Source organism: Triturus cristatus, chromosome 12 (genome assembly GCF_964204655.1).
Source record: "Triturus cristatus chromosome 12, aTriCri1.1, whole genome shotgun sequence".
Lineage (NCBI taxonomy): Eukaryota > Metazoa > Chordata > Amphibia > Caudata > Salamandridae > Triturus > Triturus cristatus.
The window spans coordinates 48,036,984-48,316,602 of NC_140595.1; the positions used below are offsets into that span (position 1 = coordinate 48,036,984).

General features: G+C 46.7%; 1 protein-coding gene across 3 annotated transcripts; it reads left to right on the forward strand.

Annotated features, from left to right (window-relative positions):
* The first annotated feature begins 4,835 nt into the window (after window positions 1-4,835).
* Window positions 4,836-241,388, forward strand: STAP2 (signal transducing adaptor family member 2). Of its 3 annotated transcripts, none has more exons than XM_085638762.1 (15): window positions 4,836-5,649; window positions 107,018-107,089; window positions 109,523-109,642; window positions 110,914-110,970; window positions 114,820-114,953; window positions 135,651-135,782; window positions 137,265-137,334; window positions 170,336-170,438; window positions 178,302-178,394; window positions 186,455-186,592; window positions 190,367-190,456; window positions 201,719-201,826; window positions 205,640-205,732; window positions 231,130-231,225; window positions 239,266-241,388. In XM_085638762.1, the coding sequence occupies exons 1-15, from the start codon at window positions 5,557-5,559 to the stop codon at window positions 239,319-239,321; spliced, it is 1,455 nt and encodes a 484-aa protein (XP_085494888.1). In that variant the 5' UTR covers window positions 4,836-5,556; the 3' UTR covers window positions 239,322-241,388. The 3 variants fall into 3 exon arrangements, with proteins under 3 accessions (XP_085494888.1, XP_085494886.1, XP_085494887.1); XM_085638760.1 differs by having other exon boundaries at window positions 4,871-5,649; window positions 201,716-201,826; XM_085638761.1 differs by having other exon boundaries at window positions 4,871-5,649; window positions 201,716-201,826; window positions 239,269-241,388.
* The last annotated feature ends 38,231 nt before the right edge of the window (window positions 241,389-279,619 follow it).

Below are 279,619 nucleotides of genomic sequence, written 5' to 3' on the forward strand. Positions count from 1 at the left end.
CCCTGCTTCCATCCAGCCCTGTGCTGCTCATGCACTTGCAGTGTATGCACCTGGTGGGCAGTGCCCTGCTTCCATCCAGCCGTGAGCTGGGCGTGCACCTGCATTATATTCACATGGTGGACGGTGCCCTGCTTCCATCCAGCCCTGTGTTGCGCATGCACCTGCATTGTATGCACATGGTGGGCGGTGCCCTGCTTCCATCCAGCCCTGTGTTGCGCGGTCACCTGCATTGTATGCACATGGTGGGTGGTACCCTGCTTCCTTCAAGCCCTCTGCAGTGCGTGTATGTGCATTGTATGCACATGGTGGGCGGTGCCCTGCTTCCATCCAGCCCTGTGCTGAGCATGCACTTGCATTGTATGCACATGGAGGGTGATGCCCTGCTTCCATTCAGCCCTGTGCTGCGGGTGCACCTGCATCGTATGCACATGGTGGGCAGTGCCCTGCTTCCTTCCAGCCCTCTGCTGTGTGTGCATTTGCATTGTATGCACATGGTGAGCAGTGCCCTGCTTCCATCCAGCCCTGTTCTGCGTGTGCACCTGCATTATATGCATGTGGTGGCAGGTGGCCGGCTTCTATCCAGCCCTGTGCTGCACGTGCACCTGCATTGTATACACATTGTGGGCGGTACCCTGCTTCCTTCCAGCCCTGTGCTGCGGGTGCTCCTGCATTGTATGCACATGGTTAGCGGTGCCGTGATTCCAGCCCTGTGCTGCTCGTGCACTTGCAGTGAATGCACATGGTGGGCGGTGCCCTGCTTCCATCCAGCCCTGAGCTGAGCGTGCACCTGCATTATATGCACATGGTGGAAGGTGCCCTGCTTCCATCCAGCCATGTGTTGCGCGTGCACCTGCATTGTATGCACATGGTAGGCGATGCCCTGCTTCCATCCAGCCCTGTGTTGCGCGAGTGCCTGCATTGTATGCACATGGTGGGCGGTGCCCTGCTTCCTTCCAGCCCTCTGCTGTGCGTGCATTTGCATTGTTAGCACATGGTGGGCGGTACCTTGCTTCCATCCCGCCCTGTGCTGCGGGTGCACCTGCATTGTATGCACATGGTGGAAGGTGCCCTGCTTCCATCCAGCCCTGTGTTGCGCGTGCACCTGCATTGTATGCACATGGTAGGCGATGCCCTGCTTCCATCCAGCCCTGTGTTGCGCGAGTGCCTGCATTGTATGCACATGGTGGGCGGTGCCCTGCTTCCTTCCAGCCCTCTGCTGTGCGTGCATTTGCATTGTTAGCACATGGTGGGCGGTACCTTGCTTCCATCCCGCCCTGTGCTGCGGGTGCACCTGCATTGTATGCACATGGTGAGCGGTGCCCTGCTTCCTTCCAGCCCTGTGCTGCACATGCACCTGCATTGTATGCACATGGTGGGTGGTGCCCTGCTTCCACCGAGCCCTGTGCTGCGCGTGCACCTGCATTGTATGCACATGGTGGGCGATTCCCTGCTTCCATCCATCCCTGTGCTGCGGGTGCACCTGCATTGTATGCACATGGTGGGCGGTGCCCTGCTTCCTTCCAGCCCTCTGCTGTGCGTGCATTTGCATTGTAAGCACATGGTGGGCAGTACCTTGCTTCCATCCCGCCCTGTGCTGCGGGTGCACCTGCATTGTATGCACATGGTGAGCGGTGCCCTGCTTCCTTCCAGCCCTGTGCTGCACATGCACCTGCATTGTATGCACATGGTGGGTGGTGCCCTGCTTCCACCGAGCCCTGTGCTGCGCGTGCACCTGCATTGTATGCACATGGTGGACGGTGCCCTGCTTCCATAAAGCCCTGTGCGTGCACCTGCATTTTATGCACATGGTGGCTGGTGCCCTGCTTCCTTCCAGCCCTGTGCTGTTTGTAGACCTCCATTGTATGCACATGGTGGGCGGTGACTTGCTTCCATCCAGCCCACTGCTGCAAGTGCACCTGCTTTGTTTGCACATGGTGGGCGGTGCCCTACTTCCTACCAGCCCTGTGCTGCGCATGCACCTGCATTGTATGCACATGCTTGATGGGTCCCTGCTTTCAGCCTGTGCTGTGCTTGCACCTGCATTGTATGCAAATGGTGGGTGGTGCGCTGTTTCCATCCAGCCCTGTGCTGCACGTGCACCTTCATTGTATACACATGGTGGCAGTGCCCGGCTTTCATCCACCCCTGTGCTACGCATGCACCTGCATTGTATGCACATGGTGGGCGATGGTGTGCTTCCATCCAGCCCTGTGCTGTGGGTGTACCTGCATTGTATGCACATGGTGAGCGGTGCCCTGCGTCCATCCAGGCCTGTGCTGTGGATGCAGCTGCATTGTATGCACATGGTGGACAGTGCCCTGCTTCGATCAAGCCCTGTGCGCGCACCTGCCTTGTATGCACATGGTGGGTGGTGCCCTGCTTCCACCCAGCCCTGTGCTGCGTGTGCACCTGCATTGTATGCACATGGTGGGCGGTGCACTGCTTCCATAGAGCTCTGGGCTGGGCGTGCACCTGCATTATATGCACATGGTGGACGGTGCCCTGCTTCCATCCAGCCCTGTGTTGCGCGTGCACCTGCATTGTATGCACATGGTGGGCGGTGCCCTGCTTCCTTCCAGCCCTCTGCTGTGCGTGCATTTGCATTGTAAGCACATGGTGGGCAGTACCTTGCTTCCATCCCGCCCTGTGCTGCGGGTGCACCTGCATTGTATGCACATGGTGAGCGGTGCCCTGCTTCCTTCCAGCCCTGTGCTGCACATGCACCTGCATTGTATGCACATGGTGGGCGATTCCCTGCTTCCACCCAGCCCTGTGCTGCGTGTGCACCTGCATTGTATGCACATGGTGGGCGGTGCACTGCTTCCATAGAGCTCTGGGCTGGGCGTGCACCTGCATTATATGCACATGGTGGACGGTGCCCTGCTTCCATCCAGCCCTGTGTTGCGCGTGCACCTGCATTGTATGCACATGGTGGGCAGGGCCCTGCTTCCTTCCAGCCCTCTGCTGTGCGTGCATTTGCATTGTATGCACATGGTGGGCGGTGCCCTTCTTCCTTCCAGCCCTGTGCTGCACGTGCACCTGCATTGTATGCACATGGTGTGCGGTGCACTGCGTCCTTCGAGCCTTGAGCTGGGCGTGCACCTGCATTATATGCACATTGTGGAGAGTGCCCTGCTTTCTTCCAGTCCTCTGCTGCACGTGCTTCTGCATGCATATGGTGGGCGATGCCCTGCTTCCATCCAGCCCTGTGCTGCACGTGCACCTGCATTGTATGCACATGGTAGGCGGTGCCCTGCTTCCATCCAGCCCTGTGTTGCACGTGTGCCTGCATTGTATGCACATGGTGGGCGGTGCCCTGCTTCCTTCCAGCCCTCTGCTGTGCGTGCATTTGCATTGTAAGCACATGGTGGGCAGTACCTTGCTTCCATCCCGCCCTGTGCTGCGGGTGCACCTGCATTGTATGCACATGGTGAGCGGTGCCCTGCTTCCTTCCAGCCCTGTGCTGCACATGCACCTGCATTGTATGCACATGGTGGGCGATTCCCTGCTTCCATCCATCCCTGTGCTGCGGGTGCACCTGCATTGTATGCACATGGTGGACGGTGCCCTGCTTCCATAAAGCCCTGTTCGTGCACCTGCATTTTATGCACATGGTGGCAGGTGCCCTGCTTCCTTCCAGCCCTGTGCTGTTTGTAGACCTCCATTGTATGCACATGGTGGGCGGTGACTTGCTTCCATCCAGCCCACTGCTGCAAGTGCACCTGCATTGTATGCACATGGTGGGCGGTGCCCTACTTCCTACCAGCCCTGTGCTGCGCATGCACCTGCATTGTATGCACATGCTTGATGGTGCCCTGCTTTCAGCCTGTGCTGTGCTTGCACCAGCATTTTATGCACATGGTGAGCGGAGCCCTGCCTCTATCCAGCCCTGTGCTGCGCGTGCATCTGCATTGTATGCACATAGTTGGTGGTGCCCTGCTACTATTCATCCAGCTTGTGCTGCGCTTGCACCTGCATTTTATGCAAATGGTGGGTGGTGCCCTGTTTCCATCCAGCCGTGTGCTGCAGGTGCACCTTCATTGTATACACATGGTGGCAGTGCCCGGCTTTCATCCAGCCCTGTGCTACGCATGCACCTGCATTGTATGCACATGGTGGGCGATGGTGTGCTTCCATCCAGCCCTGTGCTGTGGGTGTACCTGCATTGTATGCACATGGTGAGCGGTGCCCTGCGTCCATCCAGGCCTGTGCTGTGGATGCAGCTGCATTGTATGCACATGGTGGACAGTGCCCTGCTTCGATCAAGCCCTGTGCGCGCACCTGCCTTGTATGCACATGGTGGGTGGTGCCCTGCTTCCACCGAGCCCTGTGCTGCGCGTGCACCTGCATTGTATGCACATGGTGGGCGGTGCACTGCTTCCATAGAGCTCTGGGCTGGGCGTGCACCTGCATTATATGCACATGGTGGACGGTGCCCTGCTTCCATCCAGCCCTGTGCTGAGCGGCGTACATGTGCACTGCATAAACATTCGTGGTATGATCCCTGCTTCCATCGAGCCCTATGTTAAGTGTGCATCTGCATTGTATGGCTTCCATCAAGCCCTGTGCTGAGCGTGCACCTGCAGTGCACACACGTGTTGGCCCCTGCTTCCATCCTGCTGCCTGTACACGGCGTCAGGTGCCATAGTTCCGTGTATCCCCCTGCTGCCTATGAATCTACTCTGCATGCGTGGCGTGTGCGTTGCCTCCCCCCCCCCCCTCCTGCTCCGTGCTGCCCGTGCCCCTGCAGTGCCTGCCCACGGTGCCAGGTGCACCGGACCTTCCACTTCCTCGTGAGTCTTGGCGTCCAATCAGATTCTGCGCTGGGCGGGTTCAGTGGAGTCACTCTTAGGACGAAAGCACCTGGATTATTGTGTGTCCGCTTCCTGCTCCGCGCGCAGCTCACAGGAGGCACCTGTGCCCGGCCGTGTCCCAGCCATATCGTTGTACTTCAACCCTGCCCGGTGCTGTGCACCTGGAGGGCCCCGTGCCCTGTGTGCCTGGCTTCGGCCTGAGCTCGGCTCACTGTGACCCTCGAACCTTTACTTCAGGCAGCTGCCTCCTGTGTACCTGCTCAAGAGCTGTGAGCAGAGGATGGGCCTGTTCCATGGACAGCTGGAGGACACTGGACTTTAGCTCCGCGCACAGGACGGGTACGCATCCTGTGTGAATGGTGCCTGGTTCGCTCCTCTGCACGCTTGGCGCCTGCCTCGTGAGCAGCTGCTCCCGGACCTGCGTTCCGGGTCTCTGCCCCTGACACCACCCCACCCCCCACACCCCTCATAAGAGGGACCTGTACTCTAAGCACCCGAGCTCTTTACAGAGAAAGGACCGCTCTCCCGTGTACCTGGCTTCTGATTTTCAGCTTTGCCCATCACAGGCTCGTTCTCCTGTGTACCAGGCTTCTCCACACCAGAGGCCCTGCCACCCGACTCCTGGTCTTCACTCCTGCGCCCTACAGGGCCTGCCGCCCTGGTCACCAGCCCCTGCTTCTAGGCTCCTCCACACCACAGCCTTTTTCTCCTGCACTGCCCCCTGGCCGACGTGACTGCCGAGATGGCATCTGTGCTGCCCAATCCCAAGGCTGCCCGGATGAGGCCAGCACACTACTACGAGGGCATGATGAAGAAGAAGGGTCCAGGGGATTCGGTAAGTGGCGCCCCTGGCGCTTTCATCTCACAGATTTTCAGACCCTGTCTGGCCTGCACAAATCTCCCTGTAGCACACCAATCTGGTGCCCTCTAAAGGCCTGCAGGGCTGAGGCAGGCACACTCCCTCATAGACAGGTGGTTGAGTGGAGGCCATCAAGGCTGGGGCAGAGTCACTCCAATTCCAGGCACTGCGTGACATACCTACTAGCCCTTGAGGTAGCGAATTTTTAGGCTACTGCAAAAATCCCTTGTGAGTTATAGAGATTTTGTGTCTTAAATGCTTCACGTAGAACATTTTCATTTCCATTATTATTAGCCAATCACAATTAATACGTATTTTGTAGTCATTGCAAGGATTAAAGACTGAGTTCACCCGAGCAGAATTCCACCCTGCAGCTGAGGAGGGCTTTATTTTTTGCATCTTAGTTAAAGGAAACTCGAATTTCTTTTGAGGGAAGCCTTTTGTTTGGAACGTTTTTCACTGAAAATGTACCCATTACTTTATTTATGACTTTTGCTTGAAATGCTTTATTCGAAAACATTTAAGCTGGCATTTAGCTAATCTTTCTCTCGGAAGGTTTTGGAAGTCATTACTGTTTTACCTCCGGTCGTAGCGAATTCAGAACAGGTACCGAGCACACATCATTGATTTACCATTGCTGCGAGACTTACAATCCATAGAGCTTTTACTCCGGCACAACATTGGACCTGGGCAGCAGAGCTCCCACACAGCTTACATACATGACACCTTCTGACATATAGGCAACGGCGCTATGGTTCAGGTCACACGGATTCTACTGGGTTTTGCTTTGGACAGCCTAGCTAATGTATGTTGAAATGCTTCGGTGATTCAAAAATTAGACGCTCCTCTCAGGCCACACGCTTTCGGGCCTCGGACAGCAGTGCTGTCTCTCGCTCTAACCTGTTACAGGTTCCAGCTTTAGGCAGCAGAGCTGTCACTCAGGGTATGCAGGTTTTAATAGGATCCGCCTTTAGGTGTCTGAGCTAGCACTCTGATGACCCATATGGCATTGAGTGAGCTTCATGCAGCAGAGTTATGTACATGTTAAAGGTTCTGGGTTTTGACAGCAGAGCTGTCATTCAGGTGACGCAGTTCTTATAGGCTCAGCCCCTAGCCGCAGCTGAGCTAGCCCTCCAGTGGCCCACGTGGCATAGACTGTGACAGCAGAGTTATCCCTCAGGTTATACAGATGTTACAGGTTCAGGCTTTGGACAGTAGATGTCACTCAGGCTATGCTCTTACTACAAGATTAGCCTGTAGTCAGCTGAGCTTGCCCTCCAGCGGCCCACGTGGCATAGACTGTGACAGCAGAGTTATCCCTCAGGTTATACAGATGTTACAGGTTCAGGCTTTGGACAGCAGATGTCACTCAGGCTATGCTCTTACTACAAGATTAGCCTGTAGTCAGCTGAGCTTGCCCTCCAGCGGCCCACGTGGCATAGACTGTGACAGCAGAGTTATCCCTCAGGTTATACAGATGTTACAGGTTCAGGCTTTGGACAGCAGATGTCACTCAGGCTATGCTCTTACTACAAGATTAGCCTGTAGTCAGCTGAGCTTGCCCTCCAGCGGCCCACGTGGAATAGACTGTGACAGCAGAGTTATCCCTCAGGTTATACAGATGTTACAGGTTCAGGCTTTGGACAGCAGATGTCACTCAGGCTATGCTCTTACTACAAGATTAGCCTGTAGTCAGCTGAGCTTGCCCTCCAGCGGCCCACGTGGCATAGACTGTGACAGCAGAGTTATCCCTCAGGTTATACAGATGTTACAGGTTCAGGCTTTGGACAGCAGATGTCACTCAGGCTATGCTCTTACTACAAGATTAGCCTGTAGTCAGCTGAGCTTGCCCTCCAGCGGCCCACGTGGAATAGACTGTGACAGCAGAGTTATCCCTCAGGTTATACAGATGTTACAGGTTCAGGCTTTGGACAGCAGATGTCACTCAGGCTATGCTCTTACTACAAGATTAGCCTGTAGTCAGCTGAGCTTGCCCTCCAGCGGCCCACGTGGAATAGACTGTGACAGCAGAGTTATCCCTCAGGTTATACAGATGTTACAGGTTCAGGCTTTGGACAGCAGATGTCACTCAGGCTATGCTCTTACTACAAGATTAGCCTGTAGTCAGCTGAGCTTGCCCTCCAGCGGCCCACGTGGAATAGACTGTGACAGCAGAGTTATCCCTCAGGTTATACAGATGTTACAGGTTCAGGCTTTGGACAGCAGATGTCACTCAGGCTATGCTCTTACTACAAGATTAGCCTGTAGTCAGCTGAGCTTGCCCTCCAGCGGCCCACGTGGAATAGACTGTGACAGCAGAGTTATCCCTCAGGTTATACAGATGTTACAGGTTCAGGCTTTGGACAGCAGATGTCACTCAGGCTATGCTCTTACTACAAGATTAGCCTGTAGTCAGCTGAGCTTGCCCTCCAGCGGCCCACGTGGAATAGACTGTGACAGCAGAGTTATCCCTCAGGTTATACAGATGTTACAGGTTCAGGCTTTGGACAGCAGATGTCACTCAGGCTATGCTCTTACTACAAGATTAGCCTGTAGTCAGCTGAGCTTGCCCTCCAGCGGCCCACGTGGAATAGGCTGTGCTTCAGACAGCAGAGTTATGCCTTCGGTTATACTGAAGTTACACGTTCAGGGTTTGAACAGCAGAGCTATCACTCAGGTTACGCAGTTCTTACAGGCTCCGCCCTTAGTAAGCTGATCTCCGGTGGCCAACCGTGCCATAGACTGTGCTTCAGACAGCAGAGTTATCCGCCAGGTTATACTGATGTTACAGGTTCAGGCTTTGGACAGCAGAGATATCCCTCAGGTTACATAGTTCTTACAAGGCTAGCCCTTCGGTGGCTCCCGTGGCAAAGACGGTTCTTCAGACAGCAGAGTTAGCCGCCAGGTTATACAGAGGCTTGCTACAGGGTGAGACATTTGGTCTCGGTCCTGACCCACAGCATGTAGACATGGTCAGGTGTTGCAAAGTTGATAGTTCCCTGTTGAGGAGCCAGTGGGCCTCTCTATGTGGCCATTCCATGGAATCTCAGACGGTTTTGCCTGGCACAGGGCCCAGGACCCATGTCTATTGATCCTCCACAGTAGCAACTCTAATAAGTGCCTGTATGAAACCTCTCTCGGAACTGCTTTCAGGCCCACTGAGTCCATCGAGCCCTAAACGCATCTCCAGTCTGGGGAGGGTGTTCTCTCCGAGCTGGGGTGCACGGCTAGTATTGCACTGGACAGCCCCCCGAGCTTTAGCTCCACTAGAAACACCCACTGCATTATCGGGCTCACCTGCAGCTGGGGCAGAGCTCTCTGGGATCACTGGGTGCGAAAACCTAACCCCGCCCCCCATCGCACTAACCCCTTGAGATACCTCCAGGCACTAGAGATGACAGGTGCAGGGCAGTGCTTAAGTTATATACAAAATTACAATAAAATCAGTGCATCCCCTCAAAGTTATTCTTAGGAGCCTAATGCCGGGGTTGCTGAATACCAAGACTGCCGGCGTCTTGAACATTTTAGAAGAGGAAAGTTTGAGATTTAAAAAAAATAATCGAAAATATGTATTTCCATCATTGACTTCTACTGGAGCGGAGGCAATTTCAGGCGAGAGGCATTCAAATTCAAGCGTTTTTTCCCTTCAAAAATCGAGTCTCCCGCCTGAATGGGGTCTACTATGCCCAGGGCGGGGGCTCCCCAGTCTTCTCTACGTGAAAGGGCCCGAGCATGCTCTGAGCTGATACCGCGCTGACCCAAATCTGAAAAAACAAAATAACTTGTTTGACTTCAGTCGAAGCCTACCAGGCACTATATAAGAGCAGGCGGGGCCCCCCGAGAGAGAGAGAGAGCTTCCCCGACAGAGCACTACTCGTCCTAGAGGGAAGAGGCAGTACAGATATGTCTGGAGCAGAGGTTGGGTTTCCACCTTTTCCAGATACAAAGGCCAGTCCACTCCTCACTTTTTATAACTCTGCAAACGTCCGCACTTGAGTCTTAAGTAGACCTTTAAGTGAACTCATCTGTGTTCATTGTAACGTGGCCTTTCTCTGTTTAATTAAGTTACCAGTCAAGGGTCATTTACTGATCAATGGAATGCATACACCATACAGGACATTAAATGCCCGTCATTGCAAGTGATTTCACAATGTTTGCATGAAAGGATCTGGATGGAACCCCAGAGCTCTCGTTTCCCTCGGCATGTTTTGGATAGCATGTCAGGCAAAAGTTAAAAGCAATCAGCAATTTATATAGTTTAAAAATAATTGGCAAATATACCAATAAAAGCGCAGCAATGAAAAACGAAAGTGACCAGCTTTACTCAAATATTTACAAGCGGTTTATATATTTTCTTTTAAAACCAAAGTTAAGAAAGCAGATTGCTTCCGTGTTACTTAAAATCATTCAGTGAATTCAATATTTAAATAACCACATTAAGCTGCAGGCTTGTAAAGCAGCGATCTCAACTTCTCTCTTGTCAGATGCAACTTTTTTTTACAACCTAGATCTTACTTTGCTTTTCCCATTATAGACAGGACTACAAGTACCAGAATGCAATGTATCAACTACTTATACCTGAAATGGAAAAAGACGAGGTCACTGTGTGAGGTCTAATGGAGGACTTTTTGTACACATATGGATCATGGGAGTCTTTTCCTTCATTTTTTTCACAAAGTACGTTTGTGTTTTTCATAATGGTAGATCCACTAACAGGAATGTACAGCAGCATTGGCAATTTTAGTTTTTTTAAGTTTCCAAAATAAAATTCTTCCCTTGTGTATAACAAGGCAGTCAGTGATACCAAAGCATTGTCTATAGGTCGGCGAGGAAGGGGACCCAGCACATGATTTCCCTGGGCAGCTGATAATAAAGGGAATTATTTCTGAAAGAGAAGTCATAATACCTGCATAGGGTCCTCTAATGTCCCTCAGGGAAAACTCCTGCTACGTGTCCCTCAGGGAAAACTCCTGCTACGTGTGCATAAAATGATCTGCTTGGATCAAAGACACAGTTTTTTTTTCAAGATTTCATTCAGTGTGCCATATGTGAGGCCTGAAAATGTGACACATTAGCTTCTGCAAACAATGTCTCACATAAGCAGTCTTACAACTTGTTAGCCCTGTTTAACCTAGTTAAATGTAGGCATGGTGTCTGCTGCATATGCAATTAACTAAGGTGTGGAGTTGTGTAGGGAGATGTGATTTATTTTAACCCTAATAGATGCACTGAAAAGGTAACAGCATATCTTACACTGAATTTGAACCCCTCAACAAGTAATTCAAATTTGTTACCAGGGCCATTGGAATTATGCCACATGAAAGGACCAAATTATGCAGCAGGGTTGACTAAATTATGTGGCAAGAAAGGGCAAATTATGTGACGTGATGTGGCACATTTTATGATTGTATTACTTCATATTTTTGTAATTTATAAACACGTTAACACTGCTAGGAAAAAGTTGACCTACTTTGTAAAAGTTTAACATACAAATAAAGTAAAAAGTAACAGAAAGGTGATGTGGGGTAGGTTGAGATGAGGTAGATTGGAATGGGGTAAATTGGAGTAGAGGGGATTGGTATAGATAGGATTGGAGAGGAGTGGAGCATATTGGAGTGGAGCATATTGGAGTGGAGCATACTGGGGTGGAGCATACTGGGGTGGGGTGGAGCATCCTGGGGTGGGGTAGATAGGGGTGGGGTAGATAGGGGTGGGGTAGATAGGGATGGGGTAGATAGGGGTGGGGTAGATAGGGGTGGGGTAGATAGGGGTGGGGTAGATAGGGGTGGGGTAGGATAGATCGAGGTAGGGTTGGTTAGGGTGGGTAGATTTGAGTGGAATGTGGTAGATTGGAGTTGAGTGGTGTACATAGGGGTGGTGTACATAGGGGTGGTGTACATAGGGGTGGTGTAGATAGGGGTGGGGTAGATTGGGGTGGGGTAGGATAGATCAAGGTAGGGTAGATTAAGGTGGGGGTAGATTTGAGTGGAATGTGGTAAATTGGAGTTGAGTGGCATAGATAGGGGTGGGGTAGATTGGGGTAGGGTAGATTGGGGTAGGATAGATCGAAGTAGGGTAGATAGGGGTGGGATAGATAGGGGTAGGATAGATTGAGGTAGGGTAGATTAGGGTGGGGTAGATTTGAGTGGAATGTGGTAGATTGGAGTTGAGTGGTGTAGATAGAGGTGGTGTAGATAGAGGTGGTGTAGATAGAGGTGGGGTAGATAGAGGTGGGGTAGATAGAGGTGGGGTAGATAGAGGTGGGGTAGATAGAGGTGGGGTAGATAGAGGTAGGATAGATCGTGGTAGGGTAGATTGGGGTGGGGTAGATTTGAGTGGAATGTGGTAGATTGGAGTTGAGTGGGGTAGATTGGGTGGATTAGAATGGGGTTGATTGGAGTGGGGTAGATAGGAGTGGGGTAGAGTGGAGTGTGGTAGATTAGAGTGGAGTAGGGTATATTAGGATGGAGTGGGTTGGATTGGGGTAGGCGAGTGAGGTAGATTGGATTGAAGTGGGGTGGATTAGAGCGGAGTGGGGTAGATTGGGGTAGACTGGAGTGGGGTATATTAGAGAAGAGTGGAATAAGTGGTGCGGAGTGGAGGGGCGTAGACTTGTGTGTTGTGACTTGGAGTCGAGTGGCATGTTGTAGAGTGCCTTAGAGGGGAGAAGAGTTGAGTGGCATGTAGTAGAGTGGAATGGTATAGAGTGGAGTTGGTGTTGTCGAGTGGAGGACTGTAAAGTGGAGTGGCGTAGTGTGGAGTATTCATGGCATGGTAGTGTACTGCCATTACAGACAACACATTTTCAATTGAAGTGACCATTCCGTTTGTAAACCTGGGCAGGGAGTGCCTGGCAGTGGATTAAGGAAGCATGAGCTTGATACAAGACAACGCAGCCTTGGTATTCAGCCCGCTGACATGATTGCGCCAGATGCGGGCTTCTGGGCAGAGTCCTGGGCACTCATTCTTTTACAAGTTAAGCACTGACTGTTGCTCACCACCCTCTTTCACCGTCACACATAGAGCACATTTGCTGGGTGTCTGTGTAGCCCAGATCTCTGTCATTGGCCAACAACACTGGAATTTCCTCCCCACAGCGGAATTCTTGTCTCATACTCTCTCCCCTTTCCCTTATACCATCTCTTCTTTCTGTGTTATATTTTGGTACCGGCTTTGTATGTCTCATGTCTACCGTTTGTACAGCCCCTGCTAGTGCTTTTGGAGTCAGGGCGCTTTAGGGAAGTGGAATTCTGCTTCCTCTAGTCGATATTTATTTATCCTGTTGTTTTTATCCACTGTGTCATGTGTTAATATGTACATCGGTTAAGTGCTGTACAAATAAACAAAGTCCCTGCTCTTTGCCAGTAAATGGGCGGAACTCCGTTCTCAAAGCTTCCAAACTGGCACCTGCAAGTTTACTCTGCGATTCACGCATGCGCAGGAGGCAGTGTGCACAAGTGTTAATGCCTGGAAACAGCAACACAGGACATTGCGACACTGAAATATCTTACGTTTTGGTGATCAATTGTATAGGACTCCATTGCACCCGACGCAGTGGCGTAGCGAGACCTAGGGCCGCTGCATTTGCCGCCCCGCGCCCGTGTGTGAGAACCGGGGTGGGGCGCTGGCTAGGGTGACCAGAATTTTAAAGCCAAAAACGGGGACATTTCACAAAAATAGAAGAAGGACTACAACTTTACTTCAAGCAAACACACATAATGACAGTGCTACTCAGCAGAGAATTACAGAACAGGCAGTAAGAACATACATAAAATGCATTTTTAAACCCAGTAGCTTGCCTTTAATTAAACTGCTTTCTTGAAACAAATGCTGACTATCCCTGCTTTGTAAAACATAAAAAAGCACCTCCCGCCTTTTCAGTTGACCCTCTTTAAAAACCAGGACATGAGCTAAATTTCTTGAAATCTGCCAGGACAGCTGGTGAGAAACAGGGACCGTCCTGGCAAATCCGGGACGCCTGGTCACCCTGGCGCTGGCTAGTTCCTCGTTGGCCGCACCCCTCCGTCCCCTTGCTACACCACTGACCCACAGCTCCCTCAGATTGCTGCTTAGTGGAAATTTTCTATAATTGCCAGCCTAGAACTTTGTGTGCTTGTTTGTCAGACCTCCGCAACGCTGCACCCCAAAGACCGGATAAGAGCACCTCTATGCTATTATTATTATTTTTATAATACGTATTTTGTAAAGCGTATGGCTCAGTGCTTTAAGTGGGGAAAAATAAGTGCAGGTACTCATTAAATTGAGCTAGGGGCGTGGCTAGTGGGCGGGGTTAGAGGCGGAGTGAGACATGGTGATACAAATCACTTCTATTGAGTATTCATTTTGCCCTTGCGTTGGCATGGATAGTGGTCTCAAACTTCCCATCTGTGCAGATCAACAGCTAAAACCCTGAGTGAGCCCAGCCATCAACCGTTCTATTATCACTTTCAGGCTAATAATCAATGTCTAGGACAGGAGAGACTCTGGCACTTACACAGGTTGCAGGGTCGAAAATAACATGTTGGAAATGTATGAATATAAACAAAATGTATTAACTCATTACACAAAATTAAGGCCAAACACCAAATGTTCATATTTTCTTGTTTTGTAAGTTTTGCAGCTTCTTAATATTATAACAATTCTAATGTTCCTACTTGCATTTGGAGCAATCCTTATATATTCATGAGTGCACAAACTCAAACAATAACATTCCACGCATTTCTTTTCAAATACCTGCTGATTCTCTTCCTCTACAAGTTTGTTTCTCTCTCAGAGAAAAACATACACTATCTGTTTTCACATCTCTAATCTTGCGATCCCTCCCGCACCCATTTCTCCCCTGTTTGTAGCTAATTCTGTCCCACTCTCTTTACCCCAATTGTATCCTATCACTCTCTCTACCATCACTCTCTATTTCTAATCTGCCATCTCCGCGCCTCTCTTCTACTTTCGAGGAGGTCATTCTGACCTTCTCCTACCTCACCTGGGCACCAGAGAGGCCGCAGGCCAATTTCGCCACCTCAACCCTGCCCATCATGGACTCAATGTCCCAGCAGGCGGACTGGCGGGGTGGGGGTGGATTTGACGGGCCAAGTGAGTCAGAAGAAAGTCAGACCCCAGTGGGAGGCCAAGTGGTGAAAATGGCTCTTTTTACCTGGGTTCCTCCTTGGCCGGTCAGGCACAGGCCCTCGCCAATGTCCCAAACACTTACAGGAGGACCCAGCATCAACACCTGGCAGGGGGGTGGTGCGCAAAAAGGAGAGCATCCATTTGGGTAGGAACAGAGCAGAGGCCCTTTTGCCCTTACGGCATGCCTCCAATAGGCCGCCAGAGCTGAATAATACTGACAGACGGCAAACATGCTGCCAAAAAAACAGCTCACAGTTGGCCCTCGGGCTCCAGTCCAGTGCCCAACTCATCAATCTGATCCTGAGTACCGGTACTCTCCTTGACAGTGGAGAAGTACCAGTACTCGGCTTGGTAAAAATAAGAAGTGCCGGTACTCAGTACGGTTTAGTACCGGCCCATTTAAAGCACTGGTGTGGCTACCTAAAAGATGGTCTCCCATCCCTGAGCTCAATACAGAAAATGGGGCGAGCCTGAAAAATCCCAGAAAAATGAAGACCTTTAGGACGGTTCAGAGGATAAGAACAACAACGTATTTAGCAATTTACGAAACCGGGAGAGTGAACTACATTCTCTATGTCAGAAACAGGTAGTTCCAAAGTTTTGGCCCCAAAAACAATAATGCTCGACCGCCCTGTCTCGATTTCCTAATTTGGGCAATTCTTCCATACTAAGATGGCTGGAGCACAGCGAACCACCCGGTTTGTACCAGGACACCAAAGGTCTAAGGTAACTAGAACCCGTGTTTGCCAGGCATTTGTGCATGTAGCACACCGCCTTAAATTGTACCCGCTGTCCAATGGGCAACCATTGTAGGTTTCTTAACAAGTTGGCATTGGAGGTGAACCTAGGAGGGTGTAGCAGGAGGCCGGTAGCTGCGTTGTGTACAATTTGGAGGCGTTTAAGCACCGTTTTTGCCACCCCCAGGCACAGAATATTCCCATAGTCCAGCCTCGAGATAACCAGGGCTTTAACTGAATGGTCAATCACAGACGACATAATACCACTTCTTCTACAACACAACACAGTAGGGATATTTTAGGAGTAAGAAACTCATCCAAATGTAAAATATCTGGTATAAACCGTGAGCTTAAATCTTAATTAGCATTTGTGTGTTTGGGGCACTTGCGCCAGGTTTGGAGGGAAGAGGTGGAACGGAGTCTTTAAGAATTTCCCCCCATTTCATCTTTACGCCTTCTCCCAAGACTATTTACAATAGTTTATTATTTTATTTTTTTACACAAAATATATTTTTTACAACTGATCTCAGAATGTCTACTGGGTTACATTGTACGTCACGGAGCAAGTGAGTTTCCAGCGTGTTGAGTCATAATATGTAGAAAAAACTTTAATGACAAGCAAACATTGTGCATATAAATGTGTGGTTTTTAACTAGCCTGAATACTGTTGTTTATCTTATTTCTAAGCGCACCCATACCAGGCAGGCAATAAAAAGGCGAACAGAAATACAGACGTTTGCCAAAGAGTACAGTAGTTTGTCATGCAATTAAGTGGGAATTTGAGTTCAGCGTTCCTGGTTCAAACAAGGTTTAATCCCTTGTGTACGGATCACATTCAGTAAATGATTCTCCGTAGAAGCAAGGGTGGACTGGTCATGTGCTGCACTGAATGATTCTCCGTAGAAGCAAGGGTGGACTGGCCATGTGCTGCACTGAATGATTCTCCGTAGAAGCAAGGGTGGACTGGCCATGTGCTGCACTGAATGATTCTCAGTAGAAGCAAGGGTGGACTGGTCATGTGCTGCACTGAATGATTCTCAGTAGAAGCAAGGGTGGACTGGCCATGTGCTGCACTGAATGATTCTCCGTAGAAGCAAGGGTGGACTGGTCATGTGCTGCACTGAATGATTCTCAGTAGAAGCAAGGGTGGACTGGCCATGTGCTGCACTGAATGATTCTCCGTAGAAGCAAGGGTGGACTGGCCATGTGTTGCACTGAATGTTTCTCCGTAGAAGCAAGGGTGGACTGGCCATGTGCTGCACTGAATGATTCTCCGTAGAAGCAAGGGTGGACTGGCCATGTGCTGCACTGAATGTTTCTCCGTAGAAGCAAGGGTGGACTGGCCATGTGCTGCACTGAATGATTCTCCGTAGAAGCAAGGGTGGACTGGCCATGTGCTGCACTGAATGATTCTCCATAGAAGCAAGGGTGGACTGGCCATGTGCTGCACTGAATGATTCTCGGTAGAAGCGGGGGCGGACTGGCCATGTGCTGCACTGAATAATTCTCCGTAGAAGCGGGGGCGGACTGGCCATGTGCTGCACTGAATGATTCTCAGTAGAAGCAAGGGTGGACTGGCCATGTGCTGCACTGAATGATTCTCCGTAGAAGCAAGGGTGGACTGGCCATGTGTTGCACTGAATGTTTCTCCGTAGAAGCAAGGGTGGACTGGCCATGTGCTGCACTGAATGATTCTCCGTAGAAGCAAGGGTGGACTGGCCATGTGCTGCACTGAATGTTTCTCCGTAGAAGCAAGGGTGGACTGGCCATGTGCTGCACTGAATGATTCTCCGTAGAAGCAAGGGTGGACTGGCCATGTGCTGCACTGAATGATTCTCCATAGAAGCAAGGGTGGACTGGCCATGTGCTGCACTGAATGATTCTCGGTAGAAGCGGGGGCGGACTGGCCATGTGCTGCACTGAATAATTCTCCGTAGAAGCGGGGGCGGACTGGCCATGTGCTGCACTGAATGATTCTCAGTAGAAGCAAGGGTGGACTGGCCATGTGCTGCACTGAATGATTCTCCGTAGAAGCAAGGGTGGACTGGCCATGTACTGCACCGAATGATTCTCCGTAGAAGTGGGGGTGGACTGACCATGTGCGCTGAATGATTATCCGTCAAAGCGGGGGTGGCCTGGCCATGTGCACTGAAAGATTGTCAGTAGAAGTGGGGGTGGACTTGCCACATGTTGCACTGGGACACCCCCAGCATGCTGTACACCAGGAGCGTGCTTCTAGGTTTGGCTGGCCATAGAGATCATCAGCTGTCCGCTGTGGGACCACTTATACTTTTCTTGTAGATACATACATAATTCACCCCCCTAAAATCGTCCTGCAGCTTGTGAGACCCACATCAGTCACTGGACAGGGTTCAGAATGAGGCTGGTATGAGCACCTTCCACAGGGGTGCTTCTAAATCCCAGTCCACCTCTGTGCAGACCTGAGCTTGGGTTTTGTTTAGTAAAAACGTGTCTGTGATGACGCTGCCATTAGCCTCTGCTTTTTGGGGACAGTGCCTGATTTCCCCATGTCTGCCCTGTTCCCCGATTCTAGTGCCAAGCCTTGCGTAAGCCGTCATCTCACAGGGGTGGTGAGCCCTGCACTTCCCAGAACTCATGCCACTGAAACCGGCCGCAGAGTGGCAGAGATCACTGAAACCTGCAAACATGTCTGTGCAGTCTCTCTGGCGTGTCTCACATCGACTAATTATTGTAATTATGATTCTAATGTTATTTTGATAACAGCCCAATGGATAAAAATGTGAACCACTTTGAAGCAATAGGGTAAAACAAAGGTGAACATGTCACAAGTGTGCAAACCACATCAGCAACACATTTTACACTTTTCTTGTGATTATAACCAATCAAATGGTCACAATAACCATAGAACCGTGCCAACACTTTTTTGGCAAAGTTCTTGATCCAGCGTGGGCCCACTTGCTTCCCCTTGATCCTCGGGTGGACCTTTTTTTTGTCCGTCTTAGAGGTGATGGGAGTTAGCATTAGCAGGCAATCAAATTTCAGTTAACAGGGCAACCCATTTGGCTACACAATGATGACCAGGAACCAGCAGCCACGTTCAAAAGGTTTATTACAAGTTAATAATCAAATTCAAATAAGCAACTTTCAGTACCATGCTATAAAGATACAGAATAACGACAAGGATCCCCAGGCATCTGAAGAAATTAAGGCAAATTAGTACCAATCAAACAAGCAGTTCTGTAACTGCGATGCATAACAATAATATTAAGATCTGATGCTCAAGAAAATGGTCTAAGACACTCTCTCCTACACATTAGAAGGCTAAAATTCAGAGTCCAGGGGATGGTTTGGAAAAAATGGTGATTCTGGCAATCAGAGGAACTCCATAAAGGAAGTCAGGTCAGGATAAAAGTAATCAAATAGTAAAACGTTAGCATCTCGGAAGCACGGTCAAGAATAAGTGTCAGCCTAAGCCACAATTAAGCAAAAAAAAAAGGAACAGCATTGGAGCATCGAACCTCTCAAAGTCCATTAAGCTAGCAATAAATCAAAGAAAGAGGGAATCGAAGTAAGGTGTCTGCAGGAATCTGCAAAGGGTCGGTGAGAAATCAGGTAACATCTACAAGGGAATCTGAAAGGGATTAGAAAAAAGATCTGAGTAACAGCCCAAAGGGAACTCTATATTATAACGTGTAAAGTCCATTGGGCGATGCCCCCCTCGATCACACCATCAGGGGTCCATCGAAATCCACGTATCATCACGTTTCAGAGCAGCAATTCCAGTTTATTCCTCACTGGACATGGGAACGGCATCTTACCCTCAAGCACGCGTAGGTTGTAGCGTTTGGACAATAGTTAATTCAGTTAGCGCTCTATTTCTTCGTGTATCTTCCATCAACGTCTTATTCTGAGGCTCCTGTTCCCCCATCTCTGAAGTACAGTAATGCATCTGTTTTAAACTAACAATTCATGTGAATACCTGCTAGAAATGTCGAGTTATCAGAAAAATGAAACCTGCGTTATGCAGCACGGTGAAACACAGGCCTACTCATGTTAAGTTCAGCATCAAGTTCAATTGTGCACATTTAATATGCATGTGCACATCTAAATACAAATGAATATATATTTCTAATGTATTCGGTTTCATACTCAGGGCTCGAAAAATCATACATATGTTACTAGACCTGCAGGTTTAGTAACCTGAATAATCTACTTGACCTAACTGTAATGTACCTGAGCCATGAACTGGTCTCAAATTGTCTGATCCTAGGCAAATGTTTTATCTTATTGAGCCACCTTTTTCTTCATTATCACATAATAGAGCACCTTTAAATATGCAAGTTCACTATTTCTGCTGTACATAAAAACTCTTTATTTACTAGACTGAACGTGTGCTCCATGTATAATAAGAATCAAGCCCACATATAGGGTACACACAATCCCTGGCTTGCCTCTTAGTTCACTAATAGCATTGTCATCTGGGTAGGAGCAGGAATATTTCCCAGTTCATGTTTGAAAATTCACTTTTCATAAATATATTACTAAAGCATGATGTGGGAGTGCACTGTCATTTACAGATCACAAATTTTCCATGGAAATGGGCACAAAACTTTTCCACAAACATGTAGATTATTGATGAAACTATATAGCGCATTAACAATGTTTGCAAATTGGGTTTCAGCAAAAATATTTAAAATTTGAACATTACCAAATAAAGTTTTCTGATTAGTTTTGATCCTATAAAAAAAAAATCACAACAGAATTACAAAAATGTGTCTTCATATCTAGTGAAATATATTTGAAATGTTTGAACAGTTCACTTATTAGCTATTTCAGTGTTGTGTTAGAAAACAAGCCTGAAATCTTACAGCCTTCAATTTCACATGCTTTGCACAGTGCGATTGTCACCTAGTTCACTTTACAAAGTCCTCTAACTTCACAGTCACAGAAAGAAAAGTAAATGTAGGAAGACAAACTGACTATCTGAAAGCCAAACAAATGTGCCAAGATAACAACAAGATTTAAAGGCATCTTTATTGCTCATTCACTTTGTGAGCAAGCAGAACACCAGTTGTCAATTCCGCAGAACGGGCGAGTATGCCCTTAAAATAGCTTGTCCTGATGAAATCTGGCTTGCCATAGTGAGTGGATTTTACTAGCCCTGATACTACATGTAATATTCAATAAATCATCATAATACTCAATGATAACTATGACTGAGAACTAGATTTAAATCAAATAGGTGGAATATTAATATACACATTACATCAACTAACGTTTCAAGTACGATTACATTCTACATATATGAGTGTTTAATCATGGTATCAGTTTGTTCACATGAAGTAGCACACATATTTAGAAAGTCACATTTCATATCCGTGTTGAGTACATTTTCTACTTAATGAAGATGATTCTTAATTAATCACACTAAATTAAAGCAAAACATATATGTAAGTTCTCTAATCCTACAGTGAAGGCACTCTTTAATAAATGTCAAGTGCAACACTTACACTAATTATTAAAACCATACATGAATCATGTGCTAAGTGCACTTTAATACCATGTGTTTCTCAAGTGTCTGTGACGTTTTTGACGTGTAACGGGTGGGAAATCCTTGTGGTGCACCACACTCTTTGCCAATGCACTCGGCTACTGCCTGTCCATTCATGTGATAGTGGTGCTGTTGTGGTGGTAAGACCTAAGTTAACTTGAAGCTGACACTGAAGGTGGGAGTAGTCTTTTTTATATTTTTTAGAGTTTTATATAGCGCGAACTAGACCTGAAGATATCCGGTATCAGAGTGCTTTACATGAGCACCAGTTTCGTTACAGATGGACACATTCGTTTTTTGTTAGGCACAGTAAGATTAAGTGATTTGCCCAGAATCACAGGATGTTGAGCATCGTTGCCGAGACTCGAACTCGGTTCCCCAGCTTCGAGGTCTACCCCTCTAGCCGTAAGGCTACATCCTCTCCCCATACATAGTCTTATATTATTTCCAATCACTCGCTCTCCTCAGACACGTTAGTGTGTAGAACATCAACATTCTAAACTACCATCGGAACAGCCAGCATGGAGTGAGGGCAAGAATAGGGGAGGAAAGAACATTCCATTTGAAGGGAAAGGTTAGGAGATTATTTTACAATAAATCCTTATGACATATTTAAACATAACATTATAACACTTTTCTTAAAAGTAAGAAAAAACTCACAGTTCAAATTGAGGACTGTTATAGACCCATGATTTTAGAGTTTGATGAAGGTGTAAGTATAAGGAAACAAAAATTTGCACTCATGTTGTGGCCTGAAAATCCGTCAATTGTTTCATCTCAGCGGTAATACAGGTTTTCTCCCATGACCTGACATTACCTTTTATCAAGTGTTTAATTACGGGTGAAGACCCCCAGCTTTCCCCTCTCTTAGACCAACCTTTGATCTACAGTTTAATTATCACAGTCTCCTCTGCCCTGAACTAACCTTTAACACGCTCTTTCATCTGCATTGTAATCCCACAGGTTTCCCCTGTCCTGACCTGTGATACACTCTCAAATCTGCGGAATAATCCCACAGGTTTCCCCTGTCCTGACCTGTGATACACTCTCAAATCTGCGGAATAATCCCACAGGTATTCCCTGTCCTGGAGAGACCTTTGACCCAGTCTTTAATCTGTGATGTCATTTCACAGATTTCCTGTCTCTTGGTGGTATCCTTAATCTGCAGTGTAATCACACACGTTTCCAATGTCCTGGAATAACCATTTTTTCAGTTTGTTTATATCTAATGTAATCCTGTGATTTGGCCTAACCTTTTATAAATTATTTGATCTCGGTGTAATTAGCATATCTTTCTCTAAACCTGTACAAGGAAGAGTGGGCCTAGTAATGCATTACAAAGGGTCATGCTAGCATGTCATTGGAAGGTTGCCCTGAACCGCCCCTCCACATATGCCACACCCTCCCCATTTACCACAGAGTGATGTAGTTCAGAGCATCTGAGAATGTACGTCTGGTCAAGGAGATCTTAGATGAAACATCTACTCCCAACAGAGATTCTTCTGTTTCCCTTGGGGAGCAGAAACTCTCTCTTGTTGGGTATCTCCATACTTTCCACATTAAAGACATCCTAAACCTCCCTGAAGGACAACAAGTAGGAACCCTCAACAGCTAGCAGCATCAGACTTCCGGCAAGGTTAAGAGAGACTGTGGCGAAAGGGAGAGGTGCGAGTGCATATTTCACTCCTACTTGCATTGCACTGGCACTATCTCAATCCTTAACCGCTCTCCTGTGGTTGAACTGGTGTTGAAGGAAGGCCAACAGGTGGCTCCTACAGGACCTGATATTCCTGCGCTGGGTTCCCATTTTAGCCATGTTTGTAAACTAGCCTTAATTACTCAGTGAATGGACACAAATTCAAAATTCTCTAACTTTATTTCCAAGTAGAACTCTTTTTTAAAATAAATTTGGGAGTTATGTCGCTAAGTTTAGACAAGTTCTGAAGTATACCAGCATTAAGCATGATGATGGTCTAGGTGCGGTAACCTATTACTTGAATCAAAGGGAAGACCAGGAGAAAGAGCATAACATCATGTTACTACAAATGTTACATTATTGCTTGACAAATAATGTTTTTATGTTTAATAATCTTTTGTATCGTCAACTTCAGGGAGTTGCCATGGGGGCCTGTTTTTCACCGAGCTTTGCCTGCCTGCATATGGGCGCTTGGGAAGAACTGGTCCTCAGGGTTAAATTCAAAGATGAGGTAGAGAAACATGTGGTAGCATGGTATCGATATATTGATGATTTATTTGTTGTTTGGCGGGGTAATGTGAATCAAGCACAAAGATTTATTGATGATATCAACACTAATGAGTATAATCTTACATTTACTGCATCCATGAGCCAGACATCAGTAACATTTTTAGATACTGAGGTATATATTCTCAATGAATCATTAGAAACTAGATTATTTCGCAAGAAGACAGCTGGCAACACACTCTTACATGCCAAAAGCTCACATCCGGCTCATTTAATAGCAAGCATCCCCTATGGGGAAATGCTACGCATTAGAAGGGTATGTAGCAATACCACTGATTTGGCTTCTGCGCAACTCTCTAGTAGTAAAAGATTCATTGAAAGAGGATATTCCAAAAAAAGAATTGAAAGTGCTATCAGTAAATCAATGCAACACACTAGAGAGAAACTTCTGAGTACCTATACCCATAGTCATATTAACATCGATGTTACTCAAACCACTACCCCATCTGTGTCTACCAACACTTTCAGAATCATTACAGGCTATAGTAAGCAACACAAGGATATTTACAGAATCATCAATCGCAATTGGCCTATAGTGCTGAACGATCCTGTTATAGGCTCCTCATTACCAACACGTGCTTCCCTTACCTATAGCAGAGCCTCTTCAATGAGAGACCTCCTTGTAGACACGAACCCTGAGATTATTGAGAAAACTACTTGGCTACAAACTAATACGGGTTTTTTTAAGTGTAAAACATGTAAATTGTGCATCCATGGGGTGAGTACTAAATCATACCAGGATGGCTTCAGTAACTTTGAAAATAAAATCAATAAGTTACTGACATGTAAAACTGAATTTGCAGTATACATTTTAGTTTGTCCATGCTCTCTGAGGTATGTGGGCAGCACCAAACTTGTTGTGCACAAACAGATTCTACAGCATCTTAGAGCCATATCGAATCAGGACAACACATTCCCAGTGGCCAGACATTTCAGGGATTTCCATCAAAGTGACAATCGTCTTCTTAAATACTATGTTATTGATGCTGTCAATGCTAGTAGACGAGGAGGCAATAGAGAGGCCAAGCTCCGCAAGTTGGAAACCCGTTATATTTTGCAATTGGATACCAAACACCCGAAGGGGCTCAATGTCACTGAGGATTTATATACCTGTTTACCCTAATTTAAGTATATTTCAGTGTACATTAGCATTTGGTTAAATAGGTAATGAAATGAATAGTATTAGTAATATCCCTACTATTTGAATTGATGTAACTATAAGCCGGATGGCTAACATCACTATGAGATATATATTTACATATTGTTTCTAATTTGTGGGATGTTATCTATTTTTCCTCCTGGATTCATGTACAATGTATCGGATTTTACCTGTTTAAATTTTCAATGTTTCAGCCTTTCTATATGTCTTCCTTATCTGCATGATTATGAATAGCTGAAATATCTTTTTCCTATTTGTAACTCTACACCTGTACCTTTGGTGTCCAAACATTACCTATTGCTCGTTTCATTTGGATATGTATTTCTTCCCCTTCTCTTTCTTTTGTATCTATATATGCACAAACTTTGCACATATATTGATCCATTTTAGCTCAGGCACATATCATGAGATTTGCATTTGACCACATGTCATTGTTACCAATTATTGTTTGGCAATAGATGTGCATTTCAGATTTTTTTGCTGTTTACCCTGTTTGTAAATTATATCTATCCTATTGGACGTTAGGTGCTATAGGCATTTAAGCCATTATTTTGCACTGTCCTTATATGATATTTACAGCATCTAGCATTTTTTTCTAGAGCTGCAGTATCTATATATAACCTTGGCATTTATGCCACAGATTTTGTTTAAACCATATGGATTTTTTATCACATTGTAAATAGATGGTCTTTTAAATTGACTTATATATTTATTTATTTATTGTCTTACATAGATAACAGCGAAATTTGCACAATTTTGTTACAATCTACACAAATTATAAATTGGTTTATTACGCATTTTGCACTTTATTGATTGCGAGAGTGTTGAAGTGTTTTTTCCATGTCTATGACACTAATGGTCACATGTTTACAATTTTTAAATTTGAACCCTGTGCGCTTGCTATTTATTGGATCATTTTTAATTCTCACGTTGTCATGTGAACAAGGCTCTGCTGAGCCGAAACGTCAAGACGACATCTTTAACGAAATAAATTAAGCACTTTATTGAAGGTCCGTGTCCGCCTGTGATTTGGAGCTGTGACGGTCATCGTCGTCTTCCTTGTGCCTAGCGGTAACTGGATATATATATATATAGATATAGATATAGATATATATATAGAGATAGGCTGTGTAAAGCCCACAGCTGCCTACAGGACCTGATATTCCTGTGCTGGGCTCCAATTTTAGCCATGTTTGTAAACTAGCCTTAATTGCTCAGTGAATGGACACAAATTCAAAATTTTCTAACTTTATTTCCAAGTAGAACTCTTTTTTTAAATAAATTTGGGAGTTATGTCGCTAAGTTTAGACAAGTTCTGAAATATATATATATATATATATATATATATATATATATATATATATATATATATATATATATATATATATATATATATATATATATATATATATATATATATATATATATATATATATATATATATATATATATATATATATATATATATATATATATATATATATATATATATATATATATTCTCGAGATAGGCCGTGTAAAGCCCACAGCTGCCGGGGTGACAAACACCTAAAGCAAGTTGTAGTTAGAAAAACCCCAGGATACGCTGCCTTGATTGTGGGGAGAATATTTCATCACTTTTGACACTAATACACATGCGACCAGATAATTTACAGCGCACTGGTTAATCATATTTCATATTCTTCATCGACAGTGGCCTACCCAATTGTCATTCTAGTCTTTTATTAACAAGTTTTAAAAGAGGAAATGGGAAACCCTTTTTAAAATGAGCATATAGTGGCTGATATCTACTTTAAATCCTGAAGGGGTAAAACATTCCAAGGGCCCAATATGCAAAGGTCTGGTGGTACAACAGGGGTAGAAATGCTTTCTAACTGGTAACCTTGTTCTCTCTTGGAATGTTGTATAGATTAGTCTGCCCTTCCTGGGTTTAAACTTTTATCACTGTGATGTTCAAAAGAGTGAACTATATCTATTTTTTTCCTACCTTGAGGGCCACTGGGAGAGCCTCTTTTAGAAATCTGATGGGAAATATTTATTAATAGTTGGGAGTTGGTGGGGGTCTATGAATTATTATTATTTTTTTAAAGTACTTTTGCAAGATATTTGGAGCTATTTTTTAAAACTTTTACTATGTCCATTGCATTTTCATGTTTTAAGTTTTATGAGCTTTGTCCCAAAATAAACGTAATTTGCTCAAATCGCTGAGTTATCTGATCACCTTTATCCATTCTGGGATTATTTGTGCACTGAATTTAGTTTTTCGGGAATTCATTTTTCTCCTAATTGTAACATTGTTCTTCAAAGGGCACCAGGTGGTACTGAGTCTGACTGATTATCAGTATTCTGTCTGCGCACTCCCTGTTTCACAATGCTCAATTTGATATTAATCGTGTTTATCACCCTGAGCTGTCCAGGTAAGTGCAATGTCTCATACCGCGCCTCAATGTACAAATGTTTGTATGCGTGCTGGTAGTGATACCACTAGTCAGCTCCCAGACGCACTTTACTGCAACCGCAGGTTTTACTTGTTTCATTTGCTTCTCAAAGTACAAATGAAATCAACATCATTCAAAGGAATCCATTCCTTATTTTATTAATTTGTCTTAAAGTTCTTCGTGTTCATTTTCTTCATTCATAATCATATTGATTCTGGACTATTGACAGTTTTGCCATCATATCCAAACAAACAATTGTTCTTCAGCACACGTTTCGGATCATCGGACCCTTCCTCAGTGGTCTGTTATCTGTGCTGGTGAGTGTGGATATCCTGTAACGCGATAGAAGAGAGACCACGTCCCCGCTGTATGCGGTCCCGTGACCTCAGATAACAGACCCCTGAAGAAGGGTTAGTGATCCGAAATGCGTTGGGTATCATGAATTATTGCACGATGAAGGACTGGTTGTTTGGATATGATGACCAAAACTGTCAATAGTCAAGAATCAATATGATTATGAATGAAGAAAATGAAAACAAAGAACTTTAAGAAAAAAATAATAAAAGAAACTGAATAGATTCCTTTGAATGATGATGATTTCATTTGTACTTTGAGAAGCAATTAAAAAAAGTACAACCCGCGGTCGCAGTAAAGTGCGCCTGGGAGCTGGCTAGTGGCATCACTACCAGCACGCATACTAACGGAGTCACACTCTGTCACATTCACGAGGTATCTGATACCCCCTCAGTTCTATGCGGTCTTTGGAAGGCTGCAGGGGGTGGGGTAGAGTCAGTCACCTTTCCCCAGCTGTAAGGCTCTTAGATGCTCTGGCATTTTAGGCTATCTTCCAGTTGGCCTCAGTTCCTTCTGGCTCCAGCGCTTCCCTACCACTACTTCCCCACACGGTGCTTGGCCTGCTTCCAGAGTACGGATATATAATCTCAGGTGATCCCTTCCCATACAATGCCTTTATTGTATCTCAGCTGATTATTGAGGCCAACCATTCTTTTTCATAGCTGTTGCCGCCACGTATTGGTGCTAGTGTTTACAATATGCGAAATTAGACGGAAGCGGCGCAGGCCTCCTGTGCGCGCTTGATGTAGGTTTCTACATATATGGTGGAGGGCTCCTACATGGCCTCCCCAGTACTTAGCAGGTTCAAAGATGTTACAATGAAATTTGTCCTGTTTTGTGGACTGAAAGAGAGTGGTCATACGCTCCCATGTCACCAACAACACCATAGTTGCGATCCTGGGCTTTCCTTTTGTAAGATAGTGCTTTAGTTCAAATGGTCCAAGGCTATAACTCTAAAAAAAGCCTATGGTTGCTAAAAAGAGGATTCCTGGAGAAATAGAGACAACAGGTAACCCCATCAGGGTGGGGCAGCTCTGGGAGTGTGTTTTCTATTATCTGGTGACCGCGGTGGAAGTTACAGCCAATATTGTCAAAGTGAGTTTAGCCTCTTGCTAAGTGCTATTAACCATCCCAAAGCTGGCAGAAAGGATTGCTGTATCACATGGAGATAAAGTGATTGGCTGAGGATAGAACACAGGTTTCTTGATTTCGTGTCAGTCGAAGCCACAAATTGTATCACCATAAATGTGGATGGGTGCACGTTTTAAGCATGTGCCAGCTCAAGAGTCGCACGTATGACGGACTGGGGATTGTTTTCATAGTGTAGTGCACAGTGTGTGAATCCTGAGTTTACGCTAGCTTGCTTTTCATGGTAGTGTTTTTTAAAGGTGCCCACACCACTGAGTGCAGAACACAATGGTTTCCGGGTCTGATTTGTTGGCAATTGCCACCATTTTGTACTTACTGAAGGTTGCACACTGCTGACCAGTGAGAATGGATATCAATTCAAGGCAGTAGACAACATTCTCATCTCTAAAAAATTTGGTGAGGATCTGTTCTCATGACTATCTGCACATCTGACCCAAATGTTTATCCCCATTATTGATGTGTGGTTTTTGTAATTTGGTCCATAAGGTAACCTGGCCAGCAGTAAGATCCATACCTTGCCTGCCTGCATGACAAAATTGACCTCAGGTTATGAGTTGCAGGCTTGGAGGTTATGATAGGAAATGGTAAGGTATGGAACCTTCTAATGATGGCTCCTATATCAGTGTTACTAACCAAAAGACTACCCCAGAAATTGAGGTTCCCTATTGGCTTAAACATATGCTCTGTCCTAATCACTAACCATATAAAACTATCCCCTCACTCGGGCTTGTTTTGGTTCTGCAGCATTAGTCTTCATTCAACTTGGCCTACCATTGAAGACTCTTGGATTTTTCTTCCACTTGAGGCTCTTGGTCTCTTTCTTCTTATTGGCTTACCTTTAAGGCCCCATGGCTTCTTCCTTGTGCGGGTCTACTGTTGCTTTCTCTTCCTCCTTCTTGGCCAGCTCTTGAAGGCTTTGGCCCATCCCTTTTGCTTGATATACTGCGTAGGGCTGTTTGTTTCTGCTTGGCCTAACCTTCAAAGAGCTTCATCTCTCACTTCTGTTTGACCTGCCAATGAAGGTGGGTAGGGCTTTCCATCTGCTTGGCCTACCCTTGAATGCCCATGGCCTCTTCCAGCTGCGTTACATACAATTTTTGTATCTTCCTTCCTTCTATCCTATCCCTAACTTCACTTGACCGCTTCCTTCTGCGTGGCCTACATTTGAAGGCTCTCAGCCTCTTCCTTCTGCTTGACTTACCGCTAAGGGCTCTAGGCCTCTTCCTTTTGCTTGGCCTACACCTACAGCTTTGGTGTCTCTTTCCTCTGCTCTGTTTATGACTGAGGGGGTCTTGATTTCCTCTTTCTGGTTTGCCTACCCTCGAAGGCTGTTTTATATCTTCTTTCAACCTGGCCTACCTCTAGGGCCTTTATATCTCTCTTCATTCTGCTTTGTATACCCCAGAAGGCTCTTGCCCTATTCCCTGCGCCCATACCACTCACCAGGACACTTGGGTTTCTTCCTTCTTGGCTTACCTTTGGCAGCTCTTGGTCTTTTATTTATCTTCTTGGAGTAAAGACACTTTCTGTCTGGAATCAACAAAACGTTCTTTAGAACTGGGATGCTAACCAGTCTTTTTTTGGGTGCTGCTTCCACCCTATAGAACCAATCACCCGAAAACGTAAGTTTCACCATGAACCTTGCTTTCCAATACTGAAATTTAAAACTCCTAAAGTTTTTCTATTTATCACTATTCCTGACATATTGATCTCATACCTAATGATGTCTACTCTCCATGCTTCCTCCTCCTCTTTTATAATGTTTCCCCTCTACTGGCTTCCAACTCTCGCTTCACTTATGTTTCATCCTCACTGTTCTTTGATTCTCCAAGTGATCAGTTTGCTCTGTTAAAATATAGACTGTTTGTAGATAATTGTTTGTCCAAACCTCCATTACGGTGTTGGTAAACATTTAGCATCACATCTTTTGTAAGAGAAATTCTCTTGGATTTGCATGGTAGATGTAAAGTGCGCTGATACCTCTTGGTCTTACTGCTCTATATAGCATGGCCCTGTCCTTGTTTGAGAACCACACAATGTGCTCTAAAAGATGGACTGGAGTTCTGGTAATAATGACTGGATGGACACCATATATTTAGTCGCAATTTCTTCTATAAAGCCTGTCCTTCCTCCCATTTTCAGTATCCTGTGCTAATCTCTCCTGTGCTTTTGAGCCCTGCACACTGTTATCAGTATTTGGGTCACCACTGTACTGTGATGACAGCTTTTTTTTAAACAAAATGCACCGCCAGCCACATCCTCATCCCGAAAAAGCTGACTAATCCCAGGAGATGGAGAGCGAATTTAAGGAAGCGAGAGGATGACATCAGCCAATGGAGGGGAGCCCAAGAAGTACGGAATGGGTGTGATTGCCACCCAGCATGGGAGCGTAATGCGTTTCCATGGTGAAGCAGTCGCATGTTGCCATAACATAGGCTGTCATCCTACAGGTTCGGCTTGTATCTACAGTGCACCTTGTCTCATTTGGGCATGTTGCACATGGCGATGAGTGCACATAACCCACCCGCCACCCTCTGACAGGTTTTAGGCTCAGTGATAGCCTCTGTTCTGGTGCATGGCAGAAGACTTGGGCTGTAGTAGCCCACCATCTAGAGGATCCAATGATCATTTAGAAGGCGGCCATATGAGTCAATCAAAATTAGAGGCTTAGGTCTGTTATTGATGTGGCAGCAGAAAAGCCTATAAAGCATAGTAGGACAGGCATTGTAGCATGCTTCGGAGGCATGGTGCTAGTAATAAAAACACATATCCAGCAGTCCCAGCACAACACTCTCATGGCTAACGGTTTGAGAACGCCGAGGGATAAGTAAATTAATTAAATAAGCTGAATCATACATTTAAATTTAGTTATCGGGTGCAATAACATCAAGCAATCATGTAAATTCCGATATTGAAAATAAGTCATCCACCACAGGTTTCAAAGTATGGTTTGTGTGGCCTTAATGTTTTGGTTCCAGGTCCTGCTGGCGTGAGTGGACGAAAACCCTAGCTACACCAGTTGTCCACATCCCAGCACACTGCCATACAACAAATACAATTCTCTAACACCCCCCACCCCCTAGAACGCCCTTGCCCCGACTCCCATTAGGGTGCCTTTAGTTTCTAGAGTATAGCTCGAGACACTTACCTACAGTACGAATGCTTCTTTAAAAAATTGTATGTCTCCTGACCTACAAGAAAATTTGCCGTGGTGTATATTCTAAACCGAAGAAAAGCACGATAAAGAAAGAGTTAACGATGCTTGTTTGTACTAAGAGGATGAAATCTTCTTGCATCCAGGGAGAGCAGAATTATATATATTTGGATATATATATCCATACCCTGTGGCTTCACCGCCTTTTTGTGACCAAGACCCCGCAAGAGGTCAAAACGCGTCTTGTTTGTGCACAATAAATCAGATTTATTTACATCCTCAACTGGAGTGGCGCGTCTTTTTTTACCAAAGGTTTCGATATATATATATTGCGCCAAAATTGAACTTTTGAATTACACGATGGCTATGTCTAGAAATGAGAAAAGAAACGAAGCAGCAAGCAAAATGTTTGATGCACAGTCGGGTGTTCGCGGCGATGAACAAATTACAATCAATAGCAGCGACAATGTTACAATGAATAAAAAAGGACTTTGGAACAAACTTTGGAAACTACTAAAGCTTGAACAAAACAAGTGGTGGGAGGCCACAACCCTTCGGAAATATGTGGAAGCGGGGCGAATCCCGAGAGGCTTGAGGATATTTATCACGCCTACCTTCAACGACCCGGACCCTGACCTAGTTGATGAATGGGCTACTAATAGTCACCAATGCTCTACGGTCATGCTGCAATTACTAATTAAGTACGCAGAAAAAGACTGTATCAGGATCACAACCGAAATTGAGGAAATAACAACAAAACTTAAATCTATGTGCGAAAATGAGGAATTTCATAATGATATGAGCAAAATGGAACAGAAGCTCGAAAAAATTGAAAATGAAATTAAAGAGAAAAAACAAAGGAAATATTTGCGTGATCAGGTGGACTATGAAGGAGGGCAAGTGCTAACCTTTGCCAAACGATATGACCACCTTCGCAATAATTCCAATGTTAGAGAAGAAATACCTGAAATACCCTCGGCAGCCTGTGAACCAACAAGTAGTGATGCGGAAACAGTCACTATGAATACGACCAGTGCCAGTCATGACACGCAAATAGCTACAACAAGCACTACTGTTACAACTGAGGTGATCCAAAGTCCTATTAGGCTGGGGCCAAAAGAATTAATTTTAAAGGAATTTTCCATGATGGCCCAAGGAAGAATGGCAACACAGAACAAAGGGAATGCCAGCGGGTTAAAAGGTCGTGGAAGAGGAGGCAGAGGAGACGCAAGACGAAGCGTCTCATTCAGAGAAGAGATCTCAAGTCCAGTGGGAACCAGAACAAGGGGACAAAAGAAGCAACAAAAATGAGTGACAAGAGAACCGTGGTGAATTTATCTACACGAGAACTCAATGACACAGAAATTGAGGTACTAGCTTTGGGCCTTTCTTTTTGCCCCTCAGCTGATTTTGACTATACGCAGAGTAGAATTGATTTGTTTCAGTTTACTCGAAAACTTAAGTTAAAGAAATGGTTTGCTACCAAAGTGAAAGAACCTGTTGTTAACAATGTCGAAATGCCAAGTAACATACAGATTGATGACACTAACATGCTCCATATGTTACATGATTTAGCTGGGGATCCAGAAACCTACCTTGACCCTAATCTCAATTTGATTAATGACAATATTAGATTGGATTTGAACCATGATAGTGGGCTAAGACCGAAATCAATGTTTTTACCCCAAATTATTAATGATTCAATTGATCTATTTGAAAAAGGTGTAACCAGGGAGTTTGTTAAACTATCCAAGGTGAAATCACACAGAATGAACAACCTAACTAGACCCCAAAGGGATGCTATATTATCACTAAAGAATGATACAAGTATAGTGATAAAGAAATCCGACAAAGGGGGCAATGTGGTCATACTGTCCAAAGAAGCGTATATTAAGGAGGGACTTAACCAGTTGCAAGATGTAACTAGATATGAAACAAGCAACAGGATGAAATCTGATATAGCTAATAAAAATCATCAAGACAACCTGAATGAATGGCATGAAAGAGGTTTGCTAGAACAAGATGAATTTAATTTCCTCAAATGCAAGCACCCTAAAATACCTGCACTTTACCTTTTGCCTAAGTTGCACAAGGACCAGACAAATCCCCCTGGAAGACCCATCGTGTCCTCCAGAGGTAGTTGCTTGGAGAACACTTCAAGATATGTTGACCATTACCTGCAACCATTGGTACAATCCCTCCCTTCCTATCTAAAAGATTCAGGACACTTCCTACGAAAGCTCGAGACGATCAATTGGCAACCAGGCTGGCTACTTATGAGCCTGGATGTCAATAGTCTGTACACCAGTAACCCCCATGATCTTGGCATTCAAGCATGCAGACACTTTTTAAGACACAGATCTATATCACTATTATTTCACACTGAGATGATATTGGACATGATCTATACATGTCTGACACAAAATTTCTTTCTCTTCAATGGTAAGATCTACCGACAAACCTTGGGGACTGCGATGGGTACTTGCTTCGCCCCCAGCTTTGCTGGTCTTTACCTTGGCTGGTGGGAGGAGCAAGTAGTCAGCAACCTGGACCAATTTAACACCAATGTGAAAAGTTGGATGAGATACATAGATGACATTTTTTGCATCTGGGAAGGAAGTATTGAAGAAGCCAATGCTTTTGTTAAGTTACTCAATGTAAATACGTTCAACCTTACTTTCACAAGCCACATTCACGCTGAAAGCATTGACTTCTTGGATTTGAAAGTTAAGATTGATAACAACAAAGTTTCTACTGTACTTTTCAGAAAAGCCACTGCAGGAAATAGCCTATTACACGCTGATAGCTGTCATCCTAGAACATTAATCAGCAGCATCCCACTTGGAGAGCTCCTAAGGGCTAAACGAAATTGTACCACCAATACAGATTATGAGAAAGAAAAATCAATAATGTGTGAACGTTTCAAGACAAGAGGTTATAGTAAGACTTGTATAAATGAAGCATGCATAGAGGTTGACAAAAGACAAAGAGATGAGTTACTGAATAAGAATACCGAACCAATAGTACACGCTAATGAAACAACACCCACTGTACGGTTCATTACAACCTATCAAACTAGATCTTTTGAGGTCAAAACTGCACTGAACAAATATTGGGAAATTTTAAAACTTGATAAAGATCTGGTCAAGTGTATAGAGGAGTTTTCCCAGATTACCTACCGTAAATCAAAGTCATTAAAAGATACTGTTTGCAGAACTTTATTAACCACTAACACCAAAACAAGCACAATACAAGGGTTTTATACCTGTGGAAAATGTAAAGCCTGCAAATATAGCAAGAACTGCAAAGAAGTACTATTGTCCCAGGAGATGAAACCCTTTAAAATTCTGAGACACTATACGTGTAACACGGAATATGCTGTCTATGCCCTCAGATGTCCCTGTGATAAATATTACATAGGGAGTACTATCCACAAGGCTAAAAAACGTATATTGGAACATCTGAGGGCCATCAAAAATAATGACAAGCAATACCCCATTGCTAGACATTTCACAGCCTGCCATAATCAAAACAGCTCTAAATTGTCCTTCTGTGTCCTAGACAGCATCCCTATAAGAGAGAGAGGGGGTGATAGAATCCAAGAACTAAGGAGACTTGAGTCGAGAATGATTATTAAATACCATACTATGCAACCGGCAGGACACAATGGGGATGAAGGGTTAGCTGTTCACCTGGGCTAATTACTGTAATGATTTTCTGAAACCGTTGAAACCCGACTAAAAAACAGATGTACTGCTTTATCCCTTTTTAAACTAGTTTTATGCTGATTCCTTTTAAAATATTAATTGGCTATGTAAACAATATGTTAATTTTTCCACTGTTTAATTACACCTTATTTTGATTATGTCTGCAGGTCTCTAATGTGGTTTAAGAGAGAGTTGGATACGACTGATGTGATTCTTTTTCAAGTGCAGATAGTGCTGACATTTCTAAGGAAGACTACAATATTTTTTAACAAGAATACATAGTCTCAGTATTTAGTGCAAATCTTTTACTTCTATGTTTTGATAATCCTGATGGGTATTACCTAATGCCAACTTGGGCTTGACTAACTGCAATTTGTAATTGCTGATGTGGTAATTACCGATTTAAGATAAACTGTGTGCCCACTGGGGCATTATGGAATTGTTGATATTCGATTTAGATTTTGCATATAAAATTGTATCTTTTGATCGCTATTGCGAGAAAAATGTATTTCTTGATCGCTGCTGTGACAAGTCTCCTTAGCAGCAAGATATTAATTATTTACAAACACTGCACAGTTTTACTTTTTTTTCGACTTATTAGTCTGTTTTCCTAGCTCCGAAAACCATGCATTTAAGAATCTGTCTTCACTGTTTACTATGTTGGTGTCACATGATTAATTTAAATGAAGCTGTTGTATGTACGCCCTTACTCGTGAACAAGGAGGTGATCTCCGAAACGCGTAGAGTGACATAGATCGTGAAAATAAAAACACGCTGAGATGAATTGTGTGGCCATGGCATCGTTCTTGTGAAAGCGCCGTAACGATATCGTTGGAATTTTGGGAGTCGCTGCCCCGCCGTGGCCCGCCATTGCAAGTGGCTCGGGTCTTTGCAGCGAAACAAGAGAAGTGGATATATATATATATATATATATATATATATATATATATACATATATATATATATATATATATATATATATATATATATATATATATATTCGTCCAAAGGTTGCCCTACATTTGAAGACGCACACAAAGGCAAGATGCACAGCTTCCAGGCAGTGTTCTTTATTGAGCAAACAGCAGCGTTCTCAGATATTTCACCGGCCTTTCCCTACGCGTTTCAGAGCCTTCGCTCCTTGTTCACGGGACGGCTGCCAGTGAGCAGATGCACGGAGGGGCGGTCCCTTACTCAGCTGTTATATCGTCCTCCCATGGCGTCATGATCCTTTGCTTTCTGGGACTCGTAGTCTTCGTGCTAAAATAATACCCCAATGGGTTCTGCTTTTCTGGCAATACTTTCAAACCCTCCATAGGGCCTCTGGTCGCGTTGCCATTTGTAGATAAAAGTCCCAAATTGCCTTTCTGTTATCGCGGTGACCGTGTATCTGACACCAACAGTCCTTTATGATATAGGCGGTGCTGTCTTCTCGACCAGAGCCGGCCGTAATAAATTCGTCCAAAGGTTGCCCTACATTTGAAGACGCACACAAAGGCAAGATGCACAGCTTCCAGGCAGTGTTCTTTATTGAGCAAACAGCAGCGTTCTCAGATATTTCACCGGCCTTTCCCTACGCGTTTCAGAGCCTTCGCTCCTTGTTCACGGGACGGCTGCCAGTGAGCAGATGCACGGAGGGGCGGTCCCTTACTCAGCTGTTATATCGTCCTCCCATGGCGTCATGATCCTTTGCTTTCTGGGACTCGTAGTCTTCGTGCTAAAATAATACCCCAATGGGTTCTGCTTTTCTGGCAATACTTTCAAACCCTCCATAGGGCCTCTGGTCGCGTTGCCATTTGTAGATAAAAGTCCCAAATTGCCTTTCTGTTATCGCGGTGACCGTGTATCTGACACCAACAGTCCTTTATGATATAGGCGGTGCTGTCTTCTCGACCAGAGCCGGCCGTAATAAATTCGTCCAAAGGTTGCCCTACATTTGAAGACGCACACAAAGGCAAGATGCACAGCTTCCAGGCAGTGTTCTTTATTGAGCAAACAGCAGCGTTCTCAGATATTTCACCGGCCTTTCCCTACGCGTTTCAGAGCCTTCGCTCCTTGTTCACGGGACGGCTGCCAGTGAGCAGATGCACGGAGGGGCGGTCCCTTACTCAGCTGTTATATCGTCCTCCCATGGCGTCATGATCCTTTGCTTTCTGGGACTCGTAGTCTTCGTGCTAAAATAATACCCCAATGGGTTCTGCTTTTCTGGCAATACTTTCAAACCCTCCATAGGGCCTCTGGTCGCGTTGCCATTTGTAGATAAAAGTCCCAAATTGCCTTTCTGTTATCGCGGTGACCGTGTATCTGACACCAACAGTCCTTTATGATATAGGCGGTGCTGTCTTCTCGACCAGAGCCGGCCGTAATAAATTCGTCCAAAGGTTGCCCTACATTTGAAGACGCACACAAAGGCAAGATGCACAGCTTCCAGGCAGTGTTCTTTATTGAGCAAACAGCAGCGTTCTCAGATATTTCACCGGCCTTTCCCTACGCGTTTCAGAGCCTTCGCTCCTTGTTCACGGGACGGCTGCCAGTGAGCAGATGCACGGAGGGGCGGTCCCTTACTCAGCTGTTATATCGTCCTCCCATGGCGTCATGATCCTTTGCTTTCTGGGACTCGTAGTCTTCGTGCTAAAATAATACCCCAATGGGTTCTGCTTTTCTGGCAATACTTTCAAACCCTCCATAGGGCCTCTGGTCGCGTTGCCATTTGTAGATAAAAGTCCCAAATTGCCTTTCTGTTATCGCGGTGACCGTGTATCTGACACCAACAGTCCTTTATGATATAGGCGGTGCTGTCTTCTCGACCAGAGCCGGCCGTAATAAATTCGTCCAAAGGTTGCCCTACATTTGAAGACGCACACAAAGGCAAGATGCACAGCTTCCAGGCAGTGTTCTTTATTGAGCAAACAGCAGCGTTCTCAGATATTTCACCGGCCTTTCCCTACGCGTTTCAGAGCCTTCGCTCCTTGTTCACGGGACGGCTGCCAGTGAGCAGATGCACGGAGGGGCGGTCCCTTACTCAGCTGTTATATCGTCCTCCCATGGCGTCATGATCCTTTGCTTTCTGGGACTCGTAGTCTTCGTGCTAAAATAATACCCCAATGGGTTCTGCTTTTCTGGCAATACTTTCAAACCCTCCATAGGGCCTCTGGTCGCGTTGCCATTTGTAGATAAAAGTCCCAAATTGCCTTTCTGTTATCGCGGTGACCGTGTATCTGACACCAACAGTCCTTTATGATATAGGCGGTGCTGTCTTCTCGACCAGAGCCGGCCGTAATAAATTCGTCCAAAGGTTGCCCTACATTTGAAGACGCACACAAAGGCAAGATGCACAGCTTCCAGGCAGTGTTCTTTATTGAGCAAACAGCAGCGTTCTCAGATATTTCACCGGCCTTTCCCTACGCGTTTCAGAGCCTTCGCTCCTTGTTCACGGGACGGCTGCCAGTGAGCAGATGCACGGAGGGGCGGTCCCTTACTCAGCTGTTATATCGTCCTCCCATGGCGTCATGATCCTTTGCTTTCTGGGACTCGTAGTCTTCGTGCTAAAATAATACCCCAATGGGTTCTGCTTTTCTGGCAATACTTTCAAACCCTCCATAGGGCCTCTGGTCGCGTTGCAATTTGTAGATAAAAGTCCCAAATCTAATGTAGGGCAACCTTTGGACGAATTTATTACGGCCGGCTCTGGTCGAGAAGACAGCACCGCCTATATCATAAAGGACTGTTGGTGTGCCATGGGAGGACGATATAACAGCTGAGTAAGGGACCGCCCCTCCGTGCATCTGCTCACTGGCAGCCGTCCCGTGAACAAGGAGCGAAGGCTCTGAAACGCGTAGGGAAAGGCCGGTGAAATATCTGAGAACGCTGCTGTTTGCTCAATAAAGAACACTGCCTGGAAGCTGTGCATCTTGCCTTTGTGTGCGTCTTCAAATGTAGGGCAACCTTTGGACGAATTTATTACGGCCGGCTCTGGTCGAGAAGACAGCACCGCCTATATCATAAAGGACTGTTGGTGTCAGATACACGGTCACCGCGATAACAGAAAGGCAATTTGGGACTTTTATCTACAAATGGCAACGCGACCAGAGGCCCTATGGAGGGTTTGAAAGTATTGCCAGAAAAGCAGAACCCATTGGGGTATTATTTTAGCACGAAGACTACGAGTCCCAGAAAGCAAAGGATCATGACGCCATGGGAGGACGATATAACAGCTGAGTAAGGGACCGCCCCTCCGTGCATCTGCTCACTGGCAGCCGTCCCGTGAACAAGGAGCGAAGGCTCTGAAACGCGGTGGGAAAGGCCGGTGAAATATCTGAGAACGCTGCTGTTTGCTCAATAAAGAACACTGCCTGGAAGCTGTGCATCTTGCCTTTGTGTGCGTCTTCAAATGTAGGGCAACCTTTGGACGAATTTATTACGGCCGGCTCTGGTCGAGAAGACAGCACCGCCTATATCATAAAGGACTGTTGGTGTCAGATACACGGTCACCGCGATAACAGAAAGGCAATTTGGGACTTTTATCTACAAATGGCAACGCGACCAGAGGCCCTATGGAGGGTTTGAAAGTATTGCCAGAAAAGCAGAACCCATTGGGGTATTATTTTAGCACGAAGACTACGAGTCCCAGAAAGCAAAGGATCATGACGCCATGGGAGGACGATATAACAGCTGAGTAAGGGACCGCCCCTCCGTGCATCTGCTCACTGGCAGCCGTCCCGTGAACAAGGAGCGAAGGCTCTGAAACGCGTAGGGAAAGGCCGGTGAAATATCTGAGAACGCTGCTGTTTGCTCAATAAAGAACACTGCCTGGAAGCTGTGCATCTTGCCTTTGTGTGCGTCTTCAAATGTAGGGCAACCTTTGGACGAATTTATTACGGCCGGCTCTGGTCGAGAAGACAGCACCGCCTATATCATAAAGGACTGTTGGTGTCAGATACACGGTCACCGCGATAACAGAAAGGCAATTTGGGACTTTTATCTACAAATGGCAACGCGACCAGAGGCCCTATGGAGGGTTTGAAAGTATTGCCAGAAAAGCAGAACCCATTGGGGTATTATTTTAGCACGAAGACTACGAGTCCCAGAAAGCAAAGGATCATGACGCCATGGGAGGACGATATAACAGCTGAGTAAGGGACCGCCCCTCCGTGCATCTGCTCACTGGCAGCCGTCCCGTGAACAAGGAGCGAAGGCTCTGAAACGCGTAGGGAAAGGCCGGTGAAATATCTGAGAACGCTGCTGTTTGCTCAATAAAGAACACTGCCTGGAAGCTGTGCATCTTGCCTTTGTGTGCGTCTTCAAATGTAGGGCAACCTTTGGACGAATTTATTACGGCCGGCTCTGGTCGAGAAGACAGCACCGCCTATATCATAAAGGACTGTTGGTGTCAGATACACGGTCACCGCGATAACAGAAAGGCAATTTGGGACTTTTATCTACAAATGGCAACGCGACCAGAGGCCCTATGGAGGGTTTGAAAGTATTGCCAGAAAAGCAGAACCCATTGGGGTATTATTTTAGCACGAAGACTACGAGTCCCAGAAAGCAAAGGATCATGACGCCATGGGAGGACGATATAACAGCTGAGTAAGGGACCGCCCCTCCGTGCATCTGCTCACTGGCAGCCGTCCCGTGAACAAGGAGCGAAGGCTCTGAAACGCGTAGGGAAAGGCCGGTGAAATATCTGAGAACGCTGCTGTTTGCTCAATAAAGAACACTGCCTGGAAGCTGTGCATCTTGCCTTTGTGTGCGTCTTCAAATGTAGGGCAACCTTTGGACGAATATATATATATATATATACTCAAAATGCCCAAGCATACCTGGAGACAATTCATGGCGGCCAGCAGTTTCATTCCGGCATTATAGTCTCTGTGCCGATGCGTTTTGAGAATTACATCTCTTCTTCATGGGCAGATGCATTGAAGCCATCACGGAAAGTCCAGCATGCCTTAAATTGCTGGACTGAAACTGCTGGCCGCCATGAATTGAAAATAAAACCTCCGGTTTTTGCAACACCAGCTGAGTGCCTCCAGGTATGCTTGGGCATTTTGAGGAATAATTTACTTCGCGGCAGCCCTGCCGCGCTGGAGTGCACCGTCTTTAACCACATGAGAAGCCGAGGTGGGAACGATTCCTCACCATTGCGGCACTACTGTTGCGGCATAAAATGGCCAGTGACACATCCGGAGCCCTACTCAGGGTATAAAACTTAATATTGCCAAGAAGTTATCGGAGCCCACTCAGGGTCTGAACCACGAGTTCCAGCATGCTCCTGGGCACCAGCCACACCCACTAAGGGCGGGATATCAATTTAAGGCATCCTGGACTTTCCGTGATAGCTTCAATGCATCTGCCCATGAAGAAGAGATGTAATTCTCGAAACGCGTCGGCACAGAGACTATAATGCTGGAATGAAACTCCTGGTTGCATTGGCAGTCTGTCCTGAATAAAGGTTTTCCTCGAACCGACGCTGGTCTGAGTGCGATTCTGTGCATGGGCACACCTGTTTTCTGATGTTTATACGCGGCCGCCCAGCCGCGAGAAGCCGCACCACCACATGATTGAAGGGGGCCAGGGGCTCAGGATTGTCGGAGTCCTTGGAGGCAGCGTGATGGATGGATCACGGACTGCGGTGCACTGGTGAGGCCCATCCAGGGCTAAATGGGATCATTTTAGCAGCGATATTACGGAGGCATTAAATCAATGCGCACTGCAATTCCCAGAATTCATCTGGGTGAGTCGACTTACCTGATTGGCCCATTGGAGGGCGTATTTGACTCAAGTATGCAGAGGCACATAGCTGCAATATGGCGCTCCACCAAGAAGAAGGGAAGAGCCCGAAACGCGTCGTGGAGCCAAGCGCCACACCCTAACATTGACTCCTGGTTGCATTGGCAGTCTGTCCTGAATAAAGGTTTTCCTCGAACCGACGCTGGTCTGAGTGCGATTCTGTGCATGGGCACACCTGTTTTCTGATATATATATATATATATATATATATATATATATATATATATATATATATATATATATATACATAAATACATACTCGATATGGCTCCTTCCGACTGCAGCGACCCAAAAGGGGGAGGTGGCGCACACTCCGGCGGAGCGTGCCGGTAAATTCAATCCCAAAGTTTGCAAAGCAATCCACGTGCGCTCCCAGGAGAAATATCACAAAACGAGAAATGCAAGAAAGGGTTGTTTAATCCACCCTTTCTTGCATTTCTCGTTTTGTGATATTTCTCCTGAGAGCGCACGTGGATTGCTTTGCAAACTTTGGGATATATATATATATATACTGTTTGCGTCGTTGCCCAAGCCGCTGACAATGGCGGGTCGTGAATCCCTATCAATCCACACTGTATCGTATTCAAAATCCAGGAAACAATACGTCACGGCCTCAAAAAGTTCCTTATAGCGTGATTTTATTAATCATAGCCAAATCACATGATAATTTATTTAAAAAAAACACTTGATTTGCATTTCACTTTTACTCATAAACAAGGAGCCAAAACGCGTAGAGTGACTTAGCTGTAATGGATAAAATCACGCTATAAGGAACTTTTTGAGGCCGTGATGTATTGTTTCTTGGATTTTGAATACGATATGGTGTGGAGATAAGATATATATATATATCACAAAGAAAGGTTGCCCTCAATGAAGTTGCCTCCTAGATGGATAGACGTGTCACAGGTAAGAATGTGTAGCGAAGCCAGCATCAGACATCAAATCCCTTCGATCGGCCTTACGCTTTTCAGGCTCTGCCGCCCTTGAACACAGGCCAGGAAAGCACCAAACCACACCGTTGCAGTACACCTGTTTTTAAACTTTTCAAATAATATATATATATATATCCATCCATCCATCCAGTGGTTTCAACGCCTTTTTAGGTTGAAGCCTATCGGAAAACTGGGGGTAGAATTCTTTTTTTTTTTCTACCACACAACAACATTTAAATGAACTGGGAAAGTATTTCAGAATTTTTCAGAATTAGGAACACAGATGAAGCACATTTTGTTATTAATTCAGTAGTGTACACATACTTTAATATGATCAAAACAAATCATTACACTTGATGATGCCATTTCCACACATTCTCGTTTGTGCACTGTATAGTTTTAAAAGTAAAACCGTATGTCTGTGCAAATATAATGGACATTTCAATTGAAAATGTGATGTCTGTAATGGCAGTACGCTACCATGCCATGTACACTCCACTCTACTCTACTCCACTCTACTCTACGCCACTGCACTCTACTGTGCACCACTCCACTTTACACCACTTCATGCCACTGCACGCTACTCCACTCTGCATCGATCTACTCAATGCCGCTGCACACTATGCCACTTCACTCTACGCCTCTCTACTCTACACCTCTCTACTCTATGCCAATGCACTCTATGCCACTCTACACTGCTACACTCTCCGCCACTGCACTCTACACCCCTCCTGTTTATCTGCACAACTTCACGCTACTCCACTCTGCAACACTGCACTCTATCCCACTGCTCTATACCAATTCACTCTATGCCAGTGCACTTTAATCTGTAACACTCAACTCTATGTCCCTGCACTCTATGCCAATCCACTACACGCCACTGTAATCTACTCTGCACCACTGCACTCTATGCCATTGCATTTTACACCACTTAACTCTTCACCATTACACTCTATGTCACTGCACTCTACCATGCACCACTTCACTCTGCACCACTTCGCTGTACTCTGAAACAATCTACTCTGCATTACTGCACTTTACACCACTGTACTCTGCGACATTCCACTCCGCCACTGCACTCTACGCCACTCTACTCTGAACCAGTGCACTCTATGCCACTCTGCCCTGCACTACTACATTCTATGCTAATGCACTCTACGTCATTGCACTTTATGCCCCTCTACTCTGCATCACTTCACTCTATACCACTGCACTATGTACCACTCTACTCTTCACTACTCCACTCTGCACCTCTCCACTCTGCCACTTCACTCTATGCCACTGTACTCTAAACCAGTGCACTCTGTGCCACTGAACTTAAGCCACTCTACTCTACTGCATTCTATGCCAATGCACTTTATGCGACTTTACTCTGCACCACTCTATGCCACTGCACTCTTTGCCACACTACTCTACTCTGCACCACTGCACTCTACTATGCAACATTTTAATCTACGCCAGCGCGTTCTATGACGTTGCACTGTACAGCGCTGCATTTTATGCCGCTGCACTCTACGACACTAGACTCTATGCTGCTATACTCTGCAACACTCTATGCCAACGCACTCAACACCAGTCCACTCTACTCTCTGCCACTCTACTGTTCGCGACTAAACTCTATGCCACTCCAATACATGACACTCTCTGGCACTCCACTCTACAACACTCTCCTCCACTCCGCTCTATGCCATTCCACTCTGACAGTCCACACCTCTCTCCTCTACACCACTAACTTGTAGCCATGCTGAACAGCAGTCACGTTGGTGTACAAGATAGCTAAAACACATAGGTAATGCCAATAACTCTTGCTTAGGTGAGACCTATTGCCTTTGCCCATGCTTGTTTACTCATGAGGTCCTTCTCTGCTTCAGTCCTATCCTAGATAGAGCTACCCATGTTCTGCATTTCCCTAGGGGCCCCTGGCTTTCCTCTCTGCAACTCTCCAACCTCTCTTCCAAGAACATATTCTATCTGACCATTCTGCCTTAAGCAAGCTTCAAACACACCCTCCAGTCACTGGCCATAACTTACTCGAACCAACACAATGTCAGCTAGGCCTTTCCAGTCCAGACCATCAGTCCATCCTACTAGTGGTAGAGGATAGCTGTCAGTTTTCAAACATTTGAGGCTGTGCACAGCAGTGACACCTATGGGGGTCAATGGCGTTGTGCATCTAGTTCACATCCACCCGCTTAGTGACATTTCCCACCCAGTTTCTGACAGCCATTGGCCATTTCCCAAACTCAGCCCACACACACCACCTGTTTGTCACAACCCACACCATGCTCCACACAGCTTCAGTCTGCAGTTGATCACATGCTAAACTCCCGTTGCATATACATCTTTAAACCCTGTTTAGAATGGGAAATATAGAAGTGAATATTTACTTTTCGTTTTTGCTATTCAAATTTTTGGAGTGCAGAATTACAGCTAAGTGTAGACGTGCATGTTTCCACCCCCTTAAGTTAGGAGGTTGAGGCATCAAAGATTGAATGTACGAATGTAAAGTTACTACTGGTAACTTTACATATGAAGGTTAAAATCTCTGCCACTGTGGCATTGAGCTCCTTATGCAAAAGTGTGGGAAAAATTAATAAATATATATATTTTTTTAAAGAATTAAAAATATTTTAATGTGAAATATAATTAGAAATAATTTAAGGTAACAGTTGAAAACCTACAATTCATAAAAAACAAAGTTACAGACATTACCTTTTCAAAAGAAATGTTTATTATTAAATGTTATCTTCTCCTAACCTGTGTAACTAAGAGCTTAACTTTCAACTTGACCCGAACATGAGTTCTGCTCACATGAAAACCCAGACATCCTTTGACTCGGGTCTCATAGGGACCCCACCCCTTGAACTTATGCGCTCCTCTAACATAGATGTCGAAGGAGTATCTGTAGCGCACCATATGATTCCAAAAACTGACTAATCCAAAGAAGCGGTTATAAAAGCTTGCCTATTAAATGTCAGGTCACTCCCCAAGCATAAAAATGAAATTTGTTATATCCTACAGGATAGCACTAGGGACCTTATTTTTCTCACTGAAACATGGCTAAACATCAGTTCAGGACCTGATCTTGAATCTGCAATTGCATTTGGACATTCTATCTCACATTTTGATCAAGTCAACACCACGGAGGAGGTGGGGCAATCATTTACCGCTCTTACTTCTTTTACTCCAGCCATCCTTTAGAGCTATTGAACAAGTCTGAGGCTCTGGCCTTTACCGTGAAGATTGAGGAAATTAGTTTCCCTCTCCAGTGTTCTTGTTTACAGTTCCCCAAGGCTAACTTCCACTTTATTGAGACATTATCTAATGCTATTGCGTTTCTCTTCCTCAAATATGCCTACTTGGTGACTGCCATATTCACATTGATGATCCTTCCTGTAAAGCTGCTGAAAGGCTGACTAAAGCCATGTCCGATTATAAACTAGTTCAAAAGGTGAGAGGTTCCACCCACATTGGGGGCCACATCCTTGACATTATATTTTCTAACTTGATTATGCTTGAATTTGAGCATTCTGTAGCACTAGCCTAGATAGACCACCACTCAGTTTCTATTCTATTTAAAATTCCCATTGCACTAGGTCTTTAAAGCAAGAGAAAGATAAACTACTGCCGCCCTTGGCATTCGATTTCTGACAATGTTTTAAATTTGGCTTGATATCGAGTCACGGTGGATCAGCTGGTAGATATCGATTCAGCTGTCTTATCCTTCGAGTCAAACCTCAGGGACAACCTTGATGATGTTTTGCCCTTGAAAAGGAAATGCAGTAAAAGGACTACTCCTTTTGCCCCTTGGTTTTCGGCAAGCCAAAAAAGCAGAAATGCAAGAAATTAGATAGGAAGTGGCAATGCAACTTTTACAGCCGAAGAAAGATCCAACTATAAGGCGGCCCTCAAACAATTCAAAAAGAACGTTAGATCTGCAGAAACCTGTATGTTTGCAAAACAGATTGAGCAAGCTAATAACGTACACAGGACCATATTCAAAGTTGTTGATCCTTTCCTGGAAAACAGTCACCTCTTTTATCGCAGGAGTTTTCAGATAATTTGTCAAGCTTCTTATATGACAAGGTCTGTAATATCTACTCCAGATTTATAAACGACATGTAAGCTACCCTCAGATCATCTTCTAAGGTTGTCCACCATCTTACCTCCTTCAATAAGATATCATTGAGAGAAGCTGAAACAATTGTTCAAAAAGCCAGATCAGGGTCTCCTCTTGATATATGTCCTCCGCAAGTGGTGAAACGTGCAATCGATTCCTTAAATCCACAGATTAACAGCCTTTTTATCTCTCTTTAGACTCTGGAGTAGTACCCTCAAACTGCATTAGGGAAGATGCTGGAATCTTGGGTCAACTGCCAAATCTCCAGATCTATTGCACCTCTCACAGCCTGGTTTTCAGTGGACTTCAATACTGAAGCAGCCCTTCTAGATGAAACTGACTTCATTAAAACCCGGCTGGGCAAGGGAAAAAATCCATATTTTTGTGCTTATCGTCTGCCTTCAATACGGTGTCACGTGACATCCTTGTGCATCAGCTAGATGAAGCGGGCATGGTAGGCATTGCCTGGAATTGAATAAATTCAATCCTCTCCGATAGAAAACAAGCAGTATTTCTATCTCCTTTCACCCTGGAATCCAAAGAGGTTAACTGTGGGGTCACTCGAAGATCCGCCCTTAGTCCTACCTTGTTTAATATATATACATGGCCCCCCTTGCCCACTGGACAAGCCTGGGGATTCAATGTGATATCAGATGCCGATGACACACAGCTGATGTGTGCTTTCGATCACCTGGACGATTCTGTTGATGACAACTTTCAGGGTTGTCCCTTGGCAATGGAGGAATGGATGCACAAGAGTTGCCTCTGCTTAAATTCAGACAAATCTGAGATATTGTTTATCAGCACTTCTTCTTCACTGGACTTAATCAGAATTTGGCCTTCTGAACTGGGCAAACCTCCAGCCCCTACAGATATTGCCAAAAAGTTAGAGGTGAAAATGAATTCCTCTCTTTCATTTAAGACCCACGTTACGAACACTGTTGAAATTCAATTTGTACGGGTAAATAAACCTTTCATTGGCTACCGGTGAACCAAAGAACAAAATATAAAACCCAACTATTTACGTATAGGGCCTTGCATCAAACTGCTCCTTCCTACATTTAAAACAAGTAAAAAAAAATACCAACCTCTCAGAAATCTTCGCTTGTTTGAGCAAAAATTGCTTTTTATTCTGAGGATATATAAATTAAGAGTGGGAGGCCGGGCCTTCTCCTAACTGGCCCCAAAGCTCTGGAACTCCCTGCCCAACCGTCTGCGAAGCATTACCCCAGACGACAGTTTTAAGCGCACCTGAAGACCTCTATCTTTTCAAAGAAGTCTGAACCTCTTAGATGCTGATTCTTTCTCTTTTCTGCACTTAGTAGGCCCCCTCTCTCTAGTATCTGGCTTTTCTTCTTGCAACTAACGCCAGGACGCTCCAGTTGGAGCAGCTGTTGCACCCTGCAAATAACCTCATTCATTCAAGGGGCTTTATTTTAAGTCCTTGTCTCTTATTTTCAATGGGAGTGTACTTCAGTACCCGAGGGCCTCGCATGTTGCTAGACGTACTCTACACTTGATGATCTACATTCTTTTATGATCTTAGTACCAGCAACAACTTAGAAAATTTTTTGGTTTGTTCTCTACTGAGATGCTGCCCCAACCGGTCTGTACAATGGTCTTCTTGACAAATTATCCCTCAGCCCAAACTGGCACATATTTTCCCATAAGCACCATACCTTTCTCAGTTTACTTCTCACCAAGCCACCATTACATTGTTTACTCACCTTGGCTGTGATCTGCTCTTCTATATTGACGAATTAGGATTGTCTGAGATCATAACCTTGCCTTTCCATTATGTCACAAAACAGTGTTTTTGGAACACCATCACAGGCTATCTACATCTGTAATAAAGCTATAGACAATCTTGAGATTTACTCAAAAACAACGTACACATTATAACCCGTAGGGGCTGATTTACCGGCATTTTGCAAAAGTGACCCAAACCAGTACAAAATGGTTTTTTTTGTATCTTACTTTACAGCGCAAAGTTTTGCACTGGAATTGCCTAAAAGTAACACAAAGTAGCGTGAAGCGCTGCTTTGCATTACTGAGCGTCAAGTGGGGGTTACATGGGCGTTCCCATGCTTTTTGACGCAAAACCCTGCCTGCCAAATATCTGAGACAGGGTTTTGCATCCAAAATTACCGCCATTTGAAAGCAGTTTTCGTTTCTCCTTTGTTTTTTAACTTTGCATGTGTGCTGCATTGTACAGCACACATAAAAAGTAGGAAAAGTTTTAAAAGTTGTCTAGGCATAGTATTTTGTACTGGAACTGTACCCTTCCAGTATAAAAGTAAAACCTATTCTAGATTCTCGCACACACCCTTGCACTATGGTGCAAAGGTGTGTTTGTGTGTGTGGCGCACAGCAACAAAATTCTGCGCTAGGGAGAGGGGAGGAGAGTAGCATATCTCTGGAGATATGGCGCTTTCCTGCCCTTCCCCGTCAGGCAACAAAGAGCAGCAATTTTGCCTGTTGCGCCTTGCTAGGTGACCATTTGATACATCTGGCCATAGAATTGGTGTATTAACTTCTGCCAGATTTAATAATAATAACCTCTTTTCACCGATCATGTTTCTACAGTCTGCAAGTGTTTTTCTTCCTGTTGCAAGCCTACATCTTGTTAATTGCATTCAGTCTTTCAAACAGGAAGTGACATCAGAGAGGGACAGCTAGTGCAGTAGAAGCTTTATAACTACAGTAGGGCAAAGTGGAAAGTTTTCAAATTGTTTACTCTCAAACAACAAGAATATTTAGCCTTTTGTGTTGTGCCCAAGTGAGGGTAATGCTTGATTAAATAAAATAGATGGAAAGAGTATTTGATTGGAAAACTTGGCAGAAGCAAAATGTGAAAATCAAGGGAGAAAATGCTTTACGTTTTTTGCAAACAAAGTTGTGACCCCCCCGCAGTGTTAGTTGTATATGTAATTTAAAATAATTCTCAGAATATTTTCTCTGTCCTCTTTATCATCAGGTTTTATTTTGCGTAGATTACTGATTACACCAAAGGTTCCCCAAAGTGAGTGTACATTATTAATGGCACAGAATTAAGTAAAATGTATGATTGAATACATTACTAATTCTTTGAAACCCCTAATTTCTCATGGTGCAAGTAATTGCAGGTGACTTTTGTTAAGTAATCGAAACTATCTAGTATAGAAAAAAATGTTAATGGTGGCAATGGCATGGTGCCTTTCAGAACATAGTTAACCTCCGCAATCTACATCAATGCGTATAGACTGTCTCCCTACACGATGGAATGGTTTATGTGCAGTCATGGTCAGCTTAGATGTGAAATCACTGTCCCGACAGTAGTGTATTGAGTGGCTTATAGGGACCTAGAATAACTTGCTTAAATCTTGATCATTCACGCAAGGCGTGGATTCCTAAAAATAAGGGCTCGCAGTTCATGCTGGAGAAGATAAGCTACTATGGCCTATAATTGCCCAAAGAACCATTTTGGCCACATTTCATTTTATATTGTATTTTGAATTTGAGAGAAATGGATGGTGTGTCTTTTCTAGTACCAACCCAAGCTTTTTATAACTCAATGTGTTCTCTGCCTTTAGAAAGCCATGAAGGTTCATAAGTGGCTGGTCTTGTTATGACGAAGAGTCCTCTCTTTGGGCAAGGATGTGTAGAGTAGGTGAAAACATTACACCAGGAGAAGAACCTGGTCAGCATTTCATTCACCACTCTCCCACCTCCCAGTCTGGTACATAGTAGCAGGATACTTTAGGGATGAGCTGGAGAGACAAGGCACACACACAAGAGAATAAGATTTAACATTGCTTTACTCTAGAAAAGTAAGGTCATTCAACAGAACCACTCTACCCATTTGCATGCCCATTGCTACTGTTGGGGACAATTTCACGTCATTCTGCTTTTGAGATCTAAATCAGTGTCCGTTTGTTTATTTTTTATGGTGGTAGCCCCAGGATTGTGAAACTCATTAGAGGTTTTGAGATTTAATTAAACGTGGCTGTGAGTAAAGAAACATAGAGTTGACCAAAGCCAAATAATTTTGGTGACAAGAAGGCCGACATACTCATACTATTCAAATAGACATATACTATACCAGAACACATGGCAGAAGAAAGGAGGCATTTGCCTGAAGAAGGCTGCTTAACACCCATTTAGGTTTGAACTTTAAACAGGCTTCTTTCCATCGTAGAGTCACGTGGCGCAGAGCTGTGGCAATTGATGGCTGCTGCTAGTAGTTTCATCACCTGGTCATTAATGTACTGTTATTGTGGACTATTATGAAGTGGACTGTAGCCCTAAGCATGAACTGTACAATAGTCAATGAACACATAGAATGTGTGAGTCTCACTATGGAGGGCAGGAGTGATGGTTTGATGCTGTCTTGTTTTGTGGTTGCTGTAGCTGTGTCAGGCTAAGACCTGTTCATGACATTTAAAAGCTTAGAGACACTTCCCAGCATTGTTTGAAAAAAATGCGTTATGTCAACCCATCAAGAGCAAGAAAGCCTGGGGGGTTTGCATTCTTAATGCTTCGCAAATTTCCATTCAGTCTAGGTTAAACACCTTACATGGGGTGTGTAAAAGTATGTGATAACCTGCAAAAGAGGCACCACATAACTGCAAACTCTCACTACTTCCTCCTCGGCATTTGTGCCTGGAGTAAAGAGCTGGGAGCTTTCAAAAGTCTGTATGATACTGAGTGCTCATAGGTAGAGTTAAAAGTAGGGTTTGTTCGAAAGTAGGGTTTCCCAACCCATGGATCAGGATGCCCGTGAACAGGAATAAACGTGTGAAGGTGTCACCAGGTGGAACTAGACAAATCTATTGTAAGTCGGAACCAAATCAAGTCTGCATTTCATGATTTACTTTAGATTTGATTCACCCGTCAACAGCAGTTTATGATCAAATTAGTATTACAAGCTATGCGGGAACACGCGCTGTTGAGTTGTTTTTACACAACATTGTGCTGGAAAAACCTAGTTTAACGTGTGTGGCAACATGTGCCTGGAATGAGGAAACGCGTGTAAGAATCAGGCGTAAACACAGATTCCATTAATTCTTCTGCATTCTTCAGGGCAAAACTCAGAATGCAGTAATACCACACCCCTAATTACCAATACCCACAGTATTTGTAATTTGTGGCATGGTATTAACTATTTATCAATGCAATAACTTTCACTATGTATAAAATACTGGACCCTTCTATTGCGTAATTTGACACCAAGAGAACAAAACAGGTCAGATCCTACATTGTGGGTGTTCTCTAAAAAGGACCAAGGCCTTCGGTCACCGAAGTGCCACCTTCATCATTGGGACCCTCCTCGCCATGGTGACATCCAGTTACACGATGGGCTAGGCCTGAAGGCCGTTTGGAGAAAAGAGTTCAATGTGCCTAAATTCAAAATGGAGGACCAGGTTCAAAATATCAGGGGTGGTTAACAGCACCTAAGTGAATGTTATTACTTCCTCCCTATCACATGATTAAAAACCCCATGGTGAAACATATCACTTTGGTTGCTAAGGACCATCGTCCTTTTCAGGGAGGACTTTCAATGGCGGGTCTTGACTGTTTTGCTCTTTTAGTGTCAAATCCCTGGATAAGAAGGATCCCAGTGCTTTTAACATCGCATTGTGCCAGGCATTGCAGTGATGCATGGAATGTAGAGAGGGTGTACCCTGACATATTACTGTGAAGTATCCTTTCCCACCCCCCAGTTTGTGTAATAGTGGGATTATCTAGCCATAATGTCACGCAACATATAGGGAAAACTTTAATTTTAAAAAGAGGAGCAGGCTCACACATCTTACTTTGGCTTATAGATTCACAAAGGTGCCGATGTTGCTGTGAGTTTCAGAGCCACTGCTCACAGGAGAGATACATTTTATCTTTTAGAATCTTCAAGGAATCCAAATTGGTTGCAAGCCACAGCAAAGTGTATATCTTTTATCTCGTATTTCTTTCTTTCTAGTGTTGACAAGGTGACTTTCAACTCCCATCTCACTTTTAATTGTTCTTTCTGCAGCATTATTTTCCCTCTTTATAGAGACCATTACTGTATCATTAACCTAATAATTATGACTCATGAAGTCCTGTCTCTATGGGACTACTGACCTGAAAGGCCTTTTTAATCAACAGGTTGGTAATGCAAAGACTTCACAATACTGCTAAGAGCTCAAAACATGTCCTTCTGAATATTGCTCAGAAGAGTCCTAAAAGCATAGTTCTATCTTTTTAATTTATTAGTTTTAGTTTATTCTTGAATTTAGTTTGCTGTCTATTCCTCGCTAAATTCTAACTGAGGAAACGGCAAACCATGGCTTGTTGTGCTGTACAGCACCCCTTTCACGCTCTTATTCACTACACTATTGTTATTGTAGTGATCTAAGAGGAGCGGTGTCTGCCAGGGGACCCTAAACATGGTTTTGAGTGGTGAGAGAACCCCTGCAGCTAAAGGGAGCTATAGAAAAGGAGAACAATGTGCATATCCATCTGTTTGCTTGGGCATTCACAAGTTGAGCGATACCGTGCCCTCTTATTGACTGGCAAAACTCCTGTTCTTGTCATGTACAGCTACCAAATGTATGTAAACTACAGAAGTATCAACCTACACATATACTGACTCAAAATATTGACTAACCGAGATATCATCATGGTGAGCATGCATAGGGAAGTGTAGATTTACTATTCCAACTCCGTGTTTACTAAGCTTCACAAGTGCAAGTGGATGTTGTGGGGTATTTTCAAAAGCCAATATATTTGTAGTGGGTGCTATTGGCATTATTTGCTAATGGGTGTAAGATTGGGTTATGTATGGTTCCTTGAGCCACCATGCACCAAATGAACCTTATGTACTGAGGTCCTTCACGTTTACCTAGTAGTCAACAGCGGCCTTCTGACCCAATGTCATCATGGATGACTTTTGCCAGCTGTGACTTTTAAACTAAGATTAATCTATACTCCCGAACTTGTAGACCAATACTTGCAAAGAGAAAAGCGAAACATGTTCATAACTGGCAAAGTACAGTGGCTAAAATTGAAGACTGGGTGAGGTGCTTCACGTGACATAGAGTCAGCTGCTAGCCTACTCACATATTAAACCTGTCCATTTAGATAGCAGTCCCAGATGTTCTGCTCCTTTTAAAAGCTTGGTAAAGGCTGATTTGCTGATGTTTTGACCCTGTTTATAATGGCTGTATAAGCAAACATTGTAGAAATTATAGAATGGGAAGCAACTAAAGTGGCAAGCAGTGGTTCAGACAGGATTCAAGTATTCGAACGGTCCCTTTTTGTTAGGTCTCGCGCTGAGCGTTGCAGTACGTAGTACTGCTTGCGCAGCGAGAGACCTCTTGTAGGGGGTTTCAAAACTGACCTAGGAATCGCACACACTCGTGCGTGTGCTTTTCTTTTTTGGGACACGCTATTGGCCTTGGCGTGCGTCTTTTTAACAGAGACAGCACGCAATTGGCCAAAGGCAGGCGTATTGCTCCTCCCATGGCCTATTGGTGTCGGTTACCCGCAGGCCCGACATCTGCTTTCAATTTTCGTGCACAGAGGCGTGCGCGATAATAGGAAACAGATGTCTTGGGGTGGCGTGCGCGCGCACCACTCGTTTTTATATTTCCACGTGTACGTGCGCACAAACCACAACTAATCAAGACTCGCTTTAAGAAATATTTAGGCACGCTTTTGCGCACGTCGTCTCGCCGCGTCTCTTCCTCCTTGTTATTTATACTGGATAGGACGCATCCACAAGGCAGCGCTGCTTCAAAGGGGAGCCGCCCAGTGGGATGTCATCGCCGGAGGAAGAAGGAGCTGTGCCGCGATCAGCGGTTGCAGGATGTCACCTAGCAACCATCTACGAAGCACTGCTGCTACACAGGTTTCCCCTTCACCCCCGCACCTGAGACTCCAAACTTCTTATTGTCATCATTCCACTCACGTGCCAGGTTTCAGCCTCCTCATCCCCTCACGCCTCAGCCTCCTCACTCCCCTTCACACCCTCACACATCAGGGTTCTGTTTCGTACTCCCCCTCACACATCAGGTTTCATTCTCCTCAGCCCGTCACGCCCCAGACTTTAGCCCTCTTCTCCCACTCACACGACTGCTTGTGTCCTCTCACTCCTCAGGTTTCAGCTGGTTTCTTTCACTCTTGATTCTTCAGCCACGTCTGCCATCTGCTCGCTCCATATCACGCCTTGGGGTACCGTTCCTCACACCTCAGAGCCCAGCCTCCTCATGCGCCCTCACTCCTTCTGGCCGGCCCCCTCCCTCCTTTCACTGTTCGCATGTCGGGCAGCCGTCCCTACATTTCACTGCTGACAGCTTGTCTCTCTCGCACACAGACTGCTGTCAGCTGAGTGAGCTCTCGTATTCATCTCCATCATGGCATCTCACGCCAGGGCCTGTCCTACAGATGAGCGCGCCCCTGAGTCATGGGCTGTGTGCCGCATCATGGCAGCCTGGCGTGAGAGTGCCCACTGGCACCGGGGCGACGAGTGAGACATCCATCTACCCATCATCTGGTAATGTGTCTACAGTGACACCGTCCTTACAACCCCAAGCCATGGCGCAGGGAAGAGCGGAACCACAGACCCCGGAGTGAGGGCTGCTGAGGTTTCATATTTTGTACCTCCAGAGGGCGAGTTCAGCCCCAGAGTGCCGCACCCCTCTCCCTTCTCACCACAGACTGACATGGAATACCCTGTCCCCTGCCCTCGGTATCCCAAGGCAGGCGAAACCTCTCACAGCTGAGGATCATGGCAGTCATTCTTGTAAAGTGAAAGATGAGCTAATACGTCTAGTCGCTTGGATGATGTCACGATCTACCCATCCGGTGAAAGGGGTGACCGTAGGTCTCATCCATATCGCTTATCAAGTGAATGTTGTCACAATAGGGCACGATAGGTCTCGTGTTATGAATGGTGTCAGTAGGTCTCAAGGAGTGAATGACGTCACAATAGATCTCGTCCAGTGAATCATGCTACCCTAATTTTCCTCTGCTGAGTAATGATGCACCAGATCGTAACGTGAAATGACGCTGCAATATGTTTCATCCAAAGAACGATCCTTAATTAGGTCTCGACTGTTGAATGACGTCATAGCAGGTCTCATTCAGTGAATTATGCTAGAATTGGTTTCATCTGGTGGATGACGTCACAGGAGGGCTCACCAGTAAACTGTATTAAAATATATTTCGCCCAGTGAATGATGTCATAGCAGTACTCATGAAGGGAATGATTTCACAATAGAGATCACCCAGGGAATGACGTCTCATGAAGTGGATTATCTCACAACACATCTCATGCCACGCTAGCTCTCACCAAGTGAGTGATGTCACTGGAGTTTTCAAGAGGTCAGTAATGTTCACAGTATGTCTCACCGACAATCGACGCCATGATAGGTTCCTTCAGTGAATGGGTCTCAGCTAATGACTGATGTTAAAATCACTTTTTAAGAAGAGGTGTGGCGCCTGACTCCGGACTACGGCTTTCAATCACGGTTCGATCCCTGGCACCGGTGGCAGGTTAGGTTACGTAGTTTCTCCTACTGCAGGCACGACATGCTTTCCTGCAACATTCATACTTTCTAAGCAGCCCGGGATATTGGCGACTGCTTCTTTGCATAGGTCTCGCATTTACGATAGTTTGAGCTATTTGCATTGTACATGATAATGCCAATAGCTTAAACACTCACAAATGCGAGACCTATTGAATTGCAAATGCTTGTCTTTGTTAGCTTTGTGCAGTAAGCTTGCTTTTGATTTTTGTTGCAATACACCAGTGTACAGAAAGGGGCCTAGAAGTGAGCTCAGAATTTGTGTGTGCTTGGTGTACCATGTGAAACATTACTGCAGGAATGGTGAGGGCTTCAGAAAGGTGAAAGCACATATGGACCGTCCACTAAATTTTCACACCTGCTTTGAAGAGTATTTTGCCTTCTTCCATTGTAAGATATTCTCACATTTGGTGGAGAGCATGTGTATTTCACTAGATTTACTGTTTATTTTGTTGTAATAAGTTGTGCTTGTGGTGTATGCGTGAAGACCCGCATCCTGTTTTCCAAAGCTCTGTGTGTGTACTTGAGTTTGATAGATGTTGACACTAATTCACCCAGCCATGCGCTTGGACTCGTTAGTAGAAACAACTTTATTTCCATTCGGTATAAGTGGAAGTTTTGCATTCCTGATGGGAACATTCATAAATCTGTGTTCCTTTACGACTTTCCTTTTAAAGGAACAAAGCTACTTACTCGCACCAGATTTTGGCTCTCACAGTCTTGTTTTTCCCAAATATGAGCTGGCAACAAAGAATAAATAATGATGTAACCCCGACCGCCTTTGTTAACTATTACATCATCACATCTAAAGCCAGAAAGGTAGCATTGTGGGTTTATGGAGCTGTTGCAAACATTTAGGTGACACGTGCAAGCTGCGGCATTCCATTTCAGTACCGTCTTTTATCCCCTTGAGGTTTAGTCAGAAAATGCCTTGGTCATCTGGTAGAAGAATATCGCACATTAAAAACTATCCAACACAAATTTTGGTGCCGATTCTGATCCTGGAAAAACCGGGTACGAACCGTCGGTCGGAGCGTTTTCTCTGTCCGACTCGTACCCGGGAAAAAAACATTACAAACATGGAAGTACGATTCGCACGGAAACACCATTGCCGTACGAGTCGTACAAAACACCGACCGACGAAAATATACATACAAATGTGATCCGGGAATGCTCCGACGTGACGTCGGGATGCTTTCAGGCAGCGTTTCACGACCCAGGAAGTACGAATCGAACCGACAGCAGTCCGGACGGCAATATTTTTACGGCACCCAAAAAGTGCCGGAAAAGCGAAGTACGCCGCGAAACGACCAGATTAGGGGGACCCCCAGCCCCCGTGAGTACGCGCCGACCCCCACCAGCCCCGTGTATGTACGAGTCGAACCCCCCCGTGTATGTACACCCGTGTACGTACGAGTCGAACCCCCCCGTGTATGTACACCCGTGTACGTACGAGTCGAACCCCCTGTGTATGTACACCCGTGTACGTACGAGTCGAACCCCCCCGTGTATGTACACCCGTGTACGTACGAGTCGTACCCCCCATGTATGTACACCCGTGTACGTACGAGTCGAACCCCCCCACCCGTGTATGTACATACACGGGGGGTACGACTCGTACGTACACGGGTGTACATACACGGGTGGGGGGGTTCGACTCGTACGTACACGGCTGTACATACACGGGGGGGTCGGCGCGTACTCACGGGGGCTGGGGGGGTACGGCGCGTACTCACGGGGGCTGGGGGGTGTTCGGCGCGTATGCGGGCACATGTCTCCATGGTTGCTATGGGAGTTCGGTCCGTACGGTGCATTTTCCATACAGTTGTAACATCGGACGCACGGGATGGATCGTACTTGCGCGCTCGGACTTCACTTTTCACATTTGTACGTAAAATCGTCCGGGGATGTGTCGGACACTTTTTCCGACCCGAGGACGTGTGGGGAAATTTTCCGAATGCGATTCGTATGGACTTTTTCCCATACGAATCGTACTTGGCAGTTTGTACGCTACTTGTACGATTCGTACGGTAAAAAGACCGGATACGAGTCGTACGGGGAAAATTTTTCCAGGATCGGAATCGGCACCTTGTGTCCTGAGTGACAATTACAAAAATGTCGCCCCGTCGGAGTTTGTAAGGAAAAATCTACCCCAAGTGGGCCCATACTTTTCTAAACGATATTTAGGAGACCGTATTTTTATCTTGGGTAGATCGGATATTCCAGCTCAGTTACACCACCGAAGTAAAATCTACCACAATTGCCGGCGGTTGCTCTGGCCACAGGGCCCCCCTTCCACCTGAAGGCAGTTTCTGGCTGAATGATGGGAGAAACTTCTGGAGAATACTCTGTGGCCAAAATCCCTCCATGCTTGTGCTGCATGATTGAACTTGTACCACCATATGTGGGTTTTGGGAATGTAGCCCCTAAAGTGGAGGTGCAGTGCCTGTCTCCACCTAACAAAGGTTATCTTCCGGTGTATCAGGGTCACAGGAAGGCTTACCAAGAGAGGGCACCATGTTACTGTAGCACCTTTTGCCATCACCGGTGGTGGTAGGTAGGGAATTGCCACCCGGAGCAGAATCAGCAATGTTTAGGCTTTTTTACTAGATGGGTTCAGGTGCTTGACGCTTGGGTCCACCATGGTTTGTTAGTGTACGAGTTATACTAGGGACATGGCAAGGCATCAGAATATCCGACTAGAACAATAACATGTCATCCTAACTCACCAGCGGAGCTGGTCTTGAACATCAGTTTGTGTCTTTTCTTTCTCCGTGCTACGGCGATGAAACATCAAATCCACCCATTCTGATATCATTTTTAGCAAGAATGTTGTTTTCCATTCTGAAACTTCTATCTATTCGAAATACGTTATTTAATTATGAAAATTGGTCCCAAAATCCTTAATTTATGATGATAAATCTGGAACTAACGTTTATCACACCATTGAAGAAACCCCGTGAGAAATGGATTTTAATACATTTACGGATTACTGTAATCTGGGTGGGTGATGTCCAGGATATCACCAGAGTGAAGGTTTCACAGTTCTGCAGTTTGCCCCAACAAGCACTCGACTAAGCCACCTTCCAGTCACTTAGTAAAATGTAGTATCCAGTTCTCATCTTTGTCTTCAGTGCACTCGTTCCCAGACTCCTTTCAATGACAATAAGCAACCCCATCTCCCCTCTGATAACGGGGACCTCTCCACCAGTGCTTAATTTCTTTAAAAACTATAAGTACAGGCCACTTCTGCTTTCTGTTGAATAATGGGGTCGCTGAATCCCAAGGCTGCCTAGTCTTGATTCCACCCCATACTTCTCTTTTCCACCCCTACTCTTCCTGTCTCTTTAACCCATGAATACAAGGCTGCCTGGTCTTGGTTCCACCTCAAGCCTCTTTCTTCCACCACCCTACATTCCCCGTCTCTTTGTATCATGAATACAGAGGCTGCCTGCTCTTGATTCCACCTCTTGCCTCTTTCTTCCACCCTACACTTCCTGTCTCTTTATCTCATGAATACCGAGGCTTCCTGGTCTTGATTCCACCTCATGCCTCTTCCTTCCTCCACCCTACACTTCCTGTCTCTTTATCTCACTCTCCCAGGTGGTTTTTAGCCCTTAACTCTCCCCATGTCACCACTTCTTATATTTTTCTTCCTTTTTCCCTCCCTTTTGTTTATTTCTCTTTTTTGCTCATGGGTAAAGTCTGATGATGAAAATGGAGGCAGTGTCCCTAACTAGGAGTGCTGGTACCGAACACTGGCACATATTAAGCACTGGTAATCTTCTGTGGAAATCTCTACCAGGTTAATTTACGTCTTCCCCATTCCCACCCAGTTGTCCCTTGCACATGATCTCTACTGTTTTCTGGATATGTTGTATATTGACTTTATTTTCGAGTCGAAGATTTTATTTGATTTTCAAAACAAAACCAAGAAGTGCATTATGTCAATTTAGTTCGATAACAGAATTAAATTAATGACAACTACAATATTCAAAAACAATAAAGTCATGAACTAAAAATATAGAACTCTAATATATTTTTGATCTGAGCACTGCGTGTAAAAGTATTAGATCTGAGGTTATGCCTACAATATAAATAATTTTAGATTCTGTACACGTTTGTTTTTTCAATAGACGATTATAGGCTGTCATAACCAAGTGGATCTATAACACAATATATCAAGAAAGGCAAACAGCGGCAGTAATATTGTAAATATAATCTAGTGCTGCTTGAGAACATGCAAGTTAAATATCAAACGTTTGCTGAAAGCAGAATAGCATGCACATCGAGGTGGAACTGAAAAAGGGGAAGCAAAAGAGCCTAATAGTGATGACCAGAACCTCTGCAACCCCCACTCCATGAGATCTGGCTGCCATGGATATTTTACCTGTATGTGTCATTTGTTTTCTTCAGAACCTCATTTCTTTATGTTTGGAAAAAACTAAAAAGCAGGACATTTAATAACTGGTGATATAGCACAGGCATGCATTTATTTATTGAAACTCTTGAAGAGTTTAGTGGAATCTAGAACACCATAAGAATGATGTCGTATAAGGCAGAGAAGCCTCGATAGGAAGCCTGTCCTCTCGGCAGGACTGTGTCCTAGTGTGTTCCCAGTTGGAAGGAGCTGCTCTACTGATAGTTCCATGGACTGAGGACCACCAGGGAGTCTTGCACGCCCAGTCACGTGCATGTATTGTTTGTTTTTACCAGTCAGAGGGGTTCAGTGTGTATTTAGTTCTGGAAGAGCTGGACTGGGATCCAACTCAAATTGGCTCCAGTGTTTGTTTCAAAATGCGGGTGGTCAGCCTATGCGTGGGAAAAAGAAATGTTTCCTGGCTTATGCGTAAGCTTTGGTGAGGAACCAGGCATCCTGTACATAGTGTAAGGACATACTCAAGGGGGGCTCTGCAGTATGGGAATACGGTCACAGGCAATCAGTGCTACTATTTTGTTTATGCATGTGACGGCAACCTCCCGCTTCCATGTGGGCGCTCACATACAGTAAAGAGGATAAACCATACTGTAGAGTTGTCACACTGAGTGGTATGCAGGGGGTGGTCAGTGGACCTTATTACCTTAGGAACATAGTTAAGATGGACTTTTTTCTTTATACTGCTAGCAATCTGGCAACCATCCGTCATCTGCCTGGGAGATTTTCCTACTGGAAGGCAATGAGAGGACTTTTCAATGACCCTCAATCAGAAAGAGTGCGTCAAGGCACATTCAGGCTAACCTTGGGGCGAAAAATTGATGAAAAAGCGTCTTTACAGGTGAAAATACAAAAATGTCATATGATAGACAGGGAACTGTACACTTCTGTTCCCAGGGCTGCTTATAGCAGGAAGTTCCTCCTTGGATCTCTGTTGTAAAGATAACATCCATAGCTGTAGGTTGCAATAGTCCCATTTTACAACTTTCCACTTTTTAGGTCACTGCGCTGTATGGTTTGCGAAATACCTCTTGGGGACATTCAGAAACTTGACCTAGGAATCCATTCCACCCATTGCTTACCATTGTGGTTTGTAAGTCACATTTTCTGGGTTTGTATCTGCTGGCTTTATTTGCTTTATCCTGTCCAGCTCAAGTACGTCCCTCCCGTTGCCCAAACCTTGTTTACTGTATTCTTCGACAAACTCACTTTCTGTTAACAAGCCTTTAAATCTGGTGCTTCTCTTGTCACATTTGCTGTGCATTCAAAGACAGAGGTCAAATGTCAGGCTGTGTCTTCCAGGGAGCTTGGTGTTTATTTTTATTTTTCTGACTTCAAAGTGAGAGTATTAATGTGACAATCATGCTGGCTACAGGGGGCTGCTTGAGGAAGGCTGTACAGATTTATGTTTTTCTTCTAGCACACAACAATACTTAAATGTCTGTAAATGAACTGTGCTGACGATCAAATGAATATGTTGGGTGATGACATTTCCACACATTATCATGCACTGTATACTTTTATCATTAAAACTGTATATGAGTGCAAATGTAATGGTCATTTCAATTGAAGATGTGTAGTCTGTAATGGCAGTACGCTACCATACCATGCTACTCCACGTTACCACACTCCACTGTACTCTGCACCACTCCACGCCACTGCTCTCTATTCTGCACCCAGTGCTTAATTTGAGCCGGTTGTTTCTGGTGCTCAGCACCCGCACTTAATCATCAACACCGGCGCTTTTCATGAGCACCAGTTAAGGACACATTCATTTATGGGGAGATTAAGTGATTTGCCCAGAATCACAGGATGTTGAGCTGCCGAGATTTGAACCTGATTCCCCAGCTCCGAAGTTGGCAGCTCTGGCCATTTCGCCACATCCTTTCCCTACTTTCACAGTTAGAGGTTGGTTCTGTTTTAGGCGCTAATAACAGGAGAAATGGGCTGATGCAATCTGTCTCCTGATGTGAGCCGTACCACTTATTTGTTTTCCACAAATTAACCACTGTCTGCACCACTCCACTCCATGCAACTCCATTCCACACTGACACTGCACTCTTCTCTGCACCACTCCACTCTTTACCTCTCTACTTTACACCACTTCACTCTCCTCTTTGACAATGCACTCTATTGCACACTACTCTACTATGTACCATTTCACTCTTCGCCACTTCACTCGACACCACGCCACTCCACTCCACTCTATGCCACACTAGTCTGCAACACTGAACTCTGACACTGCACTCTATGCCAATGCACTCTTCACCACTTTACTCAAAACCAATGCACTCTATGGAAATCTACTCTGCATCAAATAACTCTACTCCACTACGCTCTATGCCACTGCACTATATGCCACTATATTCTACCCTGCACCACTGTACTCTACCCCACTCTGCTCTGCGCGACTGCACTCTACATCACTCTACTCTGCACCACAGCACTCTACGCCACTCTACTGTGTGCCACTGCACTGTACAACAGTATACTCTGCAACACTGCACTCTTTGCCACTCTATGCCACTTAACTCTACGCCACTGCACTCTAAACCATTCTAATCGACTCTGCACCACTGCACTGTACTCTATACCACTGCATTCCACACCACTTCCCTCTACTTTGAAACAATCTCCTCTGCCTCTGTAGTCTTCGCCAGTCTATTGCACTCTGCACCTCTCCATTCCATCCCACTCCACTGCACGCTACGCCACTGCACTCTACACCACTGTACTCAAAACCTGTACACCATGCTACTGCACTGTGTCAGTCTACTCTGCACCACTGCACTGTACACCACTATACTGTACGCCACTCTACACCATTGCACTCTACATCTCTTTACTCTTTACCACTGTAGGCCACTGCACTCTTCAACACTCCACTCTGCAGCACTGCACTCTGCCACTGACATCTCTGCCACTCTACTCTGTGCCACTCTACACCACTGCACTCTACTCTGCACTATTCTACGCCACTCTTCTCCCTTCTACATCAATGCACTTTATGCCGCTCTAATCAACTGTGCATCACTGCACTCTGACACTGCACTCTATGCCACTTCACTCGACGACTCTCTATTTTATGCTGCACTAATCTAATCTATGCCAGTGCACTTTACCCACTCTACTATGCACTACTGCACTCTTTGCCACTGCACTCTACACCACTCCACAATACTCCACTTTATGCTAATTCATTCACTCTATGCCACTATTCTATACCACTCTGGCCTCGATCTACTCACCCACTTGCTATGAAGAGTCACATTTATTCAGGTCGAGCTACATTTAGCACCTACTCGTCTGTTATGGAGAGTGAACTTAAGCTGGAAGGAACAGGTGTTCTGTTCATTCAGAAAGTGAATGAACAATAAAGACACCTTTAAATCTTTTCTTTAGCTTGACAAATTTGCTGTCTGTTCAAGGACAGAGGTCAAATGTCAGTTTGTCTTTTTACTAATTGTTTCTCATCTTATCCAGGGAAAATGGTGTTTATTTTTCTTTCTCTTATTACAGCTAGAGGTTTTGTCAACTGAGTTATCTGACAATCATAAAACGAAAGGCTGTAAAATGTCAGGTCTTTTATCTTAACACACAACATTCAAACAAACGTGTAAATGAATAGCACAGGTATATCAAAATATATTAGAAGTTTCAAAATATATTTTTTATGTAATTCAGAAGTCCAATGCAAACAAAGATTTAAATAGGAGCAAAACAAATCAGAACACTTTAATTTGGTGATGTGCAAATGACAAATATTTGCAGAAACTCGATTTCTAAACTTTTCTTGTACGCTATATAGTTTTATCAGTCAAACCACGTTAGTGGGAAATTTCGCCATTTCAATGGAAAATCTGCTGATTGCAAATGACAGTGTGCTACCACTTCATGCTTTAATTATGCATTTATTAAAAGTGATAGTTTTTAAACATAATTTGAGAAACAGTCCTGCCCCGGTCCTGTTGACAATGTGGTTGAACTTAGAGGCAAGTCAGCGGTCATGCGTATCCTATATGTGGTTAGATTTGTATTAAATATGGAGCTAAAGTTTAGTCTATTTAATCAAACAAAACTGTTTTTTGTACAGCAGACATGACAAACTCACATATTTGTAGGTGCTCTCATGTGTGATAAAGAAGAAAATGGTGGGTCAGTGAATTAATATATTTGTGCAGGATCACATAATTCGAAACCAGTTTATAAGTCAGAAGTATTATATTTAGGTTGAGTAGATTATTTAAGTCACTAGACCTGTAAGTCTAGTAACATTTTTATGATTTTTCAAGGCGTGCCACTCCACTTTATCCTGCACCACTCCACTCTACGCCACTTCGCTGTACTCTGAAACAATCTACTTTATGTCAAAGTACTCTATGCCACTGCACTTTACGCCACTGTGCTCCACTGCAATCCAAGCTGCGCTACTCTACTCTAGGTCACTCTGCTCCACTGCGTGAGACAACACTACTCTATGCCACTGCACTGTACCCTGCACCACTATTCTCTACCTTGTACCACTCCACTCCAGTATACTCTGAAACAATGTACTCCTCACCACTGCACTCTACGCCAATCCACACTGTGCTACTCTATGCCACTGCACTCTACGCTATGCCTCTCTACTCTAAATCACTGCACTATCCTTCAATTCACTCTTCACCACTTTACCTGAAACCAGTGCACCCTATGCCACTGTGCCTATGCCAACTACTATGCACCTCTGCACTTTACGCCACTATACCATACAACATTCTACTGTATGCCCCTGCACACTATGCCACTCTACACCATTGCACTCTACATCACTGCATTCTACACCACTCTATTCTACTGTGCACCCCTGTACTCTGTCACTACTCTCTGGACCACTCTACTCTGCACTACTCCAGGCCACTGCACTCTACTCTGCATGACTGCACTCTATGTCACTGCTCTCTGCTCTACTGCAGTTTATGACACTGCACCTCTTTACTCTATGCCAATGCACTCTACACTACTCTACAATGCATCACCCCACTCTTATGCCACTGCACTCTACCCTGAACCACTCCACTCTACTCTGCACCACTCCACTCCATGCCACTTCACTCTACTCTGCAACACTGCTCTCTCAGCCAATGAACTCTCCGCCACTCTACTCTGCACTGTTACACTCTAGGCCACTGTACTCTATGCCAATCCACTTTAAGCCACTCTGCACCACTGCACTCTATGACACTCTACTCTATACCACTGCCCTCTATGCCACTTCACTCTACTCTGAAACAATCTACACTATGCCACTGCAGTCTATGCCACTCTATCCCACTCTGTGCCAATCCACTCTACGCCACTTAATTTTATACTGTTGCACTCTATGCCACTGTACACCAATGCTCTCTACACCACTTTACTCAAAACCAATACACGCTATGCCACTGCACTCTATACTTATCCTCTCTGCACCACTGCACTGTACGACACTATACTCTACAAAACTTCACTGTATGCTACTCTACACCATTGTACTCTGTCACTTTACTCTGCACTACTCTACACCACTGCATTCTGCGCCACTCTACACCACTTGGATCTACAACACTCTACTCTGCAGCACTCTAATCTACTGTGCATCACTACACTGTACGACACTGCACACTACACCACCCCACACCACTTAGCAACACTGCACTCTACACCAATACTCCACACCACTCCACTCTACCCTACTCCACTCTACATCACTTCACTCTAATCTGAAACAATCTACTCTATGCCACTGCACTCAGCACCACGATACTCCACTCCGTACCACTGCAATCAATGCTGTGCCACTCTAAAACAATCTACTCTACGCCATTGCACTCTATCATACTGCACTCTATTTCACTCTACTCCACAGCAATAAATACTGTGCCACTCGACTCTACACTACTCTACTCTTTACCACTGCAATCTATCCCTGCACCACTATACTCTACCCTGCACCTCTCCACCCTACTTCAAAACAATATACTCTACGCCATTGCACTTTACGTCACTCTACGCCAGTGCAGTCTCTATTATGCCACTACAATCTACGCCACTCAACTCAAAACCAATGCACCCTATGCCACTGTCACGTTCCGTCCACGGTCCAGTACTCCTCAGGATCCGAGCGATGCTATATGGTATCCACCTCTTGATATCCCCAACTCCTGCACTAATGGCACGGAGGATTTAGGGCGATCAAGCGAGGGAAGGGAAGGAAGGGAACAGCGGGGAGTAGAACCTGTAAAGAAAAAATACACAAAACAAACAAACCCTATAGGCACATAATGCTACTCTCATGAATTCTCGCTAACCTCAGACCCGTCTGTGGGCTATACATCTTGAAGGGTACTCTGTCCTCCACAATATTCCATCATAAGCGTACTGACAAAGAACTCATGAATACACCCAGATACATCATTCCTTCATGGCATTAGAACATAGCATTGGCAAGAGGGTGACATCATTCATTCATGGCATGAGAAATAGCATTGGCAAGAGGGTGACATCATTCATTCATGGCATGAGAACATAGCAGTGGCAAGAGGGTGCTCCCTCTCTCATATCATTCGAAATTCCCAACTATAGTAAGGACTAATTCTGATGGGCTGATCAGTGTTCTAGCAGAGTCTCTATTTAATATCCCTTACGGAAGTCTCTCAAAACGCGGTATGTACCGCTCGTAATTAACAGTTTGTCAAAGTAATCAAACACACTGGTCAAATTCCCCCCCTTGATAGTGGGAATTTGGCGTGAGGGTTTCAGGCGGGTTCTCTGCCCGCTTGGACAGCTCAACAGCGCTCAAGTAACGACGCTCTCTGTTGCGCTACATAACGCCGTAGAACTAAACTAACATGCTCCCATGATTCGGAGCCGGGGCTATGGGTCTGAGACAGTCCTCCCCCGTCAGGGAGGGTGGTGCACTTATCTTTCTCTTCAATATGAAGTCCTCCGATACTTTCTCAGTCGTTAGGGGATAGCCAGCCTGCCTGCCTCCTAGAAGCCCACTGACTCGTTGCCTCGAGCTGCTACGGAACCAACGGATCCCGTTCTCCTCTCGGCGGTAGAACGCCAGTGCTGGGACGCTTCCTCTTCAGGCTCGACGACGGACGTGCTTCCGGGAATTACGCACAGCGTCACGGATGTGTCTCGTCGTCTTTGTACTCGTGACTCCTCCCCTTCTGGACCTCGGGCATGCTGGGGGTTGTAGGCAATGCAGGCGCGCGATCCTTGCTTCCTGACAGTAGGTCCCCCTGCCCAGCACCTCCTAGAACCCGGTTTGTCAGGGTGCCGACGATAGAAGGCCCTAACCCTGGCCGGGGCATGTACGTTCCGACAGGGCTCCCATGAATCCTCTTCCGCCGTGTATCCTTTCCACGAGACCAGGAACCAGAGGTTACCACCCCTGTATTTGGAGTCCACAATTTGCCGTACCTCGTACTCCTGTCCTTCTTCCGCTGAGATAGCCGGAGGAGCTTTCTTCAGTCCCCCCTTTGCCGGCTTCAGGAGACTGCAGTGGAAGACGGGGTGTATGCGAAGAGAGCCTGGAAGGCGTAGTTTGTAGGCCACGGGGTTGAACCTTTTCACCACTTGATACGGGCCGATATATCTGGGGTGGAACACGCTCCGTAGTTTGAAGCGTATATTCTTCGTAGACAACCACACCTTGTCCCCTTCCTGATACTGAGGCCCTTCCACACGATGTCTGTCTGCCCATTTTTTGTACGTCAGTTTCGCTTTAATCAAGTGCTTCCTCACTTGCGCGTGTCCGTCGCACAACAATCGCATTCGAGCTTGAACCGAAGGTTGATTGCAAGCCCCTCTGGGCATAACGATTGGCAGGATATTGGCGTTGAAGCCGTAATTGGCTGAAAGGGAGATGCGCCTATGGAGCTGTGCGTCGCGTTGTTGTAGGACAGTTCGGCCATCCACAGCAAAGAAACCCAGGAGTCCTGCGCCTCTTCCGCGTAGCATCTCAGATACTTTTTTAATGTTTGATTAAGTCTTTCCGTTTGCCCGTCTGTCTGGGGGTGGAAGCTTGTGGATACCGCCGACTCTATGTGCATGTAACGACACCACCCCTTCCAGAAACTGGCGATGAACTGGGGGCCCCTGTCCGAAACGATGACTCGCGGGACGCCATGGATCCGCACCACGTGTTGCTACAACTGGGCTGTTTGGCTAACCATAGGCAGGTTTTTGCAGGGAATGAAGTGCCCCATCTTTGTCAGGCTATCTACCACCACTAGGATGGCGGAACACCCTTGATCCACCGGGAGCCCTGTTATAAAATCCACGCTAATGTTCTGCCAGGGTGACCGGGGCGTGGGCATGGTACAGAGCAGTCCCCTGGCTGTGGCGGTGTTTGATTTCCCTCTAGCGCAGTCCTCACAGCGGGCTACCCATTCCGTTACGTCCGAGACCATAGTGTCCCACCAGAAAGATCTCTTCATCAGGAGGAGAGTTTTGTGTATGCCCTGATGCCCTGCTAACGGAGAGTTGTGACACCAATCAAAGGCCTTTTTCCGAAGGGACTGTGTGGGTACAAACAGATTATTCTGTTGAAAGGGCAGACCCTGCCGGAGCTGTCGATCCGGTCTCTGTTCAGCCCATCGGGCCCATGCCTCGGGGCTCCTGTTGCCTCGTATGTCATCGAGATAATTCTCTGCCTTGAGTGCGCAGAGAACCTTGGCGGGAGGTATGATAGCCCCTGCGGGGGCATCCTCTTCCCCTTCTGTGGTCAACACCCTGGACAGGGAATCTGCCTTCCGGTTATCCACTCCCGGTCTGAAGGTGATGACAAAGTTGTACTCCTCGAAAAAGAGCATCCACCTCATCTGTCTGGGAGACAGATGTCTAGCTGCCTTTAAGTACTGGAGATTTCGATGATCGGAGTATACCGTGACCGGAAACCTGGCTCCCCACAAATAGGGACGCCACTCCTGGAACGCTTTCTTAATGGACAGCAGCTCTTTTTCAGCAATATTATAGTTCTTTTCTGCTGGGAGCAGCTTCCTGGAGAGGTAAGCCACTGGATGCAGCTGCCCGGTGTCTTTGTCTCTTTGTGAGAGGATGGCCCCAATGGCCTCATTAGAGGCATCTGCCTCAACTATGAACGGGGTGTCGAGCTGAGGGTGGCGCAACACGGGCGGCGTAGTAAAAGCTTTCTTTAGATACACAAAAGCCTGTTCCGCTTCGGGGGTCCAAGCAAACGGCACGCCCTTTCTGAGAAGCCTGGTAATCGGGAGGGCTATTAGCGAGAACTCATGAATGAAGCGCCGATAATAATTAGCGAAGCCCAGGAAACACTGTACTTCCCTCACATTACCCGGAACCGGCCACTCCTGTACCGCTTGGATCTTCCGCTCTGCCATACACATACCCACAGGACGGAGTATCACTCCCAAAAACTCGACTTCAGACACACCGAACTCGCACTTACTCGTGAAGGACGAATAAACCCTATTTCTAGGAAGTGGTCCAGATATTCTCTGAGGTGTTTCGTCTCTGGTTCCGAGAGAGCGTATACCCTACACGTGGGCATGCTGGCTCCATCCACCAGGTCTATCTGGCAGTCATAAGACCTATGGGGCGGAAGTGATTCTGCCTGGGATTTGCTGAAGACATCCGCAAAAGCGGAGTATTCTCTACGTAGACACACGTCTCTTTCCACAGCCATAGCTGCGACGAACGGGCAGGCTAAAGCAGCAGCACAAGAGCCCCACCCGGGAACGCAATGCTCTTTACAGACTTCGGACCGGAAGAACACTGTCTTCTCTTTCCAGTCTATGGTTGGGTTGAGAAGACTGAACCATGGCATACCCAGGATCACCTCATACTGAGGCGCCTCAATAATGTTTAAGGCCAGTGTTTCCACATGTCGCCCTTCTCCTGTTCTGGTTGTTAGGATGAGGTCCTCGGTTTATTCAATGAGTAGTCCCGAGGTAAGTGGCTTTCCGTCAACCGCCAATACTTCTTCGGGAATCTCCCTAGCTACCTTTTGGATGACCAACTGTTCCACCAAACCGTTATGTATGAAGTTTCCCGTTGCTCCTGAGTCCAACATAGCCTTAACCTGATAATGGCTATGGCCGTTGTCTAACCACATAACCAGCTCTATGTGTTTTTCTGTATTTCCCTGTCGCGTGGTAGCCAGAGAAGGGATTCTCCAGTGTTTGTCCTCCTGATTCTCGGGAGCTTCCGGTGATACTGGGTACCCCTCAGGACTTGTGACTACGGCTATGGTTTTCCGATTTCGGTTGTTTACCCCTGGTCTCTTGGGCCTAGCCGGGCATTCTCGAACATAATGTCCTTTCTGCCCGCAATACATACAAACCCCTGAGTTCTCCTGGTCTCTCGTTCCGTACGAAACAACGAGGCTCGAATGGCACCCACCTCCATGGGCTCGGGGGCCAGGTCGGTACCGGCCGTCTCTTTTTTGCCTCTTTCTCCCCGAAACCTGTCCCCACCCCGATCCGTAAAGCGCCCATCTAACCGTAGGGCCAAGCTAATCAGATCGGCGCATGTACGCGGTTGAGGGTCTATTCGGGCTATGACATCTTTCAATTCGTTACAAAGTCCCTGGTAGAAGAGTGACATCCGTTTCTCTTCAGGCCAAGCGGCTTCCGCCACGAGCCGATTAAATGAGATCAAGTAAGTCACTAATTCGTTTCGCCCCTGTCTTAGGTCTAGCAACTCCCTGTCTGCACTAAATGTAGTCGTGCGTCTGTCGAACTGTGGAAATATGGATTTTTATGATCAGTTATGTCCCCTATCTTGGACCCCAACGGTTTCATGTATAAATCACAAGTACATGTATGTTTCCTCCAGTTCCAGTTATGAAGACGCAAACACATGTGCGTCCACCGTCAACATGTCCTCTTTCAGATCCGCCATGAATGGGCCGGATATTCTATTCCTAAGTATGAAAGGCCACCGGCTTTATATGGTTCATTTATCCCATTTTACAGTCCAGGCGAGTAGGCCCTGATTCTGCCATTAAGCCTTTTCCTGCCTTCTGCCTCTGAAAGCTCCAGTCTGAGCTCGCATCTGTATCCATGAACTTTGTCCTACTCCCTGCGCGGCTAACGGTGCCTGACTCGACCTGTCTGCCTGCCAAAAACTGTATTTCACCTTCAAGATTATCTGCTCTGCTCCGCTCCCCACCCAATGCATTCCTGTCTAGTAGTTTAAGTAAACATTCTTCCAGCTACCGAGCAAAAGGCCCGGCTTCTCTGTCTTTATGCAAGTAATTCATAGCCCTGTTACTATGGAAGATTTCTGCCCTTGCATCTCATGTAGACACTTAGACGCTTGTACACGCACGCACAGTCAGTATAGAATAGATTTTGTTCGAGAGACCTTTCCTTTTGGATAACATAGTTCTTTAAACATAGGATGTTAGATATGATTTGGGATTAGGTTGACTTGACCCCCCAGACTTCTGTCTCCACATGTAGAACTAAATGTCAAGTCCCCTTCACCCCCTAGTTGCACGTCAATCACACGTCATGCTGCTGCGCGCGCATTTCTGCCAAGTATTTCTGCTGACATTGCGAAATTCTTTCATGGTGCCACCCATTTGTGACATCATACCTAATTGACGTTCTTTAGTTACGCCTAGTTACACCCACTTTAGTTACGCATGTATGTTTTATCTCTGTTATCAACTGTTACGCCTCCTGCATCTGTTTTCACTATAATGCCTCTGTATAAAAATGATTACTTGTCAATAAAGTGGGTCCTTCACTTCCTGAACCTTCGTGGTGATGGAATATGGAGTCCATCAATTCGAATTGATTTTGGAATAAAGCCCGTTCCGAACCTCTAATACCACGGATTCTGCCTCTTATTTTACTGAGCTATTATTATAGATTTTCCGCATCAAATTAAGTACCGGTAATTAAATTATTTACCACATATATGGCGCCCGAACAGGGACACTTTCTCATCTCACGCGCCGGAGGTGCGTTGCAGGCCCGGTCCCCTGTCACAGCTGGACGGACAACAACGCGTACCCACAGGATTTCCTGTATCTCCCTCCTGCCGAGCGGGGGTAACTGAGGCTGCGATCAACACCCAGACGAGGCGGTGAGAAGTGCGAAGTATCCCGACCAGAGCCTAGCTGAGAGAGCAAGATCCGAGGTATACAGAGGCCCACCAGTTTCCGAAGTTTCCGAAGTTTCGAGTCGAGTCCAGTCCGGTTCAAATCCAGTTCAGTTCAGTTCCGAGGCCTTCCGTTTCGAGCTACCCGGTGAGTACCATTGTCGGGGAGGCGTTCTGACGTGCACATAGGTTGTGCCGGTCAAGACGGGTTTGGGTACACAAATCCGGTCTGCACTGTTTCAGCAGTGTATCTGTACTGTTTAGCAGTATATCAAGTATTTGAAAAGGAAGCAGGGTTAACGGCGGACTCCAATGACTGCACCTCCTTACTTTGTTCCCAATATTTATGCAATAGTATTAGTTAATGAAGGTGTGCATACTCACACCCCTGCATCCGCCGTTAGTGGATGCCAACTGCCAGGCAGATCAATGGGTTTTCAAAAGGGGTTCGGGGTGGTGCACCACCAGTTTGTTTGTGAGTATATTACACCACGTGGTCAGTAGTTGGTGTACAAAAAGTCTTTATTTCAAATTAATCATCCAAACAGAGCCTCAGCCAACGCGTTTCGTTCAGAGTGAACTTCGTCAGGGCTGGAAAAGTATGGAAAAACATAACATAAGCGGACATACCATACAAGACATTTAAAAAGTACATTAAGAGACACCATTTAAAAATAACACATACTAAGAGAATATGCACAGGACAGGTCATGGATATACCATGAGTTATGAGTATACAAACATTGCCACACAAACCAACATTGTATAAAGCAACACATCACATTACGAATAAAAGCATTTCATTAGTAACAAGGGGAGCAAGAGTGTGCTGCTGTGATATCCACAGCAAGTATATTTCTGAAAAAATCCTTAATGCTAGAAAGTAATATTTAATCGGAAATGTCCCCAACTAGAGCATGTGTCCTATATCAGTGGTTAATATCTTGCTGCCCCATCCAACCATGTATGGTATGGAATACTTTATCAGAGTTTGGAGAGAGAAGGATGGGGGGGGGGACAAGGGCGTATCTGCGTCACTTCAATCTTGGATTGACTCAAGTAGGCCATAAGCTATTATGTATAGAGATAGCAAAAAAGCAAGTTGAGTAGGGAGACAAAAACAGGAAGAAAACTGATAAGAAGCCGTCTCCTACAGGGAGACACGTACCATAAGTAGAAGTGCGAGTGCAATCCAATATTATAACCGAAGTATAAGTAGACCAGTGACCGTCTCTCGACGAACTGTGAATCACGTTGTGTTTTAGTTGGGTAAACAATCCTGGTTGAACTTCCAGTGCCACCTTGATAAGGGCACTGTGCACGTATCTGTAGAAACAGAATAGAAACGGAAGCCGAATATAAATAATTAATATTAAAACTTGGTTTGAATTTTAATGTCAGCCTAAAAGGCGTGAATTTCCATTCTGGTGTTTCTGTCTAAAAAAAGTAGAGAAGCTATCTATAAGCATCATGTTGGTAAACACCACATGAAGGCTATAAATTCAAAGTTCCAAATATACACCCCTTATCCGAAAGAGAGAAACATACAATACGAATAGCCATTAGGACTAAGAAAGATTCGTTGAGGCTAAAACAGCATAAATGTAAATTCAGCCCGCATTAGATGTAAAGGGACCACTGTCCCTGCGAACACAAAATCCGCCCTACGGCCACAGGCGCGAGCACAAACGTGCCTCCATACGGGGAAAGAAAAGGGGAATGTAACATCCCAATGCGCTGTTAACAACAAGTATTTGTTTACTACTTGGGGTATAATATCTTGAGGGTCTTTACTGTGTAAAAAATAAATAAAAACCAATCAGGCAACCTGCATAATCCCTGCGACTCGTGGGAAAAAATTTAAATAAAAATTAAGGTAAAAAAGAGTCTACACGGAACATAGAAATGCTTATAGTTGCGCCCTGGGACCCAGTCAAAGCCAGAACTATGGAAAAAGCAGCCCCCTGCCAAGAAACGGCGGGATCAAATAATAGCCAAGCCTATGCTACGTCCGCCAAGCAATTGCTACGGCAGCCCCATGCCGCAAGACAACCACAACATAACGTGGCAGGGGGCTGCTTTTTCCATAGTTCTGGCTTTGACTGGGTCCCAGGGCGCAACTATAAGCATTTCTATGTTCCGTGTAGACTCTTTTTTACCTTAATTTTTATTTAAATTTTTTTCCCACGAGTCGCAGGGATTATGCAGGTTGCCTGATTGGTTTTTATTTATTTTTTACACAGTAAAGACCCTCAAGATATTATACCCCAAGTAGTAAACAAATACTTGTTGTTAACAGCGCATTGGGATGTTACATTCCCCTTTTCTTTCCCCGTATGGAGGCACGTTTGTGCTCGCGCCTGTGGCCGTAGGGCGGATTTTGTGTTCGCAGGGACAGTGGTCCCTTTACATCTAATGCGGGCTGAATTTACATTTATGCTGTTTTAGCCTCAACGAATCTTTCTTAGTCCTAATGGCTATTCGTATTGTATGTTTCTCTCTTTCGGATAAGGGGTGTATATTTGGAACTTTGAATTTATAGCCTTCATGTGGTGTTTACCAACATGATGCTTATAGATGGCTTCTCTACTTTTTTTAGACAGAAACACCAGAATGGAAATTCACGCCTTTTAGGCTGACATTAAAATTCAAACCAAGTTTTAATATTAATTATTTATATTCGGCTTCCGTTTCTATTCTGTTTCTACAGATACGTGCACAGTGCCCTTATCAAGGTGGCACTGGAAGTTCAACCAGGATTGTTTACCCAACTAAAACACAACGTGATTCACAGTTCGTCGAGAGACGGTCACTGGTCTACTTATACTTCGGTTATAATATTGGATTGCACTCGCACTTCTACTTATGGTACGTGTCTCCCTGTAGGAGACGGCTTCTTATCAGTTTTCTTCCTGTTTTTGTCTCCCTACTCAACTTGCTTTTTTGCTATCTCTATACATAATAGCTTATGGCCTACTTGAGTCAATCCAAGATTGAAGTGACGCAGATACGCCCTTGTCCCCCCCCCCATCCTTCTCTCTCCAAACTCTGATAAAGTATTCTATACCATACATGGTTGGATGGGGCAGCAAGATATTAACCACTGATATAGGACACATGCTCTAGTTGGGGACATTTCCGATTAAATATTACTTTCTAGCATTAAGGATTTTTTCAGAAATATACTTGCTGTGGATATCACAGCAGCACACTCTTGCTCCCCTTGTTACTAATGAAATGCTTTTATTCGTAATGTGATGTGTTGCTTTATACAATGTTGGTTTGTGTGGCAATGTTTGTATACTCATAACTCATGGTATATCCATGACCTGTCCTGTGCATATTCTCTTAGTATGTGTTATTTTTAAATGGTGTCTCTTAATGTACTTTTTAAATGTCTTGTATGGTATGTCCGCTTATGTTATGTTTTTCCATACTTTTCCAGCCCTGACGAAGTTCACTCTGAACGAAACGCGTTGGCTGAGGCTCTGTTTGGATGATTAATTTGAAATAAAGACTTTTTGTACACCAACTACTGACCACGTGGTGTAATATACTCACAAACAAACTGGTGGTGCACCACCCCGAACCCCTTTTGAAAACCCAGTATATCAAGTATGTCTAGTATATAATTCAGAATTACCTAGTTAGTGCCGAGTATTATGCTTAGTGACTAGTTCCCTAAATGGCCATCATTGTTGTTCATTAAATGTTAAATGTTAAAATGTTTTTAAATACGTTCTGCATATTGTGGTGTGAATGACTGTTCATTATTGTGTTTTGTTGTATTAAACGTGTATCAGATCAGTTCTCAATATGCCGCTTTTTTCGAAATTAAGACAGATCAAAACTAGAAAAGGGGTACTCGAAGAAGCTGTTCCCATTCCTCCTAGGGACACTCCAGGGTACTTCATGTATCATAAACATGGCCTAGACGCCATATTATTTCTTGATTTATGGGTAGACTACACCAAGGAATTACCAGAAAGTCAGAGGTGGCCCGCAGCTGGGACCTGGGATGCGGATTGCATCATGAAAGTAGAGGAAGAATTATGGAAAAAGAAAGCTAGACAGTCACAGAAAGATGCCATTGAATTATGGCGTAAAGAATCATATAGACGTACAGAAAAAGCGCTCAGACAGGAAGAGAAAAGTAAGGAGAATTCAAATAAAGTCCGAGAAAATATATTAATTGAAGAAGGTACTCGAGTAAAATTAGAACAAGTAGACAGACAAAGAAATGCCCTTATGAATGGTATGTATCCTCTTCTGGCCGAAGGGTTACCTAAGGCTACTCCGGAGATACCAAGAGACTTGCCACCCCCATTGTTTCCGATAAAAGCACATCCCAAAGGGCATCCCAGAACCGCAGAAGATGTTTTCCTTTCCTCTTATTTAGACGACGCAGCTCCCGAGTATGCTAATACTGCACCACATAGACCGCCTGCCGAGGGGGTTCAACGCCAAGACCCTCCTCCGTCTGTACCTCCGCAACAACAAACTCCGACACAAGTTCCGGCAAGCACATCTGTTTCTACAACTGTATCCACACCTATGGTTGCTATATCACGTTCAACGAATCCTTTCACATCCAGCACCCCAGGTGGTGCTACAGGAGGTACATCAAACATTTTTTCCACGCCACCCAGAGTAAATAAACTTTCCTTTCAAGAATTAGCCCACCAACGTACGCCCAAACTAGTAACTCCCGACATGCTTAAGGAACTTCTAATAGATTGTAGATACGACCCTGTGCCCGGCAAAGAGGACGAAATGCTGCTGGCATCATTACGTATCCGACGAGCTGCGATATATTTAGGGAGACTACCAGGAATGACTACACATTTAGAAAATATATATCACTTTGTCCAGTCAGGACGAGATTCTGAAAGTATTAATAGAGCCATGGAGTACCAGAAAGTGGAGATACAGGGGGAACTGTTACGTTTCCTCATAAATTGTGTGATCAGAAATCAAGACCGACCAGGGGTAAATCCGGAAGAAATGCAAATTCTTACCACATGGAGTCGGAATATATCAGAGGGGAGACATGATAAACGATTAAGTATAGTAGCTATGTGCCGAAAGATCCGCAAAGAAATAGAACGAATACACGAAGAAAGATTAGCAGTAGACCAGCCTGAACAAACCGAGGAGGAGGAAGAATTAGAACTGCCCACAGGACAGTTAGAAACCATGGCCTATGTAGGTAGAGGAAGATCTTGCAATAATACTAGATGCTTTACTGATCCGATACGTCCGATACGTCCAGATAATAGCAGAAAATTCCAAACCCCTATAATAAAATATAAGGTCCCCCGAACATTCGTTCCAAGCCGCTGACAAATTACTCCGAGAACGAAGGGGTTATCATATACTCGATTCTATGGACGAACAAGAATTAGCCAGGTCAGCCGTTCATTGGGTTGATAGTCCCGGAAAATATAGTGATGATACATTAGCGCACACGTTTTTGAACCTCACCCCAGATGAACAGCGTTTAGCTGGTATCTATATGATTCAACAACTCCTTATATTATATAAAAGCCAACACTCCGATCCTGGTCCATTACCTGATATATTGACTGAATTACTCACAAATAAATGGAGAGGTTCAGGTACTGAGTTAATTAGAGAAATACTAGAATCCAGAAAGCAGTACATTCTTTTTGTATGCCCCGAACATGTCTCACTGCCCATCAAGGAAAGAACGATGTATTATATGGATAGACAGAATCCCTTACGCGAAGTCCACCCGATAAAAGGTGAGGACAATCAGTTTAAACGTGTGTTTGTATACACACCCATATCTAAAATAGAACTATTAGAAATGAAGAAAGTGGTACCCAGTCATGACAAAGACCCAGCGGGTTTCCACCGTGAAATTAAAGACATGTTGCTCATGGGAGAGTATACCTATCCCGAAATTATGACAATATTGAAGGTATTAATGCCTGCGGGCATTTACGAAACACTCAAGGAAAAGGATTGGGAGGTGGGAGACCAAAAGATAGATTGGACAGCATTAGAAAACGAAGAAAAAGCTCGAGGTCCAGGTTCAGGGCTTGGGGAAAAGACCAAAACACTACCAGGTTTACTAGTACAGGTACTGCCACGTTTATTAACTACGAAAAAGGAAGACTGGGGTGCAATCTCAGCCTGTAAACAAAAGCACGATGAGGACACTAGTGATTTCTATGCCCGATTCGAAAAATGTTTTGGTATAAATAGTGGAATAAAAGCAAGTAGCGAATCGTATCCACATCTGTTTGTGACAAAATTAGTTGAAAATTCCTTGCCCCAAGTTAAGAATAGAGTATTGAAATTCGAGAGTACATGGCAAGGTAACACTCCGTCACAAATGTTACAAATGCTACAGTACCATCACAATAGAATTAGAGAGGAACAAGAACATGAACAAAGACGCATGAAAGACACGAAAATGAAAATGCTAGTTTCCCAGACAGTTCCAGCTGACGGTCATAAAAAGGGTATGACACAGTCCAGTGTTTCAGCAGGTCCTGTAAAAGGGACATGCAACTATTGTAAACAGCCAGGTCATTATGTACACGATTGTCCAGTTTTAAAACATAATATCGCCATAGGTAATACAAAAGAAAGACCACGGCCACTTAGACAGGATCAGAACCAACAAGGAGCTCCGCAGCATGCACAGTCCATGCCAGCTCCGCAACAGTCTATGCCAGCTCCACCACCGCAGCCTATTGCTGCCACACAAACAACGACACAACAGATGTACCAGACCGCACAGTATGACTATCCTGATTATCAACGATATTCATGAAACAGCCTAGAGAGGGAAGTTGGCTTACCCCTTATCGAGGTCCCTGTAGATCAAGAAGGACCTTATGTACACAGTGAACTATTAGGCCAAGATAGAAAATTTTTACTTGATACAGGGGCAAGCCGAACAACGATAAAACGTAGTGAAGTTCCAGGGGCACCCCTCTCAGGCTCACAGAATATTTCCCTTGGCTTTTCAGGAAAACCTATCATTAACGAAGTATCACAGCCTCTTCCCCTTACGATTGGTCCTTTGACACGAACTACAGATTTATTGCTTACTAAATCATGTCCAGAAAACCTGTTAGGCATAAAAACATTGAAAGCTCTAGGAGCTATAATATGTTGTTCTCCGGAAGGAGTAAGATTGTTTTTACGTGATTTCAAAGGGCACTACGTGTCCCGAGACATGGATCACCGACTGCAGACTTTACCCACACGTTTATGGGCACAAGGCCCTACAGATGTTGGTTGCATGAACATTACACCATATCGAGTCACACTTAAGACAGGAGTGGTACTACCACGAATGCGACAATACAAGTTACCCCCAGATGCTGTAGTGGCTTTACTGCAAATCATTGACGAGCTTATTACCCAAGGAGTGGTTGTGGAAACCGACTCCAATGTATGTAATTCCCCGATAATTCCGATTCTTAAACGAACTGATCCGAAAGCCCCGCCAGTATATCGATTGGTTATTGATCTGCGCGAATTAAATAAATGTATTGTACCACAATACCCCGTAGTCCCAGACATTTCTTCATTATTGACAGCCATTGATTCCGAAGCAACATTCTTTACTGTAATTGATCTCAAGAATGCCTTTTTCAGCGTCCCAATAGATCCGGAAAGCCAATACTTGTTCGGATTTAGTTTAAATGGACGAAGCTTTAAATTCACACGCGCACCTCAAGGATTCACAGAAAGCCCCAGCATCTATAGCCAAGCACTGAAACGAGAACTTGACAGTATCCACATGCCAGTCAACACTGCCCTGCTTCAATATGTCGATGATCTGCTGATCACCGCTAGAAGCGAACCTGAATGTGAAAAAGCCTCACTGACGGTTCTACAATTTTTGGCCGAAAAGGGGCATAAGGTGTCCCCTTCTAAGCTGCAATTCTGTGTCCAGCGAGTTGTTTACCTTGGGCACTCGCTGTCCAAGGAGGGAAGGCAGCTTACACCCGATCGCATCCAGTTAATTGCTAACATGCCAATACCCAAGACACAAAAGGAGGTGCGGGCTTTTATAGGCCTCACTTCATATTGTAGGCAGTGGATCCCTCAGTATGCATTTCTAGCAAAACCACTCATTCAGTTGACAACACAGGAGGCAGCCACATCGACTGTTCTCCCTTGGACTCAGGAACATACACAAGCTTTTGAAAGCCTAAAGAAAGCTTTATGTCAAGCACCTGTTTTAGCAACACCATGTTACAATAAACAGTTTACACTCTTTGTTACAGAACGCGAAGGTACTGCCTTGTCAGTACTCACACAGGAACAAGCAGGATCACACAAACCATGTGCTTATTTTTCTAGTACATTAGATCCCGTAGCTCAGGCTCTGCCTGCGTGCCTGAAATCAGTGGCAGCGACAGCTTTAGCAATCAGACAAAGCGATGCCATAGTGTTAGGACATCCATTGACAGTACAAGTACCACATGCAGTAGAGGTTCTCTTGAACCGCACACAAACACAACACTTGACTATAGCAAGACTCACCGGTTATGAATTAACATTGTTTCAGCCACACATAGAAATCAGACGTTGTAGTACATTGAATCCTGCCACACTGTTACCAGTAAACGGAACAGACCCACTAGCACATGATTGTATTGAAGTTATTACTATCACGAAGAAACCTAGACAAGACTTGACAGACGTCCCATTGTCAGACCCAGACCTGACGTTGTATGTAGATGGTTCATGTATGAGAACAAATACAGGAGAGCTAGTGGCCGCTTACGCAGTCACAACAGACACTGAAGTCATTGAAACAAATTGCATAAATACCTTGTCAGCTCAAGCAGCAGAGCTCATCGCTCTGACACAAGCCTGTATTCAAGCCACAAATAAAAAAGTCAACATATACACTGATTCACGTTATGCATTCGGAGTTGTACATGACTTCGGCGTGCTGTGGCGAGAGAGAGGTTATTTAACTTCTCACGGTGCCCACATTCAGCACGGACCCCTCATTCATGCCTTATTAGATGCAATACATCTACCCACTGCAATATCAATTATGAAATGTAAAGCTCATACGAAAGTTACTGATATCATTTCCCAAGGCAATGATCTAGCTGACAGAACAGCTAAACAGACAGCTCAAACTCACACATCTGACATGACAAAGACAATAGTCCCGACACCAACACATTGCATGATGGTTAAGGATCCCGCTCTTGACGTAATTGACATACAGACACATGCTACACCAGAGGAAATAAAGAAATGGACTGAATTAGGAGGGATCCAAACGGATCAAGGATGGATGACGAAGGAAAAATCTGTATGGTTCCTTCCTGATTCAATGGTCCAAGTTATCATTAATACTGTACATAGTCCAGCGCACCTAGGAGAAAAAGCTATGCTAGACAGCATTCAACACATTTGGTTCAACAAACATTTACGAGCAGCAGCTAAACAAAAAGTTCGTACCTGTATGATCTGTTGTCAGTTTAACCCAGGTAAAAGCATTCCCGTAGAACAAGGTGGATTTCAGCCTCCTGATCACCCTTTTGAAGCCCTCCAGATGGATTATATCCAGATGGAACGATGTCGAGGATTCAAATATGTTCTCGTAGTTGTCTGTGCTCTTTCCCGTTGGACAGAGGCATACCCGGTTTCAGATTACACTGCCCCGACTACTGCCAAACAGTTGGTTCGAGAATTCTTCCCACGGTACGGTTTACCACGTGTTGTCTACTCAGATAACGGCCAGCCGTTCTCATCCGAACTAATGAAACACGTTTCACTTTTGTTAGGCTATCAGTGGAGATTTCACTGTGTCCGACACCCCGAGGCAGCAGGTCTCGTGGAACGACATAATCAAACTCTGAAAATTAGATTGTCCAAAATATGTAGAGAGAAAGGTGTCGACTGGGTAGTAGCCTTACCAGTTGCACTCTTTTACATGAGAATGGTAGCGCACTCTCGAACAGGGCTATCCCCTTATGAGGTGATCTTCGGTAGACCACCAAATATGTGGGGGACGCCTATACCACGCAAAATAACTGATGTTGACTGTAATATGCTGACAGATTACTTGGCTTCCTTGATGTCTGCACTACAATCTTGTCGTTCACAGGTAGCTGCAGCCTTTCCCGACAACACCGAGGTGAAACCCCATGACGTAATTCCCGGGGACCTGGTGTTAGTGAGGAACTTTGACCGGAAGTCTCAGCTGGATCCTAGGTGGAAATCGCCTCAACTCGTACTGTTAACCACGAGGACAGCCGTGAAGATCGAAGGTCGCAAAGGCTGGATACATTCAAGTCATATCAAGAAATTTCATGGACTTCCGTCTGATGTAAACGATACACCTCGCGTGTCTTCACCGATTGACTCAAAGCTTCCTTTGGTTGAACAGAGTAAAAAGGAACTATACAAACTAAAACTACGGTCTAACAAGTCAGACAATTTGATTGTTTAAGTCCTCTCCAAGGTGAATCGGTCGAATTTGTCTCTGACATGTATCCCTTAGACCTGAATAGAGAAAGAAACCGAAGGATGCAGTTGAAACAACATGCGTACTGTAAATCACTGCGTAGTCATTGCACAGTGACGTTATTAATTTTGTTTTTCTTAAGTCTTTTAATAATCGCTGCAAGTATATTGTTGCACATATATTATCCTATTTCTAAACATGTTTACAATGTTACTGCTGAACATTCTTTTAGTGAATTACCCCCGCATGAGTTGTCCTATAGATTTGCGCTGCGCAATAACACTTTTATTAGTATGTTACATCATTCCCATCAGGCTAGCAATGCTACAAATTGTTGGATATGTGGCCGACTCCCTCCCTATCAGAACTATAAGGGAATTCTGCCTCTCTTTCCATATCCGTTCACACACAATGGCTCCTGTGGAGCATGGTTTAGTTTAATTAATTCCCTCGATTCAAACTCAGTAACTTATCAAGACAACTGGGTATGGGGAAACCTGAACTTAGCTTTGCTTAAAGTCTGCTACCCTAACAAGGAGGGACTTCCCAAAAGAACAGGAACTGATCTAGAAAATGAAGTATATGGATTAGGGAATTTCACGCTTAATCTCATGATCCTGAATGTTGAATCTGAAGCTGCACCAATTTTGCCCGCTATGTCAGTATTTCCAGTTAAAGGTGAATTATGTGTAAGAAAGAATGGTTCCATACATATGGGCCATAGTAGATGCACCACTGTAATAGAATTCAGTGATCAAGGCAAGTCTACATTTAGAGCTTCTCGCCATTCCTACTTCATATGTGGTCAGACTGCATATATACGTTTGCCTCTAGATTGGGATGGTACCTGCTACATCGGATTCCTTTTGCCACCTGTTTTCCTAGCTCCTCCTGATTATCACAGAAATACTCATTTAGTACACAATAGAGAACGGAGAGATCTCCCAATCGTCGATTACACTGAAACAGCATGGGAAAAATACACAGATTTCAATAAAGGTCTCTTTCCCTATATAGGTACAGTTACCAATAGTAAGCTGATACGTAGATTAACCAGAACCCTTGAAGCAGTAGTAAATGAAACTATTTCCGCCTTAGGCAATTTAACAGAAGAGCAGTCTGCTATGCGGATTGTTGTGCTTCAAAATCGTCTTGTCCTTGACGTCATCCTGGCCGATAGGGGCGGAGCTTGTAGGGTCATCGGATCAAGTTGTTGCATTTTCATACCAGAAAATTCGCCATCTGTATATAAAGCCATAACTCGCCTTCATAAGATTGTAAGCCAGATACACCAGAATCCAGGCACCTGGACTTGGTCCGGTTGGTTTTGGAGTGTATTGTCAACCTTTGGATGGAGGGTCCTATCCTTCCTAGGTATTGGCTTTCTCATACTATTCAGTTGCTGCTTATGCCTACAATGTGGACCAGCGATTTGTGGTCTGTGTGCCACATCGTGTATTCCACCACCAAGATTTCATTCATCCCGGAAGAAGAAAGAAGAACAAATGATGCTATATGAACAGATCGACGGATTGATGAAGATTGATATCTCTTAAGGGCAAGTAGGGGACAAGGAGGGAATGTGGAAATATGGATTTTTATGATCAGTTATGTCCCCTATCTTGGACCCCAACGGTTTCATGTATAAATCACAAGTACATGTATGTTTCCTCCAGTTCCAGTTATGAAGACGCAAACACATGTGCGTCCACCGTCAACATGTCCTCTTTCAGATCCGCCATGAATGGGCCGGATATTCTATTCCTAAGTATGAAAGGCCACCGGCTTTATATGGTTCATTTATCCCATTTTACAGTCCAGGCGAGTAGGCCCTGATTCTGCCATTAAGCCTTTTCCTGCCTTCTGCCTCTGAAAGCTCCAGTCTGAGCTCGCATCTGTATCCATGAACTTTGTCCTACTCCCTGCGCGGCTAACGGTGCCTGACTCGACCTGTCTGCCTGCCAAAAACTGTATTTCACCTTCAAGATTATCTGCTCTGCTCCGCTCCCCACCCAATGCATTCCTGTCTAGTAGTTTAAGTAAACATTCTTCCAGCTACCGAGCAAAAGGCCCGGCTTCTCTGTCTTTATGCAAGTAATTCATAGCCCTGTTACTATGGAAGATTTCTGCCCTTGCATCTCATGTAGACACTTAGACGCTTGTACACGCACGCACAGTCAGTATAGAATAGATTTTGTTCGAGAGACCTTTCCTTTTGGATAACATAGTTCTTTAAACATAGGATGTTAGATATGATTTGGGATTAGGTTGACTTGACCCCCCAGACTTCTGTCTCCACATGTAGAACTAAATGTCAAGTCCCCTTCACCCCCTAGTTGCACGTCAATCACACGTCATGCTGCTGCGCGCGCATTTCTGCCAAGTATTTCTGCTGACATTGCGAAATTCTTTCATGGTGCCACCCATTTGTGACATCATACCTAAATGACGTTCTTTAGTTACGCCTAGTTACACCCACTTTAGTTACGCAAGTATGTTTTATCTCTGTTATCAACTGTTACGCCTCCTGCATCTGTTTTCACTATAATGCCTCTGTATAAAAATGATTACTTGTCAATAAAGTGGGTCCTTCACTTCCTGAACCTTCGTGGTGATGGAATATGGAGTCCATCAATTCGAATTGATTTTGGAATAAAGCCCGTTCCGAACCTCTAATACCACGGATTCTGCCTCTTATTTTACTGAGCTATTATTATAGATTTTCCGCATCAAATTAAGTACCGGTAATTAAATTATTTACCACAGAACACCCCTTCCAGAGCGACCCTAAACTCGTCCCAATCGGACAATACAGGATCGTTGTTCCGGACCAAGGGCACTGCCCAATTGGCGGCGTCGCCAGCCAAATAAGAGATGGCAAACGCCACCCTGGAGTGATTGTTTGGGAAGGAGGACGGCCTGCAGGAAAAATGCATCAAAATCTATGTTAAAAACACCTGAATCTTCTGTGGGTCTCCTGTATATCTTTCAGGGTTGGCTAATGGAATTGATGGGGGTACCGTCACCTGGATGGGATGAGACCCTGTGCTCACATTAAAGGGGTTCCTAGACAACCTGTCTACTTGATCTCGTAAAGCTGCGGTTTCAACTCGGGATGCGGCCAGTTCCTGCTGAACGGCGGCTAGTGCCTGCAATACCTCCTCCATACTGCTGCCCTATAGCCACCCCCCGAACCGGGAGGAGTATTAATACGTGGGTGCGTAATTCTGTCACGTTCCGTCCACGGTCCAGTACTCCTCAGGATCCGAGCGATGCTATATGGTATCCACCTCTTGATATCCCCAACTCCTGCACTAATGGCACGGAGGATTTAGGGCGATCAAGCGAGGGAAGGGAAGGAAGGGAACAGCGGGGAGTAGAACCTGTAAAGAAAAAATACACAAAACAAACAAACCCTATAGGCACATAATGCTACTCTCATGAATTCTCGCTAACCTCAGACCCGTCTGTGGGCTATACATCTTGAAGGGTACTCTGTCCTCCACAATATTCCATCATAAGCGTACAGACAAAGAACTCATGAATACACCCAGATACATCATTCCTTCATGGCATTAGAACATAGCATTGGCAAGAGGGTGACATCATTCATTCATGGCATGAGAAATAGCATTGGCAAGAGGGTGACATCATTCATTCATGGCATGAGAAATAGCATTGGCAAGAGGGTGACATCATTCATTCATGGCATGAGAACATAGCAGTGGCAAGAGGGTGCTCCCTCTCTCATATCATTCGAAATTCCCAACTATAGTAAGGACTAATTCTGATGGGCTGATCAGTGTTCTAGCAGAGTCTCTATTTAATATCCCTTACGGAAGTCTCTCAAAACGCGGTATGTACCGCTCGTAATTAACAGTTTGTCAAAGTAATCAAACACGCTGGTCAAATTCCCCCCCTTGATAGTGGGAATTTGGCGTGAGGGTTTCAGGCGGGTTCTCTGCCCGCTTGGACAGCTCAACAGCGCTCAAGTAACGACGCTCTCTGTTGCGCTACATAACGCCGTAGAACTAAACTAACATGCTCCCATGATTCGGAGCCGGGGCTATGGGTCTGAGACAGTCCTCCCCCGTCAGGGAGGGTGGTGCACTTATCTTTCTCTTCAATATGAAGTCCTCTGATACTTTCTCGGTCGTTAGGGGAAAGCCAGCCTGCCTGCCTCCTAGAAGCCCACTGACTCGTTGCCTCGAGCTGCTACGGAACCAACGGATCTCGTTCTCCTCTCGGCGGTAGAACGCCAGTGCTGGGACGCTTCCTCTTCAGGCTCGACGACGGACGTGCTTCCGGGAATTACGCACAGCGTCACGGATGCGTCTCGTCGTCTTTGTACTCATGACTCCTCCCCTTCTGGACCTCGGGCATGCTGGGGGTTGTAGGCAATGCAGGCGCGCAATCCTTGCTTCCTGACAGCCACTGCATCTACTCCAACTACTTTGCACCACTGCACCTAATGCTACTACTCTATACCACTCCACTTTAGCCTGCACCACTCCACTCTATACCACTTCACTCTACTCTATGCCCCTGAACTCTATGCCACTCCACTCTGCGCCACTCCACTCTACCCCACTGCAATCAATGCGTGCCACTCTACACCGCTCTACTCTGTGCCACTGCTCTCTACCCCTGCACAATTATACTCTGCCCTGCACCACTCCACTCTTCTCTGAAACAATCTATTCCACACCACTGAACTCTTTGCCGCTGCACTCTACGCTACTGCAGTCTATGCTATGCCACTATACTCTAAACCACTGCACTCTACACCACTTTACTCAAAACCAATACACTCTGCGCATGTGCACCTACACCAACTACTTTGCACCACTATACTCTACAACATTCTACTGTATGCCACTGCATGCTATGTCACTCACATCACTGTACACTATGTCACTGCTCTCTTCACCACTCTACGACCCTGCACTCTGAGACTCTACTCTGCATGACTGCACTCTATGGCACTGCACTCTATGCCACTGCACTGCACTGTACTCTGCACCACTCAATTCTACACCACTACACTCTATGCCTCTGCCCTGCACCATTCCACTCTATACCACTTCACTCTATGCCTCTCTACTCCACACCTCTCCACTCTTTGCCACTGCAATCTACTCTGCTCTGCTCTACGCCACTGCTCTGTACGCTAATCTACTCAGCACCAATGTGCATCACTCTAGGTCACTCTATGCCACTTGTTTCTAAGACACGCCACTTCCAGATACTCCACTCTATGATGCTCTACTTCATTAAAGTCTGCTCCACTGACACTGTACTCCAAACTATGGCACTCCTCTCTATGCCATTCTCAGACACTGCTCCACCCAACTCCCTTTATGCAATACCATGCCACTTTACGCCACTACGATACTCCACTCTATGCTACTCCACTTTATGACAGTCTACTCCGATGTACGCCACTTTGCTCTACAACACTCTATGCAACACCCTCTATGCCAATCCACTTTGCTCTATACCACTCCACGACACTTTTTGCTACACAACTCTACGACACTCTACTCAACTCTGACACTGTGCTCCACTCAACCCCTTTACACTCAAATACACTCTACTCCCTCCATGACTCTCCATAACACTATATGCTACTCCATGACACATTTGATTGGCTTCTCATAGATATCTGTATGGTTATGTTCACTTGTTTTTAAAGTTTTTAAGTTTTCTATCAAGGATATTGTTTTTTTTAGTTTTTATCAAGGGTCTGCACTGTAATCTACAGACTGATGCAACACTAATAAATAGTACGGTCCTTTCCTTCTCATTTTTTTGGGATCTTTTTATTTTTCTCATTTTTTACTTTTGCTACCGTTTATGAAATAAGGTTTCCTGATGTTTAGAAAATTCAAACAGTGAAAAGGGAATCGTTCTTTGTTACACTTTGTACACACCCTGTCCCTTTTCTCTAAAAAAGGGTGACTCCTTTGTGTTTTTGGTGCTACTCTGACACCCCACTTCACTCCTCTCCACACCATTCAACTCTACTATACGCCACTCCACGCAACTCCATAGCACTTCACTCTACTCCACTTTACGACACTCCACGCCACTCTCATTTACCCACTAACTTTTAGCCTTGCTGAACAGCAGCCACTCTGGTGTACAACGGTAAACAGCCATTATCCGTCACCTCGCATGCTGTTACAACGCGGTCGTTACAACGACCGCGTTGTAACAACGCATACTATTACCCCGCAAGGCGTTACAACGTCCGCAGAGACTGGAGACTGGAGTTAAAATAGTAAATTATACTATTCCAACATCCAGCGCTCCCCTCTGCAAGTCGTTGTTACGACTTGTGTGGTAATGGTATGCATTGTTACAACGTGGTCGTTGTAACGACCGCTTTGTAACAACATGCGGGGTGACGGCAAGCGGAATAAAGAGGCATATTCGTGTACAACATATTGTCCTTACACTGATACGCGGATAGTTGGATTCAAGTGCCAGACACGACATATCGTTTTAAATACCCAAAATACTAGAGACAAGGAACTTTTTGAAGACATCAAGACTTTTGGACACACAGTTTTTGTTGATATCTTGTGACCTCAAGGGTTTACAATTAGCTTGGAACACATTTCCCAAACTTCGGTGCAACTGTAGCTAGTAGAATCACATTGCCTTGAAGAAGCTAATGTGCCTGGCGAAATGCAGTGGCTGTATGTGTTTGTCTGCTGTTGAGAAGAAAGAAAAACAATCAAAGAAACTGCAAGAACGAACTGACGTATTGCTTATTTCAGCAGCAAAATGTTTTGTGGACACGACTCTGTGGTTTACAATTGCCTCATCTTTTGTGTTTTAAAATGTCTAGTTTATGACCATCTGGTCATTTGAGGTGGGCAATTTACATTCAGTTCTGAATGGGTGATTACTTTAGGTGGTGCAGGGAGTGAGTTCCCTAGCTGCCAATATTTTTCAGTCAAGGTGCACAACATTGTTAAAACATATCGGCAAAGCTAATAGCTCTTGCATAGGTGAGACCTGTTGGCTATGCCAATGCTTATTTCTTTCATGTTATCTGGTTTGATATTTTTACCCTGTGATTTCTGAAGCTTGGACAAGGGTATGTCTTCAGGTAGGTGATTCCATGTTCTTAGTATTCTGCAGAAGATCGCTCCATTCAGAATGTTTTTATTTCCTTTTTTGGGGAATTCCCAGCCGTGGACGAGACTGTGTCCTCGAGTCACGTGATCTTCCTGCACTGCTGAGAGATTGTCCCCCAGTATTGTGAACTCTTTTCTCTCAGTGTATTTGGATGTGCAGCTCCGGTGGCTTATGATGAAGGCCAAGTATTCAATGAGTGGTCGTCAATCCTTGTCTCCATATGCAATAGCAAACAATTAATGACAGGCAACTAAATAGGTATAAACATGATCTGTTAATTAATTAACTGTACCTAGCATCTGCTAAAACACTATAAAAACTTTGTTAGAAAGTGAAATATAAATACGTTGTGTATCCAACACGCTTGTCAATTCCCCATGTTTCATCATCTCCTGTGACCTGGTGTGAACCTTGTTGGATCCCTTCTTTTGACCTTTGTGTTTCAATCCTTTGCAGTACCCAACAAGAGTCCGCATTCCTTCTGATCTTGGTTGGTCTCACGCTACCTGCATGCTTTAGAAATTCCTTTCTGATATCGCTGATGGTTACTCTTGAGGGCAAAGCTCTCCTTCTACTGTCCCGGTAAAGCCAGCAATTATATATTTTGTAGAATGTGTCACATTGGTGTTTTGTTTCCTGGTTCCCTTCAGGTAGAGCAAACAAAGGTCACTTTAGTAGTTTTTAAGAGCAGATTAAATATTTTATTTTGCTTCTCATCGGTACTGATCAATTTCTCCAAAACTGGGTTTTGATCATCTTCTAGGTGTAGCCCCTTCTAAACCCTAGGCAGTCTGGCCAAAGTTTTGAGAAGTTCTGGTTAGAATCAGGGTGACTCAGGCAATCGCTGTAAGAAGCTTAAATGTAGTTAAGCTAAGGAAACCCTTGTCACTGCCAATAGTTCTTCTCCTCTTCCCCTTTTACCAGCTAGGTACTCTTGGTCTGGGGCGGAAACAGATGCCCCCAGCAGATCAGTTTATCTATGTGTGCTGAGACCTGGGAATTTCCACTGGCCCTTTGCCAGAGGGTAGCTGGACGGACACTTGTGAAATGTGCTGTTGCTATGGTGATCACAGGTAGGCCAACTGAGAGGTCCGTCTCTCAGTGTATACATAGGGAGGCTGCCAGCAGATGAGTGATCCGGAGGTTGGAAAGCGCGGACTGGAAAACTGCCATTTGAAACCCGGCCCAGGTCAAAACAGGTGCTCAAATGGAGACCTGGGCAGAAGTTGAAAGTACTAAAGCTACTGCCACATGTGGGTAAACATTCCTTATCCGCGTCCTTTTGTAATAGCTTTTGTGTGGGTTTTCTCTTTGGATCACTGACATAATATCGACGACAACAATATCGGCTTACCAGAATATCGTGTACAGAATATTGATGTCAAGAATATCGACATCCTATCTCTACAAAGGTAGGTACAAAAATATCAATACCAACATATCGTTGTTTAAAATATCGTTGTTCAAAATATCGTTTTTTTAAATGTCTTAAAAATAATATAAAATAAATTAAATAATAAATATAATTAATAAAAACATAGTTAGAATTATTTAAAAATGTTACCAATTATAAATAATAAATGTAATATAAAAATAAATTAAACATACATGTATAAAAAAAATTATATATATATTTACTTAATACTAATATTTATAAATATTATTTTATACAATTGTAAAAGTTACTAACATAACAAAAATTATATATATATATATATATATATATATATATATATATATATATATATATATATATATATATATATATATATATATATATATATATATATATATAGCATTTTACACTACATTAACTAAAACAGTTGGGAAAATATTGGATAGCGTAGGGCATAAAATTACTATTCCCACTCCAATGAGTGCAACAGTAGGGAAAGTGTTGGATAGCGGAGGGGAATAATTTACTATTCCCACTCCATGGAGTGCAACAGTAGGGAAAGTGTTGGATAGCAGAGAGGAATATTTTACTATTCCCACTCCAGCAAGGGCAACTGTAGGGAAAGTGTTGGATAGTGGAGGGGGATAATTTACTATTCCCACTCCACGGAGTGCAACAGTAGGGAAAGTGTTGGATAGTGGAGGAGATAAAATTACTATTCCCACTCCAGCGAGTGCAACAGTAGGGAAAGTGTTGGATAGCGGAGGGGAATAATTTACTTTTCCCACTCCAGGGAGTGCAACAGTAGGGAATGTATTTGATACCGAGGGGAATAATTTACTATTCCCACTCCAGCAACTGCAACAGAAGGGAAAGTGTTGGATAGCAGAGGGGAATAATTTACTATTCCCACTCCAGCAAGTGCAACAGTAGGGAAAGTGTTGGATAGCGGATGGGAATAATTTACTATTCCCATTCCAGAGAATGCAACAGTAGGGAAAGTGTTGGATAGCGGAGGGGAATAATTTACTATTTCCACTCCGGCAACTGCAACAGAAGGGAAAGTGTTGGATAGCAGAGGGGAATAATTTACTATTCCCACTCCAGCAAGTGCAACAGTAGGGAAAGTCTTGGATAGCGGATGGGAATAATTTACTATTCCCATTCCAGGGAATGCAACAGTAGGGAAAGTGTTGAATAGCGGAGGGGAATAATTTACTATTTCCACTCCAGCAAGTGCAACAGTAGGGAAAGTGTTGGATAGCGGATGGGAATAATTTACTATTCCCACACCACGGAGTGCAAGAGTAGGGAAAGTGTTGGATAGTGGAGGAGAATCATTTATTATTCCCACTCCAAGGAGTGCAACAGTAGGGAAAGTGTTGAATAGTGGAGGAGATAAAATTACTATTCCCACTCCCACGTGTGCAACAGTAGGGAAAGTGTTGGATACTGGAGGGGATAAAATTACTATTCCCACTCCAACAATTGCAAAAATAGGGACAGTGTTAGATAGCAGAGGTGAATAATTTAATATTCCCACTCTAGCAAAATAATAAACATTAATTGACAAATACGTAAAAAATAATTGACCTCTCACCATATACCCCTATAAATAATACCAGCACTATTGTAAAACATGACACAATTAACATAATTGCTTAACAATTAATTAACTAATAATTAACTAATAACAATAAACAAAATTAAAACACTGAGTTATAAATTAATTCATACTATTAAGACTATAAAATAGCAATAAAAAAATATTATCTGAAAAAATTAAAACTTATATTAATTTTTAATTACTTGCCACACTACTCCTCTTTAAATACACAACTCGCTCATAAATAATTGACACAATTTTCATATTTACCAATTAATTATTAATAATTAACCAATTAATAATTAATAAATGACACATTATTTAACACAATTAGCAATATGAAATATTAAATACACAAATAGTAATTAATAAAAATTATTAATTAATGAATTATAATTAAATTACTTCCCACCCTACTCCCCTATAAACCCACAACTCTCTCTTAGAAAAATAACACAATTAAGATATTTACCAATTAATTATTAATTATTAATAACTAATTAATCACAACATATTTAACACAAATAACATAAAATATCAAATACATTAATATTAATTAATAAAAATATTAATTAATGAATTATAATTAAGTTACTTCCCACCCTACTCCCCTATGAACCCACAACCCGCTCCTAAAAAAAGACTCAATTAACATATTTACCTATTAATTATTAATAATTTATAACCAATTAATTACTAATTAATAACAAATTAATTAACACAGTTAACAATATAAATTATTAAATACAAAAATATTAATTAACATAATTGATTAATCCACCCTATTCCCCTATAAACTATAGTATAAACCCACAACCCGCTAACTAAAACACACGAAAATGACTTAACAAAAATGAATTACTTCTAAAAATGTACATACATTAGAAAAATAACTATACTTTTAACACCTATACTAAAATACAGAACACTAAAATAAATTTCGATATTATTAACAACGATATTTTGACTAACGATATTACTAACTTCGATATTAACAAAAACAATATTTCTTACCTGCATGTCGATATTCTGGTTGACGATATTCTTGCAGGTCGATATTGTGTCACATTGATATTATGGCATATCGATATTTAAACATCAATATTATGACTCTATACCTTTCTCTTTGGGACTGTATGCAAGAGTGAGTTGACCTTACACCCTTCCAATGTAACCCATGCAAGTCTCAAAATGTTGTACTAAATCTGAGCGTCCCCAGTTACTCCTTAATTATGGTGCAGGTCGCAGGCCTTTCATCCATTTAAATACTTGGCTTATGTCTGCCAATCGTTCAGAGCCTTCAGGTACATTTCCTATTTTATTTGAGAAGTTTTATATAGCGCGGACCTGACCTGATGGTATCGGAGCGCTTTACATCGGTTACATAGCAGAACAAAACATAATACAATAATGTGGGAAATCCCGTAATAAAAATACTATGTTATGTTATAGTGTTTTTTTTTAGCTGACTTTTTAATTTAGCAAAGGAGGGAATAGTTCTGATGTGAGGGGGAATAGAGTTCCAGATTTTGGGCGCATTTCCGGCGAAGGACCTGGCCGCGTTTTTTTGTTTTTGTGATTTCAGCGGGATGAGTAGTAGGGTGTTAGAGCTTCTGAGGTTCCTGGTCTGACCTGCTTTTTTGAGTTTGGCAGCCAGATATTCGGATTTGCCGGTGTGTAGGGCTTTGTGTGTGAGGCAGGCTGTTCTGAATTTCGCCCGCATTTCTACTGGGAGCCACTTGAGTCCTATGAGTGCAGGTGAGATGTGATCAAATTTCTTGATTCCGGTGACCATTCTGGCAGACACGTTGAAAGTTATTTTCAGAGGAGCAAGATGTGATTTAGCTATTCCCGAGAGAACTGCATTTCCATAGTCTAATCTTGACAGCACCATTGGGTGGCTTGTTTGAGATCTTTGGGCGGGATGAAAGGTTTTATTTTGTTCAGTAGCTTCAGGTTGAGGAAGGCGCTCTTAGCCGAGTTCCTAATGTGTTTGGTCATGTCCAGTTTCGGGTCTAGCGTGATGCCAAGTCGGCCAGGGTGAGGTTCCCATTAAGCACATCGATAGCTTTTAACCAATCGACTATTTGGGGGATCTCTTCTTTGTTCGATATGAGGAGTAATTCGGTTTTGTCAGGATTTAGTTTCAAGTGGTTACTTGACAGCCATAATTGTACTTAGTATGCTGTTGAGTCTTTGAATGTCTTTAACAGAGGAGATTTCCAAGTAAATCTGAGTATCGTCAGCATATAGATGGAAGGGAATATTAGCTTTTTTGAAAGGGTGGTGAGGGGTTCCATGTAAATGTAGAAGAGTTGGGGGGAGAGCACTGACCCTTGAGGGACTCTCCTACTGACTAGGTGGAGGTCGGACTCAAAGTTTTTGATTTTGATTCTCTGGGAGCGATTGTGTAGGAAGGAGGAGAACCATTTGAGGACCACCTCATCAAGTCCAGCCCTTTCATGGAGAGCCTTGATGAGACGTTTGTGATCTACCATGTCGAATGCTGCCGCTAGGTCTAGGAGAATGAGGAGACAGCATTGGTCTGAGTCAAGTGATTTGTGGATATCATCGATGATGGTAAGGATCGCGATTTCTGTGCTGCAGCCTTTCCTAAATCCAGACTGGTGGGAGTCAAGGGGGATAATGCTGTCCATGTGTTGAGTTAATTGTTGGAGTACACAACTTTCTAGGATTTTGGATGGAAGAGGAAGGTTAGAGGCGAGTCTGAAGTTATTCAAATCGTTTATATCCAAGCCAGGTTTTTTCAGCAGTGGGGTGACTTGTACCACTTTGAGGCAGTCTGGAACGATTCCGCTTTTTAGGGAGCTGGTTATAATCTTGCAACAGAGTGGGGCTAAGGAGAGTTTCAGCTTTTTGGTCAGTTGTGTGGGTAGAGGGTCTAGGACGTGAGATGAAGGCATGGAGGTGGAGATTGACTATCTCAGCTTCTAGAATGGGATGGAAGAGTAACCAGGGTTTAGTGTGGGGTAAGGGAGCGCTACCATACGCCCCAGATGGGCTTCTATTGGAAAGGGGGGCGCTAATGATTTCCAGTGAGCGCTCGATCTTGGAGATCTTGTTATTGAAGAAATTGGCGAAGTTGTCGCGAAGTTCTTTGGATGCCTGCACTAAGGACGTAGCGGGTTTGGAGGAATGTTGTCTGATGATGTTAAAGAGCTCCTTGGATCTGTTTTTTGCGCTATCCAGTGCGGAATGGAAAAACGTGGATTTTTTGTTCTTGATGTGACTGTTGTACTTTTTCCGGACTGTTCTGAGTTGATCGCGGTGGATAGTAGTAGGATTGTTCCTCCTGCATCTTTCTGCGGCTTTTAATAGTCTCCTTTCCACGTTGATGTCTGAGTCGAACCATGATCTGGACGAAATAGCTCTGCTTTTTTTTTATTTCAGGGGTGCTAGTTGATCAAGCAAGACCACCATATTCGAGTTATAGAGCGAGGTGAGATTGGTTGTGGAGAGGTGGTCATTGCCGCTGGGGAGGAGTGAACTTAGTATTTCTTCCATGACGCCAAGGGGAATCTGGGTGAGATTTCTAGACCATTTGGGTGAGTGTTGTACGGGTGGCAGGGATAGCACTCTTTGGTTGATGTGGAATAAGATCATGTGGTGATCCGACCAGTCCATGGGAAGAATGTAGTCAATCGTAATTGCGTCTCGATGAGCGATGATGGCATTCAAGGTTGCTCCTTTATTGTGAGTTTCCTCTGAACAGTGTTGAGATAGATTATTGTCACAGAGAAGATTGTTTAGAGTTTGAATTAGCGTGTTGTTTGATTCGTTCCAGCATAGGTTAAGGTCACCAAGGATTAGATTGTTAGCGTCTCCGAGTGCACAATGGGCAATCAAGTCAGAGAAGTGTTCCCCGAATGTGGGGGTGTTGCCTGGTGGGTGATAGAGAAGGTGACATAGTATTGTATTATTATCCTTAGTCTTGATGTTGACGGTAAGACATTCAAAGGAGCTATACTTGCAAGTGTCCATCTCAATGATGTCGATGTAGTCCTTGTGAATGATAGCTACACCTCCACCTCGTTGATCTTTTCTATCTTTTTTGATAATAGTGAAACCTGGGGGCACAAGCATATCCAAGCATGGTGGGGAGATTTCATTTAGCCACATCTCCGTGATGAACGCAATGTCTGTCCTGAGAGAGGATGGCTTCTGCTAATTCCGTTGCATGCTTAGAGGCTGATCTGCAGTTAATGAGCATGCAGTTAGTGGAGAGCCCTTTTTGCTGAGATTCCTTTCAGATGGGGCCCTAGGTATGGAGGTGAGGAAGGGAGGGGGTCTTGTGGTTTTAGTCGGGGGGGAAGTCTCTTCTGAAGCCCGTGATTACTTGAATTTTGGATTTAGGGGAGGCACTGGGAGGAGAGTCGTATGTGGATGCTAGACCCGCTGCTTCTTCTGCGGACATTGCGGCTTTGGTTCTTGTAGGTCTTTGAGTCTGGATCTCAGCATCCTTTCTTAGGAGACTCTGTACCCAGGGCGCAGAGGCTTTGGTTCTTGTGTGACTCTGTGACAGGATCTCTGCGTCAATTTTAGTAGGACTCTGTAAACTGGTTCGCATGGAGGGTTGAGGACCCGATAGGATGTTTTAGAAGTTTGAAGTTGGTCGGTGTGGGAGCCCTGGGTCTGGATTGTCTGGGCTTTCGGGCCATGTCAAGGTTAGTTCCTATACTCTAACGATATACAAAGTAACCTTGCTGCATCTTGATAAATGGTTATTTGAAGACGTGAGCCCTGATGAAGCCTTTTTTGCCAAAACACATCAGCTATTTCTTATGAATATGTACCATTCTACAACAACAGCTTAGAAGAGTTGCATCTCAATATTAGCTCTAAAATCTGTGTGTTTGTGTTATTAGCTATCTCTGTATGTAGTTTTGCAAGTAGGGGTTGAGACTGGTTGGCGTCCACCTAACCTGTCTGACCTATGCCGATACGTGTAAATGGCGTCTCTCAAGAGTCCTGTGCAGATTCAGGGCTTGTCTTCTTCTTAAAGCCTATATGATGTATGCCAGTCCTTGCCGTGTAGTGTTCGTGACTCTTCTAATCCTTTCTAGGGGGGTTTGTATGTCACTGTGTCTGCATGCTAGAATGTGCTTCACTGTATGTGCCAGTGTGTGAGTATTTGTGTCTGTACATATTACTGTCACAATTTCTGCAAATATAGGTACATCTCTGCCAGTGCTGGTGTGTGTTTGAGGCTTGTACCTGTCACTGTGTCTACAAAATAGTATGCACCTCACAGTGTGCCAGTTTGTGTGTGCCAGTGTATGTGTCTGTACATGTTAGTGGGACTGAATCAGCATGCATGTTTGTCTGTGGTGTATATGTACTTCACAGTATGTTCTTATCTGTTTGCGTCTGCACATGTAAGTGCCATTGTGTCTGAGATGTATGTGTGTGTGCGCTTGTGCGTGACTCTTAGGTTTGTACATGTCACTGTGTGTACATGCTAGTGTGTACGTTACAGAGGGTGCGAGTGAATGTTTGTTTGTACATGATAGTGGGACTGTGTGAGCAAGCAGGTTTTTGTTTCTGCATGTGCTGATATGGTGCATGTATGCTAGTAGGTACTTTATGGTAAGTGCCAGTGTTTCTGTCTCTGTCTGCACACCTAACCGTCACTGTGTCTGCATGTGCTGGTTTAATGTCTGTGAGATTTGTACACATCACTGTATCATTCTAGGATGTATTTCGTCATCTGTGTCTTTGTGTGCGTAAGTGTTTGTGGGTGTACAGGTCCATGTCACGGGGGTTATGACCTTTTCTCCATGTGCTGGTGGGTATCAGTGAGTGTCTGTGCACGTCAGCATGTCCTTCACTGCATTTGCCGGTGTCTGTCTGAGGTTTGCGCATTCCAGTGTCTGAATACTGCTAGTAGGTACTTTGTAGTAGGTGCCTATGAGTGACTGTGTATGTGAGAATGTACACATCTGGTTCGCTTTGTCTCTGTGTATCCTTACCTCCATGTGAATGTCCGTGTTAGCCAGTGTGCATGTGTAGTATGTGTAGTATGATGTTGCTAACAGTAGAGCTGTCTGAAAATCCACACTCGGCTATTCTTTCAGGCTATTTTCAAGTTCTTGGCTCTTCATAAGTTCTTGGCTCTTCATAAGTTCTAGGCTATTTTTCAAGATCTAGGCTCTAAATAAGTTCTAGGCTATTCTTAAGTTCTAGGCTATTCTTAAGTTATAGGCTCTTCATAAGTTATAGGCTCTTCATAAGTTCTTGACTCTTCATAAGTTCTTGGCTCTTCATAAGTTCAAGGCTATTCTTAAGTTCTAGGCTATTAAGCTCTAGGCTCTTCATAAGTTCTAGGCTGTTAAGCGCTAGGCTCTTCATAAGTTCTAGGCTATTCTTAAGTTCTAGGCTCTTCATAAGCTCTAGGCTCTTCATGAGTTCTAGTCTCTTCTTAAGTTCTAGGGTATTCTTAAAGTTCTAGGCTCTTCATAAGTTCTAGGCTCTTCATAAGTTCTAGGCTAGGTTGGTCGTTTTCCAGGACGCACAGACCCTCACCCACCTCGTTTTCATACTTGATTTGAGAGTATTGACAGAGAGAGGACATGACGGACCGCGGCACCTCTCTTCTTTGTGTTCATATAGTGATGCGTAGGCACATAACCTTCACTGCGTGTGCTGGCGTGTGTGTGTCTTGTGAAAGGGTGCATTCGGTGTGCGTGAGCTCGGCGGCCCTTCTGAGTGTGGCGAGATGTGGTGTTACAGAAGAGGGCTTGCAGAGTTTGCTGGGAGTGCGCGTGCCCTGCCAGAGTGACACAAGTTCAGGGTAGCTTACCAGGAAATGGCCTACATAACAACTGAAGGTATTCGCGGATTTTCTTCCTGCCCCGAGCCTACTCTTGCACTTTCCCCTGCGTGTCTCCAGGCGGAGGGTGGCGCACGGTTTAAGCGGTAGCACGGAGGGCTATTTCAAGACCTATTTTCTGAGTGCAGTTCCTGGCGGCAGATATTACTGCTGTGGAACTGTCTGCATAACTCAGTGCGTGCGTGTCAGGAACCCTTTCGCCTCACTCCTCGCCTCGAGGGCCTCAGCGTGGCGTGAGTGTAAGAAAAATGAGCAACGTAGAACAACATACCTCTCTCTGACACACAACTCCGTGGCACCTGACAACCTAGATTCAGGCACTCGATGTGGGAACCACAACCGACCAGTGCTTCATTTGTAAAACAAAAAGTGCAGAGGGCCCGCGGCAAATGCTACGAGCATCGGGGTGCCGAATCCCCGGGATGACTCCACACCATGCCCCTTCCATCTCCCACCGGGCCTCACTCTTGCTTTTCCTCCCTGCTTCCTCTCTTTGGTACTGTTTCTTCGTGCATCTCTTCCTCCTTCTCCCCCCTTTCGTGTTTTCCTCTTGCTCTGGGTGAAAGTCTGATGAGGAAAAACGAGTGCAGGTCCCCAATAATAAGGGCCGGTGCGCCCCACTTGCAACCAGTGACACAGAGGGAGTACTGTTCCTAACTCTTCCAGCACAGGAGACCCTCTACCCGTCCTACCACAAATGGAGGCCCAGCGCCACACCATTGGCGTCTAGGCGCTATTGAAACACCAGGTGATAACCAGTGGCTGAGATTAGTTCAAGCATTTCACCAATCCCCTTATTGTTTTCATCGGTGTCTGAAGGCCAACACTGGCGTGTTGTGTCCAAGTCTGTAGGGCGCGTCTGGAGGGTTGTGTCGAAATCTGGAGGCCCCACTGGCGAGATGTGAGTCCACTTTAAGTGTATTGTGTCCATGTCTAGAATGCACCTCTGTGATTTGGAGAGACCACCTCAGGAGTGCGGTGTCCATGTCCAGATACCACATCTGGGGTGTTGTGGCCTAGTCTGTAGGGAACATCTGGAGGGTTGTGTCGAAATCTGGAGGCCCCACTGGAGAGATGTGAGTCCACTTTAAGTGTATTGTGTCCACGTCTGGAAGCCACCTCTGTGATATGGAGAGGCCACCTCAGGAGTGCGGTGTCCATGTCCAGATACCACATCTGGGGTGTTGTGGCCTAGTCTGTAGGGAACATCTGGAGGGTTGTGTCGAAATCTGGAGGCCCCACTGGCGAGATGTGAGTCCACTTTAAGTGTATTGTGTCCACGTCTGGAAGCCACCTCTGTGATATGGAGAGGCCACCTCAGGAGTGCGGTGTCCATGTCCAGATACCACATCTGGGGTGTTGTGGCCTAGTCTGTAGGGAACATCTGGAGGGTTGTGTCGAAATCTGGAGGCCCCACTTGAGAGATGTGAGTCCACTTTAAGTGTATTGTGTCCACGTCTGGAAGCCACCTCTGTGATATGGAGAGGCCACCTCAGGAGTGCGGTGTCCATGTCCAGAGACCACATCTGGGGTGTTGTGGCCTAGTCTGTAGGGAACATCTGGAGGGTTGTGTCGAATTCTGGAGGCCCCACTGGCGAGATGTGAGTCCACTTTAAGTGTATTGTGTCCACGTCTGGAAGCCACCTCTGTGATATGGAGAGCCCACCTCAGGAGTGCGGTGTCCATGTCCAGAGACCACATCTGGGGTGTTGTGGCCTAGACTGGAGAGCACGTTTGATGTGTTGAGAGTTCACAGTTAGCTAGAGGCCACATCACTATAAGGTTGAAAGCAGATTGAAGACAGTTTTTAGCTGAAGTAATCAAGGGTTTTTATGACAAAATGCATTGATTTTTATGGTAACCTAACACCATCACACACAGAACATCAATTACATGACAAGCTGAGCCCCACCCCAATTAACATAGCACAGCAGTGAAAATATGCATAAAGCATACATGCCAACATTAAAAAAAAAAAATTGTCATGAGAATATATTCTCCTATTGACTTTTATTGAGGCTGGAATCGGGTCTATTCTCATGTATGCGACTTAAAGTGTGCTGCTGCAGGATCCGGTATCAGAAATGCAAATATATGTTTTTTTCATTAACTGTCAGGAAAACAGAGAAAGCGTTATGGTAGGCAGCGAGAGCGTGACGAAAATGTTGTGCACGCGCCTGCGGGAGCTGGTTACTGGCAGTGCACAAATCGAGTCACACAAGACCAGTCCCTGTCGGCTGAAGCCATGCAGGAACTGGAAGGCATGGGACTGGCCTTGAAATCTGTTGTCTCCCGACCGAATCGGTAGGGTTGGCATGTATGATAAAGGCACGCCCCTGTTCTTCCTCTCCCTATACCCTCCCAGCAGCAGATAAATAACCAGGGGTTAATGGTGCAGGGCAACAGACTAAACACATATTTCTCGAAGCCAAAGATCATTACTTTGCAACAACCATAAATTGCAAACTAAAGGTAAGTGAAAATAGTATTTAAAAAGTCTCCATAACCACTCTCTTTCAGATGCATTTAATTTGTTATATAGCGCCACTCATATCAGTGTAGGGTGTTAGAGCATTTTACATCCCACACACTACACAGAGACAAACAATCATCCGTGTGTAAATCAGTGTATAGGAAATATTACATAAGACAAAGGACTACAAGGCGCAGGAGTGACGTGTGATCCATACTGGTCGGCAGGTTAGTTTTCAAATTTTATTGTTGACCTCAGTAGAGGTCTAAATCAATAAATCATAAAATAATCTAATGGTAGGCGGGGTAGTTTAAGAGTGCTTGGTCTGGAAAAGCACAAACTCAGAATTGAAAACTGAACACCATAGTTTGGGTTTCTCTTTAGTGATAAGAATTGATTTCTGCCCAATTGAACCCTTTTTGCAGCATTAATCTTTGCTCTAACCTATACTTTGCAGTGTGCTTGCAATTCTTCGATGGCAGTTAATAATTCACTGTTCGATATTAGGATGTTAACTAATAAACTGCAAGTAACAAAAGGATGTCTCTTAGAAAAGCAGTAACCCACTGACCTATTTACATTATTTGCACTTTATGATCTGCATGGTACATGTTCTTTGCGCAGGCCTATTAATCCTTCCTGTTAATTTATGAGCAGTCCAAATCTCAACTTGTGAACACTCCGATCTCTTTCCAGGAAAAACAATTATCAACAGTTATCTTGACATTTTTATTGTTGCCTGAAAATTTCTGGAGGCCAGGAACGGGGCAGTAGGTGCTTTTAAAATGAAAATAAGCTTGCAAACATGGCGCCCCCTGAAGTCAGCAACGGGTGGGGGGGGGGGGATAACAGGTCGCTCGCCCTAGAGCCAGCCCTCATGTTACACCGCAGTCGCAGATATAGTAAATTACTTCCGTGTTGTTACCAAACCCCCTGGTTCGGAAGAGGTGCATTCCAGACACACCCAGGGCCCCGCGCTGCCCCGGGAACCCTGCTCGCCAGGGTCGGGGATCCTTTCAGGCAGGTCAGTCAGGGCGGAGCGACAGAGCAGATGATGAAAGCATGGACAGAGCAAAAGTAAAAGGTGAGTTGATGCCACCAACAGGTGTTAGACATAGAAATAAGCCCTCGCCAGTACAGCAGAGGAGGAAAAATGACATCAACAAAGGCAGTACAAGAGATGTAATAGCAACCCCAGTGTGGGCGGGATAGACCTCATCAGTGTGGCCCAGGCAAACAGGGACTTCATCAAATCGTACACAGGCGGAAAGAGTGCCATGTGAGCCCAGGAGAAGAGTTACGCCATCAGTGTGTGCTTAGAAGAAGAAAGTGATTCAACTAAAACAGCACACGAATAACCCCTTTTGCGCTTGGGTACCTAACTAAGTATTGTAAACTGCTGGCAAGGGAATCATTCAAACAAAACATGCAAAATATAAAAGTAATGTGGCTGCTCTTTAAGTGGCATCTAGAAGCAAAATCTGTCATTCATATGGTGATTTTATGAATGGAAAGGATCAAATATATGACAAGCACATCCATTGATGGAATCATTAAGATAATATATTCACAAACTGTAGGGCAGGGGCTCAATATAGAAAGTATCTTAACATACATTGACAATGCCAATTCTGAATTATACTGCAAGTTACACGACTCCATCTGTCAATGTATATAAAAAAAACTCTCCAAAGGGTCAGTTTAAGTGTCCATCTTTCATGGAGAACAAACTCAACATTGATAGTGAAATCAGAAATGGAAGAATGAGATGGGCTTGCTGTCGACGCTTTGGTCTCAAGTATCAATCCGCAAGACCCTCCCAAGCACCAATATGATTTATGCGGAGATACAGGAAAGACCCCCCCAACTAGTCAAAGATATAGAAACAACAATGTTAAATTATATAAGAATTATGCCTGCCTTGAAGCATGATTCACCTGTTGTGATGATAACTAACGCCACTCTACATTAAGTGCACAATCCAGTGGAAAAAAGCAAAAGCAAGGAAAGACTGAATCACCAAAAGTGCAAATGAAATAAAGGATAATAAAAACCAATGCACACAAACCTGGACATTACACACCTCTTAAGACAATAAGGTTTAAACATGGGAGCCATCTATTGATGTAAGTTCTCACTCAAAGTAAGTTCTCTGTATTAGCGGGTAGGCCAGTTGTGGCCTCTTTGTTGTACACGGCGGCTCAGTGGCACTGATCACTGTATATTATATTTTTTACAGTGCTGCTTACTAGTGAAGTGTCTTTAGTGATTAATTCAAGAGAGGTGAGTTTATCCCTTACGTCACTAGGATACTCATTCGTCCATGTGCGGGACCTAACAATATCTTTTTATTTTATATATTGTTTTTTAGAACTACCAACTCTCACACATTCGAATCCACAGCTAATTCAATTGTGAGTCACTAGTCTGTTTTAACTTTAAGGCACTAGGGATTTCTTGTTTTAACTTTATTGTGTTGGTTGGTGATTAGTGTCCTGGTTTGTGGATGGTCTCGCTGATTGATACCACTTAAGATCGAAATGTCGACGACAAGCCCATCTCTCTGTTCCATTTTTGATTCCACTGTCGACGTTGAGTTTGTTCTCTGTGAAAGATGGATAGTTATATTGACCCTTCAGAGTATATTTGAACCTTTTGTTTGGTTTAACTCTATTTATAAAATCATCATATGGAAGACAGACTTTGATTTTAGATGCCACTTGTTGGGCATACAAACTACTTTTGTATTTTTGGTTGGAATGATTCCCTCGTCAGCAGTTTACCTTACTATGGTTAGAAGAAGAAAGTGACATCATCTATGTAGGCTCAGAAGAAGAGAGTGAGGTCATCAGTGTGAGCCTGGACAAGAGGGAGCCCAGGCAAAGAGGATGACATCATCAAATCATACACAGGAGGAGAAAGTGACATCATTAAACTATGGACAGGAGAAGAGTGTGAGGTCATGAATGTGAGCCCAGGAGAAAAGTTACGCCATCAGTATGTGCCCGGACAAAAAAAGTGACACTAGTCATGTAGGTTCAGAAGAAGACAGTTGAGTCATTAGTGTGAGCCAAGACAATAGTGATGTCATTAGTGGGATCTGCGGAAAAGAGGCTGACATCATCAAATCTTGCACAGTAGTAGAACGTCCACCAAAAAAAGACCATGATGAAGCATTGATGGGAGATGTTACTGGATGAAGTATCACAATAGGCCCATATGTTATTGACTTTGATGACGTGTCCTATAACCACTGGGCTCAGGCACGGCATCCTTGTGACACCCACGTGGGATGGAACCATCGGTTGCTTGGATGACCTCTGGTGGGACATGGATGGCGGCCTTAGAGGACCTTAACTTTGCTAGCCCAGTTGGTGGCCTTCAATACTGGGGACCACCAAATCCATATTGAGAGGCTTCTTCCAGCTGAGTAGCCTGAAAGGTAGCACTTGGCCAGATCAAACCTGTCCTTTCTGGGACTTCACAGGGGTAGCTATGCTACATCACAGTTCTTCTTTTGCCGAGATTCCCTGTAATGTACTTTCACCCATAGCCTTCAATGTTTAAAACCCTCTAGTCCTTCAGTCTTCTTGAAGGTTTACCGGAGGTTAAGATGTCCTAAAGTCAAGATGTCATTGCGCTGTCATTTTATGCCCGTTATTTGTAAGCAAGATGCTTACTAATGTGAAAACTGTTTGGTCTTTGAAGTGATATGGTCAGCGCTAAATACACCTTTGAAAATAAAATGATAAAAGTACTTATACACCCTGCCTCCTCCATTCTTATTAAAACACTGATCATTCTTTCTCATTTCTGTTTTCAGGTCTACAAGAAGTTCTGGTCTGGACTCTTGGGAAATGCGCTTTACTTCTACAACCACCATAAAGACTCGCAGGTACCGTATGTGACAGTCCTTATAGGTTCATGAGTTAAAAGCGATTGAATGCACAGGTGCAGAGGTGAGATGACCGGTCTCCCATCTATATTTTCTGTTGTAATGTATGGTACCCATGTCTGATGTACAAAGGACTCGTTCACAGAGCAGCCACTGCCCACAGGTGGGGATAAGGACAGTGTTCTTGCCTGAGGACCTCCACTTTCCATCACTGTGCATGGTGACACCATAGCTTAGACAGCAGGGTGACATCTTCCACACTTGCCTTAATTGGATCCTTCCTAAAACCAAAGTGGTGGCACCAGGGTGGGCCAGAGTACCTCAATTGTAATGCCTAAAAACAGTGGCATGGAAAACAAAATATCAAAACTCGCAGCGACCGACGACATCAAGATCATCCTCGACCTAGGAGAAATAGCGGCCCTTATCCTGCTCGACCTCTCCGCAACCCTCAACACAGTCTCCCACTATCCCCTCATCAGTTAATTTCATGAAGTAGGCATCCAGAGACCCGCCCTCAAGTGGATCTGCTCCTTTCTTACACGAAGAACTAAAAGAGTCAGCCTGCCACCATACAAGTTGGAAGCCAAGAACCTTGTATGTAGAGTCCCTCAAGGGTCACCTTTCACTCCCCAACCCTATTGAACATCTACATGACCCCACTGGCAGACCTCATCAGATCACATGAACATTCAACATTCTTTCACATGCGGACAACTCTCAACTGGTACTCTCCTTTTCTGACAAGATCCCCGCAGCCAAAAACAGCTTCACCAGATCCTTGTCCACTGCATAAAGCTCAACATGGACAAGATCAAAGTAGTGATATTTGAAAAGAAGACCACTTCATGGGACTCCACCTGCTAGCCAGCAAACCTCGGCCCCACACTAGCCCCCATCACTCACTCCAGGAACCTAGGACTAAATGACAAATTTGATGCCTGCCCAGATAATCGTGGTGACCTCCACCTGCTTCCACATGCTGAGGATGCCAAAAAAATCTTAAAGTGGCTCCCGGAAAACACCAGGAAACAGTAACACCGGCCCTGATTACCAGCAGTCTCGACTGTGGCAACAATCTCTATGCAGGGAGCACCAAATAACTCCTGAACAGGCTGCAAACCATCCGGAACATGGCACCAAGACTCATCCTCAACCTACCTCGCCGCACCCACATCTCTCCACACCTCAAAGCACTGCAATGCTTGCCATATGCAAGTGCACTCAATTCAAACTACTCCACACACATACAAAGCACTATGCAACCTAGGCCCCACCTACCTCAATAGCTGCATACACTTCCACCACCCCACCAGACACCTCTGATCCGCAGGACTGTCACTATCACAGGTACCCCGGATACGCAAGAAAAGAACTGGAAGGCGTGCATTCTCTCACATCGCCCCGTCAGCCTGCAACGACCTGCCACAGCACATCAGACCCTACTCATCACTTCAAAAGTCCTACAAAAATCTGAAGACCTATCTCTTCAAGTACCCACCCACTGGGGGGGGGGGGCATAGCCCACCTATCTGCAAGCGCTAATAGGTGCACTATGCAAATAGGAATAACATAATAAAACAATTGTAAAATGTATTACTGTAATCTGGAAAAAGCTCAATATTTGATGGACCAGTGCCATGGCTAGCTTGAACCTCAGTCCAATGCCAACCGTAGGCCCTCGGTCTAATACTGACCTTATGCCTGACCCAAATCCTGATCCCAAGGATACCACTAGCCCCCAAATTTACTCTACCTCTATTGCTGGATTTTAAGAACAAAACTAACCCTGAGCCCAAACTTTGCAATCCTACTAACCTTTGTCGTAACTTTGAATTTTTGGTATTTGCGACTTAAGGGTTTTACTTGTACCCGATACGGGAGCTCACCGTGGCTACAGTGGGATGGATGATTAAAACCTCACCGTGTGGGCGGAGCATTATGTTTTTCCAAGCTGTAGGAGTTGCATGATCTGCACCAATGGGTCAGTTTCGGTAGTGGTACTTAGGGGTATGGGACCACTTCTGTCCGAGTCCTGCATCACAAGGAATCGGAAATGAACCAGTGCTGCCAGGCAACAACTTGAGGCGGATGTCTAATATCCAGGTGTGCTTGCAGAGGCAGAGCCAATCACAGTCTTTGTTTGAAAGTCGGCACAACTTGTCAGTATGAAATGTGCTTTCCAATTAACAATAAGGTGGAAGCATGACCGCGCCACTTCAGACTCTCAACCATAGGAGGACGATTGACTGGGTATCATTTCATTTTGTCACAGTACCAATTCTTATTACAGCGTTTAGAATCCATAAATCTGCAATATGAAGCACTATATAAATCCCAATTATTACGCTCCTGCCTTTATCATTATTAATAATCAATTGCGATATATTCAGGATCAATATAAATGGTTCCCTGTTTGTTGGTGTTTTCCAGTATGTGGATGCCATTAACTTGGAAGAATTTGTGGCTCTATCGGACGACGAAAGCAGCTGTAAAATCCCAACAGAAGCCAAGCTGACCCTGAAACTGAAGGACCGAACCATACACTTAAAGGTATCCCCAAAAAATTAACATCGGAGAGACATTGGTAATGAGTGCGAGGGTACAGTCAAGTGCTGGAGAGAAAACATTTGTTATTACTGCCAAGTGCTGGTGTTAATAACTGAGTGTATGACTTACTGCCTAGTGCTAGTGATCTTAACACAGTGTTTGAGGTTAATGCCCAGTGCTGGCGTTAATAACTGAGTGTATGACTTACTGCCTAGTGCTAGTGATCTTAACACAGTGTTTGAGGTTAATGCCCAGTGCTGGCGTTAATAACTGAGTGTATGACTTACTGCCTAGTGCAAGTGATCTTAACACAGTGTTTGAGTTTAATGCCCAGTGCTGGCGTTAATAACTGAGTGTATGACTTACTGCCTAGTGTTAGTGATGTTAACACAGTGTTTGAGGTTAACAGTGCTGGCGTTAATAATTGAGTGTATGACTTACTGCCTAGTGCTAGTGATCTTAACACAGTGTTTGAGGTTAATGCTCAGTGCTGGCGTTAATAACTGAGTGTATGACTTACTGCCTAGTGCTAGTGATCTTAACACAGTGTTTGAGGTTAATGCCCAGTGCTGGCGTTAATAACTGAGTGTATGAGGTTACTGCCTAGTGTTAGTGATTTTAACACAGTGTTTGAGGTTAATGATCAGTGCTGGCGTAATAACTGCGTGTATAAGGTTACTGTCTAGTGTTAGTGATTTTAACAGTGTTGAGGTTAATGCCTAGTGTCTGAGGTTAATGCCCAGTGCTGCCGTTAATAACTGAGTGTGTGAGGTTACTGCCTAGTGTTAGTGATTTCAACACAGTGTGTGTAGTTACTACAGACTGCTAGGAATCATAGCTGGTTGGGTGGGTTTATTGGTCGTGATTGTGATTATAACTCAGTGGTGAGGTTACGGCCCAATGCTGGCGTTTATAACTGAGTGTATATGGTCATCGGGACTTATAGCCGGGTGTGTAATGGTACCACTCAGTGCTGGAGTAAGGAGCTGAGTGTTTACGGTAACTGTCCTGTGTGGGAGTCTATGACTGAGAGTGTGAGGTTTCTGCTCAGTACTGGTGTTTACACCTGAATGTGAGACAGTACTGCTGAGCCTGGGTTCCATGTAACTTTGTTCTATGACATTGCTAAATTCCGGGGATAGTGTAGGGGTGCAAGTAAATATAGGGATTAATATATCAGAATGCGAGCGGGTTCAGCTGAGTTAATATGTGAATGCTACTCCTCTACGCTATAACGCAAGTTCTAATTTTCCTTCTAATCCTTTTTTCGGCAGGTTGACAGCAGAGAATATCGCGAGATGTGGAAGGGTTTCATTTTGACGGTGATCGAGGTACAGTACTGTTTAAAAATCCTAACTAACCTTCAGGGTGGGAACTCTTTGGCATGCAAAGCAATTGGTGTCCATGAAGTTTCAGAATCATATAGGGACAACAAACACTCAAGTAATGGAGGTGTCTGGTGCTGCGTGTGCCAGAGCATGTGGCATTCTGAGGAGTTCTGTTAGAGGACAGTACACGAGTGAGGGTATTTCTTTGAACCGGTGGGGTTGGTGGTGCTGTGGATTTCATTTGGTTGGGCAGTTTGGGAAGTGTAACTGCCATGCAGGAGGTTGTGCACTGCACTGGTTGTGGCCCTGCAGCAGAGGAATGGGTAGTGCGATTGGTGATGCCCTGTGGCAGTGGGTGTTGTTTCCCTGAAACACTGGGTTGAGTAGAATAGTGGTCGCAACTCTCTTGGTTTAGTTTGTGCAGTGAGCCTTGACCTGGAGCTGCTGCATAATTTTTGCCAGTGTTTGCTGGTACTCCACACCAGCACTTATTTCTAAACAGTGGCACATATATATTCCACCACTTCGGGGCGCTGTCTGTCTAGTTTTAAAGTGAGCACATCAAACAACATTTAAAAGTTCAATATATATTAAAAAGAAAAATAACAGCCTGTCCAGGCCACTCTTGCAGCTTTGTGTGACCTAGAATTGTCACACAGATAGTTTGTGTTGGCATTTGGCAGCTGTGGCAGAGACAGTGGGGGATGCATGCACGCTGCAGTGGCCTCTTGAGGATTATCTTGGGCCCTGACACTTATTTTTGTGCAATTCAAGTACTGTGTGGAGCACTGATCCGGGCAATGAAATCAGTGGATTTTGTCTTGGAACAGTGATATGGGCACTGCAGTGGATGATTGCCTGGATCAGTGGGTGGGGCAAGGAGAGACAGTGCAATGTGTGTCTTTACCCTTAATCAGCAGGTTGCGAAGTGTGATGGATGAAGATCTGGGGCAATGGGTTATGCAGAGCAAAAGGCATTTTTTGCACTCGTGCAATGAGTTGTTCAGTATGATGGGCGTGTCTTTAGAGAAGTGCACTGGACAGTGTGATGGGTGTTACCATGGAGCAGGAGTTTAGGTATTGCTGTTGAGCAGGGAGTTGGGCATTGTGATGGGTGTTGCTGTGGAGAAGTGGGGGTGGTCAGAGTAATGGATTTTGCCATGAAGCAGTGGTTTGGGTGTTATGTTTGGTGATACTATGGGGCATTAGGATGGGTGCTGCCATGGACAGTGGTTTGTCTCTTATAACTAGTGTTGCCATGGTGGATTAGGATGGATGCTGCCATGGACAGTGGTTTGGGTCTTATGGTTGGTGTTGCTATGGGGAATTGTGGTGAGTGTTGCTATGGGTCATTGTGATGGGCATTGTGATGGGTGTTGCCATGGAGCAGTGGTTTGGGTCTTATGGTTGGTTTTGCTATGGTGCATTGGGATGGGCATTGGGATGGGTGCTGCCATGGACAGTGGTTTTGGTCTTATGGTTGGTGTTGCTATGGGGCATTAGGATGGGCATTCTGATGGGTGTTGCCTTGAGCAGTGATTTTGGTCTGATGGCTTGTGTTGCTACGGGGCATCGGAGTGGGCTTTGTGATGGGTGTTGCTATGGGGCATTCGGATGGGCATTGCTATGGGTGCTGCCGTGGACAGTGGTTTGGGTCTTATGGTTGGTGTTGCTATGGGGCACTGAGATGGGCATTGTCATGGATGTTGCCAAGGACAGTGGTTTGGGTCTTATTTATTTATTTATTTACTTGGTGAGTTTTATATAGCGCTGGCTAGACCCGGAGGTATCAGAGCGCTATACATGAGTTGCATAATGTTACAAAGTTACATCAGATACATCAGAAACAAATTACATCTGTTGCAAGGACGTTACATAGAGTGGAAAAGGAGAATAAGGGCGGGTAGAGGGTGAAGAGGGGAGGCAAATGTAGATTAGAACAGGACCATAGGTGGAACAAGGCGCTGATCAGGAGAAAGAGTCAGTTCAAGGGAATGACGAGACCTTAAGATGGCGGTTTCAGTCACCCGGATCCCAGGTACCTCGCAATCAAAAATGGCGGCATTGCGGGCAAATACAAATCGGGTGAAAAGTTCCCAAAAAGGAAAAACCTACCCCACGAGCAGGGTTGAGAGGGGGCACATACCAGATGCATAATGAAGGAAGTCAAGAGGTGGGAGATAGCCCACGACACATTGGAAGACCGGAGAAGAACAGAAGCAAGCCAGCAGTCTCATAGGGGGAAAGCATCCATGGGTCCGGCGGGCGCATCAGCCATCTCGGTGATCAGGAAAAGCTGCGTCACGGCACTCGAGGCAGCTCTGACGAGGGGAAGACAGGACCCATGCGTCTCCCCATCGAAAACCCCCGGACAAGGTGCCAGCGGGACTCCAGGCTGCCATGTAGCGGACCAGCAAAGAGGCGAAGGCAAGCCCTCCTCGCGCATTTTCGCTGTTTTTATTACTGATGAGCAGCGGGATGGCAGGCAACTGATCTCGGGACCAGAGAGGAAGGCGGGCAGCCACGCATCCCAGCTGCAGTTACCAGAGAGACTCCGCAGGCAATAGATCCCAGCAAGGTCCGGAAAGGACGTGTCAATCGGCGGGGCCACCATGGCGACAAAGCCAGGCCTCCGCAGAGATGCAGCAAACTACCGACCGGCAGACACGCAGGCGCTTGCTAGGAGGCGAAGGAAGAAATAAGAGCCAGCGGAGTGAAAACGAGCACTGTGCCCAATGTCCGGCTGGGTAGGTGACGGCTGAGGTAGTGAACCGGAGCCGATCTCCTCAATAGCTGTAGGGGCAGCTCCACCGGACATCGGGCATGTTGTTCAGGATCCGCCGCCAGTAGCATTGATCACGATTTCATGGGAGGTCTCAAGTGCAAGAGTGGAAGACCAGGGAGGCGAGAACCGCCGCACAAGACCCCAGGTAAGCAGGGAGGGTCGATGGAGGGAGGATTTCAGAGGATATATGCCAAAAAGGCGATCCCTGGCCGGGAGCTCCCGGCCGAAGCTCCTCACCCGATGGCCATCTTGAAAGCCATCATTGCTGCCATGGACAGTAGTTTGGGTCTTATGGTTAGTGTTGCTATGGGGCATTGGGATGGGCATTGTGATGGGTGTTGCCATGGAGGAGTAGTTTGGGTGTTGTTATGGGGCATTGTGATGGGTGTTGCTATGGTGCATTGGGATGGGCATTTGGGATGGGTGCTGACATGGACAGTGGTTTGAGTCTTATGGTTGGTGTTGCTATGTGGCATTGGGATAGGCATTGTGATGGGTGTTGCCATGGAGCAGTGGTTTGTGTGTTGCTATGGGGCATTGGGATGGGTGCTGCCCTGGAGCAGTGGGGTGGGCACTGTACTGGGCCTTGCTCTGAACACTCGCGCAGTCAACTGGGTTTTGCCCTCCAGGTGTGGTGGTATGATGAGTGTTGTAGGTGGGGGGCAGTGTGTAGGTTATACCCTGTTTGTTTCTGTAGATCAGTGGTTTGGATTGCCCAAGGGTGGTGCTTCTTGTTACCCTGGAGCAGTTGGTTGAGTAGTGGGATGAGTGTTGCTCCTGAGCAATGGATTGAATAGTGTGATGGACGTTGTTCTGTATCAGTGGGCTGAATATTCCCAGGGTGATGAATTTTGCACTAGATAAGAGGTTTGGGTAGCGCCAGTGTGATTGGTGGTGTCCTGAAGCAATGGTTTTGGCAGTGTGATTGGTGGTAGTCTAGATCAGTGGACTTGGGTATTGCTGGTTTGATGGGTGTTGCTCTGGATTAGTCGGACGGGTTGCACCAGCGTGATTGGTGGTGTTACTCCAGCGCAGTGCCATGAGCATCTTTCTTCCTGTTTCCACAGCTGAAGGTTCCTGAAGGACTGTCGTTGCTGCCTGGCCCCCGACACATGATGCTTGAAGTGCTTCAGAAGGAGCAGAGGCGCCGAGCAGAGCTTACGGTAGAATATGATGAGGCCAAAGATGAGGAGCTGCTCCCGTGAGTACCAATTGTGATGTGCAGGGAGGACCTCTGGGCCTGCCGAGTCACCCGCTTGATTCCCTTTCTATCAGAATGTTTCCACCTTGGACAAAAGCGCTCCGCAGGTCTTCCTACAAGTACATAGTGTTTGCAGTCACGGTGGTTGTGCAAGGATTTCTGGCATTCTCAGCAAAGTAGCAATTCTCTTCCAAGGGATACTCATCAATAGTCATAAGCATTGAATTATCCCCGCCCACGTGCGGGATCCCAGAGCGTGTGTGTATGTATGTATATATATATATATATCTATATCTAATATATCTTTCAACCTCATACACCTACATATATGTAAACATGCAGCCCCAACTAAAACAAACAGGGCAAACAGCCAAGATTACATAGGTTTTACTTTTATGACAATAAGTCTCTCAAGATTGTCTGTATTAGTGCCCATACACTGTAATAGTTTCATACATGAATCCTTTATTTCCCAAAACAAGGAAAAAACAGGTAATTGAAGGCAGTTTTGCCCATAGGCTGCATAAGAATAACTGTCTGAGTACATAAAAGAAAACTGCCACCTTGCCTTTAAGGCTTACAAGATTCTACGCACTTTGCCTTTAAGACCTCCAGGGAACACTCTGCTCCCATCATGCCCCACAGGTGACAGTTAGGTCAGTTCTTTTTTGCGGCTCCTTCTGTGAGGATCCTGGAGCTTGACAGTTTTCTGACTTTTCTGTCAGGAATTGTTATTTTTCTTGTTTTTTTTGCGGTTCTTCCTGTGCTGGCAAAGTTTCTCATCATTTTCTGACAGAACTTCTTCGTGTTTTTCTATCAGAATGCCGGCTCTCTTCCGCAAATGTCCAGCCTGTGGAAAGAAGATGGCCATCTCTGATCCACACTCTTGTGCATCGCCTGTCTTCCTTCGAGTCACAAGATAGACTCTTGTTATCATTGTAAAAAGTTTTCTGCGAGGACCCTTTGCGACAGAGACAGGATTCGCCTCCAAGCTGTAGTGGAGAGAGTAACAGCTCGGTTGGAAAGTGGCCCTGATGGTCAGGAGCCCTCCTCTCATCAGGAACATCATCGCCAGCATTATTCTGCCTCTTCAACATCAAGGAAACTGCAGGTTCCAGACTGCTCGCCATTGGCGTCGTTACCGCCGTCGAAGAAGTGGCCTACATAGTCTCCGACATCGAGACGGCGTGAGTCTCCGTCGTCGTGAAAGGCCTTGACGTCGAAGTGTGCTACCTCGGGCTCGAGGTATGGTCAAGTTATGGGTCGTTCGACGTCTAAGCATCCATCGACGTCTAAGCACCCATCGACTTCGAGACACTCTCCGTCGCCTCACCGTAGGTCGACATCGAGAAGCTTGCCGACGGCGAAGGGGTCTTGAGACCAGTCGACGTCGAGAGCATTGGAGTCGATGTCGAGGAGGCGAGAGTGCTCGCCGCCGAAGTCACCACGACGGCAAGGGCGGTCGACATCGAGGAGGCCAGAGCGTTCGCCGTCGTAGTCACCACGACGACAAGAGCGGTCGACGTCGAGGAGGCGAGAGCGCTCATCATCGAAGTCGCCACAACGCCATAGACGATCGACGTCGAAGTCCCCGTTAAAGACGAGGTCGCCTTTTAAGGAGGTCGACATCGAGGGGGGAGCACAGGTCGATAATTTCGTAGGCGTTTTCGCTCCTATGATTAACGTCCATTCCAGCAAAGGGGGCAAGCCTCTCAGTGGTGATCTCAGGGTCACCAACAGCAGCAGAGGTCTCATTTTCCACAGCGGAGACCAGGTAGAGGAAGAGGGAACAATAAGCAACCGGCCCCTACTTCAAAGCAGCCACCAAAACAACAAGAGACTGCTTCCACTAAACACATTGGCCACTCCGGTAGGAGGAAGTATAACATGTCATCTGGAGGAGAGGAGACATATAACCAACGACAAATGGGTGTTGAATATTGTCGAGAATGGATATCTGCTACGATTCAAGACTCCTCCACCATCAATTCCTCTGAGCGGAGGACTCCATTTGGGTCATCGCATCTTGCTCGAGGAAGTAAACACTCTTCTGCAAAAGAAAGCCATAGAAAACGTTCCTGTTCATCAGAGGCGCCAGGGGATATATTCTCGATATTTCCTGGTCCTAAAAAGAGGCCCATCAGTGGAGTACAAACCAATTCTGGACCTACGTGTCTTGAACAAATATATCCGAAAAGAAAAGTTTCGGATGCTTGCCCTGCACCAGATCTTCCCTCATTTGCATCAAGGAGACTGGATGTGCTCCATAGATCTACAGGACACCTATTTCCATATTCCAATGTCCAGGAAGCATAGAAAATTCCTCAGGTTTCAAGTTGCTCTACGCCATTTTCAGTTCCGAGTCCTACCATTCAGTCTCAAGTCAGCCCCACGGACCTTTTCAAAGTGCATGGCGGTGGTGGCAGCTTTTCTCCGCAAACAAAAAATATTCATTTATCCATACCTGGACAACTGGCTCCTGAAGAGTTCCACATCATCCCTGCTTCAGGCGCATCTCTCCTACAGTCTCCAATTACTGAGCAAGTTGGGTCTAAGAGTCAATTTCAAAAAATCGATTCTCAACCCGACTCGGAACATTCATTACTTAGGGTCGTTGCTGGACACCGTGGTGGCAAGCGTGTGTCCTTCAGCGGAGAGGTTTTCATCGATCAGGATGAAATGTCAAGAACTCCTGCAGTCACACCACCCCGACTGTCAGACAAGTGTCCTCTCTTCTGGGGTCCATGGCTTCCTGCATCTTTATAGTCCCCAATGCCAGATTGCACATGCGTTCCCTGCAACAGACTCTGGAAGACCAGTGGGTGCAAGCGTCAGGCAGTTGGGAGGATCGGATTACTCTGCCACAACCTGCCAGAGACTCCATCAGGTGGTGGACAAAGCGGTCATATCTAATGAAAGGTGTTCCCTTCCATCATGAGACTCCGACTCAGACCATAGTTACAGATGGCTCCCTGCAAGGTTGGGGTGCTCATATGGATCACCTCCAAGTACAAGGGCTATGGTCATACATAGAGAGGGGTTATCATATCAACTTGCTGGAGTTGAGGGCCGTCCAGCTAGCCCTCAAGTCTTTCTTCCCGTCTCTTCAGTCCAGCTCCCTCTTCATTCAGACAGACAACACCACGACGAGGTTTTAACTGAACAAGCAGGGAGGCACCAGATCCAGAATTCTGTCCCAGGAGGCACAAGCCATTTGGAAATGGTTACTGGCAAGACACTTTACCATCACGGCTGTCCATGTGCTGGGTGTCCTAAATGTCAAGGCAGATTTCCTAAGCAGAGAGTTCGTAGAAGCGCACGACTGGTGCTAAACAACAAATTCGCTCAGGATATCTTTCAAAGATGGGGTGTGCCGGCCATAGACTTGTTTGCAGACGCAAAAAATGCCAAATGCCCCGTCTATGCGTCCAGGTTTCACCAACCAGGATCAAGCGGGAATGCTCTGTTGATAAGATGGTCTCAGAGCTTACTCTACGCTTTTTCTCCTCTGCTTCTCATTCCGGCAGTGATGACCAAATTCTACAAGACCACATCCAGGATGATTCTGATCGCTCCAGAGTGGCCTCGCCAGTGGTGGTACCCGGACCTTCTACAACTCTCCGAAGTCCCACACAGGAGGTTGCCTTGCCGTCCGGACCTGCTGTCCAAGAACCAGGGGAGAGTTTTTCACCCCAACATTCCTTCACTCAGGCTGACAGCATGGCTCCTGAAGTCTTGCAGTATCAACACTTAGACTTGCCAGTTGACTGTATGAACATTCTTAAAGAAGCAAAGAGACCTTCTACTAGGGCTTCCTACGCCTTTAAGTGGAAGCGTTTTTACATATGGTGCTTGAATAATGGTCATGACCCGGTTAAAGGTCAAGAACAGGTCATTTTGCCGTATCTATTACACCTGGCTAAGTCGGGCCTGCAGTTTACATCTATTAAGGTACACTTGGCAGCAATTACGGCTTATAGAAAGTCTCCTACGCAGGGGTCTTTTTTCAAGATGCCAGTGCTGAAAGATTTTCTTGAAGGTTCAGAAAAAGGTGTATCCACCAGTACGAGGCCCTTCTCCTCCACGGGAGTTCAATGTGGTTCTTACCAAGTTGATGGGCACTCCTTTTGAACCTATACATAAGTCCTACCTGCAGCACTTATCCTGGAAAGTGGCTTTTTTGGTGGCCATCACGTCTGCTCGTAGAGTCAGCGAGTTACAGGCTTTGTGCTGTAAGGAACCTTACACTATTTTTCATTCAAATAGGGTAGTTCTCAGAACTCATCCTAGTTTCCTGCCAAAAGTTGTCGAAGATTTTCACATTAATCAAGGGATCACCTTACCTACTTTCTTCCCGAATCCCTCTACCCCTCCTGAAACGGCTTTACACTCGTTAGACCTTAAGAGGATGTTGACATTTTATCTGGACAAGACCAAAGGTATAAGAAAGAAGGACCGTTTGTCAACTATGGTCTTAGTAATACAGGTATGGCAGCTTCTAAAAGATCTATCAAGGTGGATAGTCTCCTGCATTTCTTTGCCTTATCAGTTAGCTAATAAGTCTCTCCAGGGACGGCCTAAAGCACATTCAACCAGAGGAAAGGCCTCTACTACGGCCCTCCTCAGGAACATTCCCAAAGCCGAAATCTGCAAAGCTGCTACATGGCAGTCTGTTCATACGTTTTCTCGCCATTAGTGTTTGGATTCAGATGCTCAGGCAGATGCTCAAGTTGGACGGGCATCTCTGAGAAATCTGTTTGGTTGATTTTTCTATTGTGACTGTATCGGTGTCTTTTATTCCTAGTGCTGATTTTGCTCGTCTGTGAAGTGTGGGGTATGGGCTTGCTATTCTATTCACTGCTTATGACTATTGATGAGGATCCCCTGGAAGAGAAGGATAAGTTACTTACCTGTAATCCTAGTTCTCTTCCAGGGGTATACTCATCAAAGTCATAAGCACCCCTCCCGCCTCCCCGGACGAGCAATGTTAGTACAAGGTTTAAAATAGTTTAATACACCTTTATAAAAGAACTGAGCTAACTGTCACCTGTGGGGCATGATGGGAGCAGAGTGTTCCCTGGAGGTCTTAAAGGCAAAGTGCATAGATTCTTGTAAGCCTTAAAGGCCAGTTTTCTTTTCTGTACTCAGTTATTCTTATGCAGCCTATGGGCAAACCTGCCTTCAATTACCTGTTTTTTTCCTTGTTTTGGGAAATAAAGGATTCTTGTATGAAACCATTACAGTGTATGGTCTCTATTACAGACAATCTTGAGAGACTTATTGTCATACAAGTAAAACCTATGTAATCTTGGCTGTTTGCCCTGTTTGTTTTAGTTGGGGCTGCATGTTTACATATATGTATGCAACATACATATGTAGGTGTATGAGGTTGAAAGTAGTTTATACTTTGTTATCTGGCCATACACCTTTATATATATATGTATGTGTGTATATATATATATATATATAAGTTGCACATTGAAGGCCAATGAATTCAAAAGCACGCAGAGTGAAAAGCAGGCATGTAACAAGAAGCTGCTCATGGAGGACTCTGAGGAAGGGGAAAGGATTCCCTGAAACGCGTAAGGCCGGGGACTTTAATCAGGATGTGAAGCTGAATGTTTTTTCAATAAAGGGTTTACCTACCTGCTACGGAGTGCGTCCTCAAATCTGGCGAAATCTTGTGAAGGCATACAATCACGGCGTCTCCAGGCCGTGGAGTGATCGCACCGCCCGGATGATTCGAAGGGGTCCGTGTAGGGGGAAAATTATGTTCTTTCATCTTCGGCGCAGCAGAGCATTCATTTGAACATTCAGACTCTCATCTGGAGCTCAACAAGGGGCTGCTTAATTCGTCCTACAATTGACATGAGTAACTTAACCCACTGGAGGGTAATACACTTTAAATCAGGACTGCAATAACCAGCGTGCAACAGAATGAACTATTTAAGTGGCACACCGGAGGCCAATGAATTCAAAAGCACGCAGAGTGAAAAGCAGGCATGTAACAAGAAGCTGCTCATGGAGGCCTCTGAGGAAGGGGAAAGGATTCCCAGAAACGCGTAAGGCCGGGGACTTTAATCAGGATGTGAAGCTGAATGTTTTTTCAATAAAGGGTTTACCTACCTGCTACGGAGTGCGTATATATATATATATATTACACCAAAGTTTGCCCTGCAAATGAAGACGCCATCCAGTAAGTGCCAAACTTTTTAATGCTCAGAAGCAGGATTCCAGCTCCGCTTTTCCATCCATGAGCCTAACGCGTTTCAGAGCATTCATGCTCTTTCATCAGAGGCAGTTTAAAAAAACACAACTATTTTGCACGTACCCACAGTTCTCTGCGTGTTTAATTAATTTCCATTCGCCTCCGGTGTGCCATTCCAAAATCTAATTCCCATTGCATATTGGACCAGTGTCAGCCCTCCAGTGGGCCCCAGGCTGACACTGGTCCAATATTTGTTTAAAAGGACACACAACCACTGGAGGTAACATTGTGCACTAAAGGGTACTACAAGTTCCGGCGTGCAATGGGAATTAGATTTTGGAATAGCACACCGGAGGCGAATGGAAATTAATTAAACACGCAGAGAACTGTGGGTACGTGCAAAATAGTTGTGTTTTTTTAAACTGCCTCTGATGAAAGAGCATGAATGCTCTGAAACGCGTTAGGCTCATGGATGGAAAAGCGGAGCTGGAATCCTGCTTCTGAGCATTAAAAAGTTTGGCACTTACTGGCTGGTGGATGGCGTCTTCATTTTCAGGGCAAACTTTGGTGTAATATATATATATATGTATATATATAATTACTATATGCTCCGGGATCCCGCACGTGGGCGGGGATAATTCAATACTTATGACTTTGATGAGTATACCCCTGGAAGAGAACTAGGATTACAGGTAAGTAACTTATCCATCAGACACCATGGCCTGATATTTAGTGCTTCTAGAGTCAATCTGACCCTCTCTGGGGGTGGTCCTTGGCCAGTCACCCCTTACCCCTTACCCCTCACCACCTTGCCCTGGCCAAGAGCAGAACTCTTCAAACTGTGGTGGTGTCAAGGGCTGTCCTTCGGCTGTGGCAAGGCACAGGGCTGAAGGTGCCTCAGCCAGTATGGCTGAAAATCAATAGCAGCTGCTAAATGTACTTTGAAAAATACAAGGCAGTATTTAACATGAATCCATTAAAGGTAGGAATTCACATTACATTGTACAAAACCATTCTAGCTCTCTATACGCACAGATATGTTTTTGAGGGCATTTCTAGCACAGAATGCACGAGTATAAAACTCATATTTCACGGGATCTGTGAAATATAGAAATAATTTCCACGGTTCACTGTGAGTCCTTATAATGACAGCCCCAAACAGCTCTGAAGAGCTTTGCCATTCTTAGGGCAAATGTGATTAGATGGCACTGGGAACCCTATTATTCAGCAAAAATGGCAAACTAGGTGCCATATTTAGTTGCAGTATCTCCATTCTGTGAAGCAATTACATTTTTTGTGTGAAATCTGTACAAGTTGTGGCAAATGGGATAAAACCACAAACATGCGGTAAATGCATCTGCCGCAGAATGACTCAAACCACTGGCCTCAACTCTTGTCAATAGTTTTTATCAACTGTTTGTTTCTGAAAAGTGAACAAACTCTAAATTTCTAATTGCAGTCAGTACTTATAGTTATCAGTACTTTGAAGAAAGTGGTTTTTCAACCGCTCTACCCAAAAATAAACATGTAATATAAAATAATAAACAGATAACTTGTGCAACAGCTTCCTAAATTTCCATGGCGGGGTTCTGGTGACATTGAAAAACGCTCTGCCTTCAGCCTCATGTCTATGATGTCACCAGAACCTCTCGATAACAGTATAGGACCATAGTACACCATTATGTGTTATATACCCCCTATAGATTGGATGTTGGGTGCTTATATAGCACAAAAGGCAGTGGTATAAAACGCATATTTCAGAGGGAATCATGAAGTAAAGAAAAGTTTTCTCCCTTTGAAATACAGCTTTTGTCGTCATAATGGTAGCCTCAACCACTCCATAGAGCTCCCACATTGCCGGCCCAAAGGCGTATGCAGAATGTGCAGCAAAGTTATCTAAACTGTGAAGTAAAAAAGGCAAAGTATGTAGCAAATGTGCTAAATGCGTAATTATTTGGTAAATACATAAATCCGCTGACACACACGATTGTCCATTGTTCGATCAACAATGTATTCACGAAAGGTAAACATAAATACATTTTCATTCTAATCAACACCTATGGTTAGTTGCACTTTGAAGACAGCTTTTTCTAGCAAAGTACCTAAAAGTAAACATGTAATATAAAAAAAAACATAATATGGGTAGCATAGGTGCAATATGGTCATCTCAGGATTCTGGTGACACTGTTTTTCTGGTCTTGTCGTTTATGATATCACCAGAACCCCTTGATAGTAACACTTTACCCTATTCACCAGTTATGTATCTCCCCCCCCCTCCCCCGCTCAGACATGGACCCCGAGATGGCAGTATTGGGCCATGTTACAATTGTTACTCGTTATGACTCTTTTATATTACATAATTCATTTTTTTACTCCTTAGAAAGATTTGAGATTTTGATAGATTCGTTGTTTGCTTGAGACCGCAGATATGTTTGTCAGTGTTTTGATAAACGTGTGTTGTTTTGGGAGATTAATGTGCTAATATCTAGGAATAATGTGCTAGCATTTTAACTGCAAATGTCTGCCTAATTGTAAGCTACATTTTAAAAGCAAAGTGCAATCTAAGGAAATTAAACATCTGTTTTGTAAAATGTGCTGTGATTTTGTAGTGCGTTAACTGCAACAAGACATGCATAAAAAACAGAAGTGCAAGGTGGAAAGAGTGTACCTTGTTGTTAACAAGTTTCGACTTTCATCATGCTGATTCTCACACTCTGAGGGGAGGATGGGGCTGCAAGGGTGAGCTTCTCAGGGGTGCTAATTAATGACCTCAGAGGAACACTGCATTGAGAAAGACGAAATGCTGTGTTACCACCCAAGTCATGTTTTTATTTGTTCAGGGAGGCTACATACCCTGCAGATTAATTCAGTACTGCTAGGTACAGGAAACAATTCACAGTTAAGAGACTTTTTGTGTGAAGTGCGAGCTTAGAAACCATTGGCTCCATTCAATAAGAAGGTTTACCCATGTAATAAATGATAAGGAATTGTCTTTTGAGTCCCACTACTATGTTTTGCATACTGGCAATTGTTATAATTTTAAAAAGTCATTGTAAGAAAATATAGGGTTATTTTGGAGGGCCCAGTTGAAGTAGTTTATAGAAGGGGAGATTCCCATGAAAAGGTTTGAGGACCTCTGCCATAGAATAAACCCCATTTGTAGTCTACAGACGCAGCGGGCGTCGCCCCCCCCCCCCTGCTTGAGAGCCAGGCAGCAGACGGAAGCGGGAAAACTTAAATGATAATAAAACCATTTTCTTTTTCTTTCTGCTTCAGGCAGCCAAGTCTGGGTGGGGCGGGGCCATGAGGAGCTCATGGGGAGTAGTGCACACTATGCAAAATAAGGGGACCCCCTCTAAGGAAAAACTTTGAGGTCAGGGAGAAGAGGGGGAAAAAAAACCACAATCCAATGAACAAAAGCTCCCTCACGACCTATATTTCTTTTTTCTCATATGACATCAATTCGATATGGGCTGAACATACAATTTAAGCACCAATCAAATATAGAAATATACACATAATTTTGACTCTTAATATCATTTATTTTTCTTTTTTGTATCAAAAATTATTTTTATCATTTCTTTTATCAATTTTACACATACAATTTATATAATAGACATATACATATGTTTTTGCATCACACCAACATTATCATATACCAACATCTTAAAGTAGAATTCTAGAATTTAAATACTCAGCCAGAGCATTACACCTATCAGTGGATGGTTCAGTTACATAGGCAATCCTAGTAGGCCCAAACAGGGACTTAGCAATTCTGAACATATCTCTTGGGGAATTTGCTGCATTGTTGATTTTAGCTTCAAAGAAGGAAGCCTAGGCTTGCCGAATTTCAGTGTGGTAGTTCCTTACTTTCTCCCGGTACACTAACTTTTTATTTTCATCAGAATCCTTCCTCCATGCCCTATCTGCAATTTTACACTCGTTCTTTAGTGTTCTGAGGTGCAGAGAATACTATGGAGCTGATGCATTTTTAGATTTTTTGATTATGATCGTATTGAGGATAGTTTGATCTAAAGAGTCAATCAACCATTCTATAATCACATTCTTTACATTTTGAGGAACGGAATTTAAACAAGGTGAGGATGACCGTAACATTTTTCGCCAGCTATCCCGATTTAACTTAGACCATAGCCGATCTTTAACTCCTTTCCGTCTCTGAGGAGGGATAGGTCCGGGTACCTCAAGAATTATAGGGATCAGATTATGGTCTGTCCAAGAGAGTGGCACCAGGTCTAAAACCCTGTAATAGGGGATTGTTGTTAATGCAGGGTCAAAAAGATGGCCTCCTATATATGTCGGGCCCTGGACTCTTTTTTCCAGTTGGATCGCTGCTAGGTCATGCCTAAAGCTTACTGCTTGGTAATCACTCACTTCTTCTAAATGCAGGTTTATATCCCCCAATATTGTAAAATAGCTATAATTAGTGGCCAGATTTGAGAGAGTTTCTGGGAAAGACTGAATGAATTGACCATGAGGACCTGTGGGGCTATACATTAATATCCTTGCAAACGTGGATGTACAAGACTTAAAACAGCAAACTCAAGACTTTTATACTTCGGGATTGCAGTAGAGACAGTTTTGTTAGATAAAACTAGTCTTCGAAATGATGGCCAGACCTCCACCTTTTTCTTTTCTCTATCCTTAAGTATTATATAATAGTTTGGGAGAAGGGCTTGGACAATGTCGGGCCCGATTCCCCATGAAGCCAGGTCTCTGTGAGGAAAAGTACCTTTGGTTTAGTATCTTCCAAAACAGAAAAGATATCCAGCTTATGACATGGGAAAGACCTGCAGTTCAACAAATACATATTTCCTCCCAATTTATGTAGAGATTTACTGGCTGGCACTTTGTTAGACCTGTCAGCCCTTTGGGTGGTCCCTCCTCATCATTATTTATTTTGTCCCACTTTTGCCTCAAACCCTGTTTGAATTTTTCCTTTTTGGGAACCACCAGACTTTTTCGTGTTGCTGCAGATTCAGGGAGCCATTTTATCTACCCCTGAAACTTCTGTCTGAGGGCCTGGAGCACAAAATGGTGGCCACCTGTGACATCACCAGCATCCACTGGAACCTGCCAGCACCTTCCAGAACATTCCAGAACCCTGTGACAGTTGGAGGCGGTTTAGAATGTTGGGAAGCTAAGAGAGAGAGTTGGCAGTTGGAGCTGGCAGTTGGCACCTGACTGGTGAGGAGTGAGCAGCAAAAACGTGAAGGAGGAAGGAGTGAAGCAGCAGGGGTGGAAACTTGTGCCAGGAGTGGGGGCCATAAACCCACCCTTGATACTAGTCCCTACTGACGGAGCCCAGCCTAGAGCCCTGTGTGGGAAGAAGTCAGAAAAACCACCCTGAGGACCTGGACAGCAGGAACAGGCCTTAGAAACAAGAAAACAGCAAGATCCTGACCTGGAAGCTGGTTTCCCTGAAGTCCGACGTCGAGTAGCCTAAGACCTGGAGCCCGAGGTGGAGAAGCGGCGCTGACTGGAAAAGCAGACGTCGTACCCGGAGCCGCCAGAGGTCGAGAGAGGGCGCCGTCAGAGGTCGTGAGGAATACCAGAGGTCGAGGAGGAAGTCACCCGAGGTCGAGTGAGCGGCGTCATCGGAGGAGTGAAGTCCGCCCTCCGGAGTCGTCGGAGACCGAGGTGAAGGGTAACGGAGGTCGGGAGTGAGGATCGCACTCCGGAGTCGCCGGAACCTGTGAGAATCGTGCCGGAGGTCGGGAGTGGAGGTCACACTCCGGAGTCGCCGGAAACCTGTGAGGAGCACCGGAGGTCGGGAGTGAGGATCGCACTCCGGAGCCGCCGGAAGTCGACATCGAGGCAAGGCCGGCCGACGTCATCGAAGGCGAGGTCGCCATCGGACCGGAGCCGCCCGAAGTCGACATCGAGTAAGACTGCCCGACGCCATCGAATCGGAGGTCGAGATCGAACCGAGGCCGCTGACATCGAGACCGGAACCGCCTGCCGGCGTCGTCAAAGAACTGACATTGTGCCGAGGCCGCCGACATCGAACCGGAACCGCCTCACGGCATCGATACGACTCCAGCGGCGTCGGAGCATCAGAAAAAGGGCAGTAAGTGGAGTAGAGGGCGCCTAAGGCCCTGTGGAGACCTGAGAGACTGCTCTAAGGGGCTAGGGAGGTGCTGGAACCAACCTGACTGTGCCAGGGGTGAACTGGGACTAAACTAGAGAAGTTGTGTGGAGAGAGAGAGCCAGGTCTCTGGTATTTTCCCCCTTGATCTACCTCAGTTTAGGCCTCAGCCTTGACCAAGCCAGGGAGTAGACACCCCCAAGCCTTCCACATCCCCACAAGCTGTGCCTGGGCCAAATCAGCCCTTAGGAATTCAAAAGTGATCTGAATCCATGAGTGTCACTGTCAGCTTTTAAGTATTTATTAGGGGCACTGTATTTATTGTAGTTAACCTATTTATTGTTCCACTGTATTTATTGGTCCACAGTATTTATTGATGCACAATATTTATTGGTTACAGTATTTATTGCCTCAGAATATTTAATTGCCTGTCTGTATTGCACTTTTATTTATGCCTTCAGTATTTATGATCACCCCTATTTATTGAATCATTAAGCCAGTATTTATTTGTCCTGCACTTTCTAAAAAGTTTGTATATTGTGATTGTTATTTATTTTCTCCAATCAGCAACTAAGAGAAAAAGCAGATAAAGTTATTTTCATAATTTTTACGGTGTAGAGTCGTTTTTGGAACGGATGCACGCATGGTTATTGTTTGGGTATGTTGTATGCTTAGCACGGAGCCTGATTCCTGACCACTCGAGCCAAGCTACCACAGTGTGTCCGGGAGACCACCACCACCCCTTCTAGTGTGGGAGTGGTTTTCCAACATAAATTGGTGTTCAGTGGTGGGATAGAGCTGTGCCTACGCATACTCAACAATAACTGTGGGTAGTCCATAGGCCTACACCGGGAGTTTTCTCAAGAGCGGCCTTCCTAATTGTGGGTTTTTGTTTTTTCCAAATTTACTCTGGTGGTGGGAGGAGGTATTATTAAAGGTACCCCCCTGCATAGTTACTGCACAAAAACCTGTCCTCTAACCTGAGTGGGCAAGATGGAGGTTGTCCTAGAAAATCTAGAAACGTACACGGTGGCCCAACTCAGGGAGTTTTGCCAGCGGGAGGGGGTGTACTGTCCCCCAGGAGCAAAGAAGGGTGCACTCCAAACCAGCTTAAGGGCTTGGGGGGAGGCACGCCGAGAAAGCAAGGCTGAGGAGGAAGACAGGGATGGAGAGCCTGACCCCGAGGGGGCTGAGATGTACCAACCTGAGGTGGGGAACCTGTCAGCAGGGCCCAGAACCATCTCTAGGAAGGGCAGCAGTGCCTCTAGTGGTGGCTTGTCTGAAGTGGAGCTAACAGACCGGAGGGAGAAAAGACAGCTCACATGGGACTTAGCAAGGCTGGAAAAGGAGAAGGAGGAGCAGAGGATGGCCCATGAATTGCGACTGAAAGAAATAGATCTTCAGATCTTGAGAATCGGGGCACAACCTGTTCCTAATGGTGGCAGCCAAACCCAAGAGATCACCAGGGAACCTAAACCATACCTGCCAAAGGACATAGTAGCTAGCTATGGAGTGGGCGACGATATCGCCAAGTGGCTAGCAGCCTATGAGGTCTCGTTGAGGGCCCATGGGGTTCCAGAGAAGTACTGGGGAGGGGGATTGTACAAGTACATGCCTCCAGCTGGTAGGGATGCTTTATTGGCCCTCGAAGAGGATGAGCAGACCCACTACCCCACCATGAAACTGGCGCTCATCAGAAAGTTTGGACTAACTCCTGAAAAGTACAGACAGAAGTTCAGGGGTAGTCACAAACTGGGCACACAGAATTGGGTGGACTTCCTGGACTATGCAAAGAAGGCACTGGAAGGTTGGATTCAGGGCAGTGAAGTGAGGAACTACGAGGGGTTGTTTTACCTAGTACTAAAGGAACACCTGCTCGAGAAATGTTTCCCTGAACTGCGGCAACACCTGGTGGATAGCAAGCTGACCAGTCCCCGGAAGCTTGCTGAGGAGGCGGACATTTGGGCTAGTACCCGGGTGTCCACAAGGGGGACTGGAGGGGATACTCAAAAGGCCGGACAGGGCGCCCCCCAGAAGAAAGAGGGAGGGGAAAAGAAAAAGGAGTTCTCCAAAGGCCCCCAAAATAACTTCCAAGGGAAGGGAACAGGATTCACCCCTAAGGCTAACCCACCCAGAAACCCTAATCCTGGCCAGAGTCAGCAGCCAAGGGTTGTCCATTGCTATGAGTGCGGTGGCGTTGGACACTATAAAGGAGATCCGAAGTGCTTGAAACGACCACCCCCTCCCACTGGAGGAAAGACCCCCGGAGTAGCTAGTGTAGTGCTCGGGGAGGAGATGCCCTTAACTAAGGGAAGGGAGTGGGCGGGTGTCACTTTAGTGTCCCTGGGAGAACGGGAGATGGTTCCCAAGATCCAGGTGCCCGCAAATACCGCAAAGTATGGGCAGTGGGTCACCATCAACGGCCAAAGAGGGGAGGCTCTGAGAGACACAGGAGCCAGTATGACTATGGTGCGTAGCCAACTGGTGTCTCCAGAGCAGGTAATTCCCGATGTACTCCACCCAGCCGCGATGGCTGACGGCAGAACAGGCCACTATCCCGTGGCCGAGGTTCCCTTTGAATGGGGGGGGGTTGCAGGTTCACTTCGAGTTGCCGTAAGCCCTGCCGTGCCAGTCGATTGTCTGCTGGGGAATGACATGGAGCACAACGCTTGGAAGGAGGTGGAATACCGGACTCACACCGAGATGCTGGGTACACCTGATTGGGCCTGTGTTAGCACAAGGTCCGCGACTACCCGAAGAGGGAGTTCATTTCGGCTGGAGCCTGGAACAAAGGCCCAGCCAGCTGCCAGTCAAGGGAAGAACCGAGGACAGAAGGAGCCTGCCTCGGCGTCCCCACCCCGTAGGACGGATAGGCCACCGGAGGTGGTGGACCAGGAGTCTGCGGTGGGGGACGTTACCAACCTGGAGGACCTACCCATCCCGGCCGAGTGGCACGTGGAGGGAGGCCCGTCCAGGGAGGAATTCTGCCAGGGCCAGAGGGAGTGCTCTACCCTTGAGGGGCTGAGGCGACAGGCCGAAGCCCAGGCAGCAGGGAACGCTGAAGGGAACTACAGTGTTTACTGGGAGGATGGCCTCCTCTACAGTGAACCCAAGGCACCCCTACATGGATCGTCACGAGCCTTGGTAGTTCCTCAACGTTATCGAGCCTTCCTTCTGGAGTTGGCTCACGAGATACCATTGGCAGGACACCTGGGGCAAGACAAGACCTTCGCCCGTCTTGTCCCACACTTTTATTGGCCTCAGATGAAAGTGTCGTCCGATACCTACTGCCGGACATGTGTGTCTTGCCAAGCCAGTGGGAAAACAGGGGTGAAGCTGAAAGCTCCCCTGGAACCACTTCCTGTCGTTAGCACCCCCTTTGAAAGGGTGGGCATCGACATTGTGGGTCCGTTAGATCCACCGACTACAGCTGGTCACAGGTTTATCCTGGTTCTGGTGGATCATGCCACACGGTACCCAGAGGCAATACCTCTGAGGACCATAACAGCACCTGTTGTGGCAAGGGCCCTGATGGGAATCTTTACCCGAGTGGGTTTTCCCAAGGAAGTTGTGTCCGACAGGGGGACCAACTTCATGTCAGCGTACATGCGGGCCATGTGGAAGGAGTGTGGAGTGACATACCGGTTCACCACTCCTTACCACCCCCAGACAAATGGTCTGGTGGAGAGGTTTAACAAAACCTTGAAGGGCATGATCAGAAGTCTGCCTGAAAGCCTGCGGAGGAAATGGGACGTCCTCCTACCCTGTTTACTTTTTTCCTACAGGGAAGTGCCACAGAAGGGAGTGGGCTTCAGCCCCTTCGAGCTTCTGTATGGGCACCCTGTACGTGGACCTCTCAACCTGGTGAGAGACGGATGGGAAAGAACTCCCAGAAAGCTTCCCCAGGATGTGGTGAGCTACATGCTGGCCTTCCGGAGCCAAATGGCTAAGTTGTAGAAGCAAGCTTCTGACAACTTGGAAGCCAGCCAAGCAGTGATGAAGGCGTGGTATGACCACAATGCTCACCCGGTGGAGTTGGAGCCTGGCCAGAAGGTGTGGGTGATCGAACCAGGAGAGCTTAGTGCCCTCCAGGATCGCTGGTCAGGACCCTTTGAGGTGTTGGAGAAGAAGGGTAAGGCTACCTACTTGGTGGACCTGAAGACCCCTCGTCAGCCCCTGCGGGTGCTGCATGCCAACCGCCTCAAACCCCACCACGAGAGGCCCGAAGTCATCTTGATGATGGTGACTGACGGAGGAGAGGACGTGGAAAGCGAGCCTCTCCCTGATCTGTTTGCGTCTCAAGAGAAGGATGGGTCGGTGGAGGGAGTGATTCTCTCCCCATCTCTAACTCCTGAACAGCAGGAGGACTGTCGCCAGGTCCTGGGGCAGTACTCCTCGTTGTTCTCCCTTGTCCCGGGTAGGACTCACCTGTGCGTCCATGACGTGGACACAGGAGACAGCCCACCTGTGAAGTCCAAGATCTACCGGATGTCAGACAAGGTGAAGGCCAGCATTCATAGTGAAGTCACTAAGATGCTGGAGCTAGGAGTGATCGAACCTTCTAGCAGCCCCTGGTCCAGTCCGGTGGTGTTAGTACCAAAAGCTGCACCACCGGGTGCCCAACCAGAACTGAGGTTCTGTGTGGACTATCGGGGACTGAATTCAGTGACCAAAACTGATGCTCATCCGATCCCTAGGGCGGATGAATTGATTGACCGGCTGGGAGCTGCCCAATATCTAAGTACCTTTGACCTTACTTCAGGGTACTGGCAGATCTCTTTGACTGATGGAGCAAGGGAAAGGTCAGCCTTCTCCACGCCCAATGGCCACTACCAGTTCTGTGTGATGCCCTTTGGGCTCAAGAACGCACCTGCCACGTTTCAGCGCCTGGTAAACCAGATCCTCACCGGAATGGAGAGTTTCTCTGCTGCTTATCTGGATGACATAGCCGTCTTCAGTAACAGCTGGGAGGATCACTTGCGTCACCTGCAAGCTGTTCTCCAGGCCCTGAGACAAGCTGGATTGACGATCAAGGCCAGCAAGTGCCAGATCGGGCAGGGGTCGGTAGTGTACCTTGGACACTTGGTGGGTAGGGGAGCGGTGCAACCCCTCCAGGCGAAGATCGAGGCCATCATGGCCTGGGAACCCCCCAAGACACAGACTGAGGTCCGAGCATTTTTGGGCCTCACGGGATACTACCGCCGCTTCGTGAAGGGGTATGGTACCATCGTAGCCCCCCTCACGGAGCTCACGTCCAAGAAACAACCTCGACGGGTAGTCTGGACGGAGGCTTGTCAGCAAGCCTTTGAGAGATTGAAGAAAGCCATGTGCGAGGCCCCGGTCTTAAGGGCCCCAGACTTTTCCAAGGAGTTCATTGTCCAGACAGATGCATCAGAACATGGCATTGGGGCAGTGTTATCGCAACTCAACGAAGAGGGTCTGGATCAACCCGTGGTCTTCCTATCCCGGAGACTACTTCCCAGGGAACAGAAGTGGAGTGCAATAGAGCGTGAAGCCTTTGCAGTGGTATGGGCTCTGAAGAAGTTGCGGCCATACCTGTTTGGCTCGCACTTCCTAGTTCAGACCGACCACAGACCCCTTCGTTGGCTGATGCAAATGAAGGGGGAGAATCCCAAGTTGTTGAGGTGGTCTATTTCCCTACAGGGGATGGACTTTCAGGTGGAACATCGGCCTGGAGTGGACCACGCCAATGCAGACGGTCTCTCAAGGTATTTCCGCCTTAGTGATGAGAACTCCCAAGGGGTTGGGTAGCTCTCCCCACTTTCAGCTGGGGGGGACGCGTGTTAGACCTGTCAGCCCTTTGGGTGGTCCCTCCTCATCATTATTTATTTTGTCCCACTTTTGCCTCAAACCCTGTTTGAATTTTTCCTTTTTGGGAACCACCAGACTTTTTCGTGTTGCTGCAGATTCAGGGAGCCATTTTATCTACCCCTGAAACTTCTGTCTGAGGGCCTGGAGCACAAAATGGTGGCCACCTGTGACATCACCAGCATCCACTGGAACCTGCCAGCACCTTCCAGAACATTCCAGAACCCTGTGACAGTTGGAGGCGGTTTAGAATGTTGGGAAGCTAAGAGAGAGAGTTGGCAGCAAAAACGTGAAGGAGGAAGGAGTGAAGCAGCAGGGGTGGAAACTTGTGCCTGGAGTGGGGGCCATAAACCCACCCTTGATACTAGTCCCTACTGACGGAGCCCAGCCTAGAGCCCTGTGTGGGAAGAAGTCAGAAAAACCATCCTGAGGACCTGGACAGCAGGAACAGGCCTTAGAAACAAGAAAACAGCAAGATCCTGACCTGGAAGCTGGTTTCCCTGAAGTCCGACGTCGAGTAGCCTAAGACCTGGAGCCCGAGGTGGAGAAGCGGCGCTGACTGGAAAAGCAGACGTCGTACCCGGAGCCGCCAGAGGTCGAGAGAGGGCGCCGTCAGAGGTCGTGAGGAATACCAGAGGTCGAGGAGGAAGTCACCCGAGGTCGAGTGAGCGGCGTCATCGGAGGAGTGAAGTCCGCCCTCCGGAGTCGTCGGAGACCGAGGTGAAGGGTAACGGAGGTCGGGAGTGAGGATCGCACTCCGGAGTCGCCGGAACCTGTGAGAATCGTGCCGGAGGTCGGGAGTGGAGGTCGCACTCCGGAGTCGCCGGAAACCTGTGAGGAGCACCGGAGGTCGGGAGTGAGGATCGCACTCCGGAGCCGCCGGAAGTCGACATCGAGGCAAGGCCGGCCGACGTCATCGAAGGCGAGGTCGCCATCGGACCGGAGCCGCCCGAAGTCGACATCGAGTAAGACTGCCCGACGCCATCGAATCGGAGGTCGAGATCGAACCGAGGCCGCTGACATCGAGACCGGAACCGCCTGCCGGCGTCGTCAAAGAACTGACATTGTGCCGAGGCCGCCGACATCGAACCGGAACCGCCTCACGGCATCGATACGACTCCAGCGGCGTCGGAGCATCAGAAAAAGGGCAGTAAGTGGAGTAGAGGGCGCCTAAGGCCCTGTGGAGACCTGAGAGACTGCTCTAAGGGGCTAGGGAGGTGCTGGAACCAACCTGACTGTGCCAGGGGTGAACTGGGACTAAACTAGAGAAGTTGTGTGGAGAGAGAGAGCCAGGTCTCTGGTATTTTCCCCCTTGATCTACCTCAGTTTAGGCCTCAGCCTTGACCAAGCCAGGGAGTAGACACCCCCAAGCCTTCCACATCCCCACAAGCTGTGCCTGGGCCAAATCAGCCCTTAGGAATTCAAAAGTGATCTGAATCCATGAGTGTCACTGTCAGCTTTTAAGTATTTATTAGGGGCACTGTATTTATTGTAGTTAACCTATTTATTGTTCCACTGTATTTATTGGTCCACAATATTTATTGATGCACAATATTTATTGGTTACAGTATTTATTGCCTCAGAATATTTAATTGCCTGTCTGTATTGCACTTTTATTTATGCCTTCAGTATTTATGATCACCCCTATTTATTGAATCATTAAGCCAGTATTTATTTGTCCTGCACTTTCTAAAAAGTTTGTATATTGTGATTGTTATTTATTTTCTCCAATCAGCAACTAAGAGAAAAAGCAGATAAAGTTATTTTCATAATTTTTACGGTGTAGAGTCGTTTTTGGAACGGATGCACGCATGGTTATTGTTTGGGTATGTTGTATGCTTAGCACGGAGCCTGATTCCTGACCACTCGAGCCAAGCTACCACAGAGTGTCCGGGAGACCACCACCACCCCTTCTAGTGTGGGAGTGGTTTTCCAACACACTTCAACTGACCTAAGGTAATCACAGTACTTACATATGTTGTCTGCCTCAGACGAATCCGTTACATGACTACAGCCCTCTCTTGGGTTTCCTCCTAACTGCATCAGAGTTTCTGGTATACACTCTTATATTGCGGGCTGATGAGCCAGGGCCCCTGGTCCCGTTCGGGCGCGGACGAGCGCAGATGGGCTTGCATTTGACGTGGCAGTGGCGCGTCCGCTGTGCACCCGCTGCCCTACCATCTTTAATCCCTAAAGAGTCAACCACTAGAGCGCTGACCCCTATTAGTGACTTTATAGTTGAACTCTATGATCACTAAAGTGCATTACAGTCCCCTTTCAGAGTTTCCTTTCCCAACTACCCCAACAAGATTCTCCAACAAGTTAAGAAGATTCAGGTGTAAATTCATTACATGTTCCATCCACTCTGTTCAGCTGCTTCAGGTATAAGCTCATCACATGTTCTGCTCATTCTGTTCAGCTGCTTCTGGTGTACCCCCATCACATGTTCTACACACTCTGTGCAGCTGCATCTGGTGTAAATTCTTCATATGTTCCACCCACTCAGTTCAGCAGCTTGTGGTGTAAACTCACATTTCCTACCCTCTCATTCCAGCTGCTTCTACAAGGTGTCGCGCATGGAAGCCGAGGAGATGTTGAAAAAACAGCCTGAGTGCGGCAACCTCCTCTTACGCCCAAGGCAGGATGGTAACGGCATTTCTGTCTCCACCTGCCAGAAATTGAATGGGTAAGCGGTTAAATTGAACTTACATTAGTGGGGGATGAATGTGGGACTTGCCATGCTGTTCACCATGGGACATGATGGTGTGGGTTGAAGTAGCCGTGCCCAAGGTGAGGTTGCCTGCCTCCCTAGTAGAGCCCATAGGGTGGGGCCCGGTGTGCCCAGCTCATTGTCACTCTCCTTGATGGGATATAGTTGCTGCCTGCCTGTGTTTATGTTGTGAAAGGAATCCTGTCGTGATCCCTGTTGATGCTGACAATGTCCACACAGAGGGTGAAACCTGCACATGTCCAGGCTTGTGCCCGGGTGTGGTGTAAGATCGGTCAGCACCTTGGGAGTGAAGTGAGGGGATCTGCAGTCTCCTAGCAACAGCTCACTCCCTCTGTGGGGGTTACACAAACCAATATCTGAGAAGTGCTCTAAGAAGTGCTCAAAGTATGGCACGGAACAAGCGTAAAGTCCTGCCAGTTCCTACTGTGTTTGTCTGCCATGACCACACACAGCGACCATATTGTGTGGTGAAGGCTATAATATATTTTCGCATATGGCAAAGTGGGTCAGAGTGAGGCTTTCCAATATGCTGGTGGTTTGAGTGGGGTTGCGTGGTGCTGCCTTTGTCACAGTGATCTGTTTTTGGCCCCAAGGGGAATTCTGCAAAGGTTCTTCTTTTGAGTGGGCTTCTGGCAGGAACAGGTACTAGTGTCTGCCAACAGAATATCACTACCAGCCTGCAAATTCTCCTAGGGGGTTTTATGGGTCATGATGCTTGCCCACGGGTGTCTCTGTGAGTCTTAATATCCTCACTGGGGCAAGAGAGAGGAGGACTCTAAGTATCTCTGTAGGTTCCAAAATCTGTTCGTTCTGGGAGCTCTCTGTGAGCCCGTCTCTCTGCTAGCGATCCCCATGGGCTCTGATGTTCACTTGGAGGTTCTAGGGATATCTGCTGCAGAGGCTTCCCTTTGGACTACATCTGCCTCCAGGAAGTTCTAGCTATGGTCCTCAGATATTGCCCTAGGGGGCTCTGTGGACCTCACTGTCTATCATGAATGCCTCTATGATTCCCGTTGTGGTCTTACGCACTGAGGAAGTAGGGGGATCGGTGGTCTCTAGGCCTGCCTCTTGGGTGTTCCTGTGAACCTGCTGTCCCTCCCTGTAGTCTTCAGTTGTTTCCGATACCTGCCCCTGAAGGAGTGGGAGTTTCAAGATGACCTACCATCTGCTCAGAGGTTTCCTCCAGTGGTCCCGATATGTCCCCTTGTGGTCTTTATTTATAAAAAATAGATAACTTTGGGACCAGCACCATCTCCTGATGAACAGTATTTTGAGTGAATTAATTCACTTCCCTTTGTAATCCTGCAGGCAGGCATAGCATGTTCTTGCTGACTGTGACTAGTGCTTTTGTAACTTGTGGTTCGGTTTCTATAGTTTGAATGTCTTCAATTCTAAAATAGCACTACCCAGATGCAATCCTCTTGCTTTGCGTTTCAGTATGAGTGTGATACGACATTACAGCGTGAGGCAAATCCATGGGATGTACACCATTGAGGTGGACCAGGCGGTAAGATTGTCTCCACATATCCTTCTCTGCCTTTCCCCCTTTGGTTCAAGCCTGTCTTCTCTTTTCTTTCACACTCTTTCACTTGTCTCTTTACTTCTCCACATAAGTTTAACTGTTCTTTCCTTCATAACCCTCTCCCTCCATCTTGACCCCTCTTCCAGTTCTACCCTTTCCACTTTTTTTGTCTTCCTCTATGAGGGCCTTCTCTGCAACCCCCTTCTTACTCTTATGTTTTCCCCCTCTTTCTTTACTCTAACTTCAGGTATTTTGAGTTTTTTGCCCTCAGTTGCCACGTCAGGACAGCACTTTCTGCCATTCAAAATTACTACTTTTCACCTATTCCTAAAAATACTTGAGGATTTTATAACGTTTCTCTACATATTCCAGGACTGGAGTTGGAATACTAAATAAGACCCCTGGAATATTTGGGGGAAAGTTGCTCTTTCCCCAAATATTCTAGGACTGGAGTTAGAAAGGTGATTTTGACCTTCCAGTGCCTGCCACGCCCATTGCTACCTTGAGGACGCAGTTCACACTTTCTCCTTAACTAGGGGAGAGCAATTCTGAAAGCGCTGTGTTACCACACCAGAAATTACAGAGTGCAAGCCCCTTGAGCCCTATTTTAGTGAGTACTTTTCCACACCTGGTAAAGCCAACGGCAGGTTGGATGTCAAGTTAAGGACTGGTGCTCAAAGCAGGTGAAAAATGTCTCCGTAAAGTCTCCAGTATGGGACTCGGTGATCCCAGGTACACGTTATTCCCAGATCTACATGTTATTTCTTATTCCTGAATATTTAATTCATGATGCCTGGAATTAGGGATGGAGATATTGTCCTGGATCAGTATCTCCCGACACAGTATTTCCACTCTTGAAATTCTGGGCGTTTCCTTAAAAAGGGCATGCGTAAATAATTATTTATCTTTGTCTGATCAAAATGTTTTTCCGTGTAGCAAGATAATTTTCATGCTACTAGAATCTCTCACTCGTTGAATATTTGTCGCATAATTTCACGCTGGAAAACGTCGCGCGGTTTTTGTGCGCAGCTTTATATTCTGTTGTGCATTCACGTAGCAAAGGAGAAAAACACTAGATTTTTTTTTTTTTTACTAAGTATACCAAACGGAGAACCATTTTTTAGTATTAACAAAAGATAAATGTGACATAAGCAAAAATCATGCTTTTCACACAGGTGTCCTGCAGCGGAAATATTGCAAACTAAATGATGGTGCAAAGTTTTCCATAGACCGCCTCAAAGGTTGTCAAAAAAATGTAGAGTCGAACTTAGAAAATAATATCATCGTTTTTTTTACAATGCAATAGTTTCCTAGTGCGAGGATAAAATTATAGTTAATACTTATTCATGCAGTTCATAAGTTTGCAAACAATTGGGAGTGGGGAATGAGTGTGGGGGCGAAGGGTTGTCTTAGCAGTTTTGCTGGATACCAGTACATGCCAGACAGGTACTGATAGGGTAATTCACCCATTGTAGAGTGTGTGACTGGAAGTCCTGGGTTCATGTATCAGCAGACCCACCTTGTCTTTCATCGTTGCAATGTCATTAAAAGGAGACTTTAGATCATAGCAATATATGTTTTTACAGTGCTTTGAGGTCCAGGTGTGGGTACTCTTAGGAATTCTTAAATCCCAGAAATATGAGCCCAAAATGAAATCACAAAGCGTAACATAAAATATGGCAATTCAAACTCCTCACACACGCATACAAGGCACTGCACAACACAGGACCAACATCAGGGCCGGACTGGCCATAGCGGTCACCAGGCGTTTTTCAGGTGGGGCCGGTTGTGGACTGGTAGGGGCCGTTTTTGGTACAGAGGCCTGGTTTTGCAGCAATGCTGCAATATCGGCCCTCTGTACCAAAAGCAACAGTGTTTCCCACCATAACAACTCCTCCCCCCACCCCGCGGCTGGTCAGACTTAATTGCCAGGGCTGGTTTGCATTTCCAGTCCCACCCTGACCAACATACATTAACGACCCCCTTCACTTCCACAACCCACCAAACAGCTATGCTCAGCCTCACTCTCACTTGAGCACACCCATCGTATCCGCAGAAGAGGAGGTCTGTTAATCTCCTACATTGCACCCAAGACCTGGAATGACTACACATCAGGGCCTCCTCCTTGCTTCTTGAATTCCGCAAGAAGCATACGACATGGCTCTACAACTAACTCTCGAGGCTGAGGCTGACTCACTGCACCCTCAGGCCCACGCCTGTACACCTGCTTCAACACCTGGATATCCTTCCGGGTGATAAGCTGCACTGTACAAATTTCCACAACATGACAAAGCTTCCCGAACTGTCCACCTGGGAGAACCTCAACTAGCAGGCCTTTATCCATGAAACAAGAAGAATTTGCTGACTACATTTAAAGATGGTTACTAGGTCTCAAGCTTTTTCTGTATGTGATGGAATCCCACCCTTCCGCGTCCCCATTTGGGCTCAATTCAGGATTTTTCCTTTTGTTGGACAAACCACACATTGAATAATTGTGCATGTTTACAGGAAAAATCGATGAAATGTAAATGTAGCAAACTGATAGAGACATTTTGCCGCAGATTCCTTACCTTTGAACTTCCAGGCGTCGGGCTGAATCTGGAAGATTTTTCTGGGCAGTACCCCTGCACACCGGTGGGCAGCGTCAGTCGACTCCGCGTGACGTCGTTGGCATCGTGACGTCTGCGTCTTCAATATTACCGCCATTCCGGGGCGCTGACGTCCGTTCTTTTCTTTCCACGCCATCAGCGCAGATCCGTCGAAGAGAGCTAGTTCCTGTCATTTTTTGACATACTTTTTTCGACTTTTTGTCGATTTGGTCGGTGTGTTAGGAAGTCATGTCGAGTAAGAAGACTTCGGGCTTCAAGCCGTGCGGCTACTGTCACCGCGCTATGTCGGTCACGGACCCCCATTTAGTTTTTCTTTGGTGCCTGGAACGCGACCACGACTCTAAGTCGTGCCCAGACTGCCGGGCCAGGGCGCCGAAGGGTTTAAGAAAGTGGTTCCTAAAGCTTCTCGTGCCCCAGCGTCACCGTGGAGGTCGCCTGATCGGCCTCCATCACGGTCCAGGACTCGGTCGAGAGGTAGGTCCGAGCACCACTCCGGGGAATCAAAATCCTCTTCGTCAAAGTCAGGTAAGAGGCACCACAAGAAACACAAGAACTCGAAGCACTCTTCGACTTCGCCCCACCCATCTTGCAATGCGGCGGAGGAACCTCGGCATTCGAGTCCCCGTTACGTGGAGCTGGTGCCTAGGTCGGTTCCGAGTTTCCGTCCCTTTCCGGGGCCGGGAGCGACCCCCGCCCAGATGAAGGAATTTTTTGACGCCATGTGCGCCATATTTGGGCAGCCTGATCCTGCTGGCGTGCCTTCGGGTCCCGCTGCCTCACAGAACAGAGGGGCCCCATGGTTCCCATGCCGGTGCCACGGACTCCAAGTGGACCCGTTCCCAGGTCTGGACTGAATCCGGTCCACAGCGATCTTCCTCGGCGTTGAGTCTGGCGCTGAGGTTTTAGGCAATGCCGGTGCCGCTTCCCCGATCCTCATTCCTGACGACACGGAGCGGGTCGGTGTCCTCGGACACTGAGACCGGCGCCGACGGAGAGGTACGGCTCCATGCCGTTCACCCTGCCCTATACTGAAGGGTTAGGGATAGAGAAAGAGGCTTGGGAGAGGGAGCAGGATCCCTTAGAAATCCTGCAGCAACATGATCTGGACAGGTACGAGGAACTGGGTGATGCCAGTGGCCTGGACACGTCCCCAGACTCTGGCATGCTTTCTCCTCCTAACCTGGCTATGGAGGAGGGGGCATATTCTGCCATGGTGGTGCGGAGGGCTGCGGAGGTCCTTGACCTGCAGCTTCCGACAGTAGCGGTCAAGAGTAATGTCTTGGCAGAGGTCCTGCAGGCCGGGGTCTCCAGTTCAGAACCCCTACTGTCCTTAATGAGGCCTGAACAGATGTCTTCCTGGGGACTTGGTCCAAACCCAGCACCGGAGCTCCTGTGAACAGGATGATCGCCCGCCTGCGCCGGGCGACCCACTTTTCCTCAACACCCACCCCACCCACCCCCCAAAGCTTGATGGTCCAAGCTTCCACTTCTCGTGGTGCATTCCAGCAAGAAACATTTTTCTTCTACCAGTCTGGCATTGCGGTCGATGAACACCACATGCCTATTGGGACGTTATTCCCATTCCATATGGGATACGGTAGTGCAGGTGCTGTCCAGAGTCTCGGAGGAGGACCAGGCTCTACTCTCCCAAGCTATCTCAGACAAAAGGGACGCAGGTAAGTTCACCATCAGATCTGGCTTGGATATGACGGACTCGCTAGGCAGAGCAATTTCCATCACTGTGGCCGTTCGTCGCCACACCTGGTTGAGACATCTGGTTTTTCAGGGTATATCCAGGCTAACCTCATGGACATGCCCTTTGATGGCTCCTGTTTCTTCAGAGACAAGGCAGATACTGCCCTTGAGCACTTTAAAGACTCGTGGGCCACGGCCAAGTCTTTGGGCCTCCACCTTTTGCTCATTTCGTGGCTCTGGAAGGGGCTACCAGCTGCGCCAACCCTATTTCGGCCAGTAGGACACCCAAGTTCAACCTCTGCAGGGCCGTGGATGCGGCTCACCCCGGCCTCATGGGTCGGGAAACCAGAAGTTGGGCCAAACCACCATCCCCTCCTTCACCGCAAAACCTTCCTAGTCCAGTCCCCTAGGATCATTCTGGGCCAGTCAGTGGCAGAATACACCACTGGCAAAGGTTCCTGGAATGAGTTACGGTGCGAGCTCCTAAATCTTACGATGAAGGTTTAAGCAACACAAAAACACCGGATGTGCTTTGTACTAGGACTAATAGAGCAACTGACAGTGCTCTTCTAAAATAGTAACAACGTGAGAGCTGGTACATGGGCCCTTGGCTTTCACGAGTGATTTCTGTCTCAAAACAGATTAAATCCAGGGAAGTGATTGCAGTTCCATGACGCCCTGGTGAATTTGCCGCAAAGATAAGTAGGCAATGAAACATGTTGGCCATTCATAGATGTGGTTACAGAACATGACCGTGTTTTTAACCTTGGGATGACTCACAGAGCGGAATAAAACAGTTTGAATTATATACGTGGGTCATACCTAATCTTATCTGCAAGACCACACGGGTCTTTCTTCCTATTTTCTCCTTTTGTTGGTTTTGGGCTGCCTAAATAAATCCTCCCTGGTTTACTTTACACAGAATTTTTTCACATCATTTTTTCACACCATTATTTTCATGAGAAAGACATCGATGATGAGAAACTCGTGAGCACACTGGCGAGAACCAGCCAGCAGCTCCTCTGGTGTTGCGCACGTGAGATGCTTTCTCTTTCTCCACACTTTTTCTGGTTTATGTTCTAGGTGGAATCAGTTGCACATGGTTGGTTGCCTTGTTTTAAATATTGAATTTTGTGGCACTAGGGATGTTACTGATAGTTCATGATACGAACTACTGTTGAGGGTACAACAAATGTTTATAGTACCCTGTTAACAATCCCGTTTAATCGGAAATAGTGCTTTGATATCACCAGGTCCTGTATTGTGTATCATTGATTGAGTGGAGGGTGGCCTGGTTGATTTTTCCCTCTTAAACTCCTTTTTCTGAGTATAAAAAAAAGCATTACATCAGACAGGTGAGTGTTGCAAATAGCCCAAAGGGGCTACTCCCTCCACTTCGAGACTCCTCCATCTATGCATCCAATGCACGATCGGCTGGTGGAGGATCACCTTGCTTTTCTCCGCGAGGAAGCAAAACTCTCTTGGCCAAGGGAGCTATAGAAAGGGTTTTCAGGCCCGAAGTAGGCAGTGGTTGCTACTCCCTCTACTTTCTGGTCCCCATGAAGGACGGAGGTCTTTGTCCTATCCTAGACCTCAGAGCCCTCAACTACTTCCTCAAAAAGGAGAAATTCAAGCTGCTCGCCCTTGCTCAGGTCCTGTCTGCCTTGGACCCAGGAGACTGGATAGTAGCGCTAGACTTTCAGGATGCCTACTTTCATATTCCCATCCTGCCTGCCCATCATCTCTACCTGCGGTTTACGGTGGGTCACGAGCACTTTCAATTTGTGGTGCTCCCCTTTGGCCTCACCAGCGCCCCTCAGGTGTTCACAAAGGTGATTGCGGTGGTCGCAGCCCATCTGCGGAGATCAGGGTTTCGAGTCTCCCTATCTCAACGACTGGTTTTTGAAGGCGGGCTCGCCCCAAGCAGGTGTCTCCCACTTCCAGGCTACGGCGAACCTCCTACATTCGCTGGGGTTCACTATCAACGTGCCGAAGTCACACCTACTTCTCTCTCAGACGCTCCTTTTCATTTGAGTGGTTCTGGACACGGTGCAGCTTTGGTCTATACTCCCAACGGTGAGTCCAGGATTTTCAGGCTATGATACAGATGTTTCAGCCTCTATGATGGATTTCGGTGTGAATGACTCTGAGGCTGTTGGGCCTCATGGCCTCCTGTATCCTGCTAGTGACTCATGCACGGTGGCACATGCAGGCCCTGCAGTGGGACATGAAGTTCCAATGGGCGCATCATCGAGGAAATCTCACAGACCTGGTTCAGATTTCAGAGGGCACTGCGAGAGACCTACAGTGGTGGCTAACAGACCACGATTGGTTCAAGGACAGACCCCTCTGCCTTCTCCACCCCGATCTCACAGTAGTGATGGATGCGTCCCTTCTGGGATGGGGTGGCCATCTGGGGGAGGTGGAGATCAGATGAGTCTGGTCTCCAGCGGAAGCCAAGCTCCATATCAATCTTTTGGAGCTTCAAGTGATCCGACTGGCACTGAAAGCCTTTTTGCCGTCAATAAAGGGAAGACTACTACAGGTATTCACAAACAACACTACCGCCATGTGGTACTGCAACAAACAGGGCAGAGTGGGGTCGTGGACTCTTTGCCAAGAGGCCCTGCGTCTCTGGACTTGGCTGGAACACCAGGGCATTTCCCTGCTGGTTCAATGCCTGGCCGGTTCCCTGAACGCCAGTGCGGACGAGCTCAGCTGAAGGTGCGTTGCAGATCACGAATGGCGTCTACATCCGGAGGTAACACAAGGTCTGTTTCAGCAGTGGGGAGATCCTTGGTTAGATATGTTTGCCTCCGAAGAGAATGCTCAATGTCAGTAGTTTTGCGTATTGGCGTTTCCAAGGTGGGTCTCGCTCTGTAACTCTTTTCGTTGTGAGTGGAGCTCAGGCCTCCTATACGCCTTTCCGCTCATACCACTCCTCCCCAGAGTGCTTAAGAAGATCAGGAGCGACCGGGCACCAGTTATTATTGTGGCTCCGGACTGGGCATGGAGAGTTTAGTATCCCGAGCTTCTAGACATGAGCATTGATCCTCCGGTCAGGCTGCCCTTTCGGCAGAATCTTCTGTCGCAGCAGCAGTGGAGGGTTCTCCACCCGAACCTGTCCACTCTCCGCCTCCTCGCGTGGTGATTGAGCGGCGACAGTTGACAGCCTTCGACCTCCCTCCCGAAGTCTGTGAGGTTATTTTGGCAGCCAGCCAGGCGTCCCTCCACAAAATCGGTATATGCCTGCAGATGGAACAGATTTTGTAAATATTGTACAGACCGGTCTATTGACCCATTATCTGCTCCCTTATCTGAAGTCCTTCTGTTTATACTTTCTTTGGCCCAGCAGGGCTCTGCTCTGGGCACATTGAAGGGCTACCTTTTGGCCCTTTCTTCTTTTCTTTGGCTACCCGTTTAGCCCTCTCTTTTCAAATCTCCTCTGGAGCAGGGATTCTTGAAGGGGCTAACCCACTTGTTTCCTCCTTCACCTTTTATTATGCCACAGTGGGACTTTAACTTTATTCTCACCTTTCTGATCCGTGCACCGTTTGAGCCGCTGCATAATTGCCCTCTGCAGTTTCTCACCATCAAGACAGCTTTTTAGGTGGCAATAACCTCTGCCAGGAGAGTAAGTGAACTGCAGGCACTGTCTTCAAAGCCTCCTTACCTGAATGTCTTTCCGGACAAAGTGGTACTCCGGACTAGGGCATCTTTTCTGCCTAAGGTGGTAACACCTGTCCATCTGGGACAGTCGGTTACCCTGCCACCTTCTATGCACCCCCGCACCCTTCCAAGGAAGAGGAGCGTCTCCATCGTCTGTATACAAAAAGAGCGTTATCGTTCTACCTCGATCGAACCAGAGAGTTCCGGGTGGACGACCAACTCTTTATAGGATACGTGGCTGCAAAAAAAGGCTGTGCTGGCCAGAAGAGAACTATATCCAGATGGGCTATCCTCTGTATAAAAATGTGTTATGCCTTAGCGAAGAAGGATCCCCCTGAAGGGCTTAGGGCCCATTCCACCAGGGCAAAAGTGGCCACCACAGCTCTTCAGCGTGGTGCTCCTGTTTCCGATATCAGCCAAGCTGCCACGTGGGCATCTCTGCACATGTTCACCAGACACTCCTGCCTGGATTCCCGGATTCACAGAGAAGGCCTGTTTGGTTGCTCTGTTTTGCAGGATTTTCTGGTCTAAGCCGTTCCGCAGTCCTTCCTCCGGGGTCGATATTGCTTGGGTATCTTTTCAAAGGTAAGGAATCTGCAGCTAGATATCTCTATCAGATGGATAAGTTACTTACCTTCGGTAACGCCTTATCTGGTAGAGATATGATCTAGCCACAGATTCCTTACCAACCCACCCATCCTCCCCGCACTGCGGAGTTGGTTTTAAGTGTCAGGGATATTCCCCTTCAGGGCCCTAGCTGTTAATTTTTTTTAACACACCATGGGCAGTAACTTCATGGCTTCGCGCTTCTGGCGTGGAAAGTCGTGAAAAGTACTGACGTCAGCGCGCCAGAGTGGCGGTTATATTGACGACACAGCGCGCATGCCGACGACGAACACGCCGCCGCCGACGTCATATGGAGTCGACCGACGTCACCTAACGGCGCGCAGGGGTACTGCTAAGAGAAATCTTCCGGATCCAGCCTGACGCCTGGAAGTTCAAAGGTAAGGAATCTCTGTCTAGATCATGTCTCTACCAGATAAGGCGTTACCGAAGATAACTGACTTGTCCATTAGGATGGAGGCATGACATGTGGAAATTTCTACACAAATTTAAAAGTCTGCATGTTATTCCTCATTCTGAGCTGAAAAATTCAGAGAGATAAGGTAATACCGTACCCGATAAATAATGCACTGTGCGTTTTCAAACTTTACCCGGCGTGGAATTTCCACACAGAATAAAGGGCTGATGTTCGAATGGGACCACAAAAGAGCATGGATGAACCCGCTGCCACTCTCAGCATTCAAGCCCTGTAACTGCTAGTGCCAAAGTACAAGGAATGAAACATGCTGAGCAGATGCAACACCCTTCAAGGATGTGAATCAACAGAACCTGATAAATGATACTAATGTGAACATTTCTCACGCACAACCCAGGGCTTGTGTCACATAACCATACAAAAAACTGATGGATGGAATACTTAATTTAATCTCAGCCTCTGGTAATTCTCCAGACGGCTTCCCAATTCATTTTCTGCAATATTTAGTCTACCTGTTCTCCAATGTCCTCACTCTCTTCCCCATTTACAGACATTGTGTGTAGTGAAGAGATACAGTTACTAAGAAATTACTACAATACGGCCTCCTGGCAATGGGTGTTGATGCGCAACCACAAATGGCTCCTACTGGTATCAGCCCTCAGACGCTGAATGCAGGTATGGGAAAGCTTCCCACCAGTCGGGAGCAAATTCCGTTCTGGATAGCACAAAAGCAAGTCAGTTTGAAGTGTTTTTTCCCCATACGACGCCCGCAGGACAAACACAGAATATTAACAATATGCTTGCCAATGGGCATGGCTCCCTCGGTGTAAGATTGTGCCACTTGGGGTACAGTCTTTGCTGCAGTTTACACCAGAACTCATGGTACCCCCTCAATAGCAGTTTTACCTGAGATACTGAAACAAGTACAGAATGAGTGCGGGCAGTACCTGCCCTGGACTTGGGAATGAAGCTGATGGGCAATTTTGCCACGGTATCAACCATTATGTAAAGTAACATAAAGGAGGCAGCAGCATTGGCTATAAACCAACTCCTGAGGGAGTTCACTCCTGCACAGCAGGAATTGCCTAAAATTATCGAAGAAACGTATGCTACGTAGGTAGAGATAATTTAGGAGCCAGACCTGGGGAACCACAGGTTGAGTAATTAGAGTAATTCTGAGAAAGATAACTCTAAACAAGCACCCTATTCTTTTAAGAGGAAATGGGACAATAAACAAAATAAAACACAATCACAGGTGGGTCTCCTGAACAGGAAACCACTGAGAAAAAAATAAAATTTGTGAAACAGTGATAATATTAGAAAGCCTCACAGGTATCAGGGTACTGATACACGTTCCTCTCATTCCTTTCTGGATTCATCCGATACACGCTCGGAGAGAGGTTGACAGTCAGAGCGCAGATCGGTAGAGCGCATGAGGCCAAAAAGGGAAACACATCGCACTTCAGACTACATCCTTAAAGAGGACAAACAAAAGATTCCTAAACCTCAATTCGAAAAGAAGAAGGTAGCCGGGATTTAAATAAGACATGCCCATGCTACTCAGAACTCTGCTTCTGAACGGGGAGTGGGCAGTGACGATGCTGGACAGTGTGGCAGATGTCACAATAGCTCGCCGGAACCTGATGGATTATCTGGTGGTAGTAGCGCTGAATGAGCATATCACAGTGGAAACTGTGTACCACATCGTTTATACAAAATAACGCTCTAAATGGAGGGGGACATACACAAGAACATCAAGGCTTTCTTTTGGGAGAACCTGACATATGGTTACGACATTCTTTTGGCTGAAAAGGATTCGCCACCTGAGTTCGTAATGGAATGCCCTCTGGGAGAAACGGTAATTTTACCTGCTTTCTCTGACCTCGTTCCAGAATCAGTTAAACATTCATATGTGCAGGAGTGGGTGTTAGCTCCTGCACTATGCCACAATCATGTTGGGTGGGTTGATGAGTCACCTCATCACAAGAGCCCATTAAAATTAACTCCTCAACCCCAGAGACAGTACCCAATAAAACATGAAGCTTAAAAATAAGTTAGGGGGGCTTATGGTGGCATTGTGAGCTAGCTAGGCTCTAGGCCAACATATCCTGCGGGTGTTGCCTGGAATCAGTTTAAGCACCTCGCCCAAAGTTTATGTTGTCCAACAAACGCGCAGGTCCTATGGATTAGTGGGAGCTACACGACATGGAGATTTATGTTTGCAGAAGTGTCTCTTAATTTTCACAAATGTGAATTCAAAATGTTTTCCAGAAGTACACCTGGTAACCTGCAATGACACAGTTTTCAATACTTAGTTCTGAAACTCTTTGTGAATTCTTGAAGGTTGTAAATCTGCATCCATGTAAACATGGAGGCATTCAGGCACAGAGTAACAGAGTCAAGTTGCAGACTTCGTTCTCTGTGTCTGTGATTACCTAAGCCATGGCCCTGGCTAGGCTGCCCCATGCCAACAAGAATTCATACTCTTCAAGTCCAAGCACCGCCAGGTAATATTCTGGCCTTAAATCTCACTGTCTTCTGTATAACAAGAGGACACTCATCACGGTGCAATCATTGCCACTTGAATTATGCAATCCTGCACCTGCACTGTCTTCTGCATTATAACAGAAGTACCACACTTGCCATATGTCCACACCCTGCGGCATAATTTGCCCATTTCAAAAGAAAAAATTATTTTTACCTCAAATGGATCAAAAATTACAACAACAATAAAAAAAAGTTCCATGCATGGTGCCAAGCAATGACTCACCCTTTTCAGGCATTTAGTGGGCACCTTTTAAGCACTGATGTCTGTATTTATTTAGTTAAATTGGTAATAAAGCAGTGACTCCTTTGCTCAGACAGTATTAATTTGCATTAAAATGACAAAATAGTGAAATAATAAACTACAGAATACCTCTCTAAGCATTTCGGCTATCTGGGGTGTATATCGCTCCTGGACAAGGCCTCAGATCAGCAAGTTACGGTCCAACTCGAACCTCAAAATTTCACAAATGGAACCCTGTCTTCAAGCCCATGGAAGATCCGGGTAGCAGTGATCGAACGCCAAATCTCGAAAAGCCGGCGAGAAGGAGCACCAGGCCCAAATGGTATTTCATCAGCCATCTACAAAGAGGATAAATTATTCTGGGCAAGACATCTGGAGTCAGTATACAATAGCACAGTGCAACACAAAAATCGGCCTCTGGAGGCTTTTAAATGCCACAGCCTCATACTGCAACATAAACGCAATGAAAATGAACTTGAAGAATTCCAAAATAATGATCCAGGGGAAGCCATCACTGTGCATCAACCAGTGGCACATGGAAAAGGATAAAGTAGAGGTGATATGAGAATACAAGTACTCGGGCATGCTACTTGACAGACAAGTCTCCTTCAAGCAACATCTTGATTTCATGCATCTGAAATCTAAATCTCTCGCTGCAGCCTTCAAGCACATAAAAACTGCCATAGCATCCTCTACATACTGGCCTCTTCTGAAAATAATACTAACAAAACTAGTTCCAACCATTGCTTACGGAAGGGAAGCCCTAAAGGGCAAAGACTCATTCCTCCTGGATAAAACCATCATCAGGCTCTTCAAGTCGGTCTTTTCCTTGCCACCTCATTCGCCTCCAGTGCAGCTGGGTTTGGAATTTGGCCAAGTGAAGCAATTTATAGCAAGGCAAGGAGCTTTCATCAAGCTCTGCCTCAAGTTAAAGAAGGGCAAAAGTGGAACCCTAAATAGTAATCTCTGGGAAGAAATTTATAGTAGAAACTACTCCCCGTCAGAGATGATCTCACTCACTGGCTCTCTAAAGACCTTTGGACTAACAGGGGATTGGGAGACATTTTCTTTTTTAAAGCATCTTTTTAATAGGCACATGGTAATACAAAAGCAAACATGTGCACCAACAGAATTACACATAAGGATAACAAATATATTCAATGCAATCCAACACCAAACAGTCTCCCAGATTATATTATAACCTATTCCCAGTCTGGTGTAGATCAGATGCAGCATAGTCAATATTGCCAGTCCTCAAGGACAGCACGATGGGGGTGGCATACAGACTCCCTCTGTAGACATTCCACCTGCCTCAGATCTTTTCCCACTTTTTAGTACATCTCCTGCTTTCATGCACTACTCTCTCTGCTGTCATGCACCAGTCCATGTCTCTTTTCCAGTCTCTAATGCGTGGTGCAGATTCTGCCCCCATAGACTTTTCCGCTTTTTCGGGCCTCCTCGCCTCCCCGAGGCCCTTCGCCGCTTTTCCCGCTCTTTTTCCCCCCTACCCGCCCTCCTCCCGCCTCCCAGCTGTCCCCGCCTCCCCGGCTACCCCTTATATGGCTGCCGCTGCGAGGCAGTGGTAGCGACCTTTGACCCCAGGGTAGGTCGCTCCCCTGCCCTTGCGGCGCCACCAGATCCTCTGTGCCTGCCTTCTGCTCTGTTGTTGTGCCGACTGTCCCCCAGAGTGTCTGCCTTTTTCCCCTGTGTATGATCGCGTCCCCTTTTGCTTTTTTGTATCCCAGAGTGCCTGCTTTCCCCGTGTGATCGCGCTCCCCTTGCCTTCTGTATCCCCGAGTGCCTGGTTTCCCCGTTGTGATCGCGCTCCCCTTGCTTTTTGTATCCCTGAGTGCCTGCTGCCCCTCGTGCCCCCGCCGTCCCCCTCCGTCCTTCCGCCGCTTTTTGTCATTTTTTTCTCGCTTTTCCGGCTTTTGTACCCCTTCTAGGTACTTTTCCACTTTTTCGGGCCTCCTCGCCTCCCCGAGGCCCTTCGCCGCTTTTCCCGCTCTTTTTCCCCCCTACCCGCCCTCCTCCCGCCTCCCAGCTGTCCCCGCCTCCCTGGCTACCCCTTATATGGCGGCCGCTGCAAGGTCGCGCAGCAGACGCGCGCAGCGGGCGCGCCGCTGGCGCGCCGAAGGTGCGCCTAAGGCAAGCCCGTCTGCGTCCGTCCGCGCCTGGACCGGGCCCAGCACCCGAACCTCTGGCCCCCGCGCCCCCCGCCTGACCTACGACTCCGCATTCCTCGCCAACCTCAACCCCGGCCGCACGCCGGGCTGCTACTGCACCACCCCGAAACGTACTCACGGACCCTTCACCTGCAGCAACTGCCGCTTCACCTGCCTCCGAACCCACTCCGCTCCCGCCAAGAACTACTCCCCCGGAAACAACCTCCACTGCATCCTGGTCAACACCCGATCCATCCACAGGCACGCCATCGAACTGTGGAACCTCATCAACTCTACGAACCCGGACATCGCCTTCCTCACCGAGACCTGGATGAACCCCTCCTCGGCACCCGATATCGCCATAGCCATCCCCGACGGCTACAAAATCATCCGGAAAGACCGCACCAACCGCAACGGAGGAGGCATCGCCATCGCACACAAAAACTCCATCCGCATCTCGACCGACACCGACAACTCACTCCCCGACGCCGAACACCTCCACTTCATGATCCACAGCGACCCCAAAACCACCCTCAGAGGCACCCTCATGTACAGACCACCAGGACCTCGCACCAAGTTCAGCGAAGACATCGCAGACTTCGTCAACCCTCACGCACTCTCATCCACCGACTACATCCTCCTAGGAGACCTCAACTTTCACCTGGAGAACCTCACCGACAACAACACCACCGCCTTACTGGACAACCTCGCCAACCTGGGACTGACTCAGCTAGTCAACACCCCCACCCACGACGCCGGACACACGCTCGACCCCATCTTCTCCTCCAGCAAACACATCACCTTCAGCCACACCACCGAACTCACCTGGTCGGACCACAGCTGCGTCCACTTCATCTTCAAGAAGACCACCGTGCCCCACCACACCCAGCAACCACCAAGAAGACACTGGAATCGTATCACCACGGAACAGCTCGCATCAACCCTCTCCCAGAACCAACCCACCAGCACCACCGACCCCAACGTAGCCGCCAACAACCTCACAAACTGGATCTCCGACTGCGCCAACCTCCTGGCCCCCCTGAAGACTCAAGCCAGCACCAACAACCACAAGAAAAACTCCTGGTTCACCCCCGACCTCAAGAACTCCAAGAAAGAATGCCGCGCCCGCGAGAAGACGTGGCGCCTTAACCCGACCGAAGAGAACATATCAGCTCTCAAGGACGCCACCCGCCAACACCACCAACACCTCCGCGCCGCACGAAAAACAGCCTACCGGAACAGACTTGACAACAACGCCCACAACAGCAAGGAACTAGTTGGCATCGTCAAAGAGCTCTCCAACCCGGAAGCAGAAAACAACTCCATCCCTCCCTCACAGGACCTCTGTGACTCCCTCGCAACCTTCTTCCACCACAAGATCACCAACATATACAACAGCTTCCCGACCGCCGACACGAGCCCCCCTCCGGAACCCGCCACCGACACCACCACCATCCTCACCTGGAACCCTACCACCACCGAGGAGACCACCCGCATAATGAACTCGATCCACTCCGGATCCCCATCGGACCCCTGCCCGCACCACATCTACAACAAGGCCGACGACATCATCGCACCGCACCGCACCTCCGAGACGTCATCAACGCCTCCCTCACCGCCGCCACCTTCCCGGAGAGCTGGAAACGCGCAGAGCTCAACGCCCTCTTAAAGAAACCTACAGCAGACCCCACCGAACTCAAAAACTTCCGGCCCATCTCTCTCCTGCTGTTCCCCGCCAAAGTGATTGAGAAAATCGTCAACGCTCAACTCACCAACGCCCTGGAAACCAACGACTCCCTCGACCCCACACAGTTCGGTTTCAGGGCCAACCACAGCACCGAAACCGCCCTGATCGCAGCAACGGACGACATCAGAGCCCTGACCGACAAGGGAGAGACCGTGGCCCTCATACTCCTGGACCTCTCTGCAGCCTTCGACACGGTCTGCCACCGCACCCTGATACGCCGCCTCAGCAACGCCGGCATCAGAAGCAAGGCCCTGGAATGGATCGTCTCCTTCCTCTCCGGAAGAACTCAGAGAGTCTGCCTTCCCCCCTTCAGATCCACAGCCACGGAGATCATCTGCGGCGTACCTCAAGGATCCTCCCTCAGCCCCACTCTCTTCAACGTCTACATGACCCCCCTGGCGAACATCGCACGCAAACACGGACTTGACCTTATATCATACGCCGACGACACCCAGCTCATCTTATCCCTCACTAACAACCCCACATCAGCTAGGACCAGACTACATGATGGAATGAAGGAAGTGGCAAACTGGATGACAGACAGCCGTCTGAAACTGAACACAGACAAAACGGAGGTCCTCATCCCCGGCCCCACTCCCACCGCATGGGATGACTCCTGGTGACCACCCGCCCTAGGCAGCACTCCCCAACCCACCGACCACGCGCGCAACCTCGGCTTCATCCTCACCATGACCAGACAGGTGAACTCGGTGACCTCTGCATGTTTCAACACCCTCCGCATGCTCCGCAAGATCTTCCGCTGGATCCCCACCGACACCAGGAAGACCGTCACCCACGCCCTCGTCACCAGCCGCTTGGACTACGGGAACACCCTGTACGCCGGCATCACCACCAAGCTGCAGAGGAAACTCCAACGGATCCAGAACGCTGCCGCAAGACTCATCCTGGACATCCCTCGCCACCACCACATCTCCGGACACCTGAAAAAACTCCATTGGCTACCCGTCAACTAGCGGATCACCTTCCGACTACTCACCCACGCACACAAAGCCCTTCACAACCTCGGACCCAAACTCATCAACAACCGCGTCTCCTTCTACACTCCCCCGCGCACTCTGCGCTCCACCGGACAGGCCCTGGCAGCCGTACCCCACATCCGCAAAGCCACCGCCGGAGGAAGATCCTTCTCTTTTCTAGCAGCGAAGACCTGGAACTCTCTGCCCAGCCACCTTCGCGCCATACCTGACTACCTCTCCTTCAGAAGGCAGCTCAAGACCTGGCTCTTCGAGCACTGACCCCCCCCTCCCAGCGCCTTGAGACCCTTGATGGGTGAGTAGCGCGCTTTATAAATGCGATTGATTGATTGATAGACGAGCTATGTTTCATTTAGCAATCACCATACCCAGGGTCACCCAGATCTGCTCCATATGATTCAAGTCAGTGGCATCCCAAACGTTAAGAAGACTTCGCTTGGCCAAAGGTGTAAAATCACCCCCACACACGCTATTGATACAAGTTATGACAGCTCCTCAGAAGTCCTGTATTCTTGGGCACTCCCAAATTATATGGAATTAGGACCCCTCCCGTCCACATTGCCTTCGACAAGTTGAATTTGTTACTCTACCCATCTTGACCAAGGCATTACAAGACAAATAGGACCTGTGTAGTATTTTAAGGTGCACTAATCGAAACCGTGCTCTGATCGCCACCTCTTTGGGAGCAGCTAAGGCCTCCAGCCAGTCTTCGTCAGCCAGGCCACCTAGATCTGCATCCCAGCAGTGGCGCAAAGGAAGGAGCATGCCAGGGGAGATATCGATGAACTTTTTTATAGGTGAGGGAGATCATCCCTCGGCTCATGTGACCATCTAATAATCTATCCTCTAATAGCGATGATTCCTGAAGAACCTCTCCCGGGGTATTGCCGCCATTAGGGCATGGCGAACTTGCAGATAATGGAAGGTCTCCGCTCTGCCATCGCCAGTTTATATTCTGTCTGTTGCTCAGAAAATGAAAACACCCTCTCCATAGACCAGAGATCCCCTACTTTGGAGATACCAATAAGGTCCCACTTATCAAAGCCTGGTCTTTCCTTCAGCGTGCCTAACTGCTCAGAGTCCCATAGTGGTGTGTCCTGGGTAATCTTGCCTCCCCCAACCCAGTGTCCTGAGTGTCGAGGGCCAAATTTGAACTGTGAGCGCGGTTGGTCCCACAAGTGTCTGACGTTTTGGACGATTGTAAAGTGCATGTAGATACCCTCCCTGGTGCAAGATGTGACGATCCATACGGTACGTTGGGTTTTCTGTGAGTTAATAAACCCATTGATTAATTACCGCTAAGTGCATCACCCAATAGTATTTTTTAATGTCGGTGGGGCTGTTCCTCCATCGTAACAACCTCCTGTCAAGTTAGTTAGGGCGATACGTGGAGGACCCCCGTCCCATCACAAAGTTATGACTTCACCCTCTTTGGTTTTAAAATAGGGTGTGGGAACGGGGAATGGTGTATTCTGTAACACATAGAGGAAGCACATCAGTGCCATCATTTTTAAAAAGGTCGCTCTGCCAAGCAGGGAGAGTGGTAGTAACCTCCAATGTTGAATATCCTTTTTAAGTCACAGCATGGGGCCTTCGAGTTTATTAGTGTTGAATAGTACAGGATCCGTAAGGACAGATTCTGAGATATCGGAACCCATCTTTCACTATACGTGCCACACAGTTGGGCTGTGCGCTTGGCGTCTTGCCATGGAGAATAAATACAGTTGATTTGGACCAGTTAATGGTGTAGCCAGAATATTTACCAAAATTGGTGAAAATGTCTAATGAAGGATTGCGGAGCAGTAATGTATAGAAGGATGTCATCTGCATATTAAGATATCCTATCCTCCCACTCTTCGGTTCAGCACAGGCCACTGAACGGGTCCATTCGCACAAGGCAGCCAAAGTTTCAAAGATTAGAGAAAAAATAGTCGGCGAGAGAGGGCATCCCTGCCTAGTCCTGCATTGGAGGGGGAACATCCAGGAAGTCCGACCATTTACAACTACCTGAACCAAAGATTTAGAATAAAGTCGTATAAGCCAGGACAGAAACTTGGGACCGAAGCCCATGCGGTCCAACACGGCAAATAGGTACTGCCATTCAACCGTTTCAAAGTCCATACATGCATCAAGCGACAAGTCCACTGCATCGTCTCGAATATTTCAACGCAACCCAACACTCCATTGAGTTGCCGCAAATGAAGGGCTGTATTCCTGCCAGGGATAAAACCAGATTGATCAGGATGCACCAATTTAGTTATGATTTGAATAAACCTGGATGCCAGAAGCTTGGGTAGGATTTTTGCTTCTGTGTTGAGGAGCCAGATAGGTCAATAGGAGGTACATTCGTCTGACGGTTTACCCTGCTTGCGTATTACTACTATGGAGGGAAGTCTTTGATCTTCGGGGAAAGTACCTTTTATTCGGCTCTCCATATACATTCCTAACAAGTGAGGAGCTATATTAGATGCAGTGAGTTTATAAAGCTCTATTAGGAGCCTTTTGGGTCCCATCGCCTTGCCCGTTTAGATATTTCTAATCGCCTTCACGACTTCCGCCTCTGTGGGATCACTCTCCATGAGAGATCTATCCTCCACAGAGAGAGTCGAAAGGGGTAGATCAGCTAGTAGTTTGTGATACTTTGCCATGGTTGTCGTGCCTGCAGGAGAATAGAGATGTGTATAATAGGTCGCGAAAACATCAGCGATATCTTGTGGATCTCTCAGGTGTTCCCTATCTGCCAAGCAAATATCAGCTACCCAGTGGTTTGCCCTCTCACGTCTGTCTAACCATGCAGGCAGTTTCCCCGCTTTTTCTCCTATTTCGTGCATGCGATGTCGCATCGCACAATGTCTGACCTTAGCTGCCTCTGTCACTCGATTCCTGTTGCTTGAGGTCCAAAATGCATCCCCGGTCTCATCCACTTCCACTACCAGATTAGCTTAATCGTCACACATTTTCTGTGAAATATTGCTCCGTGGCTTTTACCAATACCTCTCGCGCTCTCTGGATTTTAGATACCAGGTACTCCGTGTAATGGTCCTCCGAGGCTGCAGCTTGTCTAGACTATAGATCACCCATACTGGGGAGTGATTGGAAATCCATCTTGCCAAGTGACGTACATTCGGAAAGTGAGGTATGCTGCTGGCCAAGGTGAACATAAAGTCAATGCAGTAAAGTCTACCATGGGCCCCTAAGAGGAAGGTATACATTTGTGCAATAGGTTTATGTGCCCTCCAAACGTCAACTAACCCTAGGGCTGAGAGGAAGTCCGCTAAGTGTGGGGGGGGGTGACGGGTGACGATCTTTATTGAAATCTCCCCCCATGAGGAGTTCTTCCATTGGCAGTTCAAGTAGAAGTTTACCCAAGTCTGGGAAACTGACGTAGCGCATTTGTGGTGGGACGTATACTGACAAATGATTGATCGTTTCGCCCTCCTACATCCCACAAAGGGCTGCGCATCTAACTAACTGATCGGACCAAGTTCGATTAACAGTAAGGGGAAATTGCTTTCTAGGGAGTATTCCCGTACCCCTGGAACCAGAAGTGAAACTAGCATGAACCATCATCTTGTATCCCCAATGGTCCAGAGCCTTACAAACATTACCCATGAGATGTATCTCTTGCAGAAAGACTGCATCCGGGGAATGCTGTTTAATATACTGAAGTACTAACCTACACTTGATTCTATCCCCTAAACCATTTACATTCCAGGACAAGAGGCTAATCTCCGAAGTGGTCTTTGTATGCACCATCTTCACTCAACACCCAATCCTGTCTATCGATTTCTACTTTGGCAGTCCCACTAGGTGGTTTGAAAAAGAGTGGATTACACACATACACTACAGCAAGGTCAATCCATGTGGTAAAAAAGAAAAACTGGTGCCATATAGTAAAAGAATGAGGAAAATAGAACAACTTGAACTGAACCCCCCCCGCCACCTCCTCCCACCCTCCTGAAATGAGTCCAAACCACCCGAACCTGCCTCCCTGGAAGACGGTTCCAAAACTGCCCTTCCCCCAACTCTACAGAGCTCCTGTCATCCCAACCCAACATAAAAAACATTAGGGAGAGCGTGGTCCATCCAAAATGCCTCCTGCTGCTCCCCCATCTAAGGAACACATTTTTGCCAGCGGCCCACAGTATATGACAGGATTAACTTAGGGGACAGTGACTCACACCTGCCCCGCACCACAGCAGCAACTCTCTGTGCAAGAGTACCCACTTGCTGAATAAACAGTATACTTTAAAGTGATGCATAGTTATATAACAATGAGCACAGTCTGGGGGACCTCAACTGAGTCTCCAACATTCAAGATCAATGTCTGTCATCAAAAGGAGAGGAACAATTGGTCAGGGAGCTTGCTGTCTTGGTGATTCCTTTCCATCCCGGTCTGATTCCTTCGCTGTCTGCCTGGATGAACTCTCTGGACGCTGCCTACGTCACCTCCGCCGGTCTTTGGAGCTGCCTCCCTCCACTGTTCACCATCCCTTGAGCCTCTCCCAAGCTTCCTCAGGAGTTGAGAAGAACCAAGTCCATCCCTCTGACGCTACTCGCAGCTTTGCAGGAAAAATAATTAAGTACTTGACCGCTTTGTTCCTCAAGGCCCTCTTGACTTCAAGGAAACTGCGACGTTGCCTCTGGACTTTAAGCGTGAAATCAGGGAAGAAAGTTATTGTTGCATTCTCATAAGTCACTGGAGGAGCGCTGTGAGCTGTCTGGAGTATTTCATCTTGTTTTGGAAGTTGAAGATACGGGCGATAATGGGGAGAAGGGGGGACCCCAGTTTGGGACGTCCACCCAGAACACGGTGGGCTCACTCCACTAAAAAATATTTAGAGAGGCCACGAGGTTACAGTTTCTTAAGAATAAGATCTTCAACAAATAGGTCTACTGCCGGTCCTTCTGCCCATTCTGGGACCCCTCATATGCGCACATTATTGCGTCAAGATCTACCTTCATAATCCTCCAGATGGGCCTCCATTATTTTACTTGCAGACTGCAACTCACTAACCTGGGCCTTGAGTGCCTCAGTGTCATTGTTTAGAGCGACTGTCGAGACTTCCACCTCCTTGACTGTAGTGTACATGTTACAGAGGTCTGCTCTGAGCAATGAAACCTCAGTTGTGGTTGAATAGGTTCGAATTTCTAGAGCAGTGCACACTCCTTGAATCGCCGCCATAAGATCGTGTAGTGTAATGGGTGCCTCTTCAGTTGTTGATTGCGCGGTGAGTAGGGGCTGCTATTAAGACCCATCTAATGTTTTTTGGGGCCCTTCGAAAGCACATACTTGTCCAATTTTGTCTAGTGGGAGACCTGTATGCCTTTTCAGCCGCTCTAACAAGCAGCCATCTTTGTCGGTGGTTGGCCACGCCCCCGACATTTTCCAACTATTCTACAGTCAAGGCCATTGTAAATAAGAGTCAAGAGTCATTCGCTGCTGCTTTACTAGACTGCATTTGCACTGAGTTGGCATGCCTGGCTTTTATTGGCATCTGATGAAAAGCTAGGCCCTCAACCATACCTAGGCACAGCCATCAAAGCCCAGGTTAAATCATTGTTTCTGAAATATCGCTTGGGTTGTTTTACATTACTGTTACATCTACCACCCTGGAAACGAACTGGTGGAATAGAGTTTGCCAAATCTGTGTAAAAGCTCCAAAGACCATTATCCATCAAATCTGCATATGTGAAGCAAGCAACAAAAGATCGAAAATTCATTTTGAGACCAGTATAGAACCAGAGGGCAAGACGCTGCTGTAGGCCAGCAATCCCAGCTTGTTTCAACCCCTTAGACGTACAGCTCAGTAGTAGGCTGACAAGATATCAGAATAGATTAGATCATAAAATTCAAAAAGCCTAACTTATGGTGCAACATCTGCGGAGAATCTTGGTCCTTAAATAAGCTTCTATACAAGTATGCGACAGATCTGCCTCAGTACTGCGACTGCACGCAGCACCTAAAACTGGCACAACAGATTACACTAGTATAAGGTTCCCGCAATGATAAAACCTGGATGCATGCCAATTTTGGAAAAGTTGAAATACCTTAGACTAACATTGCTCTCTATTAGGCACTAACACGACAGAGCACATAAGTAAACTGCCCCCACCTGTACAAAATCAGGATTGTCTTACTGCCTTCTCGACAACTGAAAAGCTTCAGACTGATGGCAACTTCCTACAGAACAGAAATAACCTAGAAAGCCTTACCTTTTTAACCCAGATTAGGCTCCTAAGAAAAACGATGGTAGCTAAGCGATGTACAAAACGCCAGTTGCAAATGCGTGGGAGTATATGATCATAATAACTATGTTGGGACAAATTCTGGACAGTACCGCCTTTTACAAAAAACAGGATTAGTTTCAGACCGACGCTGTTATTCTTTTTTATATGGATAAACTTGGTATAATATGCACTTTAAGCCGATTCCATTTTCCACAAATCGCTCGTTTGCACCTGTACACTGACATTTTTGCACAACGATTTATTTACTTAATAAAAAAAAAACGTTTATTTTAATATATTTTTCATGAATGTACTTTTGTGCAAAGGTTTTAATTAACTGTGCACTCTAATAGAATAAAATAATTTTTTTTAAAAAACTACTGCCACAGAATGTGGTGCATTATGTTGCACAGCTTGCATTTTCTTGATGCTCAACGCTGTGCATAATTTTGTCCTCCATTGCCACATACTTGCACCATTCCAGTCCCTTTGGGTATAATGTACAAATAACAAAGCCAGCGTGGAATGTCCCTTCGTCAGGTCTGTATTGAAGCCTACAAAACCACCATTGATAGCCCTGCAGTACAAGAATGGTCCCATTGTTGTACCCAGGAGCTCTGGCATGCAGAAATATGCCCCTTTTCAGCACAAAGCCATGGCTGGCAGTGGCACAGAAGTGGCAGAGATATTTGCCAGTCCGCGCAAAGAAAAGTGCCCATATTTGACACAGAGCAGAGCCCATTGGTGGCACAGATCCTTGTCAATCAGTGACTCAGAGACTATCCCATCTGTGACAGAAATCATTGCCCTTCAGTGGTACACGTTATGCTCCGCAGTGCCAGAAGCTAGCTCCATCAGTGCTGCAATATATTGCTGTCAGTTCCCTGTGTTATATATACCAAGTGACAGTGTTGCAATGGGAGTCAAGGATATTGCAATGCAACACACACATTGCCAGCACTCCTACGAGATATCGTTCTGTCACAAAATGTCAAGAAATGCCGCTATATGTTACTTGCAGTTGTAAATTGTATTTTATAATTAACAAACATGATTACACCATACATAAAATACTATAGAACATTATCAGATGTTATAAAAAAAATTGCTGAAATTAAAACAAAAGTTAACAGCAGCATTACGTGCAACTTAAAGTGCATTAACATTTGGCCAAACGTACTAAGGCTAAAGCCGCAACTTTGACCACAGCACATGTGAGCAGCATGTCATCCACTGCCATGCATTCAGCGACAGTCTTCTGCCAGGTTCGAATGTTTTTCTAAACCTGTGTGGTTGTAAATGGAATCCTTCGTGACCCTCTGAGATTGACTAATGCAAGTTGTTGGAAGCAGATTTTAACAAATTACATTTATTTTATTTTATTTTATTTATGAATGTTTCAAAAATCTCATATAAACATCTGAATTCGTTACAACCCTCACTTCACAATGCAGTATTGTACAATGCAAAAATCAATCCAGAGAATTTAGTGGTAAATATCACCAGTCACTGTTACATTTCAGTCACTTACATTGGCTTAATATAATGATCCTCCCCTGATCCTACCATAATTGGCCTATTCATCGGTAAGTTCTTTGGTGATATGCATCTACCTGTCGTAGCAAGGGGTCTGCTATTCTGCTCACTGTGCTCAAATAACTCTGTTGTATAGTCTTCTGCGTTCTGTTCTGTGCCCCCTCATGGCACACTGTGGCGGGTACCATCTCTTCTCTTGCCCTTCACCGTATCATCCGTACCTTTACTCGCCAAGTATGTCTGGTATAGGGACCAATAGTCCTTAGGGCAACTCTGTGGCGTTTGGAGTTCATTGAAAATGTCTGATTGCGCATTGCAGTATGACATATCCAAATGCAGTTCTGCTAATGTTGGAGTGGGGCCCCTAGCCCAACGCATCGCTACTCTGCACATGGCCAGCTGTAGCCCAATTGCTATTGGTTTCCTCACAGACTTTTCTATGTTTTTGTCAAAACCCAGCAGAACCAACATCGGATCCATCTTTATATTGAAGCCTGTTATAGCGCCTAACTCCAGGAAGATTCCCTCCCAGTATTCAAATATCCCTGGGCAATACGCATAAGCCTGTTGCATCGCAAGCAGTTCGCAGAGTCCCTTCGACTATATATCCAAACAATCTTTCTGGTGTATTTTAAACGTGGTATATGTATTAGTCGGCGTCTCCCGTTTAAGGATATCTCTTTTGTCTTATCGCAACAATATCGCCATACATTATCTTCTATGGGTCTACCCGAATCTCTTTGCCAGTCCAATCGTGCCTTAGTCATACCTAGCCTGCGCGCTTACTCCAATATTGGAACTTTCATAGATTCCCATGCTTGGTTCAGTCCCCGTTGTCGGAATGGGAGTCCCCGGTATACATAAAATAGCAATAGAAACCATTACCAAAACAGAACCTAGGCCTAGGCCCATTCTTCTTTTGCAACCTATCCACCTCTTTTTGTAAAAGAGACCCAAAAAAAAGAACAACCAATCAGATTAGCCTCATCCCCCAGAACCCTCCTGAGAGAAGCTCAGAACCTCAGATTTTCGTAGCCGTTGTGTAACCAAACCACTGAAGATGGAAGAGGCTGATCTTTCCCAGGGGAGGCGGGTGGGTCGCATGGGAATCTATCAAAGTTTCCAATACTGGAGAACCAAAGTTACAGGTAAGTAACTTGTTTTCTTACTCCAGTATTGGAACTTTCATGCTTGTATCAGAGTAGCTAGCAGTCAGAAGCACATCTTTTAGTACCATTACCAATATCAAACTAGGAGCAAAGCTATAGTAAACAAATCATGAAGACATTCTCAATCGTCAACAACATACTTAGAAACTTCAGAAACATAAATACATAAGGTTAAAAAATGTGCTAGAGCTGATAAAACAGTAACATAGAAGGATGGATGAAAGAGAAAGCTCACCACTACTGAAAGAGGTTGCTCAGGACTGCTTGGCCAACTGCTGTGTCACTCTGCGTCACAGAATCCAGGCAGTAATGGTTTGTAAACGTATGTGTACTGCTCCAGGTCGCTGCACGTTAGATCTCCCGGATAGGAACACCAGCAAAGAGGGCTGTAGAAGAAGACATCGCACTCGTGGAATGAGCACGGACTCGACCATCCAGGGGCTTGCCCGCTGCTTTGTGACAATATTGGATAGCATTTGTGATCCAACGAGCGATCCCCTGCTTGGAAAGGGGAAATACCTTACGAGGGTCACTAAAAAGACACAAACATTTGAGAAGACTTTCTGAAGTCTTTAGTTTGTTGAAGATAGAACTTTAAGCACCTCTGAATGTCCAAAGAGTGATGTGCTTTGTCTGCTGGAGTAGCCGGTTGAGGGAAAAAAGTCTTAAGAATTACCGGCTCATTCAAATGAAAGTCCGAAGGAACTTTAGGAATGAATTTTGGGTTAATACGTAGAACCACTGTTCCTTTTTTGAACTGTAGAAAGGGTTCCTGAATGGTGAGAGCCTGCATTTCTCCCACACGCCTTGCAGAAGTCAAAGCTAGAAGAAGCGCTACCTTCCAGGAGAGGAATTTCAACTCTGCTTTGTGAATAGGCTCCAAAGGAGGCTTCATAAGCTGGGTGAGAACCAAGTTCAGATGCCAAAGAGGAGGAGGAGGAGGAGGCTTGACTGGAGGGAAAACTCTGAAAAGTCCCTTGAGAAACTGTTTAACTATCCTTGCCGACCAGAGGGAAGGGCCTGAAAACGTGCATCTGAAGCGAGAAATTGCCGCTAGATGCACTTTGATAGAAGAGTGAGCCAGTCCCGCTTTTGCTAATGATAGAATGTATGGAAGAACTTCATGCGGCTCTGATTCAAAAGGATGGAGGCCATTGTGTTGACACCAGATACAGAAACGCTTCCATTTCAATCTGTAATTCTTATTCGTACTTGGGGCTCTTGCCTGAGATAGTACCTCTTTACATTCTGCTGAGAGATTCAGACCAAGAAATTCTCGCTGCTCAGGAGCCATGCCGAGAGCTGAGGATCCGGACGCCAGACTTGCCAGAAGGCGTATTTTCTTGCTCCTGGGTGGTCCCCCACTTCCCCATCCTGGAAGAAGTCTCCCATCTTCGTTACCTCCAGTGTATATAGGGCAGTTCTCACACTATTCTCCAGTCCCAATGGGAACCAGGAGCACCATTCTAACCGGATATGGGAAGAGTACAGTAATGCGCCAGATTGTTTATCTAGCAGACTCCGCCAGGAATGCGCTGTTGTGTTCAGTATGTCAAAGACTCCATATTGGCGGGTGTGTTTTAAATAGAACCTGAGGGAGTGTATAAGGGACTGCAGCATCCCTCTCTAGGTACAGATTTGGCAAATTCTGTGGGCCATGGATCCAGTAATAGGCAAATGAGCTTTGCGTTGCCTTATAATATAATTCTAGGTTTGGGGCGTTAACAAATTTCCAAATTCATATTCTAAGCATCATTGAACCCTTGATGTCTTTTTAAAAATAAGATCAACGTAGTTCTGTGCAAAACTCTATAATTTGACTAAATTCTTCAGAACCCTTCCAAAAAATGTTATATGATATTTTCCTTGCATATCTGGTTACCCCTCTAGGGCTTTCTGCCTGTGGTTGATGATGTGAGTCAAATTCCAGCCTTAAGGGACTTTCAGGTGTGAATGCAGGCAAGTCAAACATAGAGTGAAAAAGATTTTTGCCAACTTAATAAATTTGTGCAATGAACTTCTCCACAGCACCCGCAAAAGCTTCTCCTTCATAAGTTAAAAATTGAAGAAATTTGCTTTGAATAACATCCGCAACCGGATCAATGGTGGAGATGATGTTATAAAGATCCCAACGCAATATTTATTTTGTTTGCTATCAACTTTCAATAAGTAACATGCTGTTTGGAAACCCCGCTTTCACTAAACCACACAGTAAGAAAACAATAATTTGGCACCCTTGAGATCGGCTATTGGTTGAGATGCCCGCGGTGGTATCCCTCTTCCCACTTCACTTTCCGAAGACAATTGTATTTTTCTGGTCAAATTCCCCACTAAAGCATTGGGCTCAGTGTACATTTCGAGAGCATCCATCACGCCATTGCTCATGTCCTGTTAACAGCACGCGCTGTACTGTTTTGCTCCAATATTCAGGGCTAGACCCTGCTAGCATGATTTAAATTGTGTATGTAATGTAGTAGACAGGAACTTCATATCAATCTCGAACATTTTTAAGGGAACCCCCTTTGGGCTGAGTGCTGCTCCTCTCCTGGCTGCTCTGTTTATAGATTCTAGACTAACCTGTAACATCAGTTCTCTAGCAAGCCTGGGCGGGACTTTTCAGTGTTTATGAATATTAATGAAGTTTCCTTGACATTCCATATAGTAGCTCTATGAGTACCGCAGGATTCTGGCTCGCCACATGCTCTTAGAGACACACTATATCGTTCCAGAAAATGTGGAGCATCCCTCTATTTTCTTCTGCCTTGGATACTCAACATTTTCACTTGTAACTATACAAGTCTTTTCACATACATAGGTTGATATAGGTTGTTATGGGCAGTCTCTGTGGGGGATTCTCAGAAGAGACTTGGGTCTGTACACCTGACTGTTGCAAACCCTGCCATCAGTAGAAGTGCTAATGATCTTTTTTAGGTTCTTGGCAGATATCAGATAAAAGACTTGACTATAGCCCCTCTCCTGTGCTTGTGTAAGTGTTAGAAATTAAGAATCGTGTTCTGTTTAGCGGATACCTTATGCTTCATCTTTTGAATCTTCCAATGTGCCAACAAAAATGAAAAAGAGATAATCAGAAGTGCAAACAAAAGACAATTGTGGCTACATTTTAGATCTCCATTACAAAACTGTTTACTTCAAATGTTTAAAACAAGCTAATTTCTTGTACAGAAACAAAAAGAATGACGCTAGGGTGGGCAGAACTTTTCTCGGAGTTGCATAAAATATCAGTGAGATTCCACGGAGTTCCATGAGTGGTGGAATTTCATCTAGTACCACTGCTCGCACTGATTTTCTGCGCCGGAAGCTTGTTCTGCGCTGTAAAATCAGTACGAACGGCACCACGCGCTGCGCCAGAGGGCGCAGCTTCTTTCTGCCGCTCGAGTAGAGTCTGTTCTCAATCTACAGCTTTCTCAATGTGAACGGCAGTGACTTGTCACAACCACCCGTGTTGAGAAATCACACGGGGACTCGTCCTAGTGCTTGATTTTCTTGCTGGCACTCACCAACTTAATGTTGGCGAGTCACATGCTAGAAAAACCCCGCCACACGGCAGTTCATTGAGTTTATCTGGAACTCTGCGCTCCAGGCAGAGTGCGGAGTGGGCAAAACTCCACGAATTCCGCCGGCAGAGCGGAGTTTACCGCCCATCCCATAATGATGCCAACATCTGCTCAGGAAAATCAGGTACTTAGTGCCAACACAGTGTGAGGTTAACTAGGAAATCAGGATAAGTTCAGCAAGCCGTATAGATGCCACTCACCACACAGAAGTGGGTGTTTGGAAAAGATAACCAGGTTAATTGTGGGATTACCCAAGTACAATCCAAAAGCTGTATTGTTTCTGGAGCCCACATTGCTTAAATGGGCGAAAGATTCAAAACTATTCATTGACTGAAATATTTCTACTTCAATAAACAATGCCAAGGCTTTTATTTGTACGAAGCCAGTACAAATAAGACTTTGATTTATGGGTAAATTGATGTGTATCAATATGCCATTTAAAGGATATTTTTGGCGACTCTGTGCAGAAGCTATGAATTCTAAAGGCTGGTTCAGAATGTTATTTGTGTGTGTGTAAAATCTGACTTACTCCCTCAGATAGCTTCTTTTACGTGTGCAAACTGACTTTTGCTATTCACGAGTGTCGGTTTTCCATTGGTACGGTATTCTAATCACATGTAGGTTTTCGAATAAGTATACCTCCTACTACCTTGCCGAGGTAGTGGTAAGGCGGTAGATGTATGTAAATCTACGGGTGTAGATTTACGACTTTGTTTGTGAATCGGACCCTATGCCTGGAACCAAAAGGGTGCACAGTGCCAACCATAACTTTCTTTGCTAGAAAAAGTCACTATATTTTTGTGATCATAAGAGCTGTTTTCATTACAGCGTCTGAAAGCCCTGCATTAGAAAATAAAACATGTCAAATATGAAGTCCTGCGTTGCTGCGAAAACAAGTGCTTTTCTGAAAAGCCTACATTACCCTTCAGCTCTGACTCAATGCTATGTACTGTGGCTTGCAAGACCAGTCTGATTAGAGAAAAGCGGGTCATCCAGCCACACCAAAGGGGAACAAAACAGAATTCAAGATTGAGGGCTCAATTCGTTAAGAAATTAATAAAACTGTACTCCTCAACTTTACTATCCTGACAGGCAGCGTAATGATGACTTTCTAGAATTCACAAAACTTTCCAGCAGTAAATCTGCAAGACTGAGCGGTCATCATAGGTTGCCAGTCATAATCCTGGAAAACATTTGCAAACTTCTTTGCAAGCAAGAACTTACACGTTTTCACCTGAAAAGAATCATAGCAAGTGCAGTTTACTCGCCACCTGTCCTGCAAACAGGCAGGTGTAGTACTGGGAATACCATGCGACAAGTTCCATGGGGTCCCACGTCACGGTGCCGAATTTTACAAAGTGTAGTGTATAATAAGGGGGTACCCAATATTCCAACCGCATCTGGGTAAAACAATCATAGCAAAAAACAAGATGATGCGAAGGAACCGATCAAATAATATTTTTCACAAAATATGAAGGAAACCACAAATTACTCCTTCACAGAAAGTTATTTATATATTGAAATTAATCATCTGCTAATCATATCATTGTCTGGACACAGTTTCATTTGATAAATCGCTTTTATCAACATATAAATAAAGTTCCAAATATTCATTTCATACGTAACTCAGTGAACATCGGTCCATTACTCAAACAAAGAGCATAAACACAAACAACAAAAGGCATTTACTCCTTTCCTTATTCCCCTACAAATAATAATGGATGTTGACACTATTATCGTGAGCATTCCATTGTTTGAAGTCGCCCCATTGGATAGTACTAGGAGGTAGTAACCGTTATACCTCTTCCACAATTTATTGGTACTATATATTTCAATTCAAACAATGATTTAAATTCTTCCGGGGCACTTAATATTCAACAGTAGTCGACGCGTTTCAGCCCAACTTGCTTGCGGGCCTCATCAGGACAAGGGTATATAAGGATTTATCTCCTGGCACAACATCTTTCACATTCCACCATGGCAATATCATTTTCTTCTAATGCTCTGCTCATTTTTACCAAAGTTGACTGAAGAAACAGGATAGCATCACCTCCAGCCCCCAAAAAAGTTTCAAATATATCGCTCTTCTAATTGCTAATAAAGCTTCAGGCTCGAGGTTTCCAGTGGGGATTTGTCTCCATTATTGCTATCCATTATTTTGTGAAAAATATTATTTGATCGGTTACTTCGCATCATCTTGTTTTTTGCTATGAATTTTACAAAGTGTGCAGATCCATCCTGGGACATAGGGGGGCAGCCTGATGTGTGATTGCACTGTTTCTTTTCTTTTTTCTCCATGGAGAGGCAACCTCTTCCGCTACACCCTCTCCAAGTCTGCAGATGATCCGTTCCACTTCCCACGCTGCGAGGGGAGATACTCCAGCCGTGTGCTGGAGTAAAACTCTGCCCTCTTTCTGGAGTAACTCTGTTAATGGCGGGAAAGGGTTGGGTCTAAGTTTTGGAAGGCCAGCACCTAAGTTACATACATAGAGGTTCCAGCTATGTGTGTGCCAGTTACAGAGAATTCACTCAAGTTCCATGTTCATGGGTGTAAATTACAGAAGTTCATATAAGTGCCATATATATGTGTGGGTACCTTCCAGCAACTTCCCACAAGTTCCATGTATATGTGTGGGTACCTTAAAGCAAGTTCCCACAAGTTCCATGTAGATGTGTGGGTACCTTCCAGCAAGTTCCCAAAAGTTCCATGTACATGTGTGGGTACCTTAAAGCAAGTTCCCACAAGTTCCATGTATATGCGTCGGTACCTTCCAGCAAGTTCACTCAAGTTCCATGTATAGCTGCCGGTATCTTACAGCAAGTTCCCACAAGTTCCATGTATATGTGTGGGTACCTTCCAGCAAGTTCCACGTATAAGTGTGGTTACCTTACATCAAGTTCACACAAGTTCCCTTCAGATATCTGGGTTCCCAGGAGAGGGTCAAGGAAACAATCAGTGGAATTACAAAGGAAAGGAGCAGAAGAAACACAAAGCACAATACTCGCTGCACACATCTGGTCTACACTGGCATGAACCGGAAGTGAAAGGTGCAGGAAGCGTGTGAAAGAGCACCAGTGCTTCCCTTTTTCAGAGGGTGAGATTAAGCGAGAATGGAAAATAAGTCTTATCACTTATTAGAAGGAAGTAATAAGATATTTTTACATTTCGCAAATTTGTTCATCTCATGAAAGTAAATCTCCGTCTCTGGTTGGGGACTGTGTGTTTTATGTTAGACCCTTTCCAGTTATGGAGAGCTTTGGACATTAATTGCTCTCAAAGCCAGGAGTAAATTTCAAGAGTGAATTTCAACTAGGTGTATGCGTATGCGACCCGTTTCAGAATTTACAACTCCCTATATGGTTCAGATCCCTGTAATTTTAATGCCACATTATGGGCATCTTCATGTACTGCGTTGGCTGGGCAATGTAAAATAGCTATCACAGTGTATCTGCAAATTTGACACCTTCCCTTATACCACATTCGCCCCCCACAGTTTTATGCCCATCTTTTCTTGCTCCTCGTTTTTTCCCTCTGCCTTTCTCTTGTTGTCTTTAGTTTCCAGTACTCTTGGTCAGTGTCTCTCCTGCTCTTCTTCATGCTGATATCACTTGTCTTTCAGTCTCTTCTTCTGTTTTCGACCCTTTTCTCAAATGCCTTCTTGTTTCTTGTCATCTCTCACAATTGCCTCTCTGTTAGACTCCACTACTCTGTCTCTGTCTGCCCTTTGTACTCACTGGAAGTAAGTACATGTGTTTCCGATCCTCCAGGTTCACTGCAAGACTCTCTTCGATGTCATGAATTACTTTGTAGAGAAAACCAACAAGGCCCTGGTGCCATTTTGCATGGAGACCGACTATGAGGATAGCCTGAGTAAGTCTGTGCTGTGCATTGGTGTGAGTAGGAGCGAAACATGACCTAACTGAATAATTCTGTGTTAAGTATGCGCTTGTGAAATAGTAAAATAAGAAGAGAAAATATCTCCTTCATAGTTCTGCATAGTGTGCAGCTATACGGAGGTGTGGAATGAGCACAAGGAATTGGTAAGTTTGCACTTTGCGCTGCAGTTTGTGTAATGGAAGTAGGATTAGGTTGTTAGTAAAGCTACACATCTCATTGGTTTGTGCAGTTGTTTATTGAAGGCCAGTAAAGTTCAATAGTAACTCTATAGTATGTATTGATGTCCCCAGCTACCAAATAAGACATTAGACTAGCTTAATCTACTCTGATCACAGGTGAGGTAATGTGCTTTACATTAGCTTCCACAACACACCAAATGCAGCTTTTCACAGACAGAGGTGAACCAAAGGCTTCTAGAAATTCAGTGTGGTTCTCTTTTCTTTTGGATACTATCGGCCGCCGCTCAAGAGTTTATCAAACTAGATGTGGGCCGGGCATGCAAAAATCAACAACCACATGCAATACAGATAAGAAATAAGGAACCAAGCTAATGCTACAGGCTTGCAGTCATCAATAACCACATGCAACGCAGATCGGAAAGAAAGAAAGAACCAAGCTAATGCTAAAGGCATGCAGGCATCAACAACCACATGTAATACAGATAAGCATTAAAGAACCAAGCTAATGCTACAGGCATCAATTACCACATGCATCTGAAAGAAACAAGTTAGTTATAGATTCCTTACCTTAGAATTACCCTCAGGCGTCAGACTTGATCCAGAAAGTTTTTTTGTCAGCAGTACCTCTGCGCGTCGGTCGGCTCCGCATCCTTCGTTTGCGTCGTGTCCCGGGATGACATCGCGGTTGCTACTTAGACGCTGCCCTCGCGCGCTGACGTCAGTTCTTTCTTTTTCCACACCAGCCAGCGCAGATCTGGAGAGAGCGGTACCTCCAGTCACTTTTGACAGACTTTTTTCTCGACCATTGTCGACTTCTTTTCCATCGACTCCTGGTGCACTAGGGATGCCCGGTTTCGAGGCCTGTGGTTCCTGTACCCGACTGATGTCGGTTACGGATCTGCACCGCGTGCGTCTCTTTTGCCTGGAGCGTGACCATGACCCCAAATTGTGCTCCGACTGCCGGTCGATGGTGCCGAAAGCTTTGCAGGAGTGGTCCCGAAAGTTGCTTGTGCGCAGGCAATCGGCTCCTTGCCATTCGAGGTCCCGGTCACAAGGGAGGTCGAGAGACTGGTCGCGGAACCATCACCACTCGTCCAAGTCATCGAAGTCTTCGCACTCTTCGCACTCGGGGTCGGGTAAGTCAAAGCACAAAAAGAAGTCGTGTTGCGTAGGGCGGCCGAGGCTCTCAACCTCGAGCTTCCTACGGTGGAGGTCAGGACTAACCTCCTGACACGGGTGCTTCAACCGGTGGCGAGCTCTTCGGAGCCCCTGCTGCCGTTTAATGAGGCTGTCACAGATGTCCTTTTGGGCACGTAGTCCAGGCCCAACACGGGGGCACTCGTGGATAGGATGATTGCCCGACGCCACCACCCAGCTTCAGGCAACCCCACTTTCCTCTCCCAACACCCCACCCCGGAGAGCTTGGTGGTCCAAGCCTCCACTTTCAAGAGCGCATTCCCTGCCGCTTCCCCAGAAAGGGAATCCAAGAAGCTGGACCATCTTGGGAAGTACATTTTCTCTTCCGCCAGCTTGGGACTGCGGTCGGTAAACACTGCATGTCTATTGGGCTGTTATTCCCACTCTGTGTGGTATACGGTTGCACAGGTGCTGCCCCTGTGTCCGGAGGAGGCCCGAACAGTGTTCTCTCAGGCTGTCGCCACCGGGAGGGATGCGGCCAAGTTTACTATCAGTTGTGGGCTGGATACCGCCGACTCTCTGGGCCGGACAATTTCAATGTCAGTGGCACTTCGTCGCTATGCCTGGATGAGATCGACTGACTTTTCAGGGGGTGTCCAGAACACCTTGATGGACATGCCCTTTGATGGTTGTCGCCTTTTTGGTGACAAAGCGGAACACACTCTAGAGCGTTTCAAGGACTCACAGGCTACGGCCAAGTCCTTGGGCCTCTCCAGCTGCCTAGCGCAGTCTGCTTTTTGCCCATTTCGTGGCTACGGAAGGGGTGCCCCCCTACATTCCACCCAGAGCCACAGGCCGCAGCAGATTACCCATCCTTCGCGCAGCCGGGGACATGGGAACCAACGCCGTGGTTCAGGGGGCCTGCGGGTGGGCCAGTCCACCAACCCCCCCTCTGCAGCAGCCTCCAGACCCACCTAGTCCGGACTTTCAGGCCCATCAAACGCCAGTGGGAAGCAGGATTCGCCATCACCTCCCCCACTGGCGCACCATCACGTTGAACAGCTGGGTTTTGCAAATACTCCGAAGGGGCTACGCCCTCCCCTTCGAGACTACTCATCCAACCATGCCACCGAGATACCACCGCATGTCGGAGGATCATCTGGCCCTTCTCTAGCAGGAAGTTACTGCTCTCTTGGCCAAGGGAGCCATTGAGCGCATTCCTGTCCCAGAAGTAGGTCGTGGTTGTTACTCCCAGTACTTTCTGGTCCCCAAGAAGAACAAGGGCCTGCATCCTATCTTGGATCTCAGGGACATCAACCATTTCCTCTGGAAGGAGAAGGTCAAGATGTTGACGCTTGCTCAGGTCTTGTCTGCCCTCGACCCGGGAGATGGATGGTAGAGTTGGACTTGCAGGACGCTTATTTTCACATCCCCGTCCTGCCGGCCCACCGGTGTTACCTGCAGTTCACGATAGGCTACAAGCATTTTCAATTTACCATGCTTTCCTTTGGCCTTACCAGTGCCCCTTGGGTGTTCACAAAAGTGATGGCGGTGGTCGCAGCTCATCTGCGCAGATCAGGGGTTTCAGTCTTCCCCTATCTCAACAACTAGCTGTTTAAGGCGGGCTCGCCCCAGGCAGTCGTCTCCCACCTCCAGACTACGGCCGACCTCCTGCACTCGCTGGGGTTCTCCATCAATGTGCCGGTCACACCCGATCCCCTCTCAGAAGCTCCTCTTCATTGGAGCGGTTCTGTAGACAACGCGGTTTCGGGTCTATCCTGAACAGTGAGTCCAGAATATTCAGGTTATGATTCCGATCTTTCAGCCTCTATCCCAGGTTTCAGTCAGAATGACCCTGAGGCTGCTGGGCCTCATGGCCTCCTACATCCTGCTTGTCGATCATGCCAGGTGGTATATGCGGGCTCTGCAGTGGGACCTGAAGTCCCAGTGGGCGCAGCATCAAGGGAATCTGTCTGATTGAGTCCAGATCTCGGAGGGCACTGCACAACTACTGCAGTGGTGGCTCACCAACCAGGATTAGGTCAATGGCAGATCCCTTTCCCTTCTCCAACTAGACCACACCGTGGTGACGGACGCATCCCTTCTGGGATGGGGCGGCCACATGGGAGAGGCGGAGATCAGAGGCCTCTGGTCTCCGGCGGAATCTGGGCTCCACATCAACCTTCTGGAGGTCTGGGCGATTTGTCTTGCACTGAAGGCATTCCTTCCCTCTGTCTGGGGAAGAGTAGTGCAGGTGTTCACGGACAGCACCACCGCCATGTGGTACTGCAAGAAACTGGGTGGGGTGGGGTCGTGAACCCTATGTCAAGAGGCCCTCCTCCTCTGGACATGGCTGGAACATCAGGGCAGATCCCTGGTGGTTCAACACCTGGGAGGTTCTCTGAACGCCAGGGCAGACGAACTCAGCCGCAGGTGCATGATGGATCACAAATGGTGTCTTCAAATGGAGGTGGTGCAAGGTCTCTTTCAACAGTGGGGAGAGCCTTGGTTAGATCTATTCGCCACCGAAGAGAACGCGCAATGTCAGCAATTCTGTATGTTGGAATTTCAAGGCGGCACTCGCTAGGCGACGCTTTTCGTCGCGAGTGGAGTTGCGGTCTGTTGTACGCCTTTTCGCCTATACCACTGCTGCCCAGAGTGCTGAAGAAGATCAGGCGCGACCGGGCCCAAGTCATTATGGTGGCTCCGGATTGGGCACGAAGGGTCTGGTATCCCGAGCTGCTCAACATGGCCATCGATCCTCCGATCAGACTACCTCTTCGGGAGGATCTTCTGTCGCGGCAGCAGGGGACGGTCCTCCACCTGAACCTGTCCAGCCTCCACCTCCTTGAGTGGAGATTGAGTGACGGCAGTTGACGTCTTTCGACCTGCCTCCTGAAGTCTGTGATGTAATCTTGGCAGCCAGGTTTCCTTCCACTAAGACGGTAGACACCTGAGGTTCTCTTGTTTCTTATTTCTCTAGCCCAGCAGGGCTCTGCTCTTGGCACTATCAAGGGCTATCTTTCGGCCATCTCTGCCTCGCTTCGGCTTCCAGATCAGCCTTCCCTTTTCAAGTCCCCAGTTGTTAGTCGCTTCTTTAAAGGCATAACTCATCTCTTTTCTCCTATTCCCTTCGTTATGCCTCTGTGGGACTTGAACCTGGTTTTAACTTATTTAATGTGCGCTCCCTTTGAGCTGCTTCACAGCTGTCCTTTCAGGCTCTTGACTCTCAAGATTGCGTTCCTGGTGGCCATCACCTCTTCTTAGACGAGTGAGTGAGCTCCAGGCGCTTTCTTTGGGGTTAAGGATATCCTTTCAGGGCCATAGTTTTGTGCACCAGTGGTCAGTGTCTTGCATGGCTCTGCGTTTCTGGCGCGGAAAGTCATGTACAGAACGGATGTCAGCGCGTGAGGGCGGCGTCTAAGTAGCTACCACGACATCATCCCGGCGACACGACGCCAGCGACGGATGCGGACCCGACCAACGCCACCTTCCAACGCGCAGAGATACTGCTGATGAAAAAACGTTCCGGATCCAATCTGACGTCTGGGGGTAATTCTAAGGTAAGGAATCTATAACTAACTAATGTTTCTTACAAATATATCGTTACCGAAGGTAAGTAACTTGTTCAATACAGATAAGAAAGAAAGAACCAAGCTGATGCTACAGTTCTCAGTTACCACATGCAATACAGATAAGAAAGAAAGAACCAAGCTAATGCTACAGGCATCAATTACCACATGCAATACAGATAAGAAAGAAAGAACCAGGCTAATGCTACAGGCAGCAATAACCACTTGCAATACAGATGAGAAATAAGGAACCAAGCTAATGCTACAGGCATGCAGGCATCAATAACCACATGCAATACAGACCAGAAAGAAAAAAAGAACCAAGCTAATGCTAAAGGCATGCAGGCATCAACAACCACATGCACTATAGATCAGAAATAAGGAACCAAGCTAATGCTACAGGCATCAATAACTACATGCGATACAGACAGGAAAGAATGAACCAGGCTAATGCTACAGGCATGCAGGCATCAATAACCACATGCACTATAGATCAGAAATAAGGAACCAAGCTAATGCTACAGGCATCAATTACCACATGCAATACAGATAAGAAATAAGGAACCAAGCTAATGCTACAGGCATCAGTAACGACATGCAATACAGACCGGAAAGGAAGAAAGAACCAAGCTAATGCTAAATGCATGCAGGCATCAACAACCACATGCAATACAGATAAGAAAGAAAGAACCAAGGTAATGCTACAGGCATCAATAACCACATGCGATACAGACAGGAAAGAATGAACCAGGCTAGTACTACAGCCATGCAGGCATCAATAACCACATGCAATACAGATGAGAAATAAGTAACCAAGCTAATGCTACAGGGATGCAGGCATCAATAACCACATGCAATACAGATATGAAAGAAATAAAGATTCAAGCTACTGCTACTGGCATCAATAGCCAAATGCAATATAGATAAGAAAGAATGAACCAAGCTAATGCTACAGGCATGCAGGCATCAATAACCACATGCAATACAGAGAGGAAAGAAAGAAAGAACCAAGCTAATGCTACAGGCATCAATGACTACATGCAATACAGATATGAAATAAGAAACCAAGTTAATGCTACAGGCATGCAGGCTTCAATAACCACATGCAATACAGAGAGGAAAGAAAGAAAGAACCAAGCTAATGCTAAAGGCATGCAGGCATCAAAAATCATATGCCATGCAGATAGGAAAGAAAGACAGAACCAAGCTAATGCTACAGGCATCAATAACCACGTGCAATACAGATAAAGATTGAACCAAGCTAATGCTACAGGCAGCAATGACCACATGCAATACAGATAAGAAAGAATGAACCAAGCTAATGCTACAGGCATGCATGCATCAATAACAACATGCAATACAGATAGGAAAGAAAGAAAGAACCAAGCTAATGCTACAGGCATCAATAACCACATGACATACAGATAAGAAAGAATGAACCAAGCTAATGCTACAGGATGCAGGCATCAATAACCACATGCAATACAGATAGGAAAGAAAGAACCAAGCTAATGCGACAGGCATCAATAACCACATGAAATACAGATAGGAAAGAAAGAAACAACCAAGCTAATGCTACAGGCATGCAGGCATAAATAACCATATGTAATACAGATAGGAAAGAAAGAAACAACCAAGCTAATGCTACAAGCATCAATAACCACATGCAATACAGATAGGAAAGAAAGAAACAACCAAGCTAATGCTACAGGCATGCAGGCATAAATAACCACATGTACTACAGATAGGAAAGAAAAAAGAACCAAGCGAATACTGCATGCATCAATAACCACATGCAATACAGATAAGAAAGAAAGCACCAAGCTAATGCTACAGGCATCAATAACCACATGCAGTACAGATAAGAAAGAATGAAAAAACCTAATGCTACAGGCATGCAGGCTTCAATAAAAACATGCAATACAGATAAGAAAGTAGGAACCAAGCTAATGTTACTGCCATGCAGGCATCAGCAACCACAATGCAATACAGATAAGGGATAGGGAACCACGCCAAAGATGCTAGGGGCATGCAAGCATCAACAACCACAATGCAATATAGATAAGGGATAAGGAATCCCACAAAGGGCATGCAGGAATGAACAACCACAATGCAATAGAGTTAGACGGGAAGACATCTCACTAAAGGTACCATGGCATCAAGAAATCAACAATCATACAATAATGAATCATGCTGATGAAAAAATTACTTACCTCTGGTAATGCTCCACTTCACAGACGCACCACCCTCAGAGGTACTGCTTTGGTATCTGTTCACAGCCTCAGGAAACTGCGGTTAGAAGAACAAGTTCAAGGTACTTACCTCCAGTAACACTTCTTCCTGTGGATAATCGAACTGCAGATTCCTCACCCCCCTTTCACCTCCCCGTTCTCTGGAATGATCTCTTCCCATCTAAAGAGGTCCCAGTTTTAGGAATCTGCTCACTGGTTCTTCCAATTTGTGGATGTGCTCTGCGTCTGTGGCCGCAAGCTGGCTTATGGAAAGAAACAGACATCTGCATGCATGCATTGGTGGTCTTTAAATGAGGCTCTGCTGTTCACTTCCAAAGCAGAAACGGAGTCAATGCAGAGTCTCAAAACACCGTTTACCAGCATGCAGGAGCACTGCTTTTTGAGTTTTCCAGATCCAGTCTGGCATCTGGGGATATTCACAAGTTGAGGAATCTCGGTCAGAAGTAATCATCAGAAGCTACATACTCGCAGAAACCAGCAACCCCATTGCAATACATGTAAGAGATAAAGAATTGGAAGGTGGTACAGGCATGTAGGACTCAACAACCACAATGCATGGATGGGAACAGCTTTCTCCACAAGGAAAATAATTTCACAGAGGGGAAAAAAATGTATAAAAGAAATGTTTTTTCATAGGGGATCCTGTTCCCTCTACGTGAACCACGGAGAACTTATGTTCTGCTAATTTTTTTGTAGATTTCATACCTACTAATGAGGAAACTGGAGCAGGCATCGTAAGGAACACTGCAGGAGGAAGCCCCAGAGATCTAAGTCAACAGGATACAAGAGGTAACTTACATTTATCCACTTAAATTATAACGAAGGCCTTCTTGACCTGTCACCCGCACAGAAACAGACACTTGGGTAAAGAATGATCTATTACTTCACACTATATATATAACAAGCATTGGCATAGCCAACAGGTCTCGCCTTTGGGACCTTATAAGTGTTTAGCCACGCAACAGTTAATGTTGTTGCAGTAAGGATATTGTGCTGCATAACTAAATACTTATATGGTCTCAAAGACGAGACCTATTGGCTATGCCAATGCTTGTTAGCTGGTAGCGGCTGGGCAGAGCACGCGCATGTGGTATAAATGGCCGATCGTTGCCATAGTAACCAACGCCGTCACACACATGGCTGCCGGAGACATGGCGCACCTAAACGGACTACAGAGTCAGACACCGAAGTAACCCCTACGATGATAGTGGTATTCAAGCGGGTACCCACTGGGTCTATCCCATAGGATGCAGACTCCGCATTTGATGTGCACTCGCGATGCCTTGTTAGCAACCTGACGCGCAGCTCATCAACAGGCCAGACTTACAAACAAACAAGCACATTCTAACCAAGCTCAAACACATTCTGTAATTAAACCTTTCCATCAAAAAAAAATAATCTATTCATAATGACAAAATAAGGAAACACGTCTCTCTGCACTCACCAAGAGATGTGACCTCTGAGGTCAACCAGCGACATCCGATTAACCAGCAGCGGCAGCATGAACGTACAGTTGGCAGCAGGGGGCGGGAGGGAGAGAGAAAGAGAAAGGGAAAGAGTGAGAAAGAGAGAGAGGGGGAGAGAGAGAGCGAGGGGGAGAGAGAGAGTGAGAGAGAGAGAAAGAGAGAGCGGGAGAGACAGAGAGGCTAAAGGTCCTCCATGCAGCGCATGCGCGCTACGTAGGCGAGACCTAAAAAATGGAATAGCATAATTATTTTTTACTTCACTCTTGCTTGCTGAATTACTCCTAAAAATGTAAGAGAGATTTCTCTCTGGACCTTGATTAATGTTGCCATTAGTTAAGAAACTCCAGCACTTTCATCAGATTTGTTGTTTTATGTTTGTGATGTGCTTGCTCGTTCAGCTGTGTAATCATGGTCATTAGTCATACCTGATGTGCTTTAGGGGTGTGGTGGGTAGGATTTGGGCGATTCCCGAGTCATGTTTCTGCAGATGTGCTCCAGGGCGAGTAGGACTTGGGTGATGCTTGAGTCATGTTCATGCATTTGTGGTTGAGGGTGGAAAGGATTTGGCGATACTCGGGTCAAGTTTGTGGTCCAGTGTAAGAGGGAATTGGGCTACGCTTGAGCTGCATTTATACATATCTGGGGGGGTGCGATGTTTGAGTTTTGTTCGCGCCTGTATAGTCCTGGGCGAGTGGGATTTGCGATCCTTGAGTCATGTTTGTGCATATGTGGTTAAGGGTAGGATTTGTACAATTGTGGTCCAGGGTAGGTGGGATTTGGGCTGTGCTTAAGTTGTGTTGATGCAGATGTAGTTGCGGATTGGCAAGATTTGAGCAATGCAAAAGTCATGTTTGTGCAGATGTGGTTCCTATAGCTCTCTCTGGATGGTGCACCTTAAATGTTTTGTTTAATTGGGTACTACTGTAGTTGCTTCAAAACTGATAAGATAAACTTTTGTCATGGAATCCAAGCCAGACCTCTGACCACTTCATTCCGGTGTTTGGAGTATTTGCAATAAAGGCCAACTGGTGGGTGATGCCACATTACATCGCAAAACCTATGGAAACATCATCAAGCAAAGCAACGTTCTAGAATGCCTATTGTTGGTGATTGTTAGTGGTGCAGTAATAGGTAAAAAAGCACACAAATGCAAATTCCCACGAATATTCGTCATTCCAAGTGTGAGGACTTACAATGGTGTGTTAATACCACGTGTGGTAATTATCATACATTGTAGTAGTTGTAATTCTGGACGCTGTATTTACTCTATCTATCAATCAATCAATCAATCAATCAATCATAGCATTTATAAAGCGCACTACTTACCCGTGGGGGTCTCAAGGCGATGGGGGGTGGGGAATGCTGCTACTGCTTGAAAAGCCAGGTCTTGAGGAGTCTTCTGAAGGTCAGCAGGTCTTGGGTCTGCCGTAGGTGGGTGGAGAGGGTGCTCCAGGTCTTGGTGGCGAGGTGGGGGAACGATCTGCCGCAGGAGGTCGGTCTTCGGATGCGGGGGACTGTGGCGAGGGCGGCGAAGCCGAGATGGTGGTGGGGGTGTAGAAGCTGAGTCGTCTGTTTAGGTACGCTGGTTCGGTGATGTGGAGTGCCTTGTGTGCGTGGGTGAGGAGCTTGAAGGTTATCCTCTTGTTGACGGGGAGCCAGTGCAGGTCTCTCAGGTGGGGTGTGATGTGGCTGCGGCAAGGGATATCGAGGATCAGGCGTGCAGAGGCGTTCTGGATGCGTTTAAGCCGTTTCAGGAGTTTGGCCGAGGCTCCTGCGTAAAGGGCGTTTCCGTAGTCCAACCTGCTGCTGACGAGGGCCTGGGTAACCGTTCTTCTCGTTTCGGTGGGGATCCACCTGTAGATCTTGCGGAGCATGCGGAGGGTGTTGAAGTAGGAGGAAGAGACGGCGTTGACCTGCTTAGTCATGGTGGAGTCGAGGAGGACCCCTAGGTTGCGTGCGTGGTCGGTGGGTGTTGGAGCTGTTTCCAGTGCGGTCGGCCACCAGGAGTCGTCCCAGGCCGAGGGGGTGGATCCGAGGATGAGGAACTCCGTCTTGTCTGAGTTCAGCTTCCGCCGGCTGTTCCTCATCCATTCGGCGACGGCCTTCATTCCTTCGTGGAGGTTGGTTTTAGTGGTGTGGGGGTCCTTGGTGAGGGAGATGATGTTGAGGTCGAGCACTCGGGCGACGTGGGCGAGCGGTGCCATGTAGATGTTAAACAGCGTTGGGCTGAGGGATGAGCCCTGGGGTACGCCGCAGATGATCTTGGTAGCTTCGGAGCGGAAGGGGGGGGAGGCGGACGCTCTGTGTTCTGCCGGAGAGGAAGGAGGTGGTCCAGTCCAGGGCCTTCTCTTGGATCCCGGCGTCGTGGAGGCGTGTGTGTAGTGTGCGGTGGCAGACTGTGTCGAAGGTGGCTGACAGGTCCAGGAGGATGAGGGCCGCGGTTTCTCCGTTGTCTAGCAGGGTCCTGATGTCATCGGTGGCGGCGATGAGGGCGGTCTCGGTGCTGTGGTTGCTGCGGAACCCGGACTGGGATGGGTCCAGGATGCTGTTTTCCTCGAGGTAGCGGGTCAGTTGTTTGTTGATGGTCTTCTCGATGACCTTCACCGGGAACGGGAGCAGGGAGATGGGTCCGCCTTGGGTTTCTTGATTAAGGCGTTGATCTCGGCGTGCTTCCAGCTCTCCGGGAAGGTTGCCGTCTCGAAGGAAATGTTGATGGCCTTCCGGAGATGGGGTGCGATGGCGGTGCTGGCTTTATAAATGTCATTAACATAACATAACAACACAGCTGTTGTTCAGGCTGGGGTTTTCGATAAATGTACCCAAATCTCACCTGTTGCCCTCTCAGCGCAACCTGTTTATAGGAGCAGTACTGGACACTAATGTGAGTAGTGCCTTCCCGCCTCCACAGAAGATTCAAGACATCCAGGCTATGATTCCACTTTTTCAGAATGGAGTGGCTGTTCCAGTCCTGAAGGTTTTGCACCTGCTCGGTCTGCATACTGTTGGTCCATCTTGCGCGCTGGCATATGAGGGCCCTCCAGTGGTACCTCCGTAAGCAGTGGTTTCAACACAACAGAGATCTCGAGGAGGTGGTCAGAATCTCCAGAGACACTGCAGAGGATCTGCTATGGTGGAGTGTTCCAGGCAACCTGTCTCAAGGGAAGCCGTTTCACCCTCTTTCTCCGGTAGCCACAGTGATAACGGATGCCTCCACTCTAGGGTGGGGAGCTCATCTGGGGATCTGGAGGTCAAAGCTCTTTGGTCTCAAGAGGAAAGATTGTTTCACACCAATCTGCTAGAATTGTGGGCGATACGTTTAGCTCTCAAGGCCTTCCTTCCCTTCGCGGTCAGTCGGTTCAGGTCTTAACGGACAACACTACCACGATGAGGTACATCAAAGAACAGGGAGAAGTAGGGTTATGTCATCTCTGCAGAGATGCTCTGCAACTCTTGTCCTGGGCTCAGGACCATCAGATTTGCGTAATTGCAAATCATCTGGCTGGAGTGCTGAATGTGCGTGCGGACAGTTTCAGTCGACTGTATTCGGCCGATCAAGGGTGGCGTCTCCATTCAGAGGTGGTTCTTCACATTTTCAGAATGTGGGGGGTTTCCTCAGTTGGGCCTAATTGCCACTCACGAGAACGCGCACTGTCTGTCATTCTGCAGTATCCGATGCAGGGAGCGTTGGGGGAACGCTTTTTAGTTAGATTGGGGCTCTCAGCTTCTTTAAGTGTTTCCCCCCATACCCATGATTCCTCGAGTTCTGAGGAAGATTCTCCAAGACCGGGCCCAAGTCATACTGATCACCCTGGATTGGCCGCGAAGGGCGTGGTACACAGACCTCCTTTACCTCCCGTTGCACCCTCCGCTTCGTCTCCCTCCAAGGGGAGACCTGCAATCGCAGGGGCAGGTTCTACATCCCCACCTCTAGGGCCTGCACCTACATGCCTGGAGATTGAACTGGGTAACCAGGGTTCTTTCTCTCTCCCACCAGATGTGGTGGACATTATTTTATCAGCTAGAAGACACTCCACCAAATCTGTTTTTTCTGGTAGGTGGGCAAGATTTGTGAAATAGTGTGGAGAGAAGTCTATTGACCCCTTGAAGGCCCATTTATCTGATGTTCTGAGTTTTTCTCTTTCCTTGGCACAACAGGGTTGTGCAGTGGCAACTGTTAAGGGCTACTTATCTGCCTTGTCGGCTTTTCTCTGTTTACCAAATAAACCCTTGTTGTTCAAGTCTCCCATAGTTAAGAGATTCACTAAGGGTCTCACTAATAGGTTTCCTCCCACTCCATTTATCATGCCTCAGTGGGATTTGAATCTAGTTCTTACGTTTTTCATGGGTTCACCCTGTGAACCTTTGCATAGTTGTCCTTTAAGGTTTCTAGCTTTTAAAACTATATTTTTCGTGGCAATCACATCGGCTAAGAGGGTGAGTGAATTGCAGGCTCTTAGTTACAAGCCTCCTTTTACTTCTCTCCATGCGGATAAGATGGTTCTTAGGACCAGAGCTGCTTTCCTGCTTACTTCAGGCTGGATGATCAACTCTTTGTAGGGTACGTGGGCAAGATGAAGGGCAAGACTGTCCACAAAAGAATGCTGTCCAGGTGGATCATCCTCTGTATCAAGATCTGCTATGCCTTGGCCAAGAAGGAGCCTCCTAAAGGTATTCAAGCTCATTCCAGCTGAGCTAAGTCTTCTTCTTCGCGATTCCTTGGTCCCCGATTTCATGCTTACTGGGGTGGTTCCTGCACCCGGCCAAATGTAAGGCGACCAATAGATTCACTGATCTGGATATGATTCTTGCAAAACTGGAAATTACGATCCATTGGAAGGCCACCTGAGGTCCTAGAGTGGCTAAATGGTGGGATGAACTTGTTAAATGGGCAGGGATCAGAATTAGTGTGCTGCTTAGAGAGGCAAAGAGAGGGCACAGCTTGATTGACCTAGCGCGAGCATGGGAAAATCTGGTTGACTGTTTGAAAGAACTGGACCCATACACCCCGGAGGGTTCCCCACTGCCTGAAAACATGTCGAAAGGTGGCAGTGCTTGAGGGGCACTGGACTGAGGAAGGGTATTGGATTAGTGAGAGCCCCACCTGACTCAGGCACGAAAATAGCTAGGAGTGTGATCGCTTGACGTTCTACAGAGCTGGACTTCATGAATGTAAATATAAATGTAATTGAAAAGCACAGCATTGGTCATGGGGGGGTGGATATGTGGGAGGGTTGTTAAATGTGGTGGGGAGAGCCTGATATGTGCAATAAAATGCGTAGAGATCAGTTATTGCTTAACCTTCCCATATTTGTTCAATTGATTTTACCTCACTTGAACTGGGGAGAGCTCTAATATCATAATGGGCCTACCGGCCGTTTATAGTTGAAAATAACAAAAACCTGTTGCAAAAAACATAAAAATGATGCAACCCTGCACCAAGCAATTTTCTTTTTTATATTTTCAAAAAGTAAATTCCCGAAACCTGATTTTCTTCTTGAAAATGAAAAAAGTAATGCTCCTCTCGCCATGTGATTCTTTTCACAAATGGGGAGGTGGAGGGAGAGGCGGGAAGGGGGTAGCATAATTTGCTTTATACGGTCCCTCACTACCAAGGTTTGTCTGGCGGTGACAGACAGTAAAAGAATGGTTACATGTCCGCCCATTCTGATTGGGTGGGTGGACATGTCGCCATTTCTCCAACAGCTCTTACTCTGCTGGGCCGTTGGAAAGGTTTGGCTTGGGCGGTAACAGATTAGTCACAGCCATCGCCAAACATAAGGTCTGCCCGCAATTAAATTGGGCGGGTGTACTATTATGTTGGCAGTGTGTATACTTCGACGCCGTTGCAATGGAGTATACATACCGCCAACATATAACTCAGGCCCTAAGATTTCTCTTTTGGAAGAATTCAAAGTCAAATCAAATTTAGTTTGTTTCGGAACATAATCCATAAAACTCAATCTCAGTAACATTCAGTATGAGCAGTCAGGAACTGTCTGATTGTTTAAACCTCTGATCAAGATAAGATTTATCAGTCAAAATATTAGCATGCTTACTTTCGGAGTTGAAATTTAAAGTGGCCATCTGATGACTGATGTCACAATATGTCTCAAACTCGAGCTGAAGACATCCAACAGCATTCTAGAACACCTATTGGTGATTGTGAGCGATGCAGAACTAGGTAAAGACCAAAGCATGCTCTTTTATCACTGGGTGGCCCCTTTAAAGCATTGCATGAGCTGCACAGGTACAAGGTATGGGGAGGGGTCTGGAGGAGGTGCTACTCTTTTGACAGCTTGACTCTGGGTTGGGGCGGCGACAGCAGGGCAGCACTGGTGTGGGTGCTGCTGGAGGATGTCTTGAGGTGGTCTGCTGTGGTTAGAGTGGCCGAGGGCACCAGGGATGCCTGAAACAAGGGATGATCGAGTGCCACACGCTGCCCTTCTCTTAATCAGGCACAGTTCCCAGATGAAGGTTTTATTTATACTTTGGTCAAACTCTGTGAACTTCTCAGTTTGTGACATCCTAGGGTACCACCCAGTATAGATGGGGGAGAAACAGTGAACTATGCAGATATCTTTTGTGCTAGCAGCTAACTAGAACCTGGTATTTCAAAATGTGAAATTAATCAATTATTCTCAGCTGAATACTACATAAACAGTACAGATAGTAAGTATTATGTCTTAGGATGCCAGGATATATGATTTTCAAAAACACATTTATTAAAGGTATATAAAATGCTACTAACAATTGAAATCATGGTGCATAAAGTTAACACACAGATCAAATCATTGATATTGTGACCCCATGTTAAAATGCTTCCATTTATATCTGATTTTAGGTTGAGTCCATACAAATGTCTTTTAAGAAACCATATTTGGACAATGACTTTATCCAGCTTTTTAACACTATAAGAAGTGTCCTCATTTGATTTGTCCTTCTTGTATAGTTAGTTGGTTGGCCTCGAGGATGTCAACACATTTAGGCCTTTTGTGTGCTTTGGTACGCAATATGATGATATCCTGCGAGGTGTTCCCAGCACTACTGAGTTCCGTTTTGTGAAACACAAAAAAAGTATAAATTTACAAATCTGAGGACTTTGAAACTTCCCACTCTGCGTTCTGAAGTGAATGATTAGTTTCCACTGGATTGAAAGCTACATAACTACAGCTTCATTTAATCTGGTGATCAATGTCTTCAGGTTGATGGTGCCAAATGATAAAGAAACCAGGGCAGTGTCACTATCCCCATTAGACGCGAGACTTCATGTTTTAATGCGAAAATTGTATGAATGAAGTTACCTGGTGTGGTGGCCTGGCTGACACCCTTTACTTTTGTTTCATTTATTGGCACAGTTTAATCTGTTTTGTTGTGTCTGATAAGGAACCACCAGGCCTCAATTCAGTAGCCGGAACCCACCACCGCTCCCTTCAGTCCCGCCACCGGATGACGAGGAGGAGGAGGATGAGGATGAAGAGGATGACGAAGAGGAAGATCAACAGCTGTACATGAACGATGATGGTAAGCCAGTTAATGAATTTGTCACGGTAGTGGCTGGCATAATGTTGGCATAGCTTTGTGTAACATTTGGAAATGGAGGATGTAATAAACTGGAGAGTAGGCAATTCTTTGTATGCACTTGTAAGCATCAAGAGGTACCAACTTCTTATAGAAGATATAAGCAGAAGGTAACCTAAAACCCCACTAGGAAAAGGCACACAATACCCAGTCCTGATCTAGTCCAGCTTTGCCAGCTGTCCCAGATGTATTCAGCAAGTCAACCGAATACTTCTGAGCTCACAATTGCCACACACAGCACAACTGCATGGTCTGTTCTCAACATTCAACCAGCATCAGACAACAGTCCATATTAGGCTAGTTCGTCAGTATTGTATCTTTTATAGATTCACATGCTTGAATCTTCCCCATTGTCATGGTGGAAGTCCCACGGCGGGGAAGATTCAAGCATGTGAATCTATAAAAGATTTCAATACTGGAGAACCACAGTGTACAGGTAAGTAACTTTGTTTTTCTCTAGTATTGTATCTTTTATAGATTCACATGCTTGAATCTTCCCCGCCGTGGGACTCCCACCATGACAACGGGGAACATACAAGCATGTGAATCTATAAAAGATATCAATACTAGAGAACCACAGCGTACAAGTAATTAACTTGTTTTTTTCTCAAAACTCAACCTGTAGTTATCAAACAAATAGAAGTTCTAGAATCTTCATTGGTTATGATGAAATGGGTATAGAAAATCAGGTGCCATCAAAGGGCAGTCCAGAATCCTCATTCCTCGTTATGACGCACAGAGGATGGATATCCAAGAGTCATCAAACACAGTGATGTTCCAGAATCCTCATTGCTGGCGCTGATGCACTGGATATGGTGAGCCAAGCGCCATTAAATAAAGGGACACTCCAGAATTCTTGTAGTTGGTGATGGCACATTAAAGATGGTGATCCAAATTCCATTAAACAAAGGAACATTCCAGAATCTTCATTGTTGATGATGGTGCATTGAGGATGGAGATCCAAGTTCCATTAAACAAAGGGACATTCCAGAATCTTCATTGTTGATGATGGTGCATTGAGGATGGAGATCCAAGTTCCATTAAACAAAGGGACATTCCAGAATCTTCATTGTTGATGATGGTGCATTGAGGATGGAGATCCAAGTTCCATTAAACAAAGGGACATTCCAGAATCTTCATTGTTGATGATGGTGCATTGAGGATGGAGATCCAAGTTCCATTAAACAAAGGGACATTCCAGAACCTTCATTGTTGATGATGGTGCATTGAGGATGGAGATCCAAGTTCCATTAAACAAAGGGACATTCCAGAATCTTCATTGTTGATGATGGTGCATTGAGGATGGAGATCCAAGTTCCATTAAACAAAGGGACATTCCAGAATCTTCATTGTTGATGATGGTGCATTGAGGATGGAGATCCAAGTTCCATTAAACAAAGGGACATTCCAGAACCTTCATTGTTGATGATGGTGCATTGAGGATGGAGATCCAAGTTCCATTAAACAAAGGGACATTCCAGAATCTTCATTGTTGATGATGGTGCATTGAGGATGGAGATCCAAGTTCCATTAAACAAAGGGACATTTCCAAATCCTCGTTGTTGATGATGGTGCATTGAGGATGGAGATCCAAGTTCCATTAAACAAAGGGACATTCCAGAATCTTCATTGTTGATAATGGTGCATTGAGGATGGAGATCCAAGTTCCATTAAACAAAGGGACATTCCAGAATCTTCATTGTTGATGATGGTGCATTGAGGATGGAGATCCAAGTTCCATTAAACAAAGGGACATTTCCAAATCCTCGTTGGTGATGATGCACTGGGTACTAAGGACCAGAATCCTCATTGTTGATGATAATACATCGGTTCTGCAGCGTCAAGAGCCATTAGACAAAGGGACATTCCAGAATCCTTCTTGTTGCTGATGGCACACTGGGTATGGAGAGCCAGGTGCCATCAAGCAAAGAATATTCCAGAATACTTATTGTCATTGATGACATATTGGGGGGTGGAGTCAGGTTCCATCCAACAAAGGACATGGTATGATAAAGACATCTAGACATCATCAAACAATTGGTCATTCAGGACTCCTGATTGTTAGCGTTGTAGATGAAGCAGGATTCGGTAAAGACAGCCAGGCACAGTCAAAATAAGGGGCATTTGGAAATCGTATTTGTTGGTGATGCAGGTTTGGAAAAGAACTTTACCGCTTTAAAAGGGGTATTTTAGATTCTTGAGGTGTACAGTCACCAGAAAACAAGAGTGTATTCTAGAAAAGATTGTTCATAGTACATGCACTGGCAAAGTACCGCAGTAGCAACAAGCTACTAAATTAGAATCTTTATTAAGGAAGAACCTGCAGACGCAACTTGCTGATTACTTGGGGAGACAGCCGCACTCACAGAGAGAACCTTGCCAGAAGGGATGGCATGGCACCCTTACTATTCTTTCTTTGTGACCTGACTGCCAGGCCTCCTTACACGAGGGATACTCTAGACTACCAAGAGTACACGCCAGTGTATTAGACAGCAGACTAAATCAAAAGACGTATTTTGCACTCACAGAGCTGCAGTGGAAATATGTGCTTTTGTAAGTCATAGTTGAGACAAGACAGGAACTTAATCTTGCCAGAGCCTTCACGTGATACTCAGACCGGAAGTAAGATCACCTGGGGGTCAACAATCACTTCCGTTTGTAAGAGCTAACCACATGAGTGATTTTCTAGACATTCTGATTTAAAGAGCTGTGTTTCCTCATCCAGGCAGTGTTTAGCAGAGGGAAGGCTTGTCTTGGTGGATCCTGCGCATAAGTGTCAATGTGGGCATGATTTGGAATCTGAGGATTAAAGTCAGTCTGAGTATGGTTTGAAGACGAGAGTAGGGTGTACTTTAGACTTTGAAATAGGGTGTCAGGTGCCCGCATGGTGTAGTAGAGGTGTGAAGTTGTCTTGCACTTAAGTGTGCATATGGCCTGCAGTCCTACCTGCAGATGTGGGACCAGGTTGCAGTTGTACTGGTAGTTACAGGTGTCGAGCAGTTGAACATAGAGGCATGAGCCAAGTTTGCAGTTGTGCATACACCTGTGGAGGCAGCTTGCATTTTTACACACAGGTGGTGAGAAGACACACAGCTTTACATACAGACGCAGAGCTGGGGGTGCAATTTTTCATGCAGGTCTAGGTTTTGAGTTCAGTTGCATATCCAAGAGTGGATCTGGCTTGTTGATCATCAGACAGGGGAGGCGGGTCCATGCAGTTTTAGAGACGGTTTTACATACAGTGTGGGGCTAGCATACCATTGTACATACATGTCACTTCACCTGTACATGCAGACATGAATCCAGCATGCAATGTTACATGCAGGTGTAAAGCAGGCATGGAGATTGACATACAGGCGTGGAGTTGACATGCAGTTGTGCAGAGCAGTGTTTGGTCGGCTTGTTTTATAAGTGGAGCTGGCTTGCAATTGTACATGTACATTTGAGGCTGGCATTGTGTTGCTAATGCATATATGGACCCAGCTTGCCCTCGTACATACACTTGCAGAGCGGTAATGCAGATTTTCACACATGGGCGGTGCAGCCATGCAGTTTTATAAACAGGTGTAGAGTAGCGAGGCAGTTTTACAACAAGGTGTGGAACCAGCTTGCATATTATATTTGTCAAACCCCACTCAAAGATCATACATGCAGACTTAAAAGCGATAGCAGAGCACAAGTGGCATTAACATATTTACTCTCTTTGTTTGACTACAGCGGTAAAGAAATCATCAGTCGGTCCTTGGACTTTGCCCAGAACGCAGACTAAGTTACCACCCACACCTGTACCACCACCCATGCCAGCAGGTAAGCTCATGGAATTCTACTTCTACTCTATGATTGTGCATGGTACATCACCGCCATCACCATGCCCAACAGTCATAATGCCATCTAGCTAACATTCCTCTGTTGCTAAGAACCCCTCATGATATCTCAACAATAGGGTACCCCTGCAAAGGTAAGTGTGCACATTGGGCTAGGGGTTCACCATTCGAAGTGCAGTTTTACAAGGTTCCACTGAACTTTGAGTGTAATCAGGTGGTATTGTTAATTCTTCTTGGGGCTGTTATTTCTGTCCCATGATCTGTATCTTCACTACACGTCACTCTTTGTCTGTGTATGAGTCAGTATCTCTCTATGACCAAATTTGTGATTGTCCCTCTCAATCCCAGAGTTAGTCTGTGCATTCACTATTCCACTGTCCTGGTGTGTGCCAGTGAATCTATTTCCCAGTATGTGAACACTGTCTTATTATTCCACTAAAGTTGTGTGTCCTGCTCCTAGTCTTGGTGTATTTTCTGTCTTGGTATTAGTGTTCGCATGTCCTACTGTTTGCATTAGTGACTGTTTGTTCTAGTATGTGGGTCAGTGTCTATTGTACAACTGCTGTTTGTGTTTCCCTTTCTCAGTGTTTGTGCGTTTTCCATCTCACAATATATTCCCGGTCCACGATTTAGTCCTATTCTCTGTACGAGTGTTCATGAATGCCCACACTTAGGGTCGGTACACTTGATGTCTCATTGGCATTGTATTCATATCCTAGTGTAAGTGTATCCACCATCTCTGTATTCTCTGTTTCAGTGTACAAGACTCACTACATGTGTCTCCTACTGTTTCAGATTTATATCTCTTGCATTTGTTCACTTGTGTCTGCGATGCTGTCCTAATGTGTGTGTCTCTCTGTCACCATTAACATGATATTAATGTCAGATTCATTAAAGTGTTGTGTTGTGTGGGTGGTGTTCCATTCATTCAGTCTGAGTGTACGCGCCTCTTTATGTTGGCCCGTTTTCCATTCATGAAACCATAACTCCCTGTCTGAGTACTTATATCCCCATTCCTTTCTGATTGGTTCCCTGTCCCAAAAAGTATAATCACGTACACTGTCAATGTATTTCCTATCCTAACCTCACTCCACCAGTGTATTTCTGTCCCAGGGTCAACCAGTCCCAATGTAACTGACTCTGTCAATGTGATGTGACACAAAAGAATGGTTAGCTCCTATTTAAAATGTGCAGACGGACTGCTCAAATCACATACACACGCATTGGACTAGTGGGCCCCTAAAAGAGCATGTAAAAAGATGTGGACGGAGCATGATTCTAATCTGGGAAGAGAAGAATTCTACATTAGTTTTGTTTCTATACGTAGGGAAAATCAAAGTGTTTTGGAAGGGCCAGAAAACAAAGATTTATAACTGAAAAGGGCATTCATTTTTTACCAATCTTTTGTGATTATTTGGGAGGCTACAGAAATTGTCATGTTGGAAATAATTATCTAGTATTATGTTTGAAACAACTTATTGATGTTAACAGGGATATTATTGCTTGGCACAAACCCATAAAATTACATTTGAATTAGATGAAATCCTTTTGTTTAGGTCTGGTGACTTTTCCCTTCAGTTACTAAATATTGATTGCACTAAATGATTCCCATTTTTAGGCTTAATATTCCCTCCGGTTATCGGTAGTCGAAAGAAGATCTGGAAGTGACATTACAGAAGAGAAGTAGTAAACTATCCTGATGAAGGCCATAGTACAATAACAATGAGTGAAACGTCATCTTTTTATTTTCAGATTTGATTTTGGTACAGCGAAGCAGCCTGGAAGGGTCATGCAATAGCTTGGACTTTTCAATGAACGTTGACATTCAAATATATATTAGGTTAGCACTAGCCTGTGGGAATTTTGTCAGCCACTGAGGCTCTGAATAGTTTCTGTTATAAATGAGGAAATTCTTTCCTTTGTCTCATTTATAGTAAAGTATGCCTTGTCTGAAATCTGTATTTTGTTTTATCATTTGAATGCAAATATAAACATATATATAAATATGCAATAAGAAAAATTGCTGTATTACAAAACAAATCCCATTCCTAATATCTCCATAAAATTTGCATTGGTTAAAACTTGAGTGCTAGTAAGTTCAGAGGGTTTAGGCGAGAGAACATAGGAAGCCAGTGGGACATGTTTCTAGCATAGGCTTCACAAATAAGTCAGTTCCACCTCTGACTTACCACATTTTAGACATATTGCTCCCCGCCCCAAGATCCCCTGCCAGTCTTGCCTCATAACATCAAAGAGACCAACAGTAAACCATAATCCAACACAGCCTACAAAATCTCTGGAGACTAGTGGGTGGCTGTAAGGAATTGATATATTCTTTTTAAGTATGTGCATTGTGATGTGTGATTAGGTTTGTAACACAAATTGGAAACAATGTTGCAAGATGGGGTTGCATAAAAATACAATTAATATAATACATTCTGGGGCAGAGATTATATATATTTTACACTATGTACTGGAACAAAACAGATGGGGCCAGGTCCTGAGAACTATGTGTGCATGTAGGTTTGATTTAGAGGCACAGGCAGATTTCTTTTTTAATTAGTGTAAATTAATTCGTATTTGCTATTTTCAAAAGTTGATTTTGCACTCATGAAATGGATTTACATGGACAGAGTTTATTGAGGAAGTAAATTTACGAGCAATGGTGGGGTGTGGCCCTTACCTGGTGGTAATTCACTGTAATTGTGTGAATAATCAAAAGCCTGCATATTTTTGTGGCTTTTCAAACTTGTCTCTTATCCTTCCACTTGCTGGAAAAGGTAAGAGGTTTACTCCTGTCAAAGGCAGAAGCACATATTGCCCAGAAAAGACAAGAAATACAGGGTGCCTGAGGATTCTCCTGCGTGCCTTACAGGTCATCCCAAACTGGATTCAGTAATTTCCCAAGCAGCACAGAGGAGATCGAAGAATCCTTCAACCCCCATCACGTCCCCACCAGACAAAGAAGGACGCCGCTTGGATACAATTGGAAAGTGATTCTCATCCATGTTGAATGCCCTGGCCATTCTTGGCTGTTATGATCGGCAGATGTGGTCCGACATCGGGACCATGTTTGATCACATCCCTGAGGAAAATAAACAGTAATTTCGAAAGATTCTAGCTGAGGGGGAACACACAGCTGCTCAAATAACAGACTGCGCCATGCACATAGCCACCACAGGCTTTAGATAACTAGCCGGTGCAGCTGTACTAAGGCACCAAGGATGGCTTGGGGCAACACCATTTTGTCAAGAAGTCCTGGACATGGCGAATGATGGTGACAGTGTATTTGGAGAGCATATTGACGAAGCTCAACTAGCCATCAAAACCGATACTGACACAGCCAAGTTGCTGAAGATTCTGCAGTATCATAAGGTGCCCTTTCGGGGAGCTCGTGGACTTAGTTTCTCTGGATATAAAGGTGCTTTTCAACGCACCCAACAGTACCAGTCCTTTCAACCACAATATCGGTAAGGCAATCAACAACCAGCATATCAGCAACCAACTACAGCTGTTTTTTTCAGACCGGGCTCTCGCGAAAACCACCATCACAGGGACACGACTTAGGTTGCAAGCAGTGGCCGCATCCGTGTACCAGCTACTGCGTTCCCTCCCCCAGCCGATGCAAACATTTTCAATCACATCCATCAGTGGCGCAGCATTACAGCGGACAGATGGGTCCTGGACTTGATATCCTATGACCACACTCTAGAGTTTGTCCAGCGTCCACCAAACACTCCACCCAGCGGATCACACCCCTCTCGTCTTCACTTACTAAAACAGGAGGCGAAAGTTATGCTAATAGAGGGAGAAATAGAGAAAGTTCCTGTAGCACAAAGAAGTAAAGGTTTTTACTCCTGTTTTTCCTGATGCACAAGAAATCGGGGGAGTGGAGACCTATTTTAGACCTCAGGCAGCTTAACAAATTCCTCAGGAATTAAACCTTCAGGATGGTTCGGCTATCTGAGATCCTTCATCGCCTCAATAGTGGAGTTTACATGATATCGCTGGACCTGGAGTATGCCTACTTTCATGTTGCTATTCGTCCTGAACACAGAAAGTTCCTTCGATTCACAGTGGCTGGTACCCATTATCAGTTCTGAGTCTTTCCCTTTGGCCTGAAATCTGCTCTGCAAATATTCCCCAAATTCCTGGCCCCAGTTGCTGCCGCCTTACGGAACCAGGGTCACCAAGTGTTTCCATATTTGAATGACTGGCTCCTCAAAGTGCCAACGGCTCATTTAGCTGCCAGGACTACAAGAGACTGCACAATACTATTCCACAAGCTGGACCTTACCAAAAACCAAGTCAGACAGTGACTTTCCTGGGGGCCCACTTATATACCACCCAGAGCAAGGCTTTCCTCTAACGAGACAGACAGCAGGGATTGCAAAACTTGTCTCTTAATCTATCAAAAAAAGGTGCACTTCAGTGAGGACATACATGTCGCTTCTAGGCATGCTGTCTTCAGCGATCAACCTAGTACCTCAAGCTCGTCTCGACATGAGGCCATTGCAAGAAGAGCTTCTATTACAATGGATTCAAACAACGGGATCCTTTGACGACGTGATCTCGATCACTCCACGCATGAGGGAGGCTTTCAGATGGTGGAGCATAAGGTCGCACTTTCTCAGGGACGCTCCTTTCTACCTTGGTTCCAGAATTCATCGTCACCAAAGGTACCTCCATGGAGGGCTGGGGAGGCCATCTCCAAGACCTCCAGATTCCGGGTAAATGGTGCTCATCCCAACGACGAATGCATATCAACAGGCTGGAGCTCAAAGCCATTTTTCTTTCCCTGCAGTCTTTCCTTCCTCAGGTAGAAGGGTCACCGGTGTTGGTCCGTACGAACACCACCACAAGCATGTTCTAGATCAACAAACAGGAAGGAATCAAGATTCTTACTCATTCTCAAGAGGAGTTGGAGTTGGAGTTGGAGCTGGTTAACAGATCAGGGAATATCTCTAAAAGCTGAGCAAATCCCAGGACTTCGGAATACTGGGGCAGACGCCCTCAGCAGGACAAAAGACAGCTGCAACGAGTGGGAGCTGGACTAGGACCAACTGGACAGGATCTACTCACAATGGGAGAAGCCGGCGCTGTACCCTTTAGCGACCAACACCAATATGAAATGCCAGTTCTTTGCAAGTAGACTCCCTCTCCTCTCCCACACTCTTGGGAGAATGCCCTTTCAATGCGTTGGTCTGGTATATAGGCTACCGCCTTTTCCCCATCCCATTGATTCCCAAGGTCCATTTGTTTCAGTAAAGTTAGCTTCTTTAATTAGAGGAGTTCCTTTATATTTTGTTAATTTTGGCCTGTGTTTCAAATGTGGTATTTCCTAACTGCTTAATGAAAATGTTGTACTTGTTCACGAGTATGATAGAAATGTTTATTCTACATGTTATGCGTTTACATACATATGGTTATGCACCAGTACTTTCATAGGAATATTTCTTTGTATACGCACTTTCATATAGCTTTAGTACTACCCACCATTCACTAAGAGTACTCGTACTGCTTGGAATAAGTTGCTTACCTGTAACTGCAGTTATCCAGTATTGATATCTTTCATGGATTCACATGCAACCCACCCTGAGAGGCTCCCCTTATCTCCTCCCTTCTCCTTATCTCCTCCTGCTCCCCTGAGAGGCTTTCCTTATACTTCAGTATTTCTAGCCACACTTGTGCTGGAAAATATGAGGGATTCAGCCTCTCTTGGGAAGGTTCTAGAGGGTGCTAGCTACTGATTGCTTGCATCTAAAGTTTGGTCCTTTTTCAAAAAGGAGATAGATAGGCTATTAAATACATCGTTTTCACCATAATAGCCTATGGAATTTTTTTACTACTGCTTTGTTTATATTACCGTAAGACTTTCACTTCAACAACGGGGAATGATTCAGGTATGTGAATCTATGAAAGATATCAATACTGAATAACTGCAGTTACAGGTAGGTAACTTTTTTCTTCTTCCTGTAAGAGAGGGCATGGTCTGATTCACTTCTTTGTATTAGAGATAGCAAAATTCATGCACTTCTTTCTCCGAGGTATCATTTTCACTTTCTCCATCCACTGAGATTATATAAACAAATGTAATCCTTTCTTTGGATGCTGTATACTTTCACCCATTGCTTCTTCTCAGTGACATATAACACTGATGCACTTCCCATTATAGCAGATGGTATGATTTTCCATATCCGTTTGTGAAGCCTTTCTAAAGGTCCGAGTCTATGGTTACGAGGCAGTATTTATGGTGGACTGAGTAATGGCCGGTTTTCACGGCCACAAATACAATTATACAGCAACTGGATAACCAGGTTACTCACTTAGTAAACCTGACTTGCCAGTGGTAGCAAGACCAAGCAGTCAACCCTTATTTGGAAGGTCACAAAAACAGAATGTCCCCTCAACCTGTTTTATAGAACTCATACAGTAAGGCATTCTAAGGAAAATTGCGTTTGTTGTAATGTACAGTGTTTCTTATGGACCACAGACCTCGAGTAATCAGCAGTATCTGGAAACTATAGATATGATTCTTCTCCTGTGGGCAAAGTTACAAATACATCAAATGGACTATACTATTTCTGCCCTTGTCATAGTTTCTTAGTGGGTTTGGGTGCACAGGAGGGCAGATCATTGAATTAAGTACAAGCTGCTGAGAACATTCCCAAAATCTCATATAATCCAAAAGATCTGATGGAGACTTCTAGCTACAGATCCTTATCCAGGCGTCAGGCTGGATCCAGAAAATTTCCCTGAGCAATACCCCTTGCGTGAGGCGTCAGGTGGCTCCATTCGGGTATGTGGCATCGGTAGCATTGGTTATGACATCGCGGTGTCTATTTAGGCGCCAACCATGCCGGCGGACGTCAGTTTTTTTCTTTCCGTGCCAGTTAAGCGCTGATCCAGGAAGAGCTACCCCTCTGCCACCTTTTGGCAGGTTTTTTCTCGACTTTTGTCGAATTCAAATTTTTTCTCACTTCGTATGTGAGGGATGTCTTCGAGGAAGACCGGTTTCAAGCCATGTGGTGCCTGTAATCGCATGATGTCAGTCACCGGTCCCCACCTCGTCTGTCTCTGGTGTCTCGAACACGACTATGACAAAGTCGTGCTTGGACTTCCGGGTCATGGCTCCGAAGGCCTTGAGGGAACGAGCGATGAAGCTCCACGCGGCCTGGCAGTCGACACCGTCCAGCCAGACTCCGCAGAGGTCCCAGTCCCGATCCAAGAACAGGAAGTCGTGGGACCACTCCCGGAATCCTAAGTCCTCTTCTTCCCACTCAAGGTCCTCTGGACACTCGGGGAAGAGGCATAAGAAGAAGAGGAAGTCCATGCAGATTTCATCTTCACCACGGCTGGCGTCCATCGTCCAGAAAGGTAAGGAGCACCGACGCTCTACGCATGGTTCTGCGGAGCCAGAGCCGACTTCGCGCTTCCCTCCCTTTCCAGGAGACGTAGCTACTCCCACTCACACAAAGATTTTTACGAGGCCATGCGTCGTGTATTTGAGCGGAATGACCCCGCTGGTGAGCCCTCAGGCCCTGTGGAGTCGGAAGGGGCCCCATTGGGTTCTACGCCATCGGCTCCGGCCACGACATCGGTAGGGCTTCAAGGTTCAGAACCCGGGTCGACGCCGGTCGTGCCACTGCGACCTCCTCTGGCGTTGGACCCATAGTCAGTGACGCTGGGGCTCATCGGGCGCACTAGCCCCATCCTCATCCCTGAAGACTGAGCCGGAATGACGTCGCTCAACGCCGATTCCGATTGAACCCAGGTGTTCTATATTGTCACCTGTGCACTTTGAGGATGTGCTAGGCTCGGGAGAGGAACGGGAGGGGTCTATGGACCCTCCAGAACACCAGGAAGTCTCTGAGGAGAACTTGGACTGGTATAGGAAACTTGGGGAGGCCAGTGGACTCGACACTTCTCCAGATACTGGCATGCTTTCTCCACCAACAGTGGCTACGGAGTAGAGGGCATCCTATGTCATGGTGGTAAAAAGGGAAGCTGAGGTCCTTGGACTAGAGCTACCCACAGGACAGGTCAGGACTAATCTCCTGGCCATGGTGCTTCAACCAGGGGCTTCCACTTCTGAACCCCATTTGCCCTTTAATGAGGCACTTATGGACGTCCTTCTAGGCACATGGTCCAAGCCTAGCACAGGGGCTCCTGTGAATAGGACGATTGCATGCCCCCAGCTCCGGGCGACCCAAAGTTCCTCAGCCAACACTCCACCGAAGAGAGTTTGGTGGTGCAGGCCTCTATGTCCCAGGGCGCGTTCCCTACTGCCCCTTCGGATGGTGAATCCAAGAGGCTGGATACATTTGGGAAGAAGTTGTTTTCTCACTCTAGCCTGGCATTGCTGTCGGTGAATACCGCATGCTTATTGGGCCATTTCTCCCATTCCCTTTGGGAGATGGTTTGCGCAAGTGCTGCCACAGGTCCCGCAGGAGGCCCGGGCTGTGTTCTCCCAAGGTTTCGAGGATGGAAGAGGTGCAGCAAAATTCACCAAACGGTGTGGCCTGGATAGAACGGATTCGCTGGGCAGAGCAATTTTAACGACAGTGGCCTTAAGACGCCACACCTGGCTTAGAACAACTGGTTTCTTGAGCGATGTCTAAGCCACTCTGATGGACGTGCTATTTGATGGAAAACGTCTTTTTGGGGAAAAGGCAGACTCGACCCTGGTCAGGTTCAAGGACTCTTGAATTATGGCCAGATCCTTGGGCCTCTCCTCCACTCCTCGTGGCCAGTCTTCCTTTTGCCCCTTTTGTGGCAGTGAAAGGGGTTTCAAGCTGCGTCAGCCCTATCCCAGGCAACGTCCTGCACAGACCGCCGTGCAAGGACGTTGACGCTGTGCATTCCTATCAAGGAATGGAGGCCAGAAGTCGTCGGCCACACTGCCACATAGCAGCCGCAGCCTCCAAGCATTCGTCATCATCTTCCCCACTGGAGATCCATAACATTGGACAGGTGGGTCTTGCAGATCGTTTAGGGGGGCTGTTCTATGCCTTTCCTCTCACATCTGTCAGGCGGTATCATGGGTTTCATTGCACATGTTTGCTAAACACTACTGCCTGGAAGGCCAGGTCTGCAGGAACGGGCACTTTGCCCGCTTAGTCCTACAGGACTTTCTAGTTTAAGGTATTGGTCCGCACCCACCGCCGGGATCGTATGGCTTGGGTATCTAGTTCAAAGGTAAGGAATCTGCAGCTAGAAGTCTCTATGAGATGAACAAGTTACTTACCTTCGGTTACACATTATCTGGTAGAGACTATCTAGCTGCAGATTCCTTACAGCCCCACCAATGCCTCCCCACTTTGCGGACTAATATTGTAGGGCTAGGGTTACTCCTCTTTCAGGGCCCTAGTTCTGCACACAACTACATCAGTTACTTCGTGGCTCTGTGCTTCTGTCATGGAAAAAACGAAGAGTACTGACGTCCACGCCTGGGTGGTGCCTATATAGGCAATGCAACATCATAACCGACGCTACCATCGCCAATGACATCACATGTAGCCACCCGACGCTGCGCGCAAGTAGTTTTGCTCAGCAAAAGTTTCCGGATCCAGCCTGACGCCTAGGAAATTCAACGGTATGGAATCTGCAGCTAGATAGAGTCTCTACCAGATAATGCGTTACCGAAGGTAAGTAACTTGTTCTACAACACCTAAATATGAACTGGGATTCCTCACTCCTAAAAAGGAAAGTTTTAATGGGCAAAATATCAGTTTCACCCGCTACTGCCTCTAAAATGTGTTACTACTTCATTCCCGCCTTTCCCTGATACATTTTATAACTTCACCTCCCACTTTCACCTGCAAGATGATGTGGGGACTCTCACCATTTCTAATGGAAGTCTAACGTTTTGACACACCTTTGTATGAGTTCATCTAGACTCCTTCCGAGACTTGGCATCACTTTGTGTACACCTTTCTGGGAGCGATGGTATAATTCCTTCCAGTTTAATTCTGACTGATGTGAAAATGATTTGAACTCCTTCCTCTCGGAGATGGCATAATGTCATGCACTTGTGCCTTTCTTGCACCTAAAAGAAGCTGTGATTCCATGCATCCTTTCATATGAGCTATGGTTTCATTTTATTAATTTCCACTGAGAGGTAGTATATTGTCATGTTGTCTTTTGTTGAAGAGATTGTATGAGTTTATACATTCCGTTTGCATCATTTCAAGCACTCATTTCTATGAGAGATGTTGTCTTTTAATGCAGTCCATCTGGGAAATGGTAAAAGTCCCCACCCTCCATCTGGCGTGGCACAAATCATTCACTCTGAGAGTTGGTAACATTTCACACATCTTAAACGCTGGAATGAATCCATAAATACTGATACAATGTAATTTACTTGTTCTTCTGAAAGTTAGCATAATTAAGTGCAAACCTTCGTCTGAAAAGTAAACAGTTTGTTTGATGCTTTCACCTTAGAAATGATAAGAATTCATTAACTTAGAAGTTGTAACTTTTTGCATACTCTTCGATGACGGATTCTTTCATTTCAGGAATTTTTTTCTCTGATAGATGCTTTCTTTCATTTGTTCTCTATCTTAGAGATGGTATGGTTTCTTTCACTTCTTCATTTAAAACTTTGTGTAATCTATGCACACCCTTTTCTGAGAAATCCAGTTTCATGCACTCTTTCCTATGAGAGTTGGCCCTTTCATCTGAGCAAAACAACCCTGCCACACTCTTCTACCTCTGAGAGATGATGTAGTTTCTTGCACTCTTTCTGTGCAAGGGGAGGTAGTTTCATTTACCGCTTCCTTCAAGGAGCACTTCTTCCATTAAAAGTTGGTATATTTTCACTCTGCAAAAAAGGTGATGTAAATGCCAGAGCTAACATTTCTTAACTATTGATAGTTCTTCTATGCAATGTTCCAAATTATTGTTTTTAGTCCATCTATTACATTACAGAAGGGAACCAATCAAATGTCAATCAGTCTTGACTAACCCCGAATAAAAGCAGTAAATGCTGATTGGCTAGGTCACAACTCCTTGTGAGGGGGCCTCAAGCAAACACAGTGTGTTCCTGAATTATTGGGCCTCATTAATGAGGTGCAGCTTAAATTGTTAGGCACAGCCTGCTTGGAGCTAAACCTTGGCTACCGGTCTAGGAAATCTGGCGGAAAGAGCAACAACAAAGCAAGGGATGAAGATGCTTGATCCAGCAAATCTCCGCTCCCGTCTCCAAGAATAGTAAATTGAGGTATTTTGTGTTTCCTCATAGCAGAAGCCTCTTTCTCTGATAGACGATCTTCAGTTGAGACCCAGGAGGGCAGAGATGTGACCAGAATCCCACCCACGCTGCCTAGACAAGCACTTACGCCGAAGGGAAGAGGTATGGCCAAGTTCATACAGCTGTTTTGCACCTACATTTAAAAGTAATATATTGTTGTATGAAATCGCCATGTCAAGCGCTATCCTTGTAAAGAAGAATAGATTTCTGAAGGAGGAAGCGATGGGGATAAATTAGTGAATAAGAGAACTGATTTATTTTCTGTGGGAGTATATAAAACCAAAAATATAAACTGTGCCTAGAAGGATGCCTTACAGCTGTATATGTAATGTGAGTTGCGTCTTTGATGCTACTGCAAGGATTTGGATTGGTTTGTTGAACAATACACTTGAAAAGATGATAATAATTTACAGCCAATTTTTGTAAATTGTACAGCGCAATATTATTTATTTACAGTCTTATAATGTGAATGTGTGACTGAATATTCTCACAAGGGTAGCCTACCAGGTTGGAGTCTTGCAATAACCAGTGGATGGACAGACAGACAGACACATTTGTGGGGCATTTTTCAAGTTTTTAACTTAAAGTGTCTAGAGGGATGCAACAGATTTTTAGTATGTGGAGGATGAACACACAACTCATACCAATGTGCAGTTATGTAACATACAACATGTTCAGATATAAAGATACAATGACGAACAATATTTGACAATCGAGTTTGGAAATGGACAAACTTGTGGTATTTCACAGCTATGTAAGGCGCAGTCCAGTGGGCTGCTTGACAGAGATGTAATATTCAGTTAGTAGACGGATACACACCATAGAGGTGGGTATCTAAACACTAATGTAATATACAGTGTCATGATGGAAACACACAGCGGAGGTTGATACTTTACAGCGATGTAATATTCAGTGTATGTATGTAGAGGCTGGAATTCACTGTGTGAAGCACTAATTATAATAGGGAACAGTGTTTGAGTGAGCTCATAATCAGAAAGACTAAGATCGCACCATGTGGACCAGCAGGAGCAGAACTTGTACACCCATGTATCATTGCAGCATGTGGGCCAGCAGGAGCAGAACTTGTACACCCATGTAGCATAGCAACATGTGGACCTGCAGGAGCAGAACTTGTACACCCATAGAACTTAGCAACATGTGGACCAGCAGGAGCAGAACTTGTACACCTACGTAACATCGCAACATGTGGACCAGCAGGAGCAGAACTTGTACACCTACGTAACATCGCATCATGTGGACCAGCACTTGTACACTCATGTATCATTGCAACATGTGGGCCAGCAGGAGCAGAACTTGTACACCCATGTAACATCACAACATGTAGGCCAGCAGGAGCAGAACTTGTACACCCATGTAACATAGCAACATGTGGACCAGCAGGAGCAGAACTTGTACACTCATGTATCATTGCAACATGTGGACCAGCAGGAGCAGAACTTGTACACCCACGTAACATCGCAACATGTGGACCAGCAGGAGCAGAACTTGAGCTCCCACGTAACATCGCAACATGTGGACCAGCAGGAGCAGAACTTGTACACCCACGTAACATCACAACATGTGGACCAGCAGTAGCAGAACTAGTACACCCATGTAACATCACAACATGTAGGCCAGCAGGAGCAGAACTTGTACACCCATGTAACATAGCAACATGTGGGCCAGCAGTAGCAGAACTTGTACACCCATGGAACTTAGCAACATGTGGACCAGCAGGAGCAGAACTTTTACACCCATGTAACATAGCAACATGTGGACCAGCAGGAGCAGAACTTGTACACCTACGTAACATCGCAACATGTGGACCAGCAGGAGCAGAACGCGTACACTCAAGTATCATTGCAACATGTGGACCAGCAGGAGCAGAGTTTGTACACCCATGTAACATCGCAACATGTGGACCTGCAGGAGCAGAACTTGTACACCCACGTAACATCGCAACATGTGAGACAGCAGGAGCAGAACTTGTACACTCAAGTATCATTGCAACATGTGGACCAGCAGGAGCAGAACTTGTACACCCACGTAACACCGCAACATGTGGGCCAGCAGGAGCAGAACTTGTACACCCATGTAACATCGCAACATATGGACCAGTAGGAGCAGAACTTGTACACCCATGTAACATCGCAACATGTGGACCAGCAGGAGCAGAAGTTGTACACCCATGTAACATCGCAACATGTGGACCAGCAGGAGCAGAACTTGTACACCCACGTAACATCGCAACATGTGGACCAGCAGGAGCAGAACTTGAGCTCCAACGTAACATCGAAACATGTGGACCAGCAGGGGCTGAACTTTTACACCCATGTAACATCACAACATTTAGGCCAGCAGGAGCAGAACTTGTACACCCACGTAACATCGCAACAAGTGGGCCAGCAGGAGCAGAACTTGCACACCCACGTAACATCGCTACATGTGGACCAGCAGGAGCAGAACTTGAGCTCCCACGAAACATCCCAACATGTGGACCAGCAGGAGCAGAACTTGTACACCCACGCAACATGTGGACCAGCAGGAGCAGAACTTGTACACCCACGCAACATGTGGACCAGCATGAGCAGAACTTGTACACCCATGTAACATCGCAACATGTGGACCAGCAGGAGCAGAACTTGAGCTCCCACGTAACATCGCAACATGTTGACCAGCAGCAGCAGAACTTGTACACCCACGTAACATCGCAACATGTGGGCCAGCAGGAGCAGAACTTGAGCTCCCACGTAACATTGCAACATGTGGACCAGCAGGAGCAGAACTTGAGCTCCCACGTAAAATCGCAACATGTTGACCAGCAGCAGCAGAACTTGTACACCCACGTAACATCGCAACATGTGGGCCAGCAGGAGCAGAACTTGAGCTCCCACGTAACATCGCAACATGTGGACCAGCAGGAGCAGAACTTGAGCTCCCACGTAACATCGCAACATGTGGACCAGCAGGAGCAGAATATGAGCTCCCACGTAACATCGCAACATGTGTACCAGCAGGAGCAGAACTTGTACACCCATGTAACATCACAACATGTGGACCAGCAGGAACAGAACTTGAGCTCCCACGTAACATCGCAACATGTGGACCAGCAGGAGCAGAACTTGAGCTCCCACGTAACTTCGCAACATGTGGGCCAGCAGGAGCAGAACTTGTACACCCACGTAACATCGCAACATGTGGACCAGCAGGAGTAGAACTTGAGCTCCCACGTAACATTGCAACATGTGGACCAGCAGGAGCAGAACTTGAGCGCCCACGTAACATCGCAACATGTGGACCAGCAGGAGCAGAACTTGAGCTCCCACGTAACATCGCAACATGTGGACCAGCAGGAGCAGAACTTGAGCTCCTATGTAACATCACAACATGTGGACGAGCAGGAGCAGAACTTGAGCTCCTATGTAACATCACAACATGTGGACCACCAGCAGGCGCAGACCTTGTGCACCCACGTAACATCACAACATGTGGACCAGCAGGAGCAGAACTTGTAACACCTATGTAACAGACAGTGGGTAGACCAATAAGAGAGTATTTTACAAACATCTAATAAACATATGATGCAGACAAATAAACACATCAGAGGTGAGTATTTTGCAGACATGTAACACATTACAAGTCCAAAAATAGTGTGGTATTTACAGCCCTGTAGAATGTGTATCGATAGACAAGTAAGTACAGAGCATCGTACAGAAATGTCATTAAGCACCCAGAAGGATAGGTCAAAAAGAGTAGGGTATTTTTAGAGACACGGGATACCTTCTTTATACATGGAGGTAGCAATAAAAGGAGGGTATTTTACAGTTGTCTAATATAGAGTATGTGGATATATGCCTATATATAAGGAGTTTATTTCCCAGTCTTTTACTTTGCTATGTGTGTCATTCCTTCCAGGTTCTGAAATGCGAAGGAGCAATAACGCAAAGGAAAGTGACTTGCCACCGCGCCATACTCCCAGGCACCAGTCTCTCCCTAACACTGATAGAAGTAAGTCTCCAGATACTCATGCCATGTATGGAAGTTTAATTGTTCATTATATACTATGCGACTCCCACATTACAGCAGTGCAGTGGAAGATACACCCATCCAGGTCTTAGACATTAGTAGATTAATGTCTAAGATGTTTTAGTCAATTACGTGTTTATCGCTGACCTCTGTGTGATCTGCATAGTATGCCCATGGCCGCACCAACACCATCCATTATTCTGAGCACAATAGACTGGAAAGCATTCAACTGGGTTATAATGACACTTGTTAGTTACAGCTCTATCTAAAGGCAAAACTGAGGCAGTAAGGGGGTAAATAAAAAACAAGTTACCACTTGCTTTTTTTCAATGGGATAGTGTGCGCTATCATGATGAAGTGATTCATCATGAATGAATCAGGAAAGCAAGACAACTAGGCAAAAAAAATCGGTTGTTGGCTATTTTATTTTTAGCACAAATATTATGTTGTATAATGTAATCAGTGGCTGATGTAACATGACACCATGCGCGATGACCTGTAGCTTATAATGAGGAGATTAATTAGTATATAAAATATATGGGGCTATTCCAGGTCAGTTAACAGCCTAAGTTAAATACCGCTCTGGACAAAACTGATAAAGATGCTGTTGGTGAGGGTCTAGGGAACATAAGTACTGATGAAGCCCCTGTCATCTAGCCTTGCTCAGCGAGCATATTGCATCTCTTCAGCTGTTCTGAGGACAAGGAGTGTAAGTGTCAAGAATTCCTGTCATGCGAGGGGAGGAAAACGGTAACCAGCGAAAACGGACTACATCTCCCAGGATGCTTAGCGGTTGAGAGGTTATGTAAACAGGAGAGCTGTTACATAACTCAAGGAAAACACGCCCTTATGTAAACAGGAGAGCTGTTACATAACTCAAGGAAAACACGCCCTTATGTAAACAGGAGAGCTGTTACATAACTCAAGGAAAACACGCCCTTATGTAAACAGGAGAGCTGTTACATAACTCAAGGAAAACACGCCCTATAAAGGGAGGAACCGGGAGGTACAACGCTGTCGGATATTGTTTTTACACCGACGTACCTGCTTAGTGAAGAGCAGTGTTCCGGAGTGGTGCTCCAGTAAGGCAAGAACGGAGGTAGGTCGAGTCGTTACTCCCTGGGCCGTGTCTTGCCCCATCGTCACCTGTGAAGGACCCGGAAGCTCTACCGGATAACCATTGAGCTTCGCTTTTTGACTCGGCTGAGTCAAAGCGCAGTGGCGCTTTTGCTGGTTGGAGTCGTAACTCCCAGCCCGACCAGAGATACAGGGACTGCCAGCTGTAACGCACACCAGGAGGTGTTTGCCGCCTTACAGACTCGGAAGTCCACAGGATCGATCGAGCGGCTGCTCTCGGTTCAGTCTGCTTGTGATTGGGGTATCGGTGACGCATCACCAGGAGGTGACTCCGCGTCCCGGTGCAGTCTGAGGAAGAGGTTGAGCGGCTGCTCCCTTCAGGTAGAGACCCCGGCTGGGTGTTTCCCTGACTCCTCGATTCTCCCCAACACTCTTCGTGCCCCTCACAGCCTACCGATTGGCATTGTCGGCCATTTCATTTCTGCCCTCTGTTGGCATATGCCGGGTTCGGCGTATATGCAGAGGACGGTTAGGACCATCCGTGCTGTGGGCTGGTAACGTACTTAGCCTGGAGGATTCCAGTGACTATAACCTTTGTTTATTCCTTGTATTATTTTTGCCTTCATTAACCCCTTCAGTGCCCGCCCCTTTCCCCGCCCAGTGCCGGCCGTTGCATTAGCGGGCGGGGTCTATGACGAGCTGGACTCGTCATGGGCACAGCGCCACCGCGGCCCATGACGAGTCCAGCTCGTCATGGGCACTGAAGGGGTTAAAATAACTAAACCTTCACAAGTGGTTGCGTTCTCATTATCGTGTCTGTTAAACGATCCTGAGACGTTCAGGGCGTTACAAAATATCCGACCTTAATAACACTAACTGTCTCCCGGTCGATAACAGACATGGCAACACTTGATGATGTGCTGGCTGCTTTAGCGACCGTGCAAATTGAATTGGCTGCCTCCAGGCAAGAAACGGCCGATGTAAAAGCCAGACTGGATGCTATCCAATTGGACCCGCTGACGCCCAGCACCTCCCTCACGAACCAGACCCCTGCGGTAGTAGTGGAAATGCCGGTAGCCGTCCCCTTGGCAACACCAGAGAGGTACAGTGGGGATCCTAACACAGTGCAGGTATTCCTCACACAAGTGGCGCTACATTTATCGTGCAAACCAAGGGCGTTCCCCACGAGTCAGGCTCGTGTGGCTTTCCTTATATCCTATTTGGCTGGAAACGCGGCACAATGGGCCGTACCTCTGGTGAGCAGGGACGACCCCATCTTATGTGATTGGGGTGCTTTTCGCGAGGAATTCCTGAAGGTCTTCGACAGAAGGGCTGACTCGTACACGGCGGACCGTGAAATGCTTGAGTTGAGACAGGGATCCAACGACCTGGTGCAGTATCTCAACGCGTTCTGAAGGCTGGTTGCGGAAACCAAGTGGCCTGTTGCTAAACAGACGGCGCTCTTCCATCACGGGCTGTGCGATGAGCTCAAGGACGCCGTGGCTCATATTGACCCACAACCCAAGACATGTGAGGGCCTTATCAACCTGGTATTACGGCTGGAACATAGGCTAAGTGAAAGAAAGGGGGATCATGGGAGAAAAGGAAAATCCCTTCCATCCTATGTGACAGTGGGAAGTCCTGAAACTTCCACCGCATCCAAGGGAGAACCCATGGACATCGGCGCAATACGAGCGAGCCTCACAGCCACGGAGAAAGAGTCACGCCGTAAACAAGGATTGTGCCTATATTGTGGCAAAAAAGGCCACTACGTACGTGAATGCCCTGCCAAACCGAAGACGTCACGTTATCGGGCCAACCGGTCGGTAACAGCCGTGGTGGACGTACCGGCGGAAAACTAGAGGACTCCCAGACCAAAGAAGGGGCATCTCGGAGTCACTCATCCATCCCTTCACTTTCCAACTCGGTCACTAAGGGACAACGACACCTGTTTCTCACGGTGCACGTGGGAGTGCATGACCAGTGGATACCCGTTGTGGCCATGGTGGATTCAGGGGCCACTGGCATGATTATGGACCACAACGAGGCATGCAGGCTAGGGCTAGTGCTTCTTCCCAAAGCTGTACCCGAAGACGTCTATGCTGTAGACGGAAGGCGATTGGTGACGGGGCCCATCGGGCAGCACACGGGGGTCCTTCCGATGAGATGTGGGAGGAACCATTTGGAACAAATCGATTTTAACATCATCCGAGCGCCCCAATATGGCGTCATATTGGGATTGCCGTGGCTACAGAAACACAACCCCTCTGTGGATTGGCCAACACATCGCATCGAACTGACGTCACCGTATTGCATCCTGCATTGTGGAATAAGAACGGAATCCCTTGACGCAGATGAGAGCGGGAGTCAGACGGTGGCTACAGCGGCAGAAAAAGATGTGGCTCTCCCCCAGGCTTATCACAGTTTTGAGGATGTATTTGATGAGGTGAAGGCGGAAGTGCTACCACCACATAGACAGTTTGACTGCCAGATCGACCTGGTGCCAGGGGCCAGCGTTCCCAGCGGCAGGCTGTATGCCCTGACGGAGCCTGAAAACGTGCATCTCCGGGGGTACCTGGATAAACTCCTCAAGCTAGGATTCATCCGCCCGTCCAAGTCTCTGGCCGCCTCGCCACTCTTCTTCATCCCGAAGGCTAATGGGGAGCTGAGAGCCTGTGTGGACTTTAGGGCATTGAATGCGATAACCGTAAAGAATCGGTACCCCTTGCCTCTCATCAGTGTACTCCTGGAACAGGTCAAGAAAGCTCGTATCTACACCAAGTTGGATTTGAAAGGGGCATACCATCTGGTGCGCATGAGGGACGGAGACGAGTGGAAGACCGCCTTTAAGACCAGGTTCGGCCTTTTTGAGTACCTCGTCATGCCGTTCGGTCTGTGCAACGCCCCGGCAGCCTTTCAGTACTTTTTGAATGAGGTATTCAGAGAGGAGTTGGATATCTACGTGGTCGTATATATCGACGACATCCTCATCTATTCGTCCAGTGTGGAGGAGCACGTACACCACGTCAAAGCTGTGCTCCAAAAGCTGAGGGAAAACATGCTGTTTTGTAAACTCAGCAAGTGTGACTTCCACGTCACATCCGTGGAATTCCTCGGAGTGATGCTGAGTCCAGAGGGACAGGAGATGGCAGAACGAAAGATCAAGGCGGTGAAAGAATGGCCGGTGCCCCAAAGCGTGAAGGACGTCCAAAGTTTCATTGGCTTCGCCAACTTTTACAGGCGGTTTATAGATGGATTTTCAGGATTGGTGGCCCCAATCACACAGCTACTGAGGAAGTCCAAGGAGTTTGTCTGGTCCCCTGAAGCGAACAAAGCCTTTGAGGCCCTGAAAAGCGCCTTTGGTAAGGCGCCGGTGTTGGCTCACCCCGATCCGGATCTCCCCTACGTGGTGGAAGCGGACGCATCGGATGTGGCGCTGGGGGCTATCTTGTCCCAACGCAACCACGACACAGGGGTGCTTCATCCCGTTGCGTACATGTCCCGCAAACTCAACAACGCCGAACGCAACTACCATATTGCGGAGAAGGAGCTTCTCGCAATCAAGGACGCCTTCACCGAATGGAGGCATTGGTTGATGGGGGCAAGACATGTGGTATCGGTGTACACGGACCATCGGAACCTACAGTTCATGACGGCCACAAGACACCTTTCTCCCAGACAGCTGCGGTGGATGATCTGCTTTGCGGGGTTCAACTTCCGCATCACATATCGGCCGGGGACGGAAAACCGGAAGGCGGACGCCCTGTCCCGTCAATCTGCAGTTAAGGAACCATTGCCTGCGACCGAGCATTCCATCATTTCCCCGAGGATGGTATTGGGGGTTATCCAACCGGATACTTTCCTGAGGGGAATAAAGAGAGGGATCAGGTCATTCGCATGGCGGAGGTGGCTCCTCAGTCACAGAGAATGGCAGCTGAAGGACGGGATACCCCTGAAGGGCAGGTGCCTATTGATACCCACGCCTAGGCTAAGGAAACAAGCATTCATCTGGTGCCATGACTCTCCATGCGCAGGTCATTTGGGCTTTGAAAAAACGGTGGCTAGCATGGGACGGCATTTCTGGTGGCCAACCATGAGAGTGGATGTCAGGAGGTGGGGACAGGAGTGTCCTACGTGTGCTACCATGAAGGCCGACCATGGCCGAACCCAAGGGCTCTTACATCCACTTCCGACCCCGGATAGACCATGGGATAGCATATCACTGGACTTCGTGGTGGGCCTACCGGTAGACCAGGGGATGACGGCAATACTGGTGGTGGTGGATTACTTGACGAAAATGGGGCACTTCATCCCCTGCAAGAGAGTCCCTACGGCCGGGGAATTGGCGTCACTACTCCTAAAGAATGTGGTACGACTGCATGGATTACCTGGGGTGATCGTGTCGGACCGGGGGTCGCTGTTTACTGCGCAATTCTGGAAGACTTGGTGCACTGCGCTGCAAGTTAAGACCGCCCTGTCCACCAGCTACCACCCTCAAACGGACGGCCAAACCGAGCGCCTGAACCAAACGCTCAAACAGTATCTGCGATGTTTTGTGGACCAGGGCAGGGAAGAATGGGTCGACTTGCTATGGGTTGCAGAGATCGCCTATAACAACGCCACTCACAGCTCCACACAGTCATCTCCGTTCTATAGCAACTATGGCCAACATCCCAGGTTCTTGCCATTTCTACATCCGTTCAGAGAGGACAGGATTCCCGCCACAGCGGACATGTTGATGCGCTCAAGGGCTGTCCTAATAGAGGCCAAGAGAAGATACAAGGCTGCGGCAGACAGGAAGAGAAGGCCCGGGCCACTGTACCGCACTGGAGACTACGTCTGGATATCCACAAGAAACATGAGGTTTCGAAAGAACAGTGTGTTCCATCCCAAGTACATGGGCCCCTATCGAATTACCAAGTGTATGGGTCCCGTGAACGTGAAGGTGTGCTTGCCCCAGTCATTGCGGATACACCCTGTCTTTCATGTATCATTGCTCAAACCAGCACCCTCCAAGCCGTCTGGGACACCTAGGCCGGTATGCGTGGAGTCGGAGGTGGAGTATGAAGTGCCGGGCATACGGGCGTCCCAATGGCGCAGGGGGAAGCTGTGGTACCTGGTTGCGTGGAAAGGCTATGGCCCGGAGGAGCAGTCATGGGAACCGGCTGAAGGGGTTCATGCTCCGCGCTTGGTCTCCTTGTTCCATCGGCGTTTTCCTGCCAGCGCTGGACCCGTGGGGAGCCGCTGAGAGGGAGGATGTACTGTCAAGAATTCCTGTCATGCGAGGGGAGGAAAACGGTAACCAGCGAAAACGGACTACATCTCCCAGGATGCTTAGCGGTTGAGAGGTTATGTAAACTGGAGAGCTGTTACATAACTCAAGGAAAACACGCCCTTATGTAAACAGGAGAGCTGTTACATAACTCAAGGAAAACACGCCCTTATGTAAACAGGAGAGCTGTTACTTAACTCAAGGAAAACACGCCCTTATGTAAACAGGAGAGCTGTTACATAACTCAAGGAAAACACGCCCTTATGTAAACCGGAGAGCTGTTACATAACTCAAGGAAAACACGCCCTATAAAGGGAGGAACCGGGAGGTACAACGCTGTCGGATATTGTGTTTACACCGACGTACCTGCTTAGTGAAGAGCAGTGTTCCGGAGTGGTGCTCCAGTAAGGCAAGAACGGAGGTAGGTCGAGTCGTTACTCCCTGGGCCGTGTCTTGCCCCATCGTCACCTGTGAAGGACCCGGAAGCTCTACCGGATAACCATTGAGCTTCGCTTTTTGACTCGGCTGAGTCAAAGCGCAGTGGCGCTTTTGCTGGTTGGAGTCGTAACTCCCAGCCCGACCAGAGATACAGGGACTGCCAGCTGTAACGCACACCAGGAGGTGTTTGCCGCGTTACAGACTCGGAAGTCCACAGGATCGATCGAGCGGCTGCTCTCGGTTCAGTCTTCTTTGCTTGTGATTGGGGTATCGGTGACGCATCACCAGGAGGTGACTCCGCGTCCCGGTGCAGTCTGAGGAAGAGGTTGAGCGGCTGCTCCCTTCAGGTAGAGACCCCGGCTGGGTGTTTCCCTGACTCCTCGATTCTCCCCAACACTCTTCGTGCCCCTCACAGCCTACCGATTGGCATTGTCGGCCATTTCATTTCTGCCCTCTGTTGGCATACGCCGGGATCGGCGTATATGCAGAGGACGGTTAGGACCATCCGTGCTGTGGGCTGGTAACGTACTTAGCCTGGAGGATTCCAGTGACTATAACCTTTGTTTATTCCTTGTATTATTTTTGCCTTCATTAAAATAACTAAACCTTCACAAGTGGTTGCGTTCTCATTATCGTGTCTGTTAAACGATCCTGAGACGTTCAGGGCGTTACAGTAAGATGTGATATAATGGAAGAGAGAGACAAAAAGTAACGAATAGCCAGCTTCGCATTAAAATAATTCAATATGCACAAACACGCCTTGTTGCTGTGTTCCTGTTTTGGTGGGCGTGGTACACTTTCCAGCCGATTACACATATCAAAAGGCAGCTCAAATAGCATGCAGCACTTATTTAAAGTTTACTTAATTTTGTTGGCTTGTATCAGATATATGGAGACTTAGGCTATGGTGGTTGCGATGCGGGTATGAGTACGGAAGTGCTGCGGTGGTGTCGCGCCTCCAGGACAGGGCGGTATCGGAGCCATGGTGAATGCTTTCTTCATCCTGGTAGGCTCTCCCTGCATAATTTCTGTCCAGATGTATAAGGACGCTTTCTGGTGAAATGCAGAGGAGGCTCTGTTAGAAGACAGGATGTCCCCCCCCAAATAGAATAGGAGATCCCCAAGGATCATAGAACATCGTTTAAGGGACCCTAGGGAGGCCCTCTGTCAAATGCATCTTTGTTTCTCATAAGCAAGAATCATGAAGACTTTGGGAGACGTGCAAAATAGACGCTCAGCAATGAGGAGATAAAATCCTGTGTTTTTCCATCTTTGCAAAGAAATGCCATTAGCAGGATCAAGTCGATACCTCTTTGTCATGGACCAACATCCATCCAGATTAAATTAGTATATCAAAAGAAGTACACAATAATCAAACTGTCAATACTATTTCCACAATTCTTATTTAACGAGGTTTAAAAAGAAGCCAAAGTGTTTCACACTCCTGAGGGCATGACTATTTGTAGTGACAGAATCAGAGAGTGTCCAGGGCAGCCATCTTTGAGTTGCTGTTGGTTTCCTTAACTTGGTAGAGCAATAGTGGAAATAGGGAGCAGCGGCGGGATTAGTGGAAGTCTACTTTTCCTTAATGTCGATTACACAGATTATTAATACTTTATTTAACTTTATTGGTGCAACTTTAGACAATGAGGAATTCCTGATGAATCTTCTTTTAGTAAGGACCTTTGAATGTAGTTACTGAAGTCTTTCATGCTTCCCTTCACATTGTAGTTGCATGTGGAGATATCTGTGTTGAGGGGTGAGCATCAACACTTATTTGCACAAGGGTCACAACTACTAGGCCTCGTTTTCATTGAAGACCTTTGTAAAGTCATTTCTTCGGGGAAGCCCTTTACTTTGGTTTTGAGGTACTCACTGACCCTCAATTTGCATTTCTGAATGAACATTTTGTGCACAGCAACGGTAATGGTTGTTTGCCAAGCCCAGTGTTGGTATTTACTGTGTCTACACGATGTGCAAGTTGTGGAGTACAAGCCACAGCATTATTTGGGATTTGGTTGTGTTAGATAAGGTGTCGATAATATCTGTGTCTAGTGAACTTGAGGCTTTGATTGGGATTTTTCTTTTTCTCCTCCCTGGCGACAGACCTTTGCCATGAGAATGAAGGAGCTATAATCACAATTACAATACTATTTCTAAGTTCAGTCAATAATGAGAGTTGAAGGTAATTTTAAGGGGTTTTATTTTCAAATTAAAAGTTTAATAAATTCAGATTCTTTATCATTAGTCAAATATCAATCAGATTACAGAGTTGTTGTTTTTTTTGTTTAAATTTCTTTTATTAGTTTTGTAGGTCAACATAGGATATTTTGTATGCATGTAGACATTTTATAGGTATTGAGTACATAGCTATTGCTGGATCATTACAATCAACAGTAGGTACGTATCTGTAGTTATAGCACACTCTAAACTGTTGGGGTGGTTGCATCTCATCTGTTGCTTAGAATCTATGCGTGAACAATGACTAATTATGGTTGCCTCTTGTGGTGATCTGCGTGTACGGCATATGGGGGGATGGATAGAATTGGGTAGGTGGGGAGAGGGGGAGAGGGGTAGGACCGGGAGTTATGGGAGGAAGGGATAATGGGGTATTAACTGTGTGGACTTGCCCAACAAATGCCCATGGTATTTCCGATCTCTGCCACCCACCCACTGTCCCGACATTGCCAGCAGTTACTCCACCCATTGTGTAATCCACCTGATTCTGTGTGAAGGGAACTGGGATTTGGAGTGCAGATTTGTGAGTTAGTCTCTGTGTCTTGTAAGCGTGTCTACTGAGTATTGTTACCCGCTGCCCCCAGCACCCTCTCAGAATCCAAGCACTGAGTCTGGGGCCCTCGCCAGGCATTTCGCGGTTCCAGGAATATAGCATCCCATGCACTCGCTATCAGGAATTTGCATAATCCCAGGGTGTCTTCACGTCGAAAAGCCACACTCTCTGCTTGTGCCCCGTTTGTGAGCGAGTGGTACCATGCTTCCTGTGGCGGGGGTTCAGGACATTTCCATCATCTGGTGATCAGGTGTTTAGCAGTGATTAGCCCTAGATCTATGAACTGGGACATCACCCTGTGCTTTTTTTTAGACCTGCGATAGGGGCCCAGTAGGCATACGTCCCAGGTGTCCACTGTGCATTCGGTGCAGTTTGCCAAATGAGTGGTGACTGCAAGCCAGTAGGCAGTTAGGGTGGTACAGCCTCATAGCATGTGGATTAGGTCTTCATTCACCAGTTTGTATCGAGGGCAGTGAGCGTCAGCTTGTTGAAAGTATCCATTTATTTTTTCTGGCGTGATGTATGCTCTATGAATTATGTAAAATTGTATGAGGCGGAATCTGGCATTCCGAGGTATGAGTACGGGTCTCTCCAGGATGCCCACCTATTCTTTATCAGTACTAGGGCGGTGAAGATCAGTGTCCCAGCGGTTTCTGAGGGAGGTCAGTCGTTGCATTGCATGTGTTTGTAGGGATTCAGCAAACCATCTAACATGGTGTCTCCCTGTGCCCATGATGTGAATGTATTGAATAGTATGGTGTGTCGCAGGTTCCTGTGACACATCCCTCCACAACTCCTTTAATGGTGCGAGTAGGGAGGCATGCGGTCGGAATTGTCCCCATGGCAATCCATCCTCCGTCACCAGTGTGCCGAAGTGTGTTAATTGTCTGTTGTTGTAGAGGTCCCGCAGTGTCGGCAGTCCCGCTTCTTTCCCGGTGGAGAGATCTGTCTGTCCTGGTGATGCTGCCTCACCCTCTCGGTGTGCCCAGTATGGGCAGAGTGGGTTCATATGGGGTGTGGTCATTAGTAATGGATAAGGCGCACATGAAGCATCTGTAGGCCACTGCCAGCATCAGCTACCCATTGCAGTTGTGCTGCTAAATAGTAGTGTTCCATGTTGGGCACTGCAAGTCCCCCCGGTCTACTGGTAGATATAACTTCGATAGCGTGACTCGGCAGCGTGTGCCGTTCCAAATGAAATCTCTCATTGTGCCCTTGAAGGAACAGAAAAAGGGGGGGGGGACAGATATGGAGTGGCAGATTTGTGAAGGAGTACAAGTGCCAGGGCAGCACCACCATTAGAAGAAGAGCTGTGCGACCCATAACTGTTAGTGGCAGTCTCCGCCAGAAGGTCATCTGTGACCCTATGAGGGTCATCACACGTGTGATATTGCTATCAATCAAGTTGTTGGGCTGATGGTATATCCTGACCCCCAAATAGGGGAAGACAGCAGGTTGCCACCGCACGCTCTCTCTCTTGATAGTCAGTTCTTGATATGGGGCACTCGGGTTGAATGGGTACAGGCTCGAGTTCGTCCACTTGACGCGCAGACTGGACAGTGATGCAAAATCAGGTAGTTTTTTCGTGATATCATCTCGGGGCACCCTGATGTCTCTGACATAGAGAAAGAGGTTGTCCTCGTAGAGCGAGACAGAGTGCATACCGTCTCCTAGTGGGATCCCCCATTCTGTTCCCTCCTGCAGAGAGCTGCCACCAGTAGTTCTATGTGCTACGCACACAAATGATGGACTGAATGCTGAATAAATCATACATTCACCCTAGTCAAGAGATCTGGGTTAAATCCATCGTTCTTTTGCTCACGATGCCACCGCAGTTTAGACCCAGCCATATGCAAATCAGTCTTGACCCTGTGCCTCATGGGAACAGTCCAGACCGAACTGCCAAGCCAGATTCTCCCTGGACCGGAAACAAGCATCCTGGGACCGGTTTCTGGGTATTACCCTTTATCAGCCAGGCTAGCTTGAATCCAGTGGCACAGTGAGCAAGGGACCCACGTCTGTGCATACCCAACCCACTTAGGGTGAAAAGTGCTACACAAACAAATGATGGACGGAATGATAAATAAATCATACATTCACCCCCAGTCAAGAGATCTGGGTTAAATCCATCGTTCTTTTGCTCACCATGCCTGCCACCCCAGTTTAGACCCAGCCATATGCAAATCAGTCTTGACCCTGCGCCTCATGGGAACAGTCCAAACCGAACTGCCAAGCCAGGTCCTCCCTAGACCGGAAACCAGCATCCACGTCTGGGATATCACTGTGACACTGGATTCAAGCTAGGCTGGCTGATGAAGGGTAATACCCAGAAACCTGTCTTAGGATGCTTGTTTCTGGTTTCATGGCGTAGTCTGGGAAAAAGAGCACTGCAACGTTGTCCACCCGCACTCCTGGTAGTTTGTAAATCTCTCGAAGGACTGTGTCTCGATCTTTGAATTTCAGAAAGGAAAAGGCCTAGGCCCCGCCCCTAGCGGTGGGCGAGTCCCTGGTATGCTATGTGCCCTCTCAGCTGCGAAGAAAGGGGAAAGTGATCTGGGTGGTAGGAGGTTCTGTAGCCATTGCTCAGTGTATGGCACTGCATCAGTGCCTTTCTTGCCTTCGGGCAGCCTGTCGCTTATGCTTGTGCCTTGTGGAGGGTTCAGGCCTGTTTGTAGCAGGTGGGCTGGTACCTTGTATATGAGGTAACTGATTAGAGCCCCGGTGAGGTAGCTTGCGTGAAGGGTTCCCCCCAAGCTAGTTGCACATCACCACCATGACTTCCGGGTTAGTTTTGGCAGTCATGAGGTGCTCCACCTGTCTTTCAGGTACCTGGCCCTCCTGGCCCGACAGCATCTTTCCTCCCCTCACTCCTCACCTGGGCCTCCATGGGTGAGAGTTAGTACAGCTCCCAGGCCTCTCCAGTTCGGATGCGTGCGGCGGCCAGCGCCACCCTCCGCGGCCGCCCGGGGTTCTGTGGTCCTCTTTGTTCGAGTCGCGAACGCTGCGGGGATGATGTGATGCAGCCGACACTTGATGCCGCAGGGGCCAGGCACCAACCCGGCCAATCTGATAGAGACTTCTAGCTGCCGATTCCTTACCTTTGAATTTCCCAGGCTTCAGGCTGGATCCGGAAACTTTTGCTGAGCAATACCCCTTGCACGCGACGTCAGGTGGCTCCATTCGGCTCCGCTTAACGTTGTCGGTTATGACGTCGCGGTGCCTATATAGGCGCCACCCAGGTGCGCGGACGTCAGTTCTTTTCTTTCCGCGCCAGTTATTTGATGAGTTTTTATATAGTGCTGGCTAGAACCGTAGGTATCAGAGCCCTTTACATGAGAATTACATATTGTTACATCAGTTACATCTGTTACTAGGACGTTACATAGCATAGAAAAACGAGACTAAAGGAGCATAGAGGGTGAAGGGGATGAGAGAAAAAGGGGTAGCAAAAGCAGATCAGATCATAGCAGACCGGCCACCAAAAGTCAGAGTCAAAGAAACAGGTAAGGATCCAGAATCAGCACATCCAGAGCCGGCTTTCCTCACAGCGTCAGGGGAAGGGTCCAGAGGAAGGGGAAGGGTCCAGGGGAAGGGTCCAGAGGGAGGGGAAGGGTCCAGAGGGAGGGGGCAAAAAGGGTGCCTCACCATGATCTAACAATAAGAGAGGGGTGAGGGAGACTCAAGAGGGGTCAGTTAACGGTGATAGTCAATAAGGTGGACCAAGGCGCTGATCAGCTGCATGAATCAGTCAGGGGGAATGATGAGAGGTTTCAGATTCCAGGACCCCTGGTACCTCGCAAACAAAAATGGCGGCATTGCGGGCAAGCACAAATCGGGTAAAAAATTCCAAAAAGGAAAACCTACCCCACGAGCAGGGTTGAATGGGGGCAGATACCAGATCAAGAATGGAGGAAGTCTGGATGTCGTCGATCACTCATGATACATCGGAATCCAGGGAAAGTAGGAAAGATGCAGAAGCTCAGGAAGCAGCCTTGGAGGGTGAAGGGTAGAGGGGGAAGGCAGCTACGGGGTAAGTGCGAGAGAGGGAAACCAACTCGGTGATCAGGGCAGCCGCATCGCGGCACTCTCGAGGCAGCTCTGTCAGGGGAAAACAAGACCCACGCGTCTCCGTTGTAGCCCCGGAAAGGTGCCAGCAAGACTCCAGGCAGCTACAGCACAGGACCAGCATGTAGGTGAAAGCAAGATCTCCTTGCTGCATTCACGTTGTTTTTCGTTGCTGAGCAGCGGGATGGCAGGCAACCGCGTCTCGGGTCCAGAAAGGAAGGCCGGCGGCCACACGTCTCAGCTACAGTCCCAGAGAGGCGCCACAGGAAGACAGGAAATCGCCGCAAAGGTCAGGAAAGGAAGCGTTGATCTGCGGGGCCACCAGGGCAGCAAAGTCAGGCATCAGCAGTGACTCAGAGGACAAGCAACCGGCAGACCCACAGGAGTTCACCAGGAGGCGAGGGAAGAAAGGAGAACCAGCGGAGTGAAGAGGAGCACTGTGCCCGATGTCCGGCTGGGCAGGTGACGGCTGAGGCAGTGAACCGGAGCCGATCTCCTCTATAGGTGTCAGGGCAGCTCCACCGGACGTCATTGTTATTCAGGTTCCGCCACCAGAAACACCGACCATGATTCCATGGACGTTCTAGAGTCCAAATGTGGAGACCAAAGAGGTGAGCACTGCCGAACAAAACAAGACCCCAGGTATGTAGAAAGGGTCCATGGAGGGGTAAGATTTCAGGGGATTTACACCAAAAAGGCAATCCCTGCCCGGGAGCTCCCGACCGGAGCTCCTGACTCATCTCCGGGTCCTCGCAGCTGAAGATTCAAGATCACCGTCAACACACCTGAAGCACCCGACATCAGTGGGCATTCGTCTACCGAGCCCCTGGTCACTCCAAAGTGACCCGGACTTTGTCCCCTCTGCTTTCAGGTTCTTCTCATCTAGAATCCACGTTTGGATTCCACCGGACACTTTTCGTACTTCCAGCAGCAGCATTTCTTTGTCGACATCCATAGAGAACGACAAGGGTTTCCGACGCCACTTAGCACCTATGCACCCTGCTCCTCTGGGATAGGTAACTCTGATACGAAGGTATCCACGGGTGGGATGGCTCTTCAAACTCTTAAGTTCCAAGGGTTGTCTTCGTAATCTGCTGGGAACGGTCCTTATTCTCTGATTTTCCAACCGCGACTTTCCCATTGAATTGTACGGAGACCGCAGTAGTATTCTCACACTGCACCCGTCCTCCGTTGGGTCCCTAGTCACACACCTTGGGTGGTTCCTTGGGGTCCCAGCAATTCTACACCTTCTAGACTAGGTCTAGTCCTGAGTCATGGTTCTTGTACCACTTATTTAGTATATGGTTTGGTCTCCCCCGGGAGCCCACCGTGTATTGTGCTACTTACGTTTGATTCTTTGCAACTGTAATATTTGATTTGTGTTCTTTCCTCGTGTAGAGGATACTAGAGAGTGTTATTTATAATAAATACATATTTTTATAACTACTGTGTGGGTTCCCTTTCATTTAACCAATACTATAAGGTTGCATTCTGGTAAAACAAGGTGCTTAAGACTTAGCCTGAAGGCTGTTCTCCATAGCTACCGCTAGGATAGCTTTCAATAAAGGTTATCTTTGACCTAATCACCCTAAGGGTTATTGGGACTGGTACAAGGTGCCCACTTTAATTAGTGGACAGCATGTACCAGGCCAACTCCTCACATTTTTGGTTAAGCGCCGATCCGGGAAGAGCTACCCCTCTGCCGCTTTTTGGCAGGCTTTTTCTTGACTTTTGTCGAAATGTTTGAGATACGACTTTGTGTGCGAGGGATCTCTGGTAGAAAGACAGATTTTAAATCATGTGGGACTTGTTCCCGCATGGTTTCGGTCACTGTTCCCCACTGCGTATGTCTGTGGTGACTTGAACGCGACCACAATTCGAAGTCGTGTTCAGACTGCCGGATGATGGCTCGAAGACCTTGAGGGAGCAAGCGTTGAAGTTGATTGCGGCCCAGCAGTCGACACCGTCAAGCGAGACTTAGAGGAGGTCATGGTCCCATTTGAGGAAGAGGAGGTCGCGGGACCACTCACGGAGCCCTAAGTCCTCTTCCTCCCATTCGAGGTCATCTGGACACTCGGGGAAGAGGCACAAGAAGATGAAGAAGTCCAAGCGGACTTCGTCTTCTCCTCAGTTGGCGTCCGTCATAGAGAAAGGTAAGGAGCACCGATGCTCTAGGCACGGTTGTACAGAGCCGGAACCAGAGTCGGCTCCGCGCCTCCCCCCTTTTCGGGAGCCGGAGCGATTCCCGCTCAAATAAAAGAGTTTTACAAGGCCATGCGCCGAGTATTTGAGCAGAACGACCCCGCTGGTGAGCCCTCGGGCCCCGTTGGTCGGATGCCCCATCGGGTTCGACGCCATCTGCTCCTGCCACGGCGCCGCTGGGGCCTCAGGGATCTGATCCCAGATCCGGGTCGACGCCGGTCGTGCCAACGGGACCTCCCCCGGCATTGAATCCGAAGTCGGTGCCTGCGACATCACCGATGCCCGTCGTCAGTGCAAGCCCCATCCTCATACCTGATGACACGCAGCCGGAACGGCATCGAGCGACGCCGATTCTGACGTCAACAGAACCCAGGGGTTCTATGTTGCCGCCTGAGCACTTTGTGGATGTGCTGGGCTCTGGAGAGGAATGGGAGGAGTCTGGAGACCCACTAGAGGACAGGGATGTCTCTGAGGAGACAATTGACTGGTATGGGGAATTTGGGGAAGCCAGTGGTCTGCATACTTTCCCAGACACTGGCATGCTCTCGCCGCCCTACAGTGGCTACGGAGGAGGGGGCGTCCTATGCCATGATGGTTAAGAGGGCTGCTGAGGTCCTTGGACTGGAGTTGCCCTCAGTGCAGGTCAGGACTAATCTCCTGACCGAAGTGCTTCAACCTGTGGCTTCCACCTCTGAACCCCTATTGCCCTTTAATGAGGCACTTACGGACATCCTTCTAGGAACATGGTCCAAGACTAGCACAGGGGCTCCTGTGAATAGGACGATTGCACGCCCAGCTCCGGGTGACCCAAAGTACCTCAGCCAACACCCCGCTCCAGAAAGTTTGGTGATGCAGGCCTCTACTTTCCAGGGTGCATTCCCTTCCTCACCTCCGGATAGGGAATCCAAGAGACTGGACTCATTTGGGAAGAAGGTTTTTTCTTCCTCCGGTCTGGCATTGCGGTTGGTGAATACCGCATGCTTATTGGGCTGTTTCTCTCACTATCTTTGGGAGACGGTTGCGCAGGTGCTGCCACAAGTCCCAGAGGAGGTCCAGGCTGTGCTCTCCCAAGCTGTCAAGGACGGGATAGATGCAGCAAAATTCGCCATACGGTGTGGATTAGATACGACCGATTCGCTGGGCAGGTCGATTTTAATGACGGTGGCTTTGAGGCGCCACGCCTGGCTTCTCGGGGGATGTTCAAGCCAATTTGATGGACATGCCCTTTGATGGAACCTGCCTTTTTGGGGAAAAGGCAGACTCGGCCCTGGTCAGTTTCAAGGACTCTCGAGCTACGGGCAGATCCTTGGGCCTCTCCTCCACTCCTCGTGGCCATTCTTCCTTTCGCCCCTTTCGTGGCAATGGAAGGGGTTTCCAGCTGCATCAGCCTTATCCTAGCCACCATCACTCACAGACTACCCAAGCCATGCGTGGACATGGACACGGTACATTCCGTCCTAGGAATGGAGGCCAGAAGTCGTCTACCACACTGCCCCCAGCAGCCACAGCCTACAAGCACTCTTAGGCTGATTCTGCAGGACCACACTACTCCAGTGAGTGGGAGAATTCATCATCATCTCCCCCGCTGGAGATCTATAACATAAGACAAGTGGGCTTTGCAGATCGTCCAGGAGGGCTGTTCTCTTCCTTTCCTTTCTTTTCCTCCTACTATTCTGCCAGGTGAGGAACGGCTGGCGGAGGATCATTTAAAGCTTCTCCAAGAGGAAGTTACAGCTCTTTTGGTCTTCCCCTACTTCGACGACTGGCTGTTGAAGGCAGCCTCGCCCCCCGACAGTAGTCTCCCACCTTCAGGCTACGGCGAACTGCCTACATTCGCTGGAGTTCTCTATAAACGTGCCGAAGTCACACCTGACTGCTTCTCAGACGCTCCCTTTCATCGGAACTCTTCTGGACACAGTGCAGTTTCGGGCTTATCCTCCCAAGCAGCGAGTCCAGAATATTCAGGCCATGATTCTGATATTTCAGCTTCTATCCTGGATTTCGGTGAGACTGACTCTTTGGCTGTTGGGTCTCATGGCCTCTTGCATCCTGTTAGTAAGACATGTGAGATGGCAAATGCGAGCTCTGAAGTGGGACTTGAAGTTCCTATGGGCACAGCATAATCTCTCCCTTCCCCAACCAGATTTCACAGTCGTGACGGATGCGGCGGCTACATGGGAGAGATGAGATCAGGGGTCACTGATCTCCAGCAGAGATGGGGCTCCACATAAACATGTTGGACCTCCGAGCGATTTGCTTGGCATTGAAAGCATTTCTTCCCTCTGTCAAGGGGAAGTTGGTGCAGGTGTTCACGGACAACACCACCGCCATGTGGTACTGCAACAAGCAAGGCGGGGTGGGGTCGTTAACCCTATGTCGGAAGGCTTTGCGTCTCTGAACTAGGCTGGAACAGCGGGGCATAACCCTCGTGGTTCAACACCTAGCAGGTTCTCTGAACGCCAGGGCAAACTATCTCAGCCGTCGATGCCTGCTGTATCACGAATAGCGTCTCCAGTCGGAGGTGGCGCAAGGTCTCTTTCAACATTGGGGAGAACCTTAGTTAGATTTGTTCGCCTCCGAAGAGAACGCGCAATGTCAGCAGTACTGCGCGCAGGAGTTTCCAAGGCGGCTATCGCTTGGCGACGTGCTTTGTCGCGCGTGGATTTCAGGCCTGTTGTATGCCTTTCCGCCCATACCACTCCTGCCCAGTGTTCTGAAGAAGATCAGGAGCGACTGGGCCCAAGTCTTTCTTGTGGCTCCGGACTAGGCAAGGAGAGTCTGGTATCGAGAGTTTCTGAACATGAGTATCTATCCTCCAATCAGGCTGTCCTCGGGAGTGGGAGGGAAGAAGAAGAAGAAGAAAGGAGGAGGATAATTCTCTTCCAAACCTGTCAACTCTGCGCCTCCATGCGTGGAGATTGAGCGGCGGCAGTTGATGGCTTTTGACCTTCCTCCTGAAGCCTGTAATGTTATTCTGGCGGCCAGGCAGCCCTTCCACTAAGTCGGTACACGCCTGCTGTTGTCAGAAATTTGTATTATACTGTACATAAAGGTCTATTGACCCTCTTTCTGCTCCACTTTCTATGGTCCTTTTATTCATTCTAACCCTGGTCCAGCAGGGAACTCTCAAGGGTTACCGGTCTGCTTTTTTGCGGCTCTCAGACCAGCCTTCTCTCTTTAAATCTCCTACTGTAAATAGATTTCTAAAAGGGCTGGCTCACTGATTTCCACCCACGCCCTTTATTATGTCACAATGGAACCTTAATTTGGTCCTCACTTACCTGATGTGCGCTCCTTTCGAGCCTTTGCACAATTGTCCCCTCCGGCTGTTTACCAGCAAAACAGCCTTCTTAGTGGTAATTACATCGGCCGGTAGGTTGAGTGAATTGCAGTCTTTATCCAGCTCGACTCCTTATCTTATGTCCTTCCCGGACAAAGTTGTGCTTTTCATCTGGGTCAATCCATTACTTTGCCCACCTTCTTTGCTCCCCCACATTCTTCTAAGGAAAAGGAGCGTCTCCACCGAGTGGACCCAAAAAGAGCGTTTTCGTTCTACCTTGACCGTACAAAAGAGTTCCAGGTGGATGACCAACTCTTTGTAGGGTATGTGGGAGCAAAGAAGGGAAAGGCAGTACAGAAAAGAACCATCTCTCGCTGGGTTGTTCTCTGCATTAAAATCTGTTACGCCTTGGCGAAGAAGCAGACACCTGAGGGATTAAGGGCCCACTCCACCAGGGGAAAGGCTGCTACTACGGCCTTCGCTCGGGGTGTTCCAGTCCAAGACATCTGTCAGGCAGCGACGTGGGCCTCATTGCATATGTTCGCAAAACATTATTGCCTTGATGGTCAGGTGCGCAGGGATGGCCACTTTGCCCGTTTAGTCCTACAAGACTTCTTAGTCTAGGTCATGAGTCCGCAACCCACCGCCAGGATGGTATGGCTAGGGTATCTGATTCAAAGGTAAGGAATCTGCAGCTAGAAGTCACTATCAGATGAACAAGTTACTTACCTTCGGTAACGCATTATCTGGTAGAGACTCTATGTAGCTGCTGATTCCTTACAGCCCCACCCATGCCTCCCCGCTTTGCAGACTGATGTAATATGACTAGGGTTCCTCCCCTTTCAGTGCCCTAGTTTTGCACACAATTACGTCAGTCACTTCATGGCTCTGCGCTTCTGGTGTGGAAAAAACAAAAAGTACTGATGTCCGTGCACCTGGGGTGACTCAGGCCCAATGGCATATGCAGGCTCTGCAGTGGGACTTTTTAATGGACACAGCATATCAGGGGAATCTCCCTGACATGGTTCAGATCTCGGAGGGAACTCTGCAAAATCTGCAGTGGTGGCTAACGGACCGCGATTTGGGTCAGAGGTAAACCCCTTTCTCTTCCCCCAACCAGATCTCACACTAGTGACAGATGTGTTACTCTTGGGATGGGGCGGCCATCTGGGAGAAGTGGAGATCAGAGGACTCTGGTCTCCAGCGGAATTCGGACTCCACATGAACCTGCTTTCTACCCTCCATCAGGGGAAGGCTGGTATACTTGTACATGGACATTACTCCCACCATGTGGTACTGCAACAAACAAGGCCTGGTGGGGTCGTGGACCCTCTGTCAAGAGGCCCAGCTTCTCTGGACATGGCTGGATCAACAGGGCATCTCCCAGGTGGTTCAACACCTGGCAGGTTCCCTGAATGCCAGAGTGGACAAACTCATCCGTTGATGCCTAGCGGATCATGAATGACGTCTCCATCCGGAGGTGGATCAAGGCCTCTTTCAACAGTGGGGAGAGCCTTGGTTAGATGTGTTTGCCTCCATCGAGAAAGCGCAATGTCAAGTTTTGCATGCTGGAGTTTCTAAGGTGGCTCTCGCTCAGAGACGCTTTTTCTCTCGAGTGAAGCTCAGGCCACCTATATGACTTTCCACCTTTACGACTTCTGCCCAGAGTAGTCAAGAAGATCAGGAATGCGCTGGCCCAAGTCATCCTTGTGGTTCTGAACTGGGCAAGGAGAGTCTGGTATCCCGAGCTACTCAGCATGGCCATTGATCCTCCTATCAGGCTGCCCCTTCGAGAGGAACTTCTGCAGTAGTAGGAGCAGCAGCAGCAGCAGGTTCTCCATCCGAATATATCCACTCTCCACCTTCTCATGTGGAGATTGAGTGGTGACAGTTGACAGCTTTTGAGCTTCCTCCCGAAGTCTGTAATGTCATCTTGGCAGCCAGGCATTCCTCCATTAAGACGTTATACGCCTGCCATTGGAAAAGATTTGTGGCATGGTGTGCAGAAAAACATAGTGATCCCCTTTCTGAAGTTTTGTTATTCATTCTTTCCCTTACCCGGTAGGGCCCTGCTCTAGGCACCTCCACGGCTTTTGATCCTCTACATAATTTGCCCTCAGGCTTCTCACAATCAAAACAGCCTTCTTTGTGGCCATTGCATCTGCCCATAGAGTGTGTTAGCTGCAGGCCTTATCATCTAAGCCACCTTACCTTTCGGTCTATCCTGACAAATTGGTGCTTCGCACAAGGGCCTCCTTTCTACCGAAAGTGGTCACCCCATTTCTTGTAGGCTCATTTATCACCTTGCCTACCTTTTACACTCCTCCACATCCCACTAGTGGAGTGACTCTGTCTGGACCCAAAAAAGGCAGTTGTCGTTCCACCTTGACTGCACATAAGAGTTCCGGGTGGACAGCCAACTCTTGGTGGGGTATGTTGGCGCGAAGAAAGGTCGAGTGGTGTAATAGCAAACTATCTCTAGATGGGGCTTGTAGGAAGCTGGCTTTCTATATAGTGTATCGAAATGAGCTACACTGAGCAGTAAGTCCATGCGACCCTCACTGGTTTACAGGGGCTTGCTTTAACAATCCCAAAGTGCTCTATTTTGTGGTAGTGTGGTCAAGCAGCTTTAGGCTTATCAGATGGGAGTGTTGAGCATTTGTTGTTCACACAGAGTCAATAAAAGAAACACACACTCCAGAAGAAATTTGAGACCAATTAAGAAAAATAACATAGATTTTTATATTAATTAGACACCAAGATCATCAGAATCAGGTAAGTTATTTCGAAGTTATCAGTTTTACAGAAAAACAGCAGAACATCAAAAACTGTCAGATTTGAGGCGTGAGCCTCCAATGAGGTCATGTTATCCTATGGGAGAAACATACACTTCATAGGTATACTTGTAAACGGTTGTTGGGGTTGATCTCTTGGACTTAAGGTGCTTAGGGGTCTAGGTCCATAGGGACCACTAGTAGTTTGGTTTTACCTACCCCGGTGTGTCCGGGTGCTGGTCGTGATGGTAACCTTGAGCACTACACAGTAAAGTCAATGGAGAAACCTGTAACAAGAAAAAGACTGCTAGCGGCAGAACCGAAAGGGGGGCTCGGCTCTTGAGGGTCTCTGGAACAAGGAGGTACTGTCGGTTGACTCGGGCTGTGGAGCAGAGGTGTTCTGTCCAGCAGGTCTCTTGCGTTGGAGCTCTCAATTCTTGCACTTGACCTAGTGATGGGCGGAAACGTAACAGCAGGGCCACTCTAGATGCTGGCCTCAGTGATGCTCACGTTCCTCGTCAGTAGGGAAGGGTTGGTGTTGGGACTGGACACTTAACAAACCTTGGCTGCTGCAAGGGCTCTGGTATCCAGGGTAATGATGCTGGAGGGTCTAGCAGCTCAAAACTCGCTTGGGTGATGGGACTGACCTCTCTGAGCCACAAAGTCTTTCCCCTGTTGTGCTGCTTCCTCAGTCGACCTTGTGGTCAGCAGAACGGTGTACCGGGCAGATGCGGTCAGTGCCTGCAAATTGCAGGGAAGTGGCTCCTCCACTTCAAGGGAAAAGCTGACTGGTTGGTGAAGTGCTGGCAGCCCTCCGAGGCTACAGCTCCTCCTGAACAAGTCTGGTCTTTGCAATTGTTGGGAAAGCAGCAGGTAGGGTTTGTGCCAATCCCAGAGCTGGTCCACAGTTCTTGCATTTTCGTCTCTTCTTTGTCCTTCTTCTGTTCTCAGTAGATAAAGTTCCTGTTGTCAGGGGGACCCCTAAATACTGAATTTAGGGGAGTGTAAGGTTGTAACCAATGGGCTACTTACCACTGTGGTGACTACACCCGCTATATGGCCACTTCCTGGGAGAGTGGGCATAAACCTGACCCACAGTTCCTAGTTTCACCAAAAACAAGATGGTGAAACCCTACCTTCGTTAGTCACTTCAGGTATCCCACCTTAATGGTGTGACTATCCTGAGAGTGAACATGCCTCCTGACTTGCTAATTTTCCCACCTGTCCAGGTGCCAAATGGGCTTCAGGACGGGGAGTGGCATTCCTCTGGTCATGATATGCTTAAACACTAGCCCCCCTGCTGGAGGAGGTGTGAACATCTTCCTCTCGAGCAGGCATTGTTTCTGACCTCAGAGAACGCAGAATCCCACCTTCAAGGGGTCAGAAACCGATCTGTGGTGGCAGGCTGGACAATGCCAGTCAGCCAGCACATTAAGAGACTAGTAGAATTAAGGGGGCACCTCTAAGATGCCCTCTTGGTGCATGTCGGGACAATCCGATACTGGCATCAGTACGGATTTGTCAAAATGGGGTATTAAGTATCCAACATCATTATTTTCAGTAAAGCCATTATGTAGCTGGGTAACTCGTAATGACCAGTGCCCAGTACATATGCTTAAAATGTCTCCCTGATCACGTGTAATATCTAGCAATGGAACTAGACATCACATGGGCCTATCTGCTCATGCAGATGTGCTCTCACATGTAATATAATGCACCCACGCTTAGGGCTTTAAGGCCTATTGGAGGGGTGACTTACATATATTGCATGCAGTGTCTGTAGGCATGGCACACAGGGAGTGTGCGATGTCATGTTTTCACAATGGTTTGCACCATTTCACGCAGTCTTTCATGGTATTGTGCATGGATTTGGGTGTGGGTCCCTTAGGGTGGCACAGTACATGCTACAGCCTTTGGAGATACACTTTAGTACCCGTGCCTTAGGTACCGGGGTACCATTTACTAGTGAATAACAGGGGCGCTAAAGTTCTTGCTAATTGGCTTTACAATTGAACATGTGGTTTGTTTTAGGGAAAGACCACTGGCAGTGGGGCCTGGTTAGCAAGGACCCAGTGCACATCAGTCAAAAAACATCCTTACCAGTGGCAAAAACTGGGGATGACCAAGTCACAAAGGGGCACTTTCCTACGGGTCGTGCTGTGCATCAGAATCTGCTATGCACTGGCCAAGAAGCAACCTCCTGAAGGCTTGCAAGCTCATTCAACAAGAGCTAAAGCTGTGACCACTGCATTAGCACATGGAGTCCCGGTCCTGGACATCTGCCAGGCATCAACATGGACTTCCCTGCACACTTTCACCAAACATTGCTGTCTGAATGGTCAGATTTATAGAGATGGGCACTTCGCCTGTTTGGTCCTGCAGGACTTCCTTGTGTGAAATTGGTCTGCAGCCCCACTTCCGGGCAGGTATTGCTAGGGTATCTTTTCAAAGGTAAGGAATCTCCGGCTAGAAGTCTATCAGATTAACAAGTTACTTACCTACTGTAATGCCTTATCTGGTAGATTCCTTACCGACCCACCCATCCTCCCCATTCTGTAAACAGATTTCTAGGGACAGGGTTATTCCTTTCAGGGCCCTAGTTTTCCACACCAGTGTTCTTCATGGCTCTGCGCTTCTGGCATGAAAAGTCGTGAAAAGAAACTGATGTCAGTGTGCCTAGGTGGCGCCATGGGCGTCACTTCCGGCGCAGATGATGGCATGCAGCAGCATGCAGAACCGTGCCACACCAGCTACTGGCACGCAGGGGTACTGCTCATGAAAAATCTTCTGGATCCAGTCTGGGAAATTCAAAGGTATGAAATCTGCGGCTAGATAAAGTCTTTACCAGATAAGGTGCTACCGAAGGTAAGTAATTTGCTCATTTTAACCCCTACACTCTCGCTAAATGCAATTTATGTCATGGAAGGTTGCCTTCCTTGTTGCAATTACTTCACTAAAAAGAGTCAGTGAGCTGCAAGCACTACACCGGATGACCTATGTATTCAGGTACACAAAGATATGGCTGAGTTAAGCACTAATCCCACATTTTTCCAAAGGTGGTTTCCACTTTCCACATTTCCACTTTTCACATAAACTAAACAGTTGAGATGCCCATTTTCTTCCCATCATGCATGACATAGAGACAGTTCCAACATAGGATCAAAACAAAAACAACATCCTTTCAACCAGACACCCTACATGGTGTAGCATGCCTCTCATGTAGGTTAGAGTTTCAGTGCCCCACATAGTGGTAGTAAGCACTATAAAAATGTTGCAATACAATAGTACCATATAGTCATGCAGTATACACCCATAAGATTGATGTTTTATAGTCGTGTTGTATGCAGTGTAGAAAACCCCTTAGATTTCTTAGACTTTTGTATGGATGCATACACGTCAATATCCTGTAATAGTTTAGTGCTCAGTGTAAGCAAGGACATGACTAAAATCAAATACCTTCTCATGTGCTGTTTCCTACAGAGTCTGTAGCCCGAATGAGCAGTGAAGGACAAGTACCTGAAGTGCCCCATCGCTCTGCTACCAGGCAGCGATGCTTTCCTACTAGCAGTGGGAATGGTAAGTAGGAAGTTGTGACAGCCGTGAGCCCAGTACTTTGGGTAATCATGTCTGGCAATCATGTCTGGTTTGGTTCGAGCAACACTAATGTCATGTTCGTGGCATGTGTAGCGGTAAATACACATACTACATACATACTAGCGCCTTGAGACCCTCACTGGTGAGTAGCGCGCTTTATAAGCCCCCTGATTGATTGATTGATACTCTGCACACTCCTGCCATCTAGTATTGGGCTCAGATGTGTTTGAAGAAGAATTTTGGGTCACGAGGTGTAGTGACTACTCCCTTAGCTGGCAATGCATATGGGCATCGACTCCATAGTTAGATAGTTTTGTTTTTCGCCGTTGGGGTCGAACGTGCTTCGCCGGTGCTCTGAGTCGACGCGGTGTGGAGATCTTCATCAGGCCTCTCGATTTCTCCGCTCCCAGTAGCCCTTCAACAATCCTTCAGTGCACACATGTTCTTCTCACCGCTGGGGTTCCTCCTTTGTATTCGCATCGACTGAGTTGCCGACACCCGAACAGTGCTGCTCCCCTCTTGGGCCACTTTCATTGAGCCGTGCACTAGAGAATGTTAAAAGCATAATGGGAAAGACACCTTTCCGGAACTGTCCACAGTGCCATTTGAAGTACTTGTGGATAGACCAGCACGCCATCAGTAACCTTTGTCTGTCCAAGGACCATAACGAGGCCTCCTGCTCTGCCTACCTCGTGTTCTGGTCAAAAAAGACCATTCGGAATTGTCAGGACCGTCGACTCGCACGCTGTACCATGGAACAGAAATGTGACGATGATACCCCTGACATCTTCATGGAAGGGGAGGAAGCAGTCGACCCCGTACAGGCAGCAACCTTCAGCCTGGAACCTGATTTCCCCAGATCTGCAGCTAACCGCACCCCAACATCAGAAGACGACTGCACTGAGTTCACACTACATGAAGGTGCTCTCTGCCCCTCAGGGAGTTGGACGTTAAGCCTGCATTCGGGGACACTGCCTTCTGGGCCGCCATTGCCTTCTAGTCATGGTGCCACTGACCTAAAGCTTTGGAGCTGACTCAGACTCAGGCAAGGAGCCTGGTGTCTAAGTCCAGGCCTACCTCAACACAGACAGTTCCCTCGGCGCCATCTGGAGGATTGACACCGACTCCAAAGGACTCCTCGGATACGAAACACAGATTGACATCGAAAGCAGCATCGTAGCGGAAACAGACCTTGGTGTCCACTCTCCCATCTAAGACACACTCCGACAGCCAGGAGCTTTACAGCTCATACAACATCTCCTTGACCAGTACTAGCAGCGGGCTCAGGAGATTGTGTCGGAGGGACAGACCATCTCCATTAGATGTGCCCTCCAATCCGCCAGCAGGGGCATTAACACTAGTGTCCTAATCTGCAGTCATGCTTGGCTTTGTATCCCTATATTAATTCAGAAGTCCAGCAACATCTGGTCAAGATGCTGTTTGTTGGAGAACACCTCTTGGTCCCATAAGTTGATCAGATGCTGGAGAAGATCAAAAAGGACACCGATACTTCCAAAGTGATAGGGGCTTTCCAGTCCCTATTGCTTTGTTCCACTTTTCGCTGCACATAGTTTTGTTGCTGCACAAAAGTAACCTCTTCAGAGACTTTCTTCTATCAGCGGCAACAACAGCAGCCTTAAGCCTCCCGAGAATACTCCTGGGGCACCTGCAGGGGAAATAATACCAAACTATGGGTAGAGGTGGAGCCGCCCTCCCAAGCTGTGACTCCCTGTACTTCCTAATCCACTAAAAAGACTGGTCTCTCAGGCCCATTCTATCCCTTCAACAAGTACATCCTGTCAGAGCGTTTTCACATGGCCACGCTCCAAGATGTCATACCATTACTGCAGCAAGATGACTTAATGACCGCACTCGACTTGAAGGACGCCTGCTTCCACATTCTAATCCATCCTGCACATCGCCGCTACCTCAGACAGCACTTTCAATTCAAGGTTCTGCCCTTTGTTGTTACCACCTTGGCCAGAGTTTTCACCAAATGCCTGGTCGCTGCTCATCTCCGGAGGAGTGGCATCTATATCTTCCAGTACCGTGACTCGAAGACTGGCTGATAAAGAGTGCAAGCAAGCAGCAGTATCTAGCTCACACGCAGATCACCTTAGTTCTCCTTCACGATTTCTACTTCACCATCAACATGGGAAAAGCCCACCTTCAGCCAGAACAGGTATAACCCTTCCTTTTGCAAAACCTTGCAGTATCTAGCTCACACGCAGATCACCTTAGTTCTCCTTCATGATTTGTACTTCACCATCAATGTGGGAAAAGCCCACCTTCAGCCAGAACAGGTATAACCCTTCCTTTCGCAAAAACTATCTGGAGATGCTGGAAGCCCAATTGGCATTCAAAGCTTTCTGCCATGTTCCTCACAAAACAATCCTGATCAAAGCAGGACTGCCAAGCACTAGCTACAGAAACAGAGGGGCATGAATTCCTCACAGCTGTCGGGTTGGTGCAGGACATTTGCCAATGGGCGATCCAACAGAAGGTTCTGCTCCTAGCAGAGTACCTTCCAGGGGTGGACAACGACTTTGCAGACCTGCTCTGCAGGATGCAACAGCAAGCCCAATAGTGGGAACTCCACTCAAAAGTCCTGCTCCCCTATTTTCAGCGTTGAGTATTTCCCGACTTAGATCTGTTTGCAACTGCTGAAAACGCCAAATGCCCAAGCTTTCCCTCCAGGTTTCTACAACCATCAGTCCATGGGCAGTGCACTGTAGATAATTTGGTCAGGGACATTTAACTACGCTTTTCCGTCTCTCACACTCTTTCGATACGTGATTCAGAAGCTTCGGCAAACCTCCCTCTCCATAATACTAGTGGCTCTCATGTGTGCAGGCAACCTTGATTCACAACCCTCCTTGAGTTGTTGGTAGTCCCTCATGTGAGAAGTTGGCCTGGTATATGCTGTCCACTAGGTTTAGTGGACACCTTGCACCAGTCCAAACAACCCTTACTGATGATTAGGTTAAAGACAACCTTTATTGAAATCTATCCTAGTGGTAGCTATGGAGAGCAGCCTTCAGGCTAAGTCTTGAAGGAATGTAAAGCAGCTTGGTTTACCAGATTATAACCTCCTGAATGACCAAATGAAGGGAGAACCACACAAGGTATATATAACATATATGTATTTATTTCTAAACACTCTCTACTAACCCCTTTATGAGATTAGAGAGCAAGGCACACAATAATACAGTTATAAAATGACAGTAAATAGCACAACATACAATGAGCCCCAGGACTAGACCACTCTATATATTAAGAAAGTGGTGTAAGAAACACGACTTAACTAGACAGAGTGCCTAGAGCACGTAGAATCGCTGGGCTCCCAAGGAACCACCCTAGGCAGTGACACAGGGGACCCACGGGGGACGTGCGCAGTGTGAGAACACAGCTGCGAGCTCCGAACAATTCTATGGGAAAGTCACGGTTGGAATTTTAAAGTTTAAGGACACTTAGGAGAGGACTTTGAGCAAACCCTTTCAGACTTAGAGGGTTCTAGGGCCAGCACCCGCGGGAGCACCGTAGTACTCGTGTTACCTCACTCAGGGAAGCCGGGTGCATAGGTGTCAAATAGTGTCGGGAATCGTCGTCGTTTTCAATGGCGATGTGCTGCAAAGTGATGCTGCCGTGGAAAGGAGAAGTGTCCAGTGTGATCCAAGCCTGGATCGAAGATGTGAAGAACGTGAAAGCAGAGGGGACAGAGTCTCAGTCACTTGCCAGTGACCAGGGGCGGCACAATAGACGAATGCCCACCGATGTTGGGTGTTTCAGGTGCGAAGAGGTGAAGCTTGACTCCACTGCCACGGGGACCAGGAGGCGTCGACGACGACCACAGTCCGCAGGCGAGCTATCCCGCGAAGGATATCGAGTGCTGGGGGGTCGGTGTCCGGATTGGAGACCAACAAGCCTTGGCAACGGCAACCCACGCGGTGAGAGTAAAAAGGCTTCGGTGTGGACCAGCAAGGCCCTGTGGACTCCACAAGCGATGGAGAGTCGGGCACGTCTGGAGCAACCAGGAAAGTCCACTGAAAGTTACAGTACCCTTCTCAGGGACCCACAAGTCGACAGACAAGGGATTGCGAAGGGACCTTGAGAGGAATCACTTAATACCAGCCCACGGCTCACTCGAGGAATGTAGGCCAGTAATCTTCAGTGGAATCACTGCTCGGGGTCTGGACTGCATGTAGCCCAAAGCACAGCTTCAGGGATCGCCAAAAAGCATATGCTGCTGCAAATGGTCACGGAGTCCAGGGGTTCGGGTTGCACAGTCCCCACGAGGGCTTTGGTTCTCAGGTTTGCTGAGAGCACGGATCGGCCTCGGGGAAGCTTGAAAACCCACCTCCTGTGTTGCAAAAACTTTGGATGCCCTTCAGGAGCTGCTTAGTTGCCAACTGGACAGATGCGTCTTTGGTGCCTGCCTTACTCCAAGGGAGATTCTTCGGTCATCCAACGTCATGTAGATAGTAGAAGTTCTGGGATTCTGTAGCAGAGTTTCATCCAGGTACATCTAAAGTCCTGTAGTCAGAGGTTCCTACTTTATACCAAAGGAAGGGGTGGGACAAACTCTGGGGACCCACCTATGGGAGTGTCAGGACAGAGGGGTGGCTACACCCATATCCTTTCTCCAGTTTAGCACCAGAGCAGGGGCTGGTAGCCTATTTGAGCTGGACTATGCACAGGGACACCAAATGTGCCCCCAGTGCAGACTTCAAAGCACTCTGAGTGCACCCACCCAGCCCCAATACACTAAAGCCTGTCTGGGAGGTGGTCACACCTCCCTGTGACAAGAAACCCAATGTCCAGGCCTTCCCTGCTGGAGTTTAATCCAGCAGCAGGAGGGAAGACTTGTGTCTGTGGCTGGGAGCATCCATTTTATGATGCCAGGGCTTGCAAAGCTGGTACCGGGTATACCGGTGCTGTCATATTTCTCCCTCTAGTGGGGTGAAATCATACCTCTCACACCAGTTACTGGTGTGGAGGTATGATTCCAAGGTATTTGACACCAAACACAACATTTTTCCATGCAGCCATTCCAAAGTTAGCATTTACCGCGAGGTTATAAAGAACTTAAGAGTATATGGTTTGGCTGCATCACAAACAACCCCGGAATAAAGGTTCCGACGGCTGCAGAGGGGCTCTGCTCATGCATGGGCACCTTCTCACATAAAACCCAGCACCCTGCCTTCAGGATTGATAAGGCCTGCCAAAGGGGTGACTGATAGGTTTATATGTGCAGTGATATGGAGAGATATAGGGAACCTATATCACAGTAAGGGGTGCATACACCACCTTACACAGGCTGCTGTAGCAGACCTGTTGTGTCATTTTAAATGGCTTCCCAGGGGTGGCACAATACATGCTGCAGCCCCTGGTAGGCCTCTGGGGTACCTATGCCCTGGGTACACACTATACCATATACTAGAGACTCATAAGGGTACCCCAGAATTCAATATGGAGTGCACCTAAAGTACATGCAATCAATTTAGAGAGGAAGCAGCTAGGCTGGGGCCCTGGATAGCAGGGGCCCTGGATAGCAGGGGCCCAGCCAGACTAAAGTAGAAAAACAGTGAAACATCAGCAAAAAGTGGGGGTAACTATAAGAATCAGATCCTACTCTCCTACACCTCATGAGAAGCTCCCCAGCAGGCCGGATTGTCTCACGAAATACCAGGGTACCCACCCTCAGACATCCCGACCCCAGACTACTCAATCTGAGCTTGGTTATCTAAAATTGTCCCGTGAGTGTATGATCATCCTCAGGGAGGCCAGACCCCCCACTACTAGGGCCTGCTATGCAGCAAGTGGAAGAGGCTTGTACATCACTGTCTACCCAAACACATTGACCCACTGAAATCAACAGTGCAAGACATTGTTCTACAAAAAGTGAAGCCCTGAAGGAGTTCCGTTAATTGTTTATACAGGAACGAAACGCGTTGGCTGTCGTTGTGTACAACTGTGAAATAAAAGTCAAAAAAAGAAAAGAAAGACTTTGGACTTTTGTGTCTCACGTTTAGTGCACCTCCATTTGTATAACTTTTTTTTTTTTTAAAGTGCAAGATATTGTTACCTGTTGCTCTTGCAATGCTCAGGCCTGGATTACACATCCATTTGTTTACATTTTGCTGCAGTTGCAGCATACTTACAAAACAGGGAGCACTCCTCTCTGATCAGAATTCCTGTTATTAAAGCTGTCATGGAAGGGCTCAAGAGGGTTATCCCTCCAGGATTCCCCCAATCTCATCCTGGAATCTCAGGGTAGCCCTCAATATGTTCATGGGCCCCCCTTTTAAGCCCTTTCCTTCTATAATTTGTATCCTGGAGTGTGGCCTTCTTAGTTGCCATCACTTCCTTTAGACGTGCAAGAAAGATTTAAGCACTCACATTAGAGAAACCTTTTTTTAAGGTTCAAATTGACAGAGTAGTCCTTAGAACTAATCTAAAATTTCTATCAAAGGTGATCTCTTCTTTCCACCTTAACCAGACAATTGAACTACCAGTGTTCTTCCTGCACCCAAAATCAGTAGCAGAAAGAGCACTTCACCCATTAGACGTAAAGAGGGCTCTTGTGTACTACATTGATAAGACAAAACCATTTCGTAAAATGCAACAGTTATTTGTAGCTTTTTCAAAACCACACAAGGGCAGTGCCATTTCAAAAGCACGTCTAACTCACTGGCTTGTCAAGTGTATTTAGACCTGCTATATCATGGCCAAAAGGTAGGTCCCTACTCCCCCAAGGCTGCATTCTAAACATAAAAAAGCAGCCTCAGTGGCTTTCTTAAGCAACATTCCAGTGGCTTGTACCAGTAAAGCAGCCACCTGTTCCACACCTCACGTCCACCAAACATTATTGTATGGATGTCTTCAAGAAAGCTGGGCAAAGCAGTCCGGCGTACACTTTTTCAATGTTCTGCAACATCCTCTGGCAAGCCACTGCCTTAATGGAGTAACTGCTTTACATTCTATGCAGAGTATGTGTATCTACAGCTACACATACCATGAACGAAAAATGTCACTTATCCTGTAAGCATCTGTTCATGTCCTGTAGAGCTGTAGATTCACATGCACCACCGTTCTCCACGGAAGCCTTTGGTTGTTGCAGGTAACTCTTTCCTCTTTAACTTTTCTTTTCTGTTGCATGGACATCTTTATGCACTATCATGATCTATCTCCATCCTCACCAGCCATGCAGGAAAACTATCTAACTATGAAGTCGATGCTCATGTGAAATGCCAGCTAAGGGAGAAGTCACTACACCTCGTAACTTGAAAGACTTATTGAAACAAAAACAGTTGTCCACATCCTGGCCCAACGTTAGATGGCAGGACTATGCAGAGTAAATGAATTTACAGCACTAGATGCCACAAACAAATGCTTACAGGGTAAGCCACATTTTGCTTCTTGTACAAGAGTGTAATTGTACTGACTTGAGTTATTCACAGGCTTTTTTTCACCCCACACCTGTTTCTGATGTTTATCTAAGCTGTCAGTCTATCCTTCCTCTCTGCTTATGAATCATTTTGCTCTGTCATATTACTGTGCTGTCTTTGTTCACAGTGCCACTCTCATCATTTGAACTGGTGCATGCTGATGCTCTGTCCTTCTAATGGTCTGTGTTTGTACCTGCTGTCTTCCTTCTGTGCTTGTTGAGACTGACCTGGTCTTTCCTCTGCATGCAGATGCTGTCCTTCCTCTGTGTAGCGGTCGCACATGCTGCTGTTGCGTCCTTTCTCTGTGCAGGACTGGAGCATGCAGTTGCTCTGTCGTTCCTTTTGCTATATTCATCCACACTGTCGCTCTCTTCTTATGTTTGATGTGCTGTACACTGTGGCATTGTCCTTCTGTGGAACACATCTGCATCCTGTCTCATTGGCTCCTGCATGTTGTCATCATGCCCTTCTTGTGCAAAACTTTGTTCCCAGAGCGCTACTCTGGAATTAAATCAGATATAGCCTTGACTCTATAAGATATTCTCTATCGTAATATGCCTAAATTTCCTTTTAGAAGGCGTGGATGAAGAGCTGAAACGGGTCCTGCAACTGCGCTACAATCAGTGCTGAACCATTTTCCTGCATCACATCCAAGCATCACACTTGGACCTATTATTAGTGGTGTTTTTACTACAGGGACTCGGTGTGTCTGTCTACTTGTATTGCATTCAGACCCCTCCTGTTTGAAAAGGACTATGACCCTCTGGATTTGCCTTGGTGTGCCTGTGTGGCTTCCAGAGTGCTGGACAAACCCAAGGACCACAGAACAGGCGGAGTGGATCTTAAACTCAGGAAAAGTTTGTTGTTGCATGAGGGCCCAGTTCACTGTCAGAAACTACCCAAAAATCATGATCATACAACTGAGGTCATGGTTTTAACTTAAAGTTGTTACTTTAATGAGGCCAAGCCTGAGATAAATGTATCCGTGGGTATTGCGCCAGCCTCACACCGCCGATACACCAGAGGAAACAGTTATTGGAAAGCATCCGCAAATACATCTGCCCAAGCCTGCAACAACTCTTTGTACTCAAAACGATGTAAGCTTTGAACCAACTCCAAACCAGAGAGATATTATCTAACTCAGCATCTGTATTAAAAAACAACAGACCTGAAACTAACAGGGACACAAATCAAGTGGGCTGAATTCTGATCCGTATTTTTTAGGTTCCTGGGTGGTAAGTGAAGACCAGGAAGGACCAGCATATGTTATCTCGGAAACAAGCGTTTGATTGTAACCGCGGACCTAACCACCTGTGCCAAATTCATTCACAAGTGGCCCAAAATGGACACATTCTGTCAACAACCAGCTGGAACTTTGTGATCCGGTAACTCAAACCCTGTTCCTAACCAGGGGCTCAACTTCACCATTGTCCTGCAGTGAGTCCAGATTGACAGACCATGTGTACATGGGTCAGGCAGTCATGTTGCACCATCTAAGCTTCAATAACCCAATGAATGTGGGTTGACATTGCACCAAAGAATTACGCCTCTTCAGTCCAGTGACCAGTTCCAGACCCTTTCATTATCTTGTTTTTCTTTTGTGTAGACCCAGTCACTTTATTCTGCCAAGCTCTGTCTCTCAGATGATGGAACATGCTTTTAATTATCCTCGTAATGAGGAACCAGAGTCATGCCTTCCTCCATTGACCTGCTTTTCAACTTACAAATTATTGAAAAGGTTTGCCAGTGTCTCATGTCTAGCAGTCATACAACTGTTATTAACATGTAGCAGAGAGTCAGGTGGCAGGCATTAATATTTCCAAAGAATATAGGAACAAAAGTAGGATTATGACAGTGGGGAACATGGGGTGCTACAAACATTGTTCCTGTAGTCTCCCCCACCCTCTGATGGTTTCCGTAACAACCTGTTTTGACTTTGTTATAAATGACGGAAGGGTCTCATCCGGAGTTTGTGGCGGAGGGTAGGGTAAGGAAAGTGTATTCTTTAGTGTGGGCATCAGCACTTACTGGTCCATAACCCACTGTAACTTCTTTGTCTGCATGAAGAAGGATATGGTACCTTATGAAGAACAAGTTCCTAAGATTAGTTATTTTCCATGAAGGTCTAGAAAAATCAGGGTCTGATATTTTACAGCCTCTAAAGCTGTAAAAAAGCAAATGGGAAGTAAGAAATTACTTAAAAGCAACAACAACACAAGATGAAGGCATGAATGAAGAAGTCCGAGGGTGGGTATGATTTTATAGAAAGGGAGACATGTAGATGGCTACTGTGGACAGGAGGGAACATGTTGGAGGACAAGTGGCATGGTGGATGACACGTCAGAGAGAGATAAATACAACAATACCTGGAAGGGAAACCGATTCTAAGATCAATAGAGGGTTTAGAGCGGGAAGGTGTGTGGACTTGGAAGTGTGAGAAAGGGACCATAATGCATTGCCATGTTTGTTAACTGCACAGCCTTTTTCAGTGGCCAAAATATGCACAGCCTCCAGATAAAGAGTTAGATATGTTGCATTTGCCTTAAAAGATCATCCAACTACTAAAGTTCACAGCACAGCTGGGGCTGGGTCATGTGTCGGAGCATCATCTAAATGTTTTACAGATGTATTTATAGTGCCTTAAATCATTATGCATATTTTCATCTTCTGTATGCCAATAAACATTAAATAACAGTCTATAAATGTTATCACACTTGCTACGATCTACTTACTTAGCTTCTTAAAGTCACAAACCTGTACTGTTGGATTTTTTTTTTAGGAGGAAACGTTGGCATGAATCACTGGCATCTGACAGACTTCTAGCCTCAGATATGGCCAGGTACTACCTACACCCCCTCCTCCCCATTCAAGACCCGTGACGGGAGAGAAGTTTTGGATGCGGGGTCGTGACACCCCCTGGCTGTAGTTATTATATACAATTAATACACATTAATCATAATTACAAAATGTAGCAGAAAATATACTTTACACTGATCAGAATTGATAAGTACAGATATTAGATGGCTAACCTTAACATAACTCTAATACAAAGGTTTCCTAACCATATCTAAACATATCTTTATTAATCTGTACAACTTTATTTTCTGCATACCTGATGGAGCCCACGGCAAGGTCACTAACTGGCGTCAGATCCTTATCATTTTCTAACCACGCCCTCCAGCCGGAGTGCGCATGCGCAGAGGGCCCATTCACCGTGAGGTTACTCCATCCCCCCCCCCCCCCCGGTTACCCCCGAACGCTCTGTACCAGATCTCCATAAAGGGGCCCTTGCAGCCGTTGTGCACGTGCGGGGTGGCCAATCAGCCTAGAGAAAGCGTGACTCCCTCCTCCCCCGCACCCAACTGCCCCTGGAGTTCTAGGAGAGACCAGTTGTCCCTCCCACTTGGGCGACACCATTCGTGGATGGCGCCGCCCTCTAAGGACCTTAAATTTACTGCTCACCAATCATGACCTTACCGCCACAGGCTAGCATAGCTGACCGACTATCTAGCCCCCCACCTGTGCTCCCTAGAAAAGGTCATCCCCTGCGACTAAGGCCCCTCAACCATGCCAACATATTTTCCAGGAACACCTCGTTGCCTACTTGGTATAAGTGAACGCCGTCTTGCATCCATGGGGGATGGTCTGTAAGTGGGGAGCCCTGAAAAGTCTCTCAAGCTTGTTATTTATTCTCCTCGCAGAGTGATTCAAAGCCTTCACAGATTCCCCCCCTCTCCATTGGAATCGGGGTATCATCTGAGACCACCCAGTAGTGCAGCCCTGACAAGTTTTGGCTACTCAGCCTATTTCAGTGACTATAGTTTTCACTAACCCTCTTCTTCCCAGTCTTGCTAAATCATTCCCCCCCAAGTGTAGTAGGATTATATTAGGGGGCGGACCACTTTTCTTTAACAGGTCCAGTATGATACCCCTGAACCGATCAAAACATAGCCCCCCTTTTCCATGGCATGCTATTTCAAAACCTGCCTGCCGTGCTTTTTCCCTATAATCACCTGTAGAAAAAGGGTTAGACAGACGCCTTACATATGAATGGCCTATGATCCACACAGTCTGAAGCCTTTCCTTTCGTGGTGATGATATCCGTGTTGTTGAATGGTGCTGGTGCAGTGTCTTGAGTTTCTCCCCTGCGTGACAGGCTTGAGAAACTGTAATGGAAGCAGAAAGACCATGCATCAGCGTTGTGTGGTTCTCTCACTCACAGCATGTGCAGGCGCACATAACGTTTGTAACAATTGGACACCCATCTCCCTATCCTCTGTACGTCGCTGTTTGATAGACCCCTGGCCGTCGCTTCAGTGGCAGCCCCTATCCTAAAGGAGTGGGTACCAAAACTCTCTGGGTTCTGACCTGACTTCAGAATTGTCATGTCCAACACCCTTCTGAATTGAAAGCGCGTCAGTGGGACCCCATCCGCATGGATCAAGAAAGGCCCCCCTACGTTAAGTGGTCTAACCTGTAAGTAGCTCTCAACGTGTGATACAGGACAGCATGGATTACCCTGAGCCCGGTGCAGAACTACCCCATCACCCCAGGCCTACTGATCTGTCTTGGACTTCTTGATCGATATTAATAGGGTGTCGGCCCTGACTTTCATTCAAACTGCAGGCCGCCGTGTATGTCCAGTTTGTTTTGGGCCACTAGCTCCCCTATTCGAAATGCGCCGTAAAAGGCCAACGAGAAGGCCACAGTGAACAACAGGACTTCCACTGACGTGTCGCAAATTGCGGGGAGGGCTGCTAGTATTGACGTCAGAAGCTCCACCCCAATTGGCTGCCTTGTGTCTGGGGCCGACCCCTGGAGGCATTGCCACCCCTTCAGGGTCTTCCTCACTGTGAAACTGTTAGTGGGATCACCCCTGTCGCTTATCTTAGCGAAGAAGGAGATCGCTGCCACCCGTCTCCTAGCTGCCGCCGGCGAACGCCCGTTGGTCCTTAAACCACCTAAGTATGCAATGAGTGCCCCAGTGTCGTGCCAGCGCTCCGCCCAACCCGCACCCAAGAAAGAACAATACTGCCAAAACGCCCCTTCGTATGCTTTCCTGGTCCTGGGTGCTAGGCTGGCTGCCACGAGGTCCGGTAGGTGGGGGCACCAATCTGCCAGAGTCGTTCTGGGAAGAGGGTGGCATGCTCTGCCGCTGTTGGGAGGTGAGCCCTGAAAACCTGCATCTTAAAGCGAGAAAGTGCATCAGCAGCATGATTAAGGACACCAGGCATGTGCTTAGCCCTAAATTGCACATTCAATTTCATGCATGTGAGAACAATCTCCTTCAAGAGACGGAGAATCATTCTACACCGGGCCGCTTGCTGGTTGATGCATTCCACCACGGTCATGTTGTCAGACCAGAAAACTACTGACTGATTACGCAATTGTTCAGGCCATACCGTCAATGCCACCCATATGAGGAAGAGCTCGAGGAACCCAATGTTACCTGTTAGGCCATTCTCTACCCACCATTCCGGCCAACGTCGTGCCACCCACTCGGTACCGAGTATGGCACCAAATCCCTCACTGCCCGCGGCGTCAGTCATTAAACCCAACTCTGCGGACGCAGTGGGCGGACCGGGCCACACTACTCTGCCATTGAAATCCTGCAGGAATGCCATCTAAATCCGCATGTCCTGCCGAACCTCAGCTGACAGCCTTGTGTGGTGATGTTTCTCTTTGAGGCCCGCCTTTGATGCAATTTTGACAGAAATGCACTGGGTTTCTGCTATCTAGGTCATCAGATCTCTTTTCCTACAACTGTGCAGTTGTTCCCCAATTGGCATGACCTCTGGCTTCCCTGTAAGTACCTGGTACCTAGGGCATGGGCACTAAAGAGGCTCCCTAAGAGCTACAGCATGTATTGTAACACCCTAAGGGACCCCTCACCACACTCATGCAGACTGCCATTGTAGGCTGTGTGAAATGGTGTAGACAAAAGTGAAAATATGACATGGCACACACCCTATGTGCCATGCCAGCAGGCACTGCATGAAATATATGTAAGTCACCCCTACAGCAGGCCTTATATCCCAAAGGCAGGGTGCATTATCTTACATGTGTGGACATATCTCCTTGAGCAGATATGCCTCTGTGCTGTGTAGTTCAATTACTAGATGGTACAAGTGAACAGGGGAAGCCGTCTTAAGTATATGTACTGGGCACTGGTGATTAAGAGTTCCCCAGCTACATGATAGCTTTATTGAAACCAAAGGTGTTTGGTATCAAACATCTCATATCAATAAACCCACACTGATTCCAGTGATGGATTTATTAATACATGCACCTAGAGGTACCTCCTGAGCCATACTAGTCCACTAGTGAGATGGCTAACTTGTACAGTCCAGCCTGCCACCACAGATGTGCTTCTGACCCCCGTAGGATGTGAGAGCCCCCACTCACAGAGGTCCTGAACAATGCCTGCTCTGGCTGGATGAGTTTACACCTCCTCCAGCAGGATGGCTAGTAAATCAGCATACCAAGGCATGAGGCTTTAAAGCCTCTGCCACCTTTGATATGAGACCCAAGCTGCCCCCCGACCTGGGAGATGCCACCCCCTGCCCTGAGGTCCATTTGGCACCAGGACTGGCGGGAGACTAGTTATATGAGGCGACATTGATACGCTAAGATGAGCTGCCTGATGTGCCCCACTCTAGGAAAATTCCACTGTCTTGATGATGGCAGAATTAGCAAACACTGGGACAGGGTTATGCCCCTTCCTACAGTAAGTGGTCATATAGGGGGTGTAGTAACCCCAAGGGTAAGTAACCCATTGGCCACTACTCTGCACTCTCCTATCGCCCCTAAATTGAGTATTTAGGTGGCCCTCTGACACCAGAACTTTTGGTTCACCTGTCAACTGAAGCAGAGAACACCGAAGAGCCAATTAATGCCAAAACTGAAGACTACTATGGCCAGTACTTTGAAAACCAGCCAGCATCTCCCTCGGAATGGAGGATCCCCTCCCTGCATCCTGCCTAGCCTGGGTCCGCAAACACCGACTGCCCCCCCCCCCCTTTGCTTCCAGGTTCCTCACGAACTGAGCCTCCCTTTGGGAGCTACTGGACTTGTCCCCAACCCCCCTGTGAGGCCTAGTTCAAGGTGGCCCCCCTATTTGCCAACGATGTAGCATGCCAGGCTGCCAACGATGTAGCATGCCAGGCTACCAACCTGTCCAGCAGCTCCACTCCTCAACACACCAGGGTAGGTAAAACCGACCTGCTAATGGAATTTAGGGGACCCTTGCCCCCTAACACTCCACAACCTAAAGGGGGGCCCTCGAAAACCTATTGCAAATACCTGTATGCAGTACATGTTCTTCTCTCCATAGGAAAAGCATTACAACCTAAAAGCACACGGTTTGCTAACATTGCTAAAAATTGCAAAAGTAATAACCTGAAAAGTACATATCCCCTTACTAAGTTCTTGGAGTTGAAATACATATAAAAAGACGAGATTTGTTTCTAAATTGCTGTGGATCTCCTTCTTGAGTGTGCATCATTTATTGACTTTGCGTATGCAACAAATGCCTAACACTCCCCCCTGATAATCTTAAGGATGCTCCACTACATTACCACAAATAGAGCCCCTTGGGATTGTTAAAGCAAGCCTTTGTCTGGTATACTATATAAAGAGCCAGCTTCCTACATTGGTGGTGGAGCGGTGGGATACAAGACTTGGCATTTGCTGCACCACTCTCTTAATAAGTGATTTCACGGAGGATTCAAAATTGTAGTTTAAAAAAAAATAATTCTAAATTGTTTAAACTAACTGTTAGGGCCTTGTGTTAAGTCCCCCAGTCCAAACTGTTTAAAATGTAAAAAGCATACGACTAGTTAGGCCTAAATGTGTACTTTAGAATTTCTTGTTGTTTTCTTAAAAGATCCCAACTTTAGTAACAGTGACCTCTACAGCGGACACGGTTCAGGAGCTCAACCTGGCTCCTAACCAGCAGCTTAAAACCCAGCAGTTAAGTTCCTCTGTAAAAAGAAATCAAATAAAAACGGACTCAAACCCCACTAAAGTAAAGCTCCAGAAGCGTTTGGCAGAGTATGAGCTGACCCATGGCACAGATGACACTGACCTACTTGAGGGTCAGGGTGGAGACAGTGGAAGTGAGGATGGCCTTGATCCTCCTCCCCTAGGAAGAGAAGATGTACCTGAACACATCAAAATTGAGGCTGTACCCAGAGTGTACCACTGAATACCTCACTGAGGATTATCTCATTCTCGAGAGACTAGCAAGGAGAGCCACCCTGGAAGCCACATCCTGGCAATAGAAAGAGAAAGGGCTGATATGGGGTTAGAACCCATTCAATGGTGGCAGCAGACTAATAAATAGGGTTAGTAAGGAAACGTTTGACCCTTACATCTCAAAAGGGGTTCTCCCCAAATATGTTGAGGGTGATCATATAACCAAGTGGTTGATAGCCTTTGAGAGGGCTTGTAGAATGAGAAGGTTTAGCCAGAAGTATTGGGGCTCCCATAATAATGGGAGCTGTTCTGACGTAAATGCAGGAAGCTCCTGGCACTGAATGAGGCAGATGCTGAGTCCTCTGACCTCACAAAGGATAACCTGATTGAGGGCGGTGGACTCACCAGTGAGGAGTACAGGATTGAGTTCAGTGAGACTCAAAAAACCTCAAGTCAGTCCGGGGCAGTTTTTTTACTTCTCAGTCTAAACACAAGGTGGCTGGTTGAAAGGGAGCCAGGCGAAAGGCGTAAGGGCTTTATAATTTGATTATGAAAGAGCAGCTTTTACGTAACTGTGTTGCAGAAGAATTGCATCAGTACTTGGTGGACCTAGGTTTGGTGTCTGTCCCTAAAGTCTCATGGAGGGGGTGACCAAAAGAAATGGATTAATAATCCTCCCCTGACCTCCCAAGGGAAAGACGTGGGACAGTCTAAGGACAAAAAGAACGTCTTCTAAAGGCCCTAAAAACTTGTTAGGTAGGGTGGGCCCAGAAACACTTCCCAGTCCAAGGGTGGCTACCAATGTAAGAACTGGGATAGTAAAAAAGCTTGGTGTTTTAATTGTCAAGGTAATGGACACCGAACTGGGGACTCTACCTGTCCCAAAAAGGCTTCCTCTAGTGCACCCCCAGTTACCACTGGGGTGGGGAGTCTCCAGATGGAATGCTTGGTGTGCCCTGACCATGCAAAAGAGAGCACACTGAAGCCACCTAGATTTCAGAGGGTGGGGTGGATGTAGCTGCCCTGGCTGGCTTGCCCAGTAACCTGGAAAAATACAGACAACAGCCACATAGTAATGGGTTAGAGTGGAAGCAATGAGGGATAAAAGTGCAAGTGTCACCACAGCGACTGAGAAACTCATATCCCCAGAGCAGTATTTGACTGGAGGGACCTATCCAGTCATCAATGCTGATACCCAAACTAGTTAATCCCATGGCTATGGTGGCTTTAGAATGGGGAGGGGTTACTGGCCAAAAGAAGATGGTTGTGTCCTCTGCAATTCCGGTAAAATGTCTGCTAGGGAATGATCTAGAGTCCTCAGCATTGGCTGAGGTAAAGCTCAAATTCCAGGCAGCTATGCTGGGAATACCTGAATGGGTGTGCGTAAAGCCCAGAGCTCAAAGCAAAGCCCAGGTTGAAAAGGGAGTTGGAGCCTGGAATATTAGCCCACTCTCCAAGAGAAAAAGGTAAGAAGTCTGGGAAACCAACTTCTGAACAGTCACAAGCTCAGGTCCCCTCTCCACAGGAGAAGACGTGTCATCCCCAGAGAGAACTGAGCCCCAGGAACTTGGGCATTATACGACAAAGCTCCTATGCCCAAGGGGGCACTCTAGGGAAGAGCTGTGCCAGGGACAGAGGACGTGTCCCACTCTTGAGAGGCTGAGGCAGCAAGCTACTGACCAGAAAAAGGGAAATGTCAGTGGCTCCCACAGAACCTACTGGGAGGAGGGACTCAAGTATGCTGAGGCCAGAGATCCCAAACCCGGTGCCACTAGGAGAGTGGTAATGCTTCAGCAATACAGAGAGTTCTTACTCGCTCATCCCATGACATCCCCTTAGCTGGGCCTCTGGGCCAGACGAAGACCTGGAGTAGGTTAAGCCAGTGGCAAGACAGGTAACCACCCAAAGGCCCCCGTAGTTCCAGTGGTTGGGGTTCCCTTTGAAACGGTAGGGATTCACACTGGCGGGCCCCTTGACCCTCCCACTGCATCTGGAAACAGATTCATGCTAGTGGATCATGCCACTAGGTATCCTGAAGCAATTCCACTTAGGACTGCCACTACTCCTGTAGTGCGCAGATCCCTCAAGTACTTTTACAAGAGGAGGTTTTCCTATTGCGGTGGTAACGTCCTGTCTGCATACATAAAGGCAATGTGGAATGAGTGTGGTGTGACTTCTAAGTTCACTACACCATATCACCCACAAACAAATGGTTTAGTTGAGAGATTCAACAAAACCACAAAAGGCATGATCATGGGACGGCATGATCATGGGACGGCATGATCATGGGACGGCATGATCATGGGACGGCATGATCATGGGACGGCATGATCATGGGACGGCATGATCATGGGACTCCCTGAAAAACTCAGAAGGAGATGGGATGCCCTTTTGACATGCCTGCTTTTCGCCTACAGAGACGTGCCACAGAAGGGAGTGGACTTTAGTCCCTTTGAACTTCTGTTTGGTCATCCTGTACAGGGATAACTAAATCCTGTGAGGGAAGGCTGGGAGAGACCCCTCAAATAGCCTATACAAGACATTGTGGACTACGTTCTCAGCCTATGTTTAAGGATGACTGAGAATATGGAAAAAGCATTTAAAAAAACCTGAAGGCCAGCCAAGAGCTCCAGAAGCTTTGGTATGACCATAAGGTTGCACTGATGGAGTTCCAACCATGGCAGAAGGTGTGGGTACTGGAGCCTGTGGCTCCCAGGGCCCTCCAAGACAAATGGAGTGGTCCTTACCCTGTCTTTGAAAGGAGAGGTCGGTTTGCCTACTTAGTTGACCTAGGCATGTTGCAGGGATTCTGCACATATACAGAGCTATGCGCAGGAAACCAGGACCTCGGTGTATAGTGGTGTACCAACTACCCACCTTAGTGCCCAGAACCCCAATCTGACTAGCTATAGTGTCTCATTGGTTCTCCGTACAACAGCGAAGCTACAAACGATTAGACATCCTAGAACATGTTACTCCGACTCTCTCAGGAATCGCGGGAGCAAGAACACTCTTTCGCTCACTCACTCATACTTGTCCACAACATGAGTAATCAGAGACACGGTATAGTTTAAAATGTTTATTTTAACTAATGTGCTCTAAAATGCAGTACAGGTGGCAGTACTATCAGCATAATGCATAAACACAATATAGTAAGCATTATTACAATTCCATAGAAAATAAACGGGGATATCATTTTATAAAGGCAGTGGAAAAAGGCCTATTGTACCATACCATCCTCCCCGTGCTAGGAACTAGTTTATTATAAAAATAGAAGACCTCTGGGCTTTGTCAGGGGGACTACATACCTCAAAGTCTAGATGCAAAGGTTTACATCTCCAGACAAGCACAGCTCTTCTCTCTGGAAAGCTTTCTCCGAGTGTGTCTAACATGCATGCATGCAAATATTAAAAGCACTCGATTTTCAGCAGTGCAGCTGTGTTTTCGTGTTATGTCTAAGTGCGGAGGACTGACCAAAGCAGAGTAACAAGGGACATTGTTTTTCGACCTTGAACATCATGTGCAGACAAAAACCAGCCAGGAACGTGAAACGCAGACATTTCTTATGTGAACACGCACAAGCAGAGGTTTTGCGAAAACAAAATCTTTTGGTAACGTGCGCAACAGCAGCAAAATGGCAGCCAAGTTTGTGCTAATCTATGCTAATTTAGCAATGTCTTCACTGAATCCAGCAGCCTCACTACACCCGCCTCTGGTAAGACCCTTGGATGTAGACATAGGATGAACACAGAGCAAGTGAGAACAGAGTTCAATCAGTGAGAGCAGAGTTCAAGAGAGTCTAGAATTTGTTGGATTGTTTAGAGAAAAAAAAGAAAACAATTGTAAATAGGGGCCAGGCAAAAAAACACATTTTGCTAAAAAATACAAAAAAGAAATCCGGCACAGAAGTGTACGGTGAGCCAGCCATCTTAATCCAGCAGTGTATGCGCAATAAATCGCAACAGCCTCCAAAAGGAAATCATTGTCATCTGCAGCAAAAAGTGATGCCATCCAATTCAGCAAGCTGAATGAGCATTCATGTTCCTCACAATAGGGTGTGTCCAAGAGCATTGCAAGAGTCCTCACAGGGTCATCCATGTGAGCCGACTAAAGCCTTTCCATGACAGGGCTGATGTCGCCATGCTGATGTTCACTGCTAAGGATCAGAAAGAAGAGAGTGAACCTCTCCCAAAGATGGGGCTGTTCTTGGAGTTGTCTTCTGCGACACTCTCTCTGCCCAACAGCAAGCTGACTGGCGGCAAGTCCTGGAGCAGTATGCTGGGCTCTTTTCCCTCACCCCTGGTCAGACTAACCGGTGTACCCATGATGTTGACACTGGTGACAGCCTACCTGTCAAAAATAAAATATACAGGCAGTCTGACCTAGTGAAGGAAAGCATCAGGGCTGAAGTCAGCAAGATGCTGGAGTTAAGGGTGATGGAGCCCTCTGAAAGTCACTGAGCTAGCCCGGTGGTCTTAGTCCCCAAGCTTCATTCTAAAGATGGTAAATCAGAGCTGAGATTTTGTGTGGACTATAGAGCTATCAATACTGTCAATAAGACAGATACACGCCCTGTCCCAAGGGATAATGAATTGATTGGCAGGCTAGATAGGGGCAGCCATATTTCTCAGTACTTTTGATTTGACATCAGGGTACTGGCAGATTGGTCTGACCACAGAAGCAAAATAAAAGTCAGCATTCTCGACCCCAGATGGACATGGCCAAATCACAGTAAGGCCATTTGGATCAAGGAATGCCCCTGCCGCCTTCCAAAGGTTGGTGAACAAAGTCCTTGCTGGGTTGGAGGCTTTTAGTGCAGCATATCATGGAGAATATGGTTGTCTAGAGCTCCACTTGGCAGGATCACATGATCCACCTGCAGAATGCATGCCTCATTATCAAGGCAAGCAAGTGCCAGATAGGGCAGGGCTCTGTTGTATACTTTGGCTACCTTGTAGATGGAGGCCAAGTTAAACCCTTACAACCCAAGATCCAGAAAATTGTGGACGCGGTAGCTCCAACCACCCAGACTCAAGTCAGGGCATTCCTTGGCTTGACTGGGTACTACTGGAGGTTTGTGAAGGGGTATGGCACCATTGTGGCACCACCTCACAGAACTGACCGCCAAGAAGATGCTGAAGAAGGTAAACCGGACAGTGAGCTGTCAAAAGGCTTTTGACACTGAAGGAAGCAATGTGCTCAGCACCCATTCTCAGAGCTCCAGATTATTCTAGGCAGTTCATACTGCAGACTGATGCCTCTGAACATGGCATTGGAGTAGTCCTATCCCAGACCATCAATTATGGCCTTGACCACCCTGTTGCTTTCATTAGCAGGAGGTTACTCCCCAGAGAGCAGCGTTGGAGTGCCATTGAGAGAGAGGCCTTTGCTGTGGTTAGGTCCCTGAAGAAGTTGAGGCTATACCTGTTTGATACTAACTTCCTTCTTCAAACTGACCACCGGCCTGTCAGGTGGCTGATGCAAATGAAAGGTGAAATCCCCAAACTGTTGAAGTGATATATCACCCTACAGGGAATGGACTTTACAGTGAATCATAGACCTAGGACTGACCATGCCACTGCAGATGGCTTTTGTAAGGTTTTTCAACTTAGACAATGAAGACTACCTTGGAAAAGGTTAGTCTCATTCTCTTTCGTTTGGGGATTGTGTGGTTAATTGCCCCTTTTTAGGTCTCGCCTGACCCAGCGCATGCGCTGGTCTGGCGAGACTTATTGAGAGGGCTCCAAAAAGTGCTACCAGGCCAGCCTAGAGCTACAGTGCATGTGCGCGGGCGCGCGCTTTACCGCAATTACTTTCACGGCCGCTTTGATGTTTGATCGCGATCACTGTCGCGGCCACTTGGCATAGCCAATAGGTCTCACTTTTGGGACCTTATAAGTATTTAGTTATGCAACTGTTGCATGGCTAAACACTTATAAGGTCCCAAAGGCGAGACCTATTGGCTATGCCAATGCTTGTTTACATTATCACCACCCCCTCTTTTTGCCTGGAATCTGGTACAATTTTGACAGAAGTGTACTGGGTTCTTGCTATCCAGGTCCACAGTGCCAGATCCCTTTCACTAAAACTGCAATTGTTACCCAATCGGCAAGACCTCTGGCATCCCTGTAAGTCCCTACTAAATACTTACCCTGGTACCTAAGGCATGGGTACTAAAGAGGGTCCCTAAGGGCTGCAGCATGTATTAGGCTACCCTAAGGGACACTCATACAAATTGTATGCAGGCGGCATGCATGTATTGTGCCACCCTAAGGAACCCCTCACCACATTCATGCAGGCTCTGTGAAATAGTGCAGACAAAAGTTAAAACAGGACATGGCACACATCCTGTGTGCCATGCCTACAGACAATGCATGCAAGTCACTCCTACAGCAGACCTTACAGCCCTATGGCAGAGTCCATTATCTTACATGAGCAGATATGTACCTGTGATGACTAAGTCGATTCTTAGACATTGCAAGTGAACAGGGAAGCCATCTAAAGTAGATGAACTGGGCACAGGTGATTATGAGTTCCTCAGCTACAGGATGGTTTCACTAAATCCTATGGTGTTTGGTATCAAACACCTCAAATTAATAAACCCCCCACTGGTTCCAGTGATGGATTTATTAATACATGTACCCAGAGGGTACCTTAGAGGTACCCCCTAAACCCTACTAGTCCTCTAGTGTGCTGGCTGACTGGTACAGCCTGCCACCACACATGCACTTCTGCTCCCTAGGAGGTAAGAGCCTCACTCTCAGAGGTCAGGAACAATGCTGGCTCTGGCAGGAGGTGTTTACACCTCTTCCAACAGAATGGCTAATAAATCAGCATACCAAGGCCCGAGGCTTCAAAGCCTCTGCCGCCTTTGATATGTGACCCTGGCTTCCCTCAGACCTGGGAGATGTGATCCCCTGCACAGAGGCCCATTTGGTACCAGGACAGGTGGACAATTAGTTGTGCAAGGAGACTTGGAGCTCACCCAGGTCAGACACACAGTGGAATGCATGCGTAGGTGTAAGAAATTGGCTCTATATATACTACATCAAAATGAGGTATAGTGTGTATAGAGTCCAAGTGTCCCCAGAGGTAGGCAGAGGTTCAAGTTAGATAGAACCTTACTCTCTGATAGTGGTAGCTTGGTCGAGCAGTAAAGCAGTATCAGAGGACAGTGTTAAGCATTTGATGTACACACTCAGTCAGCAAGTTAATTCACACACTCAAGAACTGAACTCTCGGCCAATTGTGTTCGTATAAAAATATACTGTTGTTTATTTTTAGAACAAAGCAGGCCTGGTACAGGTAAGCATTACATACGTGTAGGAGAGTGGAATCTGACTAATGGTTGCCCCCAACTTTTTGCCTGGTATTTAAGTGGTTTTTGACTAGTCTGGCTGGGGTCCTGCTATCCAGGACCCCAGCCTATCTGCTTTCTCCCTAAAACTGTTGTGAGTACTCTAGGTACAAACATAATTGGATGCTGGGCATGCCCTTCCAGTCCCTTGTAGATGGTACCCTAGGTACCCAGGGCATGGGTCCCCCAGTAGGCCTACCAGGGCTGCAGCACTTATTGTGCCACCCTGGGACAGCCACCCAAACTGACACCACCAGGCCACTACTGTAGCCTGGGTAAGGTGGTGCTAGCACCCCTTACAGGGACGTAGGTACCCTATGCCCCATACCATTACAACACATATACTCTCATAGGTCACCCCTATGGCAGGCCCTGGTAATCCTACAGGGCTGGGTGCTGAGGTATGTGTGAGGGGGGACCCCTACATGAGTAGGACCTCTCTGCAACCTTCGTAACACCGTTACTGGGTTGTTTGTAGTGTAGCCATACCATATACTCTACCGCATTATAAGTTATTGCGTCATCGCTGTAACTTGGGACTGGCTACACAGAACCATATCGTGTTTGGTGTCAAACATGAAGGAATCATACCCCCAGTCCAGCCATGGGCATGGGGGCACGATTCCCCCTTGCTAGGAGGGTGATATGGGAAAAGCGGTATATTTTAGACACCAATTTAAAAGTGCACATGTACCACAAAATGGCTACTGTTCGCCACCTACACGACTCTGGCTGGCTGTTGCTGGGGAAAATCCCAGCCTCTCCAGCTGGACAATAGGGCTCCTGTGGCAGGGAGGTGCCAGCACCTCCCCAGACAGGATATGTGGATTGGAACAGGGTGGGTGCACCAAATGGCCATTCAGAGTTGCACGTAGGCAGCTGCAGAGCCCCAACTCTGCATACACCGCCTGGAACCGGTTCAGGGGCATCCTGCCCCTCGCCCAGGCGGGAAACACACAAAGGGGAGTGGGTGTAGCCACCCTTTCCCGCCTCTACTCTGATTGGTAGGCTCTATTTTGGACCATCCCCTAATCTTGGGGATATATGGGAATAACTTTGCCCTAGAGCCTTAGATTCGTACAGGACTTCACAGAACTGACCTTCGACGAGCTGCTGCCCAGCTGACTGAAGAAATCTCCCTTGGGATAAAGGAGTTATCCCCCTGCTTGGCAGGCACCTAAAAGACTACAAGATACCCGGTTGGAACTTCGTTGCTCTCACGACCTTCGACGCCTTCCAGCAACCTCGAGGTGGGTCTCCAGTGCATCCCAGCGTCCTGTGAGCGTGCCCAGCAAGTCTGAGCACCCTGGATCACGTGGGTGTCGAGATCCCCGCATACCCCGAGACACCGGCCACCTCTTGTCCAGCACACGACCCCGACCAGTGGGGAAGTTGTGCTTTGGCCCATTCTTGAGCCAACCTTCAAGCAGCATTTGTGCCGACCCTCAGCTCCCTGGCCCGCTCCGGTGGCCCGTGGGAGCCCTTTTACGCACTCCATTTTGCTGCCTTCCGCGGTCCCTTGTCTCTCGACTTGTGGACCCTGACGGAGGACAATCTTCTTTCCTAAGAGTTCCCCTGGTTGCTCCAGGCCTGCTCTACGCTCCCTGCAAAGGAGAGCACCCTCAGACCACGTGGGTCTGCACCAGCAGCTGCTTTGTTCCTCTTGCGTGGGTTGCGGTTGCCAATGCTTAGTGGATCCAATCGGGACACTAACACCGCAGCGACCCTCAGCCGACGTGGGACAGTCGCCCTCCAGAAGCTGGCCTTCCTTGAAGCCTCCCGGAGCCCGTGACTACAGAGCCCAGCTGTACCTTCCACACCTGAAGCACCCGACATCCACGAGCTCCTTCCTGTGAGCTCCCTGGTCACTCTGCTGTGACCCAGACTCTGTCCCCTCTGCTTTCAGGTTCATCTTTGTCTTTTCTTCAACTTCAATCTTCACGACTTCAGCGACACTTCCAGCTAGCAGCAGTTTGGACTCCTTTTCCATAGAAAATCAGCCCGCGACCCGACACCAGAATCGACCTATGCACCCGGCTTCCCTGGGGCAGGTAACAGTGGTACTTCGGTACTTCCGTGGTGGTGGGCTCTCCAAAGCCTTAAGTCTCAAGCCTTAACTTTGTACTGTTGTTAGAAGTGTCCTTAAACCTTAATTATTCAACCGCGACATTCTCCATAGGCTAACATTGCGATCCCGACAGCAGCTTCTCGCACTGCACACGCCTCCCGTGGGTCCCCTTCCTCTTAACTGTGGGTGGATTCTTAAGGGGCCAGCGATCCTGAATGCCCTAGGCATTGCCTGTAGAATTGTCGTGGTTCTTATACCACTATTTTAGTATATGGTTTGGTCCCCCCCTGGGGCCCATTGATTTCTGTGCTATTTATTGTGTTTAGAAATGCTTGTTTGAAACGTAACTTTGCCACTAGCCACATAAAGTGACTGTGGGATTCTGTCTAGAATAAATACATATATTTTATATATATACCTGTGTGGGCTACTCTTTCATTTGGTTATTCAAGAGGTTATTATGGTAAAACAATAAGCTTAACACTCCTTCAAGACTTAGCCTGAAGGCTGCTCTCCACAGCTACCACTAGGATAGCTTTCTTTAAAGGTTGTCTTAAACCTACCATCAATAGGAGTCGAATTGGACTGGTGCAAGGTGTCCCTATAACTAGGAACAGCATATGCCAGGCCAACTTCTCACATTGGTGTGCAGCGGTGGGATTCAAGCTTGCCATTGTTTTACCAGATAACAAATTGAATTTCTAAAGTGAAAGCCACAAGGTACCAAAGGTACATATAAATTCAAGCTAGAATACAATAAGTTCTACTGAACTTGGAGTTGTGTGTAGAGGGTTTAGCACACCTTGACTACAACTCAAGAGAGGGTTCAGTAGGCCACACTTAGTGTAGGTAGATACATCACTACACTAAACATGTCTTCCAGTGGCACTAAGGCTATGGAAGGACCCCAGAGGGTCCCAGTAGATAAGTATGATAATTTCACCTTTGCTGAGCTCAGGGAAATGTGCACCCTTAGGAAACTGAAGACAGAAAGAGGTGCCAACACAAAACGTCTCAAAGAGATCCTGCTCATAGCAGACTTTATGGAGTCCATAGGATCCAGAGGGATGGACAACGTGGGTGGGCACCCCTCAGAAGAGGACACTCCCAGAGTGGAATCTGAAGAGGATCAGGAAGAGGATGAAAATCCTGACCTGGAAGACACAAACCACTCACAGCATGGAAGTGATGGCCCAAGAGGCACTCCTTCCACCCTTAAAAGGAGAGTGGTGGGTCCAAGAAGGAACAGATCCCCCTCAGTGGGATCCAACCATTCTAAGGGATCCAAAGGGTCCTCTGCCTCTTCTCAGAGAAGAGAATCCTCTCATGAGAGGAAATGCAGACTGATCAAATTTGAGCAGGCTAAGCTTCAGCTTAAAAGAGAACAGTTAGCATTAGACAGGGAAACCCTGGAGCTTCAGAAAGCTTCAAAGAAATGGGGTCTAGAGATCCCTGGTGGCAGTGATGAAACCCCTAGAGTTAGAGAGAGAGTCCCTGACAATAGGAACCTCCACAAGATTGTGCCCCCCTATCAGAATGGGGATGATATTCACAAATGGATATCTGCTCTTGAAAGGGCCTGTAGAGTACAGAGGGTCCCTGTAGAGCAGTGGGCAGCAATCCTGTGGCTCTCCTTTTCAGATAAAGGGAGAGACAAGCTCCTCTCTGTAAGAGAAGAGGATGCTGATGATTATTATATCCTGAAAGATGCTTTAATAGATGGGTTTGGCTTAACCACTGATCAATACAGACTTAAGTTCAGAGACACCCAGAAAGCACAAAATCAGGATTGGGTAGACTTTGTGGATTGTGCAACCAAGGCACTGGAAGGTTGGTTGAATGGCAGTAAAGTTAATGATTATCAAGGATTGTATAATCTCATTATGAGGGAGCAGATTCTTAATAATTGTCAGAACCAACTTTTACACCAGCACCTGGTGGACTCTGATCTGACCTCTCCCCAAGAATTGGGAAAGAAGGCAGACAAATGGGTCAGAACCAGGATCAGGCCTAAGAACCAAGTTGGTGACCAGAAGAAGGATTCCACTAAGCCCAAAGAGAAAGGTGGGGATGATAAACAAGAAAAGTCATCTGAAGGGCCCCAACAAACCAGTGCTGGGGGTGGGTCCCAAAATCCTTCCTCTAATAACAAGAAACCCTATTGCCATGTCTGTAAGAAACCTGGCCACTGGAAAACTGACTCCAGCTGTCCTAAAAGTGGCAATAAAGAAAATGTTCCTCCAAAACCTGCTCCAACACCTCCTGTTACTACTAGTAGTAATCCCCCAGGTGGTGGGAGTGCACCCAAAAACTTAGTTGGGTTCTCTTTGGGGACACCAGTGGACTCTGGCCTAGCCAGGTCCCCTACATTAGCAACTATGGTCTGTGATGGTGGCATGGGGTTTGCCAACTTTACCATGAGCCCCAGTATTCTGGGCAGGTACAGACAAGAACCAATAATCAATGGTCAGAAGGCTGTGGCCTATAAGGACACAGGGGCCACTGTCACCATGGTGACCAAGAGGCTAGTGCCCCTAGATCAGCTTTTACCTGGGTTTAGCTATCAGGTGACCAATATTGATGGAATCAGGACAGATCATCCCATGGCAGTGATAAATCTCAGCTGGGGAGGAGTCACTGGCCCCAAGAGGGTGGCAGTGTCCCCAAACTTGCCTGTAGATTGTTTACTGGGGAATGATCTAGAAATCTCAGCCTGGGCTGAGGTTGACCACAAGGCCCATTTGAAAATGGTAGGAATTCCTGAGAGAGTGGATGAGACCCTGAGGGCCTCACCTCCACCCCAGGAGAAAATAGAAAGAGTGAAGCCTGAAACTATGGATCACTCTACACAAACAGAGAGCATAGGGGAGGAGGAGCAGTCTTCCCCCCACCAGACTACAGGTAAAGGTCCAGTTTCTCAGGGAACTGACCCTGCCCCTTGTGAAGTAACTGCCCCAGAAGTGGACAGGCTTGGCCTGCCCACCTCTCTGATGGCAGGGGATCCTTCCAAGGTGGTACCCAGTCTGGAGCAGGTATCCTGCCCCTCTCTACCCTGCCTCAGTCAGCCCAGGGCTGCAGAGGTCAGGGAGGCCAGTGGACCCTTACTGGGCCCCTGTCCAGAGGCACCCCCTCATCAAGAGATTAGGGACACCCAGCAGAGTAGTTTCAGCCAGGTGAATATTCCTCTACAAACTGAGGGATCCCCCTTACCCCTAGGTATAGGCACCCCTCAAATGGATGTTGTTGAGCACAGGGAAACCTGGGGCCTAGCTGCCCCAAACCTTCCAGTGCCCTCCACTATTCCAGCCAAAGGGATCCAACCCCCAGCTGTAGGCAGCCAGAGGTTGACCCTTAGGGCCAGATATGACACCGTCCTGGGCAGAAAGGCTTCCATAGTGGCCAGTGATCTGAGGAGGTTGAGACCAACCCAAGTAGGGTCTCACTTCCAGACTCAGACACCCCACCAGCCCACCTCTGACCCAAAAACCAATACAGGTAATTTCCCTAGACTTTGGAGAAACTCTAGAACCCCTTGGGGTAGGATTTCCCAAGTGGACCATGACACAGGGAGCAACCATGTTAGTACAGGTTCTTCCTTATATGGCCACTCAGGAAATAAAGGCTTATCTGGACAAGGTTAGCCTTATCTCCTTTCGTTTGGGGGGGGGTTATGTAGGAGAGTGGAATCTGACTAATGGTTGCCCCCAACTTTTTGCCTGGTATTTAAGTGGTTTTTGACTAGTCTGGCTGGGGTCCTGCTATCCAGGACCCCAGCCTATCTGCTTTCTCCCTAAAACTGTTGTGAGTACTCTAGGTACAAACATAATTGGATGCTGGGCATGCCCTTCCAGTCCCTTGTAGATGGTACCCTAGGTACCCAGGGCATGGGTCCCCCAGTAGGCCTACCAGGGCTGCAGCACTTATTGTGCCACCCTGGGACAGCCACCCAAACTGACACCACCAGGCCACTACTGTAGCCTGGGTAAGGTGGTGCTAGCACCCCTTACAGGGACGTAGGTACCCTATGCCCCATACCATTACAACACATATACTCTCATAGGTCACCCCTATGGCAGGCCCTGGTAATCCTACAGGGCTGGGTGCTGAGGTATGTGTGAGGGGGGACCCCTACATGAGTAGGACCTCTCTGCAACCTTCGTAACACCGTTACTGGGTTGTTTGTAGTGTAGCCATACCATATACTCTACCGCATTATAAGTTATTGCGTCATCGCTGTAACTTGGGACTGGCTACACAGAACCATATCGTGTTTGGTGTCAAACATGAAGGAATCATACCCCCAGTCCAGCCATGGGCATGGGGGCACGATTCCCCCTTGCTAGGAGGGTGATATGGGAAAAGCGGTATATTTTAGACACCAATTTAAAAGTGCACATGTACCACAAAATGGCTACTGTTCGCCACCTACACGACTCTGGCTGGCTGTTGCTGGGGAAAATCCCAGCCTCTCCAGCTGGACAATAGGGCTCCTGTGGCAGGGAGGTGCCAGCACCTCCCCAGACAGGATATGTGGATTGGAACAGGGTGGGTGCACCAAATGGCCATTCAGAGTTGCACGTAGGCAGCTGCAGAGCCCCAACTCTGCATACACCGCCTGGAACCGGTTCAGGGGCATCCTGCCCCTCGCCCAGGCGGGAAACACACAAAGGGGAGTGGGTGTAGCCACCCTTTCCCGCCTCTACTCTGATTGGTAGGCTCTATTTTGGACCATCCCCTAATCTTGGGGATATATGGGAATAACTTTGCCCTAGAGCCTTAGATTCGTACAGGACTTCACAGAACTGACCTTCGACGAGCTGCTGCCCAGCTGACTGAAGAAATCTCCCTTGGGATAAAGGAGTTATCCCCCTGCTTGGCAGGCACCTAAAAGACTACAAGATACCCGGTTGGAACTTCGTTGCTCTCACGACCTTCGACGCCTTCCAGCAACCTCGAGGTGGGTCTCCAGTGCATCCCAGCGTCCTGTGAGCGTGCCCAGCAAGTCTGAGCACCCTGGATCACGTGGGTGTCGAGATCCCCGCATACCCCGAGACACCGGCCACCTCTTGTCCAGCACACGACCCCGACCAGTGGGGAAGTTGTGCTTTGGCCCATTCTTGAGCCAACCTTCAAGCAGCATTTGTGCCGACCCTCAGCTCCCTGGCCCGCTCCGGTGGCCCGTGGGAGCCCTTTTACGCACTCCATTTTGCTGCCTTCCGCGGTCCCTTGTCTCTCGACTTGTGGACCCTGACGGAGGACAATCTTCTTTCCTAAGAGTTCCCCTGGTTGCTCCAGGCCTGCTCTACGCTCCCTGCAAAGGAGAGCACCCTCAGACCACGTGGGTCTGCACCAGCAGCTGCTTTGTTCCTCTTGCGTGGGTTGCGGTTGCCAATGCTTAGTGGATCCAATCGGGACACTAACACCGCAGCGACCCTCAGCCGACGTGGGACAGTCGCCCTCCAGAAGCTGGCCTTCCTTGAAGCCTCCCGGAGCCCGTGACTACAGAGCCCAGCTGTACCTTCCACACCTGAAGCACCCGACATCCACGAGCTCCTTCCTGTGAGCTCCCTGGTCACTCTGCTGTGACCCAGACTCTGTCCCCTCTGCTTTCAGGTTCATCTTTGTCTTTTCTTCAACTTCAATCTTCACGACTTCAGCGACACTTCCAGCTAGCAGCAGTTTGGACTCCTTTTCCATAGAAAATCAGCCCGCGACCCGACACCAGAATCGACCTATGCACCCGGCTTCCCTGGGGCAGGTAACAGTGGTACTTCGGTACTTCCGTGGTGGTGGGCTCTCCAAAGCCTTAAGTCTCAAGCCTTAACTTTGTACTGTTGTTAGAAGTGTCCTTAAACCTTAATTATTCAACCGCGACATTCTCCATAGGCTAACATTGCGATCCCGACAGCAGCTTCTCGCACTGCACACGCCTCCCGTGGGTCCCCTTCCTCTTAACTGTGGGTGGATTCTTAAGGGGCCAGCGATCCTGAATGCCCTAGGCATTGCCTGTAGAATTGTCGTGGTTCTTATACCACTATTTTAGTATATGGTTTGGTCCCCCCCTGGGGCCCATTGATTTCTGTGCTATTTATTGTGTTTAGAAATGCTTGTTTGAAACGTAACTTTGCCACTAGCCACATAAAGTGACTGTGGGATTCTGTCTAGAATAAATACATATATTTTATATATATACCTGTGTGGGCTACTCTTTCATTTGGTTATTCAAGAGGTTATTATGGTAAAACAATAAGCTTAACACTCCTTCAAGACTTAGCCTGAAGGCTGCTCTCCACAGCTACCACTAGGATAGCTTTCTTTAAAGGTTGTCTTAAACCTACCATCAATAGGAGTCGAATTGGACTGGTGCAAGGTGTCCCTATAACTAGGAACAGCATATGCCAGGCCAACTTCTCACAATACGTTTCAGTAATAAGCTACTGGATATAGGACAGTTTGAAAATGCAATAGAAATTGTACTTTGTTTGACTTACAGGGGAGCAGTCGTGTGCAACACTTGGCAAATACAGTACATTGGAATGAATAGGCTTTTTCAGTAAATTGCAGCTAAGTTACTTTTTACGTTACTTTTCTAACTCAGTGCTGGATACCTAGATTCAGCACTGTGACATTTACTAGAAACAGGTAAGTAATTACGTTTTGGTTATTAGCATGATTTTTAAAGAATATTTTCAGTTTTCGAAACTCGACACTTTAAAACGTTTTGGAGCAGTACATTGAAATGAATGGGTTTCGACAATAAATTGCAGGTAAGTTACTTTTCACGTTGCTTTTCTAACTCAGTGCTGGACACCTAGATTCAGCACTGGGACATTTCCTGCAAACACGTGAGTAAACATTTGTGCGATTTTTAAAGAATATTTTTAGGTTTCAAAACTCCACACTTAAAAACTTATTGGAGAAAAAGTGTCAATGTTATCCTATGGAAGGAAAACAGGTTAACGGTTCACAGGTAAGTAATCAACTGTGGGAGTTAAGGTTCTGGTGTTAGACTCAGGGGTCTCCCAGGGTCAGTGATGCACTATTGTTGCACACTCAGCGGCACTAGGGCGACCGGGTGCAGAGTGTTGAGGCCCAATGTTATCCATTGGGGATAGGGGCCTCCGGTTGGTGGCTGCTGGCAAGCAAGCCACTGGGTTGTGGGAGCAAAGCTCCTAGGGTTAAGCTCAGGGCAAGTTGGGGACCAAAGTAGCACCAAAGGTGCACCCTCAGCGGCACTAGGGCGGCCGGGTGCAGGGTGCTGTTTTGAGGTCGGGTGACCTGTTGTTTTCAGCGGAGAACCTCCGGGACAAAGAAACACTGCAGGCTCAGGGACGAGGATCTACTGGGTGCGACCACCACTTCGAGGGGTAAGCTGGGATTTCGTGGGTTGGTTAGGCACCGTTGGTTTGGGCACACAAGGCCATGGGGCGTTGGGTGCAGGGGTGCCTTGTGACATCGGATTTTCTTACCTGCTCTGGTTGCGATAGGGGGGGTCCTCTGGATTGAGGCTGCAGGCGTCGTCTGGAGGCTTGAGGCAGGTCACGGGTCGCCGGATCTCGGGTCAGGATCGCCGGGGGGACCTCCTCGTGGTGTTTTTCCACTCGAGCTCGGGCCTGGTTCAGCGGGTGCAGAGTGGGCTGGATTCACGGTCTCTGGCTGGCACCAGAAGCTGCAGTTTAAACACATCCGGTGTTCACGGGAGAAACAGTCTGGGAAGTGAAGGCAGGCAGGTCCTCCGGGGTTTGTGAGGTTGCTGGTTGCTGGACACGCCGGGATTTCGCAGGAGCAGGTTCGAGGGGAGACTGGCCTGTAGGGCTGGGGCCAAGTCAGTGGGCGTCGTCCTCTTGTTAGCTCTGCACGGCTCTTCGTCCTTCTTCTTGAGGTAGGCTGGATCTGCCTTCTTGGTTCAGGGCTGCCCCCTAAATACGGGCTACTGACCTTAGGGTGACTACACCCTGGGTGTGCTCACCCCACGTGGGGGAGTGAGCACAATCTCTAGTCCTGATTGGGGAGTGCCTGCCATCTGCAAGATGGCGAGCACTGGAGAGTGGGTTTCACCTTGCCTCCCCCACCTGAGGGGTGGAGTTTGGCAGAGGTGGGCACACCTCCTGGGATGGCTAGTTTTTCCCGCCCGTCTTCCCGCCGAAAGGGAGGGGAGACAGAAAGGGGGCCTGCTCCTGATAGCAGGAGAGGCTGGGGGTCGCATTACAAAGGCTGCCAGGTCTTTGAAGCTCCCCTGCCACAGATGCCTCTTCCTGGCCTGGGGGAGATGTGAACACCTCCACCCAGGAAAGGCTTTGTTTCTGGGTTCAGGGAGCGTAGGCTCCCACCCTAGGGGTCCAGAAACTTGTCTCGTGGTGGCAGGCTGGTGTGTACCAGTCAGGTAACCCACCAGAGGCTGGTCGTTTTTCAGGGGGCATCTCTAAGATGCCCTCTGTGTGCATTTTCCATTAAATCTCACACTGGCAACAGTGTGGGTTTAATGGGCTGAGAAGTTTGATACCAAACTTCTCAGTTTTCAGTGTAGCCATTATGGTGCTGTGGAGTTCGTAATGACAAGCTCCCAGCACCATATACTCTTAATGGCAGCACTGCACTTACAATGCCTAAGAATGGACTTAGACACTGTAGGGGTACAGGGCTCATGCACCTGTACCCTCACCACTGGCATAGGGCACCCAGCTAGAGGGGTGACTGATCTGTGCCAGGGCAGTGGGTTGAAGGCATGGCACACAGGGATGTGTGCCATGTCGACTATTTACTTTGTTCTGGACCAAAACATGCAGCCTGCAAAGGCAGTGTGTGTGTGTGTGTGTGCAAAGGTACAGGGCCTCTAAGGGCAGCACAATAAGTGCTGCAGCCCTTAGAGTTCTTCCCTGGTCACAGTGCCCTGGGTATCTGTGGTACCATTTACCAGGGGTTGACCTGTGGCTAGAGATGCCAATTGGGTTAGTTTGGGGGAAAGAACACAGGCCCTGGGAACCTGATTGAAGGGACCCAGGGCACACCAAGAAAAAGTCCATCAGTAGTCTGGCAAAAAGTGGGGGGGTGACTGCAACAGAAACCCACTTTCCTACAGTAGGGCATTGAGTGGAAGCGACTCAAGCTGCAGAGACAAATATACGACCTATCTGTTTCGCAGTGATAGCTAGAGGTCTCACAGTAAAGCAACCCTCATCCATCCCCCTGGCTTAACTCAGATTCACGACCCACCCACAGTTTCTGGTCGCTCTTTCCCATGTATGCCGCACAGCCATAGACTGCACCACAACTCAGTCAATCAGGGGTCGCTCCCCAGTGTCAGCGCGGGGTAGCAGAATCTTCCCCATACAGAGAATCCCCAGTTTTCTCTTCCACCCCCCCCATCTGACAGCAGGCCCTCCAGCATGCCCCCCAAGGCCTCTGGATTACATTCTGCAATCTCATCGGTGTGAACCGAGTGCAAACAGCGCTCCTGAGCCACTTCCCAATCACTAAGGTCAGCCAGTCATTTATCCGGCCATTGGGGGAGGGTATAGGGTGAGTCCAGTGTATGGCAATGCAGCGTTTAGCCAGTATGAGTCCCAGTAGGACAAACTTATGTCATGTACAAGCCCCTGACTTTGGGATCGGGAGTACGCCCAGGAGACAATGATTGACTGAAGCCTCAGCACGTACGCCCATGACAACCCACAGCACATGCAGAACCTCTGCCTAACGTATCTGAAGCCGGGCGCAGTCCCAGGTCATATGCAGGAATGCCACAGGCTCCACACCACACCGGGGGCATGTCGAAGGGTGCACTGCATCAAAACTTGACAGCCTCTGGGTCGTCATATACGTGGGATGCAAGTAAAAAAACAGAGTGAGCTTAAAGCACGTGTTACTGGCCACCTCCCGGACCTGTGCAAACGCTCGTCTACACACACCCTCTGTGAGTGGCAATGGGAGGTCAGCCGCCCAGCTGTCTTGGATTTTTGGCGCATCAATTCCATGGTTCGCCTTCAAAGCCTTATATATGCCAGAGTTCAGCCCTCTAGAGGAGCCCGGATCTAGTAATAATGTCATGGTCTGCGTTTCCTCTGGCTAATCTGGGAACGTTATCCATATCTCACGGGCTGTGTGCAATACTTTCGTGTACTGCAAGAAGTGGCCATCAGGCACCGGAAAGCACTCTTTCTCTTCGCCGAAAGAGAAGAAAGTATGTTGAGGTACAAGTCCCCAGCCATTGTACATCCACCTTCATGTCACCTCGCTAGGTTTATCACAGTCTGTATTTGATGGAAACCCTGAATCCAACTGAGGGGGAGCCGCCGAGCGCAAGGGGCTCTACGCTTAACCAGGATGACCGCTGACTCCTAGGCCCCCGCCATCTGACAAATCACAAAAGGACAATCCCAGAGGAGAAGGTGAGCCCCTCATAAGGAATCTCGGGAGCTCCACCCCCACGCCCCAGTCCAACAATAGCAGCTTCTCCGCATTCGGACCCTCAGCACACCACTGCGCCGTATGTTGCAGCAACCTCGCAAGATAATAGAGACCAAAGTCTGAAAGGTCTAGGCTCCCCGCATCCATATCCAGTTTGGGCACCTCCAGTTTTACCCTGCTGCGCTTCCCAGCTCATACCGGGCAGATCAGGAGACTATTTAAAGTGTTGAATGTGGACTTTGGGATACTGCAAGAGGAATTCTGGAGAGCATACAGGCAGCGGGGAAGCATAACCATCCTGGCCAAGGCCACTCGCCCCATGATCAAAAATGGTAGGCTTCTCCAGAACCAAATAGATGCCTCCAGACCTGTGACATGTTCAAGGCATAATTTGCATTGGGGGCCACCTGAATGCCCGAATAACAAAAAGTGTTGCGTTTCCACATCAGAAAGGTCCACAACATCCCCCTTGGCCAGAACCGCTATCGGGATTATAACTGACTTCTGACGATTAACGTATAAAGAAACAACATGGGTACAACCATCCACAGTGATACCCCCACTGGACCATGTGTCGCCGTAGGCGGACCACCAGGGGCTCCAATGCCAGGTCGAAAAGGAGTGAGGACAATGGTCAACCCTGCCTCATGCACCTTTCAATGCGAAGACCTTCAGAAATCAGGCCTCCACTGTGGACATGGGCCATCAGTTGTCAGTAAAGAAGACGGGCCCAAGATATAAACTGCTGGCCCAGGTCCATCCTCCTCAGGCCCTCCCATAGGTATTCCCATCGCAGGGTATCAAATGATTTTCCGATGTCCAAGGCGACCACCGCTGCCCATATATTGACATCCGTGACCGAATGCAGCATGTGAGAGAGTCGCTGTTGATTCATGTGTGTCCCCCTACCCGGCATGAACCCGCATTGGTCTCCATGGACCAAATGCGTTACTACCTTGCCCAGACGCGTTGCTAATACCTTGGCCAGCAGTTTTGCATCCACTCCCTACACAGACAAGGGACGATTGGAGCCAAGGTCAAGTTTACCCGGCTTGGGGATCATAACAATCTGCTCTTCTCACATAGATGGCAGCAGAACCCCCAGTTGTTTAGCCTCCTGTAGGTTCTCCAATAAGTAAGGGAGTAGGAGGTCAGCATACGCCTGGAAGAACTCCACCAGAAGACCATCTGGTCCTGGGGTCTTGCAGTGCGCCATAGTCTTAATCACTTCCTGCAGCTCTTTGAGTCTGAGTGCCCCACTAAGTTTGCCTGTCTGTGCCTCCGTGAGGTGTGGGAGTGGCAGGTCATCTAGGAACCTCCCAATCTCAGGCGGATCATGGCGGCATGGGAGCACCGGATTTCAGAGCATACTGTTCAGCAAGCCAACAACAACGGCTGGCGTATTGGCTGGCTGGACAGAATCTACATGAAATAGGCTACACGCCGAATAAACTAGCACAGGGTGCATTGCACACATTATTGCTCCCCCGAACAAAGACTCCACCTTCGGCACCATTGCTATTAAAAATAGCCTTCCCTTACTGGAGGCTAGCCCTGCAGTGCACAAAGGGAATCACTCTCTACGCCCGAGCATCCCACTCCTGGTCCTCCTCACCGCAATGGGAATACTAACTAGTTACTGTCTACGCTTATGGGATCAGGTAGGAGCGACAATGGTAGGGGAGTTATTCAGCAATGGGATGCTACTTAATCACACTAATTTTGTCAATGAGCAAGGTCTTCCAGACTCCCTATACCTAATACATGCAAATATTACATGATATGAAAGAATTCACTGGTCTACGAATGGCACAGAGTCTCCCACACATGAATTTGTCTACTCCCTATACCTGATGGGCAAAGGTAGACATCTGATTAGATGGCTATACAGAGGCTTATGCACACACGCCGCTGTATCCCTTACACAATTAAGAGGAAAGTGGGGGCAAGACACTCCGAGACAAGGAATGGGAAACCTGATTAGCTTTCCCTAAGAAAGTATCATGCAATACCAGAATCAAATGTATGCAATACATGATACTACACAGAGCTTATCGGACACTGCACAGATTACATAAAATGTACCCGGAAGTGACGGCAAAATGCCCAAGTTGTGTGGCCCCAGATGCGTATTCTGATGCATATGTTATGGATATGCCCGACCCTTTCACCGTGTGGGCCGCAGGTGACGGACATAATTAATGAAACAACGGGGGTAACACACTGGAATACAAACGAAAGCTGTATATTGGGCTTCCACCACCGACCCAAAAACCAAAAGGCACAAGTGAAATTTGCAGATTTGACTCTACTCCTTGCAAAGCATTTAATAACTAAGAGTTGGAAAGCAGCATCTCCACCAAGTATATTGGATTGGCAGAAAGACGTAGTTCGATGGGGGCGGGTAGAAAGCAACACACTACGCTGCGAGGAACACAGAGGATTGCGAAACGCAATATCAATGGAATGGGACGTAAAAGAATCTTTTAAAGCCCGAGATCCATTGACACTCCGAACACTGCTCACTAATAATGCAGAGCACGACCGCTAAGTCAAAACTCTTAGTAACAACACTCAGACAATCATAAAGTAACATAGCAATAATGCTATGAGCATACTTCAGCAACAACAGTACCCTGACCATTCCCCCAATGCCACAGAAATGCAGATACTAGATCCAGCAAAACCTTGAAAATCATTATGCTTTAAATTAAGGCTGTCCATGTCTCATGTACAGAAAACCATTGAGCACTAAGTGAGGGGTGAGGGAGTTCATAAGTTTATATGTTTATATACATCGCAGGCATAAGATGGCGCACTGGAATAATGTATAATAGAGTAAATGTATGTAGATTTGATATATACCCATAGTAATGTCTATGTTCATGTGAAATGATATAGATGTAGTCCAAATTATAAGATTGACAAACAGCTACATGAAACCATCGATATCACGTGTACTGAATAAACTGCTGTTAGGTGGTCCCACAGTAGAGAGTTATCACCAGCTTGTGTGGTGGTCTCTGGCCCATTAGGGTGTTTGATTGTCAATATAATCGGTGGGGGACGTTCCTGCCTCAGTAACCGTGGCAATCGTCTCCCAGACTTGTCACCCTTCCAGTGCAGTAACTGGCGATATTCACCTCTAATCAAGCTATCTAACCTGTCCCATATTTCCCCCACTCGACCCTGGGCCTGCAGTAGTGCCTCGCCGTCACGTATCCCCCGTGCTGTAGTCCCGTTAAGACGTCTTCAGCCTCAGTAAGCTCCCTTTCCAGACTTCTCCTAGTGCCCCCAACTCTAGACCGGCATTCCCCACGTTTCATCACGTTTAGCATGTTCCGTTTCAATCCCCTGCTAGTGGTAGAGGACCAATTAGTATAAAAATATTCAGGACCCGCCACCCATAGTTCCTCTCAGAACATCATATCTCTAAGGGCCTCGGGATGCAGGCACCACAAGGGGTCTCTCGACCTAGCACCCCTCATTCCATCAGCACAGGAGCATGGTCTGACAGGAAGCATCCCAGCATGCGTGTCTGCACTGTGGCTAGTGCAACCTCACTCAAAAGTAAGAAACAATCAAGCCTACTGCGGGTGTGTAACATGTATAGCCCTGTACTCCAGGGTGTGTCTCACACCATATGTCAATGCAGTACAGATGATCCATCACCTCCCGCAAAGCAGCCGTCATGTTGGGTTTGGTATGGAGCATCTGAGGGTGTCTATCTAGTGCCCCCATCAAGCACACAAATAAAATCACCTGCCCATAGTATAGGCACTTCAGCATACGGAAGCAGTAGGTTCTCCAATTCCAGATATAACCCAACGTCATGCTCATTTGGGGTATAAACATTCAGCATAAATATATCCACCCCATCCAGTAAGCCGTGCACTAAGACATACCTCCCCTCTATGTCCGCTGTATAGCCGCAGACCCGGAACAGAACCTGTGGAGCCACCCAAACTACTACATACGTGGCCGAAAACATCTGATCCTTCCATTTCTTATGCAACTTTTGAGTTATGGGGTCCGAGAGGTGCATCTCATGCAATAATGCCACATGTGCCCCATGTCTGCAGAGATAAGTCAGCACTTTATAGCATTTCACAAAAGAATTAAGCCCCAGCACATTCCATGTTATAAATGTAAATTGTCCCATCTCGCCGCCCTGTGGGCTACTACTGCTCCATCCACCAGTTTCTCTGCCTTCACCGCCGCTAAACACCAAAAGAATGAAATCCCCCATCCTCTGGGCAAAAGGATCCATCTGTTGTTCTAAGTGTGCGCAGGCCGTGCCATTGTTTTCTCGAACGACTATCTCGGGATCACAGTGAACCCACACCCCAAGGTATTTAACGGGCTCCGCTGACCATATAAATGGAAATTCAAGTTCAAAAGGAGAAGTGGACCCCTTCCCATTTGTAAATGGGTTACAATCTACTTGATGTGAATTTTTTTGCGACCACATTTCGGTCACAAAACATTTCTACATACTGATGCGACTCGGTATTAGGAAGGGATGCCCTAAACACGTCCCTTCCTAATTGCGAATCGCTAACCCCTTTTGTGATTCAGTAATAGAAGCGCAAAATAGGGTTTGGTACATTGGGAAAGCCTTTTTTCCGGTCGCGAACGGCCCGATTCGCATTGCGACCTTAAAAAAGGTACATACATGTGGCCCTATCTAGCCACAGATTCCTTACCGACACCACCCCCAGTTCTGTAGCGTGTCTTCTCTAACTTAAGAGAACCTTTTGAACCTCACTTTTGTCAAACCAGTCACTCTTCCTCAGCTTGGCACTGTACTTCTGGTGCGGAAAAAATAGTTAAGTTTGAGGTCAGCGCGCTGGGGTGGGGCCTATTTAGACACCCCAAACGTCACTTCCGGCGCAGATGACACCACCTACCAGCGTGGATGGGGAATTGTTAAAAACAAAATCTGGATCCAGTCTGAGGAAATATTCTAGGGGAAGGAATCTGTAGCTAGATAGAGTCTCCACCAGATAAAGCATTACTAAAGGAAAGTGACTTGTTCTTTTTGAATTTGTTCCGAACATGGAAGTAAGAGAAGTATATTTCTCAGATGTTCTGAAACAGGCTCTACCACATTCTTCTTTCTAGAAATATTCACGTCCTGAACTAGCTGGCCCAGTAAAAAAGAAGGTAACAACCTCAATAGAATTTAACATGGAGAATCTGCTGTCTGGTTGCAAAGACCCTTTGGATTTGCCAATGCTTGTTTCCCCCCTTGCACAATATCTAGCAGCACTCTGTCTCGCATTCTCTTCTGTTGATCTGGGAAGTGGCTGGGAATTCTTTGTACTGGTTTACTGGGTGGTGGGGGCAGGATTGCTGAATCATTGCTTTCGGTTAGTTGGAGCTTTTCGAGCGGGCCAGGCGGTTTTTGGTTGCCTGTTGCTCTAGGCAGCTTTTGCTGCTTGTAGAAGAGTTTTTGGTGTTACTCCTGTTGAGGTCTTTTCCAGTGGGGAGTAAAAACCAGTTGGTTCCATTTACTGTCATTTTTAAACTGGATTTTGGGACAATCAATTTTCTTATCTGAGTGTTTTGAATGTGTGTGTAATCCAAAGAGAGTATCTATTGAGAAAGGAAGCTCTTTTTTTGGCTTTGCTAGTGGCGTGAAGGTGAGTTGTATCGAGGGGCTTTGCCTCTTTGACAGATAATGGCAGTAATCTACCATAGATATGGCAGCAACATCTGCTGCTGCAACTGTGATATGTCCAAAGTGATAGCATTCATTCCATCATGGTCTCTTGAAAGTATTCATTATTTTCCTTAGGTAGATGGTACTAAGTCCCTTGGGGTATGATCATCGTAATCCAACAATTAAGTAGAACCTGATGCTCTTACGATGGCTGCAGAGGTTTCATGCACTTCAGTCTCCAGCAGATCCATCCAGAATTCTGCTCTCTCTCTCTCTAGTGGAGCAGGAGAGGGGATTTTAAGAGCTTGCATTTTTTATTTTTTTTGCTACAACCCCTTCCACACTGTACGGAACCAGGTTGTCTGAGGAATATGGGCTCATCTGTGACTTATTCCTTTTATCACTTTTAACGGGTTGTACTGAAAAAGGTGTGAGGAAAGTGTCCATAAAAGATTCCAGAAGGCGGTTAACTACCTGATTCTTGTGACTTGTTGCTTTATCGGTAGGGTTTCCAAAATCATAGAAGCTTTCACACGAAAGGGAGGATTTCTGTTAAGGTTTCCTCAGAGGCCTGTTGAAAATGTCATGATAGCAAACAATGGCATCCATTGATAGAATCTGCAATGGAAGAGACCCAAAGCTTTGGAATAATGCGTTCTCCCAATCTGTAGCAGAGTTCGTATCAGAAACAATGTTGCATCTTCTCAGAGTCAAGGTCGACGTCAATCTAGGGATTTTTACGTCAAAGGGGACGGATTGTTCTGGACTGCTCTACTCTAACACTATGTTCCTCCCAAAATCATTTTTTTTTTTAAGAGTGGTAACCATGGACGGTTCTCATGAGGACAGACTTTTCCAGGGTGACCCTACTTTAGATGCTCCCACCAGGGTTTTTTTTGGTGCCGTTTTGAGTCATTATCAATTATTGCTCTTTGGTGACTGTGTTTCTTTGAAGGGCGTCTCACTCACTGTTGTACGGGGGAGGGGATTGATTAGACCTGGAGGTTGGAGTTGTCTGTGTCTCAGATCTTGGTTGTGCAGGTTCCAGTGTGCCTGGAGTGCTATCTGACGGGTGGAGCTACAACATTGTCTTTTGATGGAGAAATTGAGGGACGTTTTTAGGTCAAAGGCTCTAGAGTTGAGGACGAAAATACAAACCGTATCCTCTTCAAGGCTCGGTGGCTGGTGATAGAAGGGGAGTGTAGTCTTGCTGATGAAGCAAAAGGAAACAACCACAGTGGTGGTCAGGTTCTTGACTTTTGAAACTGACCTGACTATCGAAGGTCACCTTAAAGTCAAACAGAAGTACCCCAAAGCTCCCAGCAGCAAGATGTGGGTATGATGGGGTGGAAGAGGCAGTGGTATTTAGATATGCAATCTAACCCCAAAGGAGTGTTAGATCTGGTTCTTCAGTGGCAGAGAAGGAGAAAATTGGTCCACTTTTCTCGTTTGATAAAATACACAGCTATATCTTTGCTTGCCTCTGAGCCAAACCCTCTACTTGTCCATTACTCTTCTGTTTAATTATATCCAGAGGGATCTCATAGTCCTTAATGGTGTGAGAGTCTGTAAGGCTGAACACACCCTTAGAGGTTAGCCTTTTTTGACAATTTCCCATGACCGGAAGGACTAGTAATGGCGACTGAATGAAAAGGTGAGGTGGGTAACTCATCGACAGAAACCAGGAAAAAAAATGCTCCCTGCAGGAAACTGGATTTTTATTGCAGTTGTCCCCCCCCACTTTTTGCCCCCTTTTTAGCTACTGAATGCTGGCTTTCAACTCCGACAGTGCACGGAGGCCTGCTAACCAGACCGCAGTCCCAGTGCTCTCTCCTTAAAACAATTACAAGTGAGCAGGGAAGCCATCTTAAGGTATGTACTGGACACAGGTCAAAATGAGTTTCCCAACTACATAATGGCTTCACTGAAACTTATGGTGTTTTGTATCAAACACCTTATATTAATAAACCCAAACTTATTCCAGTGATGGATTTTTAATTCATGCACCCAGAGGTTACCTTAAAGGTACCCCCTGAACCCTACTAGTCCTTCTAGTTTGCTGGCTGACTGGTCCTGTCTAGTCTGCCACCACAGATGAGTTTCTGAGCCCCGGGGAGATGAGAGCCGTGCTCTCAGAAGTCAGAAACAATGTCTACTCTGGCAGGAGGTGTTTAAAACTCCTCCAGCAGGATGGCTAGTAATTTAGTATGTCAAGGCAGGGAGCTCAAAGAGCACACCACCTTTGATATGCGAGCCTGGCTTCCCCCAGACCTGGTAAATGCTACTCCCTGGCCTGAGGCCCATTTGGCACCAGGACAAGCGGGAATAGCTATTCAAGGAGGCGTGTTACACCTCCAGACTAGTCACACCCCTAAGGTGGTTGGCCTGAAGGGAATACAAGAGAGAGAATTCCACCATCCAGTGTGTGGTGGAATTAGAAACTCTGGGACAGGGTGATACCCACTCCCCACAGGAAGTGGTCAAGTAGGGGATCTAGTGACCCCTTGGGTAAGTAACCCTTCGACTACTACCCTTCACTCCCCTTAACGCCCCTAGATTGAGTATTTAGGTGGCCCCCTAACACTAGGAAATCAGATTAGTCTGCCTAAAGAAAAAAGGACAAAGAAGAGCCCACGATGCGAGAACTGAGGAGCAGCAACTGACTTGGTGCCAACCCTGTCAGCCTGTCTGCTGTCCCCGACCATTGCACGGACACGGGTCTTCCAGAAAGCAGTGTCACCCCCAAAGCTGTGGAACAGTGACTCACGACTTCACTTGGCCAGCAACATCTTCCGACACAACAGCCTCTGCCAGCTCGACCCAGCTTGACCAAATAGCACGCACACGAGCCCCCAGGCCTGAGTTGCCATAAACTGATGGTGCCCCTGAGTCACAGAGACCCTCAAAAGCTAAGCCTCCTCCCCTTGGGTTTAGAAGGACTGGTCCCCCAGTCTCTGTCTGCAGGAAAGCAGGAACCGCGAAAGCCTCTTGAACATCGTGACACAACAAGGCTGCTTTGCTGTGGAATGCGCTGCCATTATCCTTGCGTGCTACTCAAAATTCACTGTTGTTCAGGAAACACCTGAAAACTTTTCTGTTTTAACTACCTCTGTGTCTCTTTCCTCTGAGCTCGTGCCGGGACACTCCCAGGAGTAGCTGTGCGCGTTATAAACTACAATAACATAACATAACATCTGAAAGCAGCACTGCACCCGAGGCCCACAGCCGAGGAGAAGTGGCTCAACGGTGCCCATGGGGTCTTGAGAATGTCCTGAGCTGACTCCCCCTTTGGGTTTGGTTGGGCTGGGCTGGACTGGGGCCCCAGAACACACCTGCAGCCTATTTTACCAGGTCGCCTTCAAACTGCGATTGTCTCCCGCAAAGCGACCCCGCTGGAGAAATCACCACTGCAGCTGAGCCCACCAGCCCGAGTTCCAGTGGCCCAGTGGTGTCCCTCCATGCCCGACCATCTCAAGGACTGACCCCCCTGTGGGTTTGTCCGGACTGGCCCCCACAGTCCCTGTTTGCAGCCTCTTTCTAACCGGACCGTTCCCCATTGACTTTAAACGGGGCACCCGGCGCGGAAAAGCACCTCTGCACCCGGACTCCCCATAGCTGCCCGAGGTGACCTGTTGGTGCTGCCTTGGACCTTGCCCCATGCTTACCTTAAGTCAGGGGTCTTCAAAATGGGGCCGGGCCCTCAAGTGATCCCAGGGGGCACCAGGCTTTAACCAAAAGAAGCATTATGCTGATAACTGCTTTGTTTTCAGCTGGAAAAAATTAGCAGCAGTAAGCCGCTCTGTCATGGGCCATTACTAACATCTTTTGTCATTTATATCCTGGCTGGGAGGAGGTGTCAAAAGGGAAGGGATTTCAAATATTGTTCAAAACCCCCACATCCATTTCTAATAATCACACTGTGGATACTTTTAAATGTTAGTAAGGCCTGACCAGAATAGTATGTTTGGCAATCATGTATTTGATTGCATTTTGAAAACCGTAGCAGAAGTTGCCTGCAATGTTTAAATAAGTCTACTCATATTAAAACATTGCCAGTTTAATATAATAATTGTGAACATTTTTGAGGGGGGCCTGATTATTAAAATTTTGGACTTGAGTGGGGCGAGGCATTAACATGTTTGAATACCACTGGCTTACGTCGTGAAGAACAGTCCTGAAAGTCGCTGCTAAGTACTCGTATGCAGTAAATGTTTATTTCCCATAGGATAACATTACCGCTTTGAAAGATACAAGTGCCAGTGTACTTCTGTATACTGAAAACCGTGATACCTCACGCAGTGCAAGTGTATCTCTGTATACTTTAGTAACAGTGAAATCTCAAAACAAAGTACTTATCCAGTTACAAAGTTCCTGGTGTTAAATATATATATATATATAAAATAAGTGATATTTTTTCAAATTGGTGTGGACCTCCTTTTTGAGTGTGTTTATCATTTATTGATTCTATGTGTGCTGCAAATATCTAACACTCCTCTCTGATAAGCCTTGGGCTCCTCGACCACACTACCCCCTAGAGGGGCATCTTGGGAATGCTAGAGCAAGGCACTGTTCACTCATAAGGGATACTTTGACACTTTACCTCTTTTGGTATACTATATAAAAAGCCAGCTTCCTACACTCCCATGTTGAAACAAGTACTGTCAAAGCCAATAGATTTCACCTTAGAGACCTATTGTCTCTGCCAGTGTCTTTTTTCCATGTTCCCCGGATCAGGCTGCCACTTTACAAGGACTTCCTGTCTCAGCAGTAGGACAGGATTGTCGACCCACATCTGCCCAATCTGGAACCACATGCATGGAGATTGAGAGGCAGCACGTGACATGCTCGTGATCTGCCGCCTGAAGAGGTGGAAATCATCTATGCCACTAGGCCCTTCCGCAAAATCCATTTTTGCCAGGTGCTGGGACAAATTTGCGATCTCAAAGGCATTCACAAGACTGACTCCTGATAAGCAAAGATGTTGGACGATCTTGAATATTATCTTTGGCCCAGCCAGGTCTTGCAGGGGATACTATGAAAGGTTATTTGTTGTCCCTTTGAGCCTTTCTACGTTTGCTGATCAAACATTCCTTACTCAAATCACCTGTTGTGATGAGATTTATTATAGGTTTGGCACAGATGTTTCATCCCAAACCAACTTTGATGCCACAGCCGGACAGTAACTTGGTCTTCATATGTACGCCCATTGTTATGGTATATTAAAAGATCTTGAATAGCGCATGACTGGAGATTACCTTCACTATTGCCTGAGGCTTGAGCCGGGCTGCTAGCCGCTTCCGTAAGGCTTTGAAGACCCTGCTCTTTACTAAGCGTGACCAATAGTCGGCAGAGGCCTTAAGTCAAGGTGACATTCTCTTTTCTTCTACAGTCTATCCCTGGCGCCGGGAAACCCATTGTGGGTAGCTGTGCGCGGTATAAGCTTGAATAAAATAAAATAAAAAAATGACTGCCTCAGCAATGGGGCTTCCCAGTACTGAAAAACACCGAATAGACCCCTGGGTCTGATATAAGAAAGAGTGCTGGAGTGTCTCTTTTACAGGATGGTTTCACTCACCCACCCGAGAGTGGCATGCTTCATCATAGGGCAACCTCCTTGCATTACGAACCTGATCGCGATGCGGGCTACAACTCCCTCTCTGAGAGGGAGGAGCTCAAGGAGGTTTTCCTTTGTAAGAAAAGAGGTATCCTAAAACCTGTAGAGGAGCAGGGTGAGGGAGTGAAAGAAAGAAGTGTGTGAGCTACAACTAATGCTAAGGAACACCAAGAAAAGTTTAATGGGGCGTCCAGAAGTTAGGATTTAAACCAAAAATCCTATGATGGGGGTTATTCAACCTGTCATAGAAGGGATTAAAAATTATCCTGCAAGACCTAGATAAAGAGGCAGGAAGTGTATGGTGGAGAAGGAAGAGGCATGAGGTGGAACCAAGACTTTGTGTCTTCGGTATCCGGTAAGCCTGGTATTAGGCAGAGCTGTTGGTGGGCTCCTAAGAAAAACCTTAGGCCGCAGCAACGTAAACACTGACGGACAGATGTATCCAAGAGTTTTACCCATTCTGTATCTATGTGAATATGTGTTCGTGAATATGGCTCTGAATGCAGAGGATTAATAAAGTTCACTTAACACATGAAGACCACTAGTTTGTGTAAATCGTGGTTGAATGAAAGGATTTCACAAAAGAAGGTCAATTTTTTGCAACACTGAAAATCAGAGCTCATCCAAATTGTATACTAAACCTACTCCGAAAAGTAACTAACACTGGAAGAGTGCTATCCTCAAAAATGGGTATAGCATGCAGTAATCACAAGCAAGCTACAAATAGGTTATTGTGGTAAGTATCATGTCCCTGGACACGATGATGTAGGAACAGTGGGTATGAGGGTTGGTGTGGGAGTGTTTGCCAGAGTGGATGGGCTAGAGTGCTGTATTTGAGGTTGACGTAGAAATCCGTACAACCATCGCAAGGATGTTAACTCTTTTGTGAAGTTGGTGTAGAAGTTATTGCTGCAGTTGGTGGGCCACATGCATTGGTTGGGCTGCTGCTTCGGGTGGTATAGTAGAAGCAGTGGCAGAGGGGTTAACGTGTGAGCGATTGCTGTGGTCATCTGGTAGGCGCATTAGCTTTTGGGTTAATATAGGAGTGCCTGATGAGGTCACTTGGCATGGCATGTTGCCTTTGCTGTAGGAGCGATTGCTGTGGTTGCTGGGCTTGGAGCACTGGCTGTTGGGTTGGCAGAGGAGTATTTCTTGCGATGAGTGTGGGAGAAACAGGGATTGTTTACTTTGGTGGTTTAGGTCATTAGTACTGACTGTGGTGATGTTGTAGGAGCACTGGCAGTGGGGGATGGTGGAGGTGTGCGGGATACAAGTGCTGGCTATGGGGGAAGTACTGCCTGTGTTGAATGACTGGTGATGAGGGATCATTCACCATGGAGCATTCGCTAGGTGTAGCGTGTTGCTGTTGTTGCATATTACATGCTGGGGCCTCACAGCCTTTGCATAATAGTCTTGTGGTCTGTAATTCAAACAGTAACATGGTAACCTGGGTGCCCATATTTGAGTAAAACCCGATAGAAGTTTGCAGGAAGAGCAAAGAGGCAGACTGGAAAGTGACACACCAAATTTAGCATCATCTGAGACTTTTTCTGGTCAGGTCTGTTTGAGGCCTCCAGCCTTGCACGACAACTGGTGGTTTAGTACATATACAGGAAGCCAC

What these genes read in the sequence shown, in the direction of transcription:
- STAP2 (XM_085638760.1), top strand. Translation starts at nt 5,557, where the DNA reads ATGGCATCTGTGCTGCCCAATCCCAAGGCTGCCCGGATGAGGCCAGCA. An exon ending in CGACTATGAGGATAGCCTGA is followed by an intron (nt 170,439 to 178,301) that starts GTAAGTCTGTGC and finishes ATTTTTTTGTAG; the next exon opens with ATTTCATACCTACTAATGAG. An exon ending in ACTTACGCCGAAGGGAAGAG is followed by an intron (nt 201,827 to 205,639) that starts GTATGGCCAAGT and finishes CATTCCTTCCAG; the next exon opens with GTTCTGAAATGCGAAGGAGC.